Genomic DNA, 288,358 nt, shown 5'->3' with positions numbered 1-288,358 from the left:
TCTATGAAATATTATTTTTCTATTTACTTATTATTTAGTAAATTATTTTACATTTAATATAGTCAAACTAAGCCGTTGGAGCAACACCTATATAAGCATAGTCTTTGGAGAGCTAAAGACGCATTTTTTCTGACACAACTTTCTGAATCAGCTTTTCCTCCTATATGCTGGGTTTCTTTCTTGAGATTTCTGCTAGTTATATTCTCAGTTTAATAACTGGTAGAACTTGTTGAATCATGAGGGATACGCCTAATTTTATTTATCACTGTGTGGGCGAAATATCCTTAAGGGCAGTCAATTTTTCCAACAATCTTAAGGATATTTCGCCCACATAAATAAAATTATATCCCCCAGGATTCAACAAACTCTTCTAGTACAAACTAGGAGCAGAAACAACAAAGATTGAATTAAAAAAAACAAGCACAAAAGAAAAAGGAGAAGAAAAGTTTTTTACTTTTTTCATCCACCACTCCAAGTAACACACACACACACACACACACACACACACATATATATATATATATATATATATATATATATATATATATATATATATATATATATATATATAATCCAAAGATTTTAACTTCAGATTGTAAGCAACGTTTTAAAAATTATTAAAAGCCATTCAAAGGCTATTCAAATGGGTGTTACAAAATAAAAGCCATTAAGGCTAATAAAATAGTCAGATTTGAGTTTGTCAAAAGATTAACTTAAGGAATCCAATAATAGCTAGTAAATGGTCAGATTCAATTTGTTAAGATTGAATTCAAGCTTATCAATCATGAGTTACAAATATTAAAGAAATATATTCAAAACAATTAGTGTAATAAAAGCACATTAACATAATTTTAAAAGAATGAACCTAGACATCAATTTGAATATTTCTTTTAGAGTTATCAAAATTATTTTTCTAATAATCCCCTACATAACTCAAAAAGAATATTAAGTAATACTGTGAAATAAAAAGTTTTGCTGGGTTTTCACAAATGAGCATAATGCGTTAAATCTGGTGTCTCTTGGACTCTAAACCAGACCTAGATAAAATAAGATTAAACTTACAAAACAATTAGTGAAATTTAGAACTTATATGAACCAAGAATTCTTTTGTAAGGTTAGTATCTTATCTATCACATTATACTTGCACATACTTTGTTGTTGTCTTATCTTAAGGATATTTCACCCGATTTAGGTGTTATTATGGAAAATATCAATTACAATGTTTCCGGCTGATATTCATATGGTGGATGCACAAACTATTCTAGTCATTGTTCTAATTCCACTCTGCGGTATATCGATGTTCAATATTGATAACTTGGTATGTTTTCTCTGAGTTATCTATAATTTTTGATAAAATGGTATTCATTTTTTTTGTTCTCTTTTAACTATATGAGATTTAGTTTTATATTGGTTACCACTCACCTATATAAAAAAATTATATATAATTTTAAAGTAACTAGAATCTTGATTGTATAGTATGTGGTGAAGTTTGTTTGCATTTTATCTGCTCAGTTGATACATATAAGATCGAAGAAAGTGACTCTCTTAAGTTTCTATTAATTTTATTTTTTGAAATGATGGAAAAGATCATGTTGTACTTTTGTTTCCATTAATTTTTAAAATGGTGAAAAAATTATGTTAAGTTGATCTAGTGAAAATGATATTAAGTTGTCTTATAATAGACATATATAAAGAAGAAAAATCATCAACATTGTTTATATTTCTCATCTTATAAGTATCATATCAACCGGATATATTCTACTTCTTTAAGAATATTTACCCATCTTTTAATTAAAATGCTACTTTCTTATTATTTGTTGAGGATGATATAGTTTGGGTATTTGTTCATAATCTTGTGAGATCTTAATATTTTTGCCTTACATTTATTCAAATATAGCATAACTAGTTTTATTTGAGTCATGAGAATATCAATTTGGTCCTCTAAATAAAGTCATTTAAAATGATTTATAAGTGACACATTAGTTACTCTACGGTACTATGAGATCTTGATTCCTTTTGTATGAAAAATAATTAATGTGAATAAACTACTACGATGATGTGATGTAGTCATAAATAATACATGAGATAAGACCTTCATATTCTTCTGAATCTAATAATGTAGCTAAATAAAAGAAAAATTTATGGGGTAAAACTATATAATTAGCTTGTTATTTATAAAGTAGAACTCTTTATAAGTTGTGAAAAGATTATCTCCTTTACCTGAATTTTTTTTAAATGTGAGGGACCGTGGTGTCCAGAATTATATAGCCTGATCCTAAGAAGGAAAAATGTGAGAAAAATTGCTTATTAATGTTATAATAAGCCTTACAAAATTGAGATTTTTTGTGGCAAAAAATTTGTATTGCAAGATCAAAAATATGTTGTATTTATGGCTTTGAAAAGTTATGTTGCTTCGGGTCTCTTAGTAATTTGAGTAAAAAATCAATGAATTATGATCCGTTTTCTATTGATTGTAGAAGTTAAAGTTGCTTCAATATTTAGAAACTTTTACTTTGGTACTTGACTATGGAAGATACAAAAAAAAATTATGTGTTGAAAAATATTTCAAAAGGCACTCGTATGGGAGTCAAGTTTTATTTCATTTAAGATGATTTTATGCCTTACTTGAGAAGTACTATGAGCTAGTATTTTGTATGTGAATTTTTCACTGTATTTGAAGGATACAGTGATGATATTGAATCTTTGATTCAGATGAGAAAGGCTTAATAGTGATTATGTGATCACTGTTTGGTGGGTGTTGTGGTATTAAAATTGCGTGAAAGTGAGGTTGATTAAACATCCTCTTGGTGAGTTAAAGCGACAATAATTATGCCGATGAATTGTGATTGCTAAGAAGGAATAACCATTGTAAGAAAATAAATCTTTCAATGGGAAGAGTAGACATTTTCTTAAAATATAATGTCATAAAGCAGTTGCTTAGATATGCGAATTTTTTATACATATTATGTGTAGTCAAAAGATGATTTGGCCGATCCTTTGACTTATAAGTGAAACATCAAGGGGTTGAAACTTTTGTCAATTTGAAATATATCAACAATGATGGTAACCCAACTTATGTGATTGGAGATCCCATGAAGTAGGTTCATATGGGTAATAACAAGTCATTAGTTGATAAAATATGCACTATTAAATTATGTCTCTTCCTATGGTGTGTGTATATAATGCAAGACTGCAAGGAATGTGAGGCTGAATTATTAAACTCTTAATCCAATAATCCATAACTTTTTATAGGTGGTGTATTGTGCTGCAAAATACACTTGATGGATGGATCTATATAAGTGTGGAGTGGGGCCGCTCCTATGAAATTTGTGGCAAAATTTCTAGAGCACTCATGAAAATCAAGCGCGTGCACGACCTATTAGCGCAAAACCGCGATAACAGCAGAAATTGTGGGGTGTAATATGATGAATAAGATCTCTAGCTTACGACAAGAATTTTTGGTTCATAGAAGTTATCAACTTCACCAATTATTCTGTAAGTTAAATCTTATTTTATCTATATCTAGTTCATAGTCTATGGGATACGAGATGGATTTTATTATACCCGAAATCCAGCAAAATATACCATCTTTATTTATTATTGTTCCTATTTTTTTATCTCTTTTGAGATATGTGGGGGATTGTTGAAAAAATTAATAGTATCTCAAAAGGGAATGCCCATTATTTTGATTTGGAAAAAATTTTTGTCACGACCCAAAAATCCCAACCGGTCATGATAGCGCCTATCTCGATACTAGGCAAGCTGATAATCTCAATAAAATATAATTTCTCTTAAGTTTGAAAATATAATATTTAAATATGTTACAAAATCCCACAAATACTGATACGAACACTCCCCAAAACCTGGTGTCACTGAGTACATGAGTATCTAATATGAATTCAAGTCTGAAAAATACGATCTATAATAGTCTAAGACCAAATACAGTAAACAAGGAGATAGAGAAAGAGAGACAAGGTCTGCGAAACACGGCAGCTACCTCTGAATCTCCGAAAAATCAACTGTGCGAGAAAATCAACACTCGCTATGTCCAAAAGTACCTGGATCTGCACACGAAGTGCAGAGTATAGTATGAGTACAATCAACTCAGCAAGTAATAATAATAAATAAGGAATTGAAGATAGTGACGAACTATACAGTTATAGTTCATTTTCAGTAATTCCAACAAAGAATAGACATGCTTTCAAATCCGGCAGTTTAAGTCAAATCAATTTATACGGTTCAAGTTCATGTAATCCGGATGTAAAATCTTTCAAAGAATTTTACAACAATGACAAATAGCAACTAAGTGCAACAACAAGTGAAAAGCAAGTACAACCTCTCAGGCAACAGTCACTCAACTCGTCACAACAGCTCAACCACTCGGCTCCCAACCCTCAGCACTCACACTCAATGGGTACCCGCGCTCACTGGGGTGTACAAACTTCGGAGGGGATCCTACAGCCCAAGCTTTATAATCTGCACGGCCAACTCACGTGCCATAGTATCATAATTTTGGATCCGCACGGCCAACTCACGTGCTATAGTATCAATATCTGGATCCGCATGGCCAACTCACGTGCTACACAGACAACTCACGTGCTATAATATCCCGCACGGACAACTCACGTGCTATAATATAATATCTCACAATCAGGCCCTCGGCCTCACTCAGTCACAAATCTCTCCAGTCTCTCGGGCCTTCAATAATCATGAAATCAGCCCAAACAATAATGATATGATGCATCAATAATGAACAATAGAGACTGAGATAAAATAAACAAGTAAACTGTGACTGAGTACAAAACAATAATTAAGTAGATAATTCAACATATACACGACCTCTGTGAGTCCCAACAGTACTAACATGTAGCCTAAACATGGTTTATAACATAATTTGCAGTCAAATCTCTATAACACAGAGAGAGAATATAGCTAACAACAAGTTATACAACTTTACAGTTTTACGGGACGGACCAAGTCATAATCCCCTCGGTGCACGCCCACACGCCCGTCACTTAACATGTGCGTCACCTCCAAAATAATTACATGATACAAAATTTTGGGGTTTCATACCCTCAGGACCAGATTTAAAACTGTTACTTACCTCAAATCATGAAATTCTTTATTCTGCAATGGCTTTTCCTCGTGAATTGGCCTCCAAACGCCTCGAATCTAGCCACAAATAATTCAATTCAGTCAATAAAATTTATTGAAATTAATTCCATAAGAAAATACTAATTTTTCATAAAAATCCGAAATTTAGCTCAAAACTCGCATGTGGGGCCCACGTCTCGGACAAAAATTATAAAATCCGAAAGCCCATTCAACCACGAGTCTAACCATACCAAAATTACTAAATTCCGATAATAATTCAGCCCTCAAATCCTCAAATTTATCCAAGAGGGTTTTCAAACTTTTTCAACTTAATTCACCAATTAAATGATAAAAATAACCATATATTCGGGTAATTTAATCAATATTGAGTTAAGAACACTTACCCCATTGTTTCCTCTAAAAATCTCCCAAAAATCGCCTCTTCCCGAGCTCCAAATCGTTAAAAATGAAAAATGTGACGAAGTCCCATTTTCTGAACTTAAACTTTCTGCCTAGACATTTGCTCTACGCGATCGCGGACAAACACACACGATCGCGATGCACAATTTTCCACTCCCCAAAAAAGACCCTACGCGATCACGGTTGTCTTCATGTGATCGTGATGCACAAGATCCTAGCTCTACGCGATCGCATCTCTCTTCACGCGATCACATAGAGTAAACGTGTGGCCCAGCTTCCTCTCAAGTTCCCCTATGCGAACGCGGCCTCTCCCACGCGTTCGCGTAGCACAGACTAGCCCAACCTACGCGATCGCGGTTGACCTCACGCGATCGCATAGAGTAAAATCAACACTGCCTCATCATGCCTACGCGATCGCGGATGGACCTATGCGATCGCGTATAAGGAAACCAGAAGAAGGCAGCAGCAGATATCAGCAATCTCACCAAGGCCAAAAATGATCTGTTAACCCCCAGAACTCACCCGAGCCCCCCGGGACCTCAACCAAACATATTATCAAGTCCTAAAACACCATACAAACTTAGTCGAACCCTCAAATCAACTCAAACAACGCTAAAATCACGAATCATACATAGATTCAAGCCTAATGATCTTTGAAACTTTTCATTTCTACAAACAACGCCGAAACCTATCAAATCACGTCCGATTGACCTCATATTTTGCACACAAGTCATAAATGACATAACGGAGGTATTTCAATATTCAGAATCGGATTCCGACCCCGATATCAAAAAATCAACCCCCTGGTCAAACTTTCCAAAAAAATCAACTTTCGCCATTTCAAGCATAATTCCACTACGGACCTCCAAGTAATTTTTCGGACACGCTCTTAAGTCCAAAATCACCATACAAAGCTATTGAAATCATCAAAATTCAAATCCGAGGTCGTTACACATAAGTCCACATCCGGTCACTTTTCTAACTTAAAATTTTTAATTATGAGGCCAACTGTCTCATTTCACTCCGAATTCTTTCCGGACCCAAACCAACTAACCCGGTAAGTCATAAAATAACTATAAAGCATAAATTAAGAAGTAAATGAGGGAACAGGGTTGTAATACTCAAAACGACCGGCCGGGTCATTACATTCTCCTTTTGTCCTCGAACGTGCCAAGAGTTGTTCCAAGCCATCAAATCACTATTCCATCTTACCACGTACGTACCCGGGGTTGATCCCATGTCACCCTATTCCACATAGGCCTGACAACACAATACAACTAGAAATCCTTAATTTAGCCTTAGTCCAAAAACCTTGGAATTCAATTCCCAACCTTCAGAATTTTTTTTCAAGACACGAATCTTACATTTACACACTGTATGAGTCTAAACAAGCTGCATCGAGCTATAACTATAATCACAGATATAATCACCCAGCATATTACACAACTCGCCCGCTCGTAGCATCATTCCTGATCACGGTGACTACTCCAAACCAACCAAGTACTAGTATAAAACCTCGCAGTCAACAGAACCTCATTCTGCAACCTTCGTACACTGCCAATGATGAAAGAAACAATCAAAAACTCATAACCACTCATTAGATCAACTAGCCATGGAGCTCTCTCGCCCTAACCAAAACCATAACACTCTTGAATCTACCATAATCAAGCCTGATGGTACCCATTCTAGGTCCAATGACCTTATATTATTCAACACAACTATCCCACAGATACGCCACATCAATATAACTCATGCCACCACTGCACAATCCGTGTACCCAAATATGGGAGATGTATTAAGGAAGAGAACCATATTGCAAGTTCAACAAGCACCACCACAACCACAATGCCTCAAATTTTATGAAGAGGATAACCGTAGGCGCATGTACACAATTCCTCAAATACGTTGCTCATGTAATTTTTATCGTAGAGGAAGGAAAGCAATGAAATCCGATAAAATATCAAAGAAATAAAATTCCCACACACGGCACGGACAACTCACGTGCCAATAGTATGAATCACCTAGCATGGTCACAGGCCTCCAGTCCCCGCATATCATACAGGAGCAATTAAACAAGTACACTTGTATATGATAATGAAATAAGATTTGCATGCTCCTGGACTGGTTTAAATAACACACCATAGTGTAAGCATGTGCAAAGTCTGCTATCACACTTCAAATCAGCAAGTTAACGCGGAAATAGTAACTACCCCGTTTATTCAGGGAATCATCTTCTTTGTAACCTCAAGTATAGCCTAGATAGTTCTCTACAAAGGTACGAATAAGGAAAACGTTATAACTTTACGCTTAACAGTCAACTCTAGGCATATTATAGCCTAAGCATTCTTCCGAGTATGAATACTTGTTCTAATGCCCGCACATGGGCTCAAACCTCACATATGTGCGCACTCATAGCGCATAGCTATCACAAATAGTTAACGCAACTAGTGCCTCCACTGAGTTAAAATAAAATGCTCACCTCAAACAGGCCGCAACCCGAAACAATATACTTCTGAGAACTCCCAGTCTCCAAATTCATCAAACACATGAATCGCCGTAACTGATCCCAAATCCAGAACTAGAATGACTAACACACCTTCCATTCACGATCTTCCCATAAGGAATACTTTCATAATTCTTCTATGCCTCCTAGCAACAATTTGAATATCAGCAGTCTTTCAACTAGGTGAGTACTGCAATACCAATAAACATCCGTAAGTCAAAACACAATACGCCTTTTGAAATGTGCACCCTTCTCAGGGATTACCGACCAGTTATAATATTCATCGAATTATCTGAAATTGACCATTCTGTCCAAAATTCGTGATCTTCCTTTCAAGAATGAACTTTCACCTTGTACATGTAAATTCTAATCCCGCACAACACACCACATCTATTATGCCATCATGTGACAAGCACAAGAACCCCATTATCAACTCTGAGTCCCCAGCAAATTACATACCCGGTTAGTTAGAACCCTTCCTCTTGCTTCCTTCTAGGAGGGAATCATAATACACAACACATTTCCTACACCAGTAGAAAATATCCGGTTCAAATCATGGTAGAAACAATCAAGAACACTTTGAAATATGTTTGCACATAACCAATCTATCAAAACTGAATTCCTCTAACTCGACCAAGCAACGTAGGTTACCAAACCCAAGAATATTGCCACCAAAACATTTGTAGAGTATCACCACATCATAATTACCCCAAAAGAGCCGAACATGCCATTACCATACTGGTCTAGCCTACTACCCAGTGGTCCTGTTTACTTGAGTTTCTTCTGAATTATCCTCAAGTTGATACTTCTACTTATCAGAACTCCACGATCCTTACTCAAAGCTCACTACCAGACGTCCTAACATAAAATCGCTTCGCCCTAATGCCCATAAGTTCCTATATTATTCTTAAGCATTCCCATAAGTAACACAACCGAAACATCCACTCTGAAAATAGCTTATGTAAATTTAAAATTGTTCTTCTTACCCTTCTTACACTAAAATATAGAATTTATAGTCATACAGAATTACCGTACGTCCCGATACCATCCAATGTAAGTAACCGATTCTAGTGATATACAAATTCGAAACATTTTCAATTGCCACATATACATTTTGAATCTATTAGAACCCTCTCGAGAGTCATCCACTCTGCTCAAATCTAATTTGCTCCGCCCAAACGGGCCGAAAGGCACACGTCCCATTAGCACAACAACCCCAAAAGAAGTAACCATGCCTTAACACTACTAATCAAATTCATACTTCGTGCGCACTACGTTCTTCAAAATAACAATTTAATCATTCCATGATTTCCGTATTTCTATAAAGTGCCATATAAGCCGTATTCAGGAATTTTCTTACTCGAGTCATCCTCGATCTCCATTTTTGCAAGTCATAACTGATCCACATGTATGAGTCCGACCAAAACTAAAATTTAACACATAACCCTGAAATCAAATTGTCAATAGCACACTCCCCCAATTAGCTTTAACCTGCAATTATATAAAATTAGAACCCGCAAGGATTTCTCCTTCTCAATTACCATGATCTCGCACCGTTAACCCGCCAGACTTCTCGAAGTCTTTTGTTAAGCTTTTTATGAACATTCTGAATCACCAGCCACAGTCACACACTCGACCTCTTACCAGGTAGCAAGTAATATTCCTCGTAGAAGCTTCATCAACATCACGCCACCTCTAACTACTCACAAGAGATAAGATAGCCCACATGTAGAATTCCTTACCGACATCTCCCAACAACACTGCACTGGGTGCAACGACCACGTAATCAGTAAATTCTCCTGAGCTCATGCTCGCCCACCATTTGTATAAGTCTGCACTTTCCTTATTGACATCAACTGAAAGTTCAACAATACCTTCCGAACTCACGTCATATTGCACCTGAAACTATAATCAGATCTTCACATCCCTCTTCATTTCAATAAACTCCTTTCTGCCATATTCAATCTTTCTTCGTACAGTAACTATCACTCCAAATAAAGTCCGTAGGCCAAATCACATTCTATTGTGATTCCAAACCGTTCTACACTTTCTCAAGGCGTACGACTACCCTACCATAGAATCCATATGCTAATCTACCACTCTTACTTCGGTTAAACCATCTCCTTTAAGCAACTTCTCAACCTCTGCTTCTCCTACTTGACCTGCTAGTACTTCAACCACTGCGAAACACTTCCCGTCATGTCTTCCCTCATAGTTTAATGCCCGACTGTTGCATCAAATCAAAATGCATCTCTGTCGCATCTGAACCAATAAAATGTTACCGATTTTAAACCTCTTCGAAGATCATCCTTCTTGAGCCATCAACATTAGAAATGCCCATCCGCAACCACAATTACTACACAATCACTTACTCTTCTTGAATCCAAACTCATTGACAAGACATGAGAATTTAATTTGCCCCACAATTTAACAACGTGAAAGATCCTTCAATACACTCACAACTCGAGACTGTATGTCACATCAAAATGAAAATAAAGCACCCAATGGCCTTCCTTTACATTTCAAGGAAACACTTCTCATCACATTCAAATCGTCTTAACACATCCCGCAGTTATATCATACTCATCAAAAAGTCATTCCACCGCTCATCGAGCCACAAATTCCACTCGTAGGGTCATTACCGGACATATGAGTCCAAATGTACAGGTTACAACTGAAGCTACTGAGCCTAAGCTGCGGTCTAAACCTGGCCTCAAGTCCTCCAGACTGGCCCTTCACTTAAACATAAAATACACATCTTGAACCTCGTTCATAGAATCCCAAGCCGGCGATGCACAGCTAATACCGAGCGCTCATATGCGCATACAAAATGCGTGGAAGGAATTCAAAGAGTTATGTTTCAAGCTGAATAAATTCCGCACGATAGGATACAAGAAAGTGAATTTTTCCTAAGGGTTCTGCTACCTCTCGAAGATAAGTACAGACGTCTCCGTACCGATCCGTAAGACTCTACTAAACTTGCTCATGACTCGTGAGACCTATGTCACCTAAAGCTCTGATACCAACTTGTTACGACCCAAAACTCCCAACCAGTCGTGATGGCGCCTATCTCGACACTAGGCAAGTCGATAATCTCAATAAAATAAAATTTCTCTTAAGTTTGAAAATATAATATTTAAATACGTTACAAAATCCCACAAATACTGATAAGAACACTCCCCAAAACCTGGTGTCACTGAGTACATGAGCATCTAATAAGAATTCAAGTCTGAAAAATACAGTCTATAATAGTTTAAGACCAAATACAGTAAACAAGGAGATAGGGAAAGAGAGACAAAGTCTACGAAACCCGGCAACTACCTCTGAATCTCCGAAAAATCAACTGTGCGAGAAAATCAACACCCGTTATGTCCAGAAGCACCTGGATCTGCACACGAAGTGCATGGTGTAGTATGAGTACAACCAACTCAGCAAGTAACAATAATAAATAAGGAATTGAAGATACTGACGAGCTACGCAGTTATAGTTGTCTGGATCTGCACGGCCAACTCACGTGCTATAGTATCATTTTCTGGATCCGCACGGCCAACTCACGTGCTACACGGACAACTCACGTGCTATAATATCCCGCACGGATAACTCACGTGCTATAATATAATATCTCACAATCAGGTCCTCGGCCTCACTCAGTCACAAATCTCTCCAGTCTCTCGGGCTCTCAATAATCATGAAATCAGCCCAAACAACAATGATATGATGCATCAATAATGAACAATAGAGACTGAGATAAAATAAACAAGTAAACTGTGACTGACAAAATAATAATTAAGCAGATAGTTCAACATGTACACGACCTCTTTGGGTCCCAACAGTACCAACATGTAGCCTAAACATGGTTTATAACATAATTTGCAGTCAAATCTCTATAACACAGAGAGAGCATATAGCTAACAACAAGTCATACAACTTTACAGTTTCACGGGACAGACCAAGTCACAATCCCATCGGTGGACGCCCACACGCCCGTCACCTAGCATGTGCCTCACCTCCAAAATAATCATATAACACAAAATTCTGGGGTTTCATACCCTCAGGACCAGATTTAAAACTGTTACTTACCTCAAACCGTGAAATTTTTTATTCTGCAATGGCTTTTCCTCGTGAATTGGCCTCCAAACGCCTCGAATCTAGCCATAAATAATTCAATTCAGTCAATAAAATTTATTGGAATTAATTCCATAAGAAAATACTAATTTTTCATAAAAATCTGAAATTTAGCTCTAAACTCGCCTGCGGGGCCCACGTCTTGGATGCCGACAAATATTACAAAATCCGAAAGCCCATTCAACCGCGAGTCTAACCATACCAAAATTACTAAATTCCGATAACAATTCGGCCCTCAAATCCTCAAATTTATCCAAGAGGGTTTTCAAACTTATCCAACTTAATTCACCAATTAAATGATAAAAACAACTATGGATTCGGGTAATTTAACCAATACTGAGTTAAGAACACTTGCCCCATTGTTTCCTATGAAAATCTCTCGAAAATCGCCTCTTTCCGAGCTCCAAATCGTTAAAAATAGAAAATGGGACGAACTTAAACTTTCTGCCCAGACATTTGCTCTACGCGATCGCGGACAAACACACACAATCGCGATGCATAATTTTCCACTGCCCAGAAAAGACCCTACGCGATCGCGGTTGTCTTCACGCGACCGCGATGAACAAGATCCCATCTCTACGCGATCGCATCTCTCTTCACGCGATCGCACAGAGCAAACGCGTGGCCTAGCTTCCTCTCAAGTTCCCCTATGCGAACGCGGCCTCTCCCACGCATTCGCGTAGCACAGACTAGCCCAACCTACGCGATCGCGGTTGATCTCATATGATCGCATAGAGTAAAATCAACACTGCCTCATCAAGCCTACGCGATCGCGGATCGACCTATGTGATCGCGTATAAGGAAACCAGAAGAAGGCAGCAGGAGATATCAGCAATCTCACCAAGGCCAAAAATAATCCGTTAACCCCCTGGAACTCACCCGAGCCCCCCGGGACCTCAACCAAACATACCATCAAATCCTAAAATACCATACGAAATTAGTTGAACCCTCAAATCACCTCAGGCAACGCTAAAACCACGAATCATACATAGACTCAAGTCTAATGAACTTTGAAACTTTCCATTTCTACAAATAACGCCGAAACCTATCAAATCACGTCCGATTGACCTCAAATTTTGCACACAAGTCATAAATGACATAACGGAGGTATTCCAATATTCAGAATCGGATTCCGACCCCGATATCACAAAGTCAACCCCCCGGTCAAACTTTCAAAAAATACAACTTTCGCAATTTCAAGCCTAATTCTACTACAGACCTCCAAATAATTTTTCGGACACGCTGCTAAGTCCAAAATAATCATACGGAGCTATTGGAATCATCAAAAATCAAATCTAAGGTCGTTTACACATAAGTCCACATCCGATCACTTTTTAAACTTAATTTTTTCAATTATGAGGCTAACTGTCTCATTTCACTCCGAATTATTTTCGGAACCGAACCAACTAATCCGGTAAGTCATAAAATAACTATAAAGCATAAATTGAGCAGTAAATGGGGGAACGGGGCTGTAATACTCAAAACGACCGACCGTGTCATTATATTTTTCTTCTATAAAATATTATTTTTCTATTTACTTATTATTTAGTAAATTATTTTATATTTAATATAGTCAAACTAGCCGTTAACTAGTCATTGAAGAAACACCTATATAAACATGGTCTTTGGAGAGCTAAAGACGTATTTTTTCTGACACAACTTTCTGAATCAGCTTTTCCTCCTATATGTTGGGTTTCTTTCTTGATCAGTTTTCTGCTAGTTCTGTTCCCAGTTTAATAACTGGTAGAGCTCATTGAATCCTGGGGGATACGCCTAATTTTATTTATCACTGTGTGGGCAAAATATCCTTAAGGATAATGTCTTTGAGACGCCCAATCTAATTCTTATTCTCCATAACCAATTTTTCCAACATAAACACCAAGAAGTATTTACCATTATCAATTACCTCACATCACTTTATTAGATTTATTCGCATAAACTCTAATTTAGCTTGCCAAAAGTTTCGATCGTGGTAGTGTTTGCAACGAATTTTCATAGGAAAATAAAACTGCAATTACAAACAACTATAAAGAAAAAAGGATTCTATTGATAAAACTATGTTTATCCTTTGATTCTTTCCTCCGATTTATTATCCATAATTCGAGGATGATATGCATCTTGTTGATGTATGATGATCAAGAAACATGTAGCAACAATCCATTTGGATCTTGAATGTTGCTAGAACTTTGAACAAGACATATCTGACATGTCTTTGATCTCTTAATGAATATTCCAAGAGTTTTATGGAATTTCAGAGATCGTATATTTGATCTCTTTGTGCATATTCCGAGAGTTTATGGAATTGTTGAGATCCTCTTTGAAGGACATATATAGCCTTATTTATAGGCATGAATTAGGGTTTGGGTGGAGTAGCCACCGAGTAATCCTAATAGACTCCAAATATTTAAAGAGTCGTCTTGAATTTAGGATTTATCTTGATCTGCTAAAATTTCAGTGTCTACAAATGCCTCCTACTTTAAGGTTTGTCGAGGTGTAGGCATGCTGAAACTTGAAGACGAGACTTGAAGCACCCGACCATCACAACAGATAATCTTGAAACTTGTAGTTTTCGATTTGTAGGAGGAAGAGATGAAGGGCAAAACTAGTCCCACTGGGCGTGCCAATTTGTTTGCAACGAATTTTCGTAGGAAAATAAAACTGCAATTACAAACGACTATAAAAAAAAAGGATTTTATTGATAAAATTCTGTTTATCCCTTGATTCTTTCCTTTCTGAAATTCTCCGTGATTCGAGGGCTTGAGAAGCGTATTTCTCGAATGTAGGATGATGCAGACCTCCTTGTGATGTATTTAATCGCCAAGAACGTCGAGCAACACTTTGTTATTTCGGGTTGATCTCTGGGAAGAACTCCGTTGATCACTCCTTTGTTGAAAAACTATGCACTTGATGATTTATCTCTCTATTTGTGGATGCCTTCACCAATTGCGGAATGCTCTTCTCCAATTCTGAATGTCTCTCGAGAGTTATGTAACCCCTCTACTTATAATGGTAGAGGATGGACAGTCCAGTTACATATGAATTCTCTTGCTTGATTCTGATTGGCTCATGTAAGTCATCAAACTTATCACATAAGCTATGTGATAAGCTTGCTTGTGATTAGCCAAGACATGTCATTTTAGACACTTGGCAATTTTTGATTGGTCATTGTTTTAGACTGGGATTGCTATATCATTTCACACGTGGCGTCGTCTTATTGGCTTTGAGTTTGACTGGATATGCCATGTCACTTGACACATGACATGAGTCTGGGCCTTAAGATGAAATGGACCTTGGGCTTGAAAATAATAAAATGGACTAATTTAATTTGTAAAGTCCAAATTAATTATTTAACCCAATTAAATTTAATCCAAATTTTGTATGAATTAGACCCAACAAATTTATACGTCTACAGATGCCCCTACTTCAAGGCTCGTCCAATATTAAGGATGAGCCTTGAAGTACCAGCAATAATTATGCATCCATTTTTTTTCTTTTGGTTCCAAACAAATTCAAGCATAATTAACAAAGTCTTATGTTTTGTGCCCTTGTTGTGACATAGAAAAGAACTTGAACACGAATATTTTAACTTTGAAGATTTAAGCTTGCACTGGATAGTGACTAGGGACAAGGCCATGTGCACTAAAATTTAGTTTCACCACCAAATTAATTCCTAAGTCGAGCAAGCTTCATTGATATGCACGTAGTTATGACCAAATATTTCAACTCATGTGTAAATTCCAAGTGAGGAGGGGATTAATATTGACTCTGCCAGATATCACGTTGAGGAGGGTAGCTTCAACGAGGTTTTATTCGAAATTTGCTTTTAAAGGTTTCTTTTTATTAAGCTCATTTAGGTGAATCCGGGAGTCTCACTTTGTCGTGACTTATTTCGATTACGTTACTAATCATTATTTTCCCCTTCAATTTCACTCGTTATTCCTGCTCATCAGTTTAGCTCATATGATGGTTTTTACTGGTCAACCAGTTAAGAAGGCAAAATAAGTTTTTGGAATTTATGATCTAAATATTTATGTAATTATAAATTATCTCATTTATAATAATAATTAAAAAAATTAAAATTAAATTATTTCTAAATATAGAAATTATGTACTAATTCTTTTGGAGTGTTGCACAAAGTGGAAAGAAAGGATCAGAGTAGTATTGTATTTATATGCATTCTCACCTAACAATCTACATAGACAATTAAGTTGCAAGAAATCTGGCACATGAAAAATCCAGTCATAATAAACTTTCCGGAATACAATATAATCTTCCCTCAATTTCATCTTACAAATAAGAAGGAAAAAAAGTAAAAAACTGAATTGTATATCAACTTCCTGAATTTACAGCAGAGGACATGACCATGATCATGACTAAACAAGAATAATGAATTTCAGTCTTAGAATTTTAGTTTTTTTAAAAAAAAAAAAAATTCAATAGGGAATGATAGTCTCGAAACAGTGGACACCATCCAATTCCAGTGCAAACCTCTGCCTCTTATGCTGCTGTTGGCACGAAGACGACGGCGGCGATGCCTCTCCGGCCTTTTTCAGACCACCGGTTGAGGAAGTAGACGGCGGAGAAACACCACCAGTCTTATGATCTGATACAAGAGGTCCAACCCCTTTTTGCTGTTGTTTGTTCTCAGTACTAGGTGCCCAAAAAGAGGTCACCTTTTGTCCAAAAACTTCAGCAGAGAGAGCATCAAAGGAACTGAAAATAGACATCATCATCTTTGGTGTTTTTATTGCTTCTAACTTGGAAAACAAATGGAGTTAAAAAGACAAGAAACTTAAAGTATTGCTTTGTTGGTTTGTTTATGTAAGAAGTGTGCTTATAACCAGTGCTTTAAACTTGTATGTGAAGAAAAGAGGATGCAAAGGAGAAGTATATATAGGGGTTGGATTAAAGAATAGGAAATCCTATACAATAAAAATAGAAAGATCTGGAAGTGGACATAGGGAAAGGAAATTTCGGCTATTCTCCAATACGTTGAATTGGTTCGCAAGTTTGGAGCTTCGAAAACTAACACTCCCCCTATTAACGCGTTGATATTTTGGGTCTATTATTTTTTAAACGACATGACATGATGTGTATCTTCTGGATTTAACTGGAAGTTGCCTAATTCCAGTTATTCATTTAATTTAATGGGTATAAAAGGAAATACACATTGAAACGTGTCATGTTTTTTTCTGGTTTAAGGATGAATGCGTGTCCTTTTACCCCTTTTTTGGAGCGTGCTAGTTGCTACATTGTCAAGAGAGGAAGAGTTGCGGATAAGATCGGACCAAAACTATATTGGTGGGGCTTTCTTTCATTAAACAATTAAAGGACTGCTGACCGGATCAATGAATTTAGTTTGAAAGCTGCTCAAGTTGTATATATATGGGGTCTATGGTCAACCTTCAAAAGTTCAAACACTCCATGATTGACGTAAAGGAGGTTAGAGTCACAAACTTGATTTGTTAACAAGTGGTGAAATGTAGGAATCTTCTTCGACCCTGATTATTCAATATCTAGACTCAGGGAAATCCAACCAAGAAGCGAGAGAATAACAGTGTATATGTTGCAACTTAAAAGACCTGGAGATATTGTAACGTGAGACTGTCTCACTCAGTATTGGTATAGTAATTCCCAAGGGTGCATATATCACTACAAGAATAATGGCAAAATCCGTACAAAGAATACCGATTGAAATCGATCGAAAAATGAGTAAATTGGTCGCAAAAGTACGAAAATAGTGGTCCCACAATAAAGATATAAAAATTTCACCGATGTCGGTCAAAAATTGGTCAATCTTTGATCAAAACCTGGTCATACTTGCATATTATCTACCAAAATAATTTTTAATTAAATTTTTTAAAATATACCGACCGAAATCGGTCGATATATTTGAAATTATTCTTTCCCACCCAAAGCAATTAGTTTTTTAATATAATAAAAATATATATATATATATATATATATATATATATATATATATATATATATATATAAAATTTACCAACCGAAATAAGTTTTAATTAAATTTTTCCGACCGAATTCGGTCGATATTTAAATTTTAAATTTTTTAAAATATTAATTTAATGAAAATACCGACTGAAGTCGGTCGGTTTTAGTCATTTTATATAAATAGATTTTAAATAAATAATATTTAATACTTAATTGATATATATGTGTATGTATGTATTTTTTTAAATTACTTTTATATGGACACTATATCCTATAGTTAATACTTACTTTTATATAATACTTTTATATATATATATATATATATATATATATATATATATATATATATATATATATATATATATATATATGCGCACACACACATAATCTTGAATATTTTATTCTCCTCTCTTTGAAGGTTAGTTATCTGTACTTGTTAATTTTAGTTATTTAAATTCTTTCAATTGTATAAACTAGGGTTTACAATTTGGGATTTTGGGATTATTTCAATTGATTATAATTCTTTAGATTTAAGGTTTACTCTAATTGATTTTGTTTATGATATCATGTAAGGTACTTGCTTAATTAGCTAAAAACAAAATTAATTTTATTGCTCATGATTTAGGACTTATTAAACTATGATTTAGGGCATATTAAATTATAATTTAAGGTTTATTAATTATGATTAATAATAAGTGAGTTAGTCTAATTGAATGGCTTAACTAATTAAATATTCCAGTGAGTCTAATTATGTTTAATGGTAAGGTTAGAATCAAATTAAAAATATCGACCGATTTCGGTCGGAATTGAATAATTTTTAAAAAATGAATAATTAAAATTCCGACCGAATTCGGTCGGTATTTTTAAAATAATTAAAAATTATTTTCAACGAAAAAATCTAGTAATACGCATTGCTAGATGCCTCATTAAAAACCTTATAAGAAAAACCCTGTGGGAAAAACCTTAGTAAGGAAAAAAGAGTACAACATGTATTTTACTCCCCCTAAGAAAACTTTGTTTCAAATATTGAGTCTGCATTCCAATCTTGTATACTATCTTCTCAAAAGTTGAAGTTGGTAAAGATTTAGTGAATAAATCTGCTGGATTGTCACTTGAAAGGATTTGTTGCACAATGATATTACCATTCTTCTCGAGATCATGTGTGAAAAATAACTTTGGTAAAATGTGTTTCGCTCTATCTCCTTTTATGAATCCTCCATTTAATTGGGCTATGCATGAAGTATTGTCTTCGTATAATATTATAGTTTTTTTATCACATTCCAACCCACATTTTTCTCGAATAAAATGAATCATTGATATCAACCATACGCATTCCCTACTTGCTTCATGAATAGCTATTATCTCAACATGATTTGAAGAAATAACAGCAATAGATTATTTTGTGAAGCGTCATGATATGACAGTACCTCCACATGTAAACACATACCCGATTTGAGATCGGGCTTTATGGGAATCAGATAAATAACCTGCATCTGCATAACCAATACGATCTGCACCACCTTTGTTAGCATTAGCAAGATACATAAGTGCACCAATTGCACTGAAATAGAGTATTTCAGGACCAAGGAGTTCCTCATCCTCTTCTGGAGGTCGGAACGGATCCTTATTCACTTCAAGTGATCGAACACCCATTGGTGTACTTAATGGGTGTGCTTTGTCTATATAAAAGCGTTTAAAGACACTTTATGTATAGGCACATTGAAGGATAAAGATCTCGTCTGCTAAATATTCAATTTGCACACCAAGACAAAATTTTATTTTTTCAAGATCTTTCATCTTAAATTCTTTCTTAAGATATTCAATTGCCTTTTGGAGCTCTTCTGGAGTTCCAACAAGATTTATGTCATCAACATAAACAACAAGTATAACAAATTCTAATGTCATTTTCTTTATAAAAATACATGGACAAATAACATCATTTATGTAACCTTCTTTCAGATTCACTGAGGCGATTATATCACATGCTCCCAGATTGATTTAAACCGTACAAAGATCTTTGTAATCTGATTGAGTACATTTCAAGATACTTTGAACTGTATGCTTCAGGCATTATAAATCCTTCAGGGATCTTCATATAGACTTAATCAAATGAGTCATATAGGTTATGACTTGCATTTAGATGGCATGACATCTTCAGGTGTCTGCACTACATGTCCGATTTTCACAATCTTTTACAATATTGTGAATTATATTGTATCAAATATATCATCGACGATCATTTTGTATCGGTTCCTAAGCGACATAACTTGTTAAGATCTCATCACTTTCTTTATTTTTAGATACCTGAACTTCTTCTGGAGTTTCATAAAATATTATGTTGTGGGCTCTTCTAGAGCTCATTTCCTTCTCATTATTATCATTTTGATCATTTGCTCCTATCATTTTTCAAAGATTGTTATCTTTGGAACCGATAGGTTTACTACACTTCATGCATGCAGTGAACTTTATCCTTCAGGAATTTTAATTTTAATAGGAGCATTTGCGGCTGAAATATGATATTTAATTTTGGATCAACAAATGCTTTTGGCATTTGACTTGAATTATCTTCTAAGTAAGGATCATATTAATGATAATTCGATTCATATAGCATATTTTTTAGCTGTTTATTCCATCCCCCAAATATTAGAAAAACTAACACATATCTAATCCCCAATCCCCCAAATGTTAGAAAAACTAACACATATCCTCAATCTTCTTTGGAAAACCTATCTTTGTACATTGTGGTAGAGAAATTAACCATATACCACATATCAAAAGTTATTAGATAGTAAAAATATTTGATTTTTGATCCTAAACCAATTATGAGGGGAGAACTTATCATATTTTGTTGGTTGATGTATACAAGTGCTGTTGTATGCAATTTAGAAGATCTTAGGCTAACACAAGAGGCTTTGTTCTCATAAGCAATAGTTTAGCCATTAATATGAGGTATTCAATACTAAACTAGTTTGGATATAAACCAGCATCATCAAGATGAACTATCTTGATTTCATAATCTGAAAATTATGCTTTTAATTGAGAAAAACAATTTCAAATGCCAAACTGTAGGTTGACAATAAACACACATGTAACCATCTCATATATGCATCTATAAATGGTTCACATGATAGGTTAATCAACCCATATTCACCTTTTATATATTCCAGAATTCAGGGGTCTTAGTCCCAACTTTAGCTGGTATAATCAATTTATTATGAGAACAAGTAATACAAGAGAATTCTTGAAGAATCTTCTAGTTCTTCAGTATATGCTTATCTGAATTCTCAAATAGCTCATTTAAAAATGGCAAATGAAAACTTCAAGTTTATCATGTTATATGCTATCTCTTAGTAACCTTCTCGTTTACAATGGCATAAACTTTTGCATTAGTAAACTTTTGATTTGCTGTGGCTACTTTTGTATCAGCGAATTTCTGATTTATTGTAGCTACTTTTGCCTCAGTAAAATTTTTGATTTACTGTGACTGCTTTTGCATTAGTAAAATTCTGGTTTACTGTGATACATTATAGTACAAATTGAAGAATAAGGCGAGTCACTTCTCACATACATATTATTTTATCCCCTATGATTGTGGAAACATGAAGATTTTCAATCTTTCAATCATTTGTAGTCTCAATATGATAGCCATTTGTATTAGTAAACTTCACGTTTACTACAACATATGTTTTGACCATAATCATATAATATGAATGACATATTTGTATATAAGCTCTCCGAGAACCTTTATTTATTATCCACAATCTAATATTTATTGGACACTATTGGTGTCATGTGTCTTTTAGACAAACAGTTAGCTTTTCAGGAGTTGTTGATACATTTTATACTATCAAATATTTCTCAGACACTTCTGGTATCATGAAAGAAAATCATAATCAAATAAAAAATATAAAACAATTGTTTAAGCACAAGAAAATACCTCTTCATAATATTTTCCTATTTCATGAGAAAATTTCAATTGTGTTACTTCTTTCGGAGCAAATTTAAAATACAAAATGTTAAATATATGTTCTCTCAATCATATTACCTCTTCTGGAGGTGAATTGTAATATATTTACATCAAGAGCGCGTTCATATTTATGAGCTTTATTAATATTATCATATTTACTTTGGGGAATAGATTAATATTTATCAAAAAGTTCTCATCTTTCAGGGAACAAAATATAATTATCTGAACGTGCATTAATCACACCAAATTGTGTGATGTCTTAGAACCTCTTTTAAGATAATGCTACTTCAGGAGTAAATCGAGGCATGCATGTAATATAGAGAATATTTCTCTAGCTTATCTTCTATTGTAACGATAAAAAGCCTAAATTACTACTTCTAGTGGTCATAGGCATATACCACTTATGGTGGTTAACAAAATTTAATTACAATAAGACGATATAAAATATATAATTACTTCTAGCGATCTTACATTTTTCATGAACTCTACTGGAGTTCAAGCGATGCTCTGCAGGAGCAAATTTGATGCCTCTCAAAATATTTATCACTCCTAGTGATAATAGGAAGATTGGATGGATTTAAAAAAATCACCTTTTGGAGGTGACAAATCTCTTTCAATCATTAGCCATACGCATGCACCGATGCAAATTTTCTCTCTTACATGATATACATGATTGCTCTTTATAACACTTTTAATAGCTAAGATGAGTAATTAATGAAACAAATAATACTTGATACTCCAAGCAATCGGTGCTTCGGCTCGGCACCAAATAATCATAATAGCTGAAAATACACAAGCTAAGCCATTGATTTCTCCAACGAGGTAGAGACTTGCTTTTCTTCCAGATTTTCTATGTTGGGCACCATCTATTAGTTCCATCAATATTGTGACTTTGAATTACTTCTTATCCTAAAATAGAAAAACTAAATTCAAAGTAAGTACTCGATATGATAGAGTCGCGTGCTGATAACGTGTTATAAAATAAAAACTGTAAAGTAAATAAATCGAAGACAAGTATAGAGAGAGATTGATATATTATTCAACTTCAAACTCATGTACATAATGAACTGAAATCTCTTCTATTTATAGAAGAAAGGAAGTTATTGTGTAAGCTGCTACTGCAAGCTGCTGTATAAGCTGCTTGTAAGCTCCTACTGCAAGCTGCTGTGTAAGCTTCTTGTAAGCTGTTATTGTACCAGTTATAGATAATCTTCTACAGGAGTAATAATTATCTACAACGGAGTGCCGAAATGATAAGCTTCTTCATGAGGCTTATTTCCAATCACTACAAAAAAAAAATGGAATTAGCTACGAACACTGTCGCTAATCTGTCGCTAAAAAGCTCGTAGCTAGCAGAATTTCTTGATAATCCATCGCTAATCCGTCGCTAAATGAGATTAGCGACGAATTTTTCTGTTTAGCTACAGAATTTATCCGTCGCTAAAACCTGATTTTTTAGTAGTGAATAGAGTACTAAATATATAAACATATTTACGGTGGAGTCCAATATGGATAAGCTTCTTCAGGAAGCTTATTTACAACGGAGTACTAAATGGACATCCATAATATAATATACTTATAACAAGTACTACTTTGTTTACATGCAGATAATATTAACAGTAGTATTGTCGCGAAAAAAAAAAATATTTGGAGTATCCGAGTTTTGATAAGTCCTCTTGTTCAATAATTGGTACTCTGAAAGAATAAATGCCTAATGTTTAATGTTAGCTTAGGAGTTGAACCACAACAAATGTTATGAAAGATAGTTTGGTACAAATGGAAAAAGGACCACAAAATGAATCGCGGTAATTATGTGGATTATCTTCCCTTCCCAACTTTGAAATAGTCTTATAAACATGCATCTCCTGTCAAAGAGCAATATGTATTTTCCAAGTGGGATTTAACTCTCATCTGGAGCTGGATTCACTAATAAAACCTGGTGAGAGTCAGATAAAGTATATCTGCCTTTTATTTATTTTCTTAAATGGTGGTCTCATCAGCACGTAAAATGTAAATATGTTCGTCAAAACTCATTTAGATGGTCTTCCGCAGTTACCATGGCTAAAACATAGAGTTGGAATAATTTCTAGGAATAGAGTACGAATAACTTCCAAGCACTGTACAACAAACATTGAGATAGGACACCCTAGTGTACCAAATCACTAGCAGCATAACTCGCAGAATCTATTGCAGTAATAGAACCACTAAGCGGTTATTAATGTACAGATGACAAAAACAAAAGCCATATATAACAAATATTCATGTAAAACATGTCAAAAACCATGAATCACAGTAATATTTACGCACCATTTTAGTGTCAACAAAGATGATATCTACTGAATTTGACCTATCAATTTGCTTGACAAAGAACTTGGGATAAACCTGACCATGATAGATACTAATCAGAAACACAACAAATGGTAATTAGTTTGACAATAACCCTACAACAAATGGTACGTAATTAGTTTGGCTATGGAGTTGGTAGTAGAAAACATAAAGTTTCTCACGAACGTACTTACACTCCGTACAAAAGGATGGGTGCTAGAAAGGAACCAGTCTTGTCTCTTCAAAAAAATTTGCTCCCCCCGAATCCAAGGAAGCATCCAAGGAAATGTCCAGCGTAACCAGTAAGATCGTTTGTACGAGGGACAAGGGATATATAATTAATTCGGGAATTAAATTTGAGATGAGTTTATTCATATTTAATTGAGATAAAACTGCGATATAGTGTTACTTTTATCCATATGGAAAGGTGGGAGAACAATCTCGAAATAACTAATGCTGAAATAACTTATTTCCCAATCAAACGACACATAAAAGCGAAAACTAGTATTGCAAATAAATGTCCTATGAAAGGAGTTGATTAATGACAGAGAAAAAAGAATTGATCCCTCATATCACAAGTCAAGGACTCAAGTTTTTGTGAAAAGGGAAAGGAAAACAGAGGAAAAAGGATAAAACAAAACATGAATAAGCACTGGCACTATGCTGCATATTAAAGGAAGTTCCTAATCAAACAAGCTCAATCCCAAGTCCTCGTCGTCACTCTCCTCCTTTTTCTCCTCCTGCAAACACATAATCAATTACACACGTCATAATCTAAAAAAAAAAAATTAACGTTTTTGTCATCTGTTTACCAATCAAAAAACTTGTACATATATAATTATATAGTGACTTTCTTACCTTTTTCTCCTCAGCGGCGGGAGCAGCAGCGGCAGCACCACCTCCGGCAACCGGCGCAGCAACGGCAACGGCTGCACCACCGCCACCTGTCCCAACATTCAAGATGAGGTCCTCGACGTCCCTCTTCTCAAACAGCTTCGCAAAAAGGCTCGGCCAATAGGACTCCACTGAAATATTTGCTGCCTTCACCACCGTAGCAATCTTCTCAGCCTAAAATTCCATGTTCCATATGAAAAACATTATGTAACTAACATTAGTTTTGATATGTAAGCAAAATTAATTAGCGGGTAACGAAAGATTATTACAGTGATGGGAATGCCATCATCGTAGAGAAGCAATGCAGCGTAGGTACAAACAAGTTCCCCAACTGATGACATTTTTGCACGATCGATCTAAATCTGAAACTGGAAAGGCATGAGAAAAATACAGCAAAATCGATTTGACAAGGAAAAGACGTTACTATATAGAAGACTGGTAAATTAAGAGGTACGAAATATTAGGGTGAGATCAAGCCTAATCAAGGGGTACGTTACGGATTACAGGTAGCCTAGGTGTTGCCACGAATCTAACGGTTTTACGCAGAAATAGCTTTCATAACATTTTTTATAATCATTTTTTGTATCTTCAATATTTATTCTGCTATTTTCCAAACTGGTGCAACTATCAATGTTTAGAAGATTCCCTTCGGAGACATCCGAAAAAATTAGAACTATACAAGTATCAACGTTCCTTAGATTATATTTGTCGTGTCCTTGTAGTTAATATGCATCAAATGTGTTGTACCGCTTGAATTCAAATCTATCAACCTTTCGGTGTATCTATATCCATCCAACTTATAACAAATGCCAAGATAATCACAGGATTAATACAATCGAATTGGTCAAGAAAAAGAAATGCCAATAATCATCTGTCCCCTATTATGAATTTGCATCAATTTATAGTCGAAACCAGTCTCCATCTAATTTTTTTCCCATGTAGTTAACTAAATTAACAGACGTGTCTTACACCCATTTTTTATAAAGCACCACCTGTAAGCCGATAAGACAGACTGCATCCTGCAATATTCATTCAAGGCCGATCTTAATGTTACTAACTGGTACTTTATCATGAGGAAGTATTTAGGAGGAACATCAAAAGCTTCAACAAATGCCAACTTCGAAAAGCAAAACCCCATTAAGAAGCCAATGTCCACCTTTGATAGTCAGAACCCCATTAAGAAGCAAAACCACTTGCAAAAATAGATCATACACGCTTATTGACCATAGACTACTAACAGCCGAGAGAACAGGATACTGCAGCTCTCAGATAAGAACACACATTACTAGGGACCTCCAAAGGTTCTGCCTTTAATACATAGCTCTAGTCCATAGCATATCCTAACCAAAACTAAGCACAAAGTTTTAGACTCTCCTTCCAAGAGGAGTACACCACTAAACAAATCTTGCATCAGCATCAGCCACTGTTTGATCGTGCCTGAAATATGACCATATTAAGCAAACATTAGAAAGGTCTTAAGGCACGGACAAATATAAAGCATCCAAAGCTCTGATCAGTACTGTCCGCAACAAGACATAATTAAGCTTCTACCAGACGTAAAATCAAACATTAAATACAAAAACATAGCCTAACCTGCCGTGGTGATGCTGATCTGGACCTTGACAATGACCTCGATATAGACCTAGACCTAGACCTTGAAATTGATCTGGACCTGAACGCAAATGAAAAGCTCGGGGGTTTAAAAGCTAAACTGAAAATAGAAAACAAAAGGCTATAATTAGTACCTACGACAATAATATTACGTAGCAATGCAATCTCATGTACCTGGTTGGCTTAACAGGAGACGCAGATCTAGACTTTGGCGTTGGTGATCTCGAAAGTGATCGGCCGGGTGATTTGCTGCAGAAGATACTCCTGGTAAGGCATCAAAAGAAAAAGGAATGTGCATAAACAAGCTCATTTATTATCTGGAACATCAATACCTCCTACTCCTCCTTGGACTTCTGCTCCTGCTGCGACTTCTTGAAGGACTGCGCTTGTATTCTCTCACCTATACGGGGGGGGGGGACGTACTAACATGCATTAACACTTTACATTGTGAAAACGAACATCCCTGCTACTACTACTCAGGGATACATGTTCACTTGGATTATTGTGTCGTAAAGAATCCAAGATAACCAATATTAAAGCCACCCATACAATCAGGCAATCACCACCATCCCCCTTAAACATGCATTAACACTTTACATTGTGAAAACAAACATCCCTGCTACTACTACTCAGGGATACATGTTCACTGGATTATTGTGTCGTAAAGAATCCAAGATAACCAATATTAAAGCCACCCATACAATCAGGCAATCACCACCATCCCCCTTAAATATGCTGCGAGATTAAACATGAATTAAAGGATGTGTTCCCAAGAGTTCGGGTTGAAGGAAAACCAAAAAATGGTAGCATAAGGAAAAACAAAGATAGACAAATACCCGGATGTAGGTTCTTGTCCAAGGATTCCTGAACTCAGTATCATCAAGTTTCCTTATCTGAACGAGAAGAAAACATGTTAGCCATAAGCCTGGATTTTCCAAAGGGAAATAATGAAATTACAAATTAACTACTATCAATGGAGTTAAAAATATAAACAACGGAAAAGGTCCAAATATGCCCTTGTACTATACGAAATTGAGCACATTTGTCCTTCGTTAATACTTTAGCTCAAATATGCCCTTATTGTCACATAGTTGGTCAATATATGCCCTTAGAGTTACACAGTTGGCTCATATATGCCCTTTTTGAAATGGAATACACCCAAACTAATTAGCTCTTTCGTTAATTGTATTAAAGTATATTACGAACACTATTATCTTTTTATTAGTACTTTTTTTCTTTACCTATCTCTTTTTTTTCTTCTTTTTTCTTTTCTTCTCTTTTTGTTTTCCTTTTTCTTTCTCCCTTATCCGATTTCCTCCATTACTGATGTCTTCTCCATTTTCGTCACCAATTTCACTTGACAAAACTCATGAATTCCAATTACTAAGAAAATTCTCACATAAGAATATTTTAATAGATCATATGTTTGTCAATTTTTTTAATTTTTACTCAACATATATTTAGTTCTACAAAATTTAACAAAGTAAGATTGAAATAATACTTATGTAACAAAAAATCCGAAGAATCCAACAAAACCGAACAATCCAAACCGATATAATGGTTTGGTTTTTGATAAAAACCGAACCAACCCGTTCCATTTACACCCCTAATTTACATAGTTAATAAAAAAAAAATAGAAAATGTCCAGCTGAAAAAAGATGAAAAAAGACTTAACAACTCAAATTTATAACATTACAACTTGAACTCTAGGCTTTTAATCTTTAAATTATCTTTCTGGAAACAATTTAAATATTTTGGTCTTTTGAGTATTGTTAAAGGTTGAGATGTTTTTATTATTTTAAAGTTTAAACCATAATTTTTGGAACAATTTAATTTCGTTTATTTAGAGGGCTAGTGAAATTGGAACTTGATTACCTTATGGGAGAATTTTCTTAGTAATTGGAATTCATGAGTTTTGTCAAGTGAAATTGGTGACGAAAATGGAGAAGACATCAGTAATGGAGAAAACCGATAAGGAAGAAAGAAAAAGGGAAAAAAAGAGAAGAAAAGAAAAAAGAAGAAAGAAAAGAGAAAGGTAAAGAAAAAAGTACTAATAAAAAGGAAATAGTGTTTGTAATACACTTTAATACAATTAACGAAAGAGCTAATTAGTTTAAGTGAATTCCGTTTCGAAAAGGGCATATATGGGCCAACTGTGTAACTCTAAGGGTATATATGGACCAACTATGTGACGGTAAGGGCAAATTTGAGCTAAAGTATTAACGAAGGGCAAATGTGCTCAATTTCGTATAGTACAAGAGCATATTTGGACCTTTGCCCTTTAAACAATTGTGAGTACTGAAACTAGAACACAAGAATTACTCATATTTGAGGAAATTGTTAAAATCCAGAAAAAAACCATGCTTCAAAATATTAATGAAACCAAGAACTTAAGGTTTTGGGAAAAGTAACCTTGCAAGTAGGGTTTGGACTCCTCAACAATAGAAGTAGATAGCAGCATCTAGACAAGTGTTTAAAACCATTAGATAGTGAGGTTGATAAGAAACTTACAGCATACTTCATGTCTTCATAATTTGTGTAGTCAACCATGCCAAAGGTACCTGATATGGATAAGAAAATTTAGAACTACAGACATAAACACAGCACGAGAACAGAACACGAATGTCACCTAAAACCAGATTTCCTGAAGAAAAAAAATTTCCTAAGGAGATTTCCTGAATATTCAACTCTTGCAAAATTAAAAATATAATATTTGCATTTTATTCTTGCACTCCATTTTTTTTCAAATAAAGGCCAAAAGCTAAGTGCATTGAAGCATGGCCTTCGCCTTGCAGTCTCAGCACTTGGCAAAGTGATATATTAATCATCAAAGAATCCGTATAAATGAATAACATAGTGATTAGAAATAGAAAATTGGGAATTCAGAATTAAGAAAACTATACATTAAATAATGAAGAACTTAAAGCTGATATGCATTTAAATTAGAAATTTATTAAGGTTTTTGAACTAGAATGGCATGATTTTTATTCCATGCACTTAATTGAAGCTTTCCGATTCTTCTGTTCACATAAGTTATTCTAGTTTTTCTGTAGCGATTTGGTCTTCCATCGTATGTGTATTTTATTGTCTTTCTTCCTTCATTTGACAAAAACCCACTCTTTAGTTGCACTTAAATCCTCAGTAAACTTTGGCACTTTTTCTAATCTTTTTTGCCTTGGAGAACACAGTCGCATTCATGCAGTTTCTTCACCAGGATTCCGGGATTCTTGAGCATTGAGCAAATTCACACGTAAAATGATCCTGCAAGATATGTCAACTCATACCTTCACTGTCACGAGAAACTTCAGCAAAGCACACGTCGCCAGCTTTCCGCATATGATCCTGACACATTTCCAGCAGGTTACTGCAATTGCTACACATATGAACCATCATAAGCAAATATCTTAGCCATTTCACTTACCTTCAAATCTTGCCAAGAAGCAGAAGATGGAAGACCTCGAACAATAACTGTATATGTATGACAAGAAAAAGTTTAAGAGGCATCTATATCATCAGGGACAATTACATCTACAGCATTCAAGACAGGAAACTTCACGAGACATCCAAACAAGTTATAGCGGAACCTCGGTAATCAGAATGCCGAGAAACACCATAACGCCCTCCACCACCACTGCTGCCATAGCTTCCTCGACGATCACTTGAAGATGATGGCCCTCTTCCTCCATGAGCAAGCTCAACCTACATCATGTATCAACCACGTGGATGCTCATATTTCCTACCTAGGTCTTTGTATCTATGAACATGAGAGAACCAAGTAAGAATTGTTCTTACCCTCAGCCGACAGCCATCAAAGTTGTAACCATCTCTACCCCTGATGGCATCTTCTGCATCTCTAGAACTTTCAAACTAAAGAATAGACAACAGAAAGGAAATCACAGACAATCAGCAAACAAAGGCAGTAATTGACAACAGCAAGTCAACCCTCAAAACCATATATATGTATATATACCAAATAAAAATACCTCCACAAAAGAAAAGCAAGGAGGGCGAGGTGGAATCTTCAACTCAATATCCAATATACGACCATACTGCAAAAGAGAGAATATCTAAAATCAGGGAGCAGCTTTTTAAGTTTATATAGTGTTAGCAAGAATACATGCTAAACCAGCTCTACTTTCCAAGACAAGACTGATAGCTTCCAAATCAATGCCTCCAAACTGTTTAATCTCTATTGGGTAAATAGTATACTGGTGGTATTGACCACTAATGTCTAGCTTATAGTACCAAGTAGGGAAGAAAGCACTCAGCCTCACACAGGAAAAGACGGACGATGCAGTGTAGGATATCAAAGAAGAAGCATCCTCACCATTTATGTTTTCAACCATAACTTAATATGGGTACTGGTACTGCCATGGCTTAATAGACTCACTTAGTCTTTCTCTTGCATAATTTTGCAAACAAGAAGCAAATCAAAATTTATCCATTTATACAGATGACATTGCTAAAATGAAATTCAGCGTACATCTCAGCATGCATTCGTGTGCAATATAATCTCAAGCAAAGGCCATTGTATTTTTTTAACAAGTATAATTTATGCACCAAATGTTGAGTCTAGAGCCCTATGAGTTAAGTACAATTGATGACTACATTCTCCAATAGAAAATAAGTCTTTGTAGCTGATAGTGTCTAAATAGGTGGAAGATGACCAACCTTATAGAATAGATCTTCAACTTCCCATTCCTTTATATCTGCTGGAAGGTTGCCAACATAAATCGTGCGTGAAAAACGACCACTCATTCTCAGCAATGAAGGAAGAATTCGCTGCAACACTGCACGAAGATGTAACTGATAAACAATTGAACTTCCAGTTAACACTGATGAGAAATAATTAAAACAATTACAATGCAAACTTCTATCATTCTGTATTTGACTTGACAATAACAGATTCAAGCAAAAAAATTATGAAGCAAACCAAGAGAGCAATCCTCCAATTGAGCTGTGCTCCACAAGCTCCATTGCCTAAATGCTCCATGATGCTCCAAAATAACAGATTCAAACAGAAAAATAATGAAACCAAGAGAGCAATCCCCCAGTTAAGCTAAGCTCCACAAGCTCCATCGCTCATATACTCCAAGATGCTCCAAAGCAATAATTATTCGAATTAATATTTGATCTCCTCATCCACTCAATAACTATTGCAGATGATAGCTCTTCTGAGAGTGAGGAAGAACTTCCAACTATACATAAAAACCATAAACTCCACCCTGACTTGTCCCACTCCCCAAATACATCCCTAGGTATGATTCCAAAGCTCATTTTTGTCCAAGCGCTTGAAATCTATCATAAAGAAAGCATTTGTGTCATAAGATGAGGTAAGATCGCGATATACCTTATGCATTTTACCTTTTCTCAATTTACTTTTAAGACCTGAGAATCATCCTACAAGACATGCAATATATCGTTTCCTATTTAAGTTAAAAGAAAACCAGTTTCCTGCAAATGATGTCATTTCCCTGAACCCTAAGATAAGACACGAAAAAGGATTTCTAGGTAACCAGTGCTAAGTAAAACATTGCTTGAACTCTGGAGACAACTTCCAAGATAAGAATAGGATATGATTAAAATATTGTCTGCGGAAAAGGATTCACTTTGGCAACAATTAAATCATCTCCAATATTTGGTTGGGTCTAAAAATAGAGTATGTATGGGAATCGTAAAAGATGAAAGACAGTGCTTTGGTGGTATCTTTTAAAGCTAAAGTTGACAAAAATGTTTATTGTTGGCTGAAGCAAGTCATATAGTAAGATTCGGAATATTTGCACTTCATTTAAAAAAAAAGGTTTGGAATATCCTCAAAGGAAAATGACTAACTAATAGTTACTTTAACCCTTTGCTGGAGAATTTTTCAACAAATCAAGGTAACCAAACGTTAGTGAATAAATTCACTGAGGAAAACAATATTTTGATTTTCTGCCATACCAAACACACCCCTGATGTTCAAGAATTTTCTTATTACACAAGTTAAAAAATTCTTTTCATGACATCTTGCAATTCCAGTATTCCAATTATTTCCTGACAGTCTCACTCTTTGGAGCAAGTGTGATATTACGGTTGAAGCTCTCTGCAGGGGAAAATATGCTACTATTTGAAATTAGAACTTCACTGTTACGTAAAACAAGTAACATTACCTCAAGAGGTAAGACCAACAAAAATTCGAGCTTTTCTAGCAAAAGCCAATAACTGCTGAAAAATAACACCAAAAACAAAACAAACTCTAGGGATAATGTATGAACCCATTTTGCCACGAAGAAAACGATCAATTCGCAACACAAGGAATCCAGGAAATACAGAAATATCAGAAGCCGATGAGCTTTTTTAATAGATTCGTAACTAGGGTTTCTTCCCGTCTCGACCCTTTTCAGGGAATGGTGATCAACAATGCACCCTAAAAGTAGAACAGTGTGGTGAGGAAGAATCCATTGGATATTACCTGGATTATCAATTAGGGTTTGATGAAATTGGCGATCAGCTTCTTCTCCGCTTCTTACCGGGTTCTCTCCTGGTGCGGCACTCGTTACTCGTCGTTAGAGCTCGTTATTTTAGGGTTTTTTGGGCTATAAAGCGCACGGTGTAGATTTATGGTTTTTTTTAAATACTTTTAGCCTGCTACACAACTATTTATAACCGAAAAGTGTATAAAATTTGTATAATTTTTATATATAACATATAAAATATATAAAAAAAATATATATTTTTTATTTATTAATTTGAAAGTGGCTATACAATATCATTTTTCCTATATTAATTTGATTTATTACCTCATTTTGCTTTATTTCCTTTTAACCCCTTTTATTTGACCGTTTACACATTTTCTCTTTTTGTACTTAAGGAGTTGTTTGGTTATTGGGATTATGATTATAAAGACGAAATAAAATTTAAAATTGTAATATTTATTTGATGTTTGGTTATTGAGTATTAACTAATATGGATATAAGTTTTATATCAGCATCGTCCAACCCATAGTGGATATGGGATAACAATCCTAGAATTATAATTCTAAAATTATTAATCCCTAAATAATCTTTTTTGGAACCAAACGACCCCTCAAGGATTTGATTGAGAAAAGGGTCATAGTCGTGTATATACTTAACTATAGCTAACATTTCATATGACATCCACCCATATATGGTGATTGGTGAAGTTGTTGAGACTGCAGGCTTGCAACGAGGTCTTATAAAATGTGAAATATATTAAGGATATTGATGAAATATGAGCCCCTTCGATAAATGAAGCGAATTATATTGATCCTTAAAAAGGTAAAGTCTAACCCATAATAAAATAAAGGAGATATTAATTTAAAAATAAATTTTATATGCAAAAATTATTGACCGTGTATCAAATCAGCAGGTTACTGTAGTTTAAGGATTAGTAATACAAGAATTGTAATAAGTGATTACTAGTGCATCAATTGTATTGCATGGATTAAAATAGGCATTTTGTTTACTTTTTTAAAGCTATTTAACACATAAAGGTTATTTTGGTTATTTTAATACGTATATTGCTAAGCCATATAATCTTATTCACCTTCTCGTATAAAATAATATATACATTCATTTTATGTATAATTATTCAAATATTATTTATTCCAACAACAAAAATACAACCAAATAACATGTCGTGTGAGGTTGTATATTATGCAAGTATCCAAACTTATTTATCAAAATTATCCAAATTTTGTATATTACCCGTCCTAAATAAATTTTTCTTACAATTTATATATCATTATTAGTGCCTTAAATTAGGGGATTTAGTTACACCATTTTCCTTTTTTTCTCTTCTCTCTTCTTTCCCTATTCTCTGTCGCCTCTCTCCATGTACAATCCATTATTAGTGCCTTAAAATAAAAAAAATTATTATATCCGAGCTTACAATCCAAAAATATTCAGTTGTGATCACAAGCAAATTAAAACGAGCCAATGATTCTCACAAATCACAAACATAAATTTGCCTCATTTGAACTATAAATTTTCATAACATTCGAGTTCTAACAAGTATTACTTAAGTGAAACCAATAACCATTTCAATAACACATAACAGGCGCTAAAAAAATTTTACTGATCCAGCAATGTCATATCATGTACCCGAGTCTTTGACAAAAGAAGCTGTAGAAGCTTGAATGCAGAACTTGAATATGTCTATTCTTTCTGTCATAATCTTGTGATCATTACGTAGCTCTGCAGTATGGAAAAACACAGTTTATTTACTAAATTGATGCTGAAACATGAGTGGTTCTGGAAACAATTACAACAAATTATACAACTTAACAATTTCTCGTTTGTGTGGAAACTTCCGAATGCAGATTAGTATAAGAGACTGGAGTGTGAAGAGAGAGAGAGGAGAGAGATCTATGAAAGCGGTAGATCTGTGGAATTTGATTTCTACGTTAAAAGGTAACAAGTAAGGATACTCATTTAAAACTTATTTGTATATAACTGGTAAATTATATATCAATTTGTAATTAAGTTAAAATTTAAACAGTGAGGGTAAATAAGTTTCTAATGTAGTACATTTATGTAAAAATCCCTAGGCAAAAAGCACATAGACAACACAAGCTCAGTAATAGTATATTTGGCTAAAATTATTTTGAAAAATATTTTTTTCATAAATGCTTTTAGAAAATATATTTTTCGCAAAAAGAAGTTTGTGTTTGGCTAATTAATTAAAAAATATTTTTAAACAACAATTAGTGTTTGGACAAGTTTTTAAAAAGTGATTTTCAATGTATTTTTCAAAAAATAAATTTTGAAAAAAAATTACTTTTTCTGTTTCTCAAAAATTATTTCTGCTTCTGCACGTCGACGGAGTAAAGAAGGGTTTAGTTAAATTCAACTGGTAACCACAATGATGAATCGTGTACTGAAATATGTTGGAATTCTTACCATTGGGTTTACTAGTAGGAGTATATTATTTTTGAGCTAGAAGTCGTGCACACCTTTAGTGAGGAAAAATAAGAGAGAAAATGAAAAAGAAAAAATACCTAACAATACTCGTTCATTGTGATTGACAAATAGTAATGTGGCTGTTGAATTTAGTGTTTTTATTAATTTTATTGGATTTTCCACAAACATGTCAAAAAGAGGTAGTATATCTTGACCTATCGGAAGCTATGAAGTACTCGCTATACTATTTTTTCAATGGACTTATCTGATGAAGTTGTTAGGCGTTGTCCTGATTTTCTCATCATATTTGATTTTCATATCTGTTGAAGGAAAGGACAATATGTTTATCATAATTGAGTTTTCCTTTTCTTAGAAAGAAATTATAAATCTTTCATATTTGGCTAGTCCTTTTTTTTGGAGAAAAAGGTTTGGGCTTCTGTAAATTCAGGATCTTTCTTTCTCATTCAGCAGCATCCACAATGTAGCCATAAGTGGTTTGAGAGTCTTGTTTAGGGGAAGAACTTTTCGGGACAAGTGATAGTGAGTCGCTTGTACTTGTCTCTTTGTGAGATTGTTCTCTCAAAAAGTGGTGCACTTTACTTTGTGACCTTCATTGATGAACATTCTCGCAAGCTCTGGGTGTATCCTTTGAAATCCAAAGATCAAGCACTTGGCGTATTTAAGGAATTTCAGGCCTTAGCTGCAAGAGAAACAGAGAAAAAATTAAAATGCATTCACACTGACAATGGTGGTGAATATTGTGGTCTCTTTGATAACTATAGCAAAGAATAAGGAATTCGTTATCAGAAAACTCCGTCCAAGATGCCTCAATTGAATGGTTTGGTAGAGAGTATGAATAGAACTCTAGTTGAAAGAGTTAGATGCTTGCTTTCAGAGGCTAAACTTCCACATACATTTTGGGCGAAAGCACTTAATGCTGTTGCTTATGTTATTAATTTGTCTCTTGCTGTTGCTTTGGATGGTGATGTCCCATACAGAGTTTGGTTTGCCAAAGATATTTTTTATGATCATCTGAGAGTTTTTGGGTGTAAAGCTTGTGTGCGTGTTCCTAAAGATAAGATATCGAAATTGGATGTCAAAACTAAGCAGTGCATCTTTATAGGGTATGGTCAAGATGAGTTTGGGTATCGTTTTTATGATCCAACTGACAATAAACTTATTAGAAGTCACGATGCAATATTCTTTGAAGATCAGACTATTGAAGATATTGACAAAGTTGAGAAGATAGATTCTCAGAGTAACGAGGCACCTATTGCACATGAAGGAACCCAGGACAATAATGAAGATAGTGATCAAGATCAAAATGATCTTCACGGTGTAGATTTTATGGATGCTCAAGTTGATGAAGTTGTGGTTGATCAGCAACCAGTTCCTACCCATTTAACTACTTCGAATGCTCCTGAAACCTCTCTTAGAAGATCTATAAGGGAGAAACAAAAATCCATGCACTATCCTCCTGATGAGTATGTACTTTTGACTGACATGGGAGAACCTGAGAGTTATGATGAAGCCATGTAAGATACTCACAAAAATTAGTGGATTGAAGCCATGGAAGATAAGATGAAGTCACTCCATCAGAATGGCACATATGAGCTAGTGCAATTGCCGAAAGGTAGGAGAACTTTATCAAACAAATAGATATTCAGAGTAAAGCAAGATAACCATATCTCTGCACCTAGATACAAGGTGAGGCTAGTCGTTAAAGGTTTTGGCCAGAAGAAAGGAGTTGACTTTGATGAAATTTTCTCCCATGTTGTGAAAATATCTTCTATTCGTGTGGTTCTAGGCTTAGCCGCGAGTCTATATTTAGAGGTTGAGCAGATGGATGTAAAGACTATTTTTCTTCGTGGTTATTTAGATGAGAAGATTTATATGGAGCAGCATGAGGATTTCGTAGTTAAGCTTGCAGATAGAAAATTGGCAAGCATGAAGCATGTCAATAGTTCCTCTACTTGAAGACATATTTGGCCCCTTGGCTGGAGGGGGAGTTTATTGGGACAATGCCCATGTTGTCCATCTAAAGGCCCAATGGCCTAATACCATTCTCTTTTGGTTTCCATTCCTGTTCGGAATTGGATTGAGTTTTTATTCCTATTTTGAGTTGGTTTTGACTTTAAGAGAAAGTACGACTCATTATCTATGAATAGTACAACCTTGAAGAATTGTTATATACTCATTGGTATAAGTCTTTGAAAAACTTTAGCATATAAGAGTGATTTTTGATAAGGTTTTCATCAAGAGAGAAGAGAGAAGAAAAAGTGTTTGTTTTGCTGCAGATTTTTGTTCCGACCAGCCAACTTCAAACCATATTTTTCGATTCGTTAACCGTTGGATCGAGCTGAAATTTTGACTGAATGTTCGTAACATCTTGGTCTTTGATTTGGACAGAGATCGGATTTAGAGCTCGTAGCATCCAATATCGAACCCCGAATAATAACTCCATTTTTGTGGCTTCTCCTTTTTCTTCAATTAATTTGTTGTTGCTCTTGTTGCTATTGTTTCTCCGTGTTTGGCACTTGTTGTGTAGCCAATTTGGAGACCTTTTGTAACTCTCTTATTATTATAGTAGAGCGTTTTGGATCTTTGTGATCCCGTAATTTTTACCTTTGATTTGAAAGATTTTCCATGTTAAAATTTGGTGTTCTTTATCTTCTTTATTTTCGGGTTTGCATCTTCCTCGACATAACAAGTGGTATTAGAGCAAGGTTTATGACAGATTCATCTTGACGTGTTTAGTTTTAGTCGCAACCTATTTGACGGTAATCGTGATTTTTGTATGACAAATTTGACCGGAGTACTACTCACGTAGAGACAAACTTTGCGGTAGAGATTTGGAGATGCAACTTGTTGAAGGTTATGTGAAGAAGGTGGATCAAGTTTATTTCATTAGAAAATTTAGGCCAAGGGGAGAATTGTTAGTTGTTGTCCTGATTTTCTCACCATATTTGATTTTCCTATCTCTTTAACGAAAGGACAACATATTTATCATAATCGAGTTTTCCTTTTCTTAGAAGGAAATTATAAATCTCTCATATTTGGCTAGTCCTTTTTCTTGGAGGAAAAGGTTTGGGCTTCTATAAATTGAGGATCTTTCTTTCTCATTCAGCAGCATCCACAATGTAGTCACAAGGGGTTTGAGAGTCTTGTTTAGGGGAAAAACTTTTCGGGATAAGTGATAGTGTGTCACTTGTGTTTGCCTCTTTGTGAAGTTGTTCTCTCAATATTTTGTACTCTTTTATATAGTGGATTGTTCATCTCCGCACGTGGACGTAGGTTAATTGATCGAATCACGTTACATATTTTTGTCTCTTTTGATATATTTCTCTTTTGTTGTTTGATTTATCGTCGGTCAAGATTTGCTTTACTAACTTCCGCATGATACCTGATTTTTTCGGTCCTAACAGAAGTATACTATCATTATCAAGGATCTTCACGATAAAAAGTTAAAATCGAAAAACGGAGGTCCTAAAATCACATATCACCATCACTCACAAAAAAAATATCAATCATTAGGTAACAAAACATATAAAATAAAATAGGAATTGTATAATGTTAAAAATAAACTATGTATGCATATTATAACGTATAGTGTAGACACTACACACTAGTAATTTTAAAACTAGAGGTTGATTTACCTTGTGTCTGGCTCAATGGATGGAGGGTGCGGTTAACTAAATGAAAAATTGACAGTCATATCAAAGTGATGACATTCCCGATTTACTTTATTTGGAATCAAAGTGAAAGTGGCATGATTCATTTCTCCATCAAGTTCTGAAAAGATATCACACTATGATTTATTACTTCCTCTCTCTCTTTACCTCGTTCACATATAAGGAAATGATATTTATTGCACACTTCCAATCCACTGCCTCCTCCTTTTTAGTCAACCAAACATGAATATTTCTCCTAAACAAATGAAATTTGGGTTTAACTCAATCCCAAAGTTAGCTTAAAAGTTGAGAATTACTCAAGATTATATATATATATATATAAAAGAAGACAAATTGTCTCTCAACCGATGTGGTACTCTAACACCTCTTTTTACATCCATGACTGGACATCTGGGGTATGAACAATCTAAGATGAGGGCCCAACATCGGTAAAATAAAAATTATGTGTGTCTGACTCTGATACCATGATAAAGAGATAGACCTTGATTCTAACTCAAGTCCAAAAAATAATTTTAAAAGGTGAGAATTGCTCAAAATCACATATATATATATATATATATATATATATATATATATATATATAAGAAATAAATTGCCTCCCAACTAACCAATGTGATACTCTAACAGCATATCGCATATTTAGGCTCATAAAGTACGATTGAGCAAATAACAAGGTTTTTTTTAAAAAAATCTTGTTATATTTTTTATTATCAAATCTATACTAAAATATGAGGAGACAAATTACCTCTCATCCAACCGATGTGGTACTTTAATAATATATTGCATATTTAGGCTCATAAAGTACAATTGATCAAATAACAGGAAAAAGTATTAATCAAATTTATTTTTCTTTTATTATCAAATCTATATTAAAACAAACCTTAAGTCATTTCATTTTCGATTTCCTCTGTGATTCATCTGATCGCTTGAAGGAATCACTTACTCCTTGGTTCATTTGCATACGCCATTAATTTATGAGCAACTGCTTCAAAGGTCAAACGAGGAAAATTTATACTATTAATTTCCTCATAAACAAATGAGAAATTTTTTAATATGACGTCTTTTAATGTATATTTGACAAAGTCAAGGTGATCATTTGACCTTTGAAAACAAAAAGAAGTTAGTACTATATAGCTTGGCATTTTAAAGACTTCTCTTATTCGATCCCGTTAATTAACTTACTTCCAATCTTTCTTTGAGTTTTTATTATTTTTATGCGTAATCGGATTAAGAATGATAAGTCAAAATGATTGAAAGTGAAAATGCGATTTACATCCGACCTTGCAAAGTTTATCTAAGATAAAACATTATATGTGATGAAACGAAATTGTCAATACTCATTTTTCAAATAACTATACGTTATATATATATATATATTCTATATACTGTATGCATGCTTACTTTTGTACTGCTTAATTGGATCTATGACAATATGTATAAGTTTCTAATTATATTTATAAACGACGTAAGGCTTTTGACGTTTTTCCAAATGTTGTTAATTTTTATTTAATCACTATGTTCTCAACGTCGAGGCTAACTTAATATGTGGATTGTAACGATATACTAGCTAGACATGATACTCTTTAATTTCTTGAACTATCTCTTCAGTTTGGAGTAAACCAATTAACCTTATGAATCAATTTTCTTATGAGAAAATTTACCTTATAGGAGTATAACAAATTTTGTGAACAGTGAAGTATGTTTCCACATAAAAATCCCGCTATACAAAGTCAATAACGTTTTCTATCATTTGAGGCATGAAAGACGTTGACACAGATGTTTCCTGTTTATTGTTGTTGGTGATGTTTACTTGGAAATAAAATATTATGTAATTCTCTCTTATAGGGGATAGGACACGGAATGATAGCCTCGTTGGCCAAGCTTCTCTAGAGGTAAAGAGTGTTTTTTTTTGTTTTTGTTTTTATTTTTTTTCTCAAAAGCATTTTTTTTTTCTAACATTTGGCCAAGCTTTTTTGGGGGAAAAAAGTGCTTTTGGGAAGAATCAGAAGCAGTTTCTGAGAAACAGAAAAAAGTAGCTTCTTCCCAAAAGCAGAAGCAGAAGCAGTTTTGACTTTTCTTCTTACCAAAAATACCCTTAACAAAATATAGTATATACCAAAATAACCGTTAAACCTTATACTTAGGATATTAATATATAAATATTTCTTATTATTTTTAGGATATCTTTCTAATATATAGTGACTTTAGGGGTGAATGTTTTTATATTTGTTGAATGATTTTTAATATAATTAACTTATATTAAAATAATTAAGTACTTTTAAATTTTATTTTCATATTTTACTTAAATAAAATAAAAAAATTTAATTATTGCATGTAATAACAAATTTTTAAGATTATTTTTTTACTTATAATATTAATTATTAAACAAATCTATTTATGTCCTTATTCGTAATTTGATACTTAAAAGCACTTTCTGAAAAGCTTGTCCAAACACAAATTATTGCTCAAAAGTGATTTTCAAAGTGATTAGCCAAACACAAACCGCTTCTCTGCAAAAATACTTTTTCTAAAAGCACTTTTGAAAAAAGCACTTCTCAAAATAAGCTGATTTCTTCAGCTTGGCCAAACATGCTATGAATCTATCTATCTATATTTATCTATATCTGTATCTATACTATATTAAAAGCACGAAGGCCCTTAGCGAAAATATCGTTCGTCTTTTTTACCCTTTTAAATATAATACACAGTTGACAAAATAGTCATTTGATTCTTCACTAATATTTAGGAATTTGAAATCAAACTAAATTTTGATTATCATTCTTTATTTGAACTATGTTGGAAACCCTAATTATTAGAAGTTTATATTCAACTCAATTTTGTCGTCCAACAAGAAAGCACTGGAGAAGGGTTTGTGAGAACTAGGGTATGCGGATCAATTGTATAACAAAACTTCCTATATTTTTAATTTATTGGAAGAGGCATGAATTATGCCATGATAAATTTTCAAATCAAGCAACTTCAAATTATAGATCTCTAACAGTTTTGCACTCTGTTTTTTATATTTGTTTGTTACATACCTTTTAACTTTATTTATTGACTTCATAATTTCTCTCCATCAGTTTCGGAGAAACTGAGATTTCTAGGCACTCCAACACTAAAGCAAATATTTTCCATATTTATATTCATTAATGGGTCAAGAAGGTAAGAACGGCAAGTTGATTTAGAAACACTAGTTTGAAACTTCTTTTAAGATATCAGAGAATCACAAGCCACAAAGTAACAACTTTGGGACGCAAGAGGTAGAGTCAAGATTTATAGCTTCTGAGTTCGATGTTCTAATCCTTTTGAGTTACTGAGTTCTAAACTAATAACTTTTACATATTCAACAAATTTTTAAGATAAATACAGAGTTTGAACCAAAGCTATTGGATTATATGCGTGTGATGACCCAAAATATTATTTTTAAATCTAATAATTAATTCTGTGTTCTAAGACCTCGAAAACCACTATTTATCACTCCTCGCCTTGCGTGCGCAGTCCATAAAATTTTTCGGAAAGTTTTTATGTGAAAAATAGATTAAAATGTGAAATAGAGCCTTAAAACTCAACTGAGTTGACTTTGGTCAATATTTTGAGCAAACGAATTCGGATAAGTATTTTGTGAGTTTTAGTAGCTCCGTATCGTGATTTAGGACTTGGGTGTATGTCCGGAATTTAATTTGGAGGTCCCTAACTCAAGTTATGACTATTTAACAGAAACTAGTAATTTAAAGGCTAAAGATTTTCAAGTTTGACCACGGGGTTGACTTTTTGATAGCGGAGCCGGAATCCGATTTTAAAAATTTGAATAGCTCCGTTGTATCATTTATGATTTGTATGCCAAATTTGAAGTCATTCTGGATTCATTTAATATGTCTTGCCACAAGAATTGCAACTTGAAAAGTTTAAAATTCAAAGTTCGAATCGAGGTGTGAATTATAATTTTAGCGTTGTTTGACGTGATATGAGACTCCGAGTAAGTCCGTATTATGATATCGTACTTGTTGGTATATTTAGACGGGGTCCTGAGTACCCCGAGTGTGATTCGAATCAAAATCGGAACAAGAATTGGACTTAAGCAAAAATCTGAAAATTTGCTGCTTCTGGTGCCTTCGCTTCTGTGAAATTTTGGTCGCAGAAGCGAGCCATTCCTCGCAGAAGCAGACAGTCTGCATAAGCAGATGGGGTGTCGTAGAAGCGCGACCGCAGAAGTGGCCCACGCGTCGCATCGCAGAAGCGGGAAAGGTGGAAAGGGGCAGCCTTGCGCAGAAGCGGACTTCTCTCCGCAGATGCGGAAATTTCATCCGCATATGCGAAAAAGACTGGGCAGAGCCCTTAAATTCGGAATTCGCCATTTTTACTCATTTTGGTCATTTTGAGCTCGGTAAGAGGAATTTTTGGGTGATTTTTACGGGGACAAATTGGGGTAAGTGTTTCTTATCCTATATTGATTATATTTCATGATTCCATACTCATTTATATCATGAATCCATGAATTTATGGAAGAAAAATTAAATTTTTATAAAATCTTCCAAAAACGAAAATTTAAGATTTGAAGGTCCATTTGATATCGGAATTGGATAATTTTTATATGGTTAAACTCGTAGCGGAGCGGATGTTCGAATTTTGCGAGTTTTTTCGAAATTTGAGATGTGGGTCCCACTGTCGAATATTTAAATAAATTTCGGATTTTATCTGAAAAATTAATAAATTCATGTGGAATTAATTCCTATGATTCGTATTGAGTATATTGAATTATTTGTGAATAGATTTGAAGCTTTTGGAGATAAATTTAAAAGGAAAAGCTGTGGTCGAGTAATTTATTGAAATTTGCAAAGCGAGGTAAGTGTCGTGGTTAACCTTGACTTGAGGGAATAGAACCCCTAAACTATTTGTTATGTGAAATGCATGTGAACGACGTATAGGCAAGGTGACAAATGTCTATACGTCGTCAAATTATTTGTTTGCATAATTACTTGAAAAAATCATAAATTATTTTAAATCATGAATTAGTTATTATAATAATTATTTCTCTCTTATTCTTTGTCAAATATTAATTCTTGAATTCCTGCATTAATTGTTACATGCTATTTGAATTATGTGTCTTAATTGTTATTTGACATTTAGCATATTAAATATTAAACTGCATATTTTCTCCCCGATTTTTATAATAATTTGCTATTTGTCATTGTTTGTTTCATAATTAAATCATAATTATTGTATGCTTGTTGTCTTATAATTTTATATTAATTGCTGCATTTATTGGAAAAATTTCTTCTATAAGAATTGACAAATGAATATGTTGGAGGAGCGGGTTGCACGCCGCAACAGAATTTATTAAAATGGATATATTGGAGGATCGGATTGCACGCCGCAATAGACTTATTAAAAAGTCGATATATATATACATGCTGCAACAGAATTGAATGTACATATATTGTGAGAGCGGGTTGCACGCTGCAACAGAATTGATGGAAATGATAATTGGTTATGACTGCTGAATTGGCTTCAATTATTATAAATGAGTTACCTGATTATTTTTATTATTTGTTGTTGTACTAATATTGCGTACATGTTAATGAAAGTGACCCGCCTTAGCCTCGTCACTACTTCGTCGAGGTTAGGCTCAGCACTTACCAGTACAGGGGGTCGGTTGTACTGATACTACACTCTGCACTTCTTGTGCAGATTTTGGAGTTGGTCCCAGCGGCGTACCATAGACTTGCTCGGATTTCAGCTATTCAGAGGACACTTGAGGTATAACTGCACAGCGTCCGCAATTCTGAACTCCCCGTCTATCTTAATTTAGCTGTGTAATTTCTTTCAGATAGCTTTACTTTATTCATACCTTTATTTGTATTATTCTAGAAGCTCGTGCACTTGTGACACCAAATTCTGGGATGGTATTTAGACACCGTGATTTTTATGAATTATTCACTAAATTTCAGACCTTACTTACATAATTGTTCTTTGTTGTTAATAAATTTAAAAATGGTTTTAAAATGGTTAATATTATTCTAACGTTGGCTTGCCTAGCAAGTGAAATGTTAGGCGCCATCACGGTCCGAATGTGAAAATTTCGGGTCGTGACAATACTGGACAAAATAGTCATTTTATTATTTTTCTAAATTTAGGTATAGTTATTTATATAAAAATCCCTAATATTTAAGAATTTTAATATTTTCCTTATATAATTTTTACTTATATAAGTCCTTCCTTATTTCAACTAGGTAGGAAATATTAATCCCTACTATAATTAAACTAGGATCCTTCAACAATAGTTTTAAAAACTTCGTTTCTCATCACTAATATTTAGTACTTAAATAGGAATACAATTTGTTTTTTTCTTGATGAATGAATAGACTTTGCCTTTCAATGATTAGCTAAACGAGTTCATCCTTAACAAGAGGTTTCGGGTTCGAGTCTCTGGGTATGGAGTCACCTTTGTCAGGGAACGTTTTACCCCCCAACGTGGGACTTTCTGGAGCGAATCCGAATTTAGTCGGGTCCCAATGTGGATACCGGACACCGGATGAGAAACAAAAAAAAAAAAGATTAACTAAACGAGTGATTATAGACAAATGAATTTAAAATCAAAGCCCATAACCCACATCCAAATATAAATTATTAGCTAAAATATACATACAAAAATATAAATGCACATTCAAATAAATATTATAATAGATATAAATTTCTAATATCTATAGTTATTATAATCTTTAGTACATCATCAAATTCTACAAATATTATCGAAATGATATGTTAATTGCATGAAAAGTATATATTATTTTATATTAATATTTAAATAAACTTTATATTTATCGATATAGGTACACGCGCAAAGCGCGTACCCTAAGACTAGTTATTATAAAAGCACGAATGTCGGAACGCTAAATGTTGAAAGACAAAAATATCCCTAAAATATTGACTGACTTTTATACCTTTCAAATAAATTAATTTCTTCAAACAAAATAATAGAATATGGGATAAAATTGTAACATTTAGTGCCTGAAATATAGGAGTTTGAAACTAACTAATACTAGAAATTTTAAAACTATAAAACAACGTGTATCAAGTTATAGTGACTAAAATATAGGAGTTTGTTACCAACTAATAGTAGAATTTCTTAAAGTCACCTATCATTAGGAAGGAAAAAAAAAAAGAAGAATTTCTTAATCCGCAATATAACGTAAACTTCCAATGCTATTCTAATTCCTTTTGGACAATAACATTGGTCATTTGAATAAACTTTGAATTTCAATTGCTTCCGATTTTTCACAAAATATAAAAATTAGAAAGTTACCAGATTGCTCTATAGCGAGGAAATATATATTTTTTGTATTTTTTATGTGTTGTTTATCTAACAAATATATATATTAAAATCACTAAATATTGATTGGCAAAAATATCAACACCCGCACATACAGACTTTAAAGTTGCATGGTAAGCATGAATAGGTTTGAATATGAGTGTTTGCCTGACAAAATGAAGTTTATTCCTTCGAATAAATTATAAGTGATTTTTCACTCTATATCTAGATTAATAGTTAAATTGAAACATTTACAAGTCAACAACAAAGATATGATGTTTGGTTTTGTATGTATGACGATCTTTTAATATATATATATATATATATAGGTAAATTTGTAACCCAGAAACGCTAAATCTCAATTGGTGACTACTCCTGATAAATGAATTACTTTCAAAAATAGATATACTAAGTTACATCTCAAGATTCTCTGTGACGATTAATTTAATTGGAATGATAAGAATGTGAGTTGAATAATTTTCTAGCGATAACTTTTGTATAATATGATTTCTTCTGTATAATCAACGAAATGTGTTTTCAATGTGTGGCTAAGAATTTAAAAATTTTAGACATAAAAATTTATAATAATTGAAACAGAATAACGTCTAACTAGAAAAGGTGTCATGAAAGAACGTCTAACTAGAAAAGGTGTCATGAAAGACAGTGATAACTAGTGACTTTTAAGCTTAGTATTCTCCATTATCAATATATTTTTTATCTTGAGATATACATTAGACGTCATATACCTAAAGGCTTAATCATAACTTCACATAAAATAGTAAATAATAGTGCATTCGTTAAGTTATTTTACAACTTCAATCACATAACTTTGTGACTCCAGAATATTTAGTTTTAATTTGTTCTTTATATTATGTCAAAACACTATTTATGACTTGGTTTGTATAATAAATTATAGTTTTTATTTATTTAAGGATCTGATTTTATACTGTGTACATATGCAATTGATAGTTTGTTGTTGTTGTTAGTACACATTTCTCGTGCAACGCACGATCATAGAGGCTAGTACTATATTAAAAGTATGAAAACCCTTCGAAATGTCGTTCACCTTTTTTACCCTTTAAAAAGTAATTTTACACTAGACAAATATCGTCATTTAACGATTTACCTAATATTTAAGATTTTGAAATAAATAAAATTTTAACTATTATGTCTTTCCTTATTTGAACTACATATAAATTCCTAATATTTAGGAATTTAAAGTCAAATAAACTTTAAGATATATATAAATACATTTCTTATTTGAATTGGGTAAAATAACTAATCTTTAACTCCAAAAATATGAACCCTCTCACGTTAGGTAGACATATAATTTATTTTATTATAATTATGAGTATGTTTACCTAAACATTTATAAAGATTAAAAGTACAAACAAAGCCAAAAAAAATTATTGATTGGTAACAACGATGATTTTAGATTTGGAAGCATTAATTAGTGCAGTTTCGAAGAATTAATTTTGAAAATTACCTACATAGTTATTTTTTATATGTTAATTTTGAAAAATAAATAATGTGAAAGTATAAGGTAAATATAAATCATTTTCAGGAACTCACACTTCTTTTTAACTTTTATTTTATAACTTAAATACAGAATTTAATATAATATTATGAACTTTGTGAAAAATTTATACTTATTGAGATGGGGTACACGCGCAACGTGCGTACCAAAAAACTAGTTTAATTGAAACACAACGAATACCACGCAGAGAATATATACACTGTTTACCTTTATTTTTTTTGGTTAACATGTACTCTGTTTGCATTGTTTTCCTTTTCAAATACGTATTAATTTAGTTGTTTTGTGGAACTAAATTTACTCAATATATTTACTGTTTAAACATAGAAAAAGTCATTTACTATTTTCGTCTCAGGTCGATCTTACTACTCCAATTCCAATTAGTGACATATTATTACTAGGTGAGATATCATATTTAAGGATAGATAAAGAGCAATGGGGATAAATACTCTTATGATTAAGACTGAATTTCCTAAGAGATGTACAAAAACTTTAAAATCAGGTCAATTTTGCTGTTGGTTTAAAAAATATAAGGGATTGTTTGGTCCACATATGATGAAACTAATAACGTAGAGTTGTTTATTTGCGTCTGTGAATGAATTTATATGCGATAAATAATAAACTAGGAAAACGTTGTATAGGTTATTAATATGTATTCGGCATGGCTTAATACGTGTATTATTTAATACAATCAATGGTGGTGGAGGTATATAGGTTCAAGAGTAGTCAGTTAAATACCCTTTCACAGATTTTTCTTCTTCTTCTTCTGTATATAGAAAATTATGCCATTTCTATTGGCTTCCTCAATGCCTACCAACCAAACTTCACATTAGTTATGTTTGTTTTTTTGGGTAACTAAATTGTATTAATTACCAGGTAAACAAGGAGTATTTACAGCTAAGCTACAACCCAGCTTGCTGTTAAAAACAATAAGTATACACAATTATGCTTTTTATGTGGCCAAACAAACAGTATATTAGTTATGCGAAGGTTATTGTCCTTGTTAATAATATACAGGCTTGTAAAAAAATCACAGGAAATCCATTCCCTCGTGAATCCGAGAGGGATTATTAGGTTGGTGATGTATTCCAAGTATTAGTATTAACAAATTAATGCTAGAATATTTAATCATTGTAGGGTTTAGGTCGATCCTTCCTAAAGAATATTGTCGCATGCAATCGTGCTTTTGTGCACACCTAACTACAGACAAATAATAGGAATGAGAATACAACTCTTGTAAGTTATATGGCCTTATTCTGATTCGCTGCAATTTTTTTCCGATTTGGTGAATAAATTAATGAACCAATTAATTTAAAAGCTTTGTATAAACCCCACTTAACCTAACACAGCCTTTCTAAACCACCAACTTTGGTTATCTTTTGAAACGTCTTTCTCTTTCCTCTAATTACGTTCTCTTGGCGCATACTGCACATCAAATTCTTTTTTGCTATTCTTTTCTTTAGGAATATGATAGGTGTCAGAAAGTTTATTTCATGATTTTATCCTACAGCTATCACCATCTTCAGTGATCATTCTTGTAATTAACAACGTATTCATCTGTCCATTTATAGACGTTACTTCCTCAAAATAAATGATGCCTTGATCTTAATTACGGTGGCGTATGCTTCAAAAAATTGATTTACAAGAGCTGTTTTTAGATTTTTGAAGCAAACTTCAACTTCCATACTCGTGATTAAGGTGATGAATGCTAAATACTAGGCATATTTTACCCACGAGAAATTGCATCTGTATTTGAATATTTTGTAATAAGAAAATTCATAGTTAATTATGTAAATAATATTATCATATAAATAAATAAACAAATACAATAGTAAGTATGTTAAACATTTGATTATGGATGCCCAGGTTTAAGGGTTAAAATAAGAAGGCATCTAGGCATGTAACACGTGAGCCCCCATTGATATTTTCTCCAGCACTAAAATAAACAATTGGTCCAGTAGACACACGAGTTAAACCGGGAATTGTAGTGTTAAATGTTAAGTAATATTATCTATTTAATTTAACATATATACTGTACAATGATTGTCTACAACTCTTTTTGAATTATTAATACTCCATAGTTTAACCTGTAATAATAAGTTAGCAATTATTTTTATCAAATTATCAATTATACTTATCATCTTAATTGATTCTAATTATTTTGTAAGTGATTAGGTAAATATTTCTTTTACTGTCATTGAACGAAAAGCAACGTCTTCGTAAATTTTGAGAAACTTTATTCCGTGACGAGAAGCAGGACGAAAACTGATTGACACGTGGAAGATCTGCGTATAAAATTTGTTCGCTCATAAATGGAGTCGTACTGCTTTCAAATTACTACTGCCTAAATTGGGAAGAATTCTGATGCCCTTCTCGACATAACAGAAGAAAAATAACGTAAAAAGGTGTCTGTCTGTGACTGCAGGGCAGGGTAGTGTTGTGGGTTGGATAAAGACTAGCTTTATGACGAAAAAGAAAAATAAAACAAGATAAAGACTAGCTTTCTCATCGATTCCGTATTGGCTAATACCAAACATGTCCTTACACGTGTCCCACGCCAAACAGCACTACTATTTCTACAAAAAAAACCAACTTATGATGTGATCTTACGCACATTATTCACGGTCCAATTTGTAATTTACGAAAACAAGATATGCATCTCACACTTTATCTCTTAATTAATTACTATATTTGACTGATATAGTAGCTAATTATTAGCTAGAACTTCTGGTGTAATACAAATAACTATTTACCTATCATACTGTCACGCTATTGTGCATGTAATAAATGTCAAGATATTATAATTTAAATTGATATGAACCAAATAATAAATATCTTGTCACTATTGTTCTATTGAATCTTAATTACGTTCCTTTGGGGACATTTGTTGCCGGAGAAAAATCTCCTCCCATGAGTTACAAAAGTTCAGAGAAAGGTTAACCCAAAAGTGGCATTATTTGTATCGAAGAAGACTCAAAGAGTCTGATCTCAAAATTGTATTTGCTAGTCTTTTATTATGTCCTAGACCAAGGACACGTGGAAGCCATCAGAGAGACATAGTGGAAGAATAATTCTTTTGATCCTATGGATAATAAGGGTGACAAGTAGTGTATGTAACAGCTTCTAGAAATGTACAGTAAAGGCATTTTTGAGTTTTAGGGTCATGTAAATAATTTACTTTACAATTATTTTTCTTAGTTTGTTACACGTAGTTAGGAATATACAACTAAGAGGTCATGTGCTTTGTATAAATACATGGGTTACTATACATCAATACACACAGAAAATTCCATACATCATTCTTCTTTCTAATATCCTTCATGGTGTCAGAGCATCTTTGAAAGCTTATACAATTTTTCAAAATTTCCTATTTCAACTTCATCTACAATCATGGTAGAGACTGTGATTGATCCTGTTACTCCTCAGTCAGCAGATACCTCTAAATTTGCACTCACTCCTTCTCAGCAAATAGATTCATGTCATCCTTATTTCCTATCTCCATCAGATAGTCCCGGAATGAACCTCCTTAATGTAACCTTCGATGGCTCCTGCTATGGTAACTGGTGCAGAGGAGTACACATCTCTCTCTCAGCAAAAAATAAGCTGGAATTTATCACTGGATCATGTCCAAGTCCAGATCCAGATTCATCCTTGCAGGCACAGTGGAAGAGAATCAATGACATGGTGATTGCGTGGTTGCTAAATTCTCTTAGCAGAGACATTGCTTAAAGTGTGATCTACTCTCAAATTGCTAAAGAGCTTTGGAATGAACTCGAGCAGAGATATGGCCAAGCAGATGGAACCAAACTCTTTCGGATGCAAAGAGAGCTTAACATTATTAGTCAAGGGACTTCAGATGTAGCATGTTATTTCACTAAACTTAAGAGAATTTGGGATCAACTGAAATTACTCAATACTTTTATGATTTGCAGTTGTGAGTGCAATTATGGAGCTAAGACCCATAATATTAAAATGAATGAAGATCAACAATTAATAAAGTTTTTAATGGGACTCAATGATGTGTATACTGGTGTGAGAGGCAATATTTTGATGATGAAACCTCTGCCCACTACTGCTCAAGCATATTTTATCATTTTACACGAGGAATCACAAAGAGAGGTACACTCTAACAATGTTCTTACCTCTGATTCTTCTGCCTTTTTGACCACTGGGCAAAGATGGAATCCACCAAGGAATACAACAGAATACAAGACACCAATTCAGTCTGGTAACCTTGAGATTAAGAAATCAGATCAGTATTGCAAATACTACAGAAAATCAGGGCATGTTAAGGAAAACTGCTACAAACTTGTTGGCTACCCTTCACACTTTAAGTTTAATAAACCAAGGAAGGGAAATTTTGAGAATCAGCAGGTTAATGCAGTAGCTACTGAGCAGGAACTTACCAATGGAATGTCAGCCAATTCTGTGTCAATACTTGTCAGCAGTCAGGGATTCACCAAAGAGCAATGTGACCAGCTTATCTAGATGTTCTAATCGGTGCAAGGAGGAACTGGAGCCAACAATTCAGAGTCATTGCCAGTGCAAATCTGGCCGGTATGTATTATGGTTGTCATATCTATACTTCCTTTTATTCTAAATTAACCCACCTTACTTGGATTATTGATTCCGGTTCTTCACAACAAATGACTTTTGAAAGATCCCTGTTACATAATATTTTAGAGTTAGCATGTCCTGTTTTAGTCAGTCTACCCAACTCATATAAGGTAAAAGTTTTCTATGTGGGAAGCCTCTATCTCACTCCAGATTTTGAGTTGCATAATGTGTTCCTTGTCCCTGTATTTAAACACAATCTCTTATCAGTTTCTCAGCTTTGTACACAATTTGATTGCAGGCTAATTTTTTCTAAATCTGATTGTTCCATACATGCCCCTTTTTTGAAGAGGGACCAAGTTCTCGGTGATGATGGATAACACTGCCCAAATGGATCTCATTTCCCATAAACCACTGTTTCCAGCCTCTTTTAATTCCAGTCATGAGTCTAGGTCTAGTTTGTCTAATTCTATTTCTTGTTTGAAGTCAGTTTGTCAAAGGGATTCTTCCATGAGTCTATTGAGTCAAGATTGTACTAAGAAATCTTGTGCTAATATCAATCAAAATATTTTAGTTTATTCTGCTTCTGATTCTATACTTCTTTGGCATAAGAGATTAGGGCATTTACCATTTCATGCTATGAAATATATCAAAGGTTTACCAATAACACTCAATGAAAAAATTGATTTTCCTTGTGAGATCTGCCCCATGGCAAGGCAATCTAAGCTATGTTTTTCCAAGAGTTCTATTACTTCAAAGAATTATTTTGATTTGATTCATATAGACACTTGGGGTTCTTATAAAACTCCAACTTATAAAGGAGAAAGATATTTTTTAACTATTATTGATTACTTCTCAAGAAGCACTTGGACTTTCCTACTTTGTACTAAATCAAATGCCTTCCCTACTCTAAAATTCTTTATTTCTCTCGTTGAGCGACAGTTTTTTACTAAAGTTAAGGTGATAAGGTCAGACAATGCTTTTGAGTTTGGATCAGGAAACCTCACCGCTGAATATTTTCATTTCCAAGAGATAATTCACCAAACTTCATGCGTCGCTACACCACAATAAAATGGTGAGGTCGAGCGCAAACATAGACACATATTAGAAATATGTAGAGCTCTATTGTTTCAGTCTCATGCACCTAAAAGGTAATGGGGAGAATGCCTACTCACTGCAACCCATTTGATTAACAGATTTTCCTCTAAAGTTTTGCATCACAAACCACCTTATGAGGTTCTATTTGGTTCTAACCTTGACTATGAGTATCTTAAGCCTTTTGGATGTCTTTGGTTTGTATCAACACTTACTAGAAACAGAGATAAGCTGAGTCCAGGGCTGTTCCAGGAATTCTTTTGGGATATCCATTTGGAAAGAAGGGGTATAAGATTCTCACTCTACAATCTAATCAAATTGTTATCTCTAGAGACATCAAGTTTGTCGAGGACATCTTTCCTTTTTCCTACTCCACTCCAATATCTAAATTGTTTCCTGCCACTTTTCCTCCTGCAGATGAGTTATACCTACCTTCACCTAAGCAGACAACTACATCATCTTCTCCAAAACCTCTTAGTCCCTGTGTTTCTTCTCCAGAACCTCTTAGTCCCTATGTTTCTTCTCCTTCTTTTTCTCCTACATCTACTGATGTTTCAGGTATATTTCACACATCTCCTGGTACTAGTGACTCTCCTGCAGTGTTATCGCCAGAACAAGAGCCTTTGCCGCGTAGATCTCAAAGGGAACACAATTCACCAACCTATTTATCTGATTATATATGTTCTACTACTTATTCAGTTTTTTCTCCTAATCCCCCTTTACTCCCTTTACATCATTCTTCTTTCTCAGCAATGACCTCAGAGAACCAAACACTAATTAACTCTATTTGCCAAATCAATGAACCTACCTCTTACCAACAAGCTATAATGCATCCTGTCTAGAGAGCTGCAATGGCTAATGAATTTGAGGCTCTTGTTTCTAATCGAACTTGGGATGTGGTTGAGTTTCCCACTGGCAGGAAGGCCCTGCCCTGCAAATGGATTTACAAAGTAAAATTAAAGTCAGATGGATATTTAGAACGGTTGAAAGCTAGATTGGTAATACGAGGGGATACTCAAAGAGAAGGGATTGACTATACATAGATATTTTCTCTTGTAGTAAAAATGAAAACTATAATATGTATTCTTTTTGTTGCAGTAAAGAAAGGTTAGACATTGTACCATATTGATGTCAATAATGCGTTTCTTCACAGCGACCTTGATGAGGAGGTTTATATGCGATTCCCTCCTGGTATGAGCCCTCCTTCTACCTCTCACGTTTATTGACTACACAAATCCTTGTACGGGCTCAAACATGCATCTCACCAATGGTATGCTCGTTTATCTTTAGTTTTGACTACAAAGAGGATTCCTCTGTTCTCTCAATGACTACTCCCTTTTCTTCAAAATCACGGGGAATCTGGTTACCATACTTGCTGTGTACATTGATAACATTCTTATTACTAGGAATCACAAGCAAGAAATCAGTGAGATCAAATAATTTTTAGACTTTGAATTTCGAATTAAGGATTTAGGGGAAGCACACTATTTCTTGGGCATGAAGTTGATTACAGAGAATGGAGGTTTGGTGATTACCCAACAAAAATTTTCTTTGGAGCTTCTTTCGGAGTTCAATTGCCTTGATTCACGGCCTGTCTCTACACCTTTGAACCCGACTCTCAAACTTTCTGGTACATGTGGAACACCACTTCCGGATCCACTTATCTACAGATGCCTCTTGGGGAAATTAAATTTTTTAGCCAATACATGCCCTAATCTCTCATTTACCGTTTATACCCTTAGTCAATACATGCAATCTCCATGTTCTGGACATTTGAACGCTGCTTTTCACACTTTAAGATATTTGAGCAGAGATACTGGTCTTGGATTGTTTATGAGTCCTGAATCTTCTTATCAAATTTTGGCTTATTGTGATTCCGATTGGGCCGCCTGTTCCGATACTCGACAGTCCATTAGTGATTTTTTCTTAAGTCTCGGTGGATCCCCAATCTCCTAGAAATCTAAAAAATAACCCGCTGTTTCTCTTTCTTCGGTAGAGTATAGATCGATGCGTCGTCTTGTTGCAGAGATCACTTGGATTGTTCGCCTTCTCCAAGATCTAACCATTTCACTATCTTTGTCGGTGCCGCTTCACTGTGATAATCAGGCAGTGATTCATATCGCAAAAAATCCTTTCTTTCACGAACGAACCAAACACATAGAACCTGATTGTCATTTAGTTCATGAAAAGCTTCTTGATGGATTAATTTCACTGTCTTTTGTTCTCTCTTCTTCTCAGTTAGTGGATCTGTTCACTAAGGCTCTTGTTGGGCCTCTTCATCGTTCCTTTTTGTATAAGTTGGGTGTTCGATCACCGGTATCCAACTTGTGGGGGGTGTTGCCGGAGAAAAATCTCCTCTCATGAGTTACAAAAGTTTAGAGAAAGGTTAACCCAACAATGGCATTATTTGTATCGAAGAAGACTAAGAGTGTGATCTCAAAATTGTGTTTGCTTAAGTCTTTTATTATGTCCTAGACCAAGGACACGTGGAATCCATGAGAGAGACATAGTGGGAGAATAATTCTTTTGATCCTATGGACAATAAGGGTGACAAGTAGTGTATGTAGCAGCTTCTAGAAATGTACAGTAGGGGCATTTTTGAGTTTTAGGGTCATGTAAATAATTTACTTTACAATTATTTTTCTTAGTTTATTACAAGTAGTTAGGATAAGAATATACATCTAAGAGGTCATGTGCTTTGTATAAATGCATGGGTTACTGTACATCAATACACATAGAAAATTTCATTAATCATTCTTCTTTCTAATTTCCTTCAACATTCATTCCCCGAGAAGTGGAATGCATCTCGTAAGTGTAGCCTTTCCTTAAGTGTCAATTTTTCTTTAACTCCTTTCTCACCATCAGTGTCTGTGGTCGTGCAGCTGTTGCCCTAGTTCCCAAGGTGGTCCCTCGGCTCAAAGAGTGGATCGAAGAAATCTGCATGCAGATGTCATACTTCGAGCGCGTGTGGTGCAAACTTTCGAAGGGCAGATGGGATGCCCGTTCTCATGGTAAAACTTTCCCCTGAATAGTTATTACTATACCTCAAACTCACATGACGTTGACCTTTTCCCTTTCCTTTGCAGGTTTGCCTAAGACCGCCGAACTTAGGCTACTGGAAGGGGATAAGGATGCATCCTTATCCATTGATCCCTCCGTTATGGGACATCCCGGGGCTACCGCGGGGGTGGAGAAGAAAAGGCAAAGAAAGTCCTCGGGCTCCCCGGGTTCCGAGGTGAAGCCAAAAAAGAGGGCGGCTTCCCGGGCCCGTAAGCACAAGAAGAATACCAAATCCCGAGATGAGTCTGAAGATGACGATATCTTTGTCGCTCGCAGACTGACCCCTGTCGGGGAGCAGACGACAATCGAGGAAAAGAACCATGAGGCTGATCTCCTTCCGACTCGAGAGGCCGAGATGGAGACAGGGGCTGAGACCTCCTGAGAAGCCGCTTTTATTCTGAAGGATGCGACTTGTGTGATAGACATCTTCGAAATGCCCTCCTACAGTGAGTCCATGCTTGAAGAGGCCGAGGCAGGAAAGGAAAAGTCAAGCGAAGGAGTTCACGGAGCAGACGACCCACTCCACTCCTTCTTCGATAGTGTGGACATGTCCACTTTGGAAGACTTTTTCGGGATAGGTGACTTAGAGATCCCGAAGAAGGACGCACCTTCGGAAGTTGGCGGGCCGAGTTCGAGCCTAAAACTGGTGAAACAGTTTCCCGCTCCGAGTGTGGACCTCGATTACAAGGGAACGGTTATTCTTACGGTCTCGAAGGATGCCCCGGTTCTATCTGCTCTCGTAGGCATAGCCAGCTACCTCCAATGCCTGGTGACCGATGAGGACCAGGAAAAGATGAACGAGGTGGGCGCGTCAAGTCTCTTCAACGAGGCGCAACAGGTGCTAAATCGGGTAAGGCATCAATACTCCCTTGTGAATTCCACTTAGGTTTTGATATCTCTTACTAGTTTCATTATTTTGTAGGCCTCAGTGCTTCACCATGAGAGCTTCCTCCGGTACCGCTTAGAAATCCATCTCTAGTTCGAGCTCAAGGGGCAGGTTCGGAAGAAGGATATGTACAAGCTTCTCAGTGAGCAACAGGACGGGGTCGTCAAGGATCTTCAGGCTGAGCTAGACATGGCTCAGAAGGAAGCTTCGACCCTGAAGCGGGAACATACCGACCTGGATGAAAAGGTAAAGGTTTTTGAAGCTAAAAATGATGAGCTAGTCATGGTGACAAACAATAAAACCTAGCAGGTCCAACAGAAGATCGACCTGATCGACCAACTCCGTGTTGAAATGAACAAGGTTCAGGCCATGGCCGACGGGTGAAAAAGCAAAATGGACCTGTTAGCTTCGGAGAAGGAGACCTCTAAGGCGAAGCTGGCATCGGTTGATAACCAATTCTGAGTGACGAAAGACAAAGCTGACAAGTGGTCTCAATTGAATAACGAGCTCTGAGTACAGCTGAGCTCAGCCGTCGCAAAATGGGATGCCCTCGGTAGAGAATATAAGACTGTGAAGTCCAAATTGGACACAACCTCCGCTGTCGAAGAGATGGTGGCCTAATACAAGGCCGATGTGGAGGCAGCCGAGACCCGCCTAAAGGCAAAGGCCGAATATATGAACCGGTTGTCCCGAAGAGAAACCCTCGAAGAGATCCACGCCCGCGGTTTTGACCAGTCGGGTGAGACAGAGGAAGAAAAAAATCTCGAGGCCGAGGCAAAGAAGCTTTACGATCCCGAAGGTGCCGAAGACTCCGAGGGTCCTGAGGGCTCCGACGGTTCTGACGATGAGTCGGGCCCTGGTGAAGATCATGCGTAGATGCCTTATTACTTTTTTGGTTTTTGTCTCATGTGTTTTTTTTTTTTTTGTGTGTGTGTATGTGTGTGTGTATGTATGTATATGTGTGTATATATATATATATATATATATATATAGAGAGAGAGAGAGAGAGAGAGAGAGAGAGTTTATTTTGAGGCCATTTTTATGGGGCCTTTGTAAGTATCATCACATAACTCTCTCTCTCTCTCTCTCTATATATATATATATATATATATATATATATATATATATATATATATATATATATATATATATATATATATTTTTTCTTTCTGGCAATTTCGTGTCTTTACTTTTTCAGCATCTTTCCATAATTTCTATTCTTTTAATGTTTCTAATGCCTTAGCATAGGATCGAATGTAGTTATAGGGCATTCATTTTTCAAAGGTCCGAACGGAGCCTGATTTTGATACAAATTTGTTTGCTCGAGGCTTTGAAAACCCGGTATGACCGGAAGTTTTTTCGAGATGCTTAAGTGATTTTAGGCGATGCTTTTGCCGAGGGTAACCCTTTAGCAGGTTTTGAGTTTTTATAAAGGCCTTACTTTCTGATTACGAGCTTCGAACGTCTCTGAGCCGTGTTTAAGGTGGCCGTAGCCTTTTGTATTTAGGCACAACCAAATAGGTTTGCCGCCTCCGAAATTTAGTAGCCCGAGTTATCCGAGATTATTTTTCGGACGACAATCCCCGAATAGGGGTAGCCCTTGGGCTCGATAGTCCCCGAATAAGGGTAGCCCGTGGAATCTTAGGATCCATAATTTAAGAGGCAAGAAAATGTGTAATAACAACGCGTAACTTTCTTTCATTTCTATGAAAATACATGATCGAAAATGCGTAAAAGCTTGTATCATGGCTAAAGTGGACTATGTGGGCACGATTCACACGACTGTTTGGCTCTTACAATGAATCCTAACCACCGATGTTTAGCTTTTAGCATACAAGGTTTTCTTTTTTCCTTGCTAAAAAAGTTACATTGAATCCTAACCACCGAGCCTTAGCTTCTAGCATACAAGGTTTCTTTTTTTCCTTGTTAAAAACCTTAATCCAAGGGTTAGGCCCCCAGTATTCGAGGTCGAGCTTGAGAGGGCTCGGATACTGTTGATGCGAAATGAACGCCCATTGAATCCAATTTGAGACCGACCTTCGAATCTAAGTTAGCATGTTTTACTATTGCCTCATTAAAAACCTTGCCGAAAAACCCATTTCAGGACAAAAACGGTTCAAGGGGAAAAAGAATACAACGCGTGCTTTCAGACCTAACATCCATATCATCCTTGGTCGTTTACCTGCAAATGTTAGTCCGATTCGTAACATAATTAAAGAGTAACTAAGTTCGTACCTTAGCAGTAGTACCGCTTTAAGTGTACCACGTTCTAGTTGTTCGGTATTTGCACACCATTTTATGCTTCGAGTTTGTACGAGCCTTTGTCGGTAATTCCGACTACTCGATATGGTCCTTCCCAATTTGGTCCTAGTTTCCCCCTGTTTGGGTTCCAGGTGTGCAATGTTACATTTCTCAACACCAAGTCCCCTATCTTAAAGTGTCGGAGGTTGTATCTTTGGTTGTAATATTTCTCTATATGCTGTTTCTGGGCGGCCAATTGGACTAGGGCGGCCAACCGCCTTTCATCCAATAGCTCTAGGCTCATGATCATGGCCTCGCCGTTTGACCCTTCTGTTGCATATTGGAACTTGAGTCTTGATTCTCCCACTTCGATTGGTATTAAGGTTTCGGCCCCGTAGACCAATCAAAATGGGGTGGCCTCGGTACTAGACTTCGAGGTCATACGGTATGTCCACAAGACTTCAGGCAAGATTTCCTTCCATTTCCCTTTGGCATCGGTCAACCTCTTTTTCAGGTTTAGAAGTATGATCTTGTTTGTCGATTTCGCCTGTCCATTCCCACTAGGGTGGTAAGGTGTTGATAATATCTTCTTAATCTTATAATCTTCGAAGAATTTATTTACCTTGCTGCCGATGAACTGTCTCCCATTATCACACATGATCTCGGTCGGTATCCTGAATCAACATATTATGTGGTCCCAGATGAAGTCAATAACTTTTTTTCCCGGACTTTCTCGAACGCTTGAGTTTCGACCTATTTGGAAAGATAATTAGTCACGAATAGTATGAATTGAGCCTTACCGGGTGCCCACAGTAGGGGACCGACGATGTCCATCCCTCATTTCATAAATGGCCACGGGGACAAGATCGAGTGGAGTAACTCTCCCGGTTGATGGATCATCGGTGTGTGTCTCTGGCAGTCGTCGCATTTCCGTATGAAGTCCTTCTCATCCTTCTCCATTTCGGTCCAGTAATAGCCGGCCCTGATTAATTTTCAAATCAAAGATTTCGCCCCCGAATGGTTCCCGCAAGTGACTTAGTGACCTTTTCTCAAGGTGTACTCGATATCTCCCGGCCCCAAGTACCTGGCTAACGGACCGTCGAACATTCTCCTGAACAATGTCCCTTCGACCAAGCTAAATCTGGCAGTCTTGGTATGCAGGGCTCTCGATTCTTTGGGATCCGAGGGCAATTTCCTAATTTTCAAGTAGTCTATGTATTTGTTCCTCCAATCACAGGTTAAACTCGTTGAGTTTACTTCGGCGTTGCCTTCTTCTATCACCAACTTCATGAGTTGTACGGCTATTCCCGAACTGAATTCATCGTCATCAACTGATGACCCCAAGTTAGCCAGAGCATCAGTCTCGCTATTTTGATCTCGGGACACATGTTGTAGGGTCCATTCCTTGAATTGATGCAGCGTTACCTGCAACTTGTCTCAATACCTTTGCATTCGTTCCTCTTTTACTTCGAACCTCCTATTGACTTGATTTACCACAGGGAGAGAATCGCACTTAGCTTCGACCACCTCAACCCCAAGGCTTTTAGCCAATTCAAGACCTGCAATCATGGCCTCATACTCGACCTCATTGTTAATCAATTTCACAGTTCTAATAGACTTCCTAACTACATTCCTCATAGGAGGTTTCAGCACGATGCGATCCCAGATCCCTTTGCGTTCAAGGCACCATCCGTAAAAAAGGTCCAAATTCCCGAGGTAGTCCCCGAGGCTAACAATAATTCTCTTTCGACTTCGGGCACTAAGGCCGTCGTAAAGTCGGCCACGAAGTAGGCCAAAATTTGAGATTTTATGGCGGTTCGGGGTTGATACTCCATATCGTATCCGCTGATTTCGACGACCCATTTGTCCAATCGGTCCGAGAGCTTGGGTTTGTGCATGATATTCCTCAGTGGGTAAGAGGTTACGACACATATGGGGTGACATTGAAAGTATGGTTTTAACATTATGGAGGCGCTTAGCAAAGCGAGCGCCAATTTTTCCAGGTGAGCATACCTTGTTTCGGCCTCGCCTAGATTTTTACTAACGTAGTAAATAGGAAATTGTGTACCTTCCTCTTTCCGGACTAAGACTCCACTTATCGCCACCTCGAAAACTACCGAGTAAAGGTAGAATTGTTCATCCGCCTTCGGAGTGTGGAGTAGGGGGACTCGAGAGGTACCGTTTGAGTTCTTCCAAAGCTTGTTGGCATTCCGGGGTCTAGCAAAAGTTCTTCTTCTTCTTCAACAGTGAGAAAAATCGATGGTTTTTGTCCGATGACCTCGATATGAATCGGCTCAGGGCGGCTATATGCCTAGTCAGCCTCTGAACGACATTGACATTGTCCACCACGGTGATGGCTTCTAGGGCTTTGATTTTGTCGGGATTGATCTCGATCCCTCGATTGGATACCATGAACCCCAGGAATTTTTCGGATCCGACCCCGAATGCGTACTTTTTCGGGTTCAGCTCATATTATATCTCTTCAATATGTCGAAGGTTTCCTGCAAATATTTCAAATGGTCCTCTGCTCGCAAGGACTTGACTAATATATCGTCAATATAAACTTCCATTGATTTTCCTATATTTTCTCCGAACATCCGATTTACTTGGCTTTGATATGTGGCACATACGTTATATCAATAGGTTATGAATTTAGTGATAAAGGAAGTTTTTTCTTGATCGCTCGGGTCCATCCAAATTTTGTTATACCCGGAATAGGCATTGAGAAAACTGAGTATCTCGTGCCTGGCCGTCGCGTCGATCATTCGATTAATGTTAGGCAAAGGAAAAAAATCCTTAGGGTATGCCTTGTTCAGATCTTTATAACCCACACACATTCTTAGCTTATTTCTCTTCTTAGGTACTACCACTACGTTGGCTAACCAGTCCGGGTACTTAACTTCCCGAATGGATCCTATTTTAAGGAGTTTAAATACCTCATCCTTGATGAATGTGTGCTTGATCTCGGACTGAGGTCTCCTTTTCTGCTTAACCGGATGAACTTCGAGTCCAAACTCAGTTTATGAGTGGTTACCTCCAGCGGGATCCTTGTCATGTCAAGATGGGACCAAGCAAAACAATCTACGTTAGCTATAAGAAATTTAATGAGGTTTTTTTTAGCACGGGAGTTAACCCCGTGCCCAGGTATACCTTCTGATCGGGTAATTGTTCGATCAATATGACTTGCTCCAGCTCCTCGACCGTCGAATTGGTGGCATTGGAATCATCGGGGGCAATGAACGACCTAGGAACTCTGTAATCATCCTCCTCGCCTACTCCTCTCTCTTTTGGTTCGATCGGGGCTTTTATCGGTGATTGCTATTTAATTTCTTTCGTCCTGGTCAGCTCTATGTTCTTTGATGTCAAGACCACGGGCACTAGGATCACCTCATCGACTGTGAACATTTCTTTTGCGGCCGGCTGCTCTCCGTAGACCGTCTTGATTCCTCCCCGCATAGGGAACTTTAGTACCTGGTGTAATGTTGAGGGTACTGCCTTCATGTTGTGAACCCATGGCCTTCCGAATAAGGCGTTATACCTCATGTCCCCTTCGATCACATAGAATTTTGTATCTTAAATCGTCCCATCAGTATTCACTAGCAGGGTTATTTCTCCTTTAGTAGTTTTGCATGCCATGTTAAATTCGTTCAACACCCGGACCACCGACTACTCTACGACCCTCGATCTGATGATGTTGGCTGAGCTGCCTGGATCAATCAACACACGTTTAACTCGAGATTTGTTGATAAGTATGGATATCACCAGTGCATCATTATGAGGTTGTATGATGCTCTCGGCATCCTCGTTGCTGAACAAAATGGTTCCCTCCGAGATGTAATATCGGGTGCGTTTTTCCCTCGTGATGGATACTTTAATGCGCTTTATCATTGATCCTTGGGGGACATCGACCCCTCCAATGATCATGTTGATGACATGCTTAGGTTCTTCTTGGTCGGTCTGTTTGAGGAGTCCCTGTTCCTAAAGTGGTTTTTGGCTCGATCACTCAAAAACTCTCGGAGGTGCCCGTTATTGAACAATCGGGCAACTTCTTCTCTCAATTGTCGGCAGTCTTCGGTCTTATGGCCATGGGTGCCATGATACTTACACATCATGTTAGGATCTCTCTGGTTAGGATCGAACTGCAATGGTCAAGGCCACTTGATTTCTTTGATGCGCCCAATGGCCGATATGACGTTGGCTGCAACAACGTTGAAGTTATACTTTGATAGTCTCGGTGCTTCCCTTACCCCGAACGGCCTCTCAAAACCATTCTTGCTCACCAGACCTCAGCTATTGGCCCCACGGTCTCTTCTCTTCTCGTTCCTCATAGGGTTATGCCCTGGCCCGTTTACCCTCCGATCTGTATTGTATGATTGATACCGATCTCGGACCGACCTTGATTCATAATCGACGACTCTCTTAGGCCTGTCGTCGGTTCTGATGGGATAAACAGACCCAGAAGGGGCTCCGAGTTGGTCATCCTCGACTCTAATTTTTGACTGGTACCTGTTGTGAACGTCAGCCTAAGTTACCGCCGGGTATTCTACCAAATTTTTATTTCAGCTGCTATGAAGCCAAGGAGCTTCGGGAGTTAAGACCTTGAGTGAATGCTTGAACGGTCCAATCGTCCGCAACCGGAGGCAAGTCCATCCGTTCCATTTGAAACCTTGACACGAACTCCCTGAGCATCTCGTTGTCTCTTTGCTTAACTTTAAAAAGGTCTGATTTTTTGGTCTCGACCTTGATGGCCCCGACATGAGCCTTTACAAAAGCATCTGCGAGCATAGCGAACGAGTCAATGGAATTTAGGGGCAAGTTGTGATACCATATCATTGCTCCTTTTGACAGAGTTTCCCCGAACTTCTTTAATAAGAATGACTCAATTTCATCGTCTTCCAAATCGTTACCTTTGATGGCGCATGTGTAGGAGGTCACATGCTCATTCGGATCCGTGGTTCCATTATATTATGGAATATCGGGCATACAAAACCTCTTTGGGATTGGCTTCGGTGCCGCGCTTAGAGGAAAAGACTTTTGGACAAATTTTTTGTAGTTTGTGCCTTTCAATATTGGAGGCGCTCTAGGGATTTGATCGACCCGGGAATTATATGTCTCTACCTTTTTGTCATTTGTCTCAATTTTCTTTTCACGTGATTCCACCCGTTTCGTTAATGCTTCAAGCATTTTCATTACTTCGAGACTGACACCGGACTCAATTTCATCCGGCCTTTCGGTGATCTGCTCATTTCTTCGGGAGTTTTCCCGGGACGGTTCACACTCAACTCTTCTGGGGGCGCGGCTTTGATTTTGCAGCTGCGCTATCGCCGCCTGTTGAGCCTGCAACATTTCGAAGATCAATCGTAGACTGACCCTGTCGCTTTCGCCTTCGGGTGCTTCTCGAGCCGTTGGCTGGGCTCCTCCGCGAATGCTGTTCTCGGGGTCGGTGGGCAGGTTGGCGTCGATGGCCATCTGCGAGTTAGCATCGACTGCGTCTACAACTGGGACTCCGTTGGGGATTAGCAGGAGCACCTCATTGTTGGGCACCAGATTGTTGTTTTCGCCATGATGGCTAGACTTGGCCTCAACATTTAGGTGAGCATACTAAGAATTTGACATTTTTAAGTTGACCTAAAATTGAGACATTAAAGAACAAGTATAAAATAGAGTATGTTATGGAGCTTTGTATCAAACCACCACTATTATCCTTATCCCCACGGTGGGCGCCAAATTGTTTACCCTTAAAACGAATAACAATTAAATTTGTACGCATTTTTAATGATATGCGGATTGATTCAATACAAGTAATCAAGAATGCTAGATAAACGAATTAAAGATAAAACAAATAACCAAACTAGTTGCGACGTTGAGTCTGAGCTCGGATTCAAGCTTAACAATAGTTTTGCTCTCGACCGGACCCTCGATTCGAAGCCAAATGCGTATGAAGAACTATGATTAAAATAAGAACCTTTCAATAGCTAGAAAATAGAGAAATAAGTTTATATTGCCTTGATATGCATGTTACAATGTGTCTATTGAATAAGAAGCTTCTCCTTTATATAGTAGGAGAGTTTTACCCCTAGTACAATTCTAAAAAAGGTAAAAATCTTCCTTGTACATCAATCACTGATACGCTACCGACATCGGGCGAGATCCGCGCCGTGATATTCGGTTGGGTGCGGATATCATGGCTCTCTGTTAGTCGTGTGCACCCGTTTGTAGTGCTTTCCGAGGATTTGGAACTCGTTCCGGGTTCGGGGGGGGGGGGGTATTGTCTTGTCAGGCCCCGTGGCGAACACCCCGTTCTAACCTCGATTCAAAGAGTTTTCATATTCGATCTCTATCTCATACTTCGTATGACTTGCCGAGAACTCGGGGTGTGTGCTGACCCCGAGTTCACCCGTATACAATCTTTCTGCTTTATAAGTTAAATAAATGTTTTCATGAGTAATATTCTGTATAAAATGCTTTACCTTGTAAAATTATTTATTAACTAATTGGTATAAAATAAGTAACTCGTGGTAATGTAAAAGTCAGAGCACGATATACAATTAGGATATTGTTTTTGGTAGTGTTTTTGAGTACTTAAAGTTGACAAGAATGTTTAAATATTTTATTGAAACAAGTGCTGTGATGATATTTTTAATGTACAAATGACTTGTTCTCATATGCAAAATAAGTCATTTTCTCCCTTTGTGAGAGCGTAATATTATCAGTAGACAACAATTGAAAACAAAAAATCGAACCGCTAAATATGATTTCAATTTCAAAAATATTTTTCACCGTGCCAGATATACGCATAAACTCTTTTTAGTAGTTGTTCAGTTTTAGTGTTTCATCTTTTTTTTTCATGGTTTTTTTTCTCGTTAGAGTTCTAAGCTTTGTTTGCAACTTGATATTTTCTCTTAGAGCCTGTTTGGACATAAGAAATTTTTCTCTTTTTTTTAAAAAAAAAATTACTTTTTTCGAAATCAGACGTTTGTTCATAAAATTTTCAATTTTCACTTGAAGATATATTTTGGAAATTTTCGAAAATTTGAAAAACTCCAAAAAAATATTTTTCAAAATTTTCACTCAAATCACTCACAAAACTTCAAAAACAACCCAAAATTATATTCATGTCCAAACACAACTTTAAATTTCAAATGCCATTTTCACCCCCTATTTTGGAATTTTACAATTCTTATGTCCAAACGCCCACTTAATGTGTTGCTTAAATTCAATTATCAACATTTTACTTTTAACTAGTTATTTTTGAGTAACCGATTTGTTTTTATAAATTTTACACCTTTCTCACTTATTAATCTGTTAATTTTGTATTATTGGCTATTTTAAGCCAAAAAAAAAGTTTTTAAAAATTTTAATAGTGATTTTTATGTGATACAAGTATAATTTTGAAATCACTGGAAAATTTAAACTAAACAGATTATCCATCACATTCAGAAGATGAAGTTATTGTTTCTCAAACTCGAAAACTTAAGGGGAATAATTGAAAAGTATTCTTTCATTAGTAGTCCAAATTGATTTACGAATCGTGGCATTACACATTTCGTAACACTTTTAATTTTTCAGTTTTCTTTTTATCACTGTCTATATGTTACTTATGTGGAAATTTTAAAATCTGTAAATACGTAATTGTTTCACATCGATCTTAACTTTAAACACTCCTTTATTCGTAGTACCTTTTTTGGAAATTTTTGCAGTGAGCTAGTGCTAATTTAAAGATATTTTAGAAAATTTTGTCCAATCTGTTTTAGTGTAAACAAAAAAAAACTCAATTTTTGAAATACCAATGCGTACGTATCTCGTTGTGTACGTCAGAGACATATTTTATTTAAGGTTGAAGTGTAATTCGATTTAAAAATGAATATCATGTGTAAGCCATGAAACACATCTAATCCGTAGTTAGGAACAGTGTTATCAGAGCAAAAATCTTTTTCACTACGTATCTTCTATATTATATTAAAAGGAGGGTAGTGAAGCATGAGGTTAAGCCAAGTGGCATATTGAGAAAAAGCCACTTGACACTTTTAAAACAAAATTTAAATAAATTTTATGACAAAATCTAATATAAATTAGCAAGATTATCACAAAATCTAATCTAAGTTGTTCAAGAAATGTTTCTATAATAAAAGTTCTATTTAAGGAATATTCTCCCTTTAATTTTGGTCCAAGTGATAAACGAAAGAAGTGAATTTGTACTGATTTTCGTTCATGATACATTTCCAACTCAAGATTTAGCTTATGTGATATTATCCCTTTAATTTAGGTGCTTATTTAATAATAAAATATTTAGTTTGACTGATATATATATATATATATATATATATATATATATATATATATATATATATATGTATATATGCAGAGTCATTATTTATCTATATTTATATTCTAAAATTTTGTTTTAATAGAGAATGGTAATTTACAATGTGGTTAAGCCGAGTAACATATTAAGAGTAAGACACATAGCAAAATTAGGACAAAGCTAATAAAAATTGCAATAAATTTTTTTGAATTAATAAATTATATTTATATATCTATATCAATATTTTTTATATACATAAAATAAGAGGATAGTTGGTAATGTGGTGAAATCAAGTGACAAAAATAATAAGAAGTCATTTGACAATTTTAGGATAAAATTAACAATTAATACTTAAAAAAAACTTTATTTACGGAAGTAATTAATATCAACTCTATCCTAAATTTAACGTAAATCTTCTATCTCCCTCTTTTTTTTTTTTTTTGGTTTGTTTTGTTTTTCATTTTCAGCTTTCATGTCTTATGATAGGTTATTATATACCAGACTTAAGAAAGTTAAAATAAATAATCGTAATACCGAATTTTACATTGGTAGATTACTAAGAAATGTCGTATTGTGTATAAGGCCACGTAACTGAAATCTAATAGATATAACAAAAAAAATTGAAGAATAAAAATAAATTAGAGATAAATAAAATAAATATGTAATACTTAAAAAAATTATTAACTAACTGAAATAATTTAAGAATTTAGAGCAATAGTTTAAAAATAAAATAAATATTTATGCAAGATAAAAAAATTACATATATATTTATATTATATTTTGATAATGATATTAAATGAAGTGACAAGTTAATGAAAAACCAAATGAAAATGTGATAATACTATATATTAGACTTTAAGTATATACTTTGAATTAGTTTAAATAAATAAATTAAATAGCTAGATAAAATAATATTATTGATACATTTAAATGATAAAAGAGTTCCGAGTAAGAGGATAAAATGTAAAAATATATTAAATTTCAAGAATAAAAAAATTATAACTATCGATGATTATTATAAGGAAGATTATCAAGACATTAAGTCAGTTGGTAAACTAATAAAAAATTACATGACATTAGACAATATTAAGTAATGAGTAATACAATAACTATAAGCAAAGAACAAAAAGAGAAAAAATGTAGAAGGATAAGACATATTTGAATTTGAGATGTAAAATAAAATTTTAGTAAGAATTTTATTAAAATAATATGATTTAATATGCTCAAACAAGATAGATCACAATGTGACATGTTTAGTATTCTTTAATATTGATCACGAAATGAAATGCAAGTAATAAAATCAAGAGATTATGTTGTTACCAGACTTAAGAAAGTTAAAACAAATAATCGTAATACCGAACTTTACATTAGTAGATTACTAAGAAATGTCATATTGTGGAAAATGCCACGTAACTGAAGTCTAAAAGAAAAAAAAATGAAGAATAAAAATAAATTAGAGATAAATAAAATAAATATGCAATACTTAAAAAAATTATTGACTAATTGAAATAATTTAAGAATTTAGAGCAATAGTTTAAAAATAAAATAAATATTTATGCAAGATCAAAATTTTACTTATCTATTTATATTATATTTTGATAATGATATTAAATGAAGTGACAAGTTAATGAAAAGTACATGAAAATGTGATAATACTATATATTAGACTTTAAATATATACTTTGAATTATACTTATACTTTGAATTAGTTTAAATAAATAAATTAAATAACTAGATAAAATAATATTATTGATACATTTAAATGATAAAAGTGTCTCGAGTAAGAGGATAAAGTGTAAAAATATATTAAATTTTAGGAATAAAAAAATTATAATTATCGATGATTATTATAGAAAAAATTATTGAGACATTAAGTTAGTTGGTAAACTAATAAAAAATCACATGACGGTAGACAATATTAAGTAATGAGTAATATAATAACTATAAGCAAAAAACAAAAAGAGAAAAAATGTAGAAGGATAAGACATATTTGAACTTGAGATGCAAAACAAAGCTTTAGTAAGAATTTTATTAAAATAATATGATTTAATATGCTCAAACAAGATAGATCACAACGTGACATTTTTAGTATTCTTTAATATTGATCAAAGAATGAGATGCAAGTAACAAAATCAAGAGATTATGTTGTTACAAATTTAAAAAGAAAAAAAAATAGCTTATCCACTACGAGATTTGAAAAATGATTTCATGTATTCTTCTTTTTTAATATTTAATGATTATCTATAATTTTTATGTGAAAATTAAATAGTAAGGTTATTTGCACATAACCTAAATAATATAAATCATAATTTTATATACTTTGTGTCCGTGCATTTAGCGAGTACTAATACTAGTTTATTTTAGTTGGTAATATAGTCTAGCGAGAGAAAAACAACAATAACAATAACTCAGTATAATCCCACTAGTGGAACCTCTACTCTAGGGTAGAGAGACTGTTTTCGATAGACTCTCTGACTCCTCATTCCAATAACTTCTCACCTTACATTTGGGTGACTCGAACTCACAATATAACTCAGCACTCACAATATCTTGATCGGTGCTTACCAGTAAACAAAGTCCAAAACAAAATGAGCTGTGGCAAAACGGACCATCCAAAGAACTAAAATACTCCCTCTCTACTGTACTACAGAATTCTCCTATTTCTCTATCTCTTTCTCTGTCGTCATTTATTCTGTTTTTGTTTCTGCAGACTCAGTAAAATCAACGAAAAAAAAAGAGGAAAGTCTTACCCTGTTTTTGCTCACAATCTTTGAGTTTGGGTTTTGTGTTCTTTGATTAAAGGACACCCTTTAGACTCATCAGGTATGAATTACCGATTTCCAATTTATTCTTCTTTTTTTTTCCTTTTGGCTCATATTGTGGACCAAAAACTGTAATATTAAAACACCAGCTTGATAAAATTGGAAATGAAAGGACTGATCTTTTTTTTGGTTTGCTTTTTCGACAGAACCCAAATTAGGAAAAAAGAGTTAAAGAAAAGGAGAAAAAGGAACAGTCTTTGGGCACTGTGACACACACACATAGTTGCTGAAAGAAGGAATAATCATGGCCGTGGATGAGAATGGCTCGCTGAATCGGACGGACGCCAATGATTCTGCTGCCGTCGCTCATCAGAACGGCGTGCCGCGGTCAACGTTACCCAATGATCAGAATCTTCAGATGAAAACCACAGTGCAGCATAAGCCTCAAATGGCTATCAACGGGAATGGAGTGCTGAGTCAGCATAATTTTCATCATCAGAAAATGAACGGTGATGAGGAAGGGTTTAACAGCAGGGAGATGAGGGATTTGGAGGAAATGCTCTCAAAGTTGAACCCCATGGCTGAAGAGTTTGTGCCCCCCTCACTCTCTACCAACCACGGTGGAGTAGTGCAATTCCTTTCCGGTGGAGAACAATTTGGGTTTGATGCTTTCAATTTTTTTATGCAAGCTGGACTCGCTGGCGATGGAAATTTCAGCAGAAGGGTAACTAAATTTATCATGTTTTTATATAATAGCTACTGGAAAAAATTGTGCATATGCAAGTGTTAGGTTGTCCAGTTTATGTATGTTAAATATAACATGATAACTTCTAGTACTAGGAAATTTCATACAGTTGGTATCATGCAAGAACATAAAAATGAGGATGGTCTAAAAGGAGGATTTTTGTGTCTCTCTCTGGCCCTATTATTTTGAAAAAAGAGAAGTCTATTGTAGTTAGCTTTTGTAACCTTGTTTGTTATGGAACACTGTCTTGGAGTGATGGCTAACTATTCGGGTTGAAATGGATTGGCAGAAGAGAAATGGCTATGGACTTGGTAGGAGAAAGATGAATGTCCGGACAAGCATGGCCCAACGCGAAGAGGTTATAAGGAGGACTGTTTATGTGTCTGACATTGATCATCAGGTGCTTAAAAAATGGTTACTTGTTCATTATATTTTATTTGGTTATTTCAATTTTCACCTTCATCTTTTTTCCATCGAGACTAATTTTTCTTATTCTGTGCAGGTGACTGAAGAGCAACTTGCTACACTCTTTCTTACTTGTGGGCAGGTGAATATGTTTCTCGTTTGGTCATGCTTCCTCATTCAGTCATATTTTATTGCATTTTTTTTTATGTTAATAAAATCTTTTGTTGCTGTAATGTGACTAACCTTAATGTGCTGAAGGTGGTCGACTGTCGCATATGTGGAGACCCCAATTCTGTACTCCGTTTCGCGTTTATTGAATTCACTGATGAAGGTATCTTGAACCATAATCTTTGGTTTGACATTTGTTTGGTTAAAGTTCTTGTTGTCTAACAGTGGTATTGTCCCATGTATGGTCTGCAGAAGGTGCAAGGAATGCTTTGAGTCTTGCAGGAACTATGCTAGGGTTTTACCCTGTGAGAGTGCTTCCCTCTAAAACTGCAATTGCGCCTGTTAATCCAGTATTTCTTCCAAGGGTGAGAAAATGTGTATACTTCTGGTACTTCCCTTTTGTAAAATTGCTTTTGAGGTGACGAATGGATACCCCCGTGTTGCTAATACTGAAACTTTTACCTTTGGCTATGGTATGCAGTCCGAAGATGAAAGGGAGATGTGTGCAAGAACTATATACTGTACAAACATTGATAAAAAGGTAATTTGGGTTTGTAATCCCTGCTTTATATTCTGGTCTCTGTTTCCGTTACTGATTTATTGTCTCTTTTCGTCTTCTTGAGCCGAGGGTCTATCGGAAACAACTTCTCTACCCCGGGGTAGGGGTGAGGTCTGCGTACACACTACCCTCCCCAGACCCCACTTGTGGGATTTTAGTGGGTTGTTGTTGTTGTTGTAATCCCTGCTTTATATTGTTGGAGTCTTGGAGAGCATCTATGAAGACAAATGCTTTATGACCTGTTCATTTGTATGAAGCAGGTTACTCAAGGAGATGTCAAGCTCTTCTTTGAATCCTTTTGTGGAGAGGTTTGTACTTTGTAGCTTCTCAGGTGACTTGTCTGAAAGTGCATGTCCTAGTTAAGGTCCTAACTCTGTACCTTTTTCTTCTCTAATGCAGGTTAAGCGCTTGAGGTTGCTTGGTGACTATCATCATTCCACTCGTATAGCTTTTGTCGAGTTTGTTATGGTAACTTCCATGAGCCTTTCTTGGTAACTTCCACTCGTATATCATAGTGTTCTGGACTCGTGCTTCTTTCTACTCTTAAGAACTAATAGAACCTCCAATCAGATGCTTTCAATGTGATGATGGAGATTTGGCAGTGCTTCCATTTACTGTTTCATGTTAGCTCAGAATGCATGTTTGTCTTTCACTATCCATGCATGTAGTTTTGCATTAGCTTGATGTTATTTGACTCTTTTACAATCTAAGTGTAAAAAATTTCAGTTTTTGGCCTTTTTGGGTAAAGTTCATCTGGGCAAAGTAAGTTCTTGGTAGTCGTGTAGCCACTCCTGTGAATTTGAGATAATGCTGACATAATTTGAATTTCGATTCAAAGTTTTTCTTCCCTTGCTTACTGGAATGCGAGTCGAAGTTTGTGTTGATATCTATCTCTGTCACCAGAAATTTATCCTAATCTACATAACATGAGCCATGTGAGCATTACTTTCTCTCTGGTAATAATCTTTATTGCAGTTGAAACTCTTTGGTGTGAAAAGGTCCATATCATCTGCAGGTCAGTTCTAGCTGTGGATGCTAATGTCCTTGTACTTCTTTTCAGTATAGCAGATGTGCTTGATTTTTATTGGTTGCTTATTTGTTAAGAGTAGTAGAGTGGATGACGAATATAGAGATATGGTACCCACTTGCTGTTCAATATAAATGGTTGAGGTATTTAGTTGTGTAGATAGAGTTACAGCTGGAGGGAGAGGGGTCCTCTGGTCAGCTGCTTAAAAAACGATCCCAATATAAAATTCCGCATAACTAATACATATAGACTATAAAATAAATAAAACTCTTATAACTAATAAAATTTTTGGTTTCTAGTGTGAAATCATAATTGATTCAATGTTTGATATAGGTACCCGGTCCATTTCAATTTATGTGTCTTATTTTCCTTTTTAGTCTATTTAAAAAAGAATGCCTTTAGTAACTCTTTAACTCCAACATTTCACATGGCATATTTAAGACCACTAGATTCAAGGACATTTTGGTACGTTATACACATCTTTACTTTAAGACCACAAGATTCAAAAGTCTTCCTTACTTTGCTTAATTAGTCAAACTAAGACACATAATTTAAGACGGAAGAAGTATTAAGTACTGCATTACTAATATTGGCATAACTTCCGCCGGTAATCTATGTATTATTTTATCTGGGATGGAATGTGGAATAGAAATATGTTTATTAGCAATATCTCTTAAGAGTATCTACAAAATGCCTTTGAAGTTGACAACCCCTATGTATTATCATTTACCATATAATAATTTTTACATTATTATGATATTATTATTGGCCGGATAGTAGTTTTTAAAATGATATTGGCGGGATAGCAATCTTTACATAATTGATAATTATCCACTGCATAACATTATTTCATTATAATTCTTGCATAACTAATCTGTGATCAAAGGACCCCTTAATTCCTTAACTGGGATGAGTATGGGGTCTTCTTGCCTTTCTATCTTTTAGTTATCCGGGAAACAAATGGACAGTCTCAGAATCACTACATTTCGAAAAACTGGATGTTTGTTTTAAAAAGTTAAGTTGATTACTTCATGGAAGAAACCCGAAGACATTATAAGAAAAAATAATCACTTATAAAATGGTTCCTTGACAGCAGGAAATAAGAAGTTGCCTATGTTGTCATTTTGATCAGTTCAACAGGCATGTGGTATATTTGGCAGCTAATGAGTACATGCCAGTAGATTATTAGTAATTCACAGTAATGTGGGGTAAATAGAATTGCGATCTCGGTGTTTTTGAGGCTGCCCAGCTCGGATTTTCTTCATCTCTCAGTGACCAACTTTTGAGCTGTTACTTTGAGTGCGGACTTGGGGTCTTGAATATATTATATGTTTATGGCTGTTGCTTTGATGGGAACCTTTACAACTTTTACTATGTGTAGTCTGTACGTCTTGTCACTTAAATGAAGCTGGAAGGAAGTTCTTTATACTTAGTACTCCTTCGTGAGATACTATTATATAAAGTAGATCTGCTTTACCATCCAAGTAATCTTCACATTGGACAAAAGTACTACTACTTTAGTGCCTATTATGTCGTTAAGTGTGGTTTTCACGACAAAGATTCTTCAATATGCTTGCATCAGGATATGATATATCTGAGAATTTCTCCGTTCCTCAGTTACTTTCAACTAGCATGCTATATCTTCATCCACCGGCATTCATTGAGAATGGATATAGGGAATTATAAAAGAGATTTTATTAGTCTTTGGTGGAGGTTCTAGATTTGAACTTCCTCATGGTACTCTCTCAGGATTGTGGATGCAATCTGCAACACATGTGGAATTTATGTTTAAAGGTGCCAGCTTTGTAAGTCATGTGGATGCAATCTGCAACACATCTGGGATTTGTAGAGTACACACTACCTGTTTTTGGATAGGAGAATGCCACACTTCTGTTTACCTCCTCCTTGTGATTAGTTGTAGGTCCAAACTTTTACGAGAACACTTCTAGCTGTGGCAATGACGAGCTTTGTCGCTGTTAGACTTTACCTTATATTGTCTTCTTCGACCAGATGTATTTCTAGACTCTGTTGCTTACTTTCATGGAACATGCATGGTGTGGATTTTTCTCGCTTGGCGTTTTACTCGAGATTAGTTTGCTTGGTCTTGCATTTTATGATCTCAATAATTGGTCCCAAAAGTCCATGTACTCCCCATAATGTTGTATATATTTGAGGAAATTCAAAGTAGAAAATTTTGAATTCCTCCGTTCTACTGCTTATTATTTTTGTTTCGCTCTCCCTTGAAGGAAATTCAGCATGGGGGCATTGCACGATTATGTTGTTTGTGTAGTTTAATTATGATTTTTCTGATTATTACAGGCTGAGAGTGCCATTGCTGCTCTGAACTGCAGTGGTGCAATCCTAGGATCACTCCCTATAAGGTTGCTCTCTGATTCCAGTGCAAATCATGCTGATGCTTCTTCTCTATTTTACTGACATATTCATTAATCTTAAACTTTTTTGCATACTGTAGAGTAAGCCCATCAAAGACTCCTGTTCGACCACGTGCTCCTCGCCCGGCAGTGTAGTGACAAATCACTTTGCATCCCTCAGCTGATCTTACATCTAAATACATACGTAGATACAGATACCACCGAGTTCCTTGTGGCATTTGTCTTTTAGTTTATCCGCATTACTCAGCAGGGCATCTCTCATCCACAGGATACTGTTTTTGAGCTTGTACCGTTGGTATGAGTGCTTATGTTGATGTAAATTAAGTCTGGTATATTTATGTTTCTCTAGGCACTGCCTCGAGTACTGATGTGACTGATGTTCTAACAGTATCAACGAGTTCTGTGATATTCCTCTACCCCCCAATCTATCTGTGTTTTGCTCTTATATATATCTGAGGTTGTTCACTGGGGCTGTGTATTTTAGTTATACCAGCAGTAAGTGATGGAGCGGAATGACAATGGACCTCTTCCTTTTCTTTGAGTTTGTTTTTCATGCATTTCTTTAATAAATGTGACCAGTGACTGGTTGTATAATTTAACCTCTGCTATGTATAGGGAGATTGAACTAAACTGATTGCTAACGGCTGCTGTGTTAATGTGATCTTGAACTTCATGCGGCAGGTTTGTTTGTTTTAATCTACTCCTGAAGTTTATTAGGTTAAGTACCATTACATGCAACAGAAACAGTGTATTTGACTTGACAATCTTAGCCTAAATTCGTATTTTTTTTAATATAGAGATCCCCACTTTCGGAATTTTGTTTTGGTTAGGGTGCTATTTGGTCAGACGCTTAACGTTGGCAAAACTACTAGCTAAAAAGGAAGACAAGACAGACATTTATTTATCTCTTAATTTTTGTCTTATTAGATATTTTAAGCAATAAAAATTGCAATTAATTTAATAGTAACTTTTATGTGATACAAATATTATTTTGAACCATCGGAAAATTTGAACACAGAGTATCTATCACATTAAGAAGATGAAAAAGCTAATGTTTCTCAAAATCAAAGGGTTTATGGGAATTATTGAAAATTATTCATTCTTTAGTCCAGATTGATTTATTAGTTGTGACATGTTCAATTCAGGACCCTTTCATTTTCACTTCCCTTTTTTTTTTTAAAGTCAAAAAGACTAACTTATAGTATCTATATATCTATATCTATATCATATCATACTATATTATAAGCACGAACACTTTTAGATGACGTAAGTTTACTAAAATGTCTTTCAAAAATTGAATGACTAAATTACCCTCTACCTAAAATTAAAATTACCTCTCACCAAATGATATTTTGTACTTAATGTTGTGGTAATAAATAATTCACAACCTTCATGAATGAAATAATTCCAGTAATGGGTTGCTATACATTTAGCCGTTATTGTATACATTTCAGAGACACTGCAAATTTCAGTTAATTCATTGTATTTTATATGCTTTCGTGTTGGATTGAAGATAACTTTTTATAAAATTGTAGATATACTCCGTGCAATGTCATTTAAAAAGCAAACTTATAGATTGTGGAATGAGAAATATATTTTAAGCCTCTATGGAGTACTTCAATCTTATGCATCATCATGTTCATCTCCCTTTTTGGTTCCTAACGAACATAATATAAATTCATCATATCATATCAACAACAACATACTCAGTATTATCTCACACTGTAGGGTCTGGAGAGGGTAGTGTGTACGCAGACCTTACCCCTATCTTGTGAGGATAGAGAGACTGTTTTCAATAGACCCTCGGCTTAGGAAAGTATAAACACCACATTAATAAAAATATAGACAAGAAGGGACAATACCATAATAATATAATCATCATACTGTATACTATACTTGTTTACCCTCAAAATTGGATAACAATTGAATTTGTTAGTGGTTATAAGCAGTGTTTTAAAAGGCGTCAGCGCGTTTTACATATGCCTCAACGAATAAAATTAAGCCCCGAAGCACCGGGCGTAAGCCCCATAAGTATTTAATTTTTAATATCTTATAAAATAATATAATGACAGTAAATATTTATAAACATGTAAAATTACATAAAAATTGAAGAAAATTATAAATATGTGATATATATATATATATCACATAATAGATTGTTTAGACTAGTTTTTTGTGGGGATGAAGCGCGCGCGCGCGCGCGCACACACACACACACACATATATATATGTGTGTGTGCGTGCGCGCGCTTCATCCCCACAAAAACTAGTCTAAACAATCTATTATACGCTACGTACAAGCACAAGTAACTTGAGTCTAAAATAATAAAGTTTTCTACATGGAGGAACAAAAAGGATGATTAACCTGCAATTTGAACTTTGAACTTGCTGCTATGAAGAAGAATGGATGCGAAATGAATGCCCATTGACTCCAGTTTGAGACCGACCTTCGAATATAAGTTAGCACGTTTTACTATTGCCTCGTTAAAAACCTTGCCGAAAAATCCATTTCGGGACAAAAATGGTTCAAGGGAAAAAGAGTACAACACGTGCTTGCAGACCTAACATCCATATCATCCTTGGTCGTTTACCTGCAAATGTTAGTCTGATTCGTAACATGATTAAAGAGTAACTAAGTTCGTACCTTAGCAGTAGTACCGATTTGAGTGTGCCACGTTCCAGTTGTTCGATAGCTGCACACCGTTTCCTGCTTCGAGTTTGCATGATCCTTTACCAGTAATTCCGACGATTCGATATGGTCCTTCCCAATTTGGTCCTACTTTCCCCTCGTTCGGGTTCCGGGTGTGCAATGCTACCTTTCTCAATACCAAGTCCCCGATCTTAAAGTGTCAGAGGTTGTATCTTCGGTTATAGTATCTTTCAATTTGCTGTTTCTGGGCGGCTAACCGAACTAGGGCGGCCAACCGCCTTTTATCTAATAGCTCTAGGCTCGTGATCATGGCCTCGCCGTTTGACCCTTCTATTGCATATTGGAACTTGAGGCTTGATTATCCCACTTCGATTGGTATTAAGGCTTCGGCCCCGTAGACCAATGAAAAAGGGGTGGCCTCGATACTAGACATCGAGGTCGTACGGTATGCCCACAGGACTTCGGGCAAGATTTCCTTCCATTTCCCTTTGGCATCGGTCAACCTTTTTTTCAAGTTTAGAAGTATAGTCTTGTTTGTCGATTTCGCCTCTCTGTTCCCATTAGGGTGGTAAGGTGTTGATAATATCTTCTTAATCTTGTGATCTTCAAGGAATTTATTTACCTTGATGCCGATGAACTGTCTCCCATTATTGCACATGATCTCGGCCGGTATCCTGAATCGACATATTATGTGGTCCCAAATGAAGTCAATAACTTCTTTTTCCCGGACTTTCTCGAACGCTTGAGCTTCGACCCATTTGGAAAAATAATCAGTCATGAATAGTATGAATTGAGCCTTACCGGGTGCCCACGACAGGGGGCCGACGATATCCATCCCCCATTTGATAAATGGCCACGGGTACAAGATTGAGTGGAGTAACTCTCCCGGTTGATGGATCATCGGTGTGTGTCTCTAGCAGTCATCGCATTTCCGTATGAAGTCCTTCGAATCCTTCTCCATTTCGGTCCAGTAATAGCCGGCCCTGATTAATTTTTGAACCAAAGATTTCGCCCCCGAATGGTTCCTACAAGTGCCTTAGTGACCTTTTCTCAAGGTGTACTATGTATCTCCCGGCCCCAAGTACCTGACTAAAGGACCGTCGAACGTTCTCCTGAACAATGTTCCTTCGACCAAGCAGTCTTGGTACACAAGGCTCTCGATTCTTTGGGATCTGAGGGCAATTTCCAGTTTTCAAGTAGTTTATGTACTTGTTCCTCCAATCACAGGTTAAACTCGTTGAGTTTACTTCGGCATTGCCTTCTTCTATCACCAGCTTCATGAGCTGTACGACTGTTCCCGAACTGAATTCATCGTCATCAACTGATGACCCCAAGTTAGCGAGAGCATCAGCCTCGCTGTTTTGATCTCGGGGCACGTGTTGTAGGGTCCATTCCTTGAATTGATGCAGCGTTACCTGCAACTTGTATAAATACCTTTGCATTCGTTCCTCTTTTACTTCGAACGTCCCATTGACTTGATTTACCACGGGGAGGGAATCACACTTAGCTTCGACCACCTTGGCACCAAGGCTTTTAGCCAATTCGAGACCTGCAATCAAGGCCTCATACTCGGCCTCATTGTTAGACAATTTCACAGTTCTAATAGACTTCCTTACTACATTCCTCGTAGGAGGTTTCAGCACGATGCGAGCCCAGACCCCTTTGCGTTCGAGGTACCGTCTGTAAAAAGGGTCCAAATTCCCGAGGTAGTCCCCGAGGCTAACAATAATTCTCTTTCGACTTCGGGCACTAAGGCCGGCGTAAAGTCGGCCACGAAGTAGGCCAAAATTTGAGATTTTATGGAGGTTTGGGATCGATACTCGATATCGTACCCGCTAATTTCGACAATCCATTTGGCCAATCGGTCCAAGAGCTTGGGTTTGTGCAGGATGTTCCTCAGTGGGTAAGAGGTTATGACACATATGGGGTGACATTGAAAGTATGGTTTTAACTTTCTAGAGGCACTTAGCAAAGCGAGCGCCAATTTTTCCAGGTGAGGATACCTTGTTTCGGCCTCACCTAGAGTTCTACTGATGTAGTAAATAGGAAATTATGTACCTTCCTCTTTCCGGACTAAGACTCCACTTAATGCCACCTCGAAAATTGCCAAGTAAAGGTACAACTGTCCATCTGCCTTTGGAGTGTGGAGTAAGGGGGACTCGAGATGTACCGTTTGAGTTCTTCCAAAGCTTGTTGGCATTTCGAGGTCCAGGAAAAGTTATTCTTCTTCTTCAACAGTGAGAAGAACCGATGGTTTTTGTCCGATGACCTTGATATGAATCGGCTCAGGGCGGCTATACGCCCAGTCAGCCTCTGAACGATCTTGACATTGTCAACCACAGTGATGGCTTCTATGGCTTTGATTTTGTCGGGAGTGATCTCGATCCCTCGATTGGATACGATGGACCCGAGAAATTTTTCGAATACGACCCTGAATGCGCACTTTTTCGGGTTTAGCTCATATTGTATCTCTTCAATATGTCGAAGGTTTCCTGCAGATATTTCAAATGGTCCTCTGCTTGCAGGGACTTGACTAATATGTTGTCAATATAAACTTTCATTGATTTTTTTATCTGTTCTTTGAACATCCGGTTTACTAGGCTTTGATATGTGGAACCTGCGTTCTTTAATCTAAATGGCATTACGTTATATCAATAGGTGCCAAATTTAGTGATAAAGGAAGTTTTTTCTTGATCACTCGGGTCCATCCGAATTTGGTTGTACCCGGAATAGGCATTGAGAAAACTGAGTATCTCGTGCCTGGCCGTCGCGTCGATCATCCGATCGATGTTAGGCAAAGGAAAAGAATCCTTAGGGTATGCCTTGTTCAGATCTTTATCGGACTAGCAGACAAGATAAGAAATTGGGAAAGACCATGAATTAGGGCTTCAATCAATAAAAAAGGTCTTGACTTTTAAGTTTAATACTTTTGAGTTTCTATTTAAACCTTTTGAGTAATTACCAAACTGACTTTTGAGAATTTGGGTATTATATGAAGGACTTATTCAACAAATTTTATTTTAATTTGACAAAGTCACTGGGGCGTACTCCTCACTAAAAAAAAATGCGCCTCAAACACCCAGGCGTACGCCCCGAATTGCTGGGCATACACCTTTTGAGACTTTCGCCCCACACCATCGCCCCGAGACATTTTTGGTACGCCCCGAAAATGTCTTTTAAAACACTGGTTATAAGGATATATTGATTAACTTGATACAAAAAGATAAATTAGATTGCAATTGAAATAAATGACGATAAAATAACTGCAAACCGCAAAAATTAGATGATTCTAGCTTAAGAATGCAAGCCACCCTTGAGTTGAATGCGCTTTTATTGACAGAAAAATATCGAAGAGAAGGAGCTTGGAGAATTTATTGCTTATCAGTATATGTTACAATGTCCTTCATGAATTGTCAAGTCCCCTTTATATATTGAGAGAGACCTACCTTTTAGAGTATTATTTAATTGTACAATGAAAAACATAAGTCCTTGATTTTGAAGACCGTTGGTTCCCCTTTTGACTAATTCCGTAATTTTTTCCATAATGATTGGTTAATGGCAAGAATCACAGACCCTTGTCGTATGAGTTGGCAGAGCTTACTTCAATACCATTAGAAACATGACCGGTTACGCCTTCGGTAGACTCGAGGGCAAATATGATAATCTCGATGGCTAGTTTTGATGATGTTTTGGGTCCGATCTTGAATATTATATTCTGCCCTCGGCTGACCATGTTGGATGTCAGATCGAACCTTAGACTTCGATTTTTACCCTATTACAAATGTACCGACCTTGGCCCTCCGTTTCTCAAGCTGGATCGAACACCGAGCTCGGTTTTACCCATACATAGATCGTCCCCTCGTTGTTTGGAGAGTAGGTGATGAAAAATGATATGAGCCTCAAATTCTCATTTTGATATATCATGACGTATGAGACAAAATACGACGTCAAATCCTCTTTTTTCGGAGTGTAAATGATGAAAAATGATACGGGCTCCCGATTCTCACTCCGATAAATTATGACGATGGATTCATGACGTAAGTGATAAGAACAGTTGAAAACGTCCCGTCGGTCCAGTTTTCAAGGCAATAAATGGGTGTCAGTTGATAGTCGGCCGCTACAGGAAGCGAACTGCCGTTTGAGAAAACTATAAATACCCTTTTCATTCATTTATTAGAACTTTTACATTTAAAGATTTGCTCTTGTGTTTTGAGAAAACTTCATCACTCTCATCTACTGGTTTTCTGAAAGCTTAAGTTCAAACTTCTTCCCTTCTGGTTTTCTGAAAGCTTAAGTTCAAACTTCTTCCCTTCTGGTTTTCTGAGAGTTCTTATAAGTTATCTGATAATTATACCTTATCTTCTAATTATTTTGAAAGTTTACATAAGTTATATCACTAAGCACGCCTCCTCTTTTACCAACACTTTCTTCTACATTGTTTATAAAAAATGGCAAAGACTTCATAATCTGTTCCTAAAAAAGAAACCCATTCTTCCTCAAAACCATCTGAAAATATTTCGCCTGCTGCTACCGAGGAACCAACACTGGAACCCCCTCTAAAGTCGTTTGTCCCATCGTGGTGCCCAACCGGGACTGACTTCAAGATCGAGAAAACCCCTTTGATACCGGGTCGGTGCGAGCCGGTCTCGAGGTACATATGTACTTTTACTGCCAGTATCCTCGATAAGGTCAAAGAGGACTGCAACTGGGGAGATAAACTCGTAGTGGTCCCTACCCCCGAGGAATCGATAACCACCTACGTGGATGGTTTTTAAAGTGTTTAGACTTACCCTTTTCACGCTGGGTCCTTTAGACCCAGTTATCATAACCTTTTGTAAAAGGTATGAAGTGACGCTCGGGTAGATCCATCATTTGTTTTGGAGGATTGTTATTCTGCTTCATTTCTTTGTGAGCAAGCTCGATGGGTGTCTGTTTACCCTTAACTACCTCATGCGCATGTATAGCCCTCGACTTTACCGAGGGGGATTAATCAAGCTTCCATGTCGAGCCACTAAGGTCTTATTCTCGAGCATCGACGAGGATCGGGACCGGGGCTGGTTGGGCCGATTTATTCGAGTGAGGACCTCAGACTTAATCCCGGTTACGGACATGCCATTTCTCGATAAATGGAACATGAAACGTAAGTGAAAATTCGCCTTCAAAATTTCTTTTATTGCTTTTTGTCTCCCTCCCTTCTCATCGATGTTATGTGATGATGCAGTTGTCGCCCATATTTCGGATGTCGTTCCTCGACTCAAGGAGTGGGTCGAGGGCATTGAGACACATAAACCTTATTCCGAGTGCTTATAGTGTGAGCTCTCGAAGGCCGATGGGAGGCCCGTAACCATGGTGAGAATTTTTTCTCTTAGTATATTTGATCTTACTTTCACATCATTGATTTCTGAATCGTTTTACTTTCTTTCTGCAGGTTTACCAAAAGATGTCGAAATGAGGCCTCCATCAGCCGACGACGACATATACGCCGATTCCCCTGCTCCGAAGTAGGATAAAGAGAAGAAAAGAGGAAAGGCTCCGAGTGCCTCGAGCCCTGAAAAGAAGAGACTGAGGTAGCGGTTGGCGCGCAAACCTAAGAATGCCAGCGCCTGAGAACTCTCATCGGATTCACTACATCGGTTGAGGAATGAGTCCGAAGAAGACGAAGATTCTGATTTGGTGACCCGCATAAGAAGCGGTTCCGAACTACCTCAAGCCATGAAGGCCGTAGAAGAAGTAGTGGCTGAAGTCTCCAAACCAGGGAGGGTAGAGACCGTTTTACCCCGAGCTAGGGAGGTCGAAAAAGAAACTATGACCGGTACTTCTCGGTTAGAAGGTAATGTGCCTAAGGAGGTGCTTGGGGTGATAGATCTCTCTGGATCGCCTTCGTTTACCGATTTTATGATAAACGAGGCTCAGACATTGAAAGGTAACCTCGGCGAAGGGGCCTAAGGAGCAGCCGATTCTTTCCAAATTTTCTTCGATGGCCTAAATTCTACTACTTCGGAGGATGTCACCGGGTTGAGCGAATTACTGGTACCAAAGAAGATACCGTCCCCGGGAGCTAGCGGTTCTTCTTCAAGCCCAAAATTAGTGAATTAGTTCCCAGCTCCGAGTGTTGATCCTACTTGGAGACGAACAATTTATATATCCATTCCGGAGGACGCCCGAGTTCTCTCTGCCCCGGTGAGGATTGCTAGTTACCTTCAGTGCTTGGTGACCGAAGAGGATCAAGCTAGAATGAACGAGGTGGAAGTGCCCTGCCTGTTCAACGAAGCTCAACAGGTGCTGAATCGGGTAATTTCGAATGTCCCTCCATTATTTACTTAGATTTAATCTTGAACAATCATAACATTTTCTTTTGTGTTTGTAGGCCTCAGTGCTTCATCACGAGGCCTTTCTCCGATATCGGGAGGAGTTCAACCGTCACGAGGCCGTGACTCGGGATCTCGTTGAGAAGAAGGATACTTACAAGCTTCTTAGTGAGAGGCTCCAGGCCAAGTTAGAAGTCTCTCGGAAGAAGCATGCCGATTGGGTCGAGCAGGTAAGAAGAATATTCGAACTTAGTGATGATTATTCAGACACATTGGTTAACGACCCGAACCCACAGGTTCAAAAGAGACTTGACCAGATCGAGCAACTCCAGGTGGAGGTGGACACGGTGAAGGCTGAGGTCGAAGTATGGAAGAACAATATGGACCGCCTGGCCTCGAAAAAAGAGATCGCCCGGGCGCAGTTGGCTTCGGCTGAGGCTCAGCTTCGGGCTATAAGAGAGAAATACTCGGTGCAGGTCAATACGATCGAGTGACTCCAATCTCAGTTGAACTCGGTTGTTTTTTTTTCAAGAGAACCTGGCCAAGGAGCTTGAGATGGCCAAGTTAGAGGTAGTCGTGTCCAAGACCGAGGCCGATGATAAAGTGGACCAGTTCAAGGCCGATGTCGAGTCCATTCAGGAGCAAGCGAGAAACATGGTGAAGCATGTGAGGTGGCGGTCCCGAAGGGAGGCCCTCGAGGGAGTCCATACTCAGAATTTTGACATATTGGCTAAAATCGAGAATGCCAAGATATACGAAGCTAAGGCCCTGAAGCTGGCTTATCCTGAGGAGGATTCCAAGGGATCTGAAGAGTCGGGTGGGTAAGATAGTGGCGAAGACCCCGTAGGAGATGATGTAGCCCCCGATAAGGATTAGGACATTTAGGATCTTTTTGCTTTTGTACTTATCTTTTTGTTGAGGTCATTCAGCCTTTTGTAAAAAATATGTATCGGGGCTATTCGTCCCTTGTAAAGAAATTTTATATATATATATATATATATATATATATATATATATATATATATATATATAAGGCTTTTTCCTTTCACAACTTTTGAATTTCTCCTTTTATTTGTAATCAAAAGTTTATCGGTGTAACCCTAAAAACTTTTCCCCAAAACACTTATGTTTTTTAGGGTATGATATGCCGAGAGTGTGCTTTCGTAAGCGTTTGTAATCTCGGGTTTTGTTCACCCGGAAATGGTCTTAGCCTTTAGTTCGGGCAATGTCAAGTAAGCTTTGTGCCCTTGGGTTTTACTAACCCAGAATAGCCTTAGCCTTTAAATTCAGGCATTGCCAAATAAGCTTTGTGCCCTCAGGTTTTGCTTACCCGGAATGGCCTTAGCCTTTTAATTCGGGCAATGTCAAATAAGCTTCATTCCCTCGAGTGTTTTTAACTCAGAACGACCTTAACCTTTTAATTCGGGCAATTTCAAATAAGCTTTATGCCCTCGAGTGTTTTTAACTTGGAACGACCTTAGCCTTTTAGTTCGGGCAATGCCAAATAAGCTTTATGTCCTCGAGCGTTTTTAACTCGGAACGGACTTAGCCTTTTAATTTGGGAAATATCAAATAAGCTTCATGCCCTCGAGTGTTTTTAACTCGGAACGTCCTTAGCCTTTTAATTTGGGCAATGCCAAATAAGCTTCATTCCCTCGAGTGTTTTTAACTCGGAACGGCCTTAGCCTTTTAATTCCGACACTGCCTTTTAATTTAGGCAATGCCTACAATCCCCGAGTGAAGTAAATGTTCGAACTCGAATTAAGGTGGCCTTTGGGCTCGATATCTTTAGGGGATCAGGTGTAGGAAATTCCTTGCGAAATGCAAGAAACATTTTTGAGGACAAGATGTTTATGTGCAAAGAAGAGTTTTCTTTTTTCTTTTTGTGCATAATAGTTGTATATGTATACATGTTTTTTGCCAGGGCTCAAGCGGTTTGAGCGGGCACGATTTATTTAACCGTTTGTCCCTTACAATAAATCTTATTGATCGAGACTCTTCAATCACGAAGTTTCTTCCCTTGTTAAATCCGATATCCGAGGATATTGCCCCCAGTGTTCGGGGTTGATTGAAGAAAGGCCTTGAATGCTGTTGTGATCATTGTCACTGGTTCGTAACCGTCCTTCGATTCTAAGTTAGCACGATTTACTTGTTGCCTCGTTAAAAACCTTGTCGGAAAACCCATTTGGGACAAAGCCGTTTTAAGGGAAAAGGAGTGCAATGCGTGCTTTCATACCTAGGATCTCGCACCATCCCCTGTTGGTCATCTGCAAGTATTAGTTTAAAATGTAAAATAAAAGAAAGAACGGTGTTGTACCTTAGCAGTAATATCGCTTTAAGTGAGTTATATTCCAGTTGTTCGGCAATTGTTCGTCGCTAATTGTTTCGAGCTTGTAGGAACCTTTTCCGATGATCTTGATAATTTGGTACGGTCCTTCCCAGTTTGGCCCCAATTTCCCTTCGTTCGGGTTTCGGGTGTTCAATGTAACTTTTCTTAGTACTAAGTCCCCGGTATTGAACTATCGAAGGTTGGGCCTTCAATTATAATATCTCTCGATCCGCTATTTTTGGGTGGCCAACCGGACAAGGGCAGCTTCGTGCCTTTTATCTAATAGTTCCAGGCTCGTACTCATAGCCTCGTCGTTCGATTACTTTGTTACATGTCGGAATCTGATGGTCAGTTCGCCAACCTCGACCGGTATTAAAGCTTCGGTGCCATAAACCAAAGAAAACGGTGTGGATCCGGTATTGGACTTCGAGGTTGTATGGTACGCCCATAGGACCTCAGGTAGCATTTTCTTCCATTTTCCTTTAGCGATATTGGACCTCAGGTAGCATTTCCATTTTCCTTCCATTTCAACCTCTTTCTGAGGTTTTGGATTATGGTTTTATTGGTGGACTCAGCTTGTCCGTTTCCACTAGGGTGGTAAGGAGTGGATACGATCCTTTTGATTTTATGGTCTTCAAGAAACTTGTTTACTTTGCTGCCAATAAACTGTTTTCCATTGTCGCACACAATCTCGGCCGGTATTCCGAATCGACATATAATGTGGTCCCAGATAAAGTCGATGACTTCTTTTTCTCTGACCTTTTCATATGCCTGTGCTTCTACCCATTTAGAAAAATAGTTAGTCATAAATAAAATAAATTGAGCCTTACCGGGTGCCCGTGGAAGGGGACCAATGATGTCCATCCCCCAATTCATGAATTGCCATGGTGACAAGATCGAATGTAGCGGCTCTCCTGCTCGATGAACCATTGGAGCATGCCTTTGGCATCCATCGCATTTTCGATCAAACTCCTTCGCTTCTTTTTCCATATCGATCCAGTAGTAACCGGCTCTGATTATTTTTTGAACCAATAATTCGGTGCCCGAATGATTTCCACAGGTATCTTTATGGATTTCCCTCGAAACATATTCGGTGTCTCCTGGTCCCAAACATATCGCGATCGGCCCATTGAACATTCTTCTCACTAAGGTTCCATCCTCGGACAAACTAAACTGGGTTGCCTTCGTTCCTAGGGCCCTCGATTCCTTTGGGTTCGAGGGCAGTTTTCCAGTCTTGAGATATTCCACGTACTTATTCCTCCAATCTAAAGTTAGGCTCGTTGAGTTGATCTCGACGTGGCCTTGTTCCACCACCGATCTTATAGGATGTACAATTTCTCCCAAGTTGAGCTCGTTGTCTATGACCGACGATCCCAAGTTAGCGAGTGCGCTTCGCTATTTTGATCCTGAGGTACATTTTGCAAAGTCCATTCTTTGAACCGATGTAATGTCACCTGTAACTTGTCCAAGTATCTCTGCATTCATTCTTCCCTGACCTCGAATGTCCTATTAACTTGGTTTACCACAAGGAGTGAGTCGCACTTGGCTTCGATCACCTCTGGCCCCAAGCTTTTGGTTAATTCAAGGCTTGTAATTATGGCCTCATATTCAGCCTCGTTGTTAGTCAATTTCACAGTCTTAATAGATTGCCTAATTATTTTACCTGTTGGTGTCTTTAGTACGATGCCAAGACCGGACCCTTTGCGTTTGAAGCGACGTCCGTAAAGAGGGTCCATATTCTTGAGGAAGTCCCTGAGTTAATCAATAACTCTCTTTCGACCTCGAGTATTAAGGTCGGCGTAAAGTCGGCCACGAAGTCAGCCAAAATTTGGGACTTAATGGCGGTCTGGGGCCGGTACTCAATATCGTAACCACTTACTTCCACGGCCCATTTGGCCAATCGGCCCGAGAGTTCGGGCTTATGCATCACGTTCCTTAACGGGTAAGTTGTTACGACATATATGGGGTTACATTAGAAGTATGGTTTTAGTTTTCTCGAGGCGCTTAGCAAGGCGAGCGCCAGTTTTTCTAGGTGAGGGTACCTAATTTCGGTCTCACATAAGGTCCTACTAACATAATAAATCGGAAATTTCATACCTCGTTCCTCCCGAACTAAGACTCTACTTACCGCTATCTCCGAGACCGCCAAGTACAAGTACAGTTGTTCGTCTGTCTTTGGTGTGTGAAGCAGCGGTGGGCTCGATAAGTATCTTTTGAGCTCCTCTAGAGCTCATTGACATTCAGGAGTCCATGAGAAGTTATATCTTCTTTTTCAAAAATGCAAAGAATCGGTGGCTCTTGTCGTACGACCTTGAAATAAATCGCCCCAGAGCGGCTATGCGCCCGGTTAACCTTTGCACGACATTTGCATTGTCTACGATCGTGATATATTCTATGTCTTTGATCTTGTCGGGGTTGATCTCGATTCCTCGGTTGGATACCATGAACCCGAGGAATTTACCCGATCCAACTCCGAATGCACATTTTTATGGGTTCAACTTCATATTGTACTTCTTCAATATGCTGAAGGTTTCCAGCAAATGTTTTAAATGGTCCTATGCTCGCAGGGACTTAACCAACATATCATCAATGTAAAGTTCCATCGATTTTCCTATTTGTTCTTCGAACATCCGATTTATTAAGCGTTATTATGTGTCGTATTTAGTGATGAAGGAAGTTTTTTCCTAATCACCTGGGTCCATCCGTATTTGGTTGTACCCAGAATAGGCATCGAGAAAACTGAGGATCTCGTGGACGGCCATGGTATCGATCATACGGTCGATGTTGGGCAAATAAAAAGAGTCTTTGGGGAATGATTTATTCAAATCTTTGTAATCTATATACATTCTTAGTTTATTCCCTTTTTTAGGGACTACCACTATGTTTGCTAACCAATCCGGGTATTTAATCTACCGAATGGACCCTATTTTAAGGAGTTTAGATACCTCGTCCTTGATGAAAGCATGTTTGACCTCGGAATTGGGGCCTCATCTTCTGCTTGACCGGATTAATTTTCGGGTCTAGGCTTAGTTTGTGAGTGGTTATCTCCAGTGGGATCCCTGTTATATCAAGATGGGACCAAGCGAAACAATCTATATTAGTTACAAGAAATTGAATAAATTTTTTTCTGAGCTCGGGAGTTAACCCCGTGCCCAGGTATACCTTCTGATCAGGTAGATGCTCGACCAATATAATATGTTCCAACTCTTCGACCGTCGATTTGGTTGCGTCGGAGTCATCGGGGATTATAAAAGATCTGGGAACCCCGTAATCATCATCTTCATAAGTCCCCTGCTTATCCGATTGGGTCGTGGCTAGTGTAGGTGACTGCTATTTAGCCTCTTGGTTTGCACCCGAATTTGGTTCCTTCGATGTTGCTAATATTGATATTGGAATCACTTCTTCGACTGCAAACATCTCTTTTGCGGCCGGTTGTTCCCCGTAGATTGTCTTAATCCCCTCCGGAGTTGGGAATTTTAACACGTGATGAAGCATTGAGGGCACTGCCCTCATGTCGTGGATCCATGGCCTTCCGAGAAGGGTGTTGTACCTCATGTCTCCTTCATTCACATAAAACTTGGCCTCTCGTATGGTTCTAGTGATATTGACCAGTAACGTTATCTCCCCCTTAGTGGTTTCACATGCCATGTTGAACCCATTTAGAATTCGGACTGCAAGCACGATTTTGTCTTGTAGACCGAGCTATTCCACGACCCTGGACCGAATGATGTTGGCGGAGCTACCTGGATCAATCAACACACGTTTAATTTGAGTTTTATTTACGAGTACAGATATTACCAGTGCATCATTGTGAGGCTGTATGATCCCTTCCTCATCTTCGTCCCTAAAAGATAAAATTCCTTCCGGTATGTAGTCTCGAGTTCATTTCTCCCTAGTGGTGGATACTTTGGTGCGTTTCAACATCGGCCCTTGTGGGATATCGACTCCACCGATGATCATATTTATGACGTGTTAAGGTTTGGTATCTTCTTGTTCTGTATGTTTGTAAGAATCCGTGTTCCTAAAGTGGTTCTTGGCTCGGTCGCTCAAGAGCTCTTTAAGGTGCCCATTGTTGAATAAACGAGCTACTTCTTCTCTTAGCTGTCGACAATCTTTCGTTCTATAACCGCGAGTGACATGATATTGGCACATCTGGTTAGGGTCCCTTTGAGCTGGATCGAATTGTAGAGGCCGAGGCCATTTGGTATCATTGATGTGCTCGATAGCTGATACGATGGCGACATCATCAACATTAAAGTTGTATTTCGATAGCCTCGGCGCTTCTTTTGGCCCGATGGACCTGTCAAAGATATGTTTGGTCATGAGCCCCCGGTTACTTCGACCTTGATCATTTCTTCTTTCGTTTCTTACGAGGTTCCTCCAGGACCCACTACTCTTCCGATCTCCATTATATGGTAGAAATCGATCTCTATTTGATCTTGGTTCATAATTTATGTCTCTCTTGACAGTGTCGAGGGTTCTGACAGGATAAATAGACTCTGAGGGGCCCCCGAGTTGATCATCTTCGACTCAGTTGGTGTGTAGCCACCGAGCTCCGAATATTGAGTCCCTGAGTGAAAGCTTGAACAACCCAATCATCAACGACTAGCGGCAGATCCATTCGTTCCATTTGGAAACGGGACACGAATTCTCTGAGCATCTCGTTATCCTTCTGTTTAACTTTAAAAAGGTCTGATTTCCTAGTTTCAACCTTGATGGCACCAGCATGTGCTTTCACAAAGGAGTCTCCAAGCATAGCAAATGAATCAATAGAATTAGGAGGTAAGTTATGATACCATGTCATAGCTCATTTTGACAGGGTCTCCCCGAATATGTTTAGTAGAACAGACTCGATCTCATCGTCTTCCAAGTCGTTCCCTTTGATGGCGCACATGTAAGAAGTTACATGCTCGTTTGGATCGATCATTCCGTTATACTTAGGTATTTCGGGGATACGAAATTTTTTGGGGATTGGCTTTGGAGTCGCGCTCGGAGGAAAAGGTTTTTGCACGAACTTCCTGGAATCCAGTCCTTTCAATATTGGAGGTGGTCCTGGGATTTGATCTACCCTGGAGTTGTAGGTGTTCACCTTTTTGTTGTTCGCTTCGATTTTCTTTTCCCCTGATTCTATCCACTTTGTCAGCTCCTTGAGCATCTTTATAATCTCAGGGTTAGTGCCCGATTCTTGTTCATTTGACCTTACTATGACCGGTTCATTTCTGCGGGTGACTTCACGGGGAGGATCGGGTTCAACCCTGCTTGGTGTCTGGCTTTGGCTATGCAACTGAGCTATCGCCACCTGTTGAGCTTGTAGTATTTCGAAGATCATCCGTAGGCTGATCCCATCTTCTTCAATATTTTGTGTGTTTCGAGTCGCCGATCGTGCCCCACCACGGATGCTATTTTTGGGGTCGGTAGGTAAGTTGCATCGATCGCCACATGTGAATTAACATCAATCGGATCTACGATCGAAATTCTTACGGGACCAACTGGTGGTCCTACGTTACCGGGCGCTATAATATTATTCTCACTCTGATGACCAGACTTGTTGTCGATATGTAGGGGTGCTAATTGAAAGCTTGACATTTTTAGCCTGAAATCAAAGATACTTCAAAGAGCAAGTGTAAAGTAATGTGTGTTATAAAGATTTGTATCAAATAACCACTATTATCCTTAGCCCCACGATGGGCGCCAAACTGTTTACCTTTAAAATCGGATAACAATTGAATTTGCTAGTGATTATAAGGACATGTGGATTAACTTGATACAAAGCGATAAATTAAATTACAATTAAAATAAATGATGATAAAATAACTGCAAACCGCAGGAATTAAATAATTTTAGCTTAAGAATGCAAGCCACCCTTGAGTTGAATGCGCTTTTATTGACAGAAAAATATCGAAGAGTAGGAGCTTGGAGAATATATTGCTTATCAATATATATTACAATGTCCTTCATGGATTGTCAAGTCCACGTTATATATTGAGGGAGACCTACCCTTTAGGGTATTATTTAATTGTATTATAAAAACATAAGTCCTTGATTTTGAAGACCGTTTGTTTCCTTTTTGAATAATTCCGTGATTTCTACCATAATGATTGGTTAATGGCAAGAATCACGGACCCTTGTCGGATGAGTTGGCAGAGCTTACTTCAAAACCGTTAGAAACAGGACCGGTTACGCCTTCGGTAGACTCGAGAGCAAATCTGATAATCTCGATGGCTAGTTTTGATGATGCTTTGGGTCCGATCTTGAATATTATCTTCCGCCCTCGGCTGACTATGTTGGATGTCAGATCGAACCTCGGACTTCGATTTTTACCCTATTACAGATGTACCGACCTTGGCCATCCGTTTCTCAAGCTCGATCGAACACCGAGCTCGATTTTACTCGTACACAATATTAAATGTGAGAAGCTCCAAATGTAAAACTTGAATTACCAAAATGTCCATGTAAATTTAATAGACCTTTTTACCCTATATCAAAAGCCAAATAACTATTCTTCATTCAATAACAAAAATGTTCAAATGTTAGATGTTAAGATTTTAAATTCTAACTTGGAATGTTCTGGAAAATTTATTAAGTACTTCAACATTCAAAGTACTATAAGGTGTTCTTTCACAACTAGAGATTATAAAATATTAAATTTGCAATTAATAGCTCATCTTGAAAACAATAAAACATAGTGGGAATAACGAAGTGTCGGAGGTTACGTACGTTAGCAAAGAAAGGAAACTAAAAAGGCACGGATTTCTTGGATTAATTTGTGGCTTAAATAGTCTTTTTCGTGGGGGTTCATACATTCTCATTAGATTGCAATGACCTCTCAAAATTCTCCCTTTTGCTGCTCTAGATTTCATTCACTTGATTTTATGTGCTCCAAAGTGTTTGGTCTGTTGTACAAAGTAAAAATTCATGTGTTGAAAAATTTTTGTTCACGCAATTTAAAAGTTTTATCTGGGTAAGATAAGGCCTAACAACATTGTTTTATCTTATTTTTGTCTTCTCTTTGGTGTTATTTGGAGAAATTATCAAATAATATCTTTGCTGCTTCGGTTATTTCTACTCAGCTATCTTCATCATGTTGTCAATTGTCATCATTCTTACAATCTGAAGGGTGATTCTGAACTCTTATTGCAGACAGTGGCGGAGCCACATACATCAAAGGGCGTCAACCGACACCCATTCGCCGGAAAATTATACTGTATTCATAAATAATTTTAAAATATATATATATATATATATATATATATATATATATATATATATATATATATATATATATATATATATATATATATATACACCATTTTTCAGCCCTATATTTCTTTATGTTTTGACTCCACTTAATAAAAATCCTGGATCTGTCACTGATTGCACATGAACACCCAAGAGACTCTTGTAAATACATAGCGCTAAAGTCGTTCTTTCTTAACATCAGTTGAGTATCAATCAAAATTAAGACAATTGAAACAAGCTCTTATAACTTTTCTGTGTTGTCGTATTAAGGGTTTATCTTCTAAGTCAAAGGGGAGCAATAGAGAGTTGTTAAGGTGAAGAAGATATTCATGGCTTATCTTTTATTCATCTCGCTAGAATTACTTATGAAGCGTCCAACACAACATTTGTTTGTAATGCAAAGAACCTTTATATATCATTGTTAATATTATTTAAACGTGCTTCAATATTACTTTCTCATTCAAATAGTGAATTGTACTTTAATTAATTGTTTCTAATATAATATTAAGATATCATAGATCGATATACTGTAAGTTCTAATAGTTCAAAACATTTTAGAATTTTGGTATGGACTTATTTTTGGCTACAAGTTGCGTAATACAATTGATATGGGATACGCGTGCAACAAAAATATGGGATACACGTGCAACGCACGTATATCTATTCTATATTATATTAAAAATAGGAATGCTTTAATTAAAAAGTTGAATTACTAAAATACTCTTTTACATAATTGTTGATTATCTGTATTTGTAAAACAATTATGGAGAAGATAAAAAAACATAAATGTAAATGAAACAGAATTTAATCCGAGCCCACTGAATTCACAGTGTTTTCTTAAGGAATTTAATCCCCTCCTAGTACCCAAGGTTATGGATTATTTCCTCCCAGGATAGAACGAATTACACACTGGTGTAGCGATACTTCAAACACCAATGTTTCAGCGAACACAAAATCGGTAGCAAATCACACTTACTGATGCTTTGTTTGTAGTTAAAACAATGCAGAAGAAAGGAGGAGAATTCAGAAATTCGTATGGAAAATCTGAGAGAATGGACTGGTATTTATAGCCAATGTTGAGCTCAATCTGAAGAGGTGCAACTCTTCAAATCCGAAGAGGTGCCAACTGTTTCTTCAAATTTGAAGAGGTGCAAACTGTTCTTCAACTCTTCAGATTTGAAGAGGTACAAACTGTTCTTCTGAAGAGGTGCAAACTGTTTTGTAAATATCTTTTACAAAAAGTAAAGGGCATATACTATTACGTTTGGATTTAATATTAATATTTTGTTTACAAAAAATTGGATATTTAATAATAATTCTGTTAATATTTACTATTAACAAATAAATTTGGTCCAAAAAATTAATCAATCAATCGATCATTTGACCGAAGCCGAAGCCGAAGCCGAAGCCGAGCCGAGCGACGACGACGGCGCGAGGCTTGCCTTCTTCTTAACTCTTTAAGAGTTAGAAGAAGTGCAATTGTATATATACTCATCAAAATCTCTTCCTCTTCCAATATGGGACAATATCCCTTTGTCAAGGAGGGAAACTCAAATATTTTTAATTTCCCTCTATTTCCCATTCACCCTCTTTTAAGCTACATTTATGCTTAAAAACCCCAACAATCCCCCACATGAATGGGGAATGACTATATCACGGAAATATGCATGAAAAACTGTGTAATTCGCAAGCAAGGATTAATTGTATCAGGATAAGTAGGTTTCCCTTTGAACTTTCCGTAATGAACTTATGTCGGATATACTCGGTCAATAGGTAGATTTGATATTTTTGAACCGTCAAACTTTGGTGTATACCTAGACAACCATAAGTCACACAACCGACCCTTAACCGTCTTTGGCTCTCATTGTTGTATTCGTTTCAGCCATGAACACCGCCTGGTTTAATAAGTACGTAGAGAATTGGCCTTACAAAATTCTCCTTGAAGCGGCTAACACTTCACACTTACATAGGTGATTCCTAAATATGTCATCCCGTAGATACATTATTTGATATACCCCGTATCAAATTTAGAAATCATTAAAAAGCCTTAATGCTTATCCTTGGTACTGAACATTATCTCATCACGAGAATGGACCAAACTTTTAGTTGACAATGTTGAACCGTCATTAATGACTTTGTTTGATCTCCTTGAACCTAGATCTTGGGATCTCCAGTCTTCTAGGTAGAGTTACCGCCACAATGGCTTGTTCTCGGCCATAGTCCCATTCCCCTCGATGATTTCTCAACTACCTCTCTAGTTAGGCCTTTTGTAGGTGGATTCGATACATTATCGCTTGACTTTACATAGTCAATCGTGATAATTCCTCTAGAGAGTAATTGCCGAACGGTTTTATGTCTTCGTCGTATATGACGAGATTTACCGTTATACATCACGCTCCCAGCCCTTCCAATTGCAGCTTGACTATCGCAATGTATGCATATTGGTGCCAACGGTTTGGGCCAAAATGGAATGTCTTCCAAGAAATTCCGGAGCCATTCAGCTTCTTCACCGGCTTTATCTAAGGCTATGAATTCAGCTTCCATTGTAGAGCGGGCAATACAAGTTTGCTTGGACGACTTCCAAGATACCGCTCCTCCACCAATAGTGAATACATATCCACTTGTGGACTTAGAATCAGTTGAACCGGTGATCCAATTTGCATCACAATATCCCTCAATCACCGCAGGATATTTACTGTAGTGCAAAGCAAAGTCCTAGGTATGTTCTAAATATTCCAAAACTCGTTTCATTGCCATCCAATGAGATTGACCTGGATTGCTCGTGTATCGACTCAATTTGCTTATAGCACAAGCTATATCTGGTCGTGTACAATTCATGATGTACATTAAGCATCCCAACACATGAGCTTAATCTAATTGTGATATGCTTTGGCCTTTGTTCTTTGCTAATGCAAGATTCACGTCAATTGGAGTCTTTGCAACTTTAAACCCTAAGTGCTTGAATTTTCCAAGTACTGTCTTAATATAATGAGATTGTGACAATGCCAGACCTTGAGGAATCTTATTGATCTTAATCCCTAGAATTAAATCAGCAACTCCCAAGTCTTTCATATCAAACTTGCTAGTTAGCATACGCTTAGTCGCATTTATGTTGGCAATGTCATTACTCATTATTAGCATATCATCCACATATAAGCAAACAATGACTATATAATTTGGAACATTTTTAATGTACACACATTTATCACATTCATTTATCTTAAAACCATTTAACAATATTGTTTGGTCAAATTTCGCATGCCATTGTTTGGGTGCTTGTTTTAGTCCGTAAAGAGACTTAACAAGTCTACATATCTTCTTTTCTTTACCAGGAACCACAAACCCTTCAGGTTGTTCCATGTAGATTTCTTCCTCCAAATCTCCATTTAAGAAGGCCGTCTTAACGTCCATTTGATGAATTTCAAGCCCATAAACTGCAGCTAATGCTACTAACATTCGTATGGACGTAATTCTTGTAACTGGAGAGTATGTATCAAAATAATCAAGACCTTCTCGCTGTCTATACCCTTTGACTACAAGTCTTGCCTTATATTTATCAATAGTGCCATCATCTTTCATTTTCCTCTTAAAAATCCATTTAGAACCCAAAGGTTTATTTCCAGGAGGAAGATAAACCAATTCCCATGTATGGTTATTCAATATGGATTCTATTTCACTATTGACTGCCTCTTTCCAGAACAATGATTTCGAAGAAGACATAGCTTCTTTAAATGTTTGAGGCTCATTTTCCAATAAGAAAGTCACAAAATCTGGCCCAAATAAAGTAGACGTTCTTTTACGTTTACTACGTCTTGGATCCTCTTGATTAAATATACTTTCTTTTGTTTCTTCCCGAGGTCATTTAGATCCTTTACCAATCGACTCACATTTCTTGTTATACGGGTATATATTTTCAAAAAATTCAGCATTATCTGATTCTATAACCGTATTATTATGAATGTCGGGATTTTCTGATTTATGAACAAGAAATCGATATGCTTTACTATTGGTCGCATATCCTATGAAAACATAATCAACGGTTTTCGGTCCTATTTTTACTCTTTTGGGTTTAGGAATTTGTACTTTTGCCAAACACCCCCACACTTTAAAATAATTCAAGTTGGATTTTCTTCCTTTTTCATTTTTCATATGAAATGGATTGTGTTTTGCTATGGGGTACTCGATTTAGTATCCGGTTAGCCGTAAGAACGGCTTCCCCCCACAAGTTCTGTGGCAAACCTGAACTTATCAACAATGCATTCATCATCTCCTTTAATGAGCGATTCTTTTTTTCCGCAATCCCATTGGATTGGGGCATGTAAGGGGCAGTTGATTGATGAATTATTCCATATTCTAGACATATTTCTTCAAAAGGAGATTCATATTCGCCACCCCTATCACTTCTTATCATTTTAATTTTCTTGTTAAGTTGCATTTCAAGTTTATTTTTGTATTGCCTGAATGCATCTATTGCTTCATCTTTACTATTAAGTAAGTAAACATAGCAATATCGAGTACTGTCATCAATAAAAGTTATGAAATACTTCTTTCCACCGCGAGATGGTATTGACTTCATGTCGCAAATATCTGTGTGAATTAAGTCTAAAGGATTTGAATTCCTTTCAACTGACTTATAAGGATGTTTAATATACTTAGATTCCACACATATTTGACATTTTGATTTGTCGCATTGAAACATAGGCAATACTTCCAAATTAATTATTTTTTTCAAGATTTTGTAATTGGCATGACCCAAACGTATATGCCATAATTCATTTGACTCTAGTAAGTAAGAAGAAGCTGAAATTTTATTATTATTCACAATAACCATTACATTCAGCTTGAAAAGGCCCTCAGTGAAGTAACCTTTTCCTACAAACATTTCATTCTTACTTATTACAACCTTATCAGATACAAAGACACACTTAAAACCATTCTTAACAAGAAGTCCAGCAGAGACTAAGTTCTTTCTAATCTCGGGAACATGAAGGACGTTGTTCAAGGTCACCACCTTACCAGAAGTCATTTTCATAAATATCTTTCCAGATCCTTCAATTTTTGTCGTTGCAGAATTTCCCATATAAAGCGTCTCTTCGGGTCCAATAAGAGCATATGTAGCAAATGCTTCTCTAACAGCACAAACATGGCGAGTGGCTCCAGAATCAATCCACCACTCCTTAGGATTTCCTACCAGGTTGCATTCAGAAAGCATAGCACACAAGTCATCGATATCTTCGTGCTTTTCAACCATATTTGCTTGACCCTTCTTCTTGTCTTTCTTTGGAGCACGACAATCTGCAGATCTGTGTCCAGCTTTTCCACAGTTGTAGCAATTTCCGTTGAACCGCTTCTTGCTTGGGTTGCTTTTCGGTCTATAAGCCTTCTTCCTCTTTCTATCCTCAACAATGTTTGCTCCCATTATTGTTGAGTTTCCACGTCCTTTCTTTTCAGCAGCTTTATTGTCCTCTTCGATTCTCAACCGAACAATGATATCTTCAAGGGACATTTCCTTTCGTTTGTGTTTCAAGTAGTTTTTGAAGTCCTTCCATAAAGGAGACAACTTTTCAATCATTGCTGCAACTTGAAACGCTTCATTGATGACAAGAACTTCAGCGAAAATTCTGTTAGTAGAAACAATATAATTAATACTTTTAACATTAGTATTAATTTGACTTATACCTTCAGCAAGGAGATCGTGAATAATCACTTGCAATTCTTGGACTTGGGTAATAACAGACTTGTTATCTACCATTTTATAGTCCAAAAATTTAGCGGCAACGAATTTCTTTAATCCGGCATCTTCCGTTTTGTATTTCCTTTCAAGGGCTATCCACAGTTGTTTTGACGTCTCTATATTACTATAGAAGTTATACAGATTGTCCTCTAGTCCACTAAGAATGTAATTTTTGCATAGAAAATCAGAATGCTTCCACGACTCAGTCACGAGAAAGCGTTCATTTTCTGGAGTTTCGTCGGGCAGAATAGGAACATCTTCAGTAATGAACTTCTGCAGACTTAAAGTCGTCAAGTAGAAGAATATCTTTTGCTGCCAGCGCTTGAAGTCAATCCCGGAAAATTTTTCGGGTTTTTCTGCCGGTGTTAGTGCCGGTGGTGTTCGGCTTGTCGATGCGTTAGTAGTTACCATATGAACAGTCTGGTTCCCGTTGTCGTTCGTCATTTCTATTAAAAAAAATGACACAAACAAATGTTAAAATCACGTAGATTTTAATCTCCACTGGAGTAGAAAACCACACAGGTTTTAGTCTCCAGAAACAGTGAATATAACACAAATACAGAAAAGATTAATTTTCTTAACCTTGTTGATTATCTGTATTTGTAAAATAATTATGGAGAAGATAAAATAACATAAATGTAAATGAAACAGAATTTAATCCGAGCCCACTGAATTCACAGTGTTTCCTTAAGGAATTTAATCCCCTCCTAGTACCCAAGGTTGTGGATTATTTTCTCCCAGGATAGAACGAATTACACACTGGTATAGTGATACTTCAAACACCAATGTTTCAGCGAACACAAAATCGGTAGCAAATCACACTTACTGATGCTTTGTTTGTAGTTAAAACAATGCAGAAAAAAGGAGGAGAAGTCAGAAATTCGTATGGAAAATCTGAGAGAATGAACTGGTATTTATAGCCAATGTTGAGCTCAATCTGAAGAGGTGCAACTCTTCAAATCCGAAGAGGTGCCAACTATTTCTTCAAATCTGAAGAGGTGCAAACTGTTCTTCAACTCTTCAGATTTGAAGAGGTACAAACTGTTCTTCTGAAGAGGTGCAAACTGTTTTGTAAATGTCTTTTACAAAAAGTGAAGGGCATATACTATTACGTTTGGATTTAATATTAATATTCCGTTTACAAAAAACCGGATATTTAATAACAATTCTGTTAATATTTACTATTCACAAATAAATTTGGTCCAAAAGCCGCAGAAGCCGAGCCGAGCGACGACGACGGCGCGAGGCTTGCCTTCTTCTTAACTCTTTAAGAGCTAGAAGAAGTGCAATTGTATATATACTCATCAAAATCTCTTCCTCTTCCAATATGGGACAATATCTCTTTGTCAAGGAGGGAAACTCAAATATTTTAAATTTCCCTCCATTTCTCATTCACCCTCTTTTAAGCTACATTTTTGCTTACAAAACCCAACAATAATTTACATAACCTAATTATAAAAAAAACTTATTCCTACGTAGAGTTGTCAAGCCGATGCTAACAGTCACAACTATTCATTTTACCAAGCCAACGTTAACAATCACAACCATTCCTTTTAAGGAGTCAGTATTCATGTGCATTTGTGCATGTGGTATGTTTCTTCTTCGTCCTTTCTTTCTTAGTTTTCGTGTTCATATTTTGACGGATATTGTTATTCTTGCTTTACTTCACTCGGTTATATTTTAATATTTATTTTTATTTACTATAATTAATAAATCAGTATTTATATTTTCATTGATTATTTATGTTCTTGCAAATCTGTGTCTTTAATTATGAGTATACAGTAACCTCTTCTTTTAATGAATATATTGGTTACTTTTACGTCTTTGGAGAATAGTACCATTTTTAGTTGGCAGTTCATTATTGGACCTCTTTCATATATTAAACCAGATACGTAATCAGAAAAAAATGATTGTCCAACAATATAGCCTATTTTCTTGGATTATCAATATGACTTTTTTATTCTTAATTTTATCCTCTATGTACGTTTCTGCATTCATCCGTAAACAAATATTAGTACCAAAACAAATGTTTTAGTCTTTCATTATGTGCTTATGATTTGTTTTCGTTTATGCATATTCCCGTGCATACAAAGATTAGTTGGTGGGAATAAGTTTAACTAAAAAATTCTAAAAGGCATTATGCATTATTTGCTAAGTAAGTTTGGTAAATAAAATAAATCGTTAATTTTGTTTTGATATTCAAAAACTACCAGTGATCATTTTTATCATAATATTTTAGATATTCATATCATCTACTCTTTGCATACATTAATCTTCTTAACGATCCACTCTGTTTACAATGAAGTTCTATTTTACGTTCTTGCAAGCGAAAGAAATAAATATTTTTTTGAAAGATATTCCATATGAATTATAGATCTACTATTATCTGCAGTAGTCTATAGGCATATATGGTGCTTTTTCTCTTAAATTTATCTTACTTGATTACCTAAATTTTATTCAGTAAATAAAAAAGGACTCATTATGTAATTTAACCCTTCATTTCTACAAAATGAGACTATAACTCTAATACTTATTTTTATACAAATAAATATTAATTAAAGACGTATACGAAGAAGATGTGCATGATGTGTTGGATTTTTTAAGTGATGTGTGAACATGAAATGGAGGAAAAAATATATTTGAAATGATTTTTTTTACAACTGAACTTTGTCTCTTACTAGAAAGGAAGAGAAAGAGGGGTGTTCCTCAAGCAAACTTATACCGATTGTATCATCATTGATGTCACGATCCAAAACCTACTATAGGTCGCGATGGCGCCCAACGAGGCAAGCTAATAGTGAATTAACAACTTAAATATTCATTTTATTATTTTCGAAATCATAATTGTAATTAAGTAAGGAGGTTTACACCTCTAAAATTACGGGTACGTACATAACTAGTAGTCTGAAAAAGGAAATGAAAGGTGATAATAATATACAAATCCGTAGTTATCAACTAGAATATCCCAAAATCCGGTGTCACAAGTGCATGAGCATTTACTAATGAGTACAATAATAATACAATTTTTGTCTGGAATGTAAATAAGATAGGATAAAGTAAGTAATACGATGGAGACACTGTGGGCTGCGATACGCAGCTTGAAATTTGTAACTCACCATAAAGTCCCCTCAGCAGCTGCGCCTATGCGCCAAGTTGACAACCAAATAAACCTGTCAGATCCTGCACATTTAGTGCAGAAGTGCAGCATGAGTACGTAAATCAACGTGTACCCAGTAAGTATCTAGCCTAACCCCGGAGAAGTAGTGACGAGGGGTCGACATCGACACTTACTAGAGGTCCAATAAAGCAATATAATAAATCATAAGCACATATAAAGCACACAACAATAATAGGGTAAATCTATAAGTTACATAATCTTCCAAAAATTTATTTTAAAGGTATAAATTTCTCAGTCTTGTATTCTACCTCAATAACTCAGATGTATCAAGTACCAGTATCAAACCGATAAGAAATACCATATAAAATATCAGGCATCAGTGGAAGGATAATCTCGTCAATATTCGGACTGCCGGCGAAATAATGCACGATTATGCCGAGGTCGTTCGGCCCTATCCAGAATAATGTGTACACTGCCGAGGGTCGAGTGGAACGAACCATAGATACATCTATTATACTGCTGATGGTAGGCTATAATCTTTTGTTTTAGTCGCTTATTGCACTCTAATTTAATGCACTTTAATTGAGTTGGAGCTTTAATCGCTAGTATTTTGCACTAATTGTGTATTTTATGCCTTGTAGGAGTGATTCCGATCTATGTAAATGTTGTGGAATGAATTCATAATATTTTGGAGCTTTGAAGTCTGAGTAAAAGCCCAAGAATTAAGTTGGGATCGTGTTCGGGGATCAACGGATGATAGTGCACTTTAAGAATCAAGCGAGCATACTGCGCATTGTCCAGTAAAATACACATAACCTTTAGCTCAAAAATCTGTTTGGGTTCCACAATTTATCGTTGGAAAGCTATTTAAAAGGTCTACAACTTTCATGTTTTATACTTTCTCAAATTCCCAACTGATACAACCCAGGTGCGCGACCAAGTGCGCGATCGCACACTGGGCGCACACTTAGGGCAGAACGATACGCAAAATGCACGACCAAGTCCCCAGGTGCGCAACCGTGCATGTCATGTCCGGGAACAGTCCTATTTCTATAAGAAAAAGGTAGTTTTGTCTGGGATTTATTTTGGGGGCGGATTAAATACCTCAAAATACCATTCTTTAGGGACTTTTGGACAAACTTCGACCAGGGGAGGCCAAGGAGGCTAAGGAGGAGTTTGAAGAACACAAGCACAAGGATTTCATCATTCCTTCCTCACTCAAGATCCGAGTTTGGATTGTATTTATATTTTCCTCTACTTTTATTTTATTTGTGAAGAACTTTTCCATGTCTATGGAGTAAAACCTTTTGGGTTTTGATGGATTTGGTGTATTGATGGTTGTTTGTGGATTATAACTATATTTTTATGTATTTGAATCATTTTTGAAAAAGATTTAATTGTTGCATCTATGTTCACTTATCTTGTAATCGAAAGAGGCATAACTTGTGATATATTTATACTATATTGTTGGTTGAGTTCATAGATTCTTCTAAATAATCAAAAGAGGCTAGTTGAATCCTTGATTAAACCTAGTTAGGAGGATAATCGAAAGAGGTACTCCTAAAGACCAATCCATTACGAATTCTTGCATATCTTCACCGAGATTAAATTAGTTCATATTGTGAGGTTGGGACTTAATCGAGAGAGGAGTTTTTACTAAAATATTATACTGATAATTAAGTGTATTCGAGAGACTCACTTGAACATTAGAAGTGAATTATCTAGAGTTAGATTCCGAACAACTATCTTGCACCTATCCTATCAACCCATATTTTCTCCCATTTATAACTCCCTTGCTTACCTTTGTTGTGATTGTCATTAGTCAATAGCTGTAGATTTTAGATTATTAATTATATAAATCTCAATTGTTGATCCTGCTGGATAGCAATCTAGCTACAAACTACGAGAATACTATTTAAATCCAATCCTTGTGGACACGATATTATACTGTACTATCTTTGACTACCAAGCACAATTTAAGTTAGTATTTTGTGCTCGTCAAATGCTGAGGCATTCGGCCCGCCCCACAAGAAAGGAAGAAAATTACCGAATTACGAGACACGTGCTTACAATACAATACATATGCACAAAGTAAATATAACTTTTACCGTTTCTCAAATAACTTGCCAATAACTCAAGGTGATAAGGCTCGGCCTAATATATGCATATATTTCTAAATCAATTTCAATTATAAATTCAATTAATTAAGCCAGCAGAATGAGTTCAAATAATTCAAATATTACATGATAAAGTCCTAAGTCTACCCGGACATAAACATGATTTAGCTACGTAGCACCCACAACTAGTAGCACATAACAATTACATCACCTAGGGGGTAGTTTTCCCCTTACAAGGTTAGACAGGAGACTTACCTCACCCTGAAGTTCCATAACCGGCTCCAACGCCTCTCTAACACCTCAACTCAAAGCCAAACGTTCCGAAACTAGTCAAACAACGTGCAAATCAATCAAAATATACTCCAATGAGTATATTTTAACAATTTATAATATTTTTCAACCTCGCTCGAAAAGTCGACAAAGTCAACCCTCGGGTCCACGTGCCCGGATTCCAAAATTTTTCAAAGATAAACTTTATACATAACATCACGAACTCAAATATATAATTTATTCTCAATTCCATGTCCAATTTCGTGGTCAACATCCAAAAATACCACATTCTAGTTTTTTCTCTTAAAATTCCATAATTTTCATAAATATTCATGTTTTAATCCACATATAAATTATGTATTTAACTCACAAGGTACAAAAATCACTTACCTAAAGTTTGATGATGAAAATGACACTCCAAAATCTTCCCAAAGTGTGCTCCCACGGAAGGAATAAGGTGAAAATGAGCCAAACCCCCGAAATATAGCTTCTGCCCAGGTATTTTCCCTTCGCGATCACAAAAAATATTTTGCGATCACGAAGCACAACTTTTCTCAGCTCAAAATTGCCCTTCGCAATCGCGGAAAACCAATCGCGATCGCGAACAACATGCTGCCCAACTTCTCAAGATAACCTATAGTATAATGATCATAACGTTTTGTACAAAACTCCAAATGATAAATGGTTTTACTTTCTGAAAACTAGACATCAAGTGCTATAACTTTTATTTTTGGATCATCTCCAAGTTCCTTATAGATTGCAAAATATAAGCTTCCAAAGTCAAACTTGTGCAGCAGAAATTTCTTCTTCGCGAACGCGAATCTGCCTCCGCGAACGCGATTCACAGACCCATTTCTTCCATTTTTAGCTTCGCGAACGCAATCTAATGTCCGCGATCGCGATGCACACTGTTGTACCCAAAAACTAGCAATTAAAAATGGCCTAGAAATGGTCCGAAACCACCCCGAAACTCACCCGAGCCCCTTGGGACCTCGTCCGAACATACCAACAAGTCCCAAAACATGACACAGACCTGCTCGAGGCCTCAGATCACACCAGACAATATCCAAACTACGAATCGACGATCAAAATTCTTCTTTTAACTTTCAAATATTCAAATTTCGACGAATGCGTCCGAATCATACTTAAACATTACGGAATGACGCCAAACATTACGTACAAGTTATAAATACGATACGAACCTATTCCCAGGCTCGGAACCCCAAACGGACATCGATAACACCAAAATTCACTTCAAATCAAACTTTAAAAATTCTTAAACTTTTAAAATGCCAACTTTCCATAATAGGCGGGGAAATGCTTCTGAACTACCCGATACTCAACCCGAACATATGCCCAAGTCTTAAATCATCATACGAACCTATTGGAACCTTCAAATCCCGATTCAGAGATCGTTTACTCAAAAGTCAAACCTCAGTCAATTCTTCCAACTTAAAGCTTCCGAAATTAGAATTTTCCATCCGAATCAACTGTGAACTTCTCGAAATTCGATTCCGACTACGCGTACAAGTCATAAAATATGAAGTGAAGCTACTCAAGGCCTCAAACCGCCGAACGACGCGCTATAGCTCAAAACGACTGGTCGGGTCGTTACAATTGAGGTAGTTCCTTGATTTTCCCATTTTGTCTTTTCTTTCATAAATAATAATACTTCTAATAGTTTGACAATACATATATACACACACACACATGTGTGTGTATTGTCAAACTATTAGAAGTATTAGAACCATAATTTCCATAAATATTCATATTTTAATCCACATATAAATTATGTATTTAACTCACAAGCTGTAGAAATCACTTACCTAAAGTTTGATGATGAAAATGACACTCTAATATATATATATATATATATATATATATATATATATATATATATATATATATATACCTATGATTTTGCTAACCTACTACATAGTTGTAGTAGGTTAGCAATATATGCATATTTGATTTGCCTTAAATGTCCTTGACAGCACAACCAGTCAAGCATAAAGATAGGGGCTTTTTTGTCTTTTTATTCAAATCTTAAAACCAGGTCTCTTCTCCCCTTCTGCTCCTTTTACTTCTCGCTGCCGTTCATAGTGAAAGGCTGAAAGCAGAAAAGAGAATATTGTTGCGGCTACTCAAAGAATTAAGTGAAACAGTTTTAAATCCTTAAACAAGAAAGAAACCCATTATCGACATCTTCAATTTTAATCTCATACTCAGTTACACAATCCACAAGCTTCGCTCCTCCTCTGCTTCTTCAAACCCCCAAAATGTTACTCGAAAATTGCTAATATCAGTTTCCAAATATATTTTGAATACCTCAAATTCCAATTACAATTCCTCCGTTTAACAATTCCATGGAGATCGGCGCTAAAACTAGCATTGCATCTTCTAATTTCATATATACTCGCAGTAAACGAAAAAAAGAAAAAAGAAAATAACAATGAATAGAAATTTCGTCACCCAAAATAATTCTAAGAAGAGAAATTTTTGTTTGTCTTTAATTTATTTTCCAGTTTTATATTTGTTGTTATGGGCAGTCACCATTGACGAGTGAGAGAAAGGAGGAGGAAGAGGAATAAGATCAACCAGGTGTTTAGATTTTGTAAAAAGACAGTGAAACCCCTCATATGAATGGGTTGTTATTTTGATAATAAGGGCATTTAAGGCAAATCAAATATGCATACATTGCTAACCTACTACAACTATGTAGTAGGTTAGCAAAACCCATATATATATATATGTGTGTGTGTGTTTTGAAAGTGTCTTTTAATATTTGAAATATATATATAATGTTAACCAACAAAAAAGAAATTCATTTTACGATTGTTAACCACATATACTGAATACTTATTTATTTTAAAAGATTATGTTTGGATCATATTTGGTTGAAGTTTGAAACATTAGTATTTTAAGTTAAATTTGAAGTTAGAACTGTGTTTGACATGAATTTCACTTACAGAAGAAGTTAGAACTTTTGTGGGAGAAACATTACTTTCTTTGAGATACTCAAACAACATTTTTAGGTTCAAAATCTTTTTATTTAAAACTAAAATTAAAATTAAAATAATAGATAAAATTATAAAATAAACATTGAGTTGCAAATAATGTGTGTCCAAATGCCCTTATAACTAAAAACGATTCTTAAAGTATGCATGTGATAAAAATTCAGTATTTTGCAATACAAACTTTATAATAATGATATGAGATAAACGTGCAACACGCGTTCAGAGAGACTAGTATATATTATTAAAGGAATAAAGTTTGCATTATGGTTAAATAAAGTGGCAAAGTATTATAAAGCCACTTGGTATTTTAGGAAAAATATTTATAATAATATTTAATTTAAATTGGAAGATATCTTTTTTTTTTTTGAATTTAAATGGAAAGATAGTAAATAAGATTCTTTTGAATCAAATGGAAAGAGTGAATATTTTTCTAAAGATATAACTTACTGTCCTATCTTAACTAATAAGATTTTTTCTTTAAAAATAAATAAATTGAGAGATAAAAATAACACCTTTATCATAACTAATTATAAAATAAAGATGAAAGAATTATCAGTCTTTCACATATCTTCTGTCTATTTATTTGTTAAACCAAATCAATTAAAATCTTATCCAAACTTTTGAATTGAATCCAAGTTTTTTAATAGGCAAAAAAAAAAAAAAAAAAATCCAAGGACGAAAAAAATACCCTGAGATTTTGGTGAAGTATAAAGTATGAATTATGCAATTTTATTTTTTTTAATCTACTATTGTATTAAATATTAATGAAAAGATCATATAAAATTTTTATTGTTGGAAAAAAAAAAAAGAGAGGGATAAAGATAGTGTAAGAAATTTTATACCTTGAATTAAGTTAAAAAATAAAATAAAGATAATAAATAAATAATAGTAAAAATATTATTGATAAATTTAAGCATATTAATCTGAGCAGTAGAATAAAAGGATAGAAGTAAATAAAAACTTTACTATAAGAAAAAAAAATTCATCTATAATATATTATAATGGGAGTAGCAGACAAGGATATGGATAATTTTAAGTTATCGGTAATGCAATAACATGGATAAATAATCAAACAAAAGGAGAAAACAATATGTAAATAAATAATTCCAATGATGTTCGAATGGAATTAAATCAATCATAAATGTATACAAGAACAAGAGGAACGGATAGACTGATAGCAAGCTATACATCAATGCGTTTTTTTTTGGGGGGGTGGGGGGGTGTATTTTAAAGTATGAAGCTACTCATATATTAGTTGGGCTAAATATCAATTGTGTTATTTTACGGTGAAATTAGTTATCCAAAGTTTTATAGCTTGTCTTATATCTCAGTTGTTTGGAAAGCAAAATATATATATATATATATATATATATATATACTTTTTAGTTTTTTTCTATGAATTCTATTAGTTGTTATGATAAGTAAATAGGAATGGAAGTATAAATTCTTCTTTAATGGCTCATGTATGGATTATGATTTCTAAGTCTGATGTTAATATTTATATTCTCACAAATTATTTGAGCCAATTGATTGAGCAGATGTTGGAGTCGATATATACATATAAATTAGAATAAAATAGACTTAAACAATGTAAATATATAAAAGAAAATAATGACACTATTTGGGATTACTATTTACACAAAATAAAGTAAATTACAAAAATTAAAGGTAAAATATATTTGATTATTTTTTCCTTTAGGACATGTGCGTGGCAAAATAGAAATATTTAAATTACATTAAAAGTTTGTTTAATTGAGAAAATATTGATTCTTAAAAAATAAATTACTAAATAAAATTAAAACTCGTGAAGTTGAAGAGTTTTATCAAATACTTTTACTTATGAATAGTGATGTGAACAATTCATTATGTCATAAAGGTATAATTTAAATTGCTAAAAGCAAAGCAACTTTAATCGTATGGTTAAAATTGAAGTGACATCATAATTATTGAGCAAATTTCAGTCTAATTGTTCATCTGTTGGTAACTCCCAAAAGTAAGAATATATTGATTGTCGAGAAATTATCATGTATGTATATATTAGTTTGTCTTTTCAACATTAAAACACTGAAGGTAATAATTTATGTAACTTAGGTTGATAGAAGAATGTTGTTGTGAGAGATTCTTCTATTGAGATAATAATTAAATATATTTTTTATAATTTAAATTAAAATATGATTAAATATTTTTTAATTATTACTCCATATTAGTATTATTTGTTTTAAAATAAATATTACATTTTCATTCATTTATATTACAGACTATATGTGAGGTTATAATATTTGAGTTTTCACTAATAGTTATTTATATGTATATTTTTTTATTAATTTAGTGGGATTACAACATTATCCGTACATTGTGCGATTACAATACTAGTTTATTATAAAAATGTTACGGGGAGCTCAGCTGTTGCCCTAGCCCCTAAGGCAGTTACACAAAAAGAACTATTATCTGCGACTATATTCAATTTCCCCCCACTTTCCTCATCACTGGCTATATGTTACTAATATGGAAATTTCAAAATCTGTAAATACGTACTAATTTGTTCGCATGTATATTTACTTTAAACCACGTTTTTCTTGTGAAAAACTATTATAACCATGTGGTGATAAGTAGGACTGCTTGGTACTTATTTATATATATATATATATATATATATATATATATATCATCTAGTATCATATTAACAGTGGTGGAACCAAAAATTTATACAAGAGGATTAAAAAAAAACCCTAAGATGTCATAGTTGGAAGTTGAACCTACGATCTAAAATATTTTGAACCTCCTTTACTTATACTTGAATTTTTTTATTATATCAAGGTGATTCAATAACTCATGCAACCAAATAAAATTATTATTATGCTATTTGTATTATGTAATTTTTCAACAAAGGGGCCAATATCTACCTAGTACGGAGTACAACCAATGTATTTTAGTACTCCTACTTTAAACATATTATTTTGTACAGGTGTTTGGGAGTGCTCCGTCATTTGGAAAAGTTTATACCTTTTTTGGAAGATTTGCACGAATTTGTGCAATTCCTAAGTTTCTTCTTTCTTTTTTACTCCCTACTTCTCTTCTCTTTATTTCGGCAGACAGACGCAGTAAAATAATACATCACTCTTAAAAAGTTTTGTTCTTGTTCTTAATTTCCCCCCAGCTCACCAATCTTTGAGTTTGTTTTTTTTTCTTTTGATTAATGGACACCCTCTAGACCCATCAGGTACGAAATATCGATTTCCATTTTTCTTTTTCTGATAATTTGGTTGGTGAAAATTTTATGATATTAAAACCCCAGCTTGATAAAATTGGGAATGAAAGGACTGATCTTTTTCTTTTCCGTGTTGCTTTTTCACAGAACCCAAATTGGGGAAAAAACGTTTAAAGGAGGAGGAAAAAGGACCAGTCTTGGGCACATAGTTGCTGAAAGAAGGAACAATCATGGCCGTGGGTGAGAACGGGTCGTTGAATCGGACGGACGGCAATGATTCTGCTGCCGTCGATCATCAGTCAAATCAGAACGGCGTGCCACGGTCAACGTTACCGATTGATCAGAATCTTCAGATAAAAACCACTGTCCAGCGTAAGCCTCAAATGGATGTATTTCAACAGCAACAACAAAGAATCAACGACAATGGAGTGCTGAGTCATCATCATAATCTTCATCATCAGAAAATGAACGGTGTTGATGAGGAAGGGTTTAAGAGCAGCAGGGAGATGAGGGATTTGGAGGAAATGTTCTCCAAACTGAACCCCATGGCTGCAGAGTTTGTTCCCCCCTCCCTCTCTTCCGACAACTACGGTGGAGTAGTGCCATTCCCTCCCGGTGGAGACCAATTTGGATTTGATGCTTTCAATTTTGCTGTGCAAGCTGGACTCTGTGGCGATGGAATTTCCAACAGAAGGGTAACTAATTTACTTATTTAGTAGCTACTAGAAAAAACTATGCATATGTAAGTGTTAGGTTCTCCAGTTTATGTATGTTAAACATAACTTGATAGCTTATAGTATTAGGAAATACCATAGTTGGTATATATCATGCAAGTACATAAAAATGAGAGGATGGTGTAGTCATTAAGGTCTAAAAAAGGAGGATGTTAGAAGTCTATGGTCAGTCACCTTTTTCAAACCTTGTTTTGTAATAAAATCGCTGTCTTGAGGGTCATGGCTAACAATTCGGGTTGAAATGGACTAGCAGAAGAGAAATGGCTATGGTCATGGTAGGAGAAGGATGAACGGCCGGACAACCATGGCCCAACGCGAAGAGGTTATAAGGAGGACTGTTTATGTGTCTGACATTGATCACCAGGTACTAAAAAAATGGGTACTTGTTCATTATTTCATTTAGTTATTTCACCTTCATCTTTTTTTCCCTGGAGACTAATTTTTCTTATTATATATAGGTGACTGAGGAGCAACTTGCTACACTTTTTCTTGCTTGTGGGCAGGTGAATATGTTTCTCGTTTGGTCACATTTTTGTTGGAGTTATTAATATGTTAATGAAATCTTTTGTTGCCATAACCTGACTAACCTTGATGTGCTGAAGGTGGTTGACTGTCGCATATGTGGAGACCCCAATTCTTTACTCCGTTTCGCCTTTATTGAATTTATTGATGAAGGTATCTTGAACCATAATCTTTGGTTTGACATTTTTTGGTGAAAGTTCTTGTTGTCTAACAGTGGCATTGTCCCACGTATGGTCTGCAGAAGGAGCAAGGAATGCCTTGAGTCTTGCAGGGACTATGCTTGGGTTTTACCCTGTGAGAGTGCTTCCCTCTAAAACTGCAATTGCACCAGTTAATCCAAAATTTCTTCCAAGGGTGAGAAAATGTGTATACTTTGGTACTTCCCTTTTGCAAAATTGCTGTTGAGGTGATGAATGGATACCTAGTGTTGCTAATACTATGTTATTTACCTTTGGCGCTGATATGTAGTCCGAAGATGAAAGAGAGATGTGTGCAAGAACTATATACTGTACAAACATTGATACAAAGGTAATTTTGAGTTTGCAATCCGTGCTTCACATGGTTGAAGAGCTTCTTTGGGGATAAATGCTTTATGACTTGTTCATTTGTATGAAGCAGGTTACTCAAGGAGATGTCAAGCTCTTCTTTGAATCTTTTTGTGGAGAGGTTTGTAGCTTCTCACTGACTTGTCTCAAAGTGCCTGTCCTAGTTAAGGTCCTAACTCTACGCTGTTTCCTTCTCTAACACAGGTTAAGTGCTTGAGGTTGCTTGGTGACTATCGTTATTCCACTCGTATAGCTTTTGTCGAGTTTGTTATGGTAACTTCCATGAGCTTTTGTCTTTCACTATAAATGCTTGTAGTTTAGCATTCATATGATGTTATTTGATTCTTTTACATTCGAAGTGTAAAAACATTTTTGTCCCTTTTGGATAAGTTTATGTGGGTGAAGAAAGTTCTTTGTAGTAGTGTGGCCACTCCTGTGAATTTGAGATAATATTGACGTAAACTGAAGTTTGAAAGTTTTTCTCCTCTTGCTTGCGGAAATGCTAAGCTTATGTTGATATCTATCTTTGCCATGAGAAAGTAGTGCTATTCTCTTTAACTACATAACATGAGCCATGTGAGCATTACTTTCTCTCTGGAATAATATGAGAAAGGTCCATCATCTGCAGGTCAGTGACTCAGTTCTAATGTGCTTGTGTTTCTTTGTGAATTTAGCTAATGTGTTTTTTTATTGGTTGCTGCATTGTTAGAGTAGTAGAGTGATGAAAAATACAGGATATGGTACCGACTTGTGTTCAGTATAAATGTCTCTGGTATTTAGTTGTGTCGATTGAGTTACTGCTGGAAGGAGAGGGTTCCTTTGGTCGGCCACAAAAAAACAATTCCAATATGAAGTTTTTCATAACTAATACATATAAAGTATGAATAAAACTATGCATTACTAATGTAACTGTGCATAACTAATACAATATTTGTTTTCTAGTTAAAATTTATAATTGAGTCAATGTTTGATTTCAGGTATTAAATTATGCACTACTAATACTGACATAACTTTTGTGGGAATCAATGTATTATTATCTTCTGTGGGATAAAATGTGGAATAAGAATACGTTTATTAGTAATATCTCTTCAAGAGTATCGAAAAGATGTCCTTAAAGTAGACAACCCCTACGTACTATCCTTTACCATATAATACTTCTTACATTATTATTGACCGCAAAATAATTTTTGTAACAATTTACACATTCTTATCCACTGCCATAACAATCCTTGTATTATAATTCTTGCATAACTAATATGTTAGCAAAGGACCCTTAATTCCTTAACTAGGATGGGTATGAGGTCTTTTTGCCTTTCTATGTTTTAGTTATATGGGAAACAAATCGAAGGTCTCAGAATCACCAGATTTGGAGAAGGTGGATGTTTATTTTACAAGTTAAGATATCATTACTTTTATGAAAGAAACCCGAGGACACTATGTGCAATATTAATCACTTATAAAGTGGTTCTAGACAGCAGGAAAAAAGAAGTTGCCTGTGTTGTCATTTTGATCAGTTCAACAGGCATGTGGTATATTTGTCAGCTAATGAGTACATGCCAGTAGATTATTAGGAATTCACAGTAATGTTGGGTAAATAAAATTGCGATCTCGGTGATTTTGAGGCTGCTCAGCTCGGGTTGTTCTTGCATCTCTTAGTGACCAACTTTTAGCTGGTGCTTTGAGTGGGGGTCATGGCCTGATATACGTTTATGGCTATTGCTTTGACGGGAGCCCTTACGACTTTTACTATGTGGATGACTGGATTCTGTATGTCCTGACCACTTAAACGAAGCTGGAAGGGAAGTGCTTTATACTTGGTACTCCTATGTGAGATACTTCTGTAAAAAGTAGACCAGCTTTATCATCCAAGCAATCTTCAAATTGGAGAAAGTACTACTAATTTAGCACCCAAACTGTCGTGTGAAGTCTGGTTCCCATGATAAAGTATCTTCAATGTACTTGCATGAGGATATCTTATAATTTTTCTGTTCCTTGGTTGCTCTCAGCTAGCATGCTACCGCTTCATCCACAGCATTCGTTGACAATGGATATAGGGAACTATAAAAGAACTTCTATTAGTCTTTTTGGTGGAGGTTCCAGATTTGAACTTCCTCATGCACTCTCTAGATTTCTGGTGCAATCTGCATTCAGTTCTCGTTGATTCATTTCAAAGCTGTGTTCTGTTGCCTTAACACACGTGGAATTTATGTTTTAAGGTGCCTGTGCCGCAAGTCAAAAATGGGATTTCTAGAGTATCCCACTTTCTGTTCTTGTATAGGAGGGTGCCACACTTCTATGTACCTCCTCCTAGTGATTAGTTGCAGTGCAATTTGTTTTGAGGACACTTCTGCTGTGGCAATGGCAGACTTTGAGGGTGTCAACTATCTTTGCTTGGCCTGTTATTTGAATTTAATGATCTCAATAATTGGTCCCAAAACTTAGTGGACTCCCCGTGATGTAATGTAATATATTTTAGCACGTGGCATTTCATGGCTATGATGTTTACATAGTTTCATGATGAATTTTCTGGTTGTTGCAGGCTGAGAGTGCCATTGCTGCACTGAACTGCAGTGGTGCAATATTGGGGTCACTCCCTATAAGGTAGCTCTCTGTTTCTAGTGCAAATCCTGCCGATGTCTTCTCTATTTCACTGACATCCATTAATCTTCAAACTTTTTGCATACTGCAGAGTGAGCCCATCAAAGACTCCTGTTCGACCACGTGCTCCTCGCCCTGCAGTGCAGTCATAAATCACTTTGCATTTCTCAGCTGATCTTATATCTAAATGCATACGTAGATACAAATACCACTAAGTACCTTGTGGCTTTTGTCATTTAGTTTATTCTCATTACTCAGCTGGGCATCTCTCACCCACCGGATACTTGTTCTTAAGGCTTGTACTGTTGGCAGGTTTATGAGTTCCTATGTTGATGTAATTAAAATCTGGTATACTATGTTTATCTAGGCAATGCCTCGAGTACGAGTACTGAGATGTTCTAACAGTGATTTTCTTCAGTGAGTTCCATGATATTCCTCTATCACATTGGTTTGTGATCCTGTGTTCTGCTCTTGTAAAATTTCTGATCTAGTTCCCTGGGATAGTGTATTAGTTAGACCATTGGGTGATGGAGCAAAATGACCAGTTGACCTTTTCTTCCTCTTCTCTGAATCAGTTTCTCATTCCTTTTTTTTAATAAATGTGACTACTGACTTGTTGAATCTAAGCTTTGCTAAATATGGGAGTATACTGAAGTGATTGCTAGCTGTGTGTAATGTGTTTCTGAAGTAGAGTAGTAGTTGTTTGTTAATGTTATCCTGAAGTACTTATTAGGGAGATCTAGTAAGTATTATGTGCGACAGAAACGGAGTATTTGTCTTCACCCGTAGTTTTCCTTCACGCCTATTTCTTCACCTAGGTGTGCGGATACATTATACACCCAATACATTATAGAGGAAAATAAACTCTTTTCGTTCACCTTTTAATGTTTGACCAAGGAGAGTATTAAATTTTTTTGAAGAGAATATGTTCGCCTTGAGAGCTCTTGACTGTTCCTTTCAGTTTTATGTTTTGCAGAATGTTTAATATAATGTTTTTAGCTTTTTTTGGATTTGGAAAAACATGCTTGGACTAATATTTCGACGCACTAAAGAATCTGCAGTATCAAGTTACCCCCTCTATTGGTTAGTAGGAAATACTTTGAGGGCTTAACGCGTTGGCAGAACTACTACTAGCTGGAAAAGGAAAACGAGAAAAGAATGAGAAACACAGTAGCTAAAACTATACTCGTATAAATATTTGCGCCAAGTTACATTTACAGAATGTTACAAAAAAACAACAAGAAGAAAACCGAAAACCATCAACTTTTTAGTTGATTTGCACGTCAATCACCTTCTTCTCAACTTTGGTCTTCGGAATTGAGATGAAAAGGACTCCATTCTTCAGTTCAGCTTTAATTTTATCTTTCTCAACATTATCTGGGAGACTTAAACGAGTATCGTAGGAGCTGTAATTCCTGCCCCAAGAGTTGTCATCTCCAGTCTCTTCCTTTTTGTATTCGCCTTTGATGACAAGCAAATCATCTTCCACAGATACCTTCACTTCATCTTTAGAGAGCCCCGGCATGTCAAAACGCATCTTGATTTCATTTTCATCGTCTTTGATGTCCCAAGGAGCACGTATTTCCCCTACTGCTGATGATCTGTTCCTTCCTGGGAATGTCATGGTATCCTCCAACAGTCTGTCCATAGTGTCCATCATCTGCCGCATTGTTCTCATCGGAGACATTGGGTCTAACAATCCTGTTTATCACATGAATAATAAGAAAACTTCCTAATGAAGCAGAGCTTAATCAAATGCTACTCTACCATCAACCACTACCAACTATCTTGATACACGAGCAATGACCTACTGGAATTGAATTTAACCAGTAACTATAGTACTAACATTGTGATCACTTCCACATCATCTAAGAATATTAAAGACTTGAACTCGATGGGTTAAAAATGAAGCATTTTGACGGGTTCGACCTTCATAGTTTTAGCACAAAAGACAGTACTCTTTTAGTGATGAGTTTTTGTTAGAATCGATTAGTTACGGTCTTTATAACATCACTATATAATATTTATTCCCTATAAAAGTCAAATTTTTCTCGAAATTGAATATTATATCATGTTATAATATATGTCATGTATAACATCACTGTAGCAACCAAAAAATTTCGCAACAAACGAGAATATTATAGATATATTTGACCGTATATTCCTATGATTCATCCGCCTCTAATAATTGGGACTAATAACCTAACAAATAACGTACAACAACGAATTTAAAGGCACTGATATTATAGTGTCAAATTCTTTAAATAGCTAAAGTTAAATACAATGGAAATACAGACAGTGCAGCTAAGCAGGCAGTAGTTGTTGGTGCAATGGAAATTAAATAGTACTCCTAAATGGTATAGCTAGTAGCTAAATGAGAGATACCGAAAGGGGAGACATCAAGAGACATCTTCCTAGGACGGCGGTCGACAGAAGTACTGCCTTGGTTGTTGTTTCCTCCTTGACCGCTGCTGACATGCACGTCAACTGAAGTATCTTTGTTATCTCCAGTTGCCTCAACTACAAGCCTAGACGCTGGCCTTTTCACGTTGCATGTGGATGGAAAGAAAACAGAGAAAGGCGCAGCTACCCTGTTGTTACTCCTAGAGGACGCTGTAACACCATTAACTACTAAAGGAGAAGCTGCTGAACATGTAAGAGTTTTGCAAGCCATTATAAAACTAAAAACAAATCCAGAAAGATAGCTCGATCACACGATATTTTTTTATGGATTGGTCTTGTTTTCTGTTGCTTATGTTGTGCAATAGGAGGTATTTATAGGGAGAAGAGACAAGGGTGTGGAGAAATCGTGAAGGTTTTAGATAATACTAGTACTAGCTAGCTAGGAATTAAGGTGATGACTGTTAAGTGTGACTGGGACCAAGGCACGGATTGCTCGATCGTTCTGGAATAATCGCTTATTTTCTAAATTTTACAAAGTAGGGTCTCCTTTTAAACCTTATTATGTTTTCACCCCACTCTTTGGTTTTATCTATATAGAATAGGAGAAGTAAAAGCACTATATTAAGACAAGTGATATAACCACAAAGAGCCAAGTGACATTGTTATGACAAAATAAACTACCTTTCTAACTATTTTTTTTTTGAATTTTAAATTTTGAATTAATACACTACTTGAATTAATAAATACAAATATATTATAATTTATCTATAAAAAGACAAAAATATATAAAAATAAACTACTCAATTAAATTGGGGAGTAGTTTCAAGTTGAACTTTTAAAACTATTTTACAATAAAAAAAAAAAAAAACAAAAAATAAAAAAACTATCAATTCAAATTGAAAAGTAATTTCTTCCTAATATAGTAGTGTGTGTGTGTGTGTATATATATATATATATAAAGAAACTTATAGTTAGAATTATTATGAGAAAAGTCTTACATATACACATAACTAAAGTCATAATAAATAAATAAATAGTCATAAAGGAAGAATACTAAAAACAAATCAAGTGATAGCCTAAAAATATATATACTAATTAAATTTCTCATGTAGGGAGATTTATTTAATAAATAGAACTCATAATTTTATAATGCAAAATACAAAAATATAAAGAAACTATTAGGATATTATACATAAGATAATATATTATATATAAAACACAAATTATTAATTATTAAAAATATTAGTAGCTTTTTAATAAAAATAATAAAAAGCTTATCTCTTTATACTTTTGATGAATTAAAAATTATAATTTAGGAAAAAAATTATATTATTTAAATTTTTAGTAAAATATAAATTGAGAAAACTACTCCAAATTATAGTACTAAGTACTTGCTGATTTAAAGACAAGAGGGGTTGCTCTGATGGTAAGCAACCTCCACTTTCAACCAAGAGGTTGTGAGTTCGAGTCATCCCAAGAGTAAGGTGGGAAGTTCTTTGTATCCTTTGATTTTGTATAGATTTTATTATATTTGTGTACACTATATTAAATAATAAAATAATAACTAATATTTATTAAAATAATATAATATATTAAATCATAATTTTATAAAATTAATATTTTATCAAATTATCAGCACGAATCGCGCCGTTCTAGGACTAGTTAAGGAAAAAGAAAAAGCGGGAACGTAATTTGGTGTTCCCTTTCATCATCATCTGCCGACATAGAAAAACAGAAAAGATGTGCGCCGAAGTCCAATTCCCGAAGAAGTAAAAATGTATTGTTGAGAGTGGGATTTGAACCCACGCCCTTTCGGACCAGAACCTTAATCTGGCGCCTTAGACCAACTCGGCCATCTCAACTTACTGGCACAATTCCAGTACTGTTAATATTCTATATTGTTTGCTTTTTCCTTCAAACAACACGTGCAACTCGTACAATATCTCATATTTTCCAGAGCAAATGAACGGATTTTTGAAGTTGAATTGATAATGGATTAGTTTATTATAAAAAAATCACACAATATCATTTAGATTAAGTTAAATGCTACTTTCTTTTAGCTCATGAAAAGCACTAAAGCAAATTTATGGAGCAGAGGATGTAAAGAAGTAGTACTAGAGTAGAATTCGCCAGAATTCACACGAACTTCCCGGAAACCGCTAGATTTCTTGAATGGTTGATGAGATATTCTTTATTTTCTACCAAATGTGATCTTTATTGTCTTCCAAAAATCCGGGTTGATTGAATGAACACAGAACAAAAGGAACTGAAAGCTGCTGGATGTGAAATCACTCTCCAGTATATCCAAGGAGTAGATGAAACTAGTCCACACTTTATTCCATCCGAACGATGTCACAGATATTATAAAGGGCTTCAAATTTCAAAAGCAGTATTTAAAGGAGTATATCGCTGTATCTATCAAGTCAAACTGTGATATTTTTCTCAGCAGAAGGGGGACGGACAGTCCTAAAGACTACTCAGCTCAAGAAAAGAGAGACAGCAGATAGTAAGGCCATTATCCCTGTTCCTTTTCATCATTAAAATATGTTGTAATCAACTGTTTGAGTACTTAATTAAAAATCTTCAGTGCAAATAACAACACCACAGTTCATCCCATGATAAACCCAAGATTAGAACATTCTAATTCTTTTTTGTATGTTAAGACCGACACAGCACCAACGAGGCAAAAAGACTCTCCTCTTTTGACATACAAGTACAATTGCTGAAATTTAAGAAAGCTTTTCAAAAACAACTTGTAGGATAGTAGTATAACACCTTTTTGAATCTAGTGTTGGGAACTGAGATTGCCTGAAAATGAACTTCAGACATTCACTTTGGAAACTTCTGGCAGCTAGAAAGGAACAACTGTAAAAAGGAAATAAAAAGAAAAAGGGAAGAGCCATTTTGGCATTCTCTTCTAACTTAGCCACTGGAATGGAACCGTCTCAGATGTGTTAGTTGGAGGTGCAAGAATTGGGCTGTTGCAAACACTGCCATCAGAGTGTGAAAACATTGTCCTCTGAAGAACTCCAGATGGCGATGAAACGGTTGTTGCTGCAGGGCTGATTGAATCACAATTGCTTGTATATGAGGAGGCTGGATTTTCACCTTGATTAATAGAAGAACTAGGGTGTAAAACTTCAGCCAATGGTCCTCCAGATGCAAAAGGGACCCAACTGAATTTCTCCCAAGACTTGTTCTGATACGCGTTATTCATAACACTACTCTCCAATCCCATATCCTCGTCAAGCGCATTGCCCGCAGCCATAGCCATAGACAGAGTAAGTGACGACGGAGAGATGTTCCCTTGCGATGGCCATAACGAAGCCTCCTCCATATTGTCGTCGTTACTATTGTTGTAGATGTTATCATTCGACCATGCATTAATCAAATCCCTGGGTGCCTCCTTTACAGATTGCTTATCCAAAGAAAGTAATTCTGGATTTATCATGAAATTGAACTCACCATTGTGCCTCATACTCACATCTTCAGTTCTTTCCAAATCTCTACACGCCAGTAAATTCAATGCCTCTTCCCTGTAACTATCCTGCCAGTCCGCCGGGTGTATGTTTGACTCCATCAAATGTTGCCATTGCTGTCCAACACCAGCCTTTGCCACCAACTCACCTTCCATCGTCCAGCCCGAACTTCTTTACTCATACAAAAGACAAACAAATACTATTAAAATACGTTTTTTTCCAATTAAAATTTTACTAAGTAAAATTAAAGGTGATCCATAATGAAATAGACGACCTAACTCGAACTCTAAAAACTAGCTAAAAAAGTAAGTAACGTCTAAGACCATATAAGGAGACAAATAGCCAACACAACCGATGTGGGACTACTACTAACAGGAATTAAGCTCAATCACAGTTGCAGGGCCAAAGAAAATGTCACAATTCATAGCCAAGAATGAAATATCAGCTACAGAAATAAAAACCTGTGTAGTTCATTGAAAGAGGAATCAGTGGAGATATTTTGCCCCATTTTATCATGAAGAAACAAGGGACCCTCCATATATTGAAAGGCAGATCTAAGAGGCTGTGTTGAACGGCTGTCAGTTTGACCAGTAGGTGGGGGTTTAGGAACAGCAATGGGAGTAGATTCAAGAGGAACAGGGTGATTTCGAGTCTTCTTATTGTCATTGTTGTTGCTAAGAGTGGCATGAACTTCCACATGCTTTCTTGAACGGGGACGGCCTCTATGCATATGGCGCTCACAATACTTCTGATGAGGTGCTACATCTCTTGAGCATCTCCATTTCTTGCCGTCCGTTCTTTTGCACCTACCTGGTTCTAGATCCCTTATATTTCTGCATCTTTGCCCTTGTACTGAACCAGAACCACTAGCCGCTGCTGAAAAAAATCAAGAAAACCCAATATAACTTGAAAAAATAAGAAGGGGAAAATAGATAGGATAATAGGGAAAAACAAGGGTTGTTACATGTAGTAGTATGAGAAGCTCCAGAGGAATTAGTGCAAATTGATAAGAGAAGATCTGGAGGGACAGGTATAGCTGAGACCATATATTTGTAGATCATAGCTTGCCTCTCCAGTTCTTTCCACTGAGACCATGTAAAAGGAAACCCCAGAGCCGCTGCCATTCCTTCGACTGCAGAGTTATAACACAGCAAAAAACATACATTTATTCTCCATTATTCAGACACTTATTTTCTCTGTTTCTCCACTTGCTCTCTGTCTCTGCTCTTTTAAGTAGCAGCACAAAAACAGTACTATAGTAGTATTAAATTCAGATCTTTCTTTTTCAATAGCACAGAGAGAGAGAAGAAAGGGTTGAAAAGGAAACATCAAGAACAAAATAAAGTAACTAGTTTAGGACTAAGGTCAAGGTCCCGGGGAGGGGGGGACAAAGGAAAAAAGAAAAGCTTTTTACCTGGGGATGAGTTTGTAGAAATGTCAAAAGGCTGAAAAGTCCTTACAACAGCAGCAGCACCAGTAGCTGGAAGAGGAGGAGGAGGAGGAAGAAGAAAACTAGCATCAGAATATACATTATGCTCGTTAGAAGAAGGCATTTTGTTAGCTCCGCTGTGGTTAAGAGTGGGCCCATTATCACCACCACGTCCATCATCATCCTCATCAGAGGATGAACGGTGAGGATCTTGATTATGACCCATCATAATCTTGGAAGGGAATGATTCAGTAGTCTGCAGTTGGAAATTGTAACAAATAGCAGTAGTAGTAGAAATTTTTCCAACATCTAAGTTTGCCTTGTTTGAAACGTTAAAGCCATTAATAGCACCGTCCTCCATACCCATATACCAAAAAAAAACTATACTAAAATTGGAAAAAAAAAAATAAGCTCCCTAAAAGTCACTGCCTTTCCTTATCAATGACTAGTAAAAAGGAAAACAGAAAAAGAGATATAAGACCAAACCCTGTTAGGAAAAACACTTCAAAAAGACACTTCACGTTACTTTTTCACCATCTTTGTCTTCAAACTGTTCTAGTTATTGCGTTCAGACAAATGGGCAAAATATGTGTTACTACTAGAAACTTTTTAGTGTATTGGAATTATTTTGACGATTTTTAAGTTTCTTTTTGCCGCCATACTTGGCCTTTGGTTTGCTTCCATTCTTCCAACATTCGCACCGTTGTGTTGTTTTTTGTAGATAGAAAAGTTGAAGCAACAAACACAAACGCCTTTCTCTCTCAGTCTCTCTCTCATAATTGCAATATCTATCGTTATCTGAGGGATAAAGCTTGACCCACCGTACTACACTTTTTATCCATTATTTTATTCGACTAATAAAATCCATCACAATCTGATATGGGCACCCTTTTCTTTATCAAACCTTATGTGCTTTTCATTAGAAATGAAATTTAAAATATTAATTAGTATTATAGGCATAATAAATAAAAAGCACATTGAAATGAATTTGAGTTGTTAAAACTTAAAAATGCATAAGTAACAACATTAATTAAAATGTCTCCATTTTCCAGAATTACACAAGAGAGTCTCTCTAAAGAGAGTGTTAAAGTTTACGTGACAATAAAAATGTGAAATAAAAATAATTAAAGATTAAGATCCCAAAGTATATTTATCTCATTGGATTGCGTTTTCGGATCTTACAATTATCATTTGACTTATAGGTTAAAGAAAAGGAAAAATGGTTTCAGTTAGGCAAATGTCTCGTTGGATTATTGACTCAGGGTTTATTAGAAATAATATTTTTATTTTTTCAAGATAAGTGTAAGGTCTACGGATATATTATTATTCCTTGATCTCACTTATAAAGTTAGGCCGAATTTGTTATTGTTGTAAATTTTCATTTGGTGCTAAAAAAATGGTTGAAGTAATTTAAAAAAGACACTAATAAAGGCCTTAGCTGCAGTTTAGCAGAAGAAGAACATAATTGGATGTACTTTTATTTCTACTCTATGCTACTGCCTATCTTGTGCTTGATCTTAATTCCTTAAACTCATCACTTTATTATTGTAATAAATAATCATAAAAAAAAATGTCCCCAGCTTTACTTGCAATAACGGAAGCTGTAGAGATAGAAGTAGGGCAGCTTTATAGAACATGGCAATAGGTTCCAATTAAACGTAGTTGCAACTAGCGGGGTTCGTCGGTCGATACGGTACGATATTTAGATATTTTGGTTTGGTATTTTCGATATTCGATTTTTTAAAATACTATACTAATACCGTACCTAATTAAATTCTGTATGGTTCGATTTTTCTCCTTTCGGTTTCGATTTCGATTTATTCAGTTTGGTAACTTCGGTTTATTCAATTTGAATACTAACTAGTGCATAAAGTCATAGACTTTAATATTCTTAATTAAACTACTCAAAAATACAAAACTAAAAACGTTTGTTGATAAAAATTTTGTCCAAAACCAACAAATATCAACCCAGAGAGAGAAAACTCTATATAAAGGAATAAATTTGATCATTAGAAATGTCTTGTTAATTGCATAGACTTAATTGATGAACTTAGAGAATAAAAAAAAGTAAAATTTTAGATTTTTTATATTTATATTATAATTAATAATATGTGTATTGTGTAATATAATATATATTTCGGTACGGTATCAGTACCAAAATTTGGTATTAGGTCTAACCAATTAACAAGACATTTCTGATGATCAAATTTATTCCTTTAAAACTTAAATCGAATACCATACCGAATACCAAAATATCGAATGCCAAATATCAAAATTTTCGATTTCGATATGGTAATTCGGTATTTACCAAATTATACACAACCCTAGTTACAACATTTGAACAATAAATACAAATATACTTACTACAGCGCGCATCGAAATATTTGATGTAGGAGATATCGCTATAGTTTGATGACTTTATTGGAACGACAATTCAAAAGCTATTTTATTGAATTATTTTTACAATTTGAATGATCATCTGAGAATTTTTATTTTTTTTTTTTTTTGAAATTTTAGCAAATTGTTTGTAAAAGAATTCTCTTGATATTCCTGATTCATGCGCGTCTCGTTGCTAAAAATTAAGTATGCTTTATCATCAAAGAATATGGTGCAATAACTAGAGTATCTTCATTTTTAAACGGATAATTTTTAAAAGCTTGAATTAAGCTTCTGTTTGGAATTTGATCCGTTTTTGAAAAAAAATTTAAGAAAAAATTTCAAGTTTAAAAAATTGATTTGAGCTAGTTTTTGGGTAAATTTTTTTCTCACTCACAAAATTTTAAATTTTTTTCAAGTAAAATGCATATCAAAACACAACTTCAAATATCAAAAATTATTTTTCAATATTATATCAAAAAAGAAAATTTCAAGTTTAAATAAAATCTATGTCCAAACGCCTACTAAAAACCTTTTCAAGAGAACATTTAGCCATCTCCAGTGAGTTTTATGACGTAAATCTGCTGGATTAAGGGGTCGTTTGGTAGGGTATATAAGAATAGTGCTGAATAAGGTATATTAGTAATGCAGATGTATAGGAAAAAATCGGTTCATATTAAATGCTCGTATAATAGAGTGACACCTGGAACCAGAGACAGATGAAAAGCGAGACAGGTGGAAGTCAAGATCGGGGGCAGCAGTCTCGGCTGGCACCGGGAAGCCCCGAAAAGAATGTTGCTCATGAAGACAGATGAATATCTGTCACCCGATAGCATCCAATAAAGAATATTCTACAGTATTAAATACATAATCTGTTATAGAGAATATGGCATTCATAACTTGCCGTTACACATTCATCAATGGCCACCGTAATTATCATTTAAGAAGGGCTTGATCCTAGGACCTTGTTCCCTAGGTGCCACTATAAATAAGGATTCCAACAACCATTGTAGGGAAACGAATTTTTTGACAAACTTATACTACATGCTATTTAAAGCTCAATAACACTTTATTTTCTTGCTTCTTAATATTGTTATTACTGCCTTCAGAAGCTCTGCTCCCTGAGCCAAGCTCTCTACTGTCTTATCTCGATTTCAAGGCTAAGTCAAACATTCTTATTTAATTTATTTATCATTTTGGGATCAAATCGATTGATTCAATTGTACCATTTTACGGGTAAACAGTTTGACGTCCACCATGGGGCTTAGACAGTTGCGTAACTGAGTTGATCCTTACATCTATTACTAACATGTTTGATTCTTTGTTCTTAAAAAAAAAATCATTAAAATGGCAGATAACGATGTCAATGACTCAATATCGCACACAACGTTGAGGCCCAAGGAAATCAGCCTCAACATGAAGACTCGATCAGTGATACCCGCAACGAGGGGGATGAGGCCATGGCGGTCCATGGCAGGCAATATGCATGACGACATGTTCTAGAGGTAACACCTAATGATGCCGAGGACGAGCACGTCGTTGAAACAAAAGAAATCCTGAGGGAGCAGCAGAAGGCTATTATGGGCCACCTTTTACGACAGGAACAAGTCATGACAGAGTTGAGGCAAGCGTTGTCGGGTGCTTATAATAACGCGAATGGACAAGGTCCAGTTCCTCCCGGTGCTCCCGCAAATCAAATAACAATGAGGGTTGATAATAACACCGCGATGGGTGAAGTTAACTTTGACAGGGCCGGGGGGAACGGTAGTGGTAACAACAATGAGAATGACCCCTTTAAAATCGAACTCGTGCGGTTTATGAGGGAAATAAACGCCCGAATTGATAAAATTCTAGGTGCACCGCCAGTATTGAAAGGACCGGATTCAAAGAAATACACCCAGTTATCGTTCAAATCAAGCGCGACACCAGAGTTGATCCCTAAGCGGTTCAAGATGCCAGACATGCCGAAATATGATGGGACTTCGGATCCTCAGCAGTACATCACCACCTACACAATAACGGTGAAGGGGAACGACTTAGCTCCACACGAGATTGAGTCGGTCTTCCTGAAGAAATTTGGGGAGACCCTCACGAAAGAGGCCCTGACATGGTATTCGCTTTTAAAACGAGCACTCGATAGATTCCTTCGAAATGCTCGTAGATTATTTTATCAAGGCCCATGCCGGGGCCAAGAAGGCACATGCCCGAAAGGCCGACATATTCAAAATTGCACAAGGAGAACCCGAATTGCTGCGGGAGTTCGTGACTAGATTCAAGAAAGAAAGAATGCTATTACCGGTCGTACCAGACGAATTGACAGCTGAAGGTTTTACTAAAGGCATTCCGACGCTTCCCAGAAATTGAAGGAAAGTCTGATTCCAGGCAACAACATGGGCGGATGTTCACAACCGGTACGAGTCAAAGATAAGAATTGAGGATGACTATCTCGGTTTCCCGACATCAACCAAGGGTCGGGACCGGGAGAAGAATAAAGAGAAATTGAAGGATTATTTTGACACAGATCGACGGTCCTCTAGAGGTTGGTTTTTGTCCTGTGAAAGGGTCGAAGGACGCGGCAGAGGTTTCCGGTCGGCGGATATATTCTCTACCGATAGGAGAGGTGATCGAATCCGGAATAGCATACTATTGCAGGACAAAGAGGTATCGAAATCCCGACACTTCGCCTAACCCAGGATATCCAAATACAAATTCAACATTAGCGTGGTGGAATTAGTGTCGTCTATGAGAACATTAAGGAATCACGGTTCCCAAAGTCAGTGATATACGATCCCGGTTAGAGGGATCCTAATTTATGGTGCGACTACCATGGGACCAACGGTCACCGGATTGGGGACTGTCAGTATCTGCGTGAGGTGGTGGCGACGTTGCTGAAAAATGGCCATCTGAGAGAATTCATAAGCGACCGGGCCAACAACAACTACGGTCGCAATCGGTATCACACGAAACCCTCGAAAGCGGAAAAAGTTCCCCCTCGTCTGACGATCAACATGATTTTCGGGGGGAACGAGATTAATGGTGTAACTTTCTCGATAGCGAAAAGATGAAGGTATCGGTGACCCGTAGCAAAAGACTCCGAGAAGTTGCTGAAGACGACATCACTTTCAAGGAGGAGGACACAGATGGACTCCTACTTCCACACAATAATGCCGTGATAATCTCTCTTAATGTTTTAGATTTTAAGATTAAACACATTTTGGTGGACCTAGGGAGTTCAACCAACATTATCCAATGGAGAGTGCTAGAACAAGACAAACTAACCGGAAGCATAATTCCGGTCACAAAGCTTCTTGTCGGGTTTAATTTAGCAAGTATAACAACCCGAGGGGAAATCCCGCTGCCCACGAATGCCCAAGGGGTAATGAAGACATCCCTTTTCAAAGAAATAGATGGCGATATAGTTTACATTATCTTTCTTGGGAAACCATGGATGCATGTGATGGTCACTAATTCACTGCACTTTACTAGTGTATGGGCTTTAAATGGTATTGTTTTGTACTGAGTGTCTGTTTGTGCCTTGTAGGAGTGATTCCGAGTTATGAAGAGATTGTGGATCTAATTCGAGCTATTTTGGAGCTTTGAAGTCTGAGTAAAAGCCCAAGGATTAAGTCGCGATCGTATTCGGGGATCAACGAACTAATAGTGCACTTAATGGTAGAAACAAAGAGTTGAGTAGGAGGCTAAACCAGATGCGCGACCACGCATGAGACCCCCTCCAGCGCGCACTTGAGCGCGCAAGTAACGCAGTGCACTTCTTGTCGAAAAAGCGCCAAAATTTGACGAGCGCAAAACCAATGTGTGAAACTTAGGCTCGATAGTCAAAGATAGTATAGTATTAAATTATCTCCACATGGATTGATTTAAATAATGTTCTAATAAATCTTCAGCCTAACACTATCCATGAAATCAACCTGTGATTTATGTTATTATCAACTAATAATAAAAACTAAAATTATCGATTGTGAAAAAATAATGGAAATTTAATGACTAAGTAGCAACGATTGAATATTAAGGTGAGAAGTAAGAGTTGTGACAAGATATGTGATCAACTATTATTCCGAGTAACTCCGTGCTAAGTTCACTCTTATCTTCTATTCACTCTTACGATTTCAACAAATGATTAGGCTATCTTACGAATTCAAATTCTTCTTCCGAATGAATGAGAGTTCCGTTAACCAACCTAATGACAAGTTCTAAGAACATATGCGAATATACAGTGAATAAAAAATCTTTCAAAGAACGTCTCTCGACTATTCTTCTAAATTGTGTCAATTGATAACTCTCTAAGCTCTTTTGGTTACCTAACATGAGCGTAAATTCAACCCAAACAAGAAAACATAATGCGAATTGCAGCAACACTTCTCTTGTGGAATTTCCTATCTATTAGTCCGTGAGGATGAAGGTACACAATTTCCTATCTATTATGTTAGTAAAATTTTAACGGGAGCGAAAACTCGCTACCCACATCTCGAAAAATTAGCCTTAGTTGTCGTAGTCGCCGCTCAAAAGCTTAGGCCTTATTTTTAATGTCATCCGATAGCCGTGGTGACAACCTTTCCCTTGCGGAATATCCTTCACAAACCTGAACCTTCAGGTCAGTTGGCCAAGTGGGTAGTCGAAATAAGTGAATTTTACATAAAGTAAAACCCCAAAACTACAATTAAGTCACTAGTTTTGGCCGACTTTATGGCCGATTTCAGTCCAGGACTGCTGCCTTTGGAGTTTGGACCTTGTTCACGGACGAAGCTTCCAATGTGAAAGGGTCCGGGCTCGGTGTAGTTTTTATCACACCTTCGGGAGAAACCCTAAGGCAGGGCATAAGAACTATTCCTCTTACTAACAATGAAACCGAGTATAAGGCTTTGATTGCAGGACTCGAGCTAGCCCAGGGATTGGACTCTGAGGTCCTAGAGATCAAATGTGATTCCCAACTGGTCGTAAATCAGGTCTATCGAATCTTTGAAGCCAAGGAGGAGCGCATAAAACAATACGTAATGAAAGTCCACACTCTGCTCGCACGGTCCAGAATGGTCAATTACCCATATCCCAAGGGAAGAAAACGCGAAAGGAGATGCACTAGCCAACTTGGGATCGTCCACGAAAATGAAGGGATCAGACTCCGGTATGGTCATGCAGCTTATGCATTCGGTATTGGACACGGATGGCTATTATGAAGTGAACACGACCAATTTGGTGTGAGATTAGAGGAATGAGATCATTGACTATCTCGAGCACGAAAAGTTACTCGAAGATCCCAAGGCATCCCGAACGTTGCGCACTAAAGCAACTCGATAATGCTTCTGGAGGTCAATTGTATAAAAAAATCTTTTCAAGGCCCGTTGGCCCGATGTTTGGGAACCTCCAAAGCTAATTACGTCATGAGAGAAGTTCACGAAGGGATCTGCGGAAACCACTCGGGTGCGGACTCCTTGGTATTAAAGCTGGTTAGGGCATGATACTACTGGCCCCGGATGGAACAAGACGCTAAGGAGTATGTTTAGAAATGCGATAAGTGTCAGCGCTATGCAATGTTGGTTCACCAACCGGCAGAGTTATTGTATTCGGTTCTATCACCTTGGCCATTCATGAAGTGGGGAATGAAAAAAGTCGGCCCACTTCCCTGACCCCCAGTAAGGTAATATTTCTCTCGATTTAAATTGATTACTTTTCTAAGTAGGTTGAAGCATGTCCTTAACAGAAAATCAGCGAGCACGAAGTGGTATGTTTCCTGTGGGAGAACATTATTTGCAAGTTCTGGATACCAAAAGAGATAGCCTGTAACAACGGGTCACAATTTATAGGTGTAAAGGTCACAAAATTCCTTGAAGACCTGAAAATAAAAAGAATCACATCATCACCTTACCACCCGAGCACAAATGGTCAAGCAGAATCAACAAACAACTTGATTATCCAAAATCTCAAAAAGAGATTGGAAGCAGCCAAAGGCTAATGGCCCGAAGAGCTGCCGGGGGTACTATGGGCGTATCGAACACCGACTAAATCAAGCACGGGGGAGACTCATTTCTCTCTCATATACAGAGCAGAAACCTTTATCTAGGTGGAAAGTAGGAGAACCTACCATGAGATATTTTAGAGCGGATGAAGAAATAAATGACGAAGCATTATTGGTCAGGTTGGAGCTGCTCGACGAACGTAGGGACTTGGTGCGTATAAGGATGGCAGCCCAAAAATAGAGAATGGAATGATATTATAATCGAAGAACTAACCTCCGTTATTTCAAAGTAGGACACTTGATTTTAAGGAAAGTAACTCAAAACACCCGAGAGCTCAATGCAGGAAATCTAGGTCCGACGTGGGAAGGCCCCTACCGGATTTTAGCTGTCACTAGAAAATGGTCATATGAAGTGAAAAATCAAGATGGAGTAAAGTTGCCGAGCAACTGGAATGTGGCACACCTCAAAAGATACTATTGCTGATGAGCACCACCTATACTGAAAGTATGTGCTGCACTCTTTTTTCCTTCATCCAGTTTTTGTCCAAATCAGGTTTTTCTGGCAAGGATTTTAGCGAGTTAGAAACGGAAAGCATACTACGAAGGAAGCTTCGTCAGCAGAAATAAGACCTTTAAATGATAAGGTATACAAGCAATGAGCCACTACGGGCAGTTAGATAGTCATTTTCTCGATAGCAAAGTTCCTACCGGAAAACAAATCTTGCTAGCGGGCCAAAGGTTACCTGACCGTTCATGAGTGCAAGTCACTGGGAGGGGGTTAGGTAATCTTTTGCTCTGTAGCAAAGTTCCAATGGGAAGCGAAGCTTGCTATCGAACCAAAGATTATCCAACCATTCACTAGTGGAATCTTCCACTGTTCAAATGCGCATTCTCCGTATTCGAACACTGGGGGAATGACATGAGAATATGGCAACATGACTGCCATATCAACTGGGACTACGAAATCCAGGAGCAAAGTTTTATCATCGGGACCGCGGACTGCGCGGCCAGCCCGTAGAAACAAGTTGTACAAATTAGCCATAAGTAAAGGCAATTTCCTTTTAGCACAACGAATGCTTATGTACTTTTGAAAATAGAAGGAATAAAGTAAAGTCCTTTATTTTTATCTTGTTTCTTGTCCAAATAATGAATTAATTTAATCATTTGAAAGTTAAACAAGTACTTCAAATGCTAGTGCCGAAATAAACATGAGACGTCCACTTCAAGAGCACCGTAAACATAAGAGGGCCCTCTCTTATGAAACTCTCACAGTAAATGGTCAATTTCTGAAGAACCTATGCCCGAAATCTAAATGCTATCAGGAAAAAATACACACGAGGCCTCGCATAACTCGGCGCAAAAAAGCAAAATTTGCGCAATACTTAAAGGAAAAAGCACTTATATATATAACAAAAGTGCCAAGCAGCACAAGTACAAAAATCTAGAAAGGAAAAGCAAAGTGGAAAGAAAGCAAAAATCTAAGCTATTGCATCCACGGAATCCGGGGGAAGAGAAGCTTCTGCACCCCCAAGTGAAATAGGTGGATCTGCCGCCGACACAAGATCTTGGCCTTCACCATTATCCTATTTAGGTTCTTCTTAAGTTCCCGAGAGCTCGTAATCAGAACTAGAAGAGTCAGTCGCATCAAGTTGGATCGGGAGACCTCTTCGGATAGTTGACTCTAGCTCACGGGCCTTGGACATTTCGGCACCAAAGTCAATGACGCCCGCTTTGGCCTCTTCCAAGGTTTTTCTGCTCATGCTATACATAGAATATGTTTTTTCAACAATGAGGGAAGTCACTCGGCGCTGAAGTTCTTCCTTAAGACGGTCAACCTCAGCCGAAAGGTTATTCCGCTCAGATTTAGCGGCTTGGAGGCTGACATCAAGGTCACAGATAGTGGAGTTAAAAACTTTATTATGCTCTATGACCCTCTTATGCCTGTATTCCAACCAGGCATGCTTTTCTGTAGCATCAGCAACTTCTTCAGCTTCTGAGTTTAAGACTGCCTCCAAATTATTCAGTCTTTTAGTAGAGGCAGCCTCGCGATGGGCAGCAGCAAGAACATCATTTTGGACCTCGACCCACTTTGCCTTGGCCTCTTTAGATTTTACCCTTAACAGGGCGGTTTCTTGGCTGAGGGTCACCACCTCTTGCTCGCTTTGTTGCAACCGAGCCTCCAACTCAATGGCCTCAGCAGCTTGTGCTTCCAGTGCTGGGATGCGGGCAACAATTTGATAACGCTTGGCCAACAATTGATCCCGCTCGGATACGAGTTTTTTTTTTATCAAGGATCAACCTCTGAAAGCCCTCGGATGCAAGGAAGTTAGCCTCCAAAACAAAAGTTCAAATTAAAAAACTTGTCAAAGATACAAGGAACAACAAAGGGAACAAATATCTTACCGTTGTTGTGTTGTGGTTGGAAGTTTACCATACACTCTCCCGAGAGAGAGTGCATCTTATTCCTATCTTTCTTTGAAGCCAGAGGTTTCAGGTAATTGGAAAGTTCCACGGGCCAGGACAACAGATGGCACCCGGTAGAGACCGAGAGGGAAACACTCCTCCTCCTCTGAGGATCTTCGGAGGGGGGCGAATAGTTATGCCCCAAATTCCCATAAACTACGGACTGGGGAGGAGGGACATCCTACTCTCGGGTGTCCGCGGCCGATAGAGATGATGTAGCAGTTGCTAGTGGGGGTGGCACGATTGACGAAGAATTAGATGAAGCTGATGGTGTTGTAGGTTGAGAAGCAGCTGCAACAAAGGCAGTGCTTGTTGTTGTTTGCGCACCAACCGAAGACAGAAAAGCCCTGGTACCCAGCATCATGGTACCGGGAGCAGCGACGGGGGGCTGGAAGCGAGAGTTGGCATCTTCCACTCAATCACTCTCCTAGAGCGCCCGGACATCATCTTCGGTTGATGTAACTAGATCGACAGATTGAGCAGTCTGTTGAGCTGATGAAGGTCGTCGTCTTCTATGTAGAGAAGACCTTTCATCACTAGCTTCTCTGTCATCATCGATCACCACGGTGTCTGTGGCTGGCTCAGGCGCGATTCTCTTCACCTTTTCATTTTTACCCTCGGCCATAGAGGAAGCATTCGCACTGGAAGCAGGTCCAGCTTTACCCATCAGGTCAACGGCCTCCTGTAACAACCTCGCTGCATCTGCGGGATCGGCCAAATCATCCTCCTTGGGGACGGTAATAGAGCCCTGCGGAAGACCTGATTTCAACAAAAGGAGAATTTAGCTAGTTTTCTTATATGTGAGATAAAGAACAAGATAAATTCAAGAATCAACTTACCATAATTTTTGGCCTTCCACCCATATTTGAGGGTCAATTCTTTACACAGGTGGGTCTCAGGTATGATAACATCAAAATTTTTCTGTACCCACTGATCCAAGCCTTCAACCCTTGGTGGTGTCCACCGAGTTGCTGAAATGATGTAAAAGGAAGGATCAACGACAGTAGGAAATAACCTTTAATCAGAAGAAAGGATAGGCGTAGAACTTACGGGTACAATTCCATGATTCAGGAAAGGATTGAGTTGTGACCAGGATGATGTCCTTGGTGGAAAGTATAACGAACTGCTTCATCCAGCAGCACGATCGTTGTTGTCATCCATACTGGTGAGCAAAGCACGATGACCACGTTTGCTGAAGTTTATCATTCCCCCACGGAAAATCTTGGGGCAATAAAGAATCATCAATCGAGCCAAGGAGAGTTCTTCTCCCGTCTCCTGGCATAACCGCCGAAGACAAGCTACTGTCCGCAACATAGAAGGGCTCTTCAGAGCCTAACAGACTTTATACCGGAGGCAGAACTCCATGATTACGGAGTCAAGTCCCCCACTCAATGAAAACGGGCCCAAAGTGAAGGGGTACATATAAACGTGCGTAAAACCCTTCTTAGGGAAGGCTACCCGCTCTGCTAGGTCAGGAGCGATGATGTTCAAGTCATGGCAACCACAATCTTCCTTCACATCAGGGATGTTAGAAGGACGGATGAAAGACAGGTATATGCCAACAGCCATGTGCGGGAGTTAGCAGAAGGGAACTTATCTTCGAAGTCCTTTGTTGTGGTTAGAGAGAATATCACTTCTAGCCATCCGAAAAAACTAATGTCAATCGGTAGCCACAAATTACAATATACATTTTATAGTCCAAAACTAATTCTAGCAGCTAGCCACCGAAATTGACAAACCCAACTATCACGGAAACACAGGGAAATCTATCTAGTTCGTATTCAACTAGTATGCGTCTCTCCCTCAATCTTTTTTCCTCTTGTTCTTTTTCCTTTTACCTTAGTCTTTTTAGTTTAAAAAGAATAAAATTGGGAGTAATGTACAGCTCATACATTTCGTGGTGATCTTTAATGAAGTTTCAGATGGTGAAAAAAGAATGAAAAGTTGAGAGGACCTGCTTATTTACTTCATCTATTTTTTGTTCTACAATCTCATTAAAGTTTCTGTGAAGATGCCAGGTCATACAATCTAATGCATTCCTCTTCTTCAAAACCATGCATCCATTTATCAATTGGTAGCCTTTACCTCTCTCCATTTAACTAAAGTTAAAAAAAGTGAATGAGAAATTTGAAGAATATCTTATATAATCCTCAAGGGAGGTTTTCAAACTCATGGCTGAGTAACCTCACGTAGGCACAATTTGTCTCCTTTGGTATTCACATGAACATACTCCGTCTATCAAATTTATATATAATAGACTGTTATTATACAAAAAAATACTAAATAGACTGTCACTATACAAAAAATATATACAATAGACTCTCACTATACAATTTATATATAATAGACTGTCACTATACAAAAAATATAGTACAAAATAGACTGTTGCTATACAAAAAATATACAAAATAGACTGTCACTATATAAAAAATATACAAAATAGACATTTCTAGCAATTAATGTAATATGTTTGGACCGGAGGGACATTTCGTGTCAATGGAAAAAAAAATATGGGCTATTAAAATTTTGAGGAGCTATAGAGTGTCATTTTCTCTAAGATTTTTGGGGATAATGGTGCTTAGTGTAGGAGGAGCATCATCATCAATGTGTTCTTTATTCTTTGAAGAACTAGAGTTTCTGGAAGAGGAGGTCATAGTTAGCGGAAGAAAGTAAGGGTTTCTTTGAAGAATGAGGTTAAAAGTAAATGTGAGTAGAGTAAAGAAAGTTTGAAAGAGTTCGAAAAATTATGAAGTATAAGAGAAGAAGATGGAAGCGTATAAGTAAAGAAATAGGCGGCGAAAATCGTGGCCATGATTACCTCGAGAACCGGCGAAAGTATTGTTGAATCGTGTGATGACGCGTGTTCGGGGCATTAAATGTGTAGAGACGTGCGTCTAATCAAGCGTCAGAAACTTTTCATAGAGATTCAGTAAAATTTCCGCCAAGAAAGATATCTTTACCAACTTTCCTATGACACAAGGATGTGCCACCGGAAAGCAAGGTGACTATATATATATATATATGGTAAAATCGGTTCATATTAAATGCTTGTATAATAGAGTGACACATAGAACCAGAGACAGATGCAAAGCGAGACAGTTGGAAGTTAAGACCGGGGGCAGTAGTCTCGGCTGGCACCGGGATGCCCTCGAAGGGAATGTTGCTCATGAAGACAGATTAATACATGTCACCCGATAGCATTCAATGAAGAATATTCGGTAGTATTAAATACATAATACGTTATAGAGAATATGACATTCATAGCCTGTCGTTACATATTCTTCAATGGCCCCCATAATTATTATTTAAGAGGGGCTTGATCCTAGGATCTTGTTCCCTAGGTGCCACTATAAATAAGGATTCCAACAATCATTGTAGGGAGACGAATTTTCTGACAAACTTATACTACATACTGTTCAAAGCTCAATAACACTTTATTTTCTTGCTTCTTAATATTGTTATTACTGCATTCGGAAGCTCTGCTCCCGGAGCCAAGTTCTCTACTGTCTTATCTCGATTTCAACGCTAAATCTTTCATTCTTATTTAATTTGTAAATCATTTTGGGGTCAAATCGATTCGTTTGTTTATAAACCACGTATAAATTCAAGTGTATCGTTTTACGGGTAAACAACATAGATTAATAATGAATGAGTTAGTAATGCAAGCATTAGTCATGCATAGATTATTTTTTATCCACTGTTTGATGTGGTGTATTCAAAATTATAATGCATTGCATAATTTTTAAAGGAAATTAATTGTTTACAAAAATGTCCTTCATATTATTTAGCTTTAAGTGACTTTAAGGACAATTTTGCCTTTAATCATACTAATGCATGCATTAATAGTCTTGGCAATGCTAATACTGTAATATGCTATGTATTAATTATACATAAAATAATATTAAATATATTATATAACTAATACATATATTAATAATATATAAGATAAAAAATTATACCAAATAAAAGATTAATAATACTTAAAGATAATGCATACATTATTTTCTCAAATACATCCCCAAATGACCCCCGATATATTTCGAATACCAAAACGTTGATTTGCTTTGCTTTCTTTTGCATTGACGTTTGGCTCGGTGGCGGTGGAAAGATGGTCGTGTAAGTCAAGTGCTGTAAAAGAGCGTTGTGTGTTTTGTAGAGGAGTAGGCTGCACGGGATATATATAATTAAAACCAGATGTGACAATTCACTTGTCCTTGGATTGAGACAATGAGAGAATAAAAATAATAAATAACTGTTGTCTACTAAAAGAAATACTCCCACTTTGATTGGAGGGGCAGAGCATAGTGATGATAAGGGATAAAAACTAAAGGCTCCCAATTCTCTCATTGGCTTAAAAGACGGCTGAGTTTGGGTTTAGTGCAACATTACCCACCTCCTCTTATCTTAAATTCAAAACACGACAAGTTCAGATCTTAAATGCACCGTGTTTGCGTCATTGAACAATGGATTAGTATTGGGAATTATAACATATAGCATATTTGGTCAAACTTTTTTTTTTTTGAATAAAAGTATTAAAAAAAATAATTTTGACCAAAAATTAAAGTATTTGACCAAGCTATGGAAAGAAAAAAAAATAATTTTGAGGAGAAGAAGAAGCAGTTTTTGAGAATCAGAAAAAAATAACTTCTTTCCAAAAATACTTTTCTGAAAAGCACTTTTGAGAAAAATTCACTTAGAAGCAGTTTTTAAAAACTTGGCCAAACACTAATTACTGCTCAAAAGTATCTTTTAAATTAATTAGCCAAATACAAATTGATTCTCCTCAAAAATACTTTTTAAAAAAATAATTTTGAGAAAAATATTTTTTAAAATAAGCTGATTTTAGAAACTTGACCAAACATGCTAATAAACTATGAAGTATATAGATAACTAAATCTTCTTTTACATTTCGTTCCCATTTTTATATAACTGTATTTAATTATCATAAAAATAAAATAAACAAAAACTTTTTGCACGTAATAAAAGTTATCATTAGAATTGTACTCTTTACTTATATGACTACAGAAAGTATATTGTTAAGACTACAATAAAATTTAAAATTAAATAATTTTTATATAGAAAAGGAAATACAAAGTCAAAAAAATGGTGTCATTAAAAACAACTTATTATGTGTTTAGATTGTCATACTAAAATAAGAATTGTTTTATTAATTAGTACACATGGGCCAACTTTAGAAGGTAAATTTAAAATTCAAAATTACTATTCCGTAAGAACTTTTACTACTTAAATTGTACTTTAAAACCCTTTTACTTATATATATATATATATATATATATATATATATACTAGTTTTAGTGTACGTGCGTTACACGTGTTTATCGCATCAATCAATAAAAATTATATACAAAAAGAACAACTTATTGTATGTGTACCTCATACATGAAGTACATGACTTTAAAACATAAATATTTATGAAATACATAGGAAAAAGTGTAAATTCCTAAAAATAATCAATATTGATCAGATTTAGCTAAGCTTAATAAAGAAATAAATCTTTCCCCGTATACCTCAGATACCTTGTTGTGACTTTAGATTTTGCCTCCAATATTGGAGTCATGCGCAAAAGATTTTAAAGAATGAGGAGAATTTATTTTATATTTGTTCTAATATAAAGATATCTTCTTTTTTTAAGTCATTATATTCGGATTTCCTCCATAGTTTAACAAAAGAAATTAAGGAATTAGAGAAAAAAAATTAACTGATTTCAAAGTTATAATGTTAAGATTTAGTTTATCTTTAAGCATAACTTTTTGTATCGAATATTGCTGATGAGCAAAGAGAAAGAAGGAAATTTAAAGGGTCAAAGACATATTGTTATATATCGAAAGAATCAAATTAACATAATTTCACACAAAAGGAAAACCTATGTACTTTGCTAGCCGGTTTATTATTTCAACATTTCTATTTAAAGTTAACAAATAATGTTTCCTTGCATGTATATATATCTAGAAAATATACCATTGGGTTGTACAATAGAAATTAAAGTAGTAAAGAAAGTGCTTTTGCTTCCCTAGTACTACGATTTATAATAGTTAGAAGTATCACCCTTCTTTTCTAATGCAAGTATATATCCGTCAACATTATTTTGACTTTCCACCAGAATTTGTATGAACTTTTATTATTTTTGAACAGCTAGTTATTTGCAAATCTTTTCCACTTGCAAATGCTTTAACAATCACCAACTTTTATATATATATATATATATATATATATATATATATATATAGAATTGAGGAGTTGTAACCATGAAGCGATGATCCCTATAATTCAGTTCCATTGTCCTTGTTAGTTTTTGTATGCAGATCTACAAGATTTGAGAAACACCAAACATTATGTAAGCTCAGGTCCACGGACTGGTGTTAACTTTTTTGTTGTTTCAAAATAACTTTTCAGAATAATTTTTGGTCTTTTTCCCAATAAAAATTTGGGAATATATTGAATAGCATGTCAATTTTTTTGTCAATCATAACCAATTAGTTTCATCTATGCACGAAAGTCTCAAAATCTTAAGGAGTTTTGTGATTTATTCTTCTAAGAATAAACTTCAGAATCAATTATTCTAAAAACGAAAAATAATTCTTCGAAAAAACATATAAAAAACATTAAAAACAAGACAAAAATCACCAAAGGTTGAAATAATTTTTATAGCACGACAAAAAAAAAACTTAGAGAACTCACCCGCTAAGGAGCAATTTCTTATCTCGTTGGCAAAGTGCTCGAATCAAGAAGTTTTTTTATGGTCTTTTTCCATCGAGATGTTATCCCTTTATAGTAGGAAAAATCATTAATCGTGAAGGAAGGACTATACTAACACAATCCTAGAAAGAGCAAAATTATTGTCCTAGAATTCTCCTACGACCTTCAACTTGAGTAGCAAGAAATCGTGTGAATTTCAAGGACTCAAACATACAGTCCTGAGTCAAATTATATTAGCCAAAATAAACGTCTTTAAAGAAAATAATTGTTTTGAATTTAATTATGGAAAACTATCCTTTTTTTGTATTATGTTTTTTGATTTTAAGTTCTAAATATTAGGAATTTTTATATGATCAAACAAGGAAAGATTTAATAATTAGAAGTCCTAAAAAATGAAATTACGCTTTTATCCAATGTAAAATATTTTTGTTAAGACCCAATTTCCCCTCTGTTGGGTATCGTGATGGCACCTAGTCTTAGGGACTAGGTAAGCCTAACATTTACTGAATAACAACAATAATAAATAACATCTAGCAACTTTTGAAATAGAAATCTCTATAAAATTTACAATTCCTAAAACCGGTAGTACAAGTCATAAGCTCTACAGAGATTGCTACAAATTTTTAAATACAACTGTTTGGAAATAGGTAAAATAGTGTGAATACAAAATAGGAAGATGACTCTGAAACCTACGAACGCAGCAGCAGGTTTACCTTGAGTTTCCACAACAACAATCTGCACAGCTAGCTAATGATCAACTGACTTCGAAATACCTGAATCTGCACAAAAATGTGCAGAAGTATAGTATGAGTACACCACGACGGTACCCAGCAAGTATCAAGACTAACCTCAGTGGAGTAGTGACGAGGAACAGTCAAGACACCTACTGGACTAAATGACATGAACAAAGTATAAGTATAGAAACAACAGAGTATAATATCTACATAAAGACTACGCGATATGACTAACAATACAGTAATTGCAATAGAAAAGGACAACAACAAGTATCAGTGGAATACTATAATAATGACACAGAAGGGTGAACGTAAACACAACCTAAATCCGAAATCATAAATACAACAAGAACAAATAATAACTCAGTAACGACGACCGCTTTCACATCAGGTTTTAGTCAAAAAACTCCACAAGGTACCGAACCTCGGACAAATCACAACTCACGGGTCTCAATACTTGAACCCTAACACTTGGCATCCTGTGCCCTCCTTACACCTCATAACCGCACTGACGACTCGCGTGCCAAATAAAGCCATTCTCACATAGAAGGCAAGTAAGCACGTGTGTGCATTTATACTCAACAATATCAAGAAAACCTCTTATCCGATAAGAGTGCTTAACTACGTGTATGCTTGTGCAAGTGTCGTAACATAGTTCATATCAGCAAGCGAGCGTAAGGAAAAGAACGGACAACGCGTAGAATATTTTCTCACAACTTTCACAAGATAAAGCTCACACAGATAAGTATATCGCTACACAAATATCAACAATAAGAATTCCCCCAGGCCACCACAAATTATCACAAATTAATCCCTGACATAGCCCAACTTGTCTCGACACATGTGCAATAGTAAAGTAAATATTCGCTTTGTCTCGTCACACGTGCATAATAATGTTCCCACCTTATCTCGCCACATGCGCAATCCACATATATATATCCTGCCTTGTCACGCCACATGTGCAAATATCAATAGTAACAATAGCACAGCAAAAACCTCGTGAAACCCCATAACAAAGAGATGTCAACAAAGGGCACTCCCGATATACCGTCTCGTAGTCCCAAAAGTAAATATGCAAGACAGGAGGATCTCCTGAGGTACCGCCTCGTAGTCCCAAAGTAAATATGCAAGACATGGGGATCTCCCGAGGTACCGCTTCGTAGTCCCAAAGTAAATATGCAAGCCAGGGAGATCTCCCGAGGTACCGCCTCATAGTCCCAAAGTAAATATGCAAGAACTACTGTACAACAGCAACAATAATACTAAGACAAGGGTATGGCAAATAAATCAACTCAAAAATTCCAGAACTCAAAGGAATGGAGGAATTAATTCACAAGGAGTAGCCATAATAGAGAATGCTAGTCATAATAAGAACAGCTCAACAAGAAAGAAAATATTATGTAACAACGGTCCACAGTGTATAATTCGATAACGAGGGAGCTAACACAAGGCAAATAATTCCAAATAAGGGCAAATCAACTAAAATGTAGGATATCTAACTTCTTTTAAGGTTGACAATTAAGAAAGAGATATAACAAATTCAATTAAGAATGAACAATTACAAAAGAGATAATTATAGCTTCAAATAAAGATAAGCAGTTAGGGGAAAGATAACATGACAATAGAAGAGATAACAATTTCAGTTAAGGCACAAATGAATCAAATAAACAACAAGAGTGGATCATGAAGTAATTAATTATAATAAAAGCAGGTAGAAGTGAAACTAGTAATTAAGAAACATAATCATAACGAGAACAACTGCATAATCAGTGAATACAAGGACCTAAGAGCCCTAAAAGGCCAACTTTCCACAAATAGGTCCGAGCACGTACTCGTCACTTCGCGTACACAGACTACAATTAGCATAGAAGACTCAAATCCTAAGGGGTAATTCCCCCACACGAAATTAGGCAAGATACTTACCTCGAACCAAGCTCAATCAATACGTAACAATGCTCTTTCCACGAATATCCAACTCCGAATGGCCCGAATCTAGCCAAAATTAATTACATAACATAAATATAAGTACAAGGAACTAATCTAGCTAATGAAATCAAAGCTAAAGCAAGAAATTAGAAAATTGCCCCAAAAAGCCTCCCCGGGCCCACGTCTCGGAATCGGGTAAAAGTCGCAAAATATGAACACCCATTCACTCACGAGTTCACTCATACCAAAATTATTCAAATTCGATACCAAAATCTCATCAAAATCCCAAAATTCGGCCTAAGAACTTTTCTTAATATTTTCCCAAATTTCAATCCAAATCCGAAATTAAAGGATGAAATCAACCATAAATTAGTAGAATATAACCATAAAGGAATTAAGAATCGTTACCCAAAATCTTTCTCTGAAAATCCCTCGAAAAATCGTCAAATTTCGAGCTTTCAAGTCCAAAAATGAAGAATGAAATCAACCCCCCGCACTCAACCTTTTTTCTGCGAGTCAAACCGCTTATGCGGACTTTCAACTGCATCTGCGGTTCTGCACCTGCGAAAATTCCATCGCAGGTGCAATTTTTACTTAAAACTCATCGCCCGCTTCTGCGATCAAAAGGTCGCACCTGCGTGTGCGCACCTGCGGACCTATGTCCGATTTTGCAGTCCTCTACCACTCCTGCGATCTCTCCAGCGCATCTGCGGGCATCGCAGATGCGGAACTCACCTTGCACTTGCGGCCTCTGACCACTCCCTCCAAATCCGCTTCTGCGCTTAATCATCAGCACGTGCGGCACCACACCTGCGGTTCCCCCACCGCAAGTGCGAAACACCAGAAACCAGCAAACTTCAGAAATTTTCTAAGTCCAATATTTCCTCCGTTAAGCATCTGAAACACACGTGAGGCCCCCGAGACCTCAACCAAATATACCAACTAATCCTAAAATACAATACGAATTTAGTCGAGCCCTCAAACCACATCAAACAACGTTAAAATCACGAATCATCCTCCGATTCAAACTTAAAGAACTTGAAACTTTAAATTTCTACAACTGATGCCAAAACCTATCAAACCACGTCCGATTGACCCCAAATTCTGCACACTAGTCATATTCAACATTACGAACCTACTTCAACTTGCGGAATCGGAATCCGACTCCGATATCAAAAAGTTCACTTCCGGTCAAAATCTCCAAAAATTCGACTTTCGCCATTTCAAGCCTAAATCAGCTACAGACCTCAAATTCACAATCCGAACACGCTCCTAAGTCCAAAATCACCCAACGGAGCTAACGGAACCGACGAAACTCCATTCCGGAGTCGTCTACACATAGTTCCGACTACGGTCAAAATCCTAAGGCTTAAGCTTTCGTTTTAGGGACTAAGTGTCCCAAATCATCCGGTAATTAAATTCAACCACGCACGCAAGTCAATACACATGATACGAAGCTGCTCAGGGCCTTATGCCGTCGAACGAGACTTAAATTCTCAAAACGACAGGTCGGGTCGTTACAATTTTCTTAAAGGGTAAAAAAGGCGAACGACATTTCGCTAAAGGCCTTCGTGCTTTTAGTATAATATTAATATAGATATAGATTAAAATATGGCATATTATTTTAACATGAAATAAGTCGCTTTACCTTTAGGATAATTTTGTCTTTTTTATATTTTAATTCAAACATTATATTAGTACTTAAGAATTTTATCCTTTCTTTTTTAATGCGAGAAAGAAATTTATTCTTTGCAAATGGAGAAGAGCATTCAATCATTTCTAATTTCTATATTGCAATGTTCATAAATATTTCATATAATCCTAATTTTATGCAATTTCATCATTTTTCAATAATTGAAGTTCCTAAAACATTGAAATTTCAAACTTTTATATGATGCTTTATCCGTCAAAGAAGCCCTCCGATCATTGTTTTATTTTCATTTTCACGCTCACTAATATAATATGTAAATTAAATTAATATTTTTTAAGTTACACATTGAATCAAATATCATCATGTAAATGTTTTTAGCTTTAACAATTATTTTGTAGAATATTGACAGTATAAGATATGTAACATGATAATGAGATGTGAGAGTAATATTTGGGGAACTTTTCTAATACTCCATTAAATTATATAGTAATGCATAGGTGTTAATTAAAATAAATACCATTAAACTCGAATTAAGATGATTTTCAAGGGAAAATGAAGACCCAAATCCCACTATTTGATAAGATGTATTTATTGAGCAATAAAAAACTAAATATTAAAAAGGGAAGTTTTCCTTTTGTGCCAAATACATGCATCCAAAAGAAAAGAAGAAATTGGCTGGTAGAAAATAGGGAGGCAGTAAATAAAGATGGACAGCTGTAGAGTAGGATGAGCTGTCCCTGTCCCTCTAATAAGACAATAGGTCGTACTCACCTCTAACCCTCTAGCTCCAACTATGAATATATCCTATTTTTCAATCTTAATCCCTTTCTTTGGGGTAAGAAAATCTCAGTCCAATTATACCAAACTTGTATTTGAAGGGGGTAATTAAATCTTGAGTTTGAATTCAAAAAATTAATTTGTTTTTCTTAGGAATACTTTACCACTAAAGTAAGATTTTCCGACAAAAATTTCATACTAATGGAGTACCAAATACCAGATGGTAAATCAAAAAAGCAACAATTGTCCTTGTTGAGTGAGTCGTATACTCATATTTATTACACGTCTAATTTCTATAGGTTATAGCTACGGCAAGTTACATTCGTCTTACTTTTGTGCACTCTCTCTTTTCTTTTTTTATTAGTAAGTACAGTACTATGGAAACAATTCTATTTACGACATGTTCTCTCACACTGAAGTTAAAACAACATACATTTGCGGCTCTGCCATTTCTCTTAACTTCCCTTCCCAAAATCCCAAAATCGAGTCCGGAATCAAAATAATGAGTTTTTGGACTCAAGACATAAAAATAAATAAAAAAAAAAGATTAGTAATCAAAATACATATAACGCCCTTTTACATATAAAGTTAGTGATCAAAATACATATAACGCCTTTTTAAAGGGTGCTATATCTTAATAGTCGTTAGTTCAAACACAAGCTCTGCCCAATTCTAATCAATGATCGTAAGAAAATAACATGAGAAAACAACAAAAATTCAAGATATCTTGGTGCTACGGGGCCTCAAATATCGAGTATGGAACCCATATGTGAATATTTAATAATTAAATCATGTATATTATGAAAATAAATTATTTAATTTTATTATAATAAAAAATAAGTGAGTCATAAATAAAAATATATAATAATAAAACTAACATTTAAAATAACAAACATGTTGAGTGATAAATCGAAAAAAAATTCTCATCATGAACACAAGAATTCAGGATATCCTCGTGCTACTGGGCCTCAAATATCGAGCCCGGAACCCATATGTTAATATTTAATAATTAAATTTTGTATAATTATAAAAATTAATTATTTAATTTTATTATAGTCAATAATAAGTGAGTCATAAAAAAAATATAATAATAAAACTATCATATAAATTAATAAAACTACTAACATATAAATAATAAACTAACATTTAAAATAACAGAAATTTTGAGTGAAAAATCGAGAAAATTTTCTCATTCGCGCGTGGAGATAAGTTTAGATCAGGCCAAACTCTTTCAGTCGGAACCTGTTCGGCTAAAACTGCTCCAAAATAACCACCCGATGACTGAGGGATATCCCTGGACCTCATTATTGCGAACGTCTTCAGCCTTGGTGTACATTTTTAATATTTTTATCAAAAGAAATTCCCGGTATTCATCCGGAGTCCTAAAAAAATCACTTAGAGCTTCATCATCCTCGACGTTAAACTTAGCATAACAAGCAACTCCTTGCGGAGTGACATAATACGGATATCTTCCGGTTACTTAAGGTTCACCGAACGTTTGCTCACACTCATTTTTTTACATAACAACGATACAAATCTATCATACTCTATTGTAAGTGACAACTTAACATGACACTGTAGAGATAAACTATAGCTTACTGAGTTATTCGCCACCACAACCTCATCTCCCCCCCACCCCCACCCCACCCCCAATATAATGAAACCTTAATTCTTCACTCTTCACATATTATTACAAAATGCAAAACAACTTAACTAAGAAAACTTTAACAAGACTTGAGAGTTTTTCTGAATGGATTTTTATAAAATCCTTAACGTCTTTAAATAAGGTAATGCCCAATCCGGGGGGTTGGATTTTTTAAGGTATAGCGCCTTAAATATGGGCGTTATACCCATTTGAATTATTGTTATGTTAGTTAAGCGCAGAATAGTTATTGGTGGGCCCACAAAATATGTATAACGCCCTAATAAATGGCGTTATACTTACCCGTCTTTTCATATTCAAGTATAACGCCCTTTTAAAGGGCGCTATATATATTTTAGTCACTAACTCTTTTTTTCACCAATTTTTGTGTCTTGAGTTAAAAAATATATTATTTTGGTTCCGGACTCCACAAAATCCGTTGCATAATGCCAATATACACACAACAAATCACATTAGCAGCTACACATGTAGTACCGAAATCTTTACAAATCCAAACCATTGCTCAAAAGTAATTTTCAAATTGATTAGTCAAACACAAATTATTTCTCTCCAAAGTACTACTTCGAAAATGTTATAAGAAAAATCAAATTATGGTGGATGTCTACTCTTCCTCCATGATCTTCTCAAATGATTAATGACATATTCAATGACATATATCTATGCTTAATGACATATTCAATGACATATTTTTCTTCACTTTTCATGCCTATATAAAGGCATTGTAATAGATAGGAAAATACACACAATTGAAGAAGAAAATCTCTTCCTTCTCTTTATCTCTATTTCTTGTTCATGTTTTACTAAATTGCTTTTATTTGATAACAACATGTCTTGTTCATGTTTTACTAAATTGCTTTTATTTTATAACACGTTATCAACACGAATGACTCATTTCATGATCTTGTACGTTAAGACTATGCAAATTATAAGCATACAATGAGATCAAGTATAATGAAAAATGTCTTGGATGATAATACAAAGATAAGTTTTACATCCATCTAAACCCATTCATACTTTCATATCTTTGCATTAACTTTATGTGCAGTGTTTAGTAAAATTATTTTTTCCAATTGTATCAAGTGAAATAAAGAACTGAAAAGGTATGTCTTTATTTGCTACATCTCTTATAGGACAAAGATAATATTCCAACGTATATATATGTTCTGATCTTTTACATACTATAATAGATAATTATTAAGGTAATTTAGTAATAATATTTTTACCATAACATGATGTATTTCATTAAAAGCAAAATTATCAAATATGTAGGCGATTTTACGGTACCTTGCAAATTTGGCATTCGAATATACAATCAATATAAACTCATTATAGTTATAATTTATAATAGTCACGGTTATGCATTAAGCCTTAAATATTTTTGCTGGAAACATAAGGCTCATTCCTCCGTATTAAATTTTTTTAGTGAAGTTCTTAGTCTTTGAAATATAAGTGGTTATAGGTTATCTGCACATTTCCCCTAATTAATTTATTAAAATGTAAAAGTGATTGTATCATTTTAAAAAAATGGCATATATCCTAACTAACATTTTTGTTGCAGAGGAACTGTTTCAAGATTGAAATAGTTATATAAGTCTTCTTGAAAGTTAATTTACTTATGCCTATAATTATTAAGTAATAATATTTTAAAGGCCTAAGTGCAAGTCCTAGTGAATTTTGGCCTATTATGCCAAAGATTGAGGGTAAGACGATGTGTTCAAGTCCCAACGCACTATGTTGATGAAAAGACGTTGGATTCAAGTTCCAACGAATTATAACCTAGCATCCCTTTATATGGGTAAGGCATTGGGTTTAAGTCCTAATGCACCATATTGATAATAATAATAATAACTAAAGAAAAATAATATATTTTTCATGAAAAAGCATGAAGCTTGTCCCACTTGATTTGCTCCATTCTTGAAGTGAATGTGGTAGGAGTGCATGATAAGTCTAAATAAAGACAAGTGGTTGACCAATGAATGTGGGTGAGCGAAAGGCCAAAATAATAATAGTTATCACTATGGTAATTATAAAAAGGGAGAAATTCTTTGAAGAGAATGTGACTTGTGATAAACATTGAGATTGCATACTCATTCCTGAAAATAAATGTGAATATATATATATATATATATATATATATATATATATATATATATATATATATATATATATATATATATGTGTGCGTGTGTGTGTGTGTGTGTGTGTGTGTGTGTGTGTGTGTGTGTGATAAAGATTATGCATAAAAATATACTTGTGCATTGTTAGATAAATACTACAATTCACCTCTAAGGGAGGTTTGAAACAAAGAAAGATAATGAATATTACTCTGTAGTTACATGAACATATCATTGGTCGCATACATGTGATACGCCAAAAAGATCTTATAGTACAAAAGCAGTTAAGAGCTCTGAGAGAACTAATTTGTTAGTATCTGGATGAATAAAATTGTTCATGACATTAATATTGTAGTAAGTCTCAAAAGAAATATTTTGATTTACAAATATATTAGCCAAAGTGGTTGGCATATTAAGACTATAAATAAATAGAAGATTGAATATCTTTATATTATTATAATCATACCGGGTAAATATGAAAGTTTACCTGAATTTTCTTCTATTTGTCCTACACAAGTATAAGCATGATGATGCAATCACAGGCCACAAGTAAACTAGAGGTTTACTGAAATAAATATTAGTTGGCATGACCGGTTGACCATCTCGGTTCAATTATGATGCGAAAAAAAAATTAATTGAGAATTACATTGGCATATATTGAAAAAATATAAGATTCTTCAAGAATTCTCTTGTACTGCTTATTCTCATGATATACCAGTTAAAGTTGGAATTGAATCCCTTGATTTCTAGAATGAATAAAAGGTGATAAATATATGGGCCCAGTCACCTTCCATGTGGAACGTTTACTATTATATAATTTTAATAGATGCATTTATTCTATGGTCACATGTGCATTTGTTATCAACTTGTAATTTGACTTTTGCAAGATTGATTGCTCAAATTATTAGAGCACAGTTCCAGAATATAAATTATGATGATTTATCTTGATAATACTGGTTTAAATCCAAGTTGGTTTAGCAGAAATCGTATGCCTCCAATTATATCTAAACCATTGCTTATGAGAACAAAACTGCCAAAATAAAATTTGGTATGTGATGTATTATTTAATATACAACAACACTTGTACGCATCTAGCCAAGTTATGATAAGTTCTCCCTATCACAATCGGTACAGGGTCAGGAACCAAATAATTTTCATCTAGAAATATGAATGTACTATATGATTTAATTATTCCACCACAATGCACAAAGATGGATCCCCAAATAAGGCTAGGGATATGTGTTGGTGATCCCAACAATAGGGGAAAAAAATGGGCAGCTGAAAAAGTAATGCATGTAATGAATTATTATGAGTACATCGAGATCCTCATACGAGAAAATGTGAACTTGAAGTTCAAGTGATAATTCATTTGCAAAATATTGCCAGGTGTATTTGCTGACCCAAAGCTAAATGTCATATTCATCTGCTAATGTTCCAAATAAAATAAAGTTCATAATAAATAGAGTCCATGGCATGCATAAAGCATAATAGACTAATCTGTTCCAAAGATAAAACTCCTTGAAGAAGGAGAGGAGCAAATGTTCAAGATGGTCATAATAAGGAGGCAAGTGCTCTAGAAGAGCACCACGACATAACACTTCATAAGACCTCATGGGAGAGGCTCAGGTACCTGAAAATAATAAGATAAAGAGATCTCAATAAGTTATGTCTTTATTGGGTAATAGTAGAACCGATATAAAATGATCGTCGATGATATTGTTAATATAATGTAGCGCTTAATATTATTAATATTGACTAGGATCTTGAGCTCAAATCTGTCATAAAATTTGGACAGATAAATGATTGGCCAAATGAAAAATACGCAATCAAAATTTATTTCACATGAAAAATATGAAGTTGGACGGATAGTCCCAACACCTGAAAGTATAAAGCCAGTGGAGGTATAAATGTGTTCTTGTGCGAAAAAAAGGTCAAGCCGATAGACATAAAGACAACTTGTGTCACAAGAAGATTTATAAATATTCTGGCATTAATTATATAGAGACATGTTCTCCCGTGGTGGATGTCGCCATTTCAGGTTTTAATCTTTCAATACAAGAAAAACGTGATATACGTATAATGGAAATCATTGAAGGATTTAAATTGTTCTGAAGCATATTAAGGTTTTCAAGAAATTTATTAAATAAAGCTTCAAAAATCCTTATACGGATTGAAACAATCAGGGCGCATGTGGTATAATCGCCTGAGTGAGTACCTGTTGAAAGAAGGGTACAAGAATGATTCAATTTGTCCTTGTATCTTTATAAAAAGATCTGGATCTAAATTTGTTATATCGCCGTATATGTTGATGATTTAAATATCATTGGAACTCCTAGGGAGCTTCTTAAAGTAGTAGACTATTTAAAGAAAGAATTTAAAATGAAAGATCTGGGAAAGAAATTTTTTTGTCTTGGTCTACAAATTGAGTATATAAAAGATGAAATTTTTGTCTATCAATCAGCATACACTAAAATGATTTTAAAGTGATTCTATATGGATAAAGCACATCCATTCCGACCTCATGAAAATAATGAAGAGCTTCTTGGTCCAAAAGTACCATATCTTAGTGCAATTGGTGCACCAATGTATCTTTCTAACATTACAAAGTCTAACATAACTTTTTCAGTTAATGTCTTAACAAGATATAGCTCTGCTCCTGAATCAAACACATATTGCGGTATCTAAAAGGGACTACCGATATGGTATTATTTTATGGCAATGATTGCAGTCCTGATCTTGTTGGTTATACCGATGCTGGGAATTTATATGACCCACAAAATGTTCGATCTCAAATAGGCTATGTGTTTACATATGGAGGCACTGCCATATCTTGGCGATCGACTAAGCAAACAATCGTAGCTAATTCATCTAATCATGCTGAGATAATTGCTATTCATGAAGCAAGTCGAGAGTGTGTATGGTTGAGGTCTATAATACACCTTATTCGAGACAAATGTGGTTTGAAGTGTGAAAAACTACCCACAATTTTGTATGAAGACAATGAAGCATGCATAGCCTAGTTGAAGGGAGGATTCATAAAAAGAGATAGGACAAAGCACATTTCACCAAAGTTATTTTTCACACATGATCTTCAAAAGAATGGTGATATCAATGTGCAACAGATCCGTTCATGATAATACGGCTGATTTGTTCACCAAATCTCTACCGACGTCAAGCTTCAAGAAACTAGTGTATAAGATTGGGATGCGAAGGCTCAAGGATGTGAATTGATGCTCTCATCAGGGGGAGTTAATACGCGTTGTACTCTTTTTCCCTTACAAGATTTTATCCCACTGGGTTTTCCTTGCAAGGTTTTTAACGAGGCAACCAAAAGGCGTATTTCTAAATATGTGTACTCTTTTTCCTTAACTAGGATTTTTACTAAATTACTTTTATTTTATAAGAGAAGTATTTTTAGAAAAGTATTTCAGCTTAGCCAAACATACTATTATTCTGCTCTTAACTTGTTGAGTGTTCCACATTAGAGGAGAAATTAATGGGAGCGAAAGCCTTCTCTTTGTACAATCTTGCACGCACCTTCATTTTCCTCCCACAACTAGTTCCACTTTGACATGTGACTTGATATGTATATTTTTATATATTTTTTTAAATTTAATATCTTTTTTCTACAAAATCATGTCACTCCACCATTTTATTTGAATATCCTCTATTTATTTATCAAATTAAATAATTTTTTCATTTATTTTTTTACTTGAACTGTCCTGTCCCTACCCCACTAAAAGTCATTCAATCCTCCCCCTCCCCCTCCCCCCCCCAAAAGACTTTGCTGCCTGCTAACTTTCACTTATAGAATAGTAGATTGCAATTAGTTATTCGCATATTTACGCAGATATTTTGTGACATTGTTGAGAGTATTCAAACAAAAACCATAGTGAATAGTGATGGAAAGGGTTAGATAAATGATTGAAGAAGCAGAACTTTAAGATTGTGCGAATCACTTTGCACCTAACTAGAGTGGCAATAATTCAAATGACAACTAGCTCCGTTTCAAATTAGATGAACTAATTTTCTTTTTAGTCTGTTTCAAAATAAATGACACATTTCTAAATTTGGAAATAATTCAACTTTAAACTCTTTATTTTACCCATTTTACCCTTAATGAGAAGCTTTTATAACCACACAAATATCATGGTCCCACAGAGCTTTTACCCCTTAAGTTTTTAAGACCACAAGTTTCAAAAATCTTTTTTTTTTAAACTCCGTATCGAGTTAAAGTACCTCATCTAAATTGAAACGGACGGAATATATTATTACTCTGTGTTGTTGGGGGATGTGGAGGGGGCCTATTGCTTGCGCAATTAACACGATAAATGTGTATGGATGGGAAGAGGGAGACAGTGCTAGTCAATAGTCTAACATGGGACACTCTAAATTGATCTACTATTCCCATTTCCAAAAGGCTACCTCCGTCAAGGGAACACACTCTTAAATTGTTCTACAATTCCCATTTTCAATATATACCGTTGAAAGAAAAAAGAGAACTTTCAGAAATTTATGGGATTGGAATGGTGCTAATCATTAGCCAGTATGACGACACAACGATTAATATTGGATAACACTAGGTTGGATTGAAAATTGAGACAGATGTTCTCTCCAAATTAGGAGAGCGATAACATGAATTAGAAAACGTCAGCTTTGAAAGAGCTTTTGATTTTTATTTTTTTAAAATTAAAATGCTCCATGAAGAAATTTATGAAAAACAAGTTCGAATGCTTTTAGCTTTTAAGAATTTCTTGATCATTTGCCAAAAAGTATTTCTGAGAAGTTCCTCAGATAACCTTTATAAAAAAAACTTTTTTCTGTAAAAATCAACCTAACAACACCATCTTTTGACGTTCTGTAAATGTTTTGAAATTCCTTTTGTAGACTTTAAATAACAAGAAAAGCAAACGGCAGATTAATCAGAAAAGGTTTGATTTTACACAAATGAAATCATTGCCTTTTGCAGCCTAAATTATAATACTACCTTCCATCATACAGTCTACTGGATAAACGGAGAGCAGTTAGAAATGAAAAGATGAACAGAAAAACTCGTACTTACCAAGTTGAGCAAGCAGCCTCAAGAAGAGTGTAAACCAAGTGACATTTTATAGTAGAACTATCAATATGGGCTGACCCAGCCCAGCCCACACAGCCTTGGCATTTGACGGGCTAGCCCACCATCTTGATGGGCCATAAAATAGTTAGCCTAACCCTACATGGGACACGGGCCCCCATGGACTGACCCACCATTTATTAAAATTTTTTTTATTATTAAGTTTAGATCTAAAATACAAAAATAAATAAATATTTACAAGTCAAAAACATATTGCTGGACAGAAAGCTACAGCAAAACTTAACAACATTTGACATTGGAATAGATTACAATAAAATACAAAACAGGAAAACAATGTTTTATTCATTAAAAGTCAAAAGTCAAAACTCAAAACAAACTAAAAATAATTCATGTTAATAGTGACATATCCAACACCAACACACCATCTTCATCAAGCACATTCAATTTATATGCAATGTTAATTAGTTAAACATTAAAAAATAACTAAATTTTAAGAACTAGCTATATTTAATAAAAACTATTTGGCCCACAAGCTGACCCAAACAAGCCTCGTTCAAGCCTTGTGGGCCACAGGCACGTGGGTCGGGCTTAAAAGCCCCGTTCTTATATGGGCTCCAAAAATCTTTGCCCAACCCTATCAATTCACGGGATGTGCTAGACCGGCCCAGCGGTCCAAGCCCATATTGACGGTTCTATTTTAGGGTAACTCATGACCATTTTCCCAGGCAGCTGTAACCGGCTTATAGTGAGCAATCATCCAGTTCTCGGTCCTTATGTAATGCCAAATGCAAGAGATGCACAAACACCTTCGTGTACAAAAACATCATATATTGCATACTCTTTTATTCAGCTAACCATGTGAACTATACTGTAGACAAGTTTTGTTCAAAATTATACAGAGCAAAATGCATAGTAGTGTCACCACATGAAGCTCGTCTAAAGCTTAACAAGAAAGCTAATACCAGTTTTTTGCTTGATAATCAAGAGCTGAATTCAGTGCACAACAGAATACTGCGACAATAGAGATAAAACATAACCAGTTTTATCTGTTAAATGAATATACACACTAATGAACAAACAACTAGGCAATGATTTAAAAAATATTACGACCTTCTCCGAGATTGAGTAATCTTCTACTTTGCCTCTTCAAATGTATCTTCATATTGCTGAAGAATGATAATCATAATTCAAACTCGTCTTCAAGCTTGAGTGCCTCTGAAGCAGCTTCTTCCTCCTCGTCATCAATTGCGAAATATGGATTGTGCGCCTTAGGCCTGAAGTTATACCCCGTAAAGACATAGAAAGCAAGTGTTGCCGCTTCAGCTGCCACCACACTAGTCCACTGATACCGATAGGAGGTAATGGTCTCCAAAGCATAAACCACAACCCTTGTGAAGTATATGTAACATATCACAATAACATAGTACTGTCTGAATAATGTCAACTTCATCAAATTCACAGCCGCTTTACCATCAGTCTTAGCTGCCTCCCGCAAGTTCTTAATAGACCACACGATAGGAAATAATACAGCACAGCAACACACAATATCAACAAGTAAGAAAACCTGCTTCCATGTGTATGAATTTTCACTAAAAGGGCCAGTTTCATCAATGACAACCTGTGCAAGATTGGCCACAACTTGCAAAGGAATAACAATCATCAAAACCTTCTTTTCTTTATCTTGCAAGTAAGGCTTCAAAAATGACCAACCAGTTCCAATCAAAACTATCAAAGTAAATAGTGTAATACCCTTCAAGAAGCTAAATATATAAAACAAAACATCCCACCCATGAGCAGTACCAGTCTTCTTAATATACGATTTATCCTCAGCTTCACACACTAAGTTCAATGCTTTCAAGATCACAACAGCAAGCATAAAGAAATGAATTCCATAAACAGATAGGCGTTTTTTGTAAAGGGTAAGAACCCAAAATGCCCCCATTAACACATAGACTATAAAAAACAAGAAATAAATCATTGGAAGAGCAGTCTTGCCTGCAGACAGAAAGTCAAGCTGCCCACTTTTCGGGTTGAAATTGTACATAACAGAGTGAACATTCATGGAAATTACCAAATTGGGCATGCAATTGGCGAAAACAAGAGTGAATTGATTCGCATCAGAGACACTGAAAGAAGTTGTGAATTGACGAGCAGAGGGCTGCAACTTGTCAAAAGTGAAAACCCTTTTAACGAGATTTGAATGGAGAGTGCATTGAATTTCACCATCTTGGAGTTGTTCAAGAACGTGTTGCCAAGCTTCATTGGTGACGAGGAAGAAACCCAATTCGGAGGGAACGGGTTCGGGTCCGGATTTCGGGTTGGAGAAGGAGATGTCGGTGATGGTGAGGTTGAGACGGCCGAAATGGGTGAATCCAAATTCGTCAAAGGGTATGGTGGGACGAGAATCGGATCGGATCTGAGTAGATCGGATCTCTGCTAAGACAGTGGCAATTAAGGCAGTAAAGACTATAGAGAAAAGGGAAGATTTGTACAGAGCAGCCATGTTTTTTATTTTAGTACGAGAGAAATGTTTTGGAGTTGAGTTTGGGTTTTTTAGATTTTAAAGAATTGAAGAAAGTCGATGAAGGAGAAATGTCAGCTGAAGTGAAAGCTTTGCTTGCTGGTTAAGATGGTTGACTGAGAGAACGATCATCGACTTTTCTGAGTATTCGAGGTACTTGATTCTAGATCCATGTTTTGGACTTCGTAACGCGTACATTCTCTTTCTAAATTAACTTCTAAAGCTTAATTAGACTTCACAAGTGAAGTGTTAGTCCAACGAGTTGGGCCAAAATCTTTGGTTGGGGTTAAAACATAATGGACTGGGCTAGAATAAGTCACAGTCAGTTTCTTCCTAGCCTTCTCAATGCTCTTAGCATCTTAAGTCTGATTATTGTACTACAACTTTGAATTAAGGACGAGCTGAGCTGTTGTTGATTTTTGTTGGGATTTTTACCGAATTTGAAAGTTCTCAGTCTTTTCTCAATTCAGAAACTTGTTATCATTGACGCAGCAACTCTTATTCAGACAAACTACATTAACCAAAAATTGATAACTGCAGATGTTTCTAGTTTTCTCTATCCACTAAGTTCGAGGATACGTATGCTGGAGGAAAAAGTGTCAAATGAAGCTGGTCTTAAGGGGTGGAATTAGTAGAGGTCATTTGGATCATGGACTAATTTATATGTCGTGAATAATAATATGGAGATTGTTACCCAAAAATGTCCTATTTTAAAAGCTTTTTTTCTTTAGTTAATTTTATCATTTTTTTGGCTAATACATATATTGATACTACGATATATATTCCTCTATTAACTTATTACATAATCTATGCAGGACTCGCCTATACAAAAAATCAAAGGTCCCTGAATGATAAGAATGTTGGGTTTGTAAATCATTGTCATGCTTTTGCTTATTGTGCATGGCGTATATATGGTATTCCTTCTGATTGGAGAATTTTCCCATGGAGAAAAGAAGTTTAGGTTGTCGATCGCAGGTTGTGTGTCGGTTAAGAACGACCTGCAGTCACTTAATTAGTAGTCCTAGTCTCGCAAACATGTTCACGGGCCCAAACTCATAAAATAGTAGCGTGCACAGATCTCAAGAACCTGGCGCATTATACAAAAAGGAATTTCAGAAAACACTGTTATTTAGTTGCTATTAACTTCTTATAGTTATTATATACCTAATTACTTCCTATAGTTACTATTCAATTGTTACGGTAGTGTATTCGTTGTCTCGCGCAATAGCAAAAAGCGTGTAGAAATCAGGGCAATCGAGCTGTACACGCATGTATTCACATGTATTCGCGCCATGTATTCATGAATACAGTAGGAAAAAACGCCTAAAATCAGGGCAGTCCAGTTGTACGTGCATGTATTCACATGTATTCACGCTGCTGTATTCATGAATGCATCAGCAAAAAGCGCATAAAATCAGGGCAGTCCAGCTATACGCACATGTATTCACATGTATTCGCACAATGTATTCATGAATACAGTAACGACAATCACCTTAAAAATAAGTATGTCCAGCTGTCTAATAACGGAAATAGTATCAATTAGCGTGATACACTCCTAATATAACTCAACAAAATCAATTCTAACATGCCTCATTATCAACCCAATTAATTAGAATGATTTTTCAGTCGTATATAACTTTTGTATTCAATATGTTTCAATACTTTTTTTTTTTACTGTTGCATTCATTAGATTCAATGTTTGTATTTTGTATTCGCTATTTTATATTCAATGTATTCGAATGTATTTGTATTAACAGTATTTTAGTTATTCCTACTACATGTTATTACTGTTGTATTTAGTATATTTCATTGGTTGTATTCACTGTATTTCTATTTGTATTAAGTGTATTTTACTGTATTTTAAAATTAAATGTATTCACTGTTTATATTATGTTCTATTTTAATGCTTGTATTTAGTGTATTTCAATAGAAATCCTCATGCGGCCGCAGAAAGGAGATTCTGTAGATTCGATGGTCTGACTTGAGAAGCTTATATCTTTTAATATTCAAGGAATTTAGAGATGACCCAAAAATAAAAATTGTAGCCCTTTGAGTCTAGTTTTCATAAAGGTAAACTGTTAATCATTTAGGCATTTGTATAGAAAGTTATAGTCAATTTACTAAAGCCTGGCAGTGTAGATGATGCTGAGCTGTGACCGCACAATTTGGATTACGGCCGCAGAGACCTTAAATGTGCGGACCGCACAAAAAAAAAGTGCGGTCAGCACATTGGGAGATGAGATTGGTATCATATAAACGAGAGTTTCATCTCATTTTTTATTTTTGGACTTTGGGAGCTCGGTTTGTGGCGACCTTTCATGGAGTTTTCAAGAAATTCATCGAGGTAAGTGATTCTAACTCGGATTTGGTCAATATACATGAAGATATCATTGTTTTCATCATTTAATTAGTATTTTGAGATGAAAATTCGGGAAAAATTGTAGAAATTTCATTAAACGAATTTTGGAGATTTGGATGCCGATGCGGAGTTGGATTTGAGTGAAACTAGTATGGTTGGACTCGTGGTCGAATGAGTATTCGTAATTTGTAACTTTTACCCGATTTCGAAACGTGGGCCCGGGTCGACTTTTTGGGCCAAATTTTTGATTCTTTGCTAAAGTCGTAGTTTCATTATTTAAATTAGTTCCTTGTAGTTATATTTATAGTATGAAATTATTCTGGCTAGATTCGAGCCGATCGGAGTTGGAAAATCGAGGAAAAGACAAACTACTTGACTGATTGAGCGAGATTTGAGGTAAGTGTCTTGTCGAACCTTGTGTGGGAGAAATTTCCCTTAGGATTTGGTATTGATATGATAATTATGATGTGTTGAAAGTCGTGTACGCGAGGTGATGAGTGTGTATACGGGCTAAATATAAAAAAATCTAATTTTAAATTGTGTAGATCTCTGTTACATATTAATTAAATTATTTTATCCGGTTATATTCATCATCATTGGTCTATTTTTACATTTTAAATTTGCCTTACCTTTTCCTGCTAATTTCTTTACCTATTTAGTTGAAGCTTTATTTCTTTTATTCTGTGTTCATTATTTGAAGGTTGAATTTCTTAATTGAATTATTATTAAAATAAAGTATTTGACATTAAAAATTTGGTGTTGAGGCAAAATGTTAAATTTGTAATTTGTTTTTGAGTTATTCACTCCCGAATATTTTGTGAGATTTTTTGTTCATTGTGATTGAGTCGTGAGCTCCTTATTGTAGAAAATAATATTGTTGTTGATTTATTTTGGCAAGTTGAAATATTTGTGCACTTAAGGTACAAATTGTGATATATTGTGATATTGATGCGTATACGGTGGTATAAGGTCTGGGTGTTGAAATACATGCGGTGAGATAAGGGTGACTTGATATGCGTGGCTAGTAGGGGAACTACTAGAAGCCATGCGGTCTGATAAGTGTAGTTAAAACGCGGGATGCTATTTCGGATAAAAAATAATTTCTTTAAAATTAAATGTAAAAGCTCATGCGGTAATAAAAGAAAAAGAATTATTGTGAATTTATTTATAATTTGGGACTACGAGGTGGTACCTCGGGAGTGCCCTTGTTGACATTTCTCTATGACTGCACTTGGTTTTGGTTATTTTGTGTTTTCCTTAAATATGAAAATTCCTGTTTTCCTTCCGTGAGGTATTATTTGCCCTTACTCTGTGTAGTTAAATTGTGACATACTCCTTACTTAATTTATTCCCATTGTCATTATTATTATTATTATATTATTAAACTTTTCACCCTGTCTTTTATTATTTCCAGTAGGGCCTGACCTGACCTGACCTCGTCACTACTCTACCGAGGTTTGGCTTGTCACTTACTGGGTACCGTTGTGGTGTACTCATACTACGCTTCTGCACATCTTTTTGTGCAGATCCATGTACTTCCTATCAGACCAGATATCAGTGAGCTAGCCATACGCGGAGACTTCAAGGTATATCTGCCAGCGTCCGCAGACCTCGGAGTCTCCCTCTATCCTTATTATGTTGTTCTCCTTATTCTCATTAGACTCTGATACATAAAGACACTTAGTATTTCTCTTAGAAGCTTGTGACTTATTTCTACAGGGTTTTGGGAGTTGTAACTATTTTGAATTGCAGATTTTATTTATTTCATATGTTGAGATTTGAGTTTCAGTTTTAGATTCTGTTATTCCGCATAATTGATAGGCTTACCTAGTCTTAGAGACTAGGTGCCATCACGACATCCTACAGAGGAAATTTGGGGTCGTGACAAGTTGGTATCAGAGCTCTAGGTTCATAAGTGTTATGAGTCATAAGCAGGTTTAGTAGAGTCTCGCGGATCGGTACGAAGACGTCTGTACTTATCTTCGAGAGGCTATGGAACTGTTTGAAAAATGTTCACTTCTTTGATTCTTTATCGTGCGCATTTGTTGACTTCGAAATTCTAAACCATTGTCTTTCTATTCTCTCATAGATGGTGAGAACATGTACTACTGGATCCGATGATCAGACACCCGCGCCCCCTGTTGGACCCGTAAGAGGCCGGGGCCAGGGCCGGGGCAGAGGCCGATGAAGACCACGTGGTGCAGCCAGAGCACCTGCACGAGTTGTTGCAGAGGAGCCACCAGTATCTCCAGTTGGAGAGCAAGCACCTGAAACGCCTGTTACTACTCCTGCTCTTCAGGAGACTCTCGCCCACGTTTTGAGCATGTTTGGTATTCTAGCTTAGGCAGGGTTGATTCCACTTGCTCCTACCACATCTCAAGCGAGGGGAGGAGCACAGACTCTCACCACCCGTACCCCAAAGCCATGGGCCTAGGTTGACCATGCCCTAGAGGTTATACCAGTACAACCAGTTGTCCCAATTCGGCCCGAGGTTAGGGCGGCAGTTTTAAAGAGGGAGCAGCTTAGGCTCGAGAGGTACAAAAAGTAACACCCTCCCACTTTCAGTGGTTTGGCTTCAGAGGATGCTCATGGTTTTCTTGAGGAATGTCACCATATCCTCCATACTATGGGTATTGTGGATTCTAGTGGGGTTTCTTTTACGACATTCCAGCTTAGAGGAGCGGTCTACCAGTGGTGGCGAGCATACAAGTTGGATAGTTCGGCTAAGACAGCTTTACTTACTTGGACTCAGTTCTCAGATATGTTCTTGAGGAAGTATGTTCCTCAGAGTCTCAGAGATGCATGGCGCACAGAGTTTGAGCAGTTGCGCTAGAGCTTTGTGACAGTATCGGAGTATGCAGTCCGGTTCAGTGATTTATCCAGGCATGCACCTGCCCTGGTTGCTACTGTCAGAGAGAGTGTTTGTCGATTTATTGAGGGACTCCACCCTAGTATCAGATTCAGTATGGCCCGAGAGCTGGAGATGGACATCGCATACCAGCAGGTGATGGAAATTGCTAGGAGATTGGAGGGTATGCAGATCAGAGGAGAGAGAAGATGGGGAAGCTAAGAGACCTCGAGATTCTAGCACGTATAACAATTCTCGTGCCCCAGCTACAGCCTGTCATGGTAGAGGCTATGTGGGCCATTTTATTCATTTAGCACTTCCAGCTTCCAGCAATATTCCGACTACTCTGAGACCTCAGGTTCCCTATTATACACCGCCAATATCTACTGTACCCCCTGTACGGGGTGCTTTCTGCGGTTAGTCCAACCGATTAGGCCCGAGCCAGTCTCAGCAGCCACGTCCTCCGAGGGATTATTTTGAGTGTGGTGACACTCATCATATAATGAGGGATTACCCCAGACTTAGGAGGGGTGCACCTCCACAGATTTCTCAGGCCCCACCTATTCCATAGGGCCCTTAGGCTTCTCAGACCATACTGCGCCAGTTGCCAGTCCACCTGCATTGCCAGCGAGAGATGGAGCTCGGGCAGGTAGAGGTCGCCCTAGAGGGGGAGGTCAGGCCTGATATTATGCCCTTCCTTCTAGGACGGAGGCAGTTGTATCCGATTCTATTACCACAAGTATTGTTCTGGTCTGTCATAGAGATGCATTAGTCTTATTTGATCCAGGCTCCACTTATTCTTATGTGCCATTTTATTTTGCCCCGTATTTGGGTGTATCCCGTGATTCTTTGAGTTTTTCTGTTTATGTATCTACACTCGTGAGTGATTCTATTATTGTTGACTGCGTGTATCGGTCGTGTTTGATTGTTATCAGTGGTTTTGAGACCAGAGCTGATTTATTATTGCTCAGTATGGTGGATTTTAATATTATTTTGGGCATGGACTAGTTGTCGCCCTGTCACGCTATCCTTGATTTTTATGCCAAGATGGTGACGTTGGCTATGCCAGGTCTACCGCGGCTAGAGTGGAGAGGTACCTTAGATTACGTTCCTAGCAGGGTTATTTCATTTCTTAAGGCTCAACGAATGGTTGAGAAGGGTGTGATGCGTATCTGGCCTATGTGAGAGATGTTAGAGTTGATACGCCTACCGTGGAGTCAGTTTTGGTAGTAAGGTATTTTCCAGATGTATTTCCAGTGGATCTTTCGGGTATGCCACCCGATAGGGATATTGACTTTGGCATTGATTTGTTACCGGAAACTCGACCCATTTTTATTCCATCATATCGTATGGCCCCAACAGAATTGAAGGAATTAAAAGAGCAGTTACATGAGCTTCTTGATAAGAGTTATGTTTGACCCAATGTATCGCCTTGGGGTGCCCTTATCTTATTTATGAAGAAGAAGGATGGTTCTATGAGGATGTGTATTGATTACCGCCAGTTGAACAAGGTTACAGTGAAGAACATGTATCCATTGCCACATATTGATGACCTATTTGATCAGCTTCAGGGTACCAAAGTATTCTCTAAGATCGACTTACGTTCAGGTTATCATCAGTTGAAGATTCAGGAGCCAGATATCCCGAAGACAGCTTTCAGGACTCGATACGGTCATTATGAGTTCCTTATAATGTCATTTGGGCTGACCAACGCCCCAGCAGCATTTATGCATTTGATGAACAATGTATTTGATCCCTATCTTGACTCATTCGTCATTGTATTTATTGACGACATTCTGGTGTACTCCCAGAGCCGGGAGGATCATGAGTAACATCTGAGGACTATGCTTCAGACTTTGAGAGAAAAGAAGTTATATGAAATATTTTCAAAGTGTGAATTCTGGCTTGACTATGTAGGATTTTTGGGTCATGTGGTAAAGAACAAGGGGATCCAGGTAGATCTGAAGAAAATTGAAGCAGTGCAGAGTTGGCCTAGACCGTCATCAGCTACTGAGATCCAATATTTCCTTGGTTCGGCAGGGTTTTATCACCGATTTGTAGAGGGTTTCTCTTCTATTACTGCACCTATGACTAAATTGACCCTGAAGGGTACTCCGTTCAGGTGGACCGAGGAATGTGAGGAGAGCTTTCAAAGCTCAAGACAGCTTTGATTACAACCCCAATATTGATGTGGCCTACAGGTTCAAGGTCTTATACTGTGTATTGTGATGCGTCACTTATTGGTCTCGGTGGAGTGTTGATACAAAATGGTAGGGTGATTGCCTATGCTTCTAGACAGTTAAAGGTACATGAGAAGAATTATCCGGTCCACGGCCTTGAGTTAGCAGCTATTGTTCATGCCTTGAAGATCTGGTGGCACTATTTGTATGATGTCCCTTGTAAGGTCTACACAGATCACCGAAGTCTATAGCATCTGTTTAAATAGAAGGATCTTAACTTGCGGTAGCGGAGGTGGTTAGAGTTGCTTAAGGATTATGATGTCACCATTATCTATCATCCCAGGAAGGCCAATGTAGTGGCCGATGCCTTCAGTCATAAGGTGGAGAGTTTGGGCAGCTTAGCATATCTACCAGTAGCAGAGAGACCTTTAGCCTTGGATGTTCAGGCCTTGGCCAACCAGTTTGTCAGATTGGATATTTTCGAGCCTAGCTGAGTTTTGGCTTGTGCGATTTGTCAGTCTTCTCTTTATGATTGTATCAGAGAGCGTCACTATGATGACCCCCATCTGCTTGTTCTTAAAGACACGGTCCAACACAGTGATGCCAAGGAAGTCACTATTGGGGATGACGGTATATTACGGATGCAAGGCAGGCTATGTGTGCCCAATGTGGATGGTTTGCGTGAGTTGATTCTCTAGGAGGATCACAGTTCGCGGTACTCCATTCATCCGGGTGCCGTAAAAATGTATTAGGACTTGAGATAACATTATTAGTGGAGGCGGATGAAGAAAGACATAGTAGAATATGTAGCTCGGTTCCTAAATTGTTAATAGGTGAAATATGGACACCAGCGACCAGGTGGATTATTTCAGAAGTTAGAGATTCCAGAATGGAAATGGGAGCGGATCACTATGAATTTTGTTGTTAGGCTCCCACGGACTCAGAGGAAGTTCGATGCAGTTTGGGTAATTGTGGATAGATTGACCAAGTTAGCTTATTTTATTCCGATAGTTACTACTTACTCTTCGGAGCAGCTGGCTCAGGTTTACATTCGTGAGATTGTCAGGCTTCATGGCATACCGGTATCTATCATCTCTGACTGGGGTACACAGTTTACATCAAAATTTTGGAGAGCCGTACATCGAGAGTTAGGTACTCGTGTGGAGTTGAGTATAACATTTCACCCTCAGACGGACGGACAGTTCGAGCGCACTATTCAGATATTGGAGGATACGCTTCATGCGTATGTGATGGATTTTGGGGGTGCTTGGGATCAGTTCTTGCCACTTGTGGAGTTTGCCTACAACAACAGTTATCAGTCGAACATTCAGATGGCACCGTATTAGGCTTTGTATGGTAGGCGGTATCGGTATCCAGTGGGTTGGTTCGAGCAGGGCGAGACTAGGTTATTGGGTACAGACCTGGTTCATGATGCTTTGGAAAAGGTTAAATTGATATAGGATCAACTTCGTACAGCGCAATCTATATAAAAGAGTTATGTAGATCAGAAGGTTCGTGATGTTGCATACATAGTTGGTGAGCGGGTCTTACTCTGGGTTTCGCCCATGAAGGGTGTTATGTGATTCGAGAAGAAGGGTAGGTTGAGCCCTAGGTATATCGGGCCTTTTAATATTCTTGAGAGAGTTGGAGAGGTAACTTACAGACTTGCACTACCACCTAGTCTCACTGCAGTTCATCCAATGTTTCATGTTTCTATGATCCAGAAGTATCATGGTGATCCGTCTCATGTATTAGACTTCAGTTCAGTCCAGTTGGACAAGGACCGATCTTATGTTGAAGAGCCAGTGGTCATTTTGGACATGCAGGTTCGAAAGTTGAGATCGAAGAGTATCGCTTCAGTAAAAGTACAGTGGAGGGGTCATCCGGTCGAGGAGGCAACTTGGGAGACCGAGAATGATATGCGTAGTCATTATCCTCATTTATTCGTCACTTCAGGTATGTCACTATACTAGTTTGAGGATGAACTTTTGTTTTAAGAGGGGGAGGATGTAACGACCCGACCGATTATTTTTAGAGTATTATCCCCGAACCCCTATTTACTGCTCCCACTATTTCATTTTATGGTTACGTAACTTGCCGGGAGGATTTATTTTTGGTTTCGGAGTGAAATCGGACACATAGTCCCTAAAATAGAAGTTTAGTTCTAAATATTGACCATAGTTTGAAGTATATGAAGACGACCTCAGAATGGAGTTTTGACGATTACAATAGCTCTGTAGGGTGATTTTGATCTTAAGAGCGTGTTTGGATGTTGAATTGGAGGTCCTTATGTCATTTTAGCGTCAATTGGCGAAAGTTGGAAATTTGATGAATTTTTGAAAAGTTTGACCGGGAGTAGACTTTTTGATATTGGGGCCGAATTTCGATTTAGAAGGTTGGAGTAGGTCCGTAATGTCAATTATGACTTGTGTGCAAAATTTGAGGTCAATCGGAATTGATTTGATAGGTTTCGGCGTCAGATATAGAAGTTTGAAGTTTAAGGTTCATTAGGCTCGAATCGATGCACAATTTGTGTTTTTAGCGTTGTTTGATGTGTTTCAAGGGCCCGACTAAGTTTGCATGATGTTTTAGGACTTGGTGGTGTATTTGGTTGAGGTCCCGGGGGATCGAGTATGCTTCGGGTGAGTTTTGAACGAGTTTGGGTATTTCAGCACTTTGATGATGTCCTGGAGCAGTTGAAGTGCGGAGGGCACATTTTTGGAATGCGGATGTACGGCCGCAAATTCCCAAAGTGCGGAGGCAATGGAAAATATGCGGACCACAATTGAAGATGTGCGGACGACAGTTGAAAATGTGCGGACCGCAGAAATCCTCTTGCGGGCCGCAGAAAGGAGATTCTGCAGATTCGATGGTCCGACTTCAGATACTTATATCTTTTAATCTACAAGGAATTTGGAGATGGTGCAAAAACAAAAATTGTATTCTTTTGAGTCTACTTTTCAGAATTATAAACCATTAATCATTTGGATATTTATACAAAAGGTTATGGTCAATTTACTAAAACCTGGCAGTGTAGATGTTGTTGAACTGCGACCGCACAATTTGGATTGCGGCCGTAGAGACCTTAAATGTGCGGACTGCACTAAAACAATTGTGCGGTCAGCACATTGGGAGATCAGATTGGCAGGTTTCATCTCATTTTTATTTTTGGACTTTGGGAGCTCGGTTTGTGGTGATTTTTCGTGGGGTTTTCAAGAAATTCATTAGGGTAAGTGATTCTAACTTGGATTTGGTCACTATACACGAATATATCATTGCTTTCATCAATTAATTAGTATTTTGAGATGAAAATTTAGGAAAAATTGTAGAAATTTCATAAAACAATTTTTTGAGATTTGGATGTCGATTCAGAGTCAAATTTGAGTAAAACTAGTATGGTTGGACTCGCGGTCGAATGGGTGTTCGTAATTTGTGAGTTTTGTCCGATTTCGAGACGTGGGTCCGGGTCAACTCTTTGGGCCGAATTTTTGATTCTTTGCTAAAGTCGTAGTTTCATTATTTAAATTAGTTTCTTGTAGTTATATTTATAGTATGAAATTATTTTGTTTAGATTCGAGCTGATCAGAGTTGAAAAATCGAGGGAAAGGCAAACTACTTGACTGATTGAGCGAGATCTGAGATAAGTGTCTTGTCTAACCTTGTGTGGGGGAAATTTCCCTTAGGATTTGGTATTGATATGATAATTGTGATGTATTGAAAGCCGTGTACGCGAGGTGATAAGTGTGTATACGGGTTAAATGTGGAAAACTCCGATTTTAAATTATGTATATCTCTGTTATATATTAATTAAATTATTTTATCCGGTTATATTCATCATCATTGGTTTATTTTTATATTTTAAATTTGCCTTACCTTTTCCTGCTAATTTCTTTACCTGTTTAGTTGAAACTTTGTTTCTTTTATTTTGTATTCATTATTTGAAGGTTGAATTTCTTAATTGAATTATTATAAAAATGAAGTATTTGGCATTAAAAATTTGGTATTTAGGCAAATTGTTAAATTTGTGAAATATTATTTTTTTGTTGAGTTATTCACTCCCGAATATTTTGTGAGATTTTGTGTTCATTGTGATTGAGCCGTGAGCCCCTTATTGTGAAAAATAATGTTGTTGTTGATTTATTTTGGCAAGTTAAAATATTTGGGCACTTGAGGTGCAAATTGTGATATATTGTGATATTGATACGCATGCGATGGTATAAGGTTTGGGTGTTGAAATACATGCGGTGAGATAAGGGTAGCTTGATACGCGTGGCTAGTAGGAGAACTACTAGAAGCCATGCGGTGTGATAAGGATGGCTAAAACGCGGGATGCTATTTCGGGAAAAAATGATTTCTTTAAAATTAAATGTGAAGGCTCCCGTGGTGATATAAGGAAAAGAATTATTGTGAATTTATTTATGATTTGGGACTACAAGGCGGTACCTCGGGAGTGCCCTTGTTGATATTTCTCTATGGCTGCACTTGCTTTTGGTTATTTTGTGTTTTTCTTAAATATGAAAATTCCTGTTTTCCTTCCGTAAGGTATTATTTGCCCTTATTCTGTGTAGTTAAATTGTGACATACTCCTTACTTAATTCATTCCCATTGTCATTATTATTATTATTATTATTATTATTATTATTATTATTATTATTATTATTATTATTATTATTATTATTATTATTATTATTATTATTATTATTATATTGTTAAAATTTCACCCTGTCTTTTATTATTTCCAGTAGGGCCTGGCCTGACCTCGTCACTACTCTACCGAGGTTAGGCTTGGCACTTACTGGGTACCGTTGTGGTGTACTCATACTACGAATTTGCACATCTTTTTGTGCAGATCCAGGTACTTCCTATCAGACCAGATATCAGTGAGCTAGCCGTACGCGGAGACTTCAAGGTATATCTGTCAGCGTCCGCAGACCTCGGAGTCCCCCTCTATCCTTATTATGTTTTTCTCCTTATTCTCTTTAGAATTTGATGCATAAAGATACTTAATATTTCTTTTAGAAGCTTGTGACTTATTTCTATTGGGTTTTGGGAGTTGTAACTATTTTGAATTGCAGTTTTTATTTATTTCATATGTTGAGATTTGAGTTTCAGTTTTAGATCCCGTTATTCTGCATAATTGATAGGCTTACCTAGTCTTAGAGATTAGGTGTCATCAAGACATCATACAGAGGGAATTTGGGGTCATGACAGACGCGCCCTTGTAAATAAAAACATATTTTTTGCTCAAGTATCATTTGAGTCTTATTTTCGTTTTGAATATTCATGCAAGTCTTTAACTTTCATACTTGCTTAAGTATTCTGTGCATGTTGTTCTGTTCGCGCTTTATTATGTGTAATCTCGGATGCTTTTTCTTCGAAGTATTTGGTTCCGAGAATTATCCCTTTTACAGGAGGGTTTCAATAAGTATTTGCGCAATTTTGCCTTTTGCGTTATTTTTGTATGCAGCTTCGGGTATATTTTTCCCCGATGGCATTATGAATTCCGGGCATTGATTCTTCCGGAACCAACCCTTTAACGTGATGTTTTTATAAAAGAGGGCTCTCTTATGTTTACGGTACTCTTGAAGAGGACGTCTCCTGTTCATTACAGCACAATCATTTGAAGTACTTGTTCAACTTTCAAATGGTAAAATTAACTCATCGTTCAAACAAGAAACAAGATAAAACAAAAGGATTTTATTTCATTTAATTCCTTATATTTTCAAAAGTACATAAGAATTTTGCTATGAAGAAAAGAGATTGCCATGACTTGTGGCTATAAAGAAATTGCCATGACTTGTGGATATCTTGTTCAACTTATTTCTATGGGGTTGGCTACGCAGTCCTCGGTCCCGATGATGTATTCTGTTCCGGATTTTTTTTCCTCGGTTGACGTGGCATTCAACGTTGCCTGGCATTTAGTGTTGTCGTAACCTCGTATCATTCCGCCCAGTGTTCGAATACGAAGAATGCGAATTGGAACACTGGAAGTCTTGTATCTTCGAAGATCCCACCAATGAATTGCTAGGTAATCCTTCACTCGGCAACATATCTTGTTTTCCATTAGATACCCATGCTATAGAGCGGAAGAATAGCTAACAATCCTCTAGTGGTTTGTGCTCGTGAACGATCGAGTAACCTCTTTTCGATAGCAAACTTAACCTATTGGTGGGAATTTGCTATCGAAGAAAAGATTATCTAATCGTCCCCGAGTGGAAACTTGCTTGTTTGCCTTGTTATCAAAGGTCTTATCACTGTTGTCTTCGTAGTATGCTTTTCGTCACTGCCTCGTTAAAAAACTTGCCAGAAAAACCCAATTGGGACAAAAACTGAACGAAGGCAAAAAGAGTGCAACACATACTTTCCGTTTGACTGTTGTTCGTCAGCAGTAATATATTTTGAGGTGAGCCACGTTCCAGTTGTTGGGCAACTTATCTCCTCTTTGGTTCTCCAACTCGTATGATCCTTTCCCAGTGATAGCTGAAACTCGGTAAGGGACTTCCCATGTTGGGCCTAACTTGCCGGCGTTGAGTTCCCGAGTGTTTTGCGTTACCTTCCTCAAGACCAAGTCTCCTACTTTGAAATATCAGAGGTTGACTCTTCGATTATAATATTGCTCCATTCTTTGCTTTTGAGTCGCCATTCTGACATGCGCCAAGTCTCTGCGTTCCTCGAGCAGCTCCAAGTTGATTAGCATTACTTCATTGTTCGATCTTTCGTTCGCCTCAAAATACCTTAAGTTTGGTTCCCCTATTTCCACCGGTATCAAAGCTTTTGCACCGTATACAAGGGAAATATGGACCTCTCCCATTCTTGACTTGGCCGTTGTTCGGTAGGCCCATAGAACCCTAGGTAATTCTTCGAGCCAGCTGCCTTTTGCTGCTTCCAAACTTTTCTTGAGGTTTTGAATAATCACTTTGTTTGTCAACTCTGCTTGACCATTTTCACTCGGATGATAAGGTGAAAAGGTAATCCTCTTTATCTTCAAGTCTTCAAGAAACTTTGTAACTTTTGCGCCGATAAACTGTGGCCCATTGTCGTATGCAATCTCATTTGGTATTCCGAACCTGGAAATTATATCTTTCCATAGGAAGTCGACCGCTTCGCGTTCTTTGATCTTATGATAAAGACCTGCTTCCACCCATTTAGAAAAACAGTCAGTCAAAATTAAAAGAAACCTTACCTTTGTAGGAGTAGGTGGCAGTGGTCCGACGATGTCCATCCCCTATTTCATGACCGGCCACAGGGACAGAACTGAATGCAAGGGTTCTGCCAGTTGATGTACTAGTGGTGCGTAGCGTTGGCACTTATCACATTTTCGTACGAAGTCTTTAGCATCTTGTTCCATACGGGGCCAGTAATACCCTGCCCGAACTAATTTCAGCACCAAAGAATCTGCACCTGAGTAGTTGCCACATATCCCTTCATGGACTTTTCTCATGACATAGTTAGCTTCTGATGCTCCTAAGCACCGAGCCAACGGGCCTTGAAAGGATTTTCTATACAATTGGCCTTTCTTGAAGCTATAACGTGCAGCTTTGGCATGCAACGCTCTTGATGCTTTGGGGTCTTCAGAAAACTTTCCATGCTCGAGATAATCGATTATTTCGTTTCTCCAGTACTAGACCAAACTAGTCGAATTCATCTCATAGTAACCATCTGTGTCCAAGGCTGAGTTCATCAATTATACTACCGTCCCTGATTCCGATCCTTGGATTTCTGTTGATGAGCCCAGATTTTCCAATGCATTTGCTTCCGTGTTATCTTCCCTCGGGATATGAGTTATTGACCACTCTCGGAATCGTGCCAATAGAGCATGAACCTTTACCACGTATTGCTGCATAGGTTCTTCTTTGGTGTCAAATATTTCGTAGACCTGATTAACCACCAACTGCAAATCACATTTGATTCCGATGACTTCAGAGTCAAGCCCCCGGGCCAATTCGAGCCCTGCAATCAAAGCTTCGTACTCTGCTTCATTGTTAGTTAAGGGAATCGTTCTGATGGCTTGCCTTAAGGTTTCCCCCGAAGGTATGATTAAGACTATTCCGAGCCCCGACCCTCTTACGTTTGAAGCTCCGTATGTAAATAAGCTCCAAACTCCTGATGTTGATTCCGACCCATCATTTCATCCTTGGCTACTAGAGGCAATAGTCCCGGACTGAAATCGGTCACGAAGTCAGCCAAGACATGTGACTTAATTGTAGTCCTTAGTTTATATTCTATATCGAACTCACTCATTTAGACGGCCCATTTGGCCAATCTACTCGAGAGCTCGAGTTTATAGAGGATATTTCTCAGAGAAAAAGTAGTCACCACAGCTATCGGGTGGCATTGGAAGTAGGGCCTCAGCTTCCGAGAGGTGACTACGAGAGCTAAAGCCAGCTTTTCTAGATGTGGGTAACGAGTTTATTCTCCTGTTAAAATTTTACTAACATAATAAATGGGAGATTACGTATCTTCGTCCTCCGGACTAAAACTGCACTTACAGTAACTTCTGAAACCGCGAGGTAGACTAGCAATGTTTCACCTTCTTTTGGTTTTGAGAGCAACGGAGGGCTTGACAAATATTTCTTCAACTCCTTCAAGGCTTGTTGACACTCCGATGTCCATTCAAAATTATTTTTCTTTTTGAGTAGTGCGAAGAAGCGATGATATTTTTTCGATGAACGGGAAATGAACCTGCTCAAAGCTGCCAATCTCCCTGTGAGCCTCTGGACTTTTTTTTATGTTAGACAATTGATCTGGGATGTCCTTTATGGCCTTGATTTTGTAGGGATTTACCTCAATTCCCCTTTGTGAGACTAGGAACCCTAGAAACTTACCCGAACTGACCCCGGAAGTATACTTCTCGGGGTTAAACTTCATATTATGCTCCCTCAGGATGTCAAATATTTCTTGCAAATACTTCAAGTGGTCACATGCGTTCAAAGACTTAACGAGCATATCGTCTATATATACTTCCATAGTTTTTCCTATTTGTTTTTCAAACATCTTGTTCACGAGCCGTTGATAAGTGCCTCCGGGGTTCTTTAACCCGAAGGGCATCACATTGTAACAATATATGCCAAAATTCATTACAAACGACGACTTTTCCTGATCTTCTGGGTTCATCTTGATTTGATTGTACCTAGAATAAGCATCGAGGAAACTCATTAACTCGTGCCCGGCCGTGGCATCAATTATTTGATCGATATTTGACAATGGGAATGAGTCTTTCAGGCATGCCTTATTAAGATCTTTATAATCTATGCATATGCAAAATTTATTATTTTTCTTAGAAACTACTACTACATTGGCTAGCCAGTCCAGATATCTTACCTCTCAGATTGAACCAATCTTAAATAAACGGGTTACATCTTCTTTGATGAATTTATTCCTTGCTTCGACAATAGGGCGCTTCTTCTGCCTTACCGGAGGTATGTTGGGATCCAAGCTTAACTTGTGTACGGCTATCTCCGTTGGGATTCATGTCATATCCTCGTGCGCCCATGCAAAACAATCGGCGTTAATTTTAAGAAATTCAATAAAAGCAGACATGTGTTCCGGGCGCAATCCTGTTCCCAAATTGAATTTCCTTTATAGGAATTCTTCGAACAATGCAACCTACTCCAGTTCTTCTGCCGTGGACTTCGTCGCGTCCGTCTCTTTCGGTACTTAAAAATACCTTGGTACATGATATTGTTCAGATTCTTCTATCCCCGGGTTATCTTCCTCTGGTTCGGGGGTAGGTGCCGATTCCGGTAATTGCTATGCCACACATTCCTTTCCTTTGCTACTGGAAATCGAAATTGCATTCATCTCCCTTGCTGTCGGTTGGTCACCTCTTATCTGTTTGATCCCCTCGGGTGTCAAAAATTTTAACAATTGGTGATATGTTGAAGGCCCAGCTTTCATCTCGTGCAGCCATGGTCTTCCCAAGATGATGTTATACCCCATGTCTCCATCTACCACTTCGAAGAGTGTTGTCTTCATTACTCCCTCAGCATTCGTGAGCAGCAAAATTTCTCCCCAGGTTGTCACGCTTGCGAGGTTAAATCCGGCGAGGAGTTTCATTGCTGGGATAATGCTTCTGGTGAGTTTAGCTTGCTCCAGTACTCTCCATTGTATGATATTAGCTGAACTTTCTGGATCCACTAAAATACGTTTAATTTTAAAATCTAACACATTTAAAGAAATTACCAATGCGTCATTGTATGGCAGTAGTATTCCGTCTGCATCTTCGTCCGTGAATGTGATATCGTCTTCCCGGAGCCTCTTACTATGAGTTATCGACACTTTTGTCTTCTTCGCTGCCGAAAAGGTGACCCCGTTAATTTCATTCCCTCCGAAGATCATGTTTATCATTTGGCGTGGAGGTTCTTCTCCTACTTTCGAGGTTTCCGCATCGCCCCTGTTCCGACCATAGTTATTTTTAGCTCGATCACTCAAGAATTCTCTCAGGTGACCATTCTTTAGCAGCGTTGCCACTTCTTCCCGGAGGTGTCGGTAGTCACCATTCCGGTGGCTGTTAGTGCCGTGGTATTCATACCATAGATTCGAGTCCCTCTGGCTGGGATCGTATTTCATAGGTCTTGGGAATCGTGCATCTTTGATATTCCTCATGGCTAACACCAACTCTACGACACTGATATTGAAGTTATATTCTGATAACTTTGGGTAAGAAGAATCTCGCGACCCCGAGATTTCTCTATCCTGCATCGATCTGTAGTTCCGGCCATGATCGATCCTTCTATCAACGGTGAACCTGTCTGCTCTCCGGAAGTTCCTGCCACAACCTTCTGTCCGCTCGTAGGAAAAAAACCGGCCCCTCAAAGTCCGTCTATCTGTGTCAATATCATCTTTCTTTTTTGCTCTGTTCTTCTCCCGTCCTTTGGTCGACGATGGAAAGCCAACCTGATCGTCTTTGATCCTTATTTTTGACTCGTATCTGTTGTGGACATCCGCCCAAGTCATCGCTTGGAACTCGAGCAGACTTTCCTTCAACTTTCGAGAAGCGTCCGAGCTTCTCGGATTTAAACCTTTGGTGAACGCTTCAGCTGCCCATTTATTCGGGACTGTCGGTAGCAACATCTTTTCCTTCTGGAACTGGGTGACAAACTCTCGTAATAACTCGGATTCTCCCTGCGCGATCCTGAATATATCGGCCTTTCGGGCCTGTACCTTCCTGGCATGAACCTTGATGAAAGGAATCTGCGAGCATCCCAAAGGAAGCTATGGAATGCTCGAGCAATAATGAATACCACGTTAAAGCTCCCATTGTGAGAGTCTCACCAAATTCTTTCTGCAACATGAACTCAATTTCGTGAGGAGTCCAATCGTTTCCTTTCACTGTTGTTGTGTAGGTGGTAATATGCTCCTGCGAATCTGAAGTTTCATCATACTTTGGCACTTCGGGCATTTTGAACCGCTTCGGGATTAATTCCGGGGCCGCACTTGGCTTGTACGGTAATTGAATATACTTCTTCGAGTTCGGGCCTTTCAATACTGGTGGCGCGCCCGGGATTTGATCCATGCGGGCATTTACTTCCTTCATGAACCATAAAAGTTCATCCTTGAATGGATCGTTCTCGTTGTTGAGGCCGGATCTACTCCCCCAGCCCCGTCGGAGCCAACTTCGCCCCTAGGAGTATTATTATCGACTCTCTGTATCGTCTGGTTCGCGGGAACATCAGGAGGAACTGGATCTCGCATGTTTGAATTATTTGAGGCATGCGATAGCGGCTGCTTCAGTTCTGTCATAACCTGATCCTGTTGCGTGAGATGACCTAGAATGATTGAATATTGCTCTTGTAGAACCCTTACTGCATCCTCCACATGCCCCACATCAGCATTATCAGGAGTTGCCTCCCGAACCTGTCGAGGGTACCGCCTGTCATATTTCGGTGTTGCTTCGTTCCCCTCATTGCGAGTGTCACTGATTGAATCCTCGAAATGAGGCTGTTCCCCTTAAATTTCAGGGTTGCGTGTGCCGTTAACAGTGTTATCTGCCATTTCTTTTGTGATTTTTGCTAAGACAAAATAATCAAGCACGTTAGTAAAAAACCGCAATGATCAATTTAACTGCACGACTGTGTAGGCCCCACGGTGGACACCAAACTGTTTATCCAAAAATTGGTACAGTTGAATTTGTTCGTGGTTTCTAGACAAATGAATTAATTTGATCCAAAAAGTAATGAAATAACTGATGAAATATAAAATACTTAGCCTTAGAATGTAGATGAAACAACAGAGCTATGAGTCCGGGAACAAGATTTTCGGGAACAAAAATGATGAGATCAAAAGCGAGAGACTAAAATTGTATTAAAATGCTGTATAGAATATAGTGTAAGTTAGCTAGAAAATTCCCTCCCTTACAATGATAACTGAGCTCTCTATTTATAGCTATGTCTAGGGAAGGAAGTCCTAGGATCATGCCCTTCTTTAATGTCAATTATGAGGGCCATTGACGAAGATGTAACGTTAGACATAAATACCAAATTCCTTGTAACGGGCCATCATGCTTAATGCTGCAAAATATTATGTATTAAATGTTACTGGACGCAAAGCATTTACTACTCCTTTTATGATCTTTATTTCTTCCGGTGACAAGCGAAATAGCTATGTTCGGTGGCCACCTCCATCTTGTGTTCCACGTGTCCTTCCTTTAAGCGGCCACGTGTCATGTCGTATTTTTTCCTATACAATAAATAACGTATTTCATGCCTCAATGGTAGTATATACCATAAATATTTATTTTGTTATAAAATATAAAAGGTAGCTATAGAAAAATAATATTTTAAAATAATTTTGATTTATAATAAATATGGTGTATACCTTTGATATAGGACGTAGAATTTCCTTATATAAAACTGAGTAAAAAGAAATACGGGGCTGGCTCATGGCCAATTTTGAAAAGCATTATCCTCCACCTTTACCATGCAAGAGCAAGTACACAAATGGTTAAATATTTCTCTGTTAATCGAAGCTTCATTCCACCTCATTCACAATTAATTCAATACCTTTGAAATCTAATCTAGTGTTTTCAAAAAAACAACAAAAGCACAACGTTAACTTGTTACTCTCCATTACTTAATGTGGACTATATAACTGATGAATATTTTGACAACCCACGAAGGATCAAATTAATTAGTGAATTATCCAGCGAAATTTGGTTTACATAGATGAGTGATTTGCTGACTCAACCACGTCGAAATTAAGCCAGAATGTTAGAAGGACGACAGAAAATAAAGCAAAGACGACTGCTGACAATTACAACCTAAAGCTTTCTAGACTTCCGAATTTATTAATTATGCTGACAGGGAGACCCTTTTTAGCGACAACCATATAAAAATAAAAGAGGTTTTGTTAGAATCCTATTTTGCATGTAGAAAGCTACTACCAGTTTATCGTGTAGAAATAGTACTCACTAGGTCCTGTAAAATAAGCAGTATCCTGAAGTTTTAAATTTCCCAAGTGAAATTTTGAAGTTAAACTCCATAATATTGGCTATTTTTTTAATTACATAACTGAAAAACTGGTTATTTGTGAATTTTTCCCGTTTATTTTTAACTTGATAATGAATAAGTAACTTAAAAACATAAGGAAACACTGTGACAATAGAGAGATTTTGTATCATACAAGTTTATTAAGGACTTCCAAGTTCCAACTACCAGAGTGTATAGTTCAACGAGCTGGGCCAAAATCAAGTATGTTAGTTGGCTAAATATAGTATGTGGTCATACTACACTAGAATGCCGAACTTTCATTCAGCAATGTAAACTTACTCATTAATTAAATGCAAGAAGGAAAATTTGTCTCTTTGGTTGTATGTTATCACCACGCCTTTCACTTAAAAGTTAAAACTAGAGTCAATATGCACATGGCCCGACATTTATATAAAGATAATCGCGTGCGTACTCAGGAACGTGGTGTATATTATACAAAATGGAGAGAAGATGAGGCTGGCTTATGGCCATTTTTAAAAGCATTATCCTCCGCTTAATGCTGTAGAAAGGGAACGCAAACCAACCTAAGCACAACTTTAAATATTCTCCACTTCTTGTCTTCCTCAATCATTCATTACCTGCTATCCCACTAAGCACCATTAGTTGCATTCACATGTTAATAAACAACCAAGTCTCAACTTATACATAGTTCACATCTGTTGCATCTCAGGTCCCAACCTAAAAATCAATTCTTGAAATAGCTCTCCTTTCTCTGCATGTAGGTGCTACTTGGATACAGTTTCTGTGGGAAAGTGTTTAAGAGGTCAGAAATGTTCTTGCTTCTGGTTAATTGCCTTCTCTTCTTTGCCAACAACTTAGCAGTATTTTCGGCCTCATTGTCTCAAGATGCTGTTCATCTACTTGGGTTCCGCAGCGGTCTCCCTGAGCCCTCTCAACAATTGCTCCCTTGGAATCAGTCCGTCTCACACTGCCAATGGAAAGGTGTTTCCTGCTATTCAGACGGAACTTCTCATGTCGAATCATTGAATTTCAGGGACTTTCTGCTATCTGGGATCTTGGACACAGCCTTTCCCAATCTTTGCCGTCTTCCTCACATGGTCTCCCTTGATCTCAGTGGCAACCATTTCACTGGTGGCATCCCCGCAATGCTCGCAAACTGCAGCCAGCTTGACACGATTCTCCTCAACGACAACAGATTTTCAGGATCCATCCCACCAGAGATTTTCAAATCAAGCAAGCTTTTACAACTTGATTTGGGTTACAATCAGCTCAATGGCACCATTCCTTCTGAGGTAGGCCTTTCTACAAGCCTTCAATATCTCGGGCTGTGGGAAAATTCCCTTAGTGGAAACATTCCAAATGAGCTATTTGATTTGCCAAACTTGACAGATCTCTACCTCCAAAGAAACAATCTAACAGGACCTCTTCCGGATTTCCCATCCTCGTGTTCACTTTCCCAGCTTTATATTTTTGAGAACCATTTCTCAGGTTCTTTGCCAATTACCCTGGGTAATTGTCACAACCTTACTGCATTCTATGCATCATCTGCTAATCTTGGAGGAGTTATTTCCGCAGATATTTTTAGAGGCCTTTCAAACCTCAAGAATCTCTCTTTAGATGATAACCACTTTATAGGGGAAATTCCTGAAACCTTATGGACAGGGAACTTAAGAGAGCTAGTTCTTTCCCTCAATAAGTTTAATGGAAGTATATCCGAAAAGATTGGTGGATGTCATCAGATAACTTACATTGATTTGTCAGTTAACAAATTAACTGGTCAGATTCCCAGGTCAGTTGGACGTCTGAAGAATTTGAACAATCTTTATCTGTATAAAAACATGCTTAGTGGTTCATTACCAGCAGAACTTGGAAACTGCTCTTCTCTTGTTGAAATCAGTCTCGTCAATAACTCCATCAGTGGAGAACTTCCTTCAGAACTTTGCAACCTTCAAACCCTAGCAAAATTTTATGCATTCAAAAATCAAATTCGAGGCCAAATTCCAGAATGCATAGGCAGAATAAGCGGGCTGGAGGAGCTAGCTCTTTATGAGAATCAATTGACTGGCAAGATACCACATGGAATTACAAATATGACGAAACTGACATTTCTTTCTTTGGCTCATAATAACCTTACCGGAGAGGTGCCACCAGATCTGGGGAAAAATAATTTTCCTGGCTTATTTAAGGTTGATTTAGGTTATAATAACTTCAGCGGACAGATTCCTTCTGAACTTTGTAATGGAAACAGGCTTGCAGTACTGATTCTTGAATACAACCGTTTCAATGGAAGCTTCCCAACAAGTATCGCAAAATGCAAATCTGTATATAGGGTGAACCTTCTCAACAACAATCTGCAGGGGAGTATTCCTGACGACATTGAAAAGAATGAGAATATTTCTTACTTGAATGTTCGAGGAAATATGCTTGCAGGAAGGATTCCAGCAGCGTTTGGCTACTGGACTAACCTTTCAATGATTGATCTTTCAGAAAATATGTTTTCTGGCTCCATACCTGCAGAATTTGGAAAGCTGCAAAATCTTGTAAGACTGAGCATTTCTTCAAACAGACTGAAAGGACAAATTCCACTTCAGTTGGGTTACTCTGCGAAACTGGCCGAGTTGGACCTCAGCAACAACAGTCTTTCAGGAAGAGTTCCGAAAGAAATTGCATCATATTCAATATTGAAAAATCTTCTGCTGCAGGACAACAAACTTTCTGGTGCTCTTCCGGACACTTTCTCATCCACACAAAAGCTTATAAAGCTGCAGCTGGGAAACAACTTGCTCGAAGGCCCAATTCCATGCAGTCTGAGTAAACTTAAGCAACCTAATTTTGCACTGAATCTGAGCATGAATAAGTTTACTGGTGAAATTCCTAGATGCCTAGGCAATCTAGACACATTGGAGGTCCTTGATATATCAAGCAACAACTTGTCTGGTGCAATACCATCAGAAATGGACAGGATGATAACCCTGTCATTTCTCAACATATCATTTAATAACTTGTCAGGGCAGATACCCATTTCATGGGGAAAACTATTAACTTCACATCCAGGATCTGTACTGGGAAATCCAGGACTCTGCTTATCAGGCGCTCAAGGTAGTAACTGCAAGCATGTGAAAAAATCACATGTAAAATGGAAGACCTTGGCTGGTGTAATTAGTGGATGTGTGCTGTCCATGGCAATCATAGTTGCTGCCATATACTTACTAGTTACTCGGCACCCTAAGCATCGGCTCATCAAGTGTCAATCAGGGCTTGATGATCTACCAGATGGTATAAGTTTTGAGGACATTGTACATGCAACAGAGGGCTGGAGCGAAAAATACGTTATCGGAAGAGGCAAGCATGGAACAGTTTATAAGATGGAAACTGTGAAATCCAAAAAGCATTGGGCTGTCAAGAAAATTGACTTAGCTGAGAGAGCATTCAATGATGAAATGACAACCCTAAATCTAGTCAGACACCGCAATTTGGTAAAATCGGGAGGATACTGCATCAGACACGGATATGGCTTCATTCTAACAGAATTAATCCCTGGAGGGACTCTTCATTATGCCCTTCACCAGAGTAAACCACCTGTAGTCCTGGACTGGGAGTCCCGTCATCGTATTGCTCTTGGTATTGCTCAAGGTCTGTCATATCTTCACCATGATTCTGTCCCTCAAATTATTCACAGAGATCTCAAATCAGATAATGTAATGTTGGATTCTGAGATGGAGCCAAAGATTGGAGACTTCGGGATTGCTAAAATAGTATCAGATTCTGATGAAAACGCATCAAAGTCCACAATCGTTGGGACACTAGGATACATTGCTCCAGGTTAGCCACACTTTACTATGCCAATTTTCAGTATAATTCAGTTGGCATATTACTTTGATGAACTAATAACTTTGATTACTTTCTCCATTGACCCCCTCCATGTCCTTCTCCCTCCATCAATACAGAGAATGCATACTCAGCTCAATTGACAGAAAAAAGTGATGTTTATAGCTATGGAGTTGTTCTACTGGAGCTCTTCTGCAGAAAATTGCCAGTAGACCCCAGCTTTGAGGAAGGATTAGACATCATTTCCTGGGTTAGGAAGTACTTGCAGAGAAGCAACAATTTCTTTTGTTTTCTTGATGAAGAAATTCGTCTCTGGGATGCAGAAGAACAATGGAAAGCCCTGAAAATAGTGGATCTGGCGCTTCAATGTGCTCAACCCGAGGCAAATGCCAGGCCTGCAATGAGGGATGTAGTAAGGTCTCTTGTCGAGTTAAATCATAGATGTAAAGAGAAGAAATGAAGCTTCTAACACTGTAACTCGGGTCCAATTTTCCAACTTCCAACATAATACATGATCCTGAATCTTTCAGTTTAACTTTCTGACAACCAATGCAACAACACAGATTAAAAAAATGAATGATGTTTCCAATACATATTAAAGTGTGTCCTATTACTTCCAACATAATACATGATCCTGAATCTTTCAGTTTAACTTTCTGACAACCAATGCAACAACACAGATTAAAAAAATGAATGATGTTTCCAATACATATTAAAGTGTGTCCTATTACTTCCAACATAATACATGATCCTGAATCTTTCAGTTTAACTTTCTGACAACCAATGCAACAACACAGATTAAAAAAATGAATGATGTTTCCAATACATATTAAAGTGTGTCCTATTACTTCCTCCAGCTGCTCCAAATTTTGAACAATTTTCAGGTTTTAAAATTAAAAAGAGCGAGAATGGACAACGCATTGCTATAAGCTAGTCCTCATTTTGTGGCTTATAAATGTTTATCCTTAAATCGGATAACAATTGAATTTGTACGCGGTTTTAAGGACATGTGTATTGATTCAACACATATAATCAAGAATATTAGATAAATGAATTAAAGACAGAATAAACGATCAAACCGGCTGTAATGTTATGGCCAAGCCCGAACCCAAGTTGAACAATAATTTTGCCCTCGATTGAACCCTTGGTTCGAACCCAGTTGTGAATGAAGAACAAGACAATTAAATAAGAACTTTTGCAGTAGCTAGAAAGTAGAAAATGAATTTGTATTGTTTTGATTCGCGTGTTACAATGTGTCTTACAAAAGAAAAACTTCCCCTTTATATAGTAGGAAAGTTTATCCCTAATACAAGTCTAAAAAAGGTAAAAATCCTCTTTTCTCGTTAATTACTGATTTGTAACCGACATCGAGCGGGATCTACACCATGATATTCGGTTAGGTATGAATATCACGGCCCTCTATCGGGTGTAACCATTTACCGTGCTTCCCGAGGTTTTAGAACTCGTTCTGGGTTCGGAGAACGTCGTTTTATCATGCCCGATGATGAACACATTGTTCACCTTTCATGGATCTCGATACGAAGGGCTTCCAGCCTCGATTTCAATCTTGTGCGTCCATGCCCTTCTTCCGTTTTCTTCACCGGGAAATCGAGGTATGCATTATACCCGTATAGAGATAGTCACCTCGTTTTTCGGAGAGTAGGTTTGCCGAAACGATGGGAAACGATCAATGAACCCAGGTTCTTTCCTTCGTACGTTACAACTGAGATGACGGGTAAACCAAAACGTCCCATCAGTCGCGTCGTTCTGACTTTGGACACGTGTCAGCCACCGGCTTGCTGCCTTCGAATGCGAAACATCGCGCATTGATTGTTTTTTCTCATATAAAAGCTTCAACCTTTTTCACTTCTTCTATTTTTCGATTCTAGACTTTACCCTCGAACTCTCTAACGACTTCTAACTTCTCCAGATCTTCATACATTGTTCTTTGAGCCTTTATATCTTTATCTTCAGCTTCATACATCTTCTTTGAACCTTCAATCCAGACCTTCATACCTTCATAGCATCTTCAAATCTTCATATTTTTCTTCAGGCCTTCATATTTCCCAGATTATAATGGCAAAAGCTTCCAGGTCGGTGCCTCAGCAGGCTACTCCTTCATCTTCCCACCCGGCCGCAGATGCCGAGGTGGCCGTTCCCGAAGTGGCTCAGGAGCCCCCTATGAAGAGCTTCATACCTAGGGCTGCTCCATCGGGGATGACTTCAAGGTCAAGAAGGCCTCTAGTCAACAAGACCGAGCCGAGAGAGCATGGAGATACATATGCTCTGTCACTGAAGATACCCTACCCGCAATCCGAGTGGACTGTAAATGGGAGGGTAAGGACGTGGTCGTTCCCGGGCCCAATGACGATATTGCTACTCACGTAAAGGGGTATTTGAGTGTTTATACTTACCCCTTCACGCTCGCCCCGGTGGACCCTAGAGTCCTTGTTTTTGCAAAAGGTACGAGGTGTGCCTTGGGCAAATCCACCTGGCCTTCTGGAGGATTGTGGTCCTCTTACGCCATTTTTTGAACAACACCGAAGCCCCTTGGTTCACCCTCGGCCATCTACTCCGCCTGTACAGTCCCCGAATCTTTCGAGGGGGACTGATCAAGCTCGTTCGCCAAGCAAGAAAGGCTCCTTTCTAGAGCGTCGACGAGGACCGAGATCGAGGCTAGCAGGAGAGGTTCGTTCGGGTGAAAACCGAAGACTTGATCCCTCCCGAGTTTTTGCCATTCCCCGGGGAATGGAACGCATTCCGTAAGTATTGTCTTTCTTGAGTATTCCTTTCTTTTTATTCTTTCTCTCATTGCATGTGTTTGTGGTCGTACAACTATTTCCCAAGTTCCTGATGCAATCCCCCGATTCAAGGAGTGGATCGAGAGGATCTGCAAGCAAATATTGTACACCAAGCGCGTATGGCACAAGCTTTCAAAGGGCAAATGAGAGGCCCGTTCTCATGGTGAGGTTCTTCCTTGAATAATTATCACCATGCTCTTAACTTACACAGTGCTAACCCTTTCTCTTTTCTTACAGGTTTGCCTAAGACCACCGAACTTAGGTCGTTGGATGAGGACGAGGATCCATCCTCGATTGCCGAACCCTTCATTTTGGGGAAGCCCAAGACTGTCGCGAAGGAGAAGAAGAATAAAAAGAGTTAGTCCTCGGGTTCCCTAGATGTCTAGGCAAAGAAGCAGAAGAAGGTGACCATCTGGGTCCAGAAGCCCAAAAAGAGCTCCAAGTCCACAGTACCGGACTCTGATTTTCTCTACCGGCTCAGGGAAGATCCGGAAGACGTTGACTTTTTCATTTCTCATGGGCCGACCCTCAATGAGGGGGATTGGGTGACAACCGAGAAAAAAGAGCATGAGGTCGATCTCCCTCTAACTCGGGAACCAGAGAAAGAGATAGAGGTTGCGGCCTCCCGAAAATCCGCCCCTATTCCGAAGGAGGCGACCGGTGTCATTGACATCGTGGAGACACCCTCCTATAACGGGTCCATGCTCGAAGAGGCTCAAGAAGGCAAAGAGAAGTCAAGCGAGGGAGCACAGGGCCCAGATGATGCCCTCAACACATTTTTTGATGACATGGATATGGCCGCACTGGATGATTTTTTCGGGCTTGGTCACCTGGAGGTCCCAAAGAAGGATGTGCCCTCGGGAGCTGGCGTGGACCCCGAGCGCAAGAGAATGGTCGTTCTTACAATCTCGGAGGATGCCCGGGTCATGTCTACTCTGGTGGGCATAGCCAACTACCTCTGATGCCTAGTGACCTAGGAGGACCAGGAAAAGATGAACGAGGTAGGCACGTCGAGCCTTTTCAATGAGGCGCAACAGGCACTGAACCGGTTAAGGCGTCAGCCCTTTGTACCCTTTTGTGAATCTTACTTTGGTTTTTGATGTCCTCTACTAACTTCATTGTTTTTCAGGCTTCAGTGCTTTAAATGAAAGCTTTCTCCAGCACTGCTTGGAGATTAGCCAGCTCGAGTTCAAGCTCAAAGAGCAGGTCCAGAAAAAGGACATGTACAGGGCTCCTAGTGAGCAGCAGGACGAGGCCCTCAAAGACCTCCCGATTCTCCAGACCAAGCTGGAAAAAGCTCAGAAGGAGACCTTGATCCTGAAGCGGGAACATGCCGACCTGTTTGATAAGGTAAAGATCTTTAAGGTTAAAACCGAGCAGCTAGTCGTGGTAACTAACAACACAACTTCGCAGGTCCAATAGAAGATAGACTTGATCGACCAGCTGCGGGCTGAGATGGACGAGGTCAAGGCCACAGCCGAAGTGTGGAAGGGAAGGATGGACCTGCTGGCTTCGAAAAAGGAAGTTGCGAAGGCGGAGTTGGAATCAGTCGAGAACCAACTCCGGGTGGTGAAGGACAAAGACGATAAGTGGTCTCGGTTGAATGATGATCTCTGGGCATAGTTGAGCTCGTCCATCACGGAACAGGATGCTCTCGGATAAGAATATACTGCACTGAGGTCCAAATTTTATGTGACCTTTACTGATTCTAAGAAGATGGTGGCCCTGTATAAGACCGATGTGGAGGCATCCGAGACCCTCTTAAAGATAAATACTGAGTACATAAAGCGGCTATCCCGGAGAGAGACCCTCGAAGATATCCATGCCCGAGGTTTTGACCTATCGACCAAGATTAAAGAAGCTAGGAGGCTCGAGGCCGAGGCAAAAGAGGTATACGAACCTGAAGGTCTTGAAGGCTCGGAGGGCTCCGACTGTTCTAGCGACGAGTCGGGCTCCGGTGAAGACCAGGCATAGATGCCTTAGTATTTTTCCACTTTTTCCTTATGTATTATTTTGTTTTGAGGCCGTTCTATCGGGCCTTTGTAAATATATTTTGGAGTATATAATTTTTTCCCTTTCTGGCAATACTGTGTCTTTACTTTTCCAGCATCTTCTTGCAATTTCTATTTGCATATTATTTTTGATGCCTTAGCACAGAATTAGATGTAGTTCTGGAGCATCCGTTTTTCGGAGGTTCTAATGAAGCCCGACTTCGATGCAACTTTGGTTTACTTGTGGCTTCGAACCCTCGGTGAGACTGGAGGTTTCTAAGATGCTTAAGTATTTTTAGACCTTTTTGCCGAGGGTAACCTTTTAGTAGGTTTCGAATCATTCGTAAGGGCCTTACTTTATGGTTACAGATTTTGAACATCTCAGAGCCCTTTTTAGGGTAGCCGTAGCCTTTTATATTTGGGCACCGTCTAATGGGTTTGGTGCCTCCGGGATTCGGTAGCCTGGGTTATTCGAATTTTCATCGGGCGACAGTCCCCGAATAGGGATAGCCCGTAGGCTTGACAGTCCCTGAGTAGGGGTAGCCCGTGGGCTTTAGGATCCATGATCGAAGAAGCAAAATGCTCAATAACAAAGTGTAAGGAAAGTAGAAATTTCTTTCATTACTTAGTATGCAAGGTACATGATCGAAGGCACATAAAAACGTGTGCCATGGCTAGAGTGGACTATGTGGGCACGGTTCATACGACCGTTTGACCCTTATAATAAATCCTAACCACCAAACCTTAGCTTTTAGCACATACAATTTTCTTTTTCCCTTGCTAAAGATTTTAATCCGGGGGGTAATAGCCCCCAGTATTCGAGGTCGAACTCGTGAGGGCTCGGAATGTTGTTGACCTGAAGCAAATGATTATTGATTCTGGATTGAAACCAGTCTTCAAATCTAAGGTAGCACGTTTTACTGTCGACTCATTAAAAACCAAACCGAAAAACCCATTTTAGGACAAAACCGGTTCAAGGGAAAAAGAGTGCAACACATGCTTTCAGACCTAATAGCCACGTCCGTCCTTGGCTGATTACCTGCATACGTTAGTCTGACTTATAATATGATTAAAGTTATTGAGTTCGTACCTTAGCAGTATTACCGCTTTAATGTATCACGTTCCAGTTGTTTGGTAGTTGTACGTTGTTTCCCGTTTCGAGTTTATATGAGCCTTTGCCGGTTATTCCGACTACTCGATATGGTCCTTCCCAGTTCGGGGCCAGTTTCCCTTCGTTCGGGTTCCTGGTGTGTAGTGTTACTTTTCTCAACACTAAGTCCCCGACTTGAAAGTGTCAGAGACTGGATCTTCGATTATAATACCTTTCAATTCGCTACTTCTGGGCGGCCAACCGGACCAGGGTGACCTCCCGCGTTTCATCCAATAGTTCCAGACTCATGATCATGGCCTTGCCGTTTGGATCTTTGGTCGCATACTGGAACCTGAGGATCGATTCTCCCACCTCGGCTGGTATTAAGGCTTCGACTCTGTAGACCAAGGAAAATGGGGTGGCCCCGGTGCTTGATTTCGAAGTTATACGGTATGTCCACAGGACTTCGGGCAGGATCTCCTTCTATTTCCCTCTTGCACCGGTTAACCACTTTTTCAGGTTTTGAAGTATAGTCTTGTTCGTTTATTCTGCCTGCCTATTCCCACTAGGGTGATAAGGCGTTGATAGTATCTTCTAGATCTTGTGATCTTCGAAAAACTTACTCACCTTGTTGCCGACGAATTATTTTCCGTTGTCACAAACATCTCGGTCGGTATCCCAAATCAACATATTATGTGGTCCCAGATGAAGTCAATGAATTCTTTCTGCCGGAACTTTTCGAATGCTTGAGCCTCAACCCATTTGGAAAAATAACCGGTCATGAATAGTATGAATTGAGCTTTACCGGGTGCCCATGGCAGGGGGCCAACGATGTCCATTCCCCAATTCATAAATGGCCACCGGGGCAGGATCGAGTGGAGCATTTCTCCTAGTTGATGGATCATCGGGGCGTGTCTTTGGTAGTTGTAGCATTTTCGTACGAAGTCCTTCGCATCCTTCTCCATTTTGGTTCAGTAATAGCCAACCCTAATTAGTTTTTGAACCAAAGATTCTGCCCCTGAATGGTTCCCACAAGTGCCTTCTTGAACTTCTCTCATGGCTTATTCGATCTCTCCCGGTCCCATGCATCTGGCTAGCGGGCCGTCGAAGGTCCTCCTGAACAATGCCTCTTCGACCAAGCTAAATCTGGCAGCCTTGGTGCGCAGGGCTCTCAATTCTTTGGGATCTGAAGGCAATTTTCCTTTCTTCAAGTAGTCTATGTATTTGTTCCTCCAATCCCAAGTTAAACTCATTGAGTTCACTTCGGCGTGGACTTCTAGCTGCACTACTCATTGTTAGTCAATTTCACAGTTCTAATAGATTGCCTAATTATATTTCCCGTAGGCAGTTCTAATACGATACCGAGGACAGACCCCTTCGCGTTCGAGGCACCATCCGTGAAAAAGGTCCAGATTCCCAAAATAGTCCCTGAGGTTAACAATAATTCCCTTTTGACTTCGGGTATTAAGGCTGGCGTAAAGTCAGCCATGAAGTCTGCCAAAATTTGAGACTTTATGGCGGTTCAGGGTCGATACTCGATATCGTACCTGCTAATTTCCACTGCCCATTTAGCCAATCATCCCGAGAGCTCGGGCTTGTGCATGATGTTACTTAGCGGGTAAGAGGTCATGACACATATGGGGTGGCATTGAAAGTATGGCTTTAGCTTCCTGGAGGCGCATAGCGAAGCGAGCACTAATGTTTCTAGATAAGGATACCTTGATTCGGCTTCGCCTAGAGTTTTACTGACATAGTAAATAGGAAATTGCGTAGCTTCTTCCTCCTGAACTAAGACTCCACTTACTGCTACCTCGAAAACCGCCTAGTAGAGGTACAAATATTCGTCTTCCTTTGGAGTATGCATCAGGGGTGGACTCGATAGCTACCATTTGATTTCTTCCAAAGCTTGATGGGGGTCCAGGAAAAGTTATTCTTCTTCTTTAACAGTGAGAAGAATCTATGGCTTTTCTCCGAGGACCTCGAGATGAACCGGCCCAAGGCGGCTATACGTCCGGTCAGTGTTTCAATGGCCTTGACATTGTCCACAATGGTGATGTCCTCTATGGCCTTTATTTTGTCAGGGTTGAACTCGATTCCTTGATTGGATACCATGAACCCGAGGAATTTTCCCGATCCGACCTCGAATACGCACTTCTCTGGGTTTCGATTCATGTTGTATTTCTTTAGTATGTCGAAGGTCTCCTATAAATGTTTCAAATGGTCCTTAGCTCACATGTACTTGACCAACATATCATCAATATAAACTTCCATTGATTTTCCTTTCTGTTCTTCGAACATCCAATTTACTAGGCGTTGATAGGTGGCACCGATGTTCTTTAATCCAAACGGCATTACATTATAATAGTAGGTGCGAATTTAGTAATGAAAGAAGTCTTTTCTTGATCATCCAGGTCCATCTAAATTTGGTTGTACCTGGAGTAGGCATCGAGAAAGGTAAGTATCTCATGCCCGGCTATAGCATCGATCATCCGATTGATGTTAGGCAAAGGGAAAGAATACTTAGGGCATTCTTTGTTTAGATTTTTGTAATATACACACATTATTATCTTATTCCCTTTTTTAGGCACTACCACTACGTTAGCTAACCAGTCCAGGTATTTAACTTCCCGGACGGACCCTATTTTAAGGAGTTTGGATAGCTCGTCCTTGATGAATGCATGCTTTATCTCGGACTGCGGCCTCCTCTTCTGCCTAATAGGATTGAACTTCGGGTCCAAACTCAGCTTATGAGTGGTTACCTCCGATGGGATCCCTATCATATCAAGATGGGACCAAGAAAAACAATCTATGTTAGATTTAAGAAAATCAATAAGTTTTTTCCTGAGCTCGGGAACTAACCCTGTGCCCAGGTATACATTTCAATCCGGTAGGTGTTCAATTAATATGACTTGCTCCAACTCTTCGACCGTCGATTTGGTGGCATTGGTGTCATCAGGAGCTATGAATGATCTCGGGACTCCGTAATCATCCTCCTCGTCTACTCCTCGTTCCTCCGGTTTGGCTGAGGTCGGCATTAGTGATTGCTATTTGATTTCTTCCTTTCTAGTCGGCTCCGCGTTCTTTGATGTCAAAACCGCGGGCACCGGGATTACCTCGTTGACTCCGAATATCTCTTTTACGGCCGGTTGCTTTTCGTAGACTGTATTGACTCCTCCCGGTGTAGGGAATTTCAACACTTGCTACAAGGTCGAGGGTACCACCCTCATGTTGTGAACCCATGGCCTTCTCAATAGAGTGTTATACCCCATGTCCCCTTCGATCACATAGAACTTTGCCTCTTAGATCGTCCTGACAGTGTTTACTGGTAGGGTTATCTCCCCTTTAGTGGTTTCGCATGCCATGTCAAATCCGTTCAACACCCGGTCTGCTGGCACTATTTGGTCCTCTAACCCCAATTATTCTACGACCCTTAATCTGATGATATTGGCGGATCAATCAACACATGTTTAAGTCGTGATTTATTGATAAGTACGGATATTACCAGCGCATCATTGTGAGGTTGCACGATGCCCTCGGCATCCTCGTAGCTAAATGAAATGGTTCCCTCCGGGACATAATCTCGGGTGCGTTTTCCCCTTGTGATAGATACTTTAGTGCGCTTTATTGTTCCTATGATCATGTTGATGATGTGTTGATACTCCTTTTGTTCGACCTGTTTGTTGGCGTCCATGTTCCTGAAGTGGCTTTTGGCTTGATCACTCAAAAACTCTCGGAGGTGCCCATTGTTGAATAACCGGGCAACTTCTTTTCTCAACTGTCGACAATCCTCGGTCCTGTGACGGCAATCCTCGGTCATGTCGTGATACGTACATATTAAGTTAGGATCTCTTTAGGTTAGGTCGGATTGCAATGGTCGGGGCCACTTGGTCTCTTTGATGCGCCCGATGGCTGAGACGATGCAGGCGACATCAACGTTGAAGTTATACTCTGATAATCTCTGACGAGCGCAAAACACACACTTAAATTGTGCTCGCTTGTCAAAGATAATATAGTATAATATCGTGTCCATAGGGATTGGATTTAAAGAGTATTATCGTAGTTTGTAGCTAGATTTCTATTTAGGAGGATCAACAGTTGAGGTTTATATAATTAATAATCTAAAATCTACAACTATTGACTAATGTCAATCGCAACAAATGTAAGAAAGAGAGTTATCAATGGGAGAAAATATGAGTTGATAGGATAGGTGCAAGATAATTGTTCGGGATCTAACTCTAGATAATTCACTTCTAATGTTCAAGTGAGTCTCTCGAATTCACTTAATTATCAGTACAAATGATTAGAAGAAACTCCTCTCTCGATTAAGTCTCAACCTCACAATATGAACCAATTTAAGCTCGGTGAAGATATGCAAGAATTCATAATGGATTGATCTTTAGGAGAACCTCTTTGGATTATCCTCCTAACTAGGTTTAATCAAGGATTCAACTAGCCTCTTTCGATTACTTAGAAGAATCTATGAACTCAACCAATAATATAGTGCAAATATATCATAAGTTATGCCTCTTTCGATTACAAGAACAAGTGAACATATATGCAACAATTAAATCTTCCAAAAACGATTCAAATACATAAAAATAGAGTTATAATCTACAAACAACCATCAATACACCAAATCCATCAAAACCCAAAAGGTTCTACTCTATAGACATGGAGAAGTTCTTCACAAATGAAATAAAAGTAGACATGGAGCCCAAACGGATTTATGAGCAAAAGGTTATGTGCATTTTACTGGACAATGCGCAGTATGCCTGCTCGATTCTTCGTTTCATTCTTAAAGTGCATTATTATCTGTTGATCCCCGAACACGATCCCAAATTAACCCTTGGGCTTTTACTTAGACTTCAAAGCTCCAAAATAGCCGGAATTCATGCCACAACATCTACATAGCTCGAAATCACTCCTACAGGGCATAAAATACACAATAAGTGCAAAACACGCCTAATTAAAGCTCAACGTAAGTAAAGTGCAGTGAATTAGAGTGCAATAAGCGACTAAAACATGGGATTATAGCCTACTATCAACACCCCACACTTAAACCATTGCTCGTCCTCGAGCAATCAAACTATACTTCACATAGACATGACCTTTTTAAACAACTCTCCTAACTTATCACACCAAGAATATTAGAAAAGATTAAGCACAAGACTGTAACATCCTCGCCTCAAGAGTTGACTCATTCATGCCACATATTTTTCACAACTCGCTCGCTTACTCTAACACGGAGGTCAATGACATTTTCTTTCCTTCATGAATCAAGTGCCCTCACACAAGAATAGAGAGTAATTCCACAAATAATAAAGTTTAAGAACAATTAGGAACTCAAGATAGGAAGAATTCACTCACTCTCAGAACAACATTCATGTGCAACAAAAAATGTACCATAAGCTTGCCCGTAGTGTACTACTCTACTAATTGAGCTTATTCAGTCAAGGATCTAGTAGGACTTTAATTGGTTGTAATGTAGGCTGCAGGACGGGTAGGATATATTTGGATATATTGACTACACATCCCTAAGCACTTTAATACATACAATTGACCGTTCAAAACCCCACACTTATGTCAAACCATAACTCCACATTTACATCAATATACATTAACTCCCTACTTCTTTAAGCACAATTACATCAAGTAACCACTATCAAGGAATATTTTTCACAATCATACACTTATTTGTTTTTCTTTATTTTTCAATTCAAGTGGCTCTTTATTTTTCAAAATTGTGCACCTTTCTCCTTAGTTCAACAATATTTTTCACAATCATACACTTATTTGTTTTTCTTTATTTTTCAATTCAAGTGGCTCTTTATTTTTCAAAATTGTGCACCTTTCTCCTTAGTTCAATAGTTCCACTCAAAAGCCAAACCAATCACCCCACACTTCAACTTTTACAAAGTTCATACAATTTCAAGTGCTCACGAGAGGTAAATCACAAGATCAATCCATTCATTCACAAGATCAATCCATGCATATTCCTGTAAATCTCCAAAAACAAAATTCACATGATCAAGGTTAGAGTAAGAAATGAAGAAGAGGGGTCATGTGAGTGTTCCTCTGGTATGTCCAAGACCATTTGTTCCTCATTCTCTTCTACTAAAAATTACAATTGTGGATAGGTGGATGAGGTTTTGAACTCTTTTTGTATTGCTTCATAATCAACCAAAGCTTTATTTTCAATCATCTCAGTTGAAACATAGTCCTTTTGTAGAGGAGAAAACTCTCTTTGTAGATGTTCATCATCTCGGGTAGGCTCATTTTCACACGGTTTCTCTTCCATATATTCACCATCACAATGCAACGAGCTAAGTCTATTTACTAATTGATTCACTTACATTGTTAGGTTGTTAGTGGCTTCATCATCTTGTATAAATTTCTCTTCCACCTTATTTATGAACTTATACATAAGCTCTTCTAAACTGCCATTCTCCTCTTGAGGTGGTTGTCTCGCTTAGCTTTCATTCTAGTCATAATAAGGGTATTCATCCCAACCAGAGTAAGAATTGTACCCATATGAATCCTCATACCTGTACGGACTAGAGACAAAGTGAGAGTGTTCAAAAGATGAATCACAGAAAGATTACCTACCTGCTTGACAATCAACTCATAAATGATTTCCACCGTATTTAAAACACATAGTAGACTGCTGACAGTGTTCAACTGCTAACTCTTCAACCGTTTTCTAGGCTGGTTGTACTACATCTTCACATCATTTAGAGTTCAATAACAAGAATATGTTCTTCAAGATTTTTTTCAACAAAAAAAAAAACTTGAAAAGAAGTTAACCAAACAAACTAAAATTAAAATAAAAAATAAAAAAAATTAAAAACTAATTCCTGAATTAGAACTACAAACTACATCAAACACCATTGATTTCCAATCCCTGGCAACGTCGCCAAAATTTAACGAGCGCAAAACACACATTTAAATTGTGCTCGCTAGTCAAAAATAGTATAGTATAATATCGTGTCCACATGGATTAGATTTAAACATTATTATCGTAGTTTGTAGCTAAATTTCTATTCAGGAGGATCAACAGTTGAGGTTTATATAATTAATAATCTAAAATCTACAACTATTGACTAATGACAATCGTAACAAAAGTAAGAAAGGGAGTTATCAATGGGAGAAAATATGGGTTGATAGGATAGGTGCAAGATAATTGTTCGGGATCTAACTCTAGATAATTCACTTCTAATGTTCAAGTGAGTCTCTCGAATTCACTTAATTATCAGTACAAATGATTAGTAGAAACTCTTCTCTCGATTAAGTCTCAACCTCACAATATGAACCAATTTAAGCTCGGTGAATATATGCAAGAATTCTAAATGGATTGGTCTTTAGGAGAACCTCTTTCGATTATCCTCCTAACTAGGTTTAATCAAGGATTCAACTAGCCTCTTTAGATTACTTAGAAGAATCTATGAACTCAACCAACAATATAGTGCAAATATATCACAAGTTATGCCTCTTTCAATTACAAGAACAAGTGAACATAGATGTAATAATTAAATCTTCCAAAAATGATTCAAATACATAAAAATCGAGTTATAATCCACAAACAACCATCAATACACCAAATCCATCAAAACTCAAAAGGTTCTACTCCATAGACATGGAGAAGTTCTTCACAAATGAAATAAAAGTAGAGAAAAATATAAATACAATCCAAACCCGGATTTGAGTGAGGACGGAAGGATGAAATCCTTGTGCTCGTGCTTCTCCCTCTTCTCCCTAGCTTCCTTAGGTCTAAGGTATGTTAAAAGTGTGTCAAAAATAGTGTTTTGGGGTATTTATCCGCCCCCAAAACAAATCCTAGACGAAACTACATTTTTCTTAGCGAAATAGGACTTCTCCCAAATAGGACATGTGCGGACGAGCACCTGGAGACCGGCTTGCACACTTGGTTGCACATTTTGCACATTGTTCTGCCTCAAGTGCGCGCCGAGGTATGCGATCGCGCACTTGGTCACGCACCTGGGTGGCAAGTTAGGAATTTTGGAAAACGTAAAACATGAAAGTTGTAGCCCTTTTAAATAGATTTCCAACTATATATTGTGGAGCCCAAACGGATTTATGAGAAAAATGTTATGTGCATTTTATTGGACAATACGCAGTATGCCTACTCGATTCTTCGTTTCGTTCTTAAAGTGCATTATCATCCGTTGATCCCCTAACACGTTCCTAACTTAACCCTTGGGCTTTTACTCAGACTTCAAAGCTCCAAAATAGCAGGAATTCATGCCACAACATCTACAAAGCTCGGAATCACTCCTACAAGGCATAAAACACACAATAAGTGCAAAACACGCCTAATTAAAGCTCAACGTAAGTTAAGTGCAATGAATTAGAGTGAATTAAGCGACTAAAATATGGGATTATAGCCTACCATCAATCTCGGTGCTTCCCTACTCCCAAGCGGCCTGTCGAAACCATTTTTGCTTATCAGACCTCAGTCACTAAGCCTTCAATCACCTCTCTTTTTGTTCCTTGTGGGGTGACGCCCGAACCCATTTCCCCTTCGGTCCGCATTGTATGGTTGGTACCGATCCCGAACCGGCCTTAGCTCATGATCAACGACTCTCTTAGATATGTCGTCGGCTTTGATGGGATAAACAAACCCAGAAGGAGATCCGAGTTGGTCATCCTCGACCCTGATAAATAGACCTGGTCATCTGCCATCGGAGGCAGGTCCATCCGTTCCATTTGGAACCTTGATACGAACTCCCTTAGCATCTCGTTGTCTCTTTGTTTAACCTTGAAAAGGTCTTACTTTATGATCTCAACCTTGATGGCCCCGGCATGGGCCTTTACGAAAGTATCTGCAAGAATAACAAATGAGTCAATGGAATTTGGGGGTAAGTTGTGATACCAAATCATTGCTCCTTTGGACAAAGTCTCCCAAAACTTCTTCTGTAATACCAACTCGATTTCATCATCTTCCAAGTCATTCCATTTGATTCCATTTGGGGATATAGGGCACACAAAACCTCTTTGGGATCAACTTCAGTGTCGCGCTTGGAGGAAAAGGCTTCTAGATAAATTTCTTGGAATCCGGCCCCTTTAATATCGGGGGTGTTCCTGGAATTTGATCGACCCTGGAATTGTATGTTTCCACCTTCTTGTCATTGGCGTCAATTTTCTTCTCACCTGACTCTACCCGCTTCGTTAATGCTTCAAGCATTTTTTTTATCTTGGGATTGACCCCGGGCTCGACTTCACCCAGTCTCTCGGTGATCTGTTCATTTCTTCAAGTTCTTTCCCAGAATTATTCAGGCTTGACCCTGCTGGGGGCGTGGCTTTGATTCTGTAGCTGCGCTATCGCCGCCTGTTGAGCCTGCAACATTTTGAAGATTAACCGTAGGCTTACCCCATCACCTTGACCTTTAGGCGCTTCTCGGGCTATTGGTCGGGGTCCCCCTCGAACGTTGTTTTCAAAATCTGCTGGCAAATTGACATTAATGGCCACCTGTGAGTTAGCATCGACCGGATCGGCAACTGGGACATCGTTGGGATCAGCAGGAGGCACCTCGTTGCTAGGCACCAAATTATTATTTTTGCCATGATGGCCAGACTCAGAGTCAACGTTCAAGTAGGCAGACTGAGAATTCGACATTTTTAAGCTGACCTGAAACTAAGACTTTAAAGAACAAGCGTAAAATAGGGTGTGTTATGGAGATTTGTATCAAATCACCATTATTATCCTTAGCTACACGGTGGGCGCCAAACTGTTTACTCTTAAATCGAATAAAAATTAAATATGTATGCGGTTTTGAGGATAAGTGGATTGATTCAACATAGATAATCAAGAATATTAGATAAACGAATTTAAGACAGAATAAACGATCAAACCAGCTGTAATGTTATGGACTAGCCCGAACCCAGGTTGAAAAATAATTTTTCCCTCGATTGAACCCTTGGTTCGAACCCAATTGTGAATGAAGAACAGGACCATTAAATAAGAACTTTTGCAATAGCAAGAAAGCAGAAAATGAATTTGTATTGCTTTGATTCGCGTGTTACAATGTGTCTTACAAAAGAAATTTTTTTTCTTTATATAGTAGGAGAGTTTCATCCCTAGTACAAGTCTAAAAAGGTAAAAATCTTCTTTTCTCATTAATTACTGATCCGCAACCGACATCGAGCGTGATCTGCGCCGTGATATCAAGTTAGGTATGAATATCACGACCCTCTATTCGTCGTGTGTAACCGTTTACCGTGTTTCCCGAGGAACGTCACTTTATCTTGCCCGAGGAACATCGATTTATCTTGTTCGATGATGAACAATCGTTCACCTTTCATGGATCTCTATACGAAGGGCTCCCCGCCTCGATTTCAATCTCATGCGTCCATGCCCTTCTTCCGTTTTCTTCATCGGGAAATCGAGGTACGAATTATCCCCGATTTTACCCGTATACAATGAAAATATAGAAGACTCAAAAAAGTAGTACTTCCCAATCAACAGAAAAAGATAGCTTTTGTTGGATTTGATAGAACTCATAATGGCTCCTGCAAAAGAATGCAAGAATAGATGATGTCTACCTTACCCTTCATCATTGAGTACCAGACTTCCAGTGACTGAATAATTTCGAGAAAAGAAAATCAAAGAAGATATGATGAATATAAATAGCTTGTGGATCAATCATTATATTTCATGCATGCACTCATAATAAACAAAAGATTTTGAGAAAAATATAGTCAGAACTCTAATTAATTAGAAAGAAGCATAATATGATTTATAGACTAGACTTTTTCCTGATTCCAAAGATTCAGTACACCAACTTAGAAATAAACTTCCTTGTACCATTAGTGTATTTCTTGAGAAACTAAAAACAGAAAATCCCAATAAAATTGGGATGAATCACACATTTTCAGAATGTTCTATGAACTACAGGAGTTCTGTACAGTTGCCAAGATGACGCTAATCCTAAGAAATTCCAGAAGGAAAACAAATAATCAAAAATTAAATATTAAATTCAGACTCCAAATTTAACCAACTAGCTTTAATTGGCTCCAATTTTAACCAACTCATGTATCACTCACTATATGGTTAGACCATACCTCATGCTAGATGGTCCATTTCCCTCCAAAGTGGATCCAAACGGCAGTTTAGCAAAAAATAATGGAGTATATAAGACAAGTCACTAGAACTACTTTAACAATTTGAAAAACTAACCATTTAAACAGCATAAAGCTGAGTTGACTCAAAGCCGTCATGTGCGCTAGAATACAATTGTTGAATTTCATCCGACTGAAGATTGCATTTGATGAAGAAAAAAGCAGTTGGCCTAACATTCAATACTCTTCGAGATATACCAATAAAGATGTGACTTGTAATGATCTGGCCGGTCGTTTTGAGTATTACAATACCGTTCCCCCATTCATTCCTCAATTTATGCTTTACAGTTGTTGTATGACTTGTCGGGTAATGAATTCGGGTCCGGTGAGGTTTTGAAATGAATTGAGACACTTAGTCTCCAAGATGAAAACTTAATTAGAAAGGATCGACCGGATATTGACATATATGTAAACGAACCCGGAATAAAGTTTTGATGATTCCAATAGCTCCGTATTGTGATTTTGGACTTAGGAGCGTGTCCCAAAAATTATTTGGAAGTCCGTAGTAAAATTAGGCTTGAATTGGCTAAAATAGAAATGTAAGTTTGGAAGTTTGACCGGGGAGTTGACTTTTTGATATTAGGGTCAGAATCTGATTCTGGAAATTTGAATAGGTCCGTTATGTCATTTATGACTTGTGTGCAAAATTTGAGGTCAGTCGGACTCGAATTGATAGGTTTCGGCATCGAATGTAGAAGTTGAAAATTCTTAGTTTTATTAAGCTTGAATTGGGTATGATTCATGGTTTTAGCGTTGTTTGATGTGATTTGAGGCTTCGACTAAGTTTGTATAATGTTTTAGGACTTGTTGGTATATTTGGTTAAGGTCTCGGGGCCTCGGGTGAGTTTCGGATGATTAACGGATCAAATTCGGACTTGGTGTCTTCGCACCTGCGCATGAGGAACCGCAGGTGCGGCCCACGGAAGCGAGCAACCCTTCGCAAAAGTGGACTGGCCACTGCTGGGCAGGAGCCGTAGATGTGGAATTTTGCGCGCAGAAGCGCGACCGCAGAAGCGGTGACACTGATCGCAGAAGCGGAAGGAACCGCAGATGCGAAGGAACCTGCGCAGAAGCGCGACCACAGAAGCGGTCCTGGACATCGCAGAAGCAATCACTGCTGGCCAAGGCTGCCTCACAGATGCGAACATGTTATGCAGAAGCGATGGTCGCAGATGCGACCTAGTTTTCGCAAATGCGAAAACGCTGGGCAGAATGCCTTATATTCGAGGGTTCAATAGTTTTATCCATTTTCGGATTTTGGAACTCGGTTTGGGCGACTTTGGAGAGGAATTTTCCCATACAATGGGGTAAGTGTTTTGACTCCCTTGTGATTATATTTCATGAATTAATCTTCATTTTTGGTGTATGATTATCGAATCTTCAAGAGAAATCGAAGGAAATTTCTCTAATTTCATAAAACGAATTTTCGAGTTTTGAATACCGAATCGGAGTCAGATTTGAGTGAAATTAGTATGGGTGAAATCGTAATTAGATGGGTTGTAGGATTTTGTGAGTTTCATTGAATTCCGAGACATGGGCCCTATTATCGAGTTTTCGAGCGGAGTTAGGAATTTTCATAAATTGTTAAATTACAAGCATTGGAGTATATTTTGATTAATTTGCATGTTGTTTGACTAGTTTCGTATCATTTGGGGTGGAATTTAGGAGATATGAAGGCGTTCGGAGGTTGATATGCGCAGAATGGAATTTCCGGAGTATTGTTTACCTTGCCCGACATTGGATTTGTCTTATTTGAAGGAAGTAACTCTTCTAATCTTGGAGCTGAGGTATGAACCCTGACTATACGTGTTATGTGTTTGGTGTTGAGGTGACACACATTCTACGTGACGGGCGTGTGGGCGCGCACCGTGTGAACTGTGAATCCGTTATTTCTGTGGTACTGTGTAGTTACTTGAACTTATCTTCGATCTTCAAATCTCTACGTACTAAAGTTATCGAGCAATGATTCATGTTAGAAACCATGTCTAGGCTACATGCTTATTCTGTTAGGACCCACTGAGGTCATTACTGCTGTTGAGTTATTTGCTTACATTGCAATGTTATACTCAGTAATATTCATTCATTGCATATCATATCTCAGTCTATGTTGTTATTTATTGATACATCATATCATCATTTTGGGCTAGTTCATGTCATTGTGAGCTCGAGAGACTGGAGAGGTTGATGAGTGAGTGAGGCCGAGGGCCTGATTTTGAGATATTGATACTATAGCACGTGAGTTGTCCGTGCGAACTTTAGCGCTTGGGCTGAAGGAGCCCCTCCGGAGTCTGCACACACCCCAATGAGCGCGGTTAATTTATATTGAGGGATGGATCTTCCCTGGACATGGATCTTGTCCGAAGCATTTATAACTGGGGATGGATCTTCCCCACGGGCTGGATTGGCCCTACTCGGTACTGAGTGAATGATGGTCAGTTGATGTATATATTCCGGGATGGATCTTCCTTGGGCCGGATTGGCCATATACAATACTGAGTGATTGAGCATGATGAGTGGAGAGTGTGAGACAGTGAGATTGAGTATTCTGAGAGTGTGAGTACATGAGTTCATCTCTGAGATACATTGCATTGACATGTACACATGACATACAGGCATAGAGATGTATTTTTTCTCATGCTGTACGATATCACGTCATTCATGACTTCTCACACATATTGACATATGGGTATAGAGATGTATTTTACACTTGCTATCTGGAAAGAAAAATGGAACATCTTATCTATTGCTGAAAGGATTTTTGGAAAAAATTATTGTTTTCAAACTTACTCATATTTTTGGCAATTTCGGTAAACAACTTGGGTTTTCACTGATATACTTGAAAGGCAGAACTATTTTTTTTTAGAAATCATGATTAAGTTGAGCATTCTATCTCTGAGTTATTTCTTTTATTCCTTGCTTTACGTTGTTATGGACTGTTGTAGGCTATTGGTGTTGGACCCGATCTTTGTTCCAGCTCGTCACTACTTTCAACCTAAGGTTAGGTTTGTTACTTATTGAGTACATGGGATCGATTGTACTCATACTACACTTCTGCACCTTGCGTACAGATGTTGGATGTTGATGTTGCGGAGACCGACGGGAGCTGGATTTCAAGATGTACTTGCGTTCCGGCTGTAACTGCCTCTTGTTCATGGTAGCCTTAGATTTATAAAGATCTGCTTGTGTACATTTCGAACAGATGATGTATTTATTTCATACTAGCTTTGTAAATTCTAATCTTAGAAGCTAATGATTTGTACTACCAGTCCTTGGGGAATGCATAAGATTTAGATATTTTTTTTCTTAATTGTCTTATTAAATTTCATTGGAATTGGATAGCTGATAATTGGCTTACATAGCGGGTTGGGTTAGGTGCCATCACGACTAGTTGGATTTTGGGTCGTGATAAATTGGTATCAGAGCTCTAGGTTCATAGATTCTATGAGTCATGAGCAAGTGTTTAGTAGAGTCTTGCGGATCGGTATGATGACGTCCATACTTATCTTCGAGAGGTTACCTGGCATTTAGCATTATTTACCATCTTTCTCTCCTTATCGTGCGGTATTGATTCAACTTGAAGAGTAACACTTTTAAATTCCTTCCACGCATTCGTATGCGCACATGAGCGCTCGGTATCAGTTGTGCATCGACGGCTTATGATTCTATGGATGAAGTGCGAGATGTGGTTTCTGTGTCGCTGATGATGGGCCAGTCTGGAGGACTTGAGGCCGGGTTATGACTATGGCTTGAGCACGGAGATTTCGGGTGTGTGAGCACGTGCTTTTGGACTTATAAGTCTGGTAATGTCCCTACGAGTGGAATTTGTGGCTCGATGAGCGGTGGAATGTCTTTGTGATGAGTATGATGTGACTGCGGGATATGTTAAGACTATTTGAATGTGACAAGAAGTGTTTCCTTGAAATGTAAAGAAGGGGCCATTGGGTGCTTGATTTTTGTTTTTATGTGACGTACAGTCTCGAGTATGAATATTTTGAAGGATCTTTCACGTTGTTAAATTTTGGGACAAATTAAATTCTCATGTCTTGTTAATGAGTTTGCACTCAGAAAGATTAAGTGATTGCATGGTATTGTGATTTATTGAGTGTTTTAATCTATGACTTTGAGCCAAGTGGGGGAGCCTGCTATTGACAATTCAATTCATGATTATATGTTAAATTTTAGTTTTGGTCTGAGTCATATTTGTGGATTAGCTATGACTTGCAGAGGTTGAGATCGAGGATGACTCGAGTACTGAAATTCCTAAATACGGGTTATATTGTGCTTTATGAGTATATAAAAATCACGGGATGAGTGAGTTGTTATTTTTGAATGATGTAGTGCGCACGGAGTATGAATTTGATTGGTGGTGTTAAGGCAAGGTTACCTCTTTGAGTGTTGTTGTGCTAATGGGGCACGTGTCTTTCAGCCCGTTTGGGCGATGCAATTTAGATTTGAGCAAAGTGGATGACTCCCGAGAAGGTTCTAATGGGTTCGAGATTTATATATAGCAATCGAGAATTTTTCCGGATATGTGTATGGATAGAATCTGAGATTTACATTTAATGGTGTCGGACTTGTGGTAATTCTATATGACTATGGATTCTACATTTCAGTATAAGAAAGGGAAGATGAACAATTTTAAATTTCACATAAGGTATTTTCAGAGTGGGCATTTCGGTTGTGGTACTTATGGGGTTGCTTAAGAAGAATACAGTAACTTATGGGCCTTAGGGCGATGCGATTTTTATGTTAGGATGTCTTATAGTGAGCTTTGGGTAAGGATCGTAGTGTTCTGACAAGGAGAAGTGTCAACTTAAGGGTAATTCAGAAGAAACTCGGAGAAAATAGGACAACTGGGTAGTAGGCTAGACCAGTATGGTAATGGTATGCCCGGTTCTTTTGGGTAATTATGATGTGGTGAGGCTCTACAGATTTTTTGGTGACCTGCGTGGCTTGGTAGAGATAGGGAAATTCAGCTCTAATAGCTCTATTATATACAAATGGGTTTTGAAGAGTTCTTGATGGTTTCTATCATGGTTCGAACCAAATAATTTTCTACCGTTGTGGGGGACATGTTGTGTATTGTGATTTCCTCCTTGAAGGAAGTAAGAGAAAGGTTTCTAACTAACCGAGTATGTAATTTGTTGGTGACTCAGAGTTGATAATGAGATTCTCGTACTTTTCACATGATGGCATGATATATGTGGTGTGTTATGCGGGGTTAAGATTTACATGTACAAGATGGCAGTTCAGTCTTGAAGGGAAGGTCACGAAGTTTGGGCAGAATGGTCAGTTTCAGTTATTTAGACAAATGTTATAATTGCACGGTAATTCAGAAGAAGGGTGCGCATTTCAGAAGGGGCATTGTGTTTTGACTTACGGATGTTCATCGGTATTGCAGTACTCACATGGTTGATAGACTGCTGATATACAAATTATTGCTATGTGGCACGGAAGAATTATGGAAGTATTCCTCGTGGGATGATCGTGCATGAAAGATGTGTTAGTCATTCGAATGCTAGAATTGGGATCAATTATGATGATTCATGTGTCCTATGAATTTGGAAACTGTGAGTTCCCAGAAGCATATTGTTTCACGGTTGCGACCTGTTTGAGGTGAGTATTTTATTTAAACTCAGTGGAGGCACTAGTTGCGTTAATTATTTGTGATAGCTACGCGCTATGAGTGTGCATATAGGTGAGGTTTGAGCCCATGTGCGGGCATCGGGGCAAGTATTCATACTCGGAAGAATGCTTAGGCTATGATATGCCTAGAGTTGACTATTAAGAATAAAGTTATAACGTTTCGTGTATTCGTACCTTTGTGGAGAACTATCTGGGCTATACTTGAGGTTATAAAGAGGCTAATTCCCTCAGAAAACTTGGTAGTTACTATTTCTGCGTTAAGTTGCCGATTTGAGTTGTGATAGAAGACCTTGCACAGGCCTACACTATGGCATGTTATTTATACCAGAGCATGAGAAACTTATTTCATTATCATATACATGTGTACTTATTTAATTGCTCATGTATGATATGCTGGGACTGGAGGCCTGTTACTATTTCGAGCGGTTGATGTTAATGTGAGCTCTAGAAGAGCTGGTTACCTTTGTTAGATTCATGCGTCTTGGTTCTACTATATATGATGAGCATATAGCATTGCAGTTGTGGTGGTGCTTGTTGAACTTGTAATATGGTTCTCTTCTTTGAGACATTTTCCATTTTTGGGTACACGGATTGCATAGTTGTGGCTTGAGTTATATTGGTGTGGCATGTATGTGGGATAGTTGTGTTTAATAATACATGGTCATTGGACCTAGAATGGGTACTATCAGGTTTGATTATGGTATATTTGGGAGGATGACATTGAAAGTCGGCTAAGAAAGTGATTATAGTTCTGGTTAGGACGAGAGAGCTCTATGACTTGTTGATCTGATAAGGGGTTATGAGATTCTGTGTGTTTCTTTTATTATCAATAGTGTACGAAGGTTTTGGAACGAGGTTTGGTTTGATATGGGGTTTAATACTACTATCGGGTTAGTTTGGAGTAGTTATTGTGATCGGGAATGGTGTTACGAGCATGCGAGTTGTGTAGTATGTTATGTGATTATATCCGGGGTTATAGTTATCGCTTGATACTGCTTATTCAGACTCATAAAGTGTGTAGATGTAAGATTCAAGTCTTGAAAAGAAATTCTGAATGTTGGAAATTGAATTCCAAGGTTTATGGGCTAAGGTTAAATTAACGACTTTCAATTATGTTATGTTGTCAGGCCTATACAATTTACATAGAATAGGTTGACGTGGGATCACCCCCAGGTAGGTGCGTGGAAATATGGAATAGTGATTTGATGGCTTGGAAACAACTCTTGGCATGTTCGAAGACGAACGTATGTTTAAGTGGGGGAGAATGTAACGACCCGATCGGTCATTTGGAGTATTACAGCCTCGTTCCCTCGTGCACTGCTCAATTTATGTTTTACAGTTGTTGTATGACTTGCCAGGGTAATGGGTTCGGGTCTGGTGAGGTTTTGAAATGAATTGAGATACTTAGTCTTGAAGATGAAAACTTAAGATGAAAAGATTGACCGTATGTTGACTTATGTGTAAATGACCCCGGAATAGAGTTTTGATGATTCCAATAGTTCCGTATGGTGATTCGGAATAGAGTTTTGATGATTCCAATAGTTCCGTATGGTGATTTTGTATTTAGGAGCGTGTCCGAAAAATTATTTGGAAGTCTGTAGTTAAATTAGGCTTGAATTGGCTAAAATGGAAATGTAAGTTTGGAAGTTTGACCGGGGAGTTAACTTTTCGATATCGGGGTCGGAATCCGATTCTAAAAATTTGAATAGGTCCGTTATATCGTTTATGACTTGTGTGCAAAATTTGAGGTCAATCGGACTTGAATTGATAGGGTGCGGCATCGAATGTAGAAGTTGAAAATTCTTAGTTTCATTAAGCTTGAATTGGGGTATGATTCGTGGTTTTAGCATTGTTTGATGTGATTTGAGGCCTCGACTAAGTTCGTATAATATTTTAGGACTTGTTGGTATATTTGGTTGAGGTCCCGGGGGCCTCGAGTGAGTTTCGGATGATTAACGGATCAAATTCGGACTTAAGGAAATGCTGGAATTTTTCTGTTGCTGGTGTCTTCGCACATGTGCATGAGGAACCGCAGGGGCGGCCCGCAAAAGCGAGCAACCCTTCGCAAAAGCGGACTGGCCACTGCTGGGCAGGAGCTGCAGATGCGGAATTTTGCGCGCGGAAGCGCGACTACAGAAGCGGTGACACTGATCGCAGAAGCGGAAGGAACAACAGAAGCGAAGGAACCTGCGCAGAAGCGCGACCGTAGAAGTGGTCCTGGATATCGCAGAAGCGATCATTGCAAGCTTGTTACGCAGAAGCGATGGTCGCAGATGCGACCTAGTGTCCGCAAATGCGGAAACGCTAGGTAGAATGCCTTATATTCGAGGGTTCAATATTTTTATCCATTTTCGAATTTTGGAGCTCGGTTTGGGTGACTTTGGAGAGGAATCTTTTCACACAACTTGGGGTAAGTGTTCTTGACTCCCTTGTGATTATATTTCATTAATTAAACTTCATTTTTGGTGTATGCTTATCGAATCTTCAAGAGAAATCGAAGGAAATTTCTCTAATTTCATAAAATGAATTTTCGAGTTTTGAATACCGAATCGGAGACAGATTTGAGTGAAATTAGTATGGGCGAACTTGTAATTGGATAGTTTGTCGGAGTTTTTGAGTTTCGTCGGATTCCGAGATGTGGGTCCCACTGTCAATTTTTCGAGTGGAGTTAGGAATTTTCATAAATTGTTAAATTGCAAGCATTGTAGTATATTTTGATTAATTTGCACGTTGTTTGACTAGTTTCATATCATTTGGCGTGGAATTTAGGAGATATGAAGGCGTTCAGAGTTTGATACGGGCAGAATAGAATTTTCGGAGTATTGTTTAGCTTACCCGGCATTGGATTCGTCTTGTTCGAGGTAAGTAACTATTCTAATCTTGGAGCTGAGGGTATGAACCCGGACTATACGTGTTATGTGTTTGGTGTTGAGGTGACACACATTCTACGTGACGGGCGTGTGGGAGTGTACCGTGTGAACTGTGAATCCGTTATTTCTGTGGTACTGTGTAGTTACCTGAACTTATCTGTGATCTTCAAATCTCTACGTACTAGAGTTATCGAGCTGTGATTCATGGTAGAAACCATGTCTAGGCTACATGTTTATTCTGTTAGGACCCACTGAGGTCATTACTGCTGTTGAGTTATTTGCTTACATTGCAATGTCATACTCAGTCATATTCATTCATTGCATATCATATCTCAGTCTATGTTGTTATTTATTGATACATCATATCATCATTTTGGGCTAGTTCATGTCATTGGGATCCCGAGAGACTGGAGAGGTTGATGACTGAGTGAGGCCGAGGGTCTGATTTTAAGATATTGATACTATAGCACGTGAGTTGTCCGTGCGGATTTTAGCGCTTGGGCTGAAGGAGCCCCTCCGGAGTCTGCACACACCCCAATGAGCGCGGTTAATTTATATTGAGGGATGGATCTTCCCTGGACATGGATCTTGTCCGACGCATTTATACCTGGGATGGATCTTCCCCACGGGCTGGATTGGCCCTACTCGGTACTGAGTGAATGATGGTCAGTTGATGTATATATTCCGAGATGGATATTCCTTAGACCGAATTGGCCATATACAGTACTGAGTGATTGAGCACGATGAGTGAAAAGTGTTAGACAGTGAGATTGAGTACTCTGAGAGTGTGAGTACATGAGTTCATCTCTGAGATACATTGCATTGACATGTACACATGACATACAGGCATAGAGATGTATTTTTCCTCATGCTGTACGATATCACGTCATTCATGACTTCTCACACATGTTGACATATGGGTGTAGATATGTATTTTACACTTGCTATCTGGAAAGAAAAATGGAACATCTTATCTATTGCTGAAAGGATTTTTGGGAAAAATTATTATTTTCAAACTTACTCATATTTTTGGCAACTTCGGTAAACAATTTGGGTTTTCACTAATATACTTGAAAGACAGAACTATTTTTTTTAGAAATCATGATTAAGCCGAGCATTCTATCTCTGAGTTACTTCTTTTATTCCTTACTTTACGTTGTTATGGACTATTGTTGGCTATTGGTATTGAACCCGATCTTTGTTCCAGATCGTCACTACTTTCAACCTAAGGTTAGGTTTGTTACTTATTAAGTACATGGGGTCGGTTGTACTCATACTACACTTCTGCACCTTGCGTGCAGATGTTGGATGTTGATGTTGCGGAGACCGACGTGAGCTGGATTTGAAGATGTACCTGTATTCCGGTTGTAGCTGCCTCTTGTTCATTGTAGCCTTAGATTTATAAAGATTTGTTTATGTACATTTCGAACAGATGATATATTTATTTCATACTAGTTTTAAAAATTCTAATCTTAGAAGTTCATAATTTATACTACCAGTCCCTGGGGAGTTTATAAGATTTAGATTTTTTTCTTCTTAAATGTCTTGTTAAATTTCATTGGAACTGGATAGTTGATAACTGGCTTACCTAGCGGGTTATGTTAGGTGCCATCATGACTAGTTAGATTTTGGGTCGTGACAGAACTGGACTGATATAACATCAAAGATAAAGAATAAAGAACATGAGTTAGGTGTCTTCTGCAAATATGAATCCTAAAATGATGCAATCTTATCAGAAAGGAAACAACAATCTAAGGGTGCATGTAATCACATCCCACCTCAAGAGTTGCAGACAACAATATTTATACTAACTCACCAGTCTCCGACTGATCAACTTACAAATACAACTTTATTTTGTAACTGACAATCAATGTGTCTTACATTATGTATACTATATTTGATTACAGTAGAACATTTAATAATCTTGGTAAATTATTTGATAATTGTTTTGAGGTAGTTCTTAATGTTATAGCTGACAAATGAAGTGAGAAATAAGAACAACACGTTATTCGAAATACACGGTCATATTTTCCTATTAAGGCAACAAAAGGAAAAAGAAGAAGAAAAAAAATCTAGGTATAATTAAAAGACTTTTGTATATGACAAATCGACAACACATCAAGCATGATAATTCTCAAGATTCGACATGATTGTACTATTTGATATAAAAAAAACAGAACAAAAATCAGATTGAGCTGTGATACAAGGTTGATTAGACATTATATTTACCCAATCTGTGCCATCGCTTATCAAGGCCCTTCTTCTTCTCCTTCCAGATTACAAACTCGACCCATTTCACTTGTCTGCTAACCAAAATATTTTAAGTATACATGAATAATATACTTATACAGAGCAGTGCAAAGTGAAAAGTTTAGATGGGAGTTGACAATGAACTCTATCATCATCCTCACAAATTGCACATACCAGAAAGCAATGTCAGATAAAACAAAGGTTACAATTGTAGAAAGCAATATCAGATAAGGTCACATAAATTGGTGATTACATTATAAACAGGTGAATTTAATGAAATATAGAATAACAAGTTACCCTACTTAAAAACGTTGTTTAGCTAAAGGTCTAAATGGTGAACACTATTAAATACTAATTAACAAACAGAAATATGAAAGTTATTTTTGCTGCCATAGCTCACATGTTATTCCATATGAAAGGTTTTGAGTTGCTTGTTGGGTTACAACCATTTTTGCCTCTCCCATTTTGAGTTGTGAAAGCTTATAGTTATTAGAATTTTATAGCCATTATCTCAAAGGTGTCCTAACATCATGAGATGAGATACCTCTAGATGGTCTCCAGGGAATTCTCCAACATTATTACTTCTCTGAAGCACAAGTATTTTCTTATCATAAGTCTCCACAACTGCACCATTACAAAGAGGACTTGACGTGTGCTGACACAGTATGCAATCATCTGCAGAAAACCAAGTCACATCATTTAGCACAAAAGAATTGTAGTCTCGCGAACTGAAATATCAGTCGGAATCATTTCATCCATTTTCATATACTTGAAGTGCATGCTCTGTGCAATGTTATATGCAGTTCTGTATCACATAAGAACCTTGTAACATATCCCTCTCTTAGAATTCTTAAGACATCAAATTAGCTACAAACCTTATGTTGGAACCCAAAAGAGTATAGAAAAGGAAACTAAAAGAAATAAGAAATATATTACAGTTTATGACAGTAGATATATTAGTCTGCCCTTTTGCTATACTCTTTTATAATTATATGCATCTTCTTGATGCCAGCAATGGAATCAATTACTTCATCAAAAATAAATGATAGCAGACACATTAGAGATATGTAGGGTACAATCATTTCCTTTGGAAGTAGCAACTCAATAAACAATTGTATTTCAGTCGTTTCCTTCAGATTGAACAAGATATCTTTCCCATATTAAATTTGTTCCCACAAATGTCCTGAGTAGAAAAGCGCAAGTGTAGGAATATAATTTTATTTCCTAATTTGTTCCCTATTTTTGCTCTTCTTATGATTATCGGAGAAATGCATGGACGAAATTGAAGTGTTGAGGGCACATTGCAGATACACAATTTCTCATATTTCACCCAAACTTTTAGCGACATAAATAAGGAACAATTATTTAATAATTTATCGTTTCAACATTCTGATATAATTTTGGGACAATAACATTAGCCTGTCCATATTGCACCAGACGGAAATACATTTTCCATTACATGCACATTAAATAGAAAAACATGTAGAATAAAGGAAGGCAGGAAGGAAGAAGATGAAAGATAGAGAGAACCTATAATCTCTCATACCAAGCTGAAGGGAAACATTAGGTTGTTGCTTGGGATCATTTCCTACATCGAATTTGTATCCTCCATACTGTAAAAGTATCAGTATATTTAATCTTTTTTTTAGAATAAAAAAAATAAAGATATGCAACTTCTATGCATATGTCATATTTGGGTGTATCTGATAAACTAGAAATGACCAACTAAACTATCTATAGTTTAGTATACAAATTGAATGAGAAATGCAATGGAAGAAAAGTGCAGCATATCCTAAACTTCGTTCCATTGTAAAGTGATGAACTTTGTTGAACTCTTGCATCCCATACCTAACAACAGGACAATACGTTACACCAATCAAAAGATTCAGAAGAAATTCCGATATTGGTCCAAGTGAGTAATTATAACTTTTTGATCTATCAGCATAAACATACATATCATACAACATAAACAAAAGAGAAAGTGTTATTGGCATAGTATTTATTCTGCTTCATTTTACATGAAACCATTACTATTTGGAAATCAAACATTTTATCTTAGACTATGATCTTTTCAAATGTTCTCTAAACATTTCTAATTACAAGATTGTCATTTGAAGTACTTTACATCTAATTGCTAAAAGGAAAAAAATTAGAAACAAAACCTCAGAAATGGAATGCTCAAAAGTAGGATCGAGATTGGGAATCCTGTCGTATGCTTCATTGAAAATAATTGAAAATTTTTAACCCAAAGCGCATTCAGACTACGAAAATGAGCCTGATAAATATGTACAAGCGAAGAGAGGAAATAGAAATGAGCAAAGTAAGTAAGTAACTTGTGAAGGAGATAGACCAAATGGACATGAGAGTAGTAGCTTGAATTCGTGACCACCGCCGCAGCTGCTTTTCTCCTCCATTTCTTCTTGTTGGCTTAACTAAGTTTTGATGATTGACAAAAGAAACACATGCATGAACCAGGTCCATACACAGTATACACAGGGCATGGGCAGATTCAAGCACAAGATATGTACGTGAATGAGATAAGCATAAGTAGTTAAATCTGATATCTCTTGAACGAAAAGGTTGCATAATTGATAAGGAGTAGGACTCCTTACTCGAATAGAACTCTATCCTAGATAAGGGTGGAGTTAGAAGTTGAAGATAACTAGAACTCTTCCACCAAGGAAGAATATAGCATTAGAACTCTAGTTATTTCCTATTCTACTAACTCTATATATGTCAGTTTGTCCTCTTTTACAGGAACGCACAAACGCTGAAGTTAAACGAGAGTTGAGAACAAAATAGCAAGGCATTTTGCAAGCAATTCCTGTGTGATTCAAATGTGCGAACCTGAAGCTACATGAACCAGATAGAAGAACCAGTTCCAAGTGTCTGTCTTTTATTATAGTTTCATTGTAGTAGGGCTTTTGAGTTGTACTTTTCAGCTTTCTCTAGAAGTATTTGTACTAGGTACTCTGAGTGTATTGTTCAAGTTAGAGTTAACTTGAAATTATCGCAACAGTCTGAGGCCGGTTGCCTTTAAGAGTTAGAGGTAATCCTTGGATTTACAAAAGTTTTATAAACACTATTTTTGACTCAGTGATTTAGTGAAGTGTTGGAAAAAATCCCACTGGGTAGTAAGTTGTATTTTTTTCACCTTTTAAGCCAGGTATTTTTCACGTAAAAATAATTTTATTTTTTACTTTCTGTATTTATTATTCCATAAATATAGTATAAGGAACACATAGAAGAACCAGGTCCCGCAACTGTATTATAAGGAACAGATAGAAGAACCAGGTCCTTCTATAATCTGTGCATGCAAAAAATTGGACACTACACAAATGACCCCCTCTTGTGTGGTATTGAAGTATAAAACATCAATTAGTATCAGAGCGGGTTATCTTTGAAGAGGCTAATACCTTAGGATAAGATCAAGATGAGTGCACCACCTGAAAAGTGGGAAGGGCAATCCACTGCTAGGCCACCACTCTTTAATGGCCAGTACTACTCTTGGTGGAAGTCAAGAATGAGAGATCATATGGAGGGAGAGGACTATGAGCTATGTGATATTGTTACTCATGGTCCACTAGCTACTTTAAAGAAAAATGCTGAAGGAGTATATGTGCCAGAGCTGATTGCATTGCTGAAGATCTGAAGAAGTGGGAAAAGAATGCTAAATCCAAGATGTGGCTTGTTTGTGGACTTGGTCCAGATGAGTATAGAAGAATCCAAGGCTATTCTACTGCTAAGAAAATTTAGGACACACTACAAGTGGCCCATGAAGGAATAACCCAGGTGAAGAGATCTAGAGGAACTCTATTGTACTCTCAGTATGAGAACTTTGCTATGAAGGATGGAGAAACTATTCACGAGATGTGTACAAGGTTCACTACATTAACAAATAAACTAAAATCTCTTGGAAGGATTATCCGTGAAGAATAAAGAGTTGAGAAGATACTCACTAGGGTTTTGCCAATAACTTGGGAAAGCAAAATCACTGTTATCCAGGAATCAAGAATATTGCAACTCTCTCACTAGATGAATTGATTGAAAATCTCACTGCCTATGAAATTAGGAGACAAACCATAAAAATAGATGTACCTAAGAAGGAAATGAGTTTGGCACTCAGAATCACTGAAGGTTCTGATCTAGAAGATGATGAAATGGTAATGATCATCAAAGACTTCAAGAAGTACCTAAGGAGAGGAATGTGTTCTTCAAGAAAGGGAAGCTACAGCAAAGAAAGAGCTCTGGAGAAGCAAACCAATGATGGCTACTACAAGTGTGGAAAGACTGATCACATGATCAAAAATTGTCCTTTATGAGAAATTGAATGGTAGAAAGAAATAGTTGAACGAAGGAATAGGTTCAACCCAAGAAAGGCAACAAAGGATCAAACAAGGCTACGGTCGCTGCTTGGGGAGAAAACTCATATGAAAGCTCTGATGATGATGATGATGATGATGATGAACGAGCAGTAATGGCAATTGGAGAATCTGATGAAGAAACTGAGGCAAGTGTCCTTCATCTCAAAGACAAGATTAAATTTTTGTCTAAAGAAAGATTATCTGAGTTACTGCTAGAACTAATTAATGAATCCAAGGATGTGAATAATGAAAAGGAACAGTTGTCAAAAGAATGGGTGATTTTGAAAGCTAAGTTCAAAAATCTAGAACTTAGGGCTTGTGAAACTGAAAGTGAAAATATTGTGTTGAAGAACCGGGTTCATGCACTTGATACAACTGTCCTAGAACTTAGATTTGAAAATCCAAAATTGAAATTAGGAACAGGCAAAAAGACAGTTGTTCACAGACAACTCACTTTAGAAAAAAATATAGAAAAAATGAAAAATGAGTTGTATAAGAGGGATGAACTGTAGGAGTCTTAAAGTAGGATCTGAACAAGGTCAAGCATGAGCTAGACAAAACTTGTAAATGGAACAGGTCCTCTGATGCACTTTCATGGCTACAAGAATATCATAGTAGCAACAGAATGGGACTTGGCTTTGGGAACTCTGCACCTAAGTGGGATCCTAAAAGCAAGTACCTCACACTCCCTGAGAACAAGATTTGCACACATTGTGGTAACATTGGTCACTATAAGAGTGAATGCACTGCAAAAGAGAAGGCAAGTCAAAAGAATAAAAATTTTGTTCTAGGGAAAAATAGGCTGCCAAGTTGGGCTAAAAAGAATTTGATTTATTCTTTTGCCTATAGAAAGGGACCCAAACTAGTTTGGGTCCCTAAGACTAACCCCTAATTTCTTGCAGGTACAAGTGAAGGGGAGCAGCCAAATATGGTACATAGATAGTGGATGTTCAAAGCACATGACAGGAAGCAAGAACCAGTTCCTTTCACTTGAGGACCTTAAAGGAGGTAATGTCTCCTTTGGAAATGGAGAGAACGATGAAATAATTAGGGTTGGAAGATAGGTAAGTCTGATTCTCACTCTATTGAGAATGTCTACTTGATAGATGGTCTGAAGTACAGTCTAATAAGTGTATCACAATTGTGTGATAGAGGTAACATGGTAGCCTTCACCTTTACAAAATATTTTGTGATTAATCTTACCATTTACAAGATAGTTTTGCAGGGAAAAAGAGTGAATAACATATATATGGTGGATCTGTCCATAGTTTCAGATAATGAACTCACTTGCTTAAGTGTGCTGGATAATGATCCCCTCATTTGGCACAAGAGACTTGGACATGCCAATCTAAGTCAACTCAATAAGCTAGTCTCTAAGGACTTAGTGATAGGCATGCCTAACATTAAGTTCAAGGAAGATAAAATTTGTGAGGCTTGTGCAAGGGGAAAGCATGTAAGATCCTCTTTCAAAATCAACAAAATGCTAAGTACTACCAGGACGATGGAACTGGTCTATATGAATTTTTGTGGACTAATGAGAATATTGAGCAGAGGTGGTAAGAGATATTTTATGGTGCTTGTTGATTATTAATCTAAGTTTACTTGGACACTATTCTTAATATCTAAATATGAAGCATTTGACATATTCACTTCATCTGTTAGAAAAACTCAGAAACAACTAGGTAATCAACTTGCATCAATTAGGTCTGATCATGGTACTGAATTTGAAAATGTTAAATTTGTTGAATTTTGTGATGAGTATGGCATAGATCATAACTTTTCTGCTCCTAGGACTTCACAACAAAATGGAGTAGTTGAAATAAAGAATAAGACATTGGAATAAATGGCTAGGACTATGCTACTTGCTAGTAAATTGCCTCATAGATTCTGGGCAGAAGCAGTAAACACTGCATGCTATATCATAAATAGGTGCATGACTAGACCTCTTGTTGAGAAGACTCCCTATGAGTTACTTAAAGGGAGAAAATCAAATATATCCCATCTTAGGGCATTTGGATGCAAGTGCTTTATGCACAATAATGGAAAAGACTCCCTAGGTAAGTTTGATCCCAGAAGTGATGAGGGAGTATTTTTGGGATATTCTTCACATAGTAAAGCTTATAAGATTTATAACAAAAGAACTATGTGTGTAAAAGAAAGTGTACATGTGATTTTTGATGAAACTAACATTCTTTCTAAGAGGCGGGAACAGGATGATGAAGCAATTGGGCTGGTAAGAAACTCAAATGAAATCATAGCCCAGACTGAAGCTGCACCAGAGGAAGGAACAGGTGATGGAATAGGTCCTTCCACCCAGGGCAACTTGACAGGGGAAAATGAACAAAGATGAACTAATTCTCAAACCTCGAGGGAACCTATTCCTTAGAAACAAAACATTGAAGGAACATTTAAGGGAAACCAGCTAGTTATGAAACCTTACAAGTATCAAAGTTCTCATCCCATTGGGAACATAATCATCGATCCAACCTCTGGAATCAAAATCAGATCTTCTTTGAAGAATCTTTGTGCTTTTGATGTATTTTAATCTCTTATCAAACCTAAAATTGTTATTGAGGCTTTGCAAGATACAGACTGGGTGAATGCAATGCAATGCAAGATAAACTCAACCAATTTGAGAGAAGTCAAGTTTGGCATCTGGTACCAAAATCCGAGGACAGATAAGTAATTGGCACAAAATGTGTCTTCAAAAACAAACTTGATGAAGATGGAACTATTACAAGGAACAAGGCAAGATTGGTAGTTCAAGGATATAGTCAAGAGAAGGGCATAGACTATGATGAAACATTTGCTCCAGTTGCAAGATTGGAAGCAATTGGACTTCTTATAGCCTTTGTGCTTACATGGAATTCACTCTCCATGAGATGGATATCAAGAGTGCCTTTCTCAATGGCTATCTAAAGGAATAAGTGTTTGTCAAGCAACCTTCTGGCTTTGAAAGCAAGGAAAGTCCTGATCATGTGTACAAACTTGACAAGCCACTTTATGGGCTCAAGCAGGCTCCGAGAGCATGGTATGAAAGATTGTCTAAATTCTTGCTTGAGCATGGCTACAAGAGAGGTAAAATTGACATTACTTTGTTCTTGAAAGAAAAAGGTAAGGATTTCTTGGTAGTTCAGATATATGTTAATGATATAATCTTTGGAGCAACTAGATATATGTTAAGTAAAGAATTTGCTAAACATAAGGAGTAAATTTGAAATGAGTATGATGGGTGAGCTTAATTTCTTTTTAGGCTTACAGATTAAACAAAATTCAAATGGAACTATGATCCATCAGCAGAAGTATGTGAAAGAGTTTCTCAAAAAGGTTTAAAATGGAATATTCCAAAGAAATTGACACTCTCGTAGCAACAACCACAAAATTTGATATACATGAACCTGGTTCATCTGTTGATCAAAAGATGTATAGGGGAATTATTGGATCTTTATTATATCTCACTGCTAGTAGACCTGACATTGTTTTCAGTGTAGGCCTTTGTGCTAGATTTCAGGCAAATCCAAAGGAGTCTCACTTGACTGTTGTCAAGAGGATCTTGAGATACCTAAAAGGCACTATTGACTTCTGTCTATGGTATCTAAAAGGTAGTAATTTCAACTTAGTGGGATATGCTGATGCTGACTATGCAGGTTTTCTTGTGGATAGAAAGAGTACCTCGGGTATGGCACACTTTCTTGGCTCATGTCTTTAGTCTTGGGCCACCAAAAAGCAAAATCCCGTGGCCTTTTCTACTGCTAAAGCTGAGTATGTGGTTGTTGCCTCATGTTGTACTCAATTGTTGTGGATCAAATAACAATTAATGGACTTTGGTATTGATGTGGGTTGTATCCCCATCTTCTATAATAACACTAGTGCAATTAGTATGACCAAGAACTCGGTTCACCACAAAAGAACTAAGCACATAGATGTTAGGCATCACTTTTTGAGGGACAACTATGAAAAAGGTTTGATCACTATGGAATTTTGTGCTACTGACAAGCAAATACCTGACATCTTCACAAAAGCTCTAAGTAGAGATCACTTTGAAAGAAACAATTTAAAATTAGGGATGATTAAGATCACCTAAAAGGAACCAGTTCTAACTCAGTATTTGGTTAGATAATTTATGAATTTTGTAAATAATTAGATTAGATTGTGCTCAGTCTCATACTTTCGTTAGTATACTCTTGTGCCATGTTCTAAAATATCCCATTAATCTCTAATGATATTGTCTTTATTTTCTTGGAAAATTCAGACTTACACAAAAGAATTCTCAGTGAAGAACTTGGTTCATCAAGATTACATGGTATGTACTCTCCACTCCGCATATTTTGAAATAATTGTATTTCGATCATGATAAAAAAAAAAAAAAAGAGTCCCATTTAATCCCAATCTCCCTCAATATTTATCCGTTACTAACGAACCAGTTTCACCCAAAAGGAGTCCCACGTGCCATAATTGCCTAGATTTTAGGGAAGAGTCCAACGTCTTTTCAAACTGACTTTCCTAGTTTGATTAGACTTCTGAACTTCTAAAAAGCTAATGTTACCCATTTAAACTCTCCTATTTAAATTGATTAGGCCTTACCCATTTCTTCACTTCTAATTTTACAGCCTCTAAAAATCCTTTCTATCTTCTCTCATCTCTTCTACACATACATCTCCTCTACACACAACAATGGCAAACTCTTCTAAAAATCCATCTTCACTGCCCAAAAAAACATCACCTACACCTTTTATCACACTTTTAACCACACCCACCTCTAAGAAAGGAAGGCTCAAGATGCTTGCTCGTAAAGTAGTCGATGGCAGGGAACAAACCAAGAAAGAAAATGAGAAATTGAAAAAACAAGCCAAGCAGAAGAACTCCAAAAATCTGAAGAATCCTTTAAGTCTGCTACTGAGGGAGAAAAAATTATTTCATCTGAAACAGAACAGGTAACTTCTGGTCTCAATATTACTTCTGATGTCATTACTGAAGTGGGTGAAATTTGGAGAACAGATTTGTTCTGGTTGGTACTATTGCTGGGGTAGAGACCACTGAGTCTGAAAGAATTGGTGGTAACAATAAAAAGGAAAAAGAAAAATAGAGTGAGGGCGTTCAAGGACATCTAAGAGGAAAGGGTAAAGAAGGAGTGGTTGAATCTTCACCTACTCTTGTAGGGTTGACTGAGGAAACATGGGATATGGTGTTATGGAGTGAGGAAGCTGTTGAGGAAGAAGAAAGTTAGAGAGAAGAAGGGAGTAGTGGGTCAGGTGATGCAAGTGCAGCTGAGGGGCTGGTTAGGTTGAGGAAGAGGTTCCAAGAACCTGTTCCATCTGTGCAAGAACCCCTTGAAGACTTATTGAAACAAGTGTCTGACAACTACTTCCCGAAGAAGAAGAAAAATTCAGGAGTTAAAATCCCTAGAACTGCTAGGGCACACAAGAAGAGAAAGGCTGTATCTTCTATCCCTGTAGAGACTCCTCCTACAAGAGGAAGAGATACAAGGAGTCAGAAGAGGTAGAGTGAGGCTGAACTTGAAAGAGCCTTAGAAGAGAGTAAAAGAAAAGCTGCTGCAAAAGGAAAGAAGAAAGTGAGTGAGTCTGTTGAGGCAATTGAGATTGAGGAGATGGACCTGGTTCTTCATGATGAAGAGGAGGCAGATGAGGTGGAGGTTGTGACTCCAAAGGAAAAGAAAATAAAGACTTTTAAAAAGAATTCTTCTTCAAAGACTGTTGATGCAGAGCCTTCTACCTTGGCAAAAAGAACCAGGTCTACCAGGAAATCTAAGAAAGTGCAAATAGTGGAAGAAGAAGAAAGTGAAGAAAAAGAGGAAACTGATGAAGATTTGGACAAGATAGTGAAGTTTGGCTAAAGAACCATCTTAAAGGGTAGACTCTTCAGGGACTTGGAGGAGGAAGGGATGATGATGATGCTGGAGAAGCTAGAACTTCGGGGCTGGAAGGACATGGTCCTTTAGATAGAAGGAAGACTAGCCAGAGCTAAGATTGTGGAGTTCATGGCTAACTGTGAAATCAAGAATGGCAAGGTCACTAGTGTAGTGAAAGGGGTGACTATGAGCTTTGACGACAAGGAACTAAGAGAGATTCTAGGAGTACCTGCTGAAGGGTACAATGATTACAAAAATCTGAAATAGCCAAGCCTAGAAAATCTACCTACCTCCCATGCCATTACAAGGAAATTTGCTGACAATAAGTTAGAGCTACAGCCCAAGGTTGTGTACAAAAGTGAGATGAAGCATGCCCACAAATTGCGCTTTGAATTTGTCAACAAGGTTGTGTTGCCCAGGCAGGAAAGAAGGCACATCACCACCTTCATGGACATGGTCCTTATGGAGTGTCCGGATTGTGTGAGGCAGATCAATTGGCCGGGGTTTATCATCCAGCTCCTTGATAGGGTTCTAACTTATACCAAAACTCACGTCATACCCTATGGATTCATTCTCACTGTTGTGCTTGCTCACTTCAAGTTTCCCCTCAAGAAATAGGATGTTAGCATAAGCAAAGATCATTTTGGGGCCAACACATTGACTGCATGTGACTACGAAGTTCATATTGCTCCCAAAGAACCTGGTTCATCCAAGAGGGTGCATGTGAATAGCAAAGTGAGAGCCTTGATGAATGAGAGTGGGGCTAAGGATGCTGAGATTGAGAGGCTGAAGAGGAGGCTTGCAGAAGTAGAAACTGAGAGGGATGCTCTCGGGACTGAGCTTATAAAGGAAAAGGAGAAGAATGAAGACATTCTTCATGACATGTTGAAACTGTTTCAGGGCAGAAACCAAGAACCTGGTCCTTCCTAGCCTTAAACCCTTCCTATCCTAGTTAGAAAACCAGTGACCCGAATGGAATATTTTTTGTATCTTTATGCTTATGGTGTAATACTTTTATTTCCTTCTATGCTTTGTGGATAACTCTTATCAATGATAATCAACTGCTTTTGCTCTAATTGTTTGTTAATATTTCTTAGATGGCTAATATCCTTAGATTGATAAATGATACTTGACTTCACGATTGCATTTGAAATAGCCTAAATGGCCATGAGTAAGATCTGATAAAATCTGGCTATCTAACAAAATTATGCAACTTTTCGATGATGCCAAAAGGGGAAAGATAGGTTGTGCTTTTTACTTTGGACTATGATGTTTATAACCTAATGAACCTGGTCCTTGATGATTTGTGATCTCTAACATTGTGTTTTTATTGAGCTGAGTTGAAACAAGTTTCATGCTTATGAAAAGCACAGAGTTTATCATCATCAAAAGGGAGAATTTGTTGGCATAAGTAAGTTTTGATGATTGACAAAATAAATACATGCATGAACCAGGTCCATACACAGTATACACAGGGCATAAGCGGATTCAAGCACAAGGCATGCACGTGAAGGAGATAAGCATAAGTAGTTAAATATGATATCTCCTGAACGAAAAGGTTGCATAATTGATAAGGAGTAGGACTCCTTACTCGAATAGAACTCTATCCTAGATAAGGGTGGAGTTAGAAGTTTAAGATAACTAGAACTCTTCTACCAAGGAAGAGTATAGCATTAGAACTCTAGTTATTTCCTATTCTACTAACTCTATATATGTCAGTTTGTTCTCTTTTACAGGCACGCACAAACGCTGAAGTTAAACGAGAGTTGAAAGCAAAATAACAAGGCATTTTACAAGCAATTCCTGTGTGATTCGAGTGTGCGAACCTAAAGCTACATGAACCAGATAAAAGAACTAGTTCCAAGTGTCTGTCTTTTATTCTAGTTTCATTGTAGTAGGGCTTTTAAGTTGTACTTTTCAGCTTTCTCTAGAAGCATTTGTACTATGTACTCTGAGTGTATTGTTCAAGTTAGCGTTAACTTGAAATTGTTGCAACAGTCTGAGGTTGGTTGCCACAAAGGGTTAGAGGTAATTCTTAGGTTTACAAGAGTTTTGTAAATGCTGTTTTTGGCTCAGTGATTTAGTGAAGTATTGAAAAAAATCCTGCTGGGTAGTAGGTCGTGGTTTTTTCACCTTTTGAGCCAGGTATTTTCCACGTAAAAATACCTGTATTCTTTACTTTCTGCATTTATTATTCTGCAACTGTAGTATAAGGAACACATAGAAGAACCATGTCCTTCTATAATATGTGCACGCGAAAAATTGGAGACCAACATAAATCACCCCACTCTTGTGTGATATTGAAGTATAAAACATCACTTCTACACACACACACACAGAGAGAGAGAGAGAGAGAGAGAGAGAGAGAGAGAGAGAGAGAGAGAGAGAGAGAGAGAGAGAGAGAGTCGAGATTGATCAAATTACAGTGCAATTGTATGAGAAGATGAAGCTAGGTCGAGTAAGAATTTGGGTTCCATATTTAATGGGCCTGGACCGGATATAGTTCTAGATGGACTGTAATCCATGTTATTTGGGCGTGTTCTTTCTCGTCTTTCACACCTGGGCAGACTTACAAATAGGGTGATTTGCACAAATAACATCTTTCGTTGCCACCGCTTAGATTTTGACCCAGTTAAATATATTTTTGTTGAGAAAATAGCTTTCCTAATTAAATTTGGAAGCACGCTCCTTCATAGGAGAATTTTGGTCAAAAATCCCAGTGATCACCATAATATGCTTATGATGGCCAAATCCTAACATAAGGATGTTAATAAACTAATATATTCTTTAACATAGCCAAAAAATAAACACCTGACCCGCAGAAGGTCACTCCGGATAAATTCTTGTTTTAAATAAGTAGGTAAGTTATAATTGTGATATATTCTTTAAGCATGTACTACTTTAAATATTTTTTGCAACGACAAAACATACACTTTCATTAAATATCAAATTAACCTTGTTTTCTTAACGGTTGAAAATAACTACTATTACCTTAAGTTGTGGAAAAATAAAATTTAACTTTGAAGTGCTGTAATTAAAAGCTTCGAGGGATGTATCACATAAAACTACTAGGATTACATGATAGATATAAAGTCATAATTTATTCCAAAATGTTCATCCAAAGTAATGTTTTAAAATTATCATTGAATGTACTCTTTGGTCATTGTTTTGTTTATAGTTATTCACTAATAAAAGGTCTAGCACCATTCTTTATTTGAACGGAGCTCCAACGTGCACTGAGAAACTTTGAACCCTATAAAATTTTTAACACAATAAATTTTGTATGTCAAAATATCTCGTGAAAAAATTAAAATTCATTTCTTATTTTTAATTTTTTTTGGAAATTGTTAATTTATGTATTAAACCAAAGGAAAAATATGTGATGGGTACTTTTACAGCTTGTTTGGACGGTTGTTACCTATTGTATTGTATCGTATTGTTACTTTAAATATAATATTTATTTTGATTGTTACTTAAATTTTATTGTATAATATTCGCAATTGTCTTTATTATATCGGGGGTCACGGGGTACAAATTGCACATACGATTCTTTGGTTGTACTAAATTTACAATTTGGCGTTTTCGGCCGTAACTGCCGCCTTGGTCTTGCAAATTTGTCCTTAATAATTGAGGTTCTTATTCCGTAAATAATATATTTCGGTATTTAAAAATCAAATTGCTCTCTTTTTCTTTTAATCAAATTTTCCTTTTACTTTGTCGTCATAGCCCTCTTCTTCTCATTTAAGCTTTATCTTAGGGTTTCTTGAAACACATTTCTAGAACCTTCAGATTTTTTTTTTCCAAGGCAAAAAATGCAACAGCAGCAGCAACTACAACCCCCAGTCTTGAACTCTGCTCCTCCACTGCCTCTGAATGCTATCACCACTGAGCAGATTCAAAAGGTACATCTTTTTTCCCCCTCTCTTTTTTATAATTTTTAATTTGGGCTGCAATATATTCTCTCTGTTACCTTTTTTTTTTTTTACTTGACCACAGTTCTTAGATGAGAACAAAAATTTGATTCTTGCCATACTGGAAAACCAGAATCTTGGAAAACTCTCAGAATGTGCCCAGTAAGTTAAAAAAAATTTAATACTACATTTTTTTTAGAGTTGAGATTTATGTGCATTTTGTAATGACATTATCAGTTTTGTGTATCTAACATTTCAAGGTGGCTCTTTTTTTTTCTTTTTTTTTTGTCATGTTGTTTTCTTATTTGCTAGATAATCTCTTTTAATAGTTCAAGTATGGTACTTTATTTGATTTTTCTTTTCTTAATTGCAAGTTTTGTGGCTTGATTTTGAGGGTCTATAGATTGCCGCCCTAAAGATGATTTGGTTTTCCACTTGTAAAGCCCCAAACTGCAATTAAAATTAAAGAGCCTAGAGGCAAAGGAATTTGATTTATATGTCTATTTTGGAAGCTCATGTCCTCGTCATGAAACATTTGAAGTGTTGTTTTGGAGTTGGCTGCACTAAAGTGTGATCAGTGTGTTTAAGTATTTTGACTCGGAGATTGTTTTTGTAGTTTTCTTAAGTTTTTTCTGTTTTTCAAATATCAAAATCTATCCCTATTTCAGTTCCAAGAGCTAAATGTTTTGCTAAAAGAAAGAGCTCTATAATTAAAATAAAGTGGGAATAGCATTGCTCTGGGTTTAGAAACGGTAACATTCACACAGGAAAAGAGTGTGGCCTTAGAAGTTAGAAGTCTCAAAACAGCAATGAGAAAATCCATCTTTGAGCTTGCAATATAATTTGTAAGACCACAAAGTACTCAGCAATTGGCAGAGAAAGAGAATGGGTCAGAACTGATGAATGGAAATAGAAATGCAAGAATAGCCGGTGATTCCAGATATGGAATGGCTGAAACTTAAGGAGGTCAAAAATGTTTTAGGCATCTCGTGGAGGTTGATGAGGAAAAGGCGAAGGAACTAATGAAGCAAGTATAATGGAGAAGGTAAGAGATAGTGAACCAAAAGGTTAGGAAAAACAGAAGCAACAAATAATAGTGGGAACTTTAAAGGTTTGAATGCAGTTTCCGGACAGAAAAGATCCTAATAGAAAACCAAATGCAGGGAACAAATTGTTTTTGGACGTATAAGCTAGGAGATAGTTCTATATGATGTTATAGAATAGATAGGGTGAATGGCTCAGGTATATGTAGCCTGTAGTTTGCTAGCTGTGTATATTAGTCTTGCACTCGCTGCAACTTTTCTAACAAAAATTTATATATTAGTCTTGCACTCGCTGCAAGCTTTTCTAACAAAACTTTACTTTCAAAATGAGAAAATTGGTAATGAGAAAAGTACTCTTGACCTAGGTTAGTTACTTTCGGAGTAAAATTATGAAAAGTTGCTCGAGGTAAATTGCTCAGGCATCCAGACTTGTAACTTAAGTTTATTATAGAAGAAACACCAGTATGTGAATCGATACCTACAGTACCAAAAGCATAGGGGAAATATATTCTGCAGAGGCTATAGTTGATGTATTCTGCAGGATGTTGCTGCATGAAGAAATTAATTAATGTTGTCCAAGTTTTGTTAGACCACTCAGCTTACTGGATTATCCATCCTAGCCACTCAGGACGTATTCTAGTGAAAGGATATTCATAAATTCCAAAATGACGTTATATGTAAATGGAGTATCCCATGATAACGCTTGATGACTTCTTCACATTTGCCCAAGCCTTGGTAGGCATAGTACTTATATCTGTGTTGGTGGGAGGTAGTAAGTACCCAGAGAATTAGTTGAGCCTGTCGAGATGCGTGCAAGCTGGTCATGACACAACCGTGATTAAGACATGCCATTGGAATTGCAATCATTCTCTACTTTCCGTTTAGTTCTGTGTCAGAAAATGCATTTTGTATTCTTGTTCAATCATGAGCCTTTTTTCGTGAGACATGTTTTAGAAGTTGATTTGGCTTGTTCAGAAGGTGAGCGCGTAGCCCTTCCTTGAAGTTGAATCGGGAAAAATGTGCAGTGTTGGCCACAGAAATATGATTGGCTAATTGCATATTCACTTTCTATCTTAAGAACTCTGTTTGCTTTGCATCAGCAATTCTCAAGTTAAAGTATTGTTTTGCACTATTAAAAGTTGATTTTGCTTGTTTAGAAGGCGAGCGGGTTCTTAGCCTTTCCTTGAAGTTGGATCAGGAAAAATGTGTACTGTTGCCAAGAGGAATATAATTGCATATTCACTTTCTTCTATCTTATGGAGTGTGTTCGCTTTGCATCGTGAAATCTCATGTCAAAGTATTGTTTTGTGCTATTAAAAGTAACTATTATGTTATAGGTATCAAGCCTTGCTTCAAAAGAATTTGATGTATTTAGCTGCTATTGCTGATGCCCAACCACAACAATCAGCAGCAACCTCACAGGTGGATTAGATGTTTGATTTAGTGTTTTCTCGTGAATTTACTTGTCATTCCCTAATATATAAGTAGCTGCAGGCTCCATCCACTACCCAACCCGGAAGCCAGATGCAGCAAACACAGGCTGCTCTGCAACAGCAACCGCAACAGCAACCAGGCGTCCCTATTTCCAAACTGCCTTTCCAACTCAACGCCCTTCCATCCCAGGAGCAGCAACAGCAAATGCTCCACTTTCAGCAGCAGCAACAATTCCAAGGCCAATATGGCTTTGGACCTACTGCCAACAATGCAATGCATCAACTTATGCAACCTGGATTAAACAGCTCAGGAACTCTGGATGCACGAGGAAATAAGCAAGGGAACTTAGAAGGTAATCCTAGTGACGGGCTTGGAAAATCAGCTGCAAGACATGTTAACAGTGAGAGAGAATAGGCTTTTAATATCAAATGATTATGCACCCTATTTTATGTTTGTAGGTATGTTTGATAAGGATGTTTTAAACTAAGGAACACCTAAAATTATGTCATCAGAGGCAATCACGGCAAAGCTTTGTTATAGTTTTTTAAGTCTTGAACTATTGGCATATAAGAAAGCTTCACTTTAATATGATTGCATGGATCTTTTGACATCTGAATTCATTTTTCTAATTTTCTCTTTGCTTAATGCTTAGTGACTATCTTCTTAAACAAAGATTTCAGAGCTAATAGCTAGTACAACCTGCCTTAGTGTTGTGAACCATTCTCTTAACTATCACTTTTATCGTATTTTATATGGGGCTGTTCGACTGAGCATAATGACTAAGAATCAAAGCTGACTTGTGTGAAAGTTTGGCTACTCAAGCAAGTTTTTAAACAAAAATTAATTTGCTAGCAAAATTGTGAAAGAGATACTATACGGTGATTTAAGGTGACGTGTACTGTTATCAAAACTACAATGATGATTAAATTTAATACGTCTTTTGAAATTTCAGACGAATAAGCTGTCTCCTTAAAGTTTTCTGAGACAATTGTGCATTACTTCATCCTCGAAAATCTATTGGTTTTCAAATAGGCAGAATGGCTTCCCGGCCATTTAAGCTTGTAGGGTTTTTAAAAGCCGATACATGAACTTTCGACTTTACCATTTGAACACTCGAACTCATTTTTTCGGTAACTAATAAACATGTTTGATCATTGACCATGCCCATGTGGCATCAGTTGGTCCTAATCAGCAGGCCGCGTGAGGAACACGACGCACAGGAGCATGAAAGTCCCTTCCCTACACCCAATGGTACAAAATGGGTTGTATTTAAGTGTCTTCTTATTCATTCCTTCTAAAATACCCTATTCCTCTAATTTTTAATATCTGAAACTCCATTCCTCCATTTTGTAAAATTTGAAGCTCCATTTCTTATTTTTTATTTCTTTTTCCGGACCGTGAAAATGATGGAATCGAAAAGATACAAACGAACCTTCAGATCATATAACATCACTGGAATCGAAAGCACGGACCAAACAAAGTTCGATCAGAATGTGATTAACATATAATAAACAAAAACAAAAAAATGGGTGATAATTGATTTTGGAAGGGGGTGAGTGATTGTTAGCCCATTGGTAACCCAGGTTTAACAGGGGAGGGTTTGGTTAGAGAGGGGTTAAAATGAGGGGAGGGGGGTCGGTCTATGGAATAAAAGAGGGGATCCCGAACTGTTGGGTTAAAGTTTTCGCGGCCTTGACGTGTAAGACATACATTGGTTTTGCTGTACGTATGTGTATGTGTAATACACGTGCGCATGGTCAATGATCAGATGTGTTTATTAGTTACCGAAAAAATGAGTTCGAGTGTTCAAATAAGAAAGTTGAAAGTTTATGTATCGGCTTTTAAAAACCTTACAAGTTTAAGTGGCTAGGAAGCTATTCTGCCTTTCAAATATACACGCAATACCATTTAATCGCCTTGAAATTTAAGCATTAATTTGACTTTTGTATTATTTGGGATGGTGGACTAAAGGATGATTGAAGTTCACATTTAATCAAGTAGATGCATTCAAAATTTTAAGGTTCGTGAAAATTGTGCAAATATATTTACCCATTGTTAAATGTATGGTGTCAAATTTTCAGAATGTTGATGAAAGAGTGAAAGACTCCTTATTTATAAGTATAGAAATAATATTCTCTCCTTAGATAAAGTTATAATCTATTCTATATCACTAATCCATTACTAAATTACCCATTAAAAGTTGAGTGACCAATTTGCCCTTCAATTTAATACTATTTCTATAATTTTTGGCACTAAAAAGTAAATATACCTTTCAATAAAATATAATGTAATTAAAATAAAACAAGATAAATTAATTCATACTTGGCCGGCTACAACACTCACTTACTACGTCTTATTCAAGGCGTTGGAATTTCTTTCATATTCCAACAGTTATTGCAACCTTTAGAATACCAATTTAATGTTTTGAAGTTCTTTTCAGCTTTCTACAATAATTATAAAATTGAACTAATATTATTTGGAAAGATCAAGTAACTATGCATATACGATGTATATCACCCGTTCTGATCCCTTATTTATTTGTTAAATCATATTCACACATAAAAAGTGGGAAACTAAGTCAATTAAGCAATTGTTCCTTCTGTCAAGCAGTTATCAATTTTTAAAAAATTGTTCTGCAAATTTAGCATATTTACTCATCATCTGCAACACATAAATCCAAACTACAAGTGCCAAATCAAGTAATTTGATTTTTTTTCAGTTACTTTCTATGAGTGTTTTGCTAATTATATAGATATTTAACGATATTTTTCCTTGTTATACTTCAGTGTAAAAGTTCTTGGATAATTTAATTTATAAAAGAAAGTTTTGAGAAACCCATGAAAGATGCTCCATCAAAAAATTTAATCTGTTTGTGGTGCATTCTATTGCTTTTCTTCTATTTTTTCCGTTGGTTCTTTGAACCTTATTAAATAATTTAATTACTATAATATCATTCAAATTCTGTTTCTTTCTCTTTCCTTTTTTGTCTTTTTATTTTTCATTATATGATTTGGTGTCTATAGCTTTGTTTTGTTACCCTTTGAGATGCATGGATACATCACTTATTTGCATGAATTTGCATTTCATTAATTTTTCGTAAATTTATACATATGGTATATTTCATCTGAATATATATGTCATTATACTCTTAGGGAAAAAGTTGGTGGTTGGCTTGACATTTTAGTCGATAATAACCTTTAGCAAGCTCTTTTTTGAAGTAATAATCTAATAATTAATGTTTATTATGCATTCTAAATTAATGGTATGGTTCTTTATTTTAATACTTCACCTTATTCTTTCATTTTACAGACATTTTTATGAATTATCTTAGACAAAAGGGAGAATAATAAGTCATTCACCTAGCAGAATTTCAATAGTCAATTACCAAGTATTCAGAATGTTTATGGCGTTAAATAGACACCCTTTCTTTCTCTCTTTTAAACTTTTTTTAGCATTACAAGAATAGTGCAAAATCCATGAAAAAATTTCTGGGGATATAAAAAAATATTCATTGGTAATTAGTTTTCCGCGAATTTTCCTACCAAAAGAAAAAAATCGATTTAGAAATCTTCGTACCTAATATTTTCAAATGTTTTAACCTTTTATGTAATCATATGATTATTAACTTATTTCATTTTATAGTCATCTTTATAAATTCACTTTAGACAAAAAGAAGAAAAATAATCAATTTCAAGTGAATTTCAACAAACAATATACCAAGTATTCATAATGTTTTAAGGTTAACCGTTCTCATTCTCATAATTGAACTGAAACCTTATTCCTTCTTTGATAGATTATTATATCCGTCGAATAGGTTCGACGTTGATCAATTTGAGCTTATATTCTTCCTTTTAAAAATGCCATGTTACTAATTTGAGCTTATTCTTTTTTTCGTATATTAAACCGGCTTAATAAGTTCACCATTAATCAAATTGAGCATATATTCTTTCTTTTCAAGTTTTCTATCACACACATTTTTTAACTTTATCTATTTTACTTTAATAACATTTGTAGTAATTGATCTAGTTATTATAAAACGGGAACCCTTTAAATAAAAATTTAAATTACTAAAATGCCCTTCTAAATAATCTAATTACCATATTTATAAAAACAAAAACAAAAAATAAAGCCTGCCAACGGTCCCAACCAAGGGTTCATAACTTCATACCCTTTCACTAATGATCACAACCATTCCCAAGTTTCACTAAGAGTTCCTATTTTTAGTTTCTAATCGGTGCTCCCTTTTCAAAAAAGAAGAGAAAAATTGTTGCTTAGATTTTCAAAATGAGAACAAAGCCTTAATTACTGTTGATGGCATTTTCTCTCTGTATTTATTTTGGACGGGATTGTCTTGAAACCAAAACAGGTATTATCATATTTAACTCATTATTTCTTCTTATTCATTCTGGTATTTAGATACTTTATCTAATATTTTTCAATAACACTATTTATTTATTTTGAAAGATAGAAATCATACACATATTGCCCTGAAAAAACAAAAGAGATATATCTATAAAAGGATGTCTATCCACATGATTGTACTGATATAAACAAAAGCAAATTGTTGAATGTAACTTTTTATTTTACGCAAAAACTTTATACTGGATTTATATACATTTGCTATCATTTTCCTTAATTTTTCTTTACATCTCTTTCATAAACAACTCTTCGAGCATATCACATAAAAGGAAAAAGAAGTACAAGAAACTCATGAATTGGCCATGAGAAAGCTCAATTAGAGGATGATAATATGCTAGGTAGAAAGTGAAGAAAGGGAGGAAGAAAAGAAAAATAAGAGAAATTAGAAGGGATAAATTATTGAGCATGGAAAAGAGGTTTGGGAAGCTGTTGAAGAGATATATGCTATCGGAAATCATGTGTTTTTTTATTCAACTCTCATCTCCCTTTTTATAATACACAATATTGGCATTTACATTTTGTTCTAAGGGAATTTAAGAAAAGAATATGTTTACAAAATTATTTAAACAATATATATATACACACACACAAAAATAAAAAATTAGTCAAAATACGATACTTTTATGCTAAATACAAATATGTTGATAGAATTGTTACAAAGAAATCAAAATAAGAGACGTAAATATAATAGAGTATACGTCAAGAAAAGTTAGTATTAAGAAGTTAAATCTAGAGGGAGGTTACGAAATTATCCCTATTAAAATATTACCGATTTTTTATTAGAAGCCGACAACCAGGAGAAGATTAAGAATTTAAGCAACCATGAAAATGGTCTTCAAATAGGTAAGTATTTTTTAGAGGTTAGAACTACGCACTCATATTTATTTATTTTTGATATTTTTCACATAATTATAATTTTCATCATCCTTTGCTATCAAGAAATATTTCATTACTACTCACTAGATCTTTTGGTACACTTAATCACTACATATCATTTAATAATGTTATTGTCACCATGTACTCTATATGTAAAGGCTATTGTTTCATGGCATTGATGAAGAAATCTTATGCATCTTTATAAGTTCAAACATATGTACTCAATTTGACCTCGATAAATAAGTTACCACACAACAATTCACATTGATCATTAACAGAACTTATAATTTTTTCTTTCATGTATAATATTTACTATAATTATTATTTTAATAATATTGGTATTACTTATAGAATAGTATACTACATAACTCGATAAACACGTGCAACGCACGTACGACGAAACTAGTAAAAAAAAAAAGGAATAAGGATGTGCATGTTACTTATAACAACAACAAAAAAATAATAATAATAACAACAACAACAACAACAACAATAACAACAACAACGCTTTTCAATCACATTTGTGCCAAACGGATATCATGGAAAGAGTACTCCAATATATCCTTTCCTCATCTCCACTCTCTTCATTTTAGTTTTCTTTTTTTTTATTATTTTGAATTCAAAGTGGAAGTAAATTCCATTTGAACCCCCCCCCCCCCCTCCAACCTTTATTTGGTTGGAAAACAATAACTTCTCCACCTATTGAATGGTAAATATGACCTCCTTGAACAACATTTTCCGGTGAGGTTTATGTTTGACCAAAAAATATAACTCTTGGTTTAAATAATTAAATTTATGTGATAATGGGTTAAACCTAGTTAATAATAATATTTCTAGATGTGACTTCCGAAAGCGTGATTACCGTCAAATAGATCTGGTAAGAAAGTAATAACAGCATGCAATAATTATTCCAAAAAGTATGAGCAATAATGTAGCATTTAATGACAATGAATAACAATAAATGACATTCAAGTAAATAGGATGACTGATTCACCCAATAAAGGATGAACTAGACGGTTGTTCCACCTGACAATGATGAGTGACAAATAAATTCTCGAATATTCGAATTATTCTCGGATCTAATGGACGAAAAGTATGGAATAATATAGACAAGAATCTTGATGAAAAGATAGTGTTTGTATCTTAGTAAGAGAGAGAGAGAGAGAGAGAGAGAGAGAGAGAGAGAGAGAGAGAGAGAGAGAGAGAGAGAATCTTTTGTCAAAGTGTGTTCTTACAAAATGAATATCACATGCCTCATATCATTGCCCATTTTTTCTATTTATATGAGACATTTTTCTAGTAAAACCTAATAGTACAAGTGTAGAGAATATCTACTAGAATATTCTCTTGTGTATCCTATTTTGAAAACCAGTTGTTACATCTTCATTAGTGATGCTCGACTTCGACCATTATCAACACCTCGACCATGGCTCTCGTCGACTCTTCGGCTATAGGTCTTGCTGCTTCCTGCTCCACCTCGACTAACGATGGCTTGATGACTCGTTCTTTAGTGTTATCTTATCTTAAATATTCTAGGGCAGATTTTTGACTCATACAGTTAGTCCCTACGCTTATTGAGGCCGGCCTCAGGCGGGCTTGATGAGCGAATTCCGTTTATTTGCGGTCGAAATGATTGGACGAGCTGACCGGGTCGTGATGATTGGGGCGAGCTAGCAACGTGGCCCTTTGTGAGCTGCAAACTCTGGAGTTGTGTTATCCAGGAATCAAGGTGACGCCATGACGTCATGCGTCATTATGAAGAGTTTTTCCGATGCATTGCTTCGTTTCGCGTACGTCTTTTGATTGAATCTGTCGCTTCAGTTTTGGTTCCACCTAATGATGAATTAATTTCGTGGTTATGATGTTTGAATTCCTATAAATAGGGGTATGAGAGTATAATTTCAAACTTTACGAAATTCTTGCACCGAAACCCTGTATCTTCTTCTTCCTCTTCTATTGTTGTGCATATTTTCCTTCTGTTCCAACGATCTTTATCATTTTTAATTCTCCGTTGTTTGATACTTTCCTCTCTTTCGTTGAAAATATGTCTAACATACCTTCTCGGCCCAGCGAGGGAAGTGACACGGTTCCTCTAGCGATTCTTCTTCCTCCTCATACGGAGAACATTCCCACTGCTGTGTAGGATGGAAGCTTCCTGACTGTGGAATAGATAGTTCTTCGTAACCCCGATGTCAGGTCTGATTTCTTAAAACTGCCTGAAGCTGAACTCGGGACCTATAAGTCGACGATGAAGGAGGCTGATTTGTTAAAGCTCAAGGCGAAATACAGCCTTCCTGATCACGTCGAGTTGATCCCTGACGGGTGGGATGCGGTGCAGCACCACCATCTTGGGTATTAAGCATTCTCGCCTATCCCTTTAACGTCGGCTACACTCTTCCTCTCCTTCCGCTGGCGGAGGAATTCTATCACTTCTACGGAGTTTGCCCGGCTCAACTCGCGTCGTATGTTTACAAGCTCATAAGGATGCTCTCCAAGTTCGCGGAGTTAGCCGTGGTCGAGATCACACTTCGACACTTGATGCACTTGTTCGCCCCCAGCTTTTATAGGGGGACGAAGCTGAATCTCCGCCACCGAGGAGGCAAATGCCTGGTGGTAAAGATAGACGACAAGGCTAACCGCCAGTGCTGGCTCAACTTTTTCTTTATTAGAACTAAGGATGTCGTGGCCAACGTCGACGGCTTCCCTGAAGCTTGGAATTGCACTCTTAAACGCATCACTCCCTTGCATGTACGTACTTGGTTTATTTTGCTTAGTTATGGATTCTGACCTCTCGTTCTTTTCTTATACAGCTAAGACCTCGCCTCCTCCTTTGGTCGAGGACATTTTTGGTTGGGTCGGTCGGCTCCTCCCTCACATCGCAGGGATTCGAGAGTGGCAGGGCTTCTTCAAGAAGTTCGGGTCAGCTCCCCCCTCGACTGGTAAGTTACTCTCGTCTTTGTCGTGTTAGTTATTTCTCTTTCGTGGTTTGTTTTGGCTAACTTTCTTATCCCTTTGTACTTCCCTTAATTTCAGCTAGGGGGTCTTCGAGGAGGTCAAGAGCTTCTGCACCTGCATTCCGTAAGAGGAAAGCTGCTACCTCTTCGGCTCTTGCCCCATCTACGACCGCAACTGATTTTGGTCACTCCTCGGTCCCGCCCGCTACTGTTTCAGCCATCAATTCCTTCTTTATCTGCAGAGACTTTGACCGTGGAACCATTGGCTTCTCCCTTGTACCGTCTCATAGATGAGTAAGAGGAGTCGTTGCCAGGTAATGGGGACCTGATGACCCATAAGAGGAGATCGGTGGACGTTGGCGACGGGGTTGCCCGGGTCGTTGGCTCGGTGATGGGTGATTTTACACTTTGTGAGACGGCAACTATTGTCATTGAAGACGATATCGGGTCGGCGTCTGAGATTCTAAGGTCGGAGAAGGACGACGAGAGTGTGTCTTTCCGTTCTGCGATAACGGAAGCCGAAGAAGGCTATAAGATGGGTTCAGACATTGATGTTGCTGACATGAGGATGATGGAGGAAGGTTAACCCATCTCAAGGCGAGGCTGGAGGGGTCTACGAGGACCATTGCGATCCCTATGTATCGTGATCAGTTGAAGAATACGGAGAATGTAGTCCCTGCCCTCGGCCCTCTTTGCTCCAACATAGAGGGTGAAATCCTCAAAGAGCTGGACGATGTTACCTTGTCGAGGAGCATAGCCGGCTTTGCTCTCAGGGTGAGTATTTTAGGGCTTCGTCATTCTGTCTATTTTTTTTGTTTAGTGTTTTGCCTTTGTTAGCAGAGGCGTTCTCATTTTTGCTTTCCTTCTTTTTCTTTTTATGACTACAGACCATGATTTTGGAGATTGAAAGCGTCCGAAGGGAGGAGAAGCGTAAGGAAATATTTAAGAGGTTCAAATGCAAATATTTCGAGTACTGCGGCAAGCAACGGGAGTTTCGCAGGCGATTTGGTGAGGGCGGCAATTTGCAGGCCCTTCATGATGAATTAAAGGATAAGGATAAGGATGACGAGTTGGTGAGAGTCATCGAGAAGTGTAGTGTCCTTGAGGGGACGTTAAGAAGTAGGGAAGAAGAGCTCGAAGTCAGCAAAGTCATAGAGGCCCAATGTAGCGACCTTCAGACGCAAGTAGTCGAGTCGCACAGGCAATTAGAGGAGTGTCGGCTACAGATGGATGTCCTTCATGGCGAAGTCGCCGAGAAGCAGAGCAAGCTTGAGAAGGCGGAGTTTTCCCGTTTGGAGGCTCGGATAAAATCGGAGATATTAGAGTTGGAGAATATGACTCTCCGGGCCGAGCATGAGATTGATCAATCTACGGTGAAGGCAAAATAATTTAGGCTGGAGGAGAGGATCGGAGAGCTGGAAAAAGACAACTCCCTCCTCCAGGACCAGGTGGCCGCCTTAGAGGCTGAAAAGGATCAACTGCTTGCGCAGCCGTCTTCCTCTCATACTTCAAATTTCCCAAACGTTCTTCGGGACCTGTACGAGGAATGGATTCATGCTGAAGCTCAGTTAGACATGTTTCAAGATTTATATACGGCGGGGTCTATTTCTGCGGTCCCCATTGATGATGTTCATGTTAAGGCCCGCGAGGATCGGGTCGGTTGTGGATATGATCCCGCCACGCCTAAGGATGGTGATGATGAGGGGGACGGGGGCATGGACCATCTTGAAGAGAACTCCTGGTATAATGCCGCATACCCTGAGGGCGATGTGATGATGAATAAGAGGATCGAGACTGACCAGGCATCGGCGGTCAGGGTGGTGGAGGTGCATAAGATCCCGATGTCAGCACCAGTAGTTTCTCTCCTCTTTTTTTTATTGTAAGCTTGTGTATTTTTGCCGGCGTCTTCACGAGCCTTTGTAAAAAATGTTTAAGTATGAAATGGAATGCCAATATTTTTTTCTGCATTTGTTTCCTTTTCTGTGTTTGGTTTTTCTATACTTGCGTGTTTTTTGCTTTTGTTTCTTGTTCGATTGAGGTCGAACATATTTGAACTTAGTCGTGGCTGAGGTCCAGTAGATGTTAGTTCGAGCGAGGTCGAACATATCTAAACTTAGTTGTGGTCGAGGGCCGACAGATGTTAGTTCAAGTGAGGTCGAACATAACTTGAACTCAGTTATGGATGGGGTCGGTAGGTGTTAGTTTGAGTGAGGTCGAACATAACCCAAGTTTAGTTATGGCCGAGGGCCGATAGATGCTAGTTCGAGCGATGTCGAACATAACCTGAATTTAATTATGGTCGAGGGCTGGTAGGTGTTAGTTCAAGCGATATCGAACATAACCTGAATTTAATTATCGCCGAGGGCTGGAGGTGTTAGTTCGAGCAAGGTCGAACATAACCTGAATTTAATTATGGTCGAGGGTCGGTAGGTGTTAGTTCGAGAAAGGTCGAACATAACCTGAATTTATGAGAAATGCGCTGGTAAGTGTAAAGTTTATTGCCTTGACATTGTTGCATTTGTTACATACTTGGAGAAATTTACAGATTTTGGGTGTTGGCTGGCGTTCCAGTCCCGGTCTATCTAGTCCATTCATTGGTCGATCTAGAGAGTAGTGAGAGGCCGAGCAATGAAATAGTAACTAGGGCTTAGCCTTCGCGTACTTCGACTTAGAGTGTTCCCTTTGTCGCCTCGTTAAAAACCTCCTTGAGAAAACCCAACTGGGACAAAACTCAAGTGAGGGAAAAAAGAGTAAGACTTGGGGGACACTCTTTCCTTTAGAAGTTGAAGTATTTGAAGTGGCTGATATTCCAGTTGTTTGTTAGTAGCTTTCCTTCCATTATTTCTTACCTTGACTTGGTCTAGCGAGAAGTTAAAGAGATGGACCACGTTTTTGTCTCCTGTTGTGATGCTTTTTGTAGTTGCGACTAGTTTGGCGAGGTTGTCTACCTCAGAGTTGTGTGCTCGTGGAATCTAGTCGAGCTGGCATTTGTCGAACTCGGGCAGCAGCTTGCAGATTTCGGTCTAGTATTTTTGCAATCTTTGTTCCTTGATTTGGAAAGTACATGTGACTTGGTTGACTACGAGCTGGGAATCACAACATAGTTTTAACCGTTTTGCCCCATACGTGAGCGCAGTCTCAAACCTGTAATGACGGCCTCATACTCGGCCTCGTTGTTAGTCATGTCCGGACACCTTATGGACTGGCGAATTACTTCGCCTGTTGGGACTTCGAGTACGAGTCCCAGTCCGGACCCCGACGCGTTGGACGCGCCGTCGGTGTATAAGACCCAGAGGTCTTGTGTTTGGGGGGAAGTTTGGAGGGCTTCCCTTTCGACTTTAGGCATTATGTTTGAGCTGAAGTCGGCGACGAAGTCAGCAAGCACTTGTGATTTTATCACCGTTCGCGGTTGGTATGTGATATCGTGATCGCTGAGCTCGATGACCCATTTTCCAGCCTCCCCGACAGCTCAATTTTATGAAAAATGCTTTTTAGGGGGAAAGTTGTGATAACCCAGATGAGGTGACACTGGAAATACGACCTAAGCTTCCGTGAAGCTACGACTAAGGCCAAAGCCAGTTTCTCGAGGTGCGGGTACCTCGTCTCGGCATCGACTAGGGTTTTGCAAATGTATTAGATGGGAGATTGCGTACCTTTATTTTCTCTAATTAGGATTGTGGTCACAGTTGCCTCGGATACAATTAGATAAACGAGGAGACGTTCCCCCTGCGATACGACATCTATCCGACGATCGCGAGATGAACCTTGATAGGGCGGCGATACGGCCAGTCAATCTTTAGACCTCCTTTTTGGTGGTCAAGAGTTGGTGTATCCCTTCAATGGCTTTAATTTGGTTAGGGTTGACCTCAATCCCTCGTTGTGATACGAGGAACCCTAGAAAATTTCCTGTGGCTACGTCGAACGCACACTTATCCGGGTTCAGTTTCATTCCGTACCTTCTGAGTATGTCAAAAGTTTCTTTCAAATGATCGATGTGATCTTCTCCTCTTTTTGATTTGACCAGCTTATCGTCTATATATACTTCCATTGTCTTGCCGAGCTGATCCTTGAACATTCTCATCACCAACCGCGTTCTTTAGTCCGAAGGGCATGACCCAGTAGAAGTACGTTCCTTGGTGGGTGATGAACGTCATTTTTTCCTGATTTTCCTCTTCCATGAGGATCTGATTATGGCCTGAGTAAGCGTCCAAGAAACTTAGCAGCTCATGTTCGATCGTTGCATCAATGAGTTGGTCGATGTGAGGCAGCGGGAACGAATCCTTTGGGCATGCTTTGTTCAAGTCTATGAAGTCTACACACATCCGCCATTTCCCATTATTCTTTTTAACCATTACCACATTGGCGATCCATTTGGGGTACATTGATTCCCTGATGGAACCATTTTCTAACAGTTTTTCTACTTACTCACGTACTGCGTCATTGATTGCGGAGTTGAATTTACGCCTAACCTGCCTCACCGGGGGGTGGTAAGGGTCAACGTTTAATTTGTGCGTGGCGATCTCTTTTGGGATGCCCAACATATCTGCATGGCTGAAAGCAAGAAAATGCGCATTAGCTTTTAAGAATTGACTGAATTTACCTTGGTCCTGGAGCTTACAACCGATATAGGCCTTTTTGCTAAGGTCGTTTGAGTCTAATTGAACGGGGTCGAGGTCTTCTATGGTCGACCCTGCGGCTTCGACTATGTCGGGATCTTTGATGCCTTCCCTGACCTCGACCCTGCTGATTTCTATGCCTCTTTTTCTTTGTCCTTCCTTTGTTGGGTGGTCGTAATGTCTAAATCAATGCGGTAGCATTCCTGGGATGTACGTTGCTCTCCTCGTATGTTGAATACCCCTTATGGAGTTGGAAATTTGATGACTTGGTATAAGCTGAAGGGGATGGCCTTCATGGGGTGTATCCACAGTCGTCCCACTATGGAGTTGTACATAGTGTCTTGGTCCATGATGTGGAATTTTATTTCCAAAGTTACGCTGCCGGCCAAAACGGGGAGAGTAATTTCCCCGGATGTCCGTTCAACTGCATTATTAAAACCAGTTAGCGTGATGCAGCGCGGCACTATCTTATCCTCGAGTTTCATTTGGGTAAGTACTCGGGGATGAACAATGCACGCTCCACTTCCGTCATCAATCATAATACATTTAACATCAGCATCCAAAATTCGCAGAGTAATAACGAGAGCGTCATGATGAGGAAAGATAAAATCGTCGGTATCCGACTTGTCGAAGATGATACTTTCTTCGAGTTCGTCATATCGTTCGCGGGTGATGGATTGCTTGAGTTTGTGTGTAGTGATGAACTTCAAGATGTTGATAGAGGCATCGTCTCCGATGATCATATTTATGGTACAGGCTAGTGAGGGTGGTTTGGGTGGCCCTTGATGTTTGCGCCCTCTGGAAAAATTGGTTCTTCCCTTATCGCTTAGTAGCTTTTTAAAATGTCCTTGTCATATCATATTCACAACCTCCTGTCATAGGGCTATGCAGTCTTTCGTTTTGTGTCCTCGTTCCTGGTGGAACTCATAGAGGGCGTCGGACTTTCTGGTATTAGGGTCTGATCTCATCTTTGGCGGCCACTTCACTTTTGGTCCGAGCTTCTCCAGGGCGTAGACTATCTCTGTAGGTGACACACAAAAATTGTGAGCAGACAATAGGGGGCATACCTATGTCGTTTCGATGAGCTACCGTCCTTGGTCTGATGGACCTTCTTCGTAGCGAGGAGAGGGGGCGGCGATCGTTCTGATATATGGTTTGTGCCGTTCCCTGTTAGGTCGTGGGATCGGGTGATCTCTTGTTGCGTTGTCTCTTCGATCCTTTCTTGACTCCGCTTGTACTGAGGTTAGCCGGTGGGTTGGCCTGCTGAGGTCATCCTCACATACACGGACTTCGGCACAATAAGCATTGTAGATTTCGTCCCAAGTAGTTGGGGGATACTCCATCAACCGACTTAACAGTTTCCTCGTTGCTCTTGAACCATCCTTGCTCAACCCGTTCTGAAAGGCTACGACCGTCATCCATTCGGACACATTTGGTAAAGTCATCCTTACTCAATTGAATCGGGTGAGGAAGTCCCTCAATCCCTCTCCCAGAAATTGTTTGACGGCAAATATGTCGTTCGCTCTTGCATCGGCCTTTTTGGCTCCGACGTGGGACGTTACGAACTTATCGGCCATTCATTAAAAGGTTTCAATGGAGCGTGCCGGTAGCTGCGAATACCCAGTTAATGCTCCTCTAGTGAGGGTTTCGCCAAACTTTTTCAGCAAAATGGAAGACACATGTTCTTTGGCAAGGTCGTTGCCTTTTACGGCAGTGACGTAATGAGTCATATAATCTTCGGGGTCGGTTGTGCCATCATATATCCTGAGGTAGAGCGTCATTTGAAAGATTTTTGGTATAGCATGTGGGGTTGCGTCATCATTATACGGTTGTTCGATGAACAGGTCGGCATCCCTCTTCGGCAACAGCTTGGGGTGCCAAGTATTTTATCGACCCTTTCCTGGTGTTCATTCATTTGATCTCGGAATGCCTTGTTCTCATTCTCCATTCCATCCATCCTTTTCAAAATAGATGCGAGGGCGTTGTCACCTGCACTATTAATGACATTGTGAGTAATACATGTCGTTGGAGGAGGAGGGAGTTGGTTGCACTGCTTGTCTGTTGGTTGTATAGTACAAGTCCTTACGTTTTTTATAGTCGTGTCACGGACAGGCTTGTTGAGAATGCTGGTTAGCGTGTCAGATAGCCACGCTTCGAGGAGCTTTTTTTATAGCTGGGGGCGTCTCCTCCCCCACAGATGTGGAGGCTTCCTTACCAAGAGATTTTGTGATGATGCAGTGAGAGGTCGGGGACCCATCTCGCCTAGGGGAGGCACTGGGCATTGCGTCTTCGTTTGTCGTTTCACAACTTTTGTTGATGACGTTCATGAGGTTGGTTGGGAGGACACTTATTATTCTTGTCCTTTCTTCTTGGTTATCTGCCATGTTGGGATTTGTGCACACAAAGAAAGAAAATCTTGTTTTTTGCTTCTTCTTTTTTTACGTTAGTGACCCGTGTTAGTTGTAGATCTAGAAGAAACTAAAAGCTTAACTAAGAAATCCCCACAGACGGCGCCAAATTGTTTGACCAAAAAATATAACTCTTGGTTCAAATAATTAAATTTATGTGATAATGAGTTAAACCTAGTTAATAATAATATTTCTAGATGTGACTTCCGAAAGCGTGATTATCGTCGAATAGATCTGGAAGGAAAGTGATAACAACATGCAATAACTATTCCAAAAAGTATGAGCGATAATGTAGCATTTAATAATAATGAATAATAATAAATGGCATTCAAGTAAATAGGATGAGTGATTTACCCAATAAAGGATGAAGTAGACGGTTGTTCAACATGACAATGATAAGTGACCGACAAATCCTTGAATGTTCGAATTATTCTCGGATCTGATGGAAAAGTATAGAATAATATAGACAAGAATCTTGATGAAAAGGTAGTGTTTGTATCTTAGTAAGAGAGAGAGAGAGAGAGAATCTTTTGTCAAAATTTGTTCTTACAAAATGAATATCACATGCCTCTATCATTGCCCTTTTTTTCCTATTTATATGAGACATTTTCCTAGTAAACCCTAATAGTACGAGTGCAGAGAATATCCACTAGAATATTCTCTTACGTATCCTATTTTGAAAACCAGTCGTTACAACTTCATCAGCGATGCTCGACTTCGACCATTATCAACACCTCGACCATGGCTCTCGTCGACTCTTCGGCTATAAGTCTTGCTGCTTCCTACTCTACCTCGACTAACGACGGCTCGAGAACTCTTTCATTAGTGTTATCTTATCTTAAATATTCTATGACAGATTTTGACCCATACAGTTTATAATTTTAATACCCAAAAAAAGTATTGCTGCATTTTTTCTTGTTCAATGGATAAAGCAGGACTTTAGCTACGTACCTATCCTAAAAGCTCTATCAATGGTGATAAAATCAAATGTGATATGAACTACAACAAGAGATAATGAATAAGGAGCAGGGCCGAAGAGGTGGAAAAACCTGGAAATGTGGATATTTGTTGTATGAACTTCCTGAACAAGCAAATTTAGCTTCATTACTGCCGTAGCTAATTATGTGAAAATCAACATATATGATTTCTGGTCAACAAAGCAACTCTAATTTCAGAAGGCTGCTACTCACTACCAACAACAGATCAATTCTTGTGGATATCGATTGCAGCATTAATTCTTCAATGTATGAAAATAGTACTGTACTACTATTTTTTTTTATTATTTCGTTTTGCTAAAGTTTGCGTATGCTTTATGCGACCCAGAACTGAGGCATTGATTTGCCCTATTCTTCCATCCGTTCGCACTGGAAATTGCAATAACTTCAAGCCTTCGTTGTTTTAGCACTGGAAACAAGTTTCCAACACTAAAATACAGGGCACAATTCAAAAACTAGATCATACGAAGAACAGATCATTTTTTGTTGTTGACCCGTAAGTTAAAGGGGCTATCATTCTCATTCAAAAGGTGAAGAGAATATTATTTCCCGACTATTAAAGGTTAAGAAGGTTATATGGAATTTACACTTCAAAGTGCCCGCAGATATGGATTTTTTTTAATTTTTCTTTTTTGGGTGTGTGGGTGTGTGTGTGTGTGTGTGCGGGGGGGGGGGGGGGGGGGGGGGGTTCTCGGAAAGAGGAAGTAGTAGTATTACTTAAACATGAGTACAGGGAGAATGGTGCAATAAAGGCACCTTTCATTTCTCATCAGTCCACAAACTTGTTTGGTTAAAGTTTCTTCAAAAGGACTTCTCATAAAAAGATTTGGGTATGCAACGCACCTTGAGATACTTTGAAAATAGCAAACTTGGAAAAATTACAACTATCCTAGTGTTTTCTTTTGCACAATTATTCAAAAAAAGACTTTCAGAAAACTTTACTCTGAAAATTGACCGAACCACAAGTACTTCTGATACCACAGCCTGAAGTTGCCGGTAAAAGAGGACTGGAAAGTAGAGTGATTGATATCCCTTCTAATCGGGGAAGTGAAAATATGTTTCATTTTCCGTATGATTTTTAAGATGATCTAAATAAGTGAGTTGGAGACGAGTTACCAAGAACTTCGTAAAGGGGTGTCAAATATAACAATGAATGATTAATCACCAAACTTACCCAGACTTATTGAAGAACAGAAAAATAAATTTCTTCGAATTTGGTTTGTTTGATAAGAGTGATGATAGATAAAGGATAAAGCTTTTATTAGTCTGATTTGGTAATTGAACAAATTTTTTTTTTAAAAAAACAATCAAATGAAAATGAGTTTGAGTTGGAAGATTGGGTAATCATCCACATTGTTAACCCAAAATGGTCCGTTCATCTTGACCCAAGCGTACATTGAATGGGTATTGGCACAATCCTTTTATATTCGACCTGTTTTCCTGTTTTGATCCACCCAAACATAGCCTAACCCACCCGTTCTGAAATCCCTAGCTGTGTCACGCAATTAAGCTGATCCAAACAGATCATCACATTTTTCTAATCATTAAAGTTCCACAAGATGCATTTCAGACATCAAAGCCATTGTGGGCAATTGAAGTATACCTTCCCCTAACATATGATCAATGGCCAAGAAGCAGCAAAACCGAGGATGTATACTTAGATGAACAACTGTTTCCACTTAGATGTGAAAGGAAACATTACAGTGTATTCCAATTTGAAACTAAATAAAATTATCCCTTTGAATAATTTCAAATTTAAATGATAAGCCATACCCATAAGCATCTAATATCTGTCCTGCCACACCCCTCAGCATCCAATATCTGTCCTGCCACACCCATCAGCATCCAATATCTGTCCAGCCATACTCATCAGCATCAAATATTCTGCCATACCCAAAGACAACGAGTTATTCACCAAATAAACTGAAGAAAAAGCACATGAAGCACTTTCAACAACCACAAACCTCCCGTCATCCTATTCCAGAAAGGATTTTTAAAAAAAAGGATGAAAAAAAATTATCTTATGGAATAACTGTAACAGGAGAGAGAGAGAGAGAGAGAGAGAGAGAGAGAGAGAGAGAGAGAGAGAGAGAGAGAGAGATTTCCGTTTGAACACCAACACTTTTTAGTTGCAAAATATTAACTGGAAACACAATTCACATGGTATATGGTAGGAAACTTCACTCAAAAGTAACCTTGACAGCAGAACAACTTGAAGTTTGCACATTTTGCTTGTTTTATTAAACCTTTATGCGCTCACCGTCGATTCTAACTCAAATGTGCAAACAAATCTAAATGGAGTAGGACGAAAATTCATAACCAAATATCTGCTGATACAGAAGGAACTCTGCCATTCAACCTCTGTACCCTTTTTTATTCCTTGAACATAATAGCTCTCTCCCTCTCTCCACACGCGCACACACCCTTTAGATGCTCAATCCTTTAGTGTTTCCTTTTCAGTCTAAGAGGAAGGTGAAGTACTCGAAGAGGATAGAGGTAGGTCAGCAGCAATATAAACTACAGGTAGCTCATAGATTTAAAAAGAAAATAAGTAAAACACAGTCCAAAATTATTATGAACACTTACTATCTTCTAGAGCCTGATGAAATCCCAACATTCCTGAAAACATAAAATTAAATAAACAAAACTTGGGATGAGATACTGTTAATGGTGGCACTGGAAGCAAAACGATAGCTCTTCAAAGTTTAAACTTTATGATAATAAATACCTGCCCTGTTTACTGACTAAATTTACACCAGGCCTCCCATGAGATGAAACCTTGTTTTGTGAGCTACCCATGTCATTTTTGTCAGCATTAGTTCCATTCCCGCTGGTCAATCGTACAGATGAGGCAGCCCTCGATTCAGATAAGTTTAGATCCATCTGGTCTCTTGGCTTTGTCAAAATTTTAACATTTGAGATGCCTCCAGTAACGTTGAAAGAGGCACCATTAGAAATCTGACTTTGAATGTTGTCATTAGAATTTGCTGGTCTGATGACAGCATAGTCTTTGAAAATCGCCTTCTCAGATGCTGGTTCAACTGATGGTACCCTCTTCAAACGGTGACTTTGTGGCATAGGGGTGACAGCAATAGGAGGCAAAAGAGAGGAGTATGACGATGGTGCTGCAGCTGCAGCAGCCACTTTAGCAGCAGCCGCTGTGGCTGCTATAATTTCTTGAGCACCTTCTCGAAGTTGAATGAAGTCTCCATCAATTACAAATAACTAAACGTAGAAAGATCAAATTAGTTGCTGATAAAGCACAAGCTCATTAGAGATTCACTAAACAGAACAGTGTTATACATACTTCAGGATGGTTTGCAACAAATTCATCAAGTTTCCCATACTTCTTTTTGTAGTCATGCCAGTGCAATGGGGCAAGCATTTTACCAAGTCTATTAGGAAGCTGCACATCAGACAATGCATTAGGAACTGGAATCATAAATAGACACAAAAAGAATCACTAGAAACTATAAGGAATTAGGAAGTGACAGAAGCCAAAAAAAGCTATCACACTATTTAAGTGTAACTAACCGTAGAACTAATCCTGATTCTACCGCCAGAACCAGGTGGAATAGTGCGGACTATGCAAGCCAGCAATGCTTTTTCATCCAGGAGATTAACCTCTCCTGGTCTGACAACAGCGTATGCATTCTTCTGTCCCCCAGCAACATATGTTTCAGTTAAAACAGCGCCTGACATGGTATCCGTCACTGATTCAGTTGAATTATTTGCAGTATATGGAACTTCAGCTGATGATTTATCGACATTTGCACTAAATTCCCCCATTCTTAAACCTTGAGACTCTAACATGTAATTAGCTGAAGAGTTGACATTCTTCACCTGCAGCATTGACAGAGAACACAAAATAGATGATTCTGCTTATTCACATCATTTAAACCCCCCACCCTTCCGGCAAACCATAACAACACAAACACAAGTAGCCACCAAAATGTAATTGGGATGCTGCTCCTTTAGAGAATGTTAGAAGTACCTCTGTCTCATTGTCATGTTGATGAGAATCCAATGTTAAAGCACCATTGAATTGTGAAGAAATCTGATGCAAAGTCTGCTGAGTCTGGATGCGGGAGAGGTAATTCTTATCCACAGACTGAAGTTCCTACAAAATTATCGTAGGTCAAGAAATTATGCATACAAAACAGGAGAAAATTTCAGGTAACTGCAGGCAATAGACCTGTTCCTCTTCACTCGAAGCTGGAACCACTGGATCCTGAGTTTCACTTCCTTGGTTCATGTTGCCATCCCCATAATCAGAACGAAGAGTTTGCCCATTGACAGTTGCTTCATGATCATACTGAGAATCTGATCCTGGCAAGGTTGATTGAGGTTGCAACGAGTACTGATTGTGACTAGAGATCTGTGAATCCTCTGTTACAGCCTTGAAGACCAGAGAAACAGCAATTTATCTTTCTAACTTAAGCAAAAGTAACAGTGAGAACTAGAGCAAAATTCTCTAATTACCTGTTGGTTTGGCCAATGCTGAAGAGATGACACTGCTGGAACTGAGTGAAAATGTCCAACATGAGATTGAGGAACATGTGATGGTAAAGGAGGAGGAATCCCCTGTTGATGCATCACGTATGGATGCAGAGCGGTAATCTGTCCTGGTGGGAGGTAGGTTGTCATCCCAAGCAAGGACGTAGGAGCAACTGCCATACCATGGACTTGATCCGACTGGTGGAACCACAGAAAAGTGATCATTAGTTGTTGTGAGCACAGAAGTAAGGAGAATCAAAACAGACTTAGAACAATGTATCTTTTTCTCTTTTTTCTGTTCTTTAAGAGGGCGTGTGCCAATGGGTTTAAGTTATTCTTGTCATTTAGTGTCTTACTATCCATAGACAGCAGTAGCTCCAGATAAAATGCAAACATGGCTACATAGTTCTGTTTAAACACAATCTCTTGGCAAGATTCTAGGGAAAAAGGTTTATCAAAATCGCATAAAACAATGATAATGAAGCCGGCCTCTTTTCTGAAGCTAAAGAAGTAAACCTTGATGCCAAGATTACACCTCTCATGAGTATCTGTTGATCGATTTAGAAGGTAGGGTACCTACATGCTAGGCATAATTCATGGTTCAACTATCAAAAGCAATCAAACAAACTTACTAATGAAACTACAAGTTTTAAGGGCAATGAGGACTTTGAAATTCAGCTCATAAGGTAAAATTTTCTAGTTCTTTGGCAGTCTTGGGTGGAATGTTATATAGATCTCAGTTAAAAGAATTTATACAGAAGATATAAATCCAATGTGCTCATCTATCAAAAAATGATGGAATTAAGTGCCATAGACCAAAAGCGGCTAGAACTCATGATAACTACAGCATAATATTTGACCATACTCGGTATTAATTCAAATACAATACAGAAGATGCAGTAAGTGCCCATTTTCCAATTTCAGACCATTATTTCCAACTAACTTCTTCAGAAATAGAAACCACCTTGAGTCTTGTCAAGTCATGAATGACAAAGAAAAGATATACATGAGGCACTTGCACAGTACTCCTACAGCAAATAGCTAAACCCTTATCATAAATTCTATTTACAGTGCCTATAACATTGATACAACCGACGTACTCCTAGAACATTCAGCTGTGGTCAAAAGAAAAATGTGAATAGAACAGTGATTTGAACCTGAGTTGACACATTCCCAGTTGAAGTAAACGATGGAGCATTTTCAACATTTCCATTTTGCAGGCCCATCGTATTTTCACCAGGTGTACTGCTTCCACTAGCATTAAGTTGGCTACCATTGCTCTGCCCAAGATGACTAGCATCTTTAGAATTCAGTTTGGAGACTTGTGAACCATCAGAGTAAGTTCCACCTCTTGCCTCAGCCAATTCAAGTTGGAGCTGCTGCATGTGCATATGCATGCGCTCCATCTCACCAAACTAACAGAAAAAGAAATCTTGTCAATACAAGTAAACTGCAACAAAATTATGCACTTAAATCACTCCAATGAAAAGCATAATCAGTCACATAGGACCATATAATCAAGGGTATTCCTAGTAAGAGCAAGTGAATCAACTGAAGTCGACGAATCATTAGTGAAGCACCTGTCTTTGACAGCCAAGCCAAAGCTGGTTATATTGCTCTGCGCGCTCCCGTAATTCAGCTTGCTGCAAGGCATCGACTTCTTGAACACGAGTAATCCAAGCCTGGGCCTCCCTTATTTGTTCATCTTTGAAAAGGATTGTTTCCTGAGCTATCCTATTCTGAAAAATTAACAGTGTTAACCATTAGTCAGAAAATGAAACACCACCAAGAAAGCATACCACTTAAAGAGGCCAAAAATGACAGCATAACCATGGTCTTCTTACACTACAAGAAAGGCGTAAACTCCACCCCCAATGAAATATTAAAAAATTAAAAAAAGAATACCACTGTGCCAGTACTTATTGGGTACATTTCACAAATGAGACACAAAGATATTTGCAAAACATTAACAAAATTCTACTCATAGACTACACTGGCAGGTGGACTGGACATTCAAGTAATATAGAGGTGAAGAAAGGTTGCCAATTCCCCCAAGCCTAGCACAAATTACAGAAGCTGCAATTTTGTACTTATGTCACTTGAGAATTATTATAAAGTTGAAATTGGTTGATACTTCATAAATATATATATATATATATATATATATATATATATATGAAGAGCACATGTGCTACAAGAGAGCACACTTAAGGAAAACCAATAAGATGAGATTTAAAGAGTGGACTGAACTTTATGTTTATTGTTGATTATTTTAAATTAACAAGAGTTTCAAGATGCCCGTTTTCCCAAGAAAATCATTCTATCAAGTAGGATTGTCTTTCTTTAACTTTTCTAACATCAAACTTCGATTTAGGGGCGGTTCTTAATTAGAATTTTTCAAGATGCATTAAGTGCGTCTCATGAATTGGTAGGATTCCCTAGAGCTCATGATCAATATCTGGTAGTATTAACTACCTTGAATCCCCCATTTTGAATGTCCCTTTCGGGTAGAATCTTAGCTAGTTCAGCTAAAAGAACATTAATGTCTATGGAACTGTATTTCTCACCACCCAAACTTTCCTGAAGTCCTCAGGTAGTTTAGTTGAAGTTAAGCCATATTTTACAATGTGCGAACTTCAACTTAATATTACTTCTCTTGTCCGAATCACGTTTGATCACACTCAATCACAATTAAGCCATCATTAATGTCTATGGAACTGTATTTCTCACCACCCAAACTTTCCTGAAGTCCTCGGGTAGTTTAGTTGAAGTTAAGTCATATTTTACAATTTATTGTGTGAACTTCAACTTAATATTACTTTTCTTGTCCGAACCACATTTGATCACACTCAATCACAATTAAGCCATCATGCAACTACAACAGACTTTATGTTAAATTTCACAAACCATGGACAATAATCACTAAAAAATAGAGAAATGCACTCAATGAGGCACAAAGATGAAACTATATTAGTAACATCAAAAGATAAACATAAGTCTCACATTACAACTATAAAAAGTGAAGAATAAGAAGGAAAAGAAGAAAATAATCTTCACCATCCATCAATCTAATAGAAATAATTGTACCTGTTCCTGCAATTCCATGAACTGGCGCTCCTTCTCTTGAAAATGCTCTTGGAGTTCATGAATTTGTTTAATATGCTGAGATCTTTCGGCTTCAGTGCTATCCCTCTCTCTCCTAAAAATTGACAAGTCTTGCTTACATTTTAAGATTGATAGTACAATTTCATGCCAATTTTCAGAGGAGATGTAAAATTCGTTTCTAAACTTCAGTTACAGAACAAGAAAACACCACAGAAGACAATTTGACCACTAAAAATGTAAGACAACCACAATCCAACTAATATAGGAGGTGATCCACGTTTGCACAAAAACATTTATAGGAGAAAGTGGTTTAGTCAATCAGCAAAGAAGATATTATTATAGACAAATGACAGTGGGACTTGAGACAAAAGCAAAAAGCAACCTGTAAGTTTGTAGTTCTTTACTTTGTTCTCTAAGGAGATCCTCTTTTGCCCATGCCTGCTTCATTCAATGAAAAGGATTAGACTTAATAGAATATCCACTTACTCTCATAAAGAAACAAGAATAAGATACATAAGTAAGAGTTAGAAGAATCAAACAACCGCTTCATTGTCCAGTCTAATTGCATGCAGTTCCCTTTCTTTCTCTTCCATCCTCCTCTCCAACTCATAAATCTTCTGATCCCTTTCATGTATTTGCTCCTTAAGAAGCAATAAACCAACGACTTAATCAGTAAATCAAATTAATGTCCTAAGCAGTAGTCAAAACATTTGTAAAAAAGACTCTAGTACCTGAAACTTAGCATTGGTATTGGCGTGCTCTTTCATCTGAGCATCAAAAGTATTCCGTATTTCCATAATCTCTGATCTTGCAATGAGCTGAGCCCGTAGTTCAATCTCCAGTTGCTGCAACTCTTCTTTTTCTTTTACCACAGTATGTAGTCTCTGAAGAATATCATTGCCCGAACTTCCATCAATAGTAATTGAACAGAAGTCCACGTCAATCGGCTCTCTCCCTTGCTGCACCTTTGACAAAAAATCAAATCACCATCATTTACACGTTACAAACCCTAAAAGTACTAATGCGATACTTCTCATTTTTATTTAAGTTTATCGAAAATGTCTTATGCTTATATAAAAGTGTTACCTCGTATATCAGTCTCTCATCAGACTGACCTAATCTAGAACGGTCCGTTTCCTACATTTGATACATTAACAAATGGTGTAAAATGAAAATGAAAATGGAAACGTAAAGACTAGATCAGAAACAGAAGGCAATGTGAGAAGAAGGATTTTGCATCAGCGAAAAGTACCTCGCCACTGGAATTTCGAAGCGATTGCTCGGAGACAGCACGCCACTCTTTGCGAGAAGCCTGAGCCGACGACGAGGAGACAGGAAGAGAAACGCCGCGTGCGGCGGCGACACCAGCCGCTGCCGAGGCCTCCATTCACGAATCGGTGCTCCAAACTCCTCCCGCTTTACTGAAAACCCTAAAGCGGAAAAGGATGAAATCGAGCGATGAAGAAAGGGAAAATAGATGACGAAAATGGAGGTGAAAAAGAAACCCTAGAGTAAGAAAGAGTAAAAATGAAGGTCAAAGAAAGTTTGAATCAGTGAATGGATTGGATGATAGGAATGGAGAATGAAGGTAGTGACTGGGCAAAATGAGAGTAAAATGTTGTACCTCGAGCAGCGATTCGTTCTGTAGTGAGAGGGGGTTTTTGGGAAAGAAAAGGGTTTTGAAGAGGATTGAAAAGTAAAAGAGCAAATCGTTGACGACTGAGCTACTTTGTGCTATTGAGTATTGACCAGTGAGGGGGAGACACATTATTTTGTCCTTTATCTGGTCTATCAGGCTTTCTCAAATATCAGTGTAAATTTTGGTGGAAACAACCATAGGCATTTGACAATATTTGACTTGAGTTTTAAGAAAGAAGAAAAATTTACGTTCAACTTGAAAAGAATTTATATTTGGGCATAAAGTTCAATAGAAAAAAAGTTTTCGAAAGTTGGAGATTGTTCAACAATTGTGTACTAGTAAATAGGCAGTATTTCTTCTATTTTATTATACGTGACATCCTCTTTTTTCTCCCACTTATACACTACGATTTATTTTGCATTACATATTTTAAAAGTTTTTTTATTTTTTCTAACTGCATGTCTAATCAAATAATTTCATATAAATTGAGATGGAGAGAGTAGTAACACCAAAAGCAATACGCGAGTTTTGTCCGAAAACATTTTTTATTATTTTATAAACCTTAAAAAAAGGTCATTGTGAAATATAACTTTCTGTTGTTGATCATAAATTAACATCAATTTATGTTAATGTTATAATGAAACGTGAAATGTTGATTTTAAAATTTCTAAAAATAATTACAAGCAATAATTATCATAATATAGTAAAACTACGAATACGTAAACAATTTAGCAGCCAAATACTAATATTTAAGATAATTCCTCAATAATAAATATACAAACACGTGCAGATTAATCATTTACCAATAATTTGAAATTTGTTATAAAATAAAAACTAAATAAACCGAAGACAAGTATAGAGAGAGAAATTGATATATTATTCAACTTCAAACTTATGTATATAATGAACTGAAAACTCCTCTATTTATTGAAGAAAGGAAGCAGCTGCGAGGCTTTTCAGGAAGCAGCTGCAGGGCTTTTCAGGAAGCAGCTGCGAGACTTTTCTTGAGCTGCTTGTAAACTGTCTGCATGAGCTGCTTGCAACCTGCCTGTTTAATAAGAAGCTGTTGCAAATCATTTCATTGAGTTGCTTGCAACCTGCCTGCATCAGCTGCTTGTAGATAAACTTTAATAGAGTACTAAACGGATAATCTTCTTCAGGAATATTATCTATAGCAGAGTAATAAATGGACATCCACAATAATATTTCCATAACACTCCCCCTTGGATTTCAATATTAAGTGCCTCGTTAAAACCTTACTAGGAAAAATTCCGTGGGAAAAAACTCTAGTCAAGGAAAAAGAGTACACTAATAATATACATCGCAAGATGCCTCATTAAAAACCTTACTAGAAAAATCCAATTGAAAAAATCTAGGCAAGGAAAAAAGAGTACAGTGCATACTTTACTCCCCCTGATAAAGATGTTATTTCAAATAACTAAGTCTTTGCATTCCAATCTTGTATAGCATCTTCTTGAAGGTTGCAATTGGCAAAGACTTGGTGAATAAATCTATCTGATTTTCAGTTGAACGGATTTGTTGCACATCAATATCACTATTTTTCTGAAAATTATGTGTGTAGAATAGTTTTGGTGAAATGTGCTTCGTTCTATCTCCTTTTATAAATCCTCCCTTCAATTGGGCTATGTATGCATCATTGTCTTCGTATAAAATTGTAGGCCTTCTATCACATTCCAAACCACGTTTTTCTAGAATGAAATGAATCACTGATCTCAACCATACACACTCCCTACTTGCTCAAATATATAACCCGCATCTGCATAACCAACAAGATCTGCACTACCTTTGTTTGCATAAAACAAACTCATATCAAGAGTTCCCTTTAAATATCGCAATATATGTTTAATCTAGTTCCAATATCTTCGTGTAGCAGAAGAGCTATATCTTGCTAATAAATAAACATAAAATGTTATGTCATGGCTTGTAGCATTAGCAAGATACATAAGTGCACCAATTATAATAAGATGGGATATTTCATGATCAAGGCGTTCCTCGTCCTCTTCTGGAGGTCGGGATGGATCTTTATTCACTTCAAGTGATCAAACAATCATTGGCGTACTCAATGAGTGTGCTTTGTCCATGTAAACGTATTTTAAGACCCTTTATGTATAGGCAGATAAATGGATAGAAATTTCGTCTACTAAATGTTCAATTTGCATACCAAGACAAAGTTTTGTCTTTTCAAGATCTTTCTTCTCAAATTCTTTCTTAAGGTATTCAATTGCCTTTTGGAGCTCTTCTGTAGTTCCAACAAGATTTATGTCATCAATATAAACAATAAATATAATAAATTCTGATGACATTTTTATTATAAAAATACATGGACAAATAACATCACTTATGTAACCTTCTTTCAACAAATATTCACTGAGGCGATTATACCACATGCGCCCAGATTCCTTTAAGTCGTACAAAGTCCTTTGTAATATGATCGAGTACATTTCTATAGACTTTGAAACTATATGCTTCACGCATTTTAAATACTTCATGGAACTTTATAGAGATTTAATCAAATGAGTCATATAGGTTATGACTTCATTTAAAGGGCATGACATCTTCAAGTGTCTAGACTGCAGGTCTGATCCTCACAATCTCTTACAATATTGTGCACTATATTGTATCAAATATATCGTCGACGATCATTTTGTATCGGTTTGCAAGCGACATAACTTGTTGAAATCTCATCACTTTCTTTATTTTCAGGTACCTGGACTTCTTCTAGAGTTTCATAAAATGTTATGTCGTGGGCTATTCTAGAGCTCATTTCCTCCTCATTATGGTCATTTTGATCACTTGCTCCTATAAATTTTTAAGGAATGTTACCTATGAACTACGCTTTATGCTTGTAGTAAACTTTATCCTTCATGTACTTTAATTTTAATAGGAGCATTTGCAGCTGAAATATAATTTTTAATTTTGGTTCAGCAAATGCTTCTGGCATTTGACTTGAATTATCTTCTGAATGAGGATCATATTAATGATAATTCATTTCATATAGCATATTCTCCGGCTGCTAATTCCATCCCCAAATGTTACAAAAACTAACATATATCCCCAATCTTCTTTGTGAAACCTATCTTTGTGCATTGTGGTAGAGAAATTAATCATATATCACACATCTAAAGTTATTAGATAGTAAAAATATTTGGTTTCTGATCCTAAACCAAGTGTGAGAGGAGGACTTATCATATATTGTTGGTCTGATGCATACAAGTGCTGTTGTATGCAATTTAAAAAATCTTAGACCATCACATGAATCTTTCGTCTCATAAGCAATAGTTTAGCCATTAACACGAGCTATTCAATGCTAAACCAGCTTGGATATAAACCATCATTATCAATATGAATTGTCTTGATTTCATAATCTGAAAATTATGCTCTCATTTGAGAAAAGCAATTTCAAATGCCAACACACATTTAACCATCTCATATATGCATCTATAAGTGGTTCACATGATAGGTGAATGAGCCAATATTCACCTTTTACATATTCCAGGATTTAGGGGTCTTAGTCTCAACTTTAGCTAGTATAATCAATTTATTATGAGAACAAACAACACAAAAGAATTCTTGAAGAATCTTCTAGTTCTTCAGTATATGCAGGTCTAAATTCTCAACTAGCTCATCACATTTATACCATATGGCAAATGAAAACTTCAAGTTTATCATGACATGTGCTATCGTTTAGTAAACTTCTGATTTATTATGGCATAAACTTTTGATTAGTAAACTTCTGATTTATTGTGACTACTTTTGTATCAGTAAATTTCTGATTTACTGTAGCTACTTTTGCCTCAGCAAAACTTCTAATTTATTGTGACTGCTTTTGCATTCGTAAACCTCTGGTTTACAAATTGAAGAATAAGACGGATAACTTCTCACATGCATATTAATTTACCCCCCATGATTGTGGAAACATAAAGATTTTCAATCTTCCAATCATTTGTGGTCTCAATGTGATAGTCATTTGTATTAGTAAACTTCTGGTTTATCATAACATATGTTTTGACCTCAATAATGACAAATAAGCTCTCTGGGAGTCTTCAATTTATTGTCTACAATCAAATATTATTCAGACACTACTTGTTCATGTGTCTTCTAGACAAACAGTTAGCTCTTTAGGAGCTTTTGATAAATTTTGTACTATCAAATATTGCTCAGACACTTCTGGTATCATGAGAGAAAATCATAATCAAATGAACAATATAAAAACAATTCTAAATTTATAAATGACGAAAATTAAGAATTTTAATATTTTTATCACTACATAATATTTTCCCGCTTCAGGAAAAAAATTTAATTATTTACTATTTCGGGGGAATTTTAAAATATGAAATATTGAGAATATATTCTCTCAATCATATTACTTCTTCTGGAGGTGAATTGTGATATCTTCACACTTAAGCGCGTGTTCATATTTATAAACTTTATTAACATTGTCATATTTACTTATGGGAATTAATCAATATTTATCAAAGTTTTCATCCTTCAGGGAATGGAACATAATTATCTAAACGTGCACAATCACATCAAATTGTGATGATTCAAATCTCTTTTAAGATATTTGCTATTTCACGAACAAATCGAGGTATACATATAATATAGAGAATTTTCTCTACCTTATCTTTATTATAACCATAGCAAACCTAAATTACCATTTCTGGTGGTCATAGGTATATACCACTTCTGATGGTTAATAAATTTAGTTACAATGAGATATATGAGATCTACCATTTTCTGATGATCGTATTTTACTTTCAAACTCTACTAGAGTTGCAAGCAAACTTATTGTCTTTGCTCGCCTTTAGAATCAAGTTATAAGACTTTAATTTAAGGTAAAAACCTTACATGATAAGCATGAAAATACTTTTAAAGTGGTGCTTGAGTTTTAGACATGATAGACGATGATGCTCGTAAAATCATCGTAATCAAGAGCGTGACTTTAGTTGGAACACTTTCAAAAAATATAGCCAAGCAAAATTTAATTGGAATTAAACAGTTATGAGCATAATACCACACAAGATAACCATGTCATGCAAAGCTACCATATCTTCAATCGGGAAGAACGTTACTGCCAGCATCTCAACACCTCAGTTGGTCAGAACTTAAACTTAATTTTAAAGCTCCACCATTCACCACCTTAAGGATATAATATGCCTTATGATATTCGGAATGAACAAGGTCTAATCACATACGTAAGAGCGTCGCCTTACATCAGAGATGAACATTGAAATAGAAAGTAAATTCGAAGTAAGTGCTCAAAATGATAGAGTCTCGTGCTGATAACGTGTTATAAAATAAAAACTCTAAAGTAAATAAATCGAAGACAAGTATAGAGAGAAACAAATTGATATATTATTCAACTTCAAACTGATGTACATAATGAATTGAAAACTCCTCTATTTATAGAAGAAAGGAAACAACTGCGAGTCTTTTCAGGAAGCAGTTGTAAGTCTTTTCAGGAAACAGTTGCGAGGCTTTTCTTGAGCTGCTTGTAAGCTATTTGCATGAGCTGCTCGTAACCTACCTGTTTAATAAGAAATTGCTGCAAATCATTTAATTGAATTGCTTGCAACATGCCTGCATCAGTTGCTTGTAGATAAACTTCAATAGAGTACTAAACGGATAATCTTCTTCAGGAATATTATCTGTAGCAGAGTAATAAATGGACATTAATAATAATATTTTCATAACTAAATTAAGAAAGTGATCCAATAGTATGGAGAAGGGGTTCTAACCAAATTGCTATCTGTTTGCACTTTTTTTTTTCTTCGTGATTATCCTTTTTAGGATGATTTAACATTAATGAGACGATCATATTCACGCATCAAAAAGGAGAAACTGAAGTTAAGCCTCCTTAAAATACTTGCTTCATAATTGCCGCTTGAGTATTGTAAATTTGTAATATGTGTCTATTATTGTAATATCGAGATACTTGTTCCACATATTGTTTATTACGTAATGTGAATAACGACTAAACAAGATATAGCTATTATAGGACAATTTCCTGCTGAATTATTGTCGCACTAGGTAACAAATCTTACCCATTTATCTTATATTTCGTGTTGAAAGAAAAAAGAGAAAACATAAATCTATAGTAATTAATTATGAAATGGTGAAATTGGTACATAATTTACACACGCATATGCTTATTAATTTATCAAAAGACGGTCTCTATTCGTGAATTATGTATATACACGCTTTTAGGGACTTTAGGTATTTCAAGTTCAATCAGTTTTGCTTATATAAAAAAAACGTCATTAAGTTGGGTTTGTTACAAACGTGAACCATAACTAAACAGTTAATCAAATTAATCTTTTAGCCATTTTTATGGTATTTGTTTTTTCTTTTTTAACTAAATTCAATAGCTCATTAAATTCTAACATTTGCCACTAGATAAAATGAAAAAGAGAAAATCAGTCGTTTATAATTTTTTCTCAACATATTTTATCAGCTTTAGTTTGCAACGTTGTAGATGAGCCAAAAGATGGTTAGACCATATTCTCCAATTTCCTCTTTCCTCTCACTCTCATTATTGCTAACAACCTTTTCATTTATTGTTTGCCAAAACGCCACGCACCGTCTAAATTAAGCCAGGACATAAATTTGGTTGAAACTTGAAAAATGAATTTTTGAAGTTATGTTGAAAAATAATTTTTAAAACTTGAAGTTGTATTTGACATGCATTTTATTTGAAAAAAATTTGAAGTTTTGTGACCGAAAGAAAAAATTTCACCCAAAAACTGAAACTTCATTTTTTTTTTTTCAAAAATTGATCAGTGTTTTCAATTTTTTTTAAAAAAAATAATCAAAATCTATGACTAAACGGGCGCTAAAACCACTTCGATTCAACTAGTCCTTCACGGCTCAGTAGTCATTGCCCAACTTCCGTTTTTTGCCGGTGGCATTTTTTGGCTAAAATCTGAAGTTTGCCGCCTGGAAGTACCAAATTTATGTGGATACACCCATGAAAGACATGAACTATGTGTTTTAAGTTGAGATCTCTCGGTTTCCAATCATGAATAATCTTACGAGCGGAGCCAAAAATTTAATTTTATGAGTTTTAAATCTTAAAACAACGACTTCAAGTACTACTAATTGGATTATAAATTCAATATTTATACATATTTAATGAATTTTTTAACATAAATATATTATTTGAGCAAAGTTACTCAGTTTGACCGGACTCGTACTCGGACTTCCAGCTCCGTCGTGCATGTACAATGTGAGTAAGGTTTCTCTATTCGAAGTGCTCCCGGCTGACTAGTTACTAGAAACATAGTCTAATTCCGATATTCATGATACTATTCCTGCAAACGGGACTCTCCTTTCTTCTCGTTATAAACTTCATTATTCTCTGTGAAAAGTCAATTATGCTGCTTGTATTGTTTTATTACTGTAGTTTACAAATAAATACATTCTTTCCAACTACAATAACAGACATTCAGCAATAGATTTTTAGCTAATATCAGTATTACCTAGAGCAAAGTAGAATTTCCATCTACCTCTATAATAATTGGACCAAAACCATAAAATCAGTTTAATTGAGGTAAATTATAATTAGGTGAACATAGGAATTGAAACTGGTAAATGAAAAATTCAGGGATTCAAAGTGCTAATTTTAATTTCTTATTTTTTCATTATCAATGCTCAAGCCTCAAATTAGCCGCTCTTTTAAATGAATTTTTTTCTTTGAATTTATATTATTGAGTCATGTACCTCAACATAATGGACCAAGACCATAATCTAGAAGTATAACGATGCAACAAGTAATTACAACATTAATGTACTGTATGAAGAGGCGAGACTAGGATTCGATGACTATGAGTTCAAAATTCTAGTTCTCTAAGGTATTGGTTAAGCTATTCAATCATTTTTTAAGAATATAAGATTTGGACCAAAGTCATTGGGTTCGGTCGAACCCGTAACCAAAAGGCTAGCTCCGCCACTGACTGTTTGTTGAAAAGAAAAAAAAAGAAAAGAAAATAAATTCATAAATCGTTTTAAAAAAAAAGAATAAAAAGAAAAAATGCAGATCTCTTATTTCATTGTTTGGGAAAAGCTCGAGGGCGTTCAGATCTAGTTAAGGGTAATTGATATTTAAAAATCGACTAAACCGACCGAATCGTACCTTACCAAACCGATTTTTAGGTTTCTTTTAATAAAACCGTAAGTTTTATATAAATTTATAACTGTACCGATAATTAAGGTAGGTTTTTTATTTTATGAAAATAAACCGAAAAATACCGAACCGCAAATAAATTTACATGTGAAAAATATATTTATATATTAATTTTAAAAATAATAAAGCATTAATTTTTTTTTTGATCTTGGAATTATGAAAACAGTTACAAGCCAACGAGTAATTAAACTCAAAATCCTAATTTCCAAACCTATTATGCTACTCTTATTGAAGCTAAATTATTTCCAGCATATTTACTAGCAAGCTAAGATACAAGATATTGTAGCTATTATGAGTAGCAAACTACAATGTATTGAATATGTTTCATTTCGTATTATTTAGATTTATCTTTTTGAATATTCAATATTCTATAGATTTAATTCTTGAGTCTCACTCCCAGCTTGGTTAATATCTTTCCATTCATGTGATTTATATTTTCTTTGTATTAATTTGCTTAGTTTCTTTTACGCCGCTGTAAAATAGTTGATGGATCTATACTCTATCCATTTTCATATTTTTTTAATTCATTATCCTTTCAAATGTAAAAATGTCAAGAACGTTTTGCCAAGTCTTATAAAAGTACGTATGTTATTGTATTCTATTCCACTAGTGACTTTTACATGATATTTTTTAAAAAATACCGAAAATTAATCGAATCGTACCGATACCGAAGAGAAACTGATATGATTGAGACGGTTTCGAAAAGTCCAATTTTGATTATACATAATAGAATAACCGAAAAATTGTACCACGAATCTTACAAAATAACGGGCTGAACCGAACCATGTACACCCCTAGATCTAGTAGACTAGTACCTCCAAAATGTAATAAGTTAGAAGCCTTGCCGCAAAATCTTAAAACAAATGTGTTTTTTTCTCTCGTCTTTTTTAGCATGGGAGATAAATGATGGTTCAGTATTTGGTAGTTGAATGTGCAACTACACGCACAGTTACACTTACTCCCAATAATTGTAATTGCCATATTTGTATTTTGGTTTGGCACCGGCAATTATTAGTATTAGTTTGTTTCTTAACATTAACACTGGGAGATTTGAAAAAAACCACCAAATAACTTTGACTGACAGACATATTTTCTTGGTAGTTAGACTATTTATTATGCGTTTGATTCTCAAATCCCACCATCTTTTACATTTGTTGTCTGATTTACTTGATACACTTACCTTCCAAACTCAATGGATAAATAATATTAAGTGCTACGTAATTTTGGGGGTTGTAAATCCATATGCATTTTAAGAATTACAAAACTTAGAGGATTTAGAAGATCACTAGTCATTTTTTAAAAATCCCTGTGACATATTAAGGTGATCTTCATTTTAGATTTGTTGTTTTTGAAGAAAATAAAAACTGAAAAATTGGACCAATAATTAAAATATTTCTGCCGACGTATTTTATTATTCCATCAAATTTTTATATTACATTCATTTTATAATCGTAGCTAGTGTATTTGATTACTCTACCGCATAATTGAAAGTCTAGTTAGAAAGTAACGTTTGAAAATAAGTTGTCACGGTTAAAGTTATTTCTGGAAAAATGAATCGAGAAACTAATATTTTTCTACTTTTATAAAACAAGACAAGATATTCCAAAATTGTCATAAACAAGAGAATTGTGTAGGTTATCTAGAGAAAATGTGTGCATACCTATGCTTTATTTAGGTTAACGTCCTAAACAAATGCGACAATGTGCAAGATCCAACAAAAGACTGGTCAAACAAAAGTTAGTACAATATGTTTCACATTTCACAGGTTTTAACTGACTTTTAACTTGCAAAATACGGCGTTTGAAAGATACAGTCTGTGGAAAAGTAGATACAAGAAACAAGAAAGTGTCAAACAGCGATTTAATCAAAGTTTACATCTCGGGCTGTTCAACGCCTAAGCTGTGCTTTTTTGTTTTGCAATTTTATCTTGATTGTTTTCTGTGTTCATAGTAATCAGATTTTGTTGTGTTAAGAGTGCAATTTATTTATGTGTTTCTTACGGAGTAATTAGGAGCTAAGGTTTTTCAATTTTTCAGACGTGTTGACGTCAGGTTTTTTGATCCAAATGTCTTTAATGTCAACAATAACTACAGTCTTACCCTCTTTTTTGATTTGATTTATTCTCCTTCTTTTATACTCCGAAAATTTACAATATCTGAAGTTTTTTTTTTGTCTTCAAACTTCCAACTTGGGACGCGTTTCTGATTCTCTGTCGCCGGTGTTTGGTTTCAACTTTTTTTTTTGTTTGACCGTCACATGAGTGGACTTTGACTGGCCGTGATCGGACTATTGATTGTCGCCGATGGGGCACTGCTGCAGTAAGGGTGTTACCGCCGATAATGACGGTCACGTCGTTGCCGTCGTTGACGGAAACTCCGCCGTGTCCACAAACAACCGCCGCAAACCATCACCGTCACCGGCACGTCCACAGTCCGTCGGGAACGGGACGAGTTACACTAACAACAACACGCCAGCTCATTCCTTTACCACCAGTCCTTTTCAGAGCCCATACCCTGCCGGAATACCTCCCTCCCCGTCTCCGGTCGGAACGCCGAGAAGGAAATTCAAGTGGCCATTTCCACCGCCGTCGCCGGCGAAGCCTATATTATCGGCGATCCTTAAGCGGCAGGGAACAACGTCAGCAAAGCCGAAAGAAGGGCCAATACCGGAAGATGAAGGTGGTGAAGGTGAGAGACAGCTGGATAAAAGCTTTGGTTATCCAAAGAACTTGACGGCAAAGTATGAGCTTGGAAAGGAAGTAGGTCGAGGGCATTTTGGACATACTTGTTGGGCTAAAGGTAAAAAAGGTGAACTTAAAAATCAACCGGTCGCTGTGAAGATCATTTCAAAATCTAAGGTGTGTGGTATGTGTTTTTGCATTTTGCTATTAGTTTTCTCAAAGCTATATAATTCAGATTAAATCCATCGGATCACGGTTTAAGATTATAGCTAGGCGAAGGCGAAGGTAATGTAGGTGAAATCCTCTATAGTTTGGGAATTTTTGTCCTATATTGTAATAAAACCAGCCAATGTGAATCAGTGGCTTTCCCCATGAGATGATAGAGTCCTTGGTTGTGGAGAAAAGTGAATGTCTATGACGTTGTGAATACACACATGTTAATAGAACTCTAGAAATATGAAACGTTTCAAGCCATTGTGACCTATAAAACTAGCTTAGTAATGGTGTAAAGGCAATTGATAGAAATTTAGAAGCTGTAGTTATTCTTCAAGGTGATTGATGATTTGCTGCGCATAATGCATATGTGAGTTTGAGCTCTCCCTTGGTGTTAAAACTAGTGTGCCAGACTTGATGACATACTAAGACATAATCAGGGCCCCATTTATTTTGTCAATATTGATGTTCCATTGAGTCATTGACTATCCATGAAATCCCATAAGCAGAGACATTGAGACTAAGCAGTTGGATGCTTTGACATCACATTCATAAGCAAATGTAAATTCTGGTGACCCTAAACACTTTGACCTGTGATGCTTTGACCTTCGTTATGATCTGAGAGATTGCAACTGAAATATTTGACACCCCCTTCTTTCTGAAGTGAGATTACCTTTATGTCACGTGGGCACTATCTTTTCTAGCAATGACATGGTTCGTAGTAGATGTTAAGTTTGACTTCCGAAGTGTGGGTTGTTGACTGGATGAATATGTTTGACAGATGACAACAGCTATATCTATCGAAGATGTTCGCAGGGAGGTGAAGATATTGAAGGCCTTGTCTGGACATCAGAATCTTGTCAAGTTTTATGATGCCTTTGAGGATGCCAACAATGTCTACATAGTAATGGAGTACGTGATTATGTGTTCCCTTCGCTCTAATTTCATCTTACTTCCCATATTCTAGTTTGACTAGATATGCTTTCAATAAATGTCAGAAACCATTTCTTATACCCAAATTTTGTGCAATAATGATAATATAGCTCTCTATTTTATCAAGAACCTTTATTTCCGAAGTCTTTCCATTTGATAGGCCCCAGTTTATAGGTATGAATTTTTAAATGGCTTTAAGAAAATTCTATCGCGTCGGTACACTTTTATTAGGTATAATGCTTGGCAGAAATATGTTTAGTTTGTCAAAGATTTGTATGTCAGTTTAAGAAGTGTGACATTTAGATAATTTCTAATGTTAGAGAACGTCAGATTTGTTTTAAAAGACATATAATCGAGTATTGGAATGAAATGGGACCTGATGGAGTGGAATGGATATTGAGGATTCGTAGGTTATGAGTGAGGTGTGGTTATTTTTGCTGCTTTAACATAACTCTGAAACGAGTTGTCATTTTGTTTTTCCACTTCTTTGTTCTTAATAGGTTATGTGAAGGAGGGGAACTATTGGACCGGATTCTATCAAGGTAATTTGCGATATTTGCCTGTGAATCGTAATATAAATGGTTAAATTTAAAATGCCTTTTCTCTTTTCCTTCTTCAGAGGTGGGAGATACACAGAGGAGGATGCCAAAAGTATACTGGTTCAAATACTAAATGTTGTCGCCTTTTGTCATCTTCAAGGTGTGGTCCACCGTGATCTGAAGCCAGAGGTACTACGTAAAGCAACCCTCAATAAAACATGCACAAATGTGAATCACATTTCTGGAAATTTTCTCCTCTTATTCCGCTGATCTAACTGGCTGTGTAACTTGATTTCTTTGTAGAACTTCCTTTTTACGAAGAAAGAAGAGGATGCACCAATGAAGGTTATTGATTTTGGTCTATCAGACTTCATCAGACCAGGTAATGATTGCGTTTGTTTTGGAAAAAAACATGTAAGTTTTCTTTTTTGGGTTGGTGGTGGTGATTTATCAGCTCCACAATCATTTAATGACCATAGATGCCATGGGTTTTAACTTTTTACTCCCCGTCCCACTTTGTTATTGAAGTTTATGAGGAGATGCGGCCTACTGCCTACCATATGTCGAAAGATCTTTGTTAGGATGCTCAGCATTTTTGAAAAGAATCATGTTAAGTCCCATATTGGTTGAGGGAATGAGTTGTGGTCTCTTATATGGTCTTAGACAATTCTACCCTTATGAGCTAGCTTTTGGGGTTGAGTTAGGCCCATTTATTTTTTCTTCACATAGTATTAGAGCCAGGCCCATCGATCCTTGTTGTTGTGTTCTCAATGTTGGGTCTTCGTGTTATGTTACCCCGCGCTCCATTATCCAGTTTTGGGTGATTTGGGGGGGATATTCACATGGGTTGAGCAAACGAGTTGTGGTCTCCTTATATGGTCTTGGAGAATCCTTCCCTCGTGAGCTAGCTTTTAAAGTTGAGTTAGGTTCAAGGTCCGTTTTCTTCGTAAAATCCATATTTTTTTTTGAGAAGGTAACAAGTTTTATAAAATAAGTAGAAAAACCTTTAGCATAAAGATTATGCTATAGTTTAAAGATAGTTACAAGACCCCTGAAAAAAGCAAAACACAAACCCAGACTTGTGATAGTTACAAAGACCCAATAATATCCGCTATAGACTCTACATCCTCTACCAGAGCTTCTTTAAATCCATTTTCCATGTTGTGCCAAAATGTTAAAAGGTGCAAGAGTAAGTACTCCTGTCAGTTTTGTCTAATTTGTAGGTAAAACATAATAAATTGGTATTTGAATTATAAAAACACTGCAAAAAAGTAACAAGTAGAGAGCTAATCATAACAAGGAAAGAAATTTTTACTTAAATGCAAAGAAATTTTCATAGTCGGAACTGGTTCTTTCTTTAAGAGATATCAAGTAAAGCAGTTTAAACTTCTCAATCTTAATAGGCAAAGAATCACTTTTGTATAATCTTAGGTTGTAGTGCTGTTTGTGGAGTTCTCATAATCAATTAATTCCACATTTTACATAAAGCACGTAGATCGTTAAGATAAGACCTCAGCTTAGATGGCGTCATCAAAAGAAAACCTCAGCTTAGATGTAACCTTTATTTACAGTTTTGGCTCAAGAAAAGATAGCTTAGTGGGATGTAAGACTTTCAGCAGCTTGAAAGTCAAGCTGAGATTTTCGTTTTCCCTGTCCCAAGACGAGTCCCAAAACCGTAATTCAAAACACTGGTTGTATAAAATATTGGATATCTAGAAATCAAAAGCAGTAGAGTTGATACCTCTCTTTTCAGCAGATGCTCAGTTACTATGTAAATGGAAATATCAGCATGATTCTCTTTTTTATGATGATTTTTATCACCGTGGACAACAAGTCAGCTGCTTAATATATTTTTAGGCAATGTCAAGATAAGTGGATTAGCATGATATTAGAAGTTCCTCTGTTATAATGCATTTAACTTTTCAGTATTATCACATATCACAGTTACCAATCGTTCTTTGCTAAGCCACGTGAAATGCTCCTTCATCTATAAAGATGTGAAATGATTTATTCCATTGGATTCATTTTCATTGATTCTCCTGATCCATTTTTCTAATATTTCCTGAATGTCATCATAGCCGTGTTTTCTTCTGTCTTTTTTTTCTTTATTTCAATTTCTTTCTTTCTATTCTACCTTTAAGATTCAAACCAATCAATTCTTCTGCATTTGCAGATCAACGTCTTAATGATATTGTTGGCAGTGCATACTATGTTGCACCTGAAGTACTTCATAGGTCATACAGTATTGAAGCAGATATGTGGAGTATTGGTGTGATAACGTATATCTTATTATGTGGAAGTAGACCTTTCTGGGCACGTACAGAGTCAGGCATTTTTCGATCCGTGTTACGAGCGGATCCTAATTTTGAGGACTCACCTTGGCCTTCAGTGTCTGCAGAGGCCAGGGATTTTGTGAAAAGGCTTTTGAATAAAGACCATAGGAAGAGAATGACCGCTTCTCAAGCACTGGGTAAGTTGTTATGTGTTCAATGTATCAAATGATTTTGTGACTGGGAGATACTCTGCGCCTAGTGTCTGGGTTTTTCTTGGCATATATCAACATCTACAAATTTTACTGTATGCATTTTTCACCCTGTGCATCTGATGGCTTCCTTTTGCATTTGCAGCTCATCCATGGTTAAGGACGGGAAATCCTGTTTTACCTTTAGACATACTGATCTTTAAATTAGTCAAGTCTTATACTCGAGCCTCACCCTTGAAACGTGCAGCATTGAAGGTACTAGTGGTTTTAAATGTTTCTTGGAGAATTCTTTTGAAGTCTGTTTCTGTAGGAGCATAAGCCATTTCAATCTATTTTGGTTTTCTGATATGCAGGCTCTTTCAAAAGCATTGACAGAAGAAGAGTTAATCTACCTCAGGGCACAATTCAATTTATTGGAACCGAAAGATGGTCGTGTGTCACTCAACAATTTTAAGATGGTTGGTGGTCTTACTGTATCATTTTTTAAATTAAAAATTTACAGTTATTAACATATTCTGTTTGACCCATCGTCATCTTCCGTCTATTATCTAATTCCTAAGTACATCATCATGAACTGGCTGTGCAGGCACTTACTAAACAAATGACTGATGCCATGAGGGAGTCGAGAGTTTTTGACATCTTAAATTTGGTGAGACACCTGATGTTATTATAGTATCTTATCCTTCATCGCGTTTGGAATCTCTTTGGCTTCTATCATTTATCTATTGGTACATGCATTGAGTTACATTCTAGATATCAACTCAAGTTCTTAAATGATAATCATTGGGTTCTCGAGTCGGTCATATGTGCACATACACTCATCACAAGCTCATCATTTAATGCACTTGTCAAAGATAACCTGGGAGAGAGAGCATAGAAGATAACGTCTTTCGTGCATGTCCTTTTCCCATTCCTGAATTAGGGACTCTTCAACCAAGAAGGCAATCCTCTTCCGCATTTCTAAATCTAAATATATTGGGATCTTTCTACTTTTTGCTACTTTGTCTCCTATGTATTGTTTAGTTCCGTTACTTTTTTCTTGCAAAAAGAAACAATATCAGAAAGTGAATATAAAGTGAAGTAAGAAAGTGCTTTTTTCCCTTTGTCTGACTTATGGAGTTGCCACATGAAAAGATAAGTGCTATCAGTTTGTTGCTTCCTGATTCCTGAATGCATGTGAAATTTCTTCTTACTAGATTATAGATACAAGGCAGAGAACTGGCACATTATATTTTTATGGTTGAGCTTGACATCTTATTGCTCCCACAATTTTGAACAAGCGTTTTTGTTTGTTAAATTGAAGATGGTTCTTACTAGATTACAGGTACAAGGCAGAGAACTCACGCCTTGTACTTTTGCGCTTGAGCTTGACATCTTATTGCTCCCACAATTTTGAACCGATGTTTTTGTTTGTTAAATTGAAGATGGAACCATTATCCTATAAACCGCTGGATTTTGAAGAGTTCTGTGCTGCCGCAATTAGTACATATCAGCTTGAGGCTCTTGAAAATTGGGAACAAATTGCTAGTGCCGCTTTTGAGTATTTTGAGCAAGAAGGAAACCGTATCATTTCCGTTGAGGAATTAGCACAGGTAGGCCAAGGGTACTGGCAGTGACGTTGTATTTTGATTCATCTTGCTGTTCTAATGTGGTATCTGTGTTTGCAGGAAATGAATTTGGGCCCTACGGCTTATGCTTTTCTCAAGGATTGCATTAGACCATCTGATAGAAAATTGAGTTTCCTTGGGTATACCAAATATTTGCATGGTGTGACAATTCGTGGTTCAAGCACAAGACATCATCGATAACATGGCTGATTGGAGCCACAAGTTGCTCCAAAGGAGAACAAGAGAGTACAATTTCTATTCTTTCCTTCTTTTTTCTTGTGCAGAAATAGAAAGTGTTAAACTATCTGTTGGCAAAGATATTTCAATTCATGTTGTGAGGATACTATCTTTATTCTTTAGGATTAGTGATTTGGATTTTGTATCGTTGTAATAGAATCTTTTTTTCTGGGGAAGAAAACTTCAGGGAGAGCAAGACATGCTGAAGTGCTGATTGTAAATCTGAAGCTTAGAACGTTCATTCTTCTGCAATTTACTACGTAGCAGTCCTATTATTTTGGCTTAGCACATTCTGTTAGTGGTAATTTGCAAATATAGGTGGATGGGGTTAACCCATTTTTTCACGTTTTCGTAGGTATACCACGCTGGTAGCTGTGAAAGCAACAAGCAAAACTGGCAAATGGAACATTAGGGGCCGAAATGCTCAGCCATTGACCAAATTGGTTTCTCACCAACTAATCTTAGTGTTTTCCATCACGTTTATCATCAAAACAGTTATTTAATTGTGCCTCAATAATTCAGTCCTCAAAGGGATGATTAAGTGGTTAAGGCATCAAAATAAACCTGATTATTATAGGTTTGAACCACTGCTACAACATTAAGTTTGAGTCAATCTGCCCCAAATTTGGTGGTTAGACTTTACCCAGCTCCTGTCCTTATGGGTTGCAGCAGGAACGTTCCTGCTGGATTTATCGAGACGTACATAAGGTGGTCCAAATAAAAAGAAGATTGTCACACTCCTTGTCTAACTATTATGGTATTGGTGAAGTTTTACTTCCTTCTTTGGAGGCTTATTTTAGAATCTTCCAAAATAAAATAAAAGGAGTGAGGAGTTATGCATCAGGATTCTCTTTTAATCTGCCAAACTAGTCAAAAAGTGTATGCGTTTATTTTCGTAAGGTGCAGGTGGCTAAGGAAAACAACATTTGAATTTCTCCTCTCAACTAAAGCAACCACTACGAAACTAACAGTTGACAATATATCTGTAGTTGATTATCGTATAAACTCCTAACTACTCGGAAAAAATTATGTATGGGATAAGTAATGGGAATCTTAGAAAGTCTTTCTAAGCACCAATGTTGAACTGACAATTAATTCCTTAAGTAGTGTTCTTATTTAAATCAAGACTGTTACGCTAACGCTTTTGATTGTTATTTTTGAAGCTTATTACGTCGTACCGTTGGGCGTTGATCTATATATCATTTCGGGTACAATAGAAGTATGTTAAAAAATAGATTTGAACACACCACTTTTATCTCTAATCTTTTATTCTGTTTCACATCAACCTTATATGGGTTCTTTCCTACGGTACAATCGTTATGCGCATGAAAGTAAAAATACCTTTTTACCCCGGTTTAACCATAGTATTCCAACTCCACTGATCTGACCATTCTTTTAACACTAATGAGGTAAAATGCGAATCTCAACTATCTCACTACATTCCTCAGCGGGCGCATAAAGGTTAAAACTTGAATGCGCACGCAAGTGTACATAAAAAGGATTTGATTATTGATTCTTGTTACGCTGACCATGGAACGTTTTTAAAAAACAAACTAAAAACAAAATATTGGAGAAACGAAAACAACGTGTACTACAAGCTAGTTTCAGAAAATAATCGGGAAAACAAAATACAACCAAACCGTTGTTTCCAGAAGTTATTCATGTAGCGGACACAAAACTAAGGGTGTGTTTGGTATTGTAGGAAAATATTTTCTGCAGAAAATGTTTGCATGAAAAATAAGTGATTTTTAATTTATTTTTTGGTGTTTGATTAGTTAGCAGAAAATATTTTTTCAAAATATATAATCTAAACAGACACTATTCAAACACACCGAAATGGAAAACAGAACCGAAACAAAAAGGCAGTAACTGTTTTGAATCCAAAAGTCAGAGCGTAATAAGGTGTCCAATATAGTCTATAGATATTATTTCCTATATTGATTTTATAATATACTTTTCTGGGGCAACCCCTAAAGAAAATAAAAGTAAGCGACACATACAAGAAATGAGGAGAAGCCAAAGTAAAGGAACTGAATGTGATAGGATGGCACTTTTTCCCTTTAATGAGGGGAATTCCCCTTTGGAAAAATACAGATATTGTTTCGATTCTCTACCTGTTGCAGCGACGACAGGAATGAATGGCTCGACTATATTTGATCCAATTGTCCATTTGCATTAACTTTTATTATACTTTTTTTATTTAGCTCAACTCGTGTTTCAAGTTTCAACAACAATTAAAATCACCAAAAGGGTTCCAAAAGCCAAGCTGCCACAATACCTCGTGAAACTTGTCCTTTAATGTATGACCTTTGATATAGAAATTTATAATATTCAGACACTAAATTAAAAAGGTATTATAAGTTCCAATTTTTCTCAAATCAAAATAATAAAACAATATATTTTACATTGTTATTCAAAGTTTGTCTAGATGGACCTTGGGAAGCAAAACTTGTCGAACTTTTTGGAGTACGATTTCATTTTCTTATTTTTTTTTGTGTTTCATTCCGTGTCCGATATTCATATTGTGATCTCAACTAGAGTCGGATCTAAGACTTCCAGAACATTAGCGCACAACTAATAAGCGCACCACTAATAAGGGAGAAAAAGAAAGTATATAGTGGGAATTGATTCATTCCTTTGGGTAAATAACTCAATATCAACCAAGTGCACCATTCAGGAGCAACAAATAATATTAGATCAGTTATAGGAAATATATATACAAAATATCTAGTTTAGCAGAAAAATTATGGGTTCACATACACCATAATTTAGGCCTAAATTCGCCGATGACCTCGATTAATTTGAATTCGTGTCACGTAAGACCTATTAAAAAAGAAGCGTTTCTTATTTTTCATCGACAAGACTCAAAAACGAGAACTTTTGCTAATTGCTAAGAAGAAAGGGGTCCTATCCCTTCCACTATAACCTTCCGTAGCGTAGGAATGACTTGTAACTGGAGAGCCACAACACGGTTAGTAACTCCCAGTCAAAGTTTTTGAGAAATACATATAAAAATTTCCGAAGTCAAATGCTTCTTTGACATCCATTTACAAGTCTTACACGCAAGGAGTGGGATCTATTAAGTTTCTCATGTGTGAGAGAGAGCATTAAACTTTCTTCATTCTAAGTTAGTTGTTTACAGTTCAGCTTTGCCTTTGTGGCAACTACAGGAAATCTAGCATCTTATTCAAGATTGTCAAACTTAATTGCACAAGAAATATTTCTGCACATGGCCCTACATGCTTCTTGAGAGATCTACTTTAATTTAGTCTTCACATTCACAATATGATCAATTATGAAATCCACAAAGGCAGTGGAGCATTCACTTACAAACAAAGAAACAATCAATGGTTGGATTCATACACAAATCTATCTACCGTAATACTACAACAACAATCCAATATAATCCCATTAGTGGGGTTTGGGGAGGGTAGTGTGTACGCAGACCTTACCTCTACCCTGGGATAGAGAGGCTATTTCTGATAGACCCTCGGCTCCCTCTCTCCAAGAACTCCTCACCTTGCTATTGGGGTGACTCGAACTCACAACCTCTTGGTTAGAAGTGGAGAGTGCTCACCACTAGAGCAACCCACTCTCTATAGTAACACTAAAAGATAAAAAAAAAAAAAAAAGCAGTGCGTTCACACAGGGTCCGAGAAAGGGCGGCACCGCAAGTAGGGGCAGAGCTACAGTAATGGGTGCGGGTGCGGGCGAAGCCAGTGATTTTTTTCGGAACCCTGTATTTGTATTGAAATATTTACTAAATCTATATAAATATATACTGTCGAACCCAGTAACAAAAGGGGTCTTGGTTCAATGATAAGGGTTGTGGGTTTGATTCCCTCAATGCTCCTGAAATTAACAGTAACAATCCTGCTATTTTTTAGTAGTGTTCAATACCAAAAGATAAGTCCCTTTAAAAAAGAAAAAGGGAGGATTTCTCATCACTACTCAAGAAAATTGTTTTCAAAGAAATGAATGAACCATGTTTTCAAAGCAAAGTTAAATATTAGTAATAAATACTCATCAACAATTGAAATACTGCATCTATCCACTGAACTTATCTCCCAATAGAAAGGAAACCGAGATTTTTGGATGATATAACTAAACTGACAGATGCAGACAAAAACATACATTACACGAAAGAGGAAATAAAGAAGTTGAACCATAGAAAAATCAGAACCAGGTGAAAACCAAGTAGTATGAAAAAACCAAGGCCATATTTTGAGATTTTTAGTGCGCAAAAGTGACAAATTAAAGGGGTCGACATTAAAGAAAGGGACAATGTAGATGGCAATAAGGAATTGGGGACCTACGTACCCTTCTCAATCCTAATCAGTGAACTTCCCTACCAAAAACCTCTTTGTGGAGATGGCAGAAGCATATTTCATCAAACACTCTCTACTCTTTAGCACCCAGGGTACAAAAGAAGGGCAGAAACTGAGAAACACAGACACATGTAATCTGGCAATACATGTGTCTAGTTGCTATGCACCTCGTACGCCAACCATGGATATTAAGATTTACACTTTCTAGTTGTTTTTTAAAAGACTGCATTGTTACCTCAAATATAGGAAGGAAAAAGAAAGTCTAATTTGTAAAGGCTATAGAGCATGTTCCTTTTTGGGCCATACACTCAAGGCAAGAACAAAAATTCATAGCCAGCAAATTAAAAGAACATGAGAACCATAATTTCTCTTTTAATATAGTAAAAATTAATTTGAATCTACAACATGACCAACAACAAAAAAAACTGTATTATGAATATCATTCCAATTAGTTCATAATCTTTCACCACACTTTTGGGTACATGAACATCTTGGAACAGAGCATATAAAAAAAGTAAAAATAAAAAAACAAAAAAAACCTAAAAAGACTCGAGGCAATACTAGAAATTTACATTACTTGAGCACTGAAAATCCGAGTCAAAAAGTACTACTACTACTACTATTATCAGGCCTTAAAACACCAGTGATTATGTTGGTGATGATGATGATGTGCAGTTTCTTTACCAATCAAGCCCTGAATATGGCGAAATTCTTCAACATGACAAGGAATATTAATTGGACCTTTGTGATCAAATCCATATTTTTCCGCTGCTTCATTCAATAGTTGCAAGAACAGGGGATGGTTGATATAACTGACAGGGATAACAAACCTATGTTGCTCTTCTCCTTGACCTACCATAACTGCAAAACACCCTTTTGGTATATCTTTCAATTCTTTCTTCCCATGATGATTATGATGAAAGTTAATGTGAGGCATATGAAGATGAAAATTCAGATGAAGATGGTGTTTATCTCCGCTACCCATCTGTGTACTAAACAAGATCCAACGAACAAAAAACAAGAAAAAAGAAATCTGAAAAAAGATTGTACAGTTGAGAGAGAGAGAGAGAGAGAGAGAGGTTACAAGAAAGGTGAAAGAGAGAAAGGCCAAGGATCAGAAGAGGAGATGGCTAATTTGAAGAGAGTAAAACAAGAGTCTGTTAAAGATCTTGGAATGTTGCTCATATTCTATCTAACTCTGAAATAACGCATATATATTTATGTCTGAAATATTATTAGGATGAGGAAAATCAGAGTGGTTTCGAGAGATATAGGGGAGGTCTATTTATAGAGGGTTTATTATGTAGTAACCCTTTGGCCTATGGTTAAAGAAATATAATCCTACACAAATAAGGACTGAAACAGTAGTTTGAGGAGGGTGGGTGAGTAAAAGCCTTATCCAAGTGGAAATCGTAATTATTAGTTAGAACAAAGGCCAAATATACCCTTTTATTTTCGAAAATGATTTAAGAATATCCCTCGTTATATTATTGGATTATTTATACCCCTGCAGTCATACTTTGGGTTCAAATATACCTCTCATTTAAACGGAGGGACACGTGTCATCGTCCTGTTGGTCAATTCTAAATATTTTTTAATTAATTAAAAAGATCCATTACCCATACCCGAAAAATATTTTTTTTTTGTAAAAACTGCAAAAAACTGAAATTATTTTTACTAAAAAATAAAAAAAATGAAAATATTTTTGTTTTCAGTTTTTACAAAAAAAACTGCTTTAGAAAAAACTGAAAAATATTTTCTAAAATAATATTTTTGTAAAAACTAGAAAAAAGAAGAAGCTGAAAATCAATTTGCTAAAATAATTTTTTTGTAAAAATTGGAAAAAACTGAAATAGTTTTTACTAAAAACTAAAAAAAATAAAAATATTTTTTTTTCAGTTTTTGCAAAAAAACTGCTTTAAAAAAAGCTGAAAAATATTTTCTAAAATAATATTTTTGTAAAAACTGAAAACAAAAACTAAAAAGTAATTTTCTAAAGCAATGTTTTAGTAAAACGGAAAAAACAAATATTTTCTTTTTTTCCCCCAGTTTTTAGTTAAAAATATTTCAATTTTTTTTTCCAGTTTTTAATTGCTTTAGAAAATTGATTTTCAGTTTTTTTTTTTCCACTTTTTACAAAAACATTATTTTAGAAAATATTTTTCAGTTTTTTTTAAAGCAGTTTTTTTGTAAAAACTGAAAAAAATTTCGTTTTTTTCCAGGTTTTAGTAAAAATAATTTTAGTTTTTTTCAGTTTTTACAAAAATAAAAAAATTATTTTTCGGGTATGAGTAATGAGTCTTTTTAATTAATTAGGAGATATTTAGAATTGACCAACAAGACGATAACGCGTGTCCCTCCGTTTAAATGTGGGATATATTTGAACCCAAAGTATGACTAAAGGGGTATAAATAACCCAATTGTACAATAAAGAATATTCTTAGACCATTTTCGAAAGCTCAAGGGTATATTTGGTCCTTTGCCATATTAGTTAAAGGTTATGGAAGACGTTTCGGTTTTCACAAAGGGATAATTACGTAAAAAGGAAAGCTGCTATTTTCAGGTCAAAAATTGCTGTCACCACGTCTGAAAAATGACTGTTTAAAAGAGACTCTTTGGGTGGCTAAAAGGTCAAAAAGCTAAGAGGAAAAGAATATGGGAACATAATAAATGGAGAGCATAATTAAGTTCCCAATTAATGCAATAGATTAAAATTCATAAGTCATAACCCACCTAGTTGCTTTATTTTTTATTTTTAAAATCACTTAAATAAGAAAAAGAATTACAAAATTTTAACGATTTTAATATCGAGATAATTTCGAACCACTTCATTCTTTTAAAATAGAATAGACTATAGAGTAGTTTAAAGTGCTTTATTTTCGAGCCTTCTTTTTTCACATTCTCTTGTTTCGTCTCTGATAAACTAAAATAAGGAATTGAAAATATAACTACATGCTGTAAATTTCCATATATTATTTTGTAAATTTACACAAATTGCTGTCACCATTTTTTGGAGATTAATTGTTTTAAAGATGTAAAGGGAGGAACCCACTCCTACTTAAGTATTTTGTATAGTAGTTTTTTTTTTTCGATTTTAAATTAAAACATATCATGACAAGTGAGATGTTTCTTTCTAATTGCTATCCTTATCCTAATCTTTTTGCATTAAATAAAACTAAAAAGCATTAAAAACGTATGCTATAAACCTTTCATGGTAAGGAATAAACCCTTCGATTTTTTGCAGTGTTTCCTTTTAATAAGCAACTAATTAACTCGGAGATATTTATTAAAAATTGAAACTAGTTATTATTAAAATTAGGCAAACCAACCCCAGTTAAAGTCTGGTCCACTACCAACGAGTCCAAATTTGACCTTTAATAATGCTTACCACTTATTAGTTTTATTTAATTATTTTGTTTCCTTATTTTTCTCCTAGCCCTTAGCTTTTTGCCCTTTAGCAACCGTACCCAAAGAGTCTCTTTAAAAGGGATTCCTCTTATTTCATTCAACTATTATATTATTAAAAATAAACAGTATCTTGTATATTAGGCTTGAAAACTGGCAAAGGCAAACTAACACCTTGGAAAATATGTTACAGTATATGAAAATGTAAAGATATCATAAGATAGGCAGAACATAATAGTACTCGAAAAAAGGATCTAGCTGAAGACATTTAAAATAGGCATATAAAAAACAAGGAGAAAAACTTATTGGAACAGATTGGACTTTATTTTGGATGATATTAACTAAGTATTAAGTATTATCTCTCTATTATTCCATAGATCAATTGGTCGTTCTCTATGTTAGTTGAGTCGTTAATAAATTAAATTTCTAAAAAACAAATACAAGAGTGGGTTTTTAATACTTAAGTTAGTTGAGTCGTTAATGTAATTTTTAATCAAAATATATTGAGTATCGAGAAAAAAGAGAATCACGTTCGTTGATCGTGATCTTCGTAATGAAAATGTGCCATTTTGGTGGTTTGGAGAAACTTGTTCGAAGAGCATATTGTCATTATTTTGAAGATGTAATAAGATGTACCCCTCCTTATTCTAATTCTCTGATTAAATTCTCCATGTGGGTTTTAAACATGTCTAATGTATCTAATACAATATCTTTTCTACCTGGATTTCTTTCGTTTTATTAATGGTTTAATCATTTGGTATTCGCAGTTCGCTGACCAAATTAATATGGAGTTGCACTAAAAAGTAAAATGTTTCCGATAAGTTTTTCATTTAGTAAGATTCTGAAATAATAGCCGAAAAATGTATAATATATATATATATATATATATATATATATATATATTCTGTATATTACAAAAAATATACAAATTTTATATATTTTTTCGGCTAACAGATATAAATAATTCTGGCGCGAGCTAAAAATGATAATACACCTAAAATTAACGCCACGACAACCCATTTAGCTCGTTTTATCATTTTATTGACGCCGCTAGCTTGCTGTTACTAGCTGATGTTTGGCATATTTCGATATGTGTTGATGTTACTTTACCCATGTTTTAACCACTTCTTGATGTTATTTAATCTTTAAAACTCCCAACATGGTGTAATTATTGGTTTGATGACTAATTAAGTTATGTGTGACGATTTAAGGTGTTCAGAGTGCAAAATATGAAGAAAAGGTGGTTTAGCCAGAGGAAGAAGGGTTGGATGCGTCGCATCCAACCTAGGAAAACATCATCCTGCATGCAACCTTAGCAGTGAAGTTGGGCCATAGCGTTCGCCATCGCGTGCGAAACTGGGAAGTAGAAGAGAAGGCTGGATGCGTCGCGTCTACCCTCACATGCAAAGTTAAGAAATGGAGGACGAGGTGGATGCGTCGCATCCGCCTTAGCATCAACCCCTGAAGCCGATTTGGACTAGAGTTAGGAGAACTCTAGATTACAACTTTTGGACGCAATATATAAGCTTTAAAACGCCTCTTGTAGAAGAGAGACGGGGAAAGGGAAGAAAAAAGGCTATAACCAAGTTCAAAGACCACGGAATTCGTCTGGAGTTTTATCTTTTCTTTCTTTTATTGATTTTTATGCAATCTTATGAAATTTGGGATGATTGCCTGAATATGAGTGGCTAAGAACCCTATTATTCTAGGGTCATGGGTATACATGAATGTTGATGTTTGAAGTTTAATTTGACGACGTTGGGTTTATCATATTGGGTTGTTTATTTAATTCTGTTTCTAATTATTTTGCTGAGTAATTAACAGTGAAATACTATCTACGAATCTAGAGTTGAACTCGAAAGTGGGAACCCTAGATTGCATATAGAAGTAAATAGAGTAAGTTTTCAAAACCCGGGCATCGGGGAAAGGATTCGCGATTAGGATAGACATATACCTAATTGCCTTACTCGGTTAAAATACAGGAATTGTAAATGAGTTCTTGTTAAACTTAATTCCATAGACATATAGGTATTAAGTTAACTTGAGCATGCGAGTAAGAACTCGACAGATTCTTATGAGTGAAATTAACCCTGTGAATCAACAATTCAGATAAATCAATTAGCTATTTTAAAATACGAATGCAACATGAATGTTAGATGACCCGTGACCCTGGAATATTATATCCTATTGATTGTTGAACAAAACTATTTAAGTGTTGTGTTGAATTCTTAGCGATTCATTATTTGATCGTCCGTAGGTAGTAAGTTAGAAAATTATATATTTTGTTAGAAATATCTTGAATTAATAAGCTATTCGAGTTTGAATTAGTCAAAGTTAATCATAAGTCTTCGTGGGAACGATACTTTATTCACTACTTTATTACTTGACGACCACGTATACTTGCGTGAGTGTGTTTGGCCGTAACAAGTTTTTGGCGCCGTTGCCGGGGACTTAGAAATTAGCTACGTGACTAAGTTAAGCTTTTATTAGATATTTGTTTTCAAGTTTTAATTTTCAGTTTGCCTGGTTTGTGTCAACGCAGGGTCTTCTCTCGAATGCAGAGGAGTAGAAGTGCAAACAACCTCATTCCTCTTGATCCAGAAATCGAACGAACACTACATAGAGTGAGAAGGGAACACGAAGCTAGAACGAGAATAGAAAGAGAGTTGGACATCGCAGTCCAACCACAGCCAATAGATATGGCAGGCAATGAAGAGCGTCCGGTAATTGAAGCCGCAAGGCCCAATCTTGCGAATATGACTCAGGCTATTGTGAAGCCTGATATCACTGGGCATTTTGAACTCAAACAGTACATGGTACAGCTGATTCAGTCCACAGGACAATATGTGGGTCTATCTCATGAGGACCCGCAGAGGCATATTCAGAACTTCTTGGAAATCACGGACACTTACAATTATCCGAACGTCTCCAAGGACTATGTCAGGCTGACACTATTCCCTTTTTCACTGTTGGGGGAAGCTAAAGAATGGTTGCAAAAGGAGCCCGCGAACTCTATCCACACTTGGGATGATCTAGCAAGGAAATTCCTGATCAAGTTTTTCCCAACTAAGAAGACAAAGTCGCTGAGGAGCCAAATTCTTGGGTTCCAACAACGGGATGGCGAGACACTTCGTCAAGCTTGGGAAAGATACAAGAAGCTACTCAGAGACTGCCCGCATCATTGTCAAACTGATGAGGTATTGGGTCACACTTTTGTTGATGGGTTAGATGAAGCATCAAAGATGAATCTTGACTCAGCTTGTGGGGGTAGTTGCATGGCAAGACCGTATAGTGAAATACAACTCTTGCTAAATAATTTCACTGCTAATGACCATAATTGGCAAGGAGAGGGGGATTCACGAAGGGGAATTAAACAGAAGGCCGCCGGTTTGATTGAGCTTGATGACTTTTCCGCCATGAGAGCCGATATAGCAAAATTGGCAAATCAGATGAATAGAATGACAACACAACAAATGCAACATGTACAGCAGATGTCTATTTGTTGCGAACTATGCGGAGACAGTCATATGATTGACATGTGCCCCACGAATCCTGAATCTATATACTATGTGGGGCAACAAAACAGAGGTCCTATGAATCAACATGCGCAATATGGGAACACTTACAACCCAAACTGGAGGAATCATCCTAACTTCTCATGGGGCAGAAGTCAACAGAATCAGTATAGGCCTCAAGGGAATTTTACTCAACCTCAGAAGCCACCCCAACAAATGGAAGAAAGTACGAATGACTTGCTGAAAAAGTTATTGCTAGACAATCAGCAGCTCAGGACCGATTTCAGAAATCTTGAGAGGCAAATGGGGCAGTTAGCAGCAAACCAAAATACTAGACCTACAGGCTCACTTCCCAGTGATACAGAGAAGAACCCTCAAGTTAATGCAGTTACACTTAGAAACGGGAGGGAACTAGAGGAAGTGCCAAGGAAGATAAAAGAAAAACCTATACCTGGGGGGGAGTTGACACCTAAGGCAACACAAGAGTCAAAGGAAGATGATGCAAGTTCAGAGCGAATGGAGGTTACAAGGCCACCACCACCTTTCCCCCAAAGATTGCAGAAAAGGAATGACGATCGCATGTTCAACAAATTTCTCTCCATGTTGAGTCAGGTTCAATTAAATATTCCATTAGTGGATGTACTTCGTGAAATTCCAAAGTACGCTAAGTACATAAAAGACATAGTGGCTCATAAGAGGAAATTGACTGAGTTCGAGACGGTTGCACTTACTGAGGAGTGCACATCAAGGGTCCAAAACAAGCTTCCCCAAAAGCTTAAGGATCCTGGCAGCTTCACCATTCCAGTACAAATCGGTAATATTGACGTGGGACGTGCTCTGTGTGATTTGGGTGCAAGCATAAATCTGATGCCTTTATCCTTGTTTAAGCAATTAGGTCTGGGAGCTCCGAGACCAACCACCGTGATGTTGCAATTAGCTGATAGGTCCATAGCCTACCCCGAAGGAGTGATTGAAGATGTGCTGCTGCAAATTGGAAAATTCATCTTCCCAGCTGACTTCATTATTCTAGACTTCGAGGCTGATGAACAAGTTCCAATCATATTGGGACGACCTCTCTTGGCTACTGGCGATGCAATAATTAAAGTGAGAGAAGGGAAAATGATTATGAGAGTGGACAACGAGGAAGCAGTCTTCAATGTCTACAAAGCAATCCAACTTCCCCGCCACTATGAGGAGCTCTCTATGATATCTGTGGTGGAGGTGGATGAGAAACTTCTTGACACGAGTGTATATCTAGACGACTGTTTAGAAAAAGCAATCATGATGTTTGATAGCTTGGAGATGGATGATGAGGTTGAGGAGATGATGCATATCCTAGATACATCATGTGGTTACATGCAAGGAATAATCCCGTTTGAGCCCCTGAATAGGCCAAGTGGCCCCCCACCAAAGCCGTCAATTGAAAAAGCTCCAAATTTGGAACTTAAACCCCTACCCCCTCACCTTCAATATGCTTATTTGGGAAGTTCTGACACTTTACCTGTTATTATTTCTGCTCACTTGTCTAAATTACAGGAAGAAAAGCTATTAAGGGTGCTACGTGAGCACAAGCGAGCAATTGGGTGGACAATGTCTGACATTAAAGGCATTAGTCCAGCTTTTCTGCATGCACAAAATCCTCATGGAGGACGGACACAAGCCAAGTGTAGAACACCAACGCCGACTAAATCCAATCATGAAAGAAGTGGTAAGAAAAGAAGTGATTAAGTGGCTTGATGCAGGTATTGTATTTCCAATCTCTGATAGTAAATGGGTAAGCCCCGTTCAATGTGTGCCGAAGAAAGGGGGATAACCGTAGTAGTTAATGAAAATAATGACTTAATTCCTACAAGAACTGTCACTGGATGGAGAATTTGCATAGATTACAGAAAACTGAACAATGCCACCCGGAAAGACCACTTTCCCCTTCCTTTTATTGACCAAATGCTTAATAGATTAGCTGGCCAGGAATACTACTGTTTCCTGGACGGTTATTCGGGGTATAATCAGATTGCTATAGCCCCAGAAGACCAAGAGAAAACTACATTTACATGTCCTTATGGCACATATGCGTTCAAGAGAATGCCCTTCGGTCTTTGTAATGCACCTGCGACTTTTCAAAGGTGTATGATGGCTATTTTCACTGACATGGTTGAAAGATTTGTAGAAGTATTCATGGACGATTTTTCTGTGTTTGGATGTTCTTTTGATAGTTGTTTGATGAACCTTGATAAAGTGCTAGCTAGGTGTGAAGAGACGAACTTGGTGCTAAACTGGGAAAAGTGCCATTTCATGGTACGTGAAGGTATAGTTTTGGGGCACAAGGTTTCAAAAGATGGTCTACAGGTGGATAAAGCAAAGGTGGAGACGATTGAAAAATTGCCCCCGCCGACATCCATCAAAGGCATTCGCAGTTTCTTGGGTCATGCAGGTTTTTATCGTCGTTTCATTAAAGATTTTTCGAAAATTTCTTCCCCTTTGTGCAGGCTTCTAGAGAAAGACGTTACCTTCAAGTTTGATAATGCATGTCTGAAAGCATTTGAGGAGCTGAAGGGAAGATTGGTGACTGCACCAATTATCATTGGCCCCGATTGGGCACAACCATTTGAGTTGATGTGCGATGCAAGTGACATAGCAATTGGAGCGGTGTTGGGGCAAAGGAGGGATAAAATCTTTCACTCCATTTATTATGCAAGCAAAACTATGAATCCAGCTCAGATGAATTATACAGTGACTGAAAAGGAGTTGCTTGCAGTGGTGTGGGCGTTTGACAAGTTCAGATCCTATCTAGTGGGAACCAAAGTCATCGTCTACACAGATCATTCAGCTATCAGATACTTATTTGAAAAGAAAGACGCCAAGCCGAGGCTGATTCGTTGGGTCCTCCTCTTGCAAGAATTTGACTTAGAGATCCGAGATCGAAAAGGGACAGAAAATCAAGTGGCCGATCATTTGTCCAGATTAGAAAGTCGGGACCATGTAGCTGAAGGAGGGTCAATTAAAGAAACATTTCCGGATGAGCAAATATTAGCAGTCACCTCAGGTGAAGCCCCATGGTATGCAGATTATGTGAATTTTATCGCAAGTGGGGTGACGCCACTAGAATGGACAGCTGACAATAGAAGAAGATTCCTACATGATGTAAGGTTCTACGTGTGGGATGAGCCATTCCTATATAGGCAGTGTGCAGATCAGTTGGTGAGAAGGTGTGTTCCTGAGGAAGAGATGAAGGCTATACTACATGACTGCCATGCGTCACCATATGGAGGTCATCACGGCGGGGATAGAACCGCCCAAAAAGTGCTACAATCAGGTTTTTATTGGCCAAAATTGTTTAAGGATGCACATGCCTTCGTTAAAAATTGTGATAGATGCCAAAGAACTGGAACTATCACGAGGAAGCACGAGATGCCCTTGCAAAATATTCTGGCGGTAGAACTTTTTGATGTTTGGGGGATTGATTTTATGGGACCATTCCCATATTCTAACGGGCACAGATACATCTTGGTGGCGGTCGACTATGTTTCTAAGTGGGTAGAGGCCATTGCTCTTCCTACTAACGACGCAAAGGTTGTGGTAGGCTTTGTAAAGAAGCACATCTTCACACGTTTTGGGACTCCAAGAGTGTTGATAAGCGACGGGGGAACTCACTTTTGTAACAAACTGCTGAATAATATTCTTGCAAAATACGGAGTCAAGCACAAAGTTTCCACTGCCTATCATCCCCAAACGAGTGGTCAAGTAGAAGTTTCTAACAGAGAGGTCAAGCAGATTTTGGAAAAGACAGTAAGTATGAATAGAAAGGACTGGGCCGGGAAGCTGGATGACGCATTATGGGCATATCGCACTGCGTACAAGACCCCAATAGGCACTTCTCCGTACAGGTTGGTTTATGGGAAGGCCTGCCATCTGCCCGTCGAGCTTGAACACAAAGCATATTGGGCGATTAAAAAGCTAAATATGGAGATGGACTTGGCCGGTGAGAAGAGATTGCTACAACTCAACGAGCTTGATGAGTTTCGATTGCATGCGTATGAAAACGCCAAATTGTATAAAGAGAAGACCAAAAGATGGCATGATAAGCATATCCAACATCGTGAGTTTGAACCAGGTCAAGAAATTCTACTGTTTAATTCAAGGCTAAAGCTTTTTCCAGGAAAGCTTAAATCTCGATGGTCGGGTCCGTTTGAAGTGGTTAGTGTGAAACCTCATGGTGCGATAGAATTGTGTGATAAGGGGTCCAATACGACATTCTTGGTAAATGGCCAAAGAGTAAAACACTATTGGGGTGGTGACATTGCACGTCACAAGACCACAATGGATTTAGTGGAGGCATGAAGAACATGTTGCGTCGTGCCGCGACGTTAAATCAGGCGCTTCTTGGGAGGCCACCCAAGTTAGTTAGTTTATTTTTATTTTTTATTTTTATTTTTTTATTTTTTTTTGTAGGACGTAAAAAAAAAAAAAAAAAAAAAAAAAAAAAAAAAAAAGTTCCCCAGATATGAGAAAACGAGGCGGATGCGTCGCATCCCCCTCAGCAAAAAATTTTTTGACGGGCCAATTGCTTAAGGCAGTGAAGTCTGCCTATCGCGTCCGTGTCGCGTCCGAATTTTTTTTTTTTTTTTTTTTTGAAAGAAGACAAGGGGATGCGTCGCGTCAAAGCTCGCACGCACAGGTAAGTACTATATATTTTAACACATCTTAAGATAACGAATTCGTTAAAAACTCTTCTTGCGACGCATCCACTCGTCTCTTTTTGCGACGCCTACGAACGCAGAACGGATTTCTTTAATCGAAATTGCAACGCATACAAACGCGACAGGTACGCATCATCCTCTTCGTTCTTCCGTTGGCTTCTCTCCTAATTCTTCTCTCTTCCCTCCCTCAATGGTAGCAACAAGTAGGTTTTGCAATTTCAAAATTTTTTAGGGCTGTCGTTCTTGGTCGTTGTAATGGTTGCGAGATGATAAACTATAATTCCCTTCATCTCGTCAAACTTTGGGAGGGTAGTTGCATTGCTCAACTGATAGAATGAACTAGGCACACTTGTTGCATACCACATGTTCGACGAATTGTCCCTGAGGAAAATTTAGGCGTCGGTGAAGTCTGAGTAACCGAGCAACATTGGTGTATGCTTGAGAATAAGTGTGGGGTCGAGTGAGGGGCTATGTGAAATTGAATTTTTGAAGAGAGTTATCACATACTTGCTGAAAGTCATGAGCTACAATTCCATGAAGTAGTGAATGGCATGACTTTACGAATAATTGGAGGGGCAAGCTGTTGCAATTGCTTTCAAGCTGAACTTCGCTGTTTTATCTGCTAATTGTTGAATTCTTTGCATTGCAGGTACTTAGATTCGTAAAATGACAGCAGTGAGTAAACCATCCAAGCAACAAGACAAAGATGGTAACAAGCAACCGCCCAAAAAGCCTACCGGAAGGGCAGCGGGCGGTCCAAATCCACAGAAAAAAAGGAAGCGGACGGAGAAGGAAATGGAACTGCTGCCTAGGCAGTTAAGTGATGATTCAGAGCAAGAGGAGGAGGAAACATTAGTCAGGAGGACAGTGAAGAAGGGTATTACACCAAGCAAAGGAATAGAGATAAGAGAGCCTGTGACATACCAAAGAAAAGCTTCGAAAATGAGTGATCCGACTGATAAAGGGAAGGAGAAGATTACTACAGAATCTGAATCCGATTCCGATTCGGACAATGACCACCTACATGTCAACATGAGTGATGAAGACGAGGGTGAACCCATAGACCGAGTTGATTGGGAGAAATACTTTGTTAATGAGAAGGCATTCCGAGCCTATAAGAAGATACTGGTTTCAAAGAAGTATATTCCGGAAAAGCCGATAAACATCGGACCACTTAAGACAAAGTACTCAGAGTTTCTAAAGTCAATTCGAGAGGTGCAAAAATGGGGACCCATCTTGAAAGGTCACGGCAAAGCCAACCTCACCATTGTTAGAGAGCTCTACGCCAATTGGCGTCACGCCAGGGGAAACATTGTGCGAGTAAGAGGGGTAGATATTAATGTGTCAGCTGAAGCTCTGAATAACTTCTTAAGGGTGCCACACACACTTACAGATAGGTTTGACTCCATATGCAAAACACCAGATTATGCACACATTAAGTCTGTCCTATGCCCTACCAGGAAGGATGCAGAATGGAAGCATGGGAGTATGGAGTACCACTCTATAGCCAAGGAATTCATGAGTGCGTTAGCACGTGTGGCTCTAAATTTCATATGTAACCGCCTGATGCCATGCCAACATAAAACTGATGTCCCTCGTTACCGCGCACTCGTATTATATGCTTTATTAGAGGGGATACCACTCAACTTAGGAGCCATCATGCATGATATGCAGCGAACCAGGATGAATTACAAGTGGAGGCTGTTCTTTGCTAATACCCTAACGGCTTTTTTGACAGAGATGGGAGTACTATGGGACAAGGAGAATGACGACATTGAGGCTAAAGCTCCAGGACCATATGATGTCACTCATGTTCTAGAGCCGAACAAGGGAAGGTCTTCTAAGCTCACCATTCAACAATTATTTGAGCAAATGCAAGCAGATATGCAAGAGAACAGGGCTGAGCTGATAGCGACTCGTGTCGAGTTGAGTGCCACCAGGGATGAGTTGAGACAGACTCGTGCGGATCTAAGCCGAGTTCAGACCGAGCAGGCCACGATGATGAAGGAGATATCATTACTCCTCAGAGCTCTGGTTCAATGTGCAGGTACAGACATCTCCCAGCTGATTGCATCATCCACTGCCGGACCATCCACTCCTGTTCCTCCCATAGTCACTGAGGCTCCACTCAACATGCCTACTGAGGTCGCTATAACACCTGCTACAGAATCAACACCAGTTGTTGATGATAGGAATGCTATGGATGCAGATGCTCCTCCACAGACTGCGGACGAGCCCTCCACCTTGACTTGAGGGAGTTCTTCTCACCCTACTTTACCTTGTTTGTGTGCGTTGGGGACAACGCACAGTCCTAAGTGTGGGGTGGGGGGGGGGGGTGATTCATGTTTTGATGTATGGATGAATGTACTAAAATATTCACTGGATTAATGGCATAAAATAGCAGTAAATTCATCTATATGGAGTAACTATCAGTTTATCATTATCAAAAAAAAATAAAAAATAAAAATAAAAAATATATATATATATATAGTATCTTTGTAGATAGTAATAATCCCCTGTGGTTTTTCTTTGTGCCTCGGTTCTTTTCCATGGGATATAGTTTGAACCGGATAATTTTGTTTTCTTTTTAGAGTAGAGTAGGAATGTAGGGAATAAAAGGAGGAAGAATGATGAACCTAGGTGACCTTGACTTGGTTGATAATGGCATATTTAGGCTTTTACATATGTAATATCTTCCCTTCTCACTCTGAAATTATTGATGATGC

At 37.1% G+C, this 288,358-nt stretch overlaps 11 protein-coding genes, 2 long non-coding RNA genes and 1 other non-coding gene across 25 annotated transcripts; 5 read left to right on the top strand and 9 right to left on the bottom strand.

The window, feature by feature from the left end:
• Nucleotides 1–24,893: 24,893 nt before the first annotated feature.
• On the bottom strand, nt 24,894–25,707 carry LOC104092708 (large ribosomal subunit protein P1-like). Its single transcript, XM_009598366.4, has 3 exons — nt 25,550–25,707; nt 25,245–25,454; nt 24,894–25,126 (listed from the first exon to the last, which is right to left on the bottom strand). Exons 1-3 carry the CDS (start codon nt 25,619–25,621, stop codon nt 25,070–25,072), a joined length of 339 nt encoding a protein of 112 aa, XP_009596661.1. The 5' UTR covers nt 25,622–25,707; the 3' UTR covers nt 24,894–25,069.
• A 675-nt stretch (nt 25,708–26,382) lies between these two features.
• LOC104092709 (serine/arginine-rich splicing factor SR34A-like) lies at nt 26,383–33,495 on the bottom strand. Of its 2 annotated transcripts, XM_033655237.2 has the most exons (14): nt 33,343–33,495; nt 31,825–32,189; nt 31,563–31,681; nt 30,875–30,940; nt 30,684–30,758; nt 30,476–30,590; nt 30,313–30,359; nt 30,176–30,233; nt 29,403–29,452; nt 27,728–27,784; nt 27,224–27,291; nt 27,066–27,140; nt 26,874–26,952; nt 26,383–26,717 (listed from the first exon to the last, which is right to left on the bottom strand). In XM_033655237.2, the coding sequence occupies exons 3-14, from the start codon at nt 31,647–31,649 to the stop codon at nt 26,697–26,699; spliced, it is 798 nt and encodes a 265-aa protein (XP_033511128.1). In that variant the 5' UTR covers nt 31,650–31,681; nt 31,825–32,189; nt 33,343–33,495; the 3' UTR covers nt 26,383–26,696. The 2 variants fall into 2 exon arrangements, with proteins under 2 accessions (XP_033511128.1, XP_009596662.1); XM_009598367.4 differs by lacking the exon at nt 31,825–32,189.
• Nucleotides 33,496–51,647: 18,152 nt separating this feature from the next.
• Nucleotides 51,648–56,359, bottom strand: LOC138907108 (uncharacterized). Of its 2 annotated transcripts, none has more exons than XR_011414847.1 (3): nt 55,097–56,359; nt 54,784–54,906; nt 51,648–52,839 (listed from the first exon to the last, which is right to left on the bottom strand). It is a non-coding gene; the product is annotated as an uncharacterized lncRNA (long non-coding RNA). The 2 variants fall into 2 exon arrangements; XR_011414848.1 differs by having other exon boundaries at nt 54,791–54,906.
• A 14,789-nt stretch (nt 56,360–71,148) lies between these two features.
• On the top strand, nt 71,149–76,942 carry LOC104097171 (polyadenylate-binding protein-interacting protein 11-like). The gene is made up of 11 exons (XM_009603698.4): nt 71,149–71,290; nt 71,436–71,953; nt 72,264–72,374; nt 72,477–72,521; nt 72,638–72,710; nt 72,800–72,912; nt 73,029–73,088; nt 73,367–73,414; nt 73,506–73,574; nt 76,453–76,514; nt 76,607–76,942. Exons 2-11 carry the CDS (start codon nt 71,534–71,536, stop codon nt 76,659–76,661), a joined length of 1,056 nt encoding a protein of 351 aa, XP_009601993.1. The 5' UTR covers nt 71,149–71,290; nt 71,436–71,533; the 3' UTR covers nt 76,662–76,942.
• Nucleotides 71,164–117,358, top strand: LOC104093514 (polyadenylate-binding protein-interacting protein 11-like). 3 transcript variants are annotated; one of them, XM_070197280.1, is made up of 11 exons: nt 71,164–71,290; nt 112,664–113,211; nt 113,504–113,614; nt 113,709–113,753; nt 113,853–113,925; nt 114,014–114,126; nt 114,241–114,300; nt 114,391–114,438; nt 114,522–114,590; nt 116,857–116,918; nt 117,007–117,358. In XM_070197280.1, the coding sequence occupies exons 2-11, from the start codon at nt 112,747–112,749 to the stop codon at nt 117,065–117,067; spliced, it is 1,107 nt and encodes a 368-aa protein (XP_070053381.1). In that variant the 5' UTR covers nt 71,164–71,290; nt 112,664–112,746; the 3' UTR covers nt 117,068–117,358. The 3 variants fall into 3 exon arrangements, 2 of the variants coding, with proteins under 2 accessions (XP_070053381.1, XP_009597558.1); XR_004506333.2 differs by lacking the exon at nt 71,164–71,290 and adding an exon at nt 112,287–112,528 and having other exon boundaries at nt 116,835–116,918; nt 117,007–117,121; XM_009599263.4 differs by lacking the exon at nt 71,164–71,290 and adding an exon at nt 112,290–112,528.
• A 728-nt stretch (nt 117,359–118,086) lies between these two features.
• LOC104093512 (small heat shock protein, chloroplastic) lies at nt 118,087–119,681 on the bottom strand. The gene is made up of 2 exons (XM_009599262.3): nt 119,301–119,681; nt 118,087–118,616 (listed from the first exon to the last, which is right to left on the bottom strand). The coding sequence occupies exons 1-2, from the start codon at nt 119,587–119,589 to the stop codon at nt 118,183–118,185; spliced, it is 723 nt and encodes a 240-aa protein (XP_009597557.1). The 5' UTR covers nt 119,590–119,681; the 3' UTR covers nt 118,087–118,182.
• Nucleotides 119,682–120,162: 481 nt separating this feature from the next.
• Nucleotides 120,163–285,431, bottom strand: LOC138908782 (uncharacterized). Its single transcript, XR_011415186.1, has 2 exons — nt 285,388–285,431; nt 120,163–120,201 (listed from the first exon to the last, which is right to left on the bottom strand). It is a non-coding gene; the product is annotated as an uncharacterized lncRNA (long non-coding RNA).
• Nucleotides 121,100–121,180, bottom strand: TRNAL-AAG (transfer RNA leucine (anticodon AAG)). The gene has a single exon. It is a non-coding gene; the product is annotated as a tRNA-Leu (tRNA).
• LOC104093511 (growth-regulating factor 7-like) lies at nt 121,926–125,012 on the bottom strand. Of its 2 annotated transcripts, none has more exons than XM_009599260.4 (4): nt 124,212–125,012; nt 123,762–123,929; nt 123,259–123,670; nt 121,926–122,968 (listed from the first exon to the last, which is right to left on the bottom strand). In XM_009599260.4, the coding sequence occupies exons 1-4, from the start codon at nt 124,591–124,593 to the stop codon at nt 122,236–122,238; spliced, it is 1,695 nt and encodes a 564-aa protein (XP_009597555.1). In that variant the 5' UTR covers nt 124,594–125,012; the 3' UTR covers nt 121,926–122,235. The 2 variants fall into 2 exon arrangements, with proteins under 2 accessions (XP_009597555.1, XP_009597554.1); XM_009599259.4 differs by having other exon boundaries at nt 123,259–123,673; nt 124,212–125,009.
• On the bottom strand, nt 156,509–158,476 carry LOC104115817 (protein CANDIDATE G-PROTEIN COUPLED RECEPTOR 7-like). The gene has a single exon (XM_009626536.4). It carries the CDS (start codon nt 158,196–158,198, stop codon nt 156,876–156,878), a length of 1,323 nt encoding a protein of 440 aa, XP_009624831.1. The 5' UTR covers nt 158,199–158,476; the 3' UTR covers nt 156,509–156,875.
• LOC104115818 (receptor-like protein kinase) lies at nt 179,601–183,414 on the top strand. Its single transcript, XM_009626537.4, has 2 exons — nt 179,601–182,873; nt 182,999–183,414. The coding sequence occupies exons 1-2, from the start codon at nt 179,861–179,863 to the stop codon at nt 183,337–183,339; spliced, it is 3,354 nt and encodes a 1,117-aa protein (XP_009624832.1). The 5' UTR covers nt 179,601–179,860; the 3' UTR covers nt 183,340–183,414.
• Nucleotides 224,459–227,900, top strand: LOC104115819 (GRF1-interacting factor 3-like). Its single transcript, XM_009626539.4, has 4 exons — nt 224,459–224,798; nt 224,893–224,969; nt 227,188–227,272; nt 227,345–227,900. Exons 1-4 carry the CDS (start codon nt 224,709–224,711, stop codon nt 227,696–227,698), a joined length of 606 nt encoding a protein of 201 aa, XP_009624834.1. The 5' UTR covers nt 224,459–224,708; the 3' UTR covers nt 227,699–227,900.
• LOC104115821 (uncharacterized) lies at nt 245,210–252,820 on the bottom strand. 5 transcript variants are annotated; one of them, XM_009626540.4, is made up of 16 exons: nt 252,407–252,820; nt 252,241–252,291; nt 251,886–252,119; nt 251,697–251,795; nt 251,537–251,592; nt 251,137–251,248; nt 249,630–249,788; nt 249,207–249,464; nt 248,035–248,247; nt 247,748–247,951; nt 247,547–247,672; nt 247,087–247,395; nt 246,860–246,958; nt 246,281–246,777; nt 246,139–246,171; nt 245,210–245,436 (listed from the first exon to the last, which is right to left on the bottom strand). In XM_009626540.4, coding segments are annotated over exons 1-16 (2,586 nt in total). In that variant the 5' UTR covers nt 252,542–252,820; the 3' UTR covers nt 245,210–245,435. The 5 variants fall into 5 exon arrangements, with proteins under 5 accessions (XP_009624835.1, XP_009624836.1, XP_009624837.1 ...); XM_009626541.4 differs by having other exon boundaries at nt 251,886–252,113; XM_009626542.4 differs by having other exon boundaries at nt 247,547–247,663; nt 252,407–252,819.
• Nucleotides 262,707–270,530, top strand: LOC104115822 (CDPK-related kinase 4-like). Of its 3 annotated transcripts, XM_033661209.2 has the most exons (12): nt 262,707–263,853; nt 264,671–264,801; nt 265,323–265,364; nt 265,442–265,550; nt 265,665–265,743; nt 267,535–267,831; nt 267,989–268,098; nt 268,197–268,301; nt 268,430–268,492; nt 269,268–269,435; nt 269,511–269,696; nt 270,043–270,530. In XM_033661209.2, exons 1-11 carry the CDS (start codon nt 263,299–263,301, stop codon nt 269,649–269,651), a joined length of 1,800 nt encoding a protein of 599 aa, XP_033517100.1. In that variant the 5' UTR covers nt 262,707–263,298; the 3' UTR covers nt 269,652–269,696; nt 270,043–270,530. The 3 variants fall into 3 exon arrangements, with proteins under 3 accessions (XP_033517100.1, XP_009624841.1, XP_070053379.1); XM_009626546.4 differs by lacking the exon at nt 270,043–270,530 and having other exon boundaries at nt 269,511–269,972; XM_070197278.1 differs by lacking the exon at nt 270,043–270,530 and having other exon boundaries at nt 263,721–263,860; nt 269,511–269,972.
• Nucleotides 285,432–288,358: the final 2,927 nt, after the last annotated feature.

Source organism: Nicotiana tomentosiformis, chromosome 3 (assembly GCF_000390325.3).
Source record: "Nicotiana tomentosiformis chromosome 3, ASM39032v3, whole genome shotgun sequence".
Taxonomy (NCBI): domain Eukaryota; kingdom Viridiplantae; phylum Streptophyta; class Magnoliopsida; order Solanales; family Solanaceae; genus Nicotiana; species Nicotiana tomentosiformis.
This window is presented reverse-complemented; position numbering and strand designations above follow the sequence as displayed.

Coding starts and splice junctions, on each gene's coding strand:
- LOC104092708 (XM_009598366.4), bottom strand. CDS start 25,621: ATGTCATCAGTTGGGGAACTTGTTTGTACCTACGCTGCATTGCTTCTC. Junction 25,455..25,549: donor ATGATGGCATTCCCATCACT/GTAATAATCTTT, acceptor ATGGAATTTTAG/GCTGAGAAGATTGCTACGGT. Junction 25,127..25,244: donor CCGCCGCTGAGGAGAAAAAG/GTAAGAAAGTCA, acceptor ATGTGTTTGCAG/GAGGAGAAAAAGGAGGAGAG.
- LOC104092709 (XM_033655237.2), bottom strand. CDS start 31,649: ATGAGTGGTCGTTTTTCACGCACGATTTATGTTGGCAACCTTCCAGCA. Junction 27,292..27,727: donor GGACAAGAACCTACATCCGG/GTATTTGTCTAT, acceptor CCCCCCGTATAG/GTGAGAGAATACAAGCGCAG. Junction 26,953..27,065: donor TCTCCTGTTAAGCCAACCAG/GTACATGAGATT, acceptor ATTTGCGTTCAG/GTCCAGATCAATTTCAAGGT.
- LOC104097171 (XM_009603698.4), top strand. CDS start 71,534: ATGGCCGTGGATGAGAATGGCTCGCTGAATCGGACGGACGCCAATGAT. Junction 73,089..73,366: donor GTACAAACATTGATAAAAAG/GTAATTTGGGTT, acceptor TGTATGAAGCAG/GTTACTCAAGGAGATGTCAA. Junction 73,575..76,452: donor CTTTTGTCGAGTTTGTTATG/GTAACTTCCATG, acceptor TGATTATTACAG/GCTGAGAGTGCCATTGCTGC.
- LOC104093514 (XM_070197280.1), top strand. CDS start 112,747: ATGGCCGTGGGTGAGAACGGGTCGTTGAATCGGACGGACGGCAATGAT. Junction 113,926..114,013: donor TATTGAATTTATTGATGAAG/GTATCTTGAACC, acceptor TATGGTCTGCAG/AAGGAGCAAGGAATGCCTTG. Junction 114,127..114,240: donor ATCCAAAATTTCTTCCAAGG/GTGAGAAAATGT, acceptor GCTGATATGTAG/TCCGAAGATGAAAGAGAGAT.
- LOC104093512 (XM_009599262.3), bottom strand. CDS start 119,589: ATGGCTTGCAAAACTCTTACATGTTCAGCAGCTTCTCCTTTAGTAGTT. Junction 118,617..119,300: donor TCTTGATGTCTCCCCTTTCG/GTATCTCTCATT, acceptor TGTGATAAACAG/GATTGTTAGACCCAATGTCT.
- LOC104093511 (XM_009599259.4), bottom strand. CDS start 124,593: ATGGGTATGGAGGACGGTGCTATTAATGGCTTTAACGTTTCAAACAAG. Junction 123,930..124,211: donor TTCTACAAACTCATCCCCAG/GTAAAAAGCTTT, acceptor ATAACTCTGCAG/TCGAAGGAATGGCAGCGGCT. Junction 122,969..123,258: donor TCTTTCAATGAACTACACAG/GTTTTTATTTCT, acceptor GTATGAGTAAAG/AAGTTCGGGCTGGACGATGG.
- LOC104115817 (XM_009626536.4), bottom strand. CDS start 158,198: ATGGCTGCTCTGTACAAATCTTCCCTTTTCTCTATAGTCTTTACTGCC.
- LOC104115818 (XM_009626537.4), top strand. CDS start 179,861: ATGTTCTTGCTTCTGGTTAATTGCCTTCTCTTCTTTGCCAACAACTTA. Junction 182,874..182,998: donor ACTAGGATACATTGCTCCAG/GTTAGCCACACT, acceptor CCATCAATACAG/AGAATGCATACTCAGCTCAA.
- LOC104115819 (XM_009626539.4), top strand. CDS start 224,709: ATGCAACAGCAGCAGCAACTACAACCCCCAGTCTTGAACTCTGCTCCT. Junction 224,970..227,187: donor AAACTCTCAGAATGTGCCCA/GTAAGTTAAAAA, acceptor ATTATGTTATAG/GTATCAAGCCTTGCTTCAAA. Junction 227,273..227,344: donor AATCAGCAGCAACCTCACAG/GTGGATTAGATG, acceptor AAGTAGCTGCAG/GCTCCATCCACTACCCAACC.
- LOC104115821 (XM_009626540.4), bottom strand. CDS start 252,541: ATGGAGGCCTCGGCAGCGGCTGGTGTCGCCGCCGCACGCGGCGTTTCT. Junction 247,396..247,546: donor AACATGACAATGAGACAGAG/GTACTTCTAACA, acceptor TCAATGCTGCAG/GTGAAGAATGTCAACTCTTC. Junction 246,778..246,859: donor TTGTTGCAAACCATCCTGAA/GTATGTATAACA, acceptor TTCTACGTTTAG/TTATTTGTAATTGATGGAGA.
- LOC104115822 (XM_033661209.2), top strand. CDS start 263,299: ATGGGGCACTGCTGCAGTAAGGGTGTTACCGCCGATAATGACGGTCAC. Junction 265,365..265,441: donor TTGGACCGGATTCTATCAAG/GTAATTTGCGAT, acceptor TTCCTTCTTCAG/AGGTGGGAGATACACAGAGG. Junction 265,744..267,534: donor ATCAGACTTCATCAGACCAG/GTAATGATTGCG, acceptor CTGCATTTGCAG/ATCAACGTCTTAATGATATT.